This window comes from Struthio camelus, chromosome Z (genome assembly GCF_040807025.1).
Source record: "Struthio camelus isolate bStrCam1 chromosome Z, bStrCam1.hap1, whole genome shotgun sequence".
In the NCBI taxonomy this organism is placed as follows: domain Eukaryota; kingdom Metazoa; phylum Chordata; class Aves; order Struthioniformes; family Struthionidae; genus Struthio; species Struthio camelus.
In genome coordinates this window covers 1,841,410-2,067,945 of record NC_090982.1, presented here as the reverse complement: position 1 = coordinate 2,067,945, position 226,536 = coordinate 1,841,410, and the positions used below count along the sequence as shown (strand labels likewise).

Here is a 226,536-nt window from a genome sequence, read left to right as displayed (position 1 = left end):
ATAAGGAGAGGCAAGCACAGAAGGCTTGAGAAATACCAGGTAATCCTCAGCAAGGTAAAGTTCTGCTCTTCAAATACTGTTCCCCATGTCCTCCCCGTTTCTGTTCCTTTCTGACCTAGATAGCATTGACATGAAGTGTCTTATTTTGGAGGGGTAATTACAGAAAGTTTGGTATTTAAATATGCAGGAAGAATCATTATGAACAGGCAGTGTGACCCAGACAGCACAGAAGACCAAGCAGGTCTCCCAAAAATTTCCTGTTAACTCCCGTAACAACTAGGATGAACACATCCTGTTTTGGGAAAAAGATGTAACAAACAACAAAATCAATCTTCCTTTAACATTTCCCAATGCTACTCAGTAAATCATCTCAGTGGTAAGTTACCCTCACTGTTGAAAATATACACCTTATTTCTAGTCTGAATTTATCTAGCTTCAACTTCCAGATGATGGATCCTGTTCTGAATTTGTCTGCTGAGCTGGAGAGCACTCTGTCAAATTTCTTCTTCCCAAAGAGGCATTTACAGATAGTGCTCACAATCTCTTTGATAACTGAAATAGCCTAAGCAGCTTGGGCCCACACAGCATGTTTTCCAATCCTTTCATCACCATTTTGCTCTTCTGTGAACCCCTGCCCCTGACTGGTGTCTGTGTTGAGCTGTGAAAGGCAGGATGGTACCCAGAGCACTAGCACTCCTCACACCTGTGTGAAACACAGAGACAGTCCTGCATCTATCTCCACTGCTATTTGACTGTCCTGTTCTGTCGCCTCCCAGGATTGTATGTGACATTTCAGTACAGGAGTTCAGCCTTACCTCTCTTCCCCTCTCTGCACCCCATATCCTCTCAGGAAGGAATCCTTCAGCCTGGAGGTAAGTTCTGTGTTGCTCCTCTCTAATGTAGAACCTTTGGCTGTGCTAAAAGTTGTATTGTTTGTTCTCCCTCAATTTACCAAGCAATCTTTCTTGCTCTGTACCACAGTTCTGTCCTCTTCATTGTTCATCACTCTCCCAGTCTGGAAACAGCATAAGCAGAGATTTTATCTGTTCTTGTAGATAACTAGGAGAAATACCATGAATCCACCTGCAAGAATGAGTCCCAGAGAGATCATCTTCTTGTGCATTCACAAGACAGATGTGTATTTGATCTCTTCTCGCGTAATGGGCCTTCCTCCCATGCATGAGGGTTTCCATTTAAGACCCAGAAGGTTTTCCAGCCTATCCCATAGCTGCTTCTGTGGCAAGGTGAATTCCTCATCTGGGTTCTGTGTGCCACATAAGCTCCCCGCCTTGGTGCTGGGCCAAAGCTAAACCCAGGTGTGTGAAAGAGCTGACCATTTTCAGCCCTTCAGTGAAAACTTCAGCTTCTGCGCAGTGCTCAAAGTGCAGTGCTGTGCTGATGAAGAGAACGGTGGAGTGTGATGTTGGGCATATTGGAGGATGTTGGTCACGTGCGGGTTGCTGGGGATGAAAAAAGGCCAGTGGACCCAGAAAGACTCACCCTGCTCTGTGCTCACATGAGGAGACAGTGAGAGGAAGATGAGCTGAACTGTGTGGGAGCAGGAAGAAGGGCAGAGGTCAGACCCTCAAGGGAAATGGGGTAGTAGGCAGAGATGTGGGGCAGGGACTCTCAGTGTGGGAGGCTGTCCACATCAACATTTGTCTGAGGATGCTGAAGCCCAGCTGGTCTAATTTTACTTCCCAGTTCTCTCTTTGTGTGGGGTTGGTGGTGAGCTGAGTAAAAAGACTAAGATAGTGCTGCACCCATGATATGGGAAGTTGCTGGCGATGATGGATTTGACTGCTGCCATCACAAGTCTTGCAGGGTGTTGCAAGGGTGAAGCCTGCTGTACAGTCCTGGCATGGCTCAGTACTCCCTACACTGTGAAAGCCATGTTCAGGCTGAGCCACAGATCAGGGGAAGGGGCAAGGGACAGATATCTCAGGCACATGACAGCACGAGCCCTGTCAGATAGTTGTGGGGCCTTTTGCCCCTAAGTTACTGAATTCTAATTATCCTCGATGTCCTAGATACCCTTAGTCGTTGAATGAAGGCTTTGACCTTAGGAACACCAACCCTGGGGGCTTCCAGAACAGTCAGCTTTAACCAGGTTCTTAAATACATGATCCAGTTTCTTAAAGATAGAGTCTGAAAATAAGGCAAAGTGGATTAAGGAATGGAAAGGCATATGCATTTTCTGGGAAGCCCAGCCTAAAGGAAGTCTAAGATCTCCAGCAGAAGCCTGGGGAACCTCTGTAATACATTGCTTTCCAGCCTGAGGAGCCTGAGAAGGAGAGAAGACATTTTGTGGCTGCTGGAGAAGGCAGAGTGGAGCAGAATGAAGAGAAGAACAGGGCACTCAGAGCTGGGGAGAGACTTGGTAGGTGGAACATGCACCCATGAATTGGTTAGGCAGCACCCTAGAAAGGAAACACATTCACCCCTACCAGGAGAAATAAAGCTAAGAAATAAAGTGCCTTTCCTCTCGGGGCACTTCTTTACCGCTTACATTTTCCACTCCATGCAAGCACTACCTTTCCATTGACCATCTTCTCTCCGAAACCTGTAATTAGCACCATATTTACTTCTTTATGGCCTTCATGGTGCTGTTTTCCACACAGAGGGAACAAGGTCCCAACAGAGAACTGCTAGCCTCAGTCAGGATCAGGACACTGAAAGAGACTTGCTTGGGATGATGCTGCAAATTAGGAAAGACAGAACTAGCACTCATTCTCCTCACCGCTAAGCCTATGTCTGCAGGCGTTAGTGTTTGAACATCTTCAGAGATGCTCCTTCTACTGTGCAGCCAAAGGAGCAACTGCAGCTCATGCAGTTTGGACTGGACAAGCCAACTTGACTCTTATGCAACACGATACACAGCACATGAGTTGCCAGAAGAATGGATTCCCTGGGATCCTTAACAAATCCTGGGACCACACTGCACTGATCTCTGAGCTGCAGAACAGCACTGCCCATATTCACAGTTGTGCTGGGTGAGTATTACTAGCGTCATGATCCTCAGGATGCACGTTTCTCTAGATGTGCTCTCCGGACTTGCAGATCTGCTTCCTCCGTGCGCAGGGTCAGAGTCAGAGAATGGAATTATTGCCTTAGGTCCCCTCTAGTTTGGTCCTCTTAGAGCACACTTCAGAGATCAGTTATTACTCCCTCGGGCATTTGCTAAATAACATTTGATTTGAATGACATTTAGGAGCAGCTGGCTGTTGACAGAGTCAGACCCCAGGTGTCTCATACTAGGTGTACAACAAATAAGGGTCACACAGTCAGTACAGTCAGTGGGGAGGCAAAACAAGCCCAAACTAGTTTGAGCAGTTCTGCATACAAATGTGACAGCTGATGCACTAACAGAACCAACAGCTGTTAATACAGACTCAGCACCTTTAACCACAAGGCCACCTCACAAGCCACTGCTTCTTTCTCTGCTTTTTTATTTTAATGGGGCAAATGAAGCAGGAATTGCGTCATTAACAGTGTCTAGTCAGCCTGAACCCTGTTTCATTCCTCTTGCCTTATGTTATAGAGGCAGCCATCCAGGAAAGCTAATGATGTCTGTCACAATGCACCTACGAGAAGTGGAATGCAGAAGACTGGAGGGGCAACCCTTTGTGGCTTTGCCAAACTACAGCAGCTTTGTTAGTTTTTCTGCAATACTTGTATATGTTCTTTGATACTTGTGACCTAAGATCTTTGGATTCACAGTGTCTTTGACGCTCTAGTGTGCAAAAAAAATGGCATGTGAACTTGTTTGCTGGACATTGAGAAACTTTCTGCAGAGATGAAGTCTGAGTGTCCGTATGAGACCAGCTCCATGCAGTGGCTAGTTCTGGCTGACTTGGAGTGTTTGCTATCTGTTATAAAGAATGTAGAGGCATATCCTGTGAAGGCATATGGGACATATCAAGCCAAGGCAAAGCAGGCAGTTACTCAGGGCAGCAGACGGCTGGGCAGGCAAAACCGTCATGTTTCGCCCATTCTGTTTTCCAGAGCAATGGAAAGCCAGCCAGCGGTGGCTGCTGCTCTAGATGGAGGTACCAGGATGTATAGACCTGCAGCCACCCTTAAGGTGATAGGTAGAGGAGTGGTATCCAGAGGTTGCAGCACAAGAACACAAGGATCATGGTGATAAACGTGGTACTATTTTTAACATTGCAATTTTAGCTAACTAGATTGCTGAAATAAGTAGTAGATATCTACCTCAACAGGACTGCTGATACCTTGAGAGGCTATGGCCCATGCGATGACTAGACCTATCCAGGTGTTGCATATAGGTAGGAACAAGGTGGTCCAGAATAATACTTAGATGTGGAAGGCCTCCACATGACAGAGCTGGAGAAGGGAGGTGGAGAGGAGGCATCTCTTGAGGCAGCTGGACAACGCAAATAGTGGGTCGGTTCAGTAGAACCTGCTGCATTTTGCAGAAGGGAAAATTTATCTGAAAAAACTCTCAGGCATATCTTTCCTCTGCTGGAGACAGATTAGCAGGCACAGTATTGTGTATGCAAATAAAGTGACAGTTCTGATATCAAATACTAATATTTAAGAAAAGATCCAAATTCTGGTGACCCGCTCAACCTTCGTTCATTCCCTGGGAGGGAAAACAAAGGTGAAGGAGGGACATTTTCTCGGAAGTCCTTGTTCAGCCCAGGCTGGAAAAGACTATTTGTTGACTTTATGAAAACAACATACTCTGAGGCAAGAAAGAAAGAAGCTGAAGGAAGACAAACTACAGCATGGTATAGGTGGAAATTCAGGTACTGGAGCAGTCAGTTGCCTGATCTCTGCTAATTTGTATGAACTAGCAGTTTACAGTGTCTTCCAACAAGGATCGCTTTCCACAGGGACAAATAGATGTGTAATCCTGAGAAGTGCCCCCACAAGAGTGTAATTTCCTCATGGTAAAATTGATTGAAGTAGTGCTCCTAAACAAAAGAGTTCTGAAAAATATTCTGCTGGGAATGTAGCAAGCAATAAGTTTATTTTCACGAAAAATAATTATTTTTATCAAGGCTTTCTCAAGAAAAGAAACAACAAACCACAGCCTGAATCATAGACATGCTGTGGAAAATTTCAGCCAAAACTTTTAAAGTTTAGCAAAGTTGTGAGCAACTGAAGAACTTATATGGCCGCCCTCAATTAGTCAGTGAAGCTTGAATTGCTTATAATTAGGCAAGGAAGCATGTGTGTATACCGGAAACTATACTAATATGCTATTAATAGATGCTTCATTTTCACTATTCTCCAGAAAACAGTTAAGCTCAGGATGATCTCAGTGTATTGCATGTGGGCTTAGGGTTAATGAAGAACACAAGGTCCCAGCTGTAACGCTTAACTGCCATTCATTCCTGCCCCACTGCACTGGAAGGAAGGTTTAAGCCCCTCCTTTCTATGGAATTATCTTTGGCTATGGAAAGTGTAGAGCTGGTTCTCCTCTTCTTCCCCATGTGGGGTATCTGCAGGTAACCAAGGCATAAACGGACTAAGCCAGCAGCAAGGGCTGGCCCACACAGGGATGCCCTGCTCCATAGGAATGCTTATGCCAAGATAGGCCTGCCCTGACTAACCAGTAACTCATCCTGCAGTGGCCTGAAAACTGAACATGGCCTTCCTCCTGCAACCAGTGAATTCAGAGCAGGCACTTCCTCTAGTGTCTGCAGTTCCCTCACCCTGTTTTGAATGCTCCGTGTCTGAACTGTGCCTGGGATGTGCTTGGGCCTATAAGGTCTCGGAGACGCGTAAAATGCCCTAGAGTGATTTTTTCCTAGCATAGGCTGTCCAGATGACAGCCACAGAGATTTTCCAAAACAGATTAAAAAAGCAGGCACACAAACTGTGAAGACGGTTTCCCATGAAATACACACAGTAGTAGAAAACAGATGTGGGAATGAAATACTTCCACATTGGCTCACCCACACTTACCCTAAGACCATGGCCAGGGCAGAACAGTGCGTAGCAACGGGCTTATTTTGGAAATTCATCCTCAGATGGTCGTATCCCATTACCCTCCAATGTAGTAAAGCCAGGAGACATTTCTGATAGCATGAGAGGTTTCGTTTTGCTTTGTTACAGTGCTCTTTGCATATTCATAGTAGCACACCCATACAGCTACAAACAGTCATGAAAACTTAACTGCAGCAGTTCCTGAGTTGTGGGAGATGAGAAGAGAGGGGTTATGTTAGGGAGAGGTCCTACCTACCACTATCTCCTGCTGTGCTGGACTTAAGGTGGGCAAAGGTCACTCCTGATCTGGGATCATTAACTGAACCTTATGCCCACCTCCCCGACTAGATTTGATCCATAGGTTAGCCCTTGAAGAGCATTGGCAAAAATACATTCATAATATATTAATGTCCCAAAAATAACAGAAGGAAAGGAGATGAGTTTAAAACGGAGAAAGAAAACGGAACGAACAAAGGCATGCCTACGACATAGCTCAGACATCAAGGGTCTGAGCTTAAATGCAGCTCCCAGATGTATTGGGGAAGGTCCCAATGAGGCTCTCACAGCTCTTTCTCACAACTTAGCTGTTTTCCCAGCAGTCTGATGCCAGGTTACAGGTATACCATAGCAGGGCTGGCCTTGAATGGCAGCAACCAAACCCGTGGAATGAGGAGCAGGTCTTGGAGCCCTAACACCCAGCAACCAGCCTGACAGGCCTTAAGGGGACACCCACTGAACATTATCTAAGAAAAGCCTCCAGGACAAGAAGGCTTGCTGGAGTCATGGTGTGGTAATGCCGTACAGAGTGGAGACATAACCCACTTACCCCCATAATGTCATGGCAGCTTGGGACTGGTGCCTTGAACTACAGCGACCAGAGTCAGACACTGACTCACTTGAGAATGCCTACAGCGCTGGGAGAATTTCAGGGCAGCTCATCAAACCAGCAGGTCAGGTCAGGGAGCAGACCTGAGTGGACCGTACAGCCCTGCATCCCAACAGCTGTCGTCCCAACTTTCCTGAAAGGCATAAAATGCAATTTGTGCTAGTCTAAAAAAAAATGATGGATTCAATCTGTGGTGTGCAAGAGGTGTCCAGAATACAAGACCTTGTATTTCCCAGACGTTCAGGTCTTAACTGTATGTTGGCACAAGAAAACCAATGGCTTCAGTCCTCTAAAGTCACCCTATTGTCCTTCCATCACTTTGGCTGCAATCACATCAGACATCTGCAGTTTCTCGGGCAGAATCCCAGGCCAGTGGGTCCCAGTGCTACGGATGAACGGCCATATCCAATGCAGCTTGAGATGGTGCTCAGTGCCCCTGCTGTCCTTCGGTTGGTCTGAATTACATGTCCTCCAGGGTTGCACACGTGACAGGAACACTCACAACAGAGCACGGGAGAAAAGAGAGGCCTATCGGGCTGAAAATCAGGTGGAGAGAGAGGAGTGCCTTTGTAGGTCATACAGGATCTAAACCTGCAACCTGCCAGAAGCGGGGAAATACCTTACCCTGTTGTTCAATCAAAGGAGGATCAGGGAAACTTCCTGATCTGAACTCCCTCCCTCCCCTTTCTGGGCTGCTCCTGCCTGGGAGGATGAAATGCCAGCATAAATACTCAAGTAAAATGGCTCATTCATGTATTTGCAGAAATACCTTGCTCACCTTGTTACAGCACTCTCTGAGAGGCATAAACTTAAGTGGAAGTCCTAGAAAAAGGAGTATTAGAATAAATCCTGGAGGTTTACGTTCAGACAGTTACTGCAGGATATTTTAACACTGACTCATCTGTGAATGTTGGTTTCTAGAAAGAAGTAGAACTCTCTCTAACTTTTGTCTTGTTTATTTCTAATTCGTTGATCTCATGCATGTATTTTCCTTCCAAAAAAAAAAAAAATTGCTAGCCCTATTCACCCAAAGAGGCTGCTTGGAGATATGCATGTTATACACATGGATCTTATAAAATAAATCATTAAAGAATTTTTTGGAATCAGACTGTGCCTAATGTCATCTTACCTTGTGTTATGAGTTCATGAAATAGCTTTATATTTTGTATATTGTGTCTGTTGAAGCATATTATAGTTTCCAGGAAGTTCTCTGAGGTATTTAGATTTATTTCAATGTTTACAATGCATTTGTTGTTCATTAAACATATTTACCCAGGCTAACCCAACATGAAAGAAATTATCTTGTTTATAGTGGAATCTTGAGAAAATATGCATGCAGAAAAGATAGACAAACACACATAAACCTGCACTGCTGAGTGGAACATTGATTTGCTGCCACTTCCAATTTTTCTCATTAGAACTTATTTTGTTTGAACATAACTCAGTACTCCATGTAAATCTGAAATTGTTAATCTTATTACTATACAGAAGACAAATTAATTATTATGCATGATATTGGAAATGGGTTGTTAGGTTGGCACTGGAAGATTAGAAAAATACACTCATTACTTCAAATGATATCTGATATACATGTACAACTTTGTTTTTAAAATCATTTGCAATATTCAGATAGCAAAAACAGCAAGTAGAAAAGCCCTTCTTCTGTGTGGTTTTAGAATTTCACGTCCATATTCTGAAGGTTGGATTAAGGACTGTAGTTTGCAGTTAGACTTTTGTATGTTAAAATACCAGTATTCTAGCAGTGCAAATTAAGTTGTTGGATTGCATTCCATCCAGCTACAATGATGCATTCACTATGTTAATATAACTATCTAGTATGAGGGCCAGATGGCTGACCTAGACAGGAGAAGGATCTGCATTTCAGGTCCGCTATTTCACCTTGGCTGTCTTCCTAGAAACACTTGGAGCTGGATGGAAGAAGCCTATTGGTGGTATTCTTGTTTTTTCGTAATAATATTAAAGTAAGAAAAGGGGCATGAATGTAAGGTTTCTTCAGTGAAACTTGCATAGCTGCTTGTATATTGGGGAACCAGGCTGTGATTAGGACTTCTAGTTCCTGTGGTAATAATAATATTAGCTAATTAGTGCCTGTGGATTTTTGTTTTGTTTTGTTTTGTTTTAAAGGTGCCTGGCTTCTGTCTGTCTGGAGCACATTATTTCCTTGCTGGTGAGCTACAGAGAGTGGTTGGGGTGAGATACATGTCTTCTGCTAACAGTGCTAGGAACATCACCCTCTTTGCTCAGCGGTGAAAAGGACAGGCATGGACAGGCTGGACTCACAGTACCATTTAAGACACTGTGCACCTTGCTTAAGTCTGTAGTGATGGTAGTCATCAAATCATTTGCTGCACACGAGCGCCGCTTCTACAGATAAGGTGGTATGGACAGCCCTCAAAACTGTTAAGTCATGGCCACAGAATCATAAGATAGTCAGCAAAATGATGTATTTTTTTCTGTTAGTATGGATTTTTCTTATTTACTACTGGGCTTTGCATGCTCAGGGACTCTCTCATAGCTTCTCCTTTGCAGTCTGGCAGATGAGAAATGTCCTTTCCTCCAAGGAAAGCTAACAATCTGATGGATTTCAGTAAGAAGACAAGTGGTGGAGCTTTTAGCAAAAAACAAAAACAAAAACAAAAACAAAAACCTAAGTTTATTAATACTTGAAACAATAGAGTGAGTTTACAGCAGTTCTGAAATTCCACAGATCTTTGCATTGACTATCATCAGGATTCCCACTGGGATTTTTTGGCCCAGTCATATACATCTAGCAGGTCTCAAAACATTGTTGCGCTCTCCTCTCCAATCCTAATGCCCACCTAGCCTCAGGAGAGATGTGATCTCTGTCTTCCATGCCTGAGCCTTTCTCTTTTTCAGACGGGAGGCCTTTCTTTTCCCTATAAATTTCACTTACCTTATCCTTAGCATCATTCGTCCCTTTTCAGGCTTGGACAGTCCTTCATTTATAACTTTATATATGTCACTGCCAAGCTTCAGTTGCTCTCCTCTCTGCTGGGCCAGTGAGACAAAAAAGATGGGGAAATAGCTGCTGATTACCCACTCCATGCTGGGAAGCCTAAAGCCAGTTATGTTTGCCACAACAGTCCTGATCCAGTCATGACAGCCAGCTAAACAGCTGGTGGCATCTTCCTTCGCAGTGGTAATAAATTCCACCTGCCTTGTGCTAGGAGAAAGGCAGACTATGTGTTAGAACTGTTTCTTTGACTTTTAAAGCTGGGAGGGAAATAGAGAGGATATATTTACAGTGCAGTGCTGTGAACCGCAGCCCTGTCCAAGAGCAAGATCTTTGCAAACCTGTAGTGTTCCCAGAGAGGCTTTCCAGAACACCTGCAGGGCAGCTGGCACTGTGCCATCATGAAAGCAACTATCTTGACATGAAACTTTGGAAATAGACGAGGGGTTAAAAGTATCCTACCTGTCTAGCTGCAAAACTTCACTTAGAAAAAAATCCCCTGAAATTAGTTACTGTAATCAAAATATTCATGTCCTATAGAGCAAAAAATAAAGACAAAACTAAAATAGCAGCATTAATGAGCAAGGTAAACATCAGAACAGAGCTATAAAAGCAGTGAGGAATTTCCCTTAAAGGTTGTTTGTTCCACTGCGGTGAGGCTAGACATGAGAGTTTGTCTTTGCAGTTTGTGTCTTGCTGAAGGCTGCCAAGATCCCTGGTGACAAGACCACGTCGTTCTCAAGTAGGGCTGGCCTGCAAACCGACAAGCTTGGGCATTACTTGCCAGTCCACGCTCTTGGGCAGTGATCAGAAACTATTTCATCTCAGTAGCCGCAGAATCACCAAATAATCTACTAGAATCTCTAGCCCTAAAGAATAGATAAGCTAGATTTTAGTGGAAAATGAGCCCTTTTTCATTGCTGTGAGCTGCTGAGTGGACAGTTATGCAGAGCTCCCCGGGGAGCGTCATGAGCGAAACAGGGCTGGCTCTGTTTCCTGGGACATAGGACGATGCCTGCTTACAGTTAGTGTGGTCCAGTGACCTCCTCCTAACAGGGAAGGCATTTCTTCCACGCAGCTTTGTCAGAGCAGCCTCAACCCTGCAGTTCATCAAGCCTGCTACTTGTGGGTTTGACTGGAGCCTTTTTGTATAACGATTGTGTTAATGAGATAGCAGAGAAGCCGAACCCTTGAACCCTGATCACTTATTTTCCAGCTGGGAATCAGAGGATGGCATAGACCATTGTGTCCTTTCAGTGATGCATCTGATTTCTCTCCTCACCTATTTTGCCTGCTCTTATGCTTAACTGAAACATTAGGCTGGTCTCATAACAATATATTACAAAGCAAGCAAGGAAATTCTTAAGTTTTCCTTCCTGCAGAACATACCACAAAGTAAATGGCTTTTCATGGTGATTATGGCTATATATTGAGCAAACAGGGTAAGCATTATCACACTGCTCTTTTTTAATTTTCTTCTTATTGATTTCAAAATTTAACTAAAGAAAAGGTTTCAATTACAAGACAACCTTTTTATATTTCACACTTAGTAATTTTCATACAGTTGTATAATTGGAGGTAAGCAGTATCTGGAGTTAATGAAATAGATTTCTGTATTGTTCTTAAAGTCTCCAGTTAACTACATTTCACTCTATGATGATAAAAAGCAGAGCTCTTTGTCTCCTGCTCTAAACATGCCCCCCACCCTACAGAATTAGAGACTGAATGCAAATAAAGAAAAAGAAATTATTCCCAAAATACCTAAAGAGAAGGGGAAAAAAATAGTCTCTTGTGGTAATTATTCTCAAGGGAATGCAAGGGCTGAAAACACCCCAGATCTATAATTGTATTAAACTAAATCAGTATGAATTATTTGCATGTATATGGAGCATCTTTTCATAAACTGCTCTATTGGATGAATTGAGCCCAAAGTTTCATGTAACTGTACTAGAAAGGTGAAGTGCCTGACTTAGGAAACAGGACGTGTGAATGGATGAGTGAGCCCTGCAGCCAAGCACAGAGTTTGCTCATTCCTTGAACTAAACAAAACCCATAGCCAAAGGGTGTTTCTGCCTCTCTGAGATTTTTCAAAGCCTCGGGATTTTAAACACTGCTCCGGAACGCTTCCAGGAAAAAATCCATTGTTTTATTATTGTTCCGGGGTGTAAATTATTATGGGGCTAATGGGTGTAGGTGAGGGAAAAGTAGGGAAAGCAAAAGGTGAGGAGTTTGTTCTTGAAATTAAAAAGCGAGAAAGCTTCCTGGCCTTTTAAGTAAAACAATTGCTAACGTCCAGATGGAAAATGAGGTGAAACTTTCTTCTTTAGCTGTTTTTTCCTCCTGCTTGGGCAAGGGACTTCTTTCTTAGTCTGCTGTTATGAAAAATGGTACCACACCATGAAAGCCCTGAAGGATTGAATGACAGAAGGATGTGAGAGCAGACACACCAGGAACACAAATAGGGAGAAGAGGGTGGCGGATCCGGTGAGCTCTCAGAAGGCTAAACAAAATAAATGGTCCCTTGAAAAATGTCCATGCTAAATACAAGAATTGTTGCAGTGACAGCAGAGCTGTCAGGTTGGCACCTGGCTAACCAAACCATGGGTTGGCCAATATTAGGCAGTTGCTTTGATTATGGTGTTAATTTGCAGGGTCTGTCTCATTGCCCTGATGTGGATATTTTCAATTTGTCAGAGATCATTGCATCTGGATCCTGTGAGAACATGGTAATGGAAATAATGAGCAGAGAAACAGAAGAAGGTTAATAGAGCTGGCAATAGACATAATTACCTTTGTAAGCATCACAGCCAGAATGTTTAACCTCGATGTGGGCCCAAGCAATTTTTTCTTGCTCCTTCCTGCTGCCCGGCTGTGTGCAGCTGCAGGTCCTATGATGGGAAGGCCCTTGACTACATGCGTGTGAGCAGGATTTTGCATGATGGCTCACTCCCAACAGATAAGGCAGTATCACCTTCTTTCAGCCTTCTTCCCTAGCCACGTTCCCCTGTTTTTTCTCATCTGGCAGTATCACTGTTCATGCTGTGCAGCATGGGCCTGTTCAGGAAACTCTTGCACCAGGACAGCAGCTCAGACACAGGAAAGCTATTTGTTTTCTGACACTTTGGCTCCCCAGAGAGAGCTAAAGAGCAGACAAGAGAGAGAAGAGTGCAAGACCTCTTCATGGCCTCTTTTGGCTGCAGCTAACTCTTGGACCTGAACAGCTGTAACGTGGAACTGCATTGTGTGAGAGGCAGACCTACTGTGAGTAGACTTATTTGGCTATACGGAAACCTTAGGTAGTGTTTTGGGGTGCACATATGAAAAGAGAAAACTAAAGAGTTTCAGCCTCTCCTGCCAAAAAATATTTCTTCTTCCCCATAATATTGGGTGGAACTGCTGAGCTGCTACTAGTTCTGCTCCCCAGACATGAAAATCTAGTGGTTCTGGCAAATTACTTTGGATCAGGTCCTTTGTTTGCCTCACGTCCCATTTGTCATAGCCCATTTGAGGAATGAGGCCGGCATCTAAGGTATACATCCCTCCTCGTTCTGGCCAAACTCTTCTGAGCCCGTGTCTGACCATTATCTTATCCAGGGTTGTTGTGAATGAAAAAATTCTTGAGTGCTAACAGCCTGGGACTTGAAACAAGTACAATATTTTCACCTATGCTGATCTATTGGACCCTCTACTGTTTTGAATATGTAGGCACTTCTGCACAAAGTTTGTGGTGATTAGCATGGCAAAATATGTATTTTAACCTTCTTGTATGAACCGGAGTGTTCCTGAAGCTATGGAAGGAAGCATTTCTGTCAGCCTTTGAAAGGTGCTGGTTAAAACACCTACCTATAGCATGAACTATGCCGTAAATATCCTAGGGAAAATTTGAAATCTCTTAGACAGGTTATAAGTAAAATATATTAAGAAGAAAAATCCCTCTGCAGCTGGGATTTCCAGCAGCATCTATTTATGTATGAGGCAGCATGCTGACAGAGAAACGTATTTACTTAACACTCAATCAGTTAGTCGAGAAGAAGCAGGTGAATATTTTATTATGTTCCTGCAGGTATGAAACACATGGCATAAAGAGATTCTGGACAGAGCTAGACTCTGAATTCTGTCTAGTTTCTAATCTGGGCCATTTATCTGATTAAACTTAATTATGTGTTTGGAGGCCGTGACCAACCAACATTTTTTCAATCAACAGGGCAGAATCAGGTTCCTGCCGTGAAACATCATCTAAGGAAGACCACAGTTAATGCTCGAGGTTTGAGCCTTGAGAAAGCCTTAGATTTCTTAACCTCCTGTCTTCTGCTTGCATTTTCTAGACACTTTCATGTCTAGCAAAGGGGTCACAATCAAGTGTATTTTCCACTTTACTGGCAATTGTTGGAAGCAGACTATTTAGTGGTTTAACTTCCTAGCTTCCAATCGACTTCTTCGCCTGGCAATTCTCAAAGCAAAGGAATCAATTTGACCTTTTTTTGGTGGTTTAATAGCAGCAAACAAAAATGTTGCAGCACAGGATGAACTCTGAGTTGAAATTTTGGTTCTTGACTTCCTCTTGTGACGCTTCCTGAGAGACTGGAAAAGCAAGCATTGTATGGCATAGTCAGTCTCTTTCCAGCTACAGCTCCCATCAGAACAACCTTCATTCTTGGTTTCTTTTATTTTGCAGCAAGGCTAGAATAGACCCATCTTTTCAAAGTATCCGTGGGGAGGATGCATTCAGGAACAGGGAAGCAGGGCTTCTAACTGAACAAGCTGTTCCTTCAAGCAAAACTGCAGACCCAAAGTGAGCTTCTCCACAGATTCGTTCTGCCGATATACAAGTTAGTATTTTACAACATAGCCCCCCAGGGCACTGCTAACGTCCAAGCTCAGTGATGAAAGGTGCTTTTTCACCCTTGATCTACAGTTGAGGAGACCTGAGTTCTGCTCTGTGCTCTGCTCAGGCTTATTTGACCCCCAGGCAAGTCACTACATTTCACTAGGTTTCTAATCAGCACATGGCAAATGGCAAAGCAATCTTTCCCTTCTCCTGCCTTCCATCCTGGTCAGACTGCAGCTCCCCAGGCAAGATGGGTGTTGTTCTGCACTCCTACACACCACAACCCTTTGGCATCTGTTTCATTCTGCTCTGTACTCTGATTAGTCCTGAAAGCAATGCTTGCCCCCTCACTGGTGCAACTTCCCAAACAAGCACTTGCTCGCCTTTCAAAAGAGGCTGCTGAAATGCCCCGTAGGTTACAGGACAGCAGCGTTGCTCTTCACAGTCCCTTGCCTGGTTCTCTTCTATGCCGTTTGAATGAAGTGGATATTTTGCAGGGGCTGGGAAAGCCTGTGTTCTACAGTTCAGTTACGCTGCCTCCCAGGAGGCCAGACCCTAGCTTACCACGTCACTGAAGTAACCTCAGAGGATATGGTGGGGTTTCTCACAGAGCTCTCAGGAAGAGGTAGAAGCCAGCATCTGGTCTGGCCAGGCCTCCCTCAGGTGCTGGCTCATTTTCAGCTGTGCATGTAAGCGTATCACCAGGCAGAAAGTGCTGCAGAGTTGACTTTTAAAACCATATCTTTTTAACTATCAAAATAACCACATTCAAGATCAATGAAAGTGATCGGGAGAGGGCATTGAAGAATTCATGTGGGCTCTGAACCCTTCCACATTGGAAGGGTACCCATAAAATGGGTAAGGCAGAATTTAGCCCATGCATTGCTTTGATGACTTAGTTTGACTCCTGCCTCATCATGAATCATCTCTAAAAAAACAGGTCCTGTTCATTGTACTTTTGCAGACTGGAGAAAAAAAGTCCCAGTGAACACAGAAAGGGGTGGTGCAGAGGAGCCTTCAGGGTGGGCCAGTGAAACTACAGACTGCTATTTAAGAAAGGTTCGTCATTCTGATGTGTACCATGCTGCAGGACAGGCAACAGAACCTCCCTCTTTGCCGAATATGCGGGATTAGAATCTCAGAGCGCTGCTCACGTCTATCTAGAGCAAGCAGCAATTCTGAGACAGCAGGTAGTGGGGAAGGGAGAGCAAAAGTAATAATTCACATTGTCTGGAAAAGAGAAGTTCATCTCTTCGCATCTCCTGCCTTCTTTGCCTCCCATTCTCAAAAATAAAGAACACTGTTCTTGTCAGCTGCCTCACGTCAGGTCTGCTGCTGTTATTCTCACTGACCAAGCTGGAAAATGAAGCACTAATATGATTTTTGACATCCCTCTGAAGCAGTCTCCAATTACTAGATCATTATTAAAAGGGGACAGAGCACCTCTTCCATGCGGACCAACTGAGCAAATGTTACTGCTGACTGGATGCCTCTCTTCCATATTCACATCTTTCAAGCCTCATTTCCTGATGCCTTCCTGTGGAGAGTTCTCTAAGGATCACCAAGGATATTAGATTATGCTGTCAACTCCCAACTTTTTAGGACAGCCCATCGAATAATCTATTTCTCAGATTAGCAAGCCCTTTTAAATTACTTCAGTCTAATTTATATACCCATCTCAGAGTTCAGTTTTATCTCTGGGAACATACTGGGTCACAATCACCACTAAAGCTCCCGTATTTTGAATTCAAAATGAAAGAATGAAGAGTGAAAAAACAGACTATGCTTCTGCAGAGCAGACATGGGTATTTAAAAACAAACAAACAAACAACTAAAAGCCAGTAAACCCCACCCTTTATTTCTGTTTAGACCGGAGGACAGATCATAATTTCTAGCAACCTTCCCTGGATTCGGTATTGGTATGTTTTACAGGAAGATAAGCAAAATAACTGTAAACCTGGAGCAGGGCTCTGGATGTTCCCAAGGAACCCCTCTAACTCTACGCTCTGCAAAAAGCATGATTAATCACTTCTCAGGAAGGGAGGCTGCCCAGAAATCAAAGTAGGTTGGTAATTGGGGAGGCGAGGCTATGCAAATATGTTGTTCTAGATGTTCCTAGTAGTTTTGCTATGATCTGATACAATGGGTCCTATTCGGTAGCAGGGTTTGCTGTGCACTTGTAAGCATTTGAGAGAGGTTGCTTTTTGTCCTTTCACTTCCTGATTTCATGCATTGAGGTAAAAAGATGAAAGATTAGGCCTGGTTTAAGATTCACTGGTCACTTGACAGAAGGAAGTACACAAAAACTCTCCCTGGGAGACTCCAAAAAGAGTGTCAAATTTCTGCTGCAGCACATTTTTTTTTATCTTTGCTCCTTTTTTACCTGCCCATTGCTGCTTTCAAGAAGCACAACAAAACTGTGTGAAAAATATTCCAGGAAGTGTTAGGGCCCTGGCAAGGGGACAGTGGAGGAGGCAAGATATCTTTCATCACACTGTTGTATTTTTGGGGGATTCCATCACAGCCCTGCGTTTTGGGGACTGATCCTCGCTGGCAAGAGGTGTGTGAGGGGGTGAGGATGGGCACGGCTACCCCCCAGCCATGGCTGTGCAGCGGTCTTTCTCGTGAGAGTCCCTTTCCTAAGAGCTTTCAATTGTTGCTCTGATTTCACACTAAAACCAAAGTTTTATTTCTGGGAATAGTGGTATGTGGGAGGCATTTTTTAAAGGATCATCCAAAGTAACAGATTTCTATAGACATTTTAAGACCTGGTTACATCAAAAAGTATTGCCTGTGTGTAGGAATATTTCGATTAGAAGGCTACTTTTTTTTCTAGGCATGTGAGGGCGGGTGGAGAGATTTCTTACACGCAAGTTTAAAGAATAAATATCCTCTCTCCACTTGCTGACACTGCTCCAGCACGCGTGGCCCCGGTCGGGTCGGGAAGTGCATGGGGCTATAGGCTGGTGAGGATGTGTGCGGAACGGTGCACGGCGCCGGGCAGTGCCGCGCGGCGTGGAGCGGCCGCCGGGGCTACCGCGGCTGTGGGAGCCTGTCCCGCGCCCAGTGCAGCCACGAGGGCGCGCAGCTCTCCTTGCGGGTCCCTTTCCCCAGCGATTCCCTCGGGCCGCTTGCAGTTCCTTCTCACCTGCCTCTCCTGACGAGTGCCTGAGCCCTGTTCCCCAGGGACGCACCCGCGCATAGTGGCAGTGGCAAGTCCTTGCAGGGAAGCGGACGCTGGCTCATCTTAAACGCAGCACCTGCAGAGACCCCAACGCCTCCTTCTTCACGCCTCTCTCCGGCTGCTCTGACCAGGAAAACAGCGGGTATGGAGCGAGGCAAGAACGAGAGACTGCAGGAGGGCTGCACGAGCCTGTGCGCATTTTTTTTGTTGTTGTTGTTGGTTTTTTTTTTACGATCGTTTGCGTTGCGCGGTCTCAGCGGCGAGTGGGACCCCGAGCAGCGCCCTGGGGGAGCTGGGATAGGCCTCGGTCTCGCCAGCCAACCTGATAAGGCTGCAGTGCACTGCAGTGCCTTGGAAGCAGGAGGCGGCCGTGGCCTTGGGAAGGCTCACAGCCGCCGGGCGGAGCGATCCTCGGGGTCCCCGGGCCCAGATCCCAGCCATAAGCCGGGGCTTCGGCGCCTGCTGGTGGCCAGCGGGGCCCCAGGGCCCGAGGGTACGGGGAGGGGGGACGGACACGCAGGGTGCATCCGGGGACGCAGCCCGTTTCGGCAGCGCCTTTGGCTCCGCACGTGCGTGTGCGGGCTGGCGACGGCGCAGAGGTGCGCACGACCCCGGCGCGCGGACACACGCGGGCGCGCAGTCCGCAGACCCACGGACGCCGTGGTGTGCCCCCACGTCGGCATCGTGCGCGTTTTTGCAGCCACTCGCCGCCCTGCGCACACGTGCAGAGCCGCCCCGCCGCCGCCGCCGCCGCCGCCGCCGCCCGCAGAGCCATCGGCCTCCCCGCCGCTGCCCGGTTGCTCTCCGCTGGCACAAGACTTCCCGAGCCCAGAAGCGTTACGCTTCTTTTTTTGGGCTAAGGAGACCGGGCAGCCTCCGCTTGCGGGATGGGATAGGAGGCGGGAACCCCGGTAGCTTTCATTACCTGCTTACAATAAAGTGGTTTCCCTTCAACCTTCCAGCGTGGGATCACAGAAATCCTCCCGGGCTCCTCATTGTTCCCAGTGGGAACATTGTGTAGGGTGGTTTGTTCAGGCGCAAGGGTGTGAGAAAAGAGGATTTGGGGGAGGGGGATTATTACTATTTACTTCTCAGGGATTTATTTACGGCTTCTTCTCCCCAGGGCCGAGCCGTAGGAAAGACCAAGCCGAACTGCGCACGTTCAAACGGCGGTTCGCGTTTCGGAGCGAGTTGGCGGCAAGCTGGGCTCGGGCCGCCTGGCTATTTTTGTGTAAGCAAATGAGAGCGGAGAAACGTTGGTGAAAAGGGAAGTAACAGAGAGGCAGGAACTGGCTGCGCTCTCGCTGCGTTTCTCGCAGAATCGAGCAAGGCGGCCAGAAACCTCCTTGCCCTGTGGGGTCTCCAGCCCCTGCCTCCACGTATAGACCCGTCTGGGGGAGCCAGTCCTCCAGAGGCGTAGGCGTCCGAAAATGAAGGAGTGGGAGGGCGGGGGGAGAGAAAGGGACGTTTTGAAAATACGGTCGCGTCAATTTCGGCTCCACGGAGGCGTCCAGGTTCAGGGAGGACGAGGCAGGAGCTGCCGGGGCTGCGCCGCTCTGACTCTGCAGGGACGGCAGGGAGTCCTTCACCGGCAGGGCTGTTTGGGAAGGGCAGAGAAAACGGTCGGGCTCTGGCCTCGTTTCCCCAAATCCGAGCACCAAGTCCTTCATCCTCCAGCGATGCCTGGCGTCAGCGCGACGTGGGTTATTTATTTGTCCTGTCTTTCGGAGATTTTCCAGCTGCTCCCACCGCGAGGAGAGCTGACCCCGTCCGGGCAACGTTTTTCCTAAACGCCTGTTAAACCGTTTCCTCCTGGATCAGTCCCTACCAACGACTGACAATGAGCTAACCCGGGCGCGGGGGTGAAGGGGGAGCTGGAAGGGTTTGCGGACAGCAGGAATCTTTTGGTCCTTCTCGTTTTATGCGGTCGCCTTTGCCTGGTGTTTTTGAAGACGGAGGTGATCCTCTCTCCCCTCCCCTTCCCTCCCCTCTTCTCTAAAGGCAGTCACATCCCAGGCTGAAGGAGTCACCTTTTTAGTTGCAATCGAGCCTGGCGTGAGTTTAGCACCCTACGAAACGCGGTCCCTCTCTGCACCTTTGGAGAGCGGAGTTCGTACTAAGGCTCGGCTTTTCTTATTTCTTCCCCCCTCCACGCACAAAAGAGGCTGGAGAGAAGATCCCGCTGCCATGGCGCTGCCCGCCCTAGGGCAGCCACTGCTCGGCAGCCGGGGACAAAAATAAATCAAGTGTAGACAGATATCCAAGTTCAGCCGCGAGGGCCGAGGGTGGCGGCGGGTGCCTGAGGAACTACTCGATCTCGGGCATACAGCGATCTTCCCGAACGACTGAGGTGGGCTGTAACGGGGAAGGAGATTAAAAGCCACCAGTTTCTCTCGTCAATAATTTGATTTAATTTATTTAAAATTTTCCGTGCGAAAGGGACCTTCGGCGGTACGGAAGGCCTCTGTGTGTGGGTGTAAGAGTGTATATGTGTGCAAGCATCTGCGTGTCCCGTGCACGTTTGTGTGCATGTGCGCCAAAAAAACCTCCCCAAAACAAACAAAAAACAACCCCCTCCCGAAACCAAACCAAACCAAACCAAAACGGTTTTGAAAAAAAAAAGCACAGGGAAGATATTTAACCTGGCTTGCGGGCACGGTCCTTCGCACAGCCCGATTGTACGGGTAATGCCTCGGGGCTTAAATTTTTTTGAAAGGAAAACGCTATTACTTTTTTGTCGATTTACTCTGTCGAAAAATAAACTTCGTAGCGATCTCGACTTCGCGAATTCGCTCGCCTCGTTTTTATCCGCGCCTTTGAGGCCTAGGGGACTGGGCCCGTCGGTCTGCGAACAGCTACGAGCACTGCTGCTCGGATTTCGGCTGGAGACCACCGCGCAAGCGAGAGGTGCAAGGGGAGTCTGGGTGAGCCTCCTCTGGGGCAGGAAAAACAAAAACAAAAACAAAAACAACCCCCCCCTCTAACACGTGCATTTAACCGTTTGCTCGCATCCTGTTCCGCCGAGCAAGCGGGCTTGCTTCGGTGCGGTCTGATTTAAACGCTTTTCTCAAGCGAGGAGGTGAAATGAAGAGCAGGGATATCTAGTCCGGGGCCATTTGGGATACTTCTGTTCTCCCCCGGCTAGGGGCAAGCAAAGCCTGGTTTCGCCCCCGGACGCGCGCAGCCGCTCACGCCGTGCAGGAAGGGAGCGGGGGGCACAGCGACTGCCCGAGGCGTGAACCAGGGTGTCTCTTGCCCACTCAGAGAAGGGGAAGTTGGTTCAGCAGAAAACTTGGCCATAGACTTTCCCTGCCTGGTGGCAGTAAAACCAGGGCTGCCTCTGCCTTCGCCTCGCCGACCGCTGCTCTACGAAGAGCTAAAGTAATACTTAAGAGGCAGTTGGTTGTGAACAAACTTTGATTCCTTCTACAGCAGATGTCAGAGTTTTCTTGGGTTTTGGCTGCGTCTGGGGACATCTTGTGATGTTTTAGAGAACAGGACATGATCTCACATGGCGAGAAGCTCTTTAGTTTCTTAATCATTTCACGGTTCCTTCAGAGGCTTTTTTCCACCTAAAACGTTTAGTTTCAGCTCAGTGATCAGCTGCAAAAGCTCGGCGGGGAGCGGAAGAGTTGAATTATTCCAACCTGCGAGGAGCCCCGAAAAGAAAAGAAAAGAAAAGAAAGTAAAGAAAAGAAAAGAGAAAAGAAAAAAGAAAAGAAAAGAAAGAAGAAAAGAGAAAAGAAAAGGAAAAGAGAAAAGAGAAAAGAAAAGAAAAAAAGGAAAGAGAAAAGAAAAGCCAACAACAACAACACAAAGTGGAAACTTTTTTCCCTGTCCGTTTTACCAAGTCCTGAAAAATCAGAATGGAATTAGAGAAAACCTACGCGACTCCCAGGACTGGCCGAACAGGTAGGACTCGGGCACAGGGGAACTGCGAGCGGCTGTGAAGAAGCCCGGTGGCTCCCCTGCGCGCAGAGGGGTCGGCGTTACCCTCTGCGGTGCCGTGCCCACGGCTGCGCCCGCGTTTGCGGGTCTCCCGGGCCCGTGGGCGTGCTCAGCCCCACGCTGTCCGCGCGGTGGCGGCGCACGGCTTGGCCCGCGGCCCGTGTCACGCGTGAGCCGTGGCGCGGCGCAGGGCCCGTCCGATGCGGCGGGGCAGGCTGTGATGTGAGACGGGAGCTTCTGGGAGGGGGGGCACCAAAGTTTCGGCGGAAAACGAATGGTCCCTTTCTGAGCGCCGAGGTGTGTGCGTGCCCTGGCGGGCTGCGGTGTTTGCTCGGCGACATGCCTTTTGCACCTTCAAAGGGTGATTATCGAGAGCAACTGTTTCCCATGAAAAGTCAACACTGAACGCGCGGCTTTGGCAGCCCTCGGTGGCGGCATGTGTGGAGAGGTCCGCCGGTCATTTGGAAATGATTTGCATTTTGCGCGGAGTTTCGAGAGTGCCTGTCCTCAGCCCGGCACGGGCTGCGGCACAGGACGGCCCGGGTCTCGCACTCCTCGGCAGGAGCGGGGCTTTGGCGCCGCAGGACATCAGCTGGAGGGGGCTGGGGTGAGCCCGGCAGCCACGGCCGCCCCCGGACTCGTCTTGTCCGAGGTGGCTGGGGAGACCCTGTATGTGTGCAGACGTGCCCTGACGAGCTGTGTAAAAAGAATGTAATTTCGAAGCGATCGATGGGACCTTTTATTAGTTAAATCGCCTGAATAATCGTTTAATCGATAAAGCATTTCATTGCTTCTAGCTGCAGGCCCTAGGTGGTGCGGGGAAGACCGAGGCACAGGAGGGAGGAGGCGGGCCGAAGTAGGGGGGCCATGCTAGGCTCGGCCGCCCGGGTCTCCCCTCTCGCTGCATGCTTCCCTTGCCCAAGCTTTGCCCAGCTCTGTCTGGGGGCTTGCAGCCAGCCCAGGGAAGGGGGGCTGCCAAGGCCTCTCCGTGCTGACTTAGGAGACCTCTGCGCGCTCCCGCAGGGCGCAGGCAGGCCGGGAGGCGGGAGGGCTGGGGGGGGGAGATGGGGGGCGGGGGGTGCATGGGGGCCTGAAGGCCGCAGGAGCTCCTCGATCCTGCGGATGCAGACGTGGCTGCAACATCTCTGCAGAGGTGGCTGAGCTGGCGGAGGGGGGCTTTCAGCCTTCTCCCCCCTCCACCTCCGGACTGCAGTAGAGGAGGAGGAGGAAGGGAAGGGTGCCGGGCCGCGCCCCAGCTCATGCCCAGCCCACAGTCTGCCAGAGCTCCTTTCCTGTCCCTGCATCCACAGGCCACCCCTCCGCCCCCCCATCCCCAGCCGAAGCCCAGATGTGTGACCCCAGTCGCCCCCAGCGCTTTGGAGCCGAGGATGGATCTGGGCAATGCTAAAAGAGCTATTTCTCGGTACAGCACCCGCTTGGGAGGCGATTTGTGCCACTGCAACTTCCCACAAGGCACCCGTGGGCTCCGTGTCTACGGCAAGGCTGCCGGTGTTTGGTGGCGGCCCATTTGCAGCCGGCCCCACGTTTTCCCTCCGCTCGTTGGCGCACGGAGAAACGTACAAGTGCTAAACAGATAAAAGCCCCTCGCTATCCCTTGGCTTTAGCCTGGGCCATAGCGGACCTGCTCCCAGTTTCTTCCCTTGTATCGTTTCAGATCAATGTAGCAGGTGTGTGCCCGGTTTTTCTCGCCGGTTGCCTGAATCCGTTCTGGAGTAGCCCACCCCCAGATTTGACCTCTGCAGCTTCCTTTCGTGAGGAAAAAGCTGGAAAGGCTCAGATATGATTTTTTTTTTCATAACGTGCGTTGACACAAGACTCTGGCAAGGCGTTTCCCGTCTCCCCCCCTCCCTTTTTTTTTCCTAGTCTTGGGCATATAGATCTGCGTGTCTGCGAGATTACACTGTATGCCGAACAACGGCAGAAGCCAGAGTTTCCCCGTTATTCTTCACCTGCTACTTCCCACTACGAAGTGCCCTGGTCCGGTGTCCTCAGGGAAATACCCTCCCTCCTAAGAAGGCAGACATCGGCTAGCTCGCCCAAGCTCCCCGAGGCCGCGCCGTTTAGGGGTCCTCTGCCTGCTCCTGGCCGTTTTGCTTTCACCCTCGGGGAAGTTTTGATTTCAACGAAAATTTCCCCCACGGTCAGCCGCCCTGCCCGATTGCCAGCGATTACAGCTGGCGGCGGTGCCTTGGCGCGGCGGGCGTCCCCTCCACCCCGTGCAAGGGTAGAAAGACAGCGGGGGGGCCCTTCGGCCCGACAACCCCCCCCCCCCGTTGCCGCGGAGCGGAGGCATGGACCTGACCCCCTCGCTTGAGCCGTACAGCCCCCTTGGGCCCCCCTCGGACCACAAACGCCTCGGGCAGCGGCAAGTCCAAGAATCAGCGGGTGTTTGTTCCCTAGGTTTCAAGCCTAGCCTCAGTAGACCTCAAAGTGGTGCAAGCTGCTGGCATAGAAGGATGGAGCGGGGACGGAAGCGGGGGGTGACCTGCAACCTAGTCTGTCAACTTTATGGCCAGGGAATTCAGAGGAGCTGTTGGACACCCCCCCCCCCCCCCGTGATCGCGCTAGCGCGAAGCAGGCTGCGTGACCCTGTTGCTTTCAGTGCAAAAGAAATACATTAAAAAAAAAACAAAACAAAATAGCCCCCCTCAGTCTTAGCCCCAGAGGCCTTAGATTGCATAGCGTGCATCTGGCTCAGGCTTTCTCCTAATTCCCTACTCGTCTTCCGCAGGTCTTTGCCCCCCGCCCCCCGGCCCGTGGTGCCTGCATTGTTATTTGCAGCAGTGTGCCGGTGAGAGCACCCTGCGGGCGCTGCAGGCCCCGGGGCAGAGCATCTCGCTGGGCGACGGCGGCTGCACGCTCCTCCGCGGCCCCCGGCGCAGCGGCAGGGCCACGGGCGGGTCCGGCGGACAGCAGGGGCTGGAGAAACCTGCTGGCGGCGGGCAAAACTCCCTCTGCTGTCTAATGCACACGGCTGCAGCTGGCCGAGCGCGGAGCGAGGTTTGGCTCGGGGAGTCAGGGGAGCCGGGCGCCGCGGCGGGATCGGGCAGTCCCCGGCCTCCGCCGAAGGGAGTACTCCGGGCCAGCGGCGTGGGAGAGGAGGCCTGGGGCCGGCCGGGCAGCGGCAGTACCAGCAGGAGCCGGAGATCGGCAACAGGGGTGGGCGGGCTAGCACGGGAGGCCAGTGCAGGCCAGGGCAGCAGGTGCCAGTTGCCTTCCTCCCGTGAGGAATTTGGCTGCGACTCTTTAGCTGGGTCTGCCCTGCACACGCCTGCCCTGTTCACCCGCTGGCCGAGCTGGAGCCTGCAATATACTGTCCTGGTAAGCAGCAGATCGCCTGCCAGCCCCTAAAAAACTCAGGCCGCCGGGCTGCCTTCCCCAGGGCGCAGTTCCCATCGCCTCCCGGAGATCTGGCTACCGGCGAGGAGGACGGAAGACGTCCGGGGTAATATCAAGCGCCGGGCTGTCTGCAGGGCTGGGAGAGGGGCAGTTGCCCAGCTCCCGAACACCACTGGCTACCCCGAGTGGGAGGCGAGGAGCGGCAGCACGGCCTCGAACTCGGCTCGAGGAACGTGTCTGTCTTTTGGGGCTCTCCGAGCCCCTGGCCTTGGGCGCCTGCCCCTTTCGGCTGGGATCCCTCCTGCTGAGGGTCGCGGCTCAGGCCGGAGCCGCCGGGAAAAGGTTTTCCTCTTCGGGAGGCCGGAGCGAATCTCTCCTTTTGTCCCGTTGCCACCTGCAGCCCCCGCCCTTCCAGAGCAGCCCTCGTTCCGCGCAAAAATACGCCTCTGTCCTCGCTGCGGGACCCGCCGCCGCGTGTCCTCGTGCCTTGCCCACCAGCGGCAACTCGCGCGGGGAGCGCCTCTGGCCGCCCACGGGCGTGGGAGCGGTGGCGCGGCTGCGCGCGGAGGTGCGCCCGCCGGGGCTCGGTGGCGGAGCGGAGCGGAGCGGGGCCCCCGCGCAGGCGGGCCGCCCCCACCCACCCCGCCCCCGCGGCCGCCGAGCCCCCCCGCCCGCGCACGGCGGCGCGTCCCGCCCCGGCCCCTCAAGGAAGGCAGGCTCCGCCCTCCCACCTCCATTGGCTGAGAGCTGGCTAATGGCCTCGGGCCCCGCCCCGCAGCCAATACGGGGCGCCGGCAACTTTACTTTTGCGATTGGCCCCGAGGCGGGTGAGTGACGGCCGGGCGGTGGGAGCCCCCCCGCCGCGGCCCCGCCGCCGCCGCTGTCCACACGCGCCGGTCCTGAAAGCGCGTCCCGGGCGCGCCTTGCTCCGCGATGGGAGCGCCGTAGCCGCAGGGCGCGGGCAGCTCCGGCCGGGAGCAGAGCGGGGAGCCACGCCGCGGCCCCGCGCCCAGCGGCTCCCGGAGCAGCAGGTGTGGAGTCCCCCTCCTCCCCTCCTCCCCCGGCCCCGGCGCCATCCCACCCTTCTTCTCCCCCTTCCTGCACCCTCCCTCCGCCCGCCACAGCACCCCGCAGCCCCGCCGTGGACAGGCAGCGCGCCCAGGGCCCGCCGCCCGAGCCAGCCCCTTGGAAGCACGGCCGAGGGTGCGGGGCGTGGGGAGGAAGGGCGGGCACGGGGGAGCACCCTGCCTGTCCGTCGCCCGGCTCGAGCAGCTGCCGCCGCCGTAGAGAGAGAGGAAGCGGGAGGCGATGGGCGCGCTGCACTTGCGCCCAAAGTTGGACAGAACCAGCTAGCCGGCGGCGCTCGTGGCGCGCTCGCCCCTCGCCCCCGCTGGGCTGCGAGGCTAGGAGAGCCCCGCCAGAACCCCCTCCTTGCTCCCGCCTCCCCCCTCTGCACACACCTTCCTCCCCCCCATACACCCACCCACCGCCTCTTCCCTCGGCCGCCCTGCCCGGCTCGCCAAGTTCCTTCCAACTTCTGCAGCGCAGAGAGCCCGGGGCGGGGGGGTGGCACACGGGAACAGCGCCGAGCTCCCTCCGGGACTGAGAAGTGCAAACGAGGTGCCTTTCACCCTCTCTTCCGCCGACCCTTTTCTCTCCCGGACACCGACGCAAACCGAGCCAGCCGGGGCTGCCCGGGCCGCTTCCGCCTCTAGCACAAAGAGCCGTCGGGGCGCGTTGTCTCCTCAAGTCGGGACGAACCGCGGGTGCCGCTTCCCTCCGGATTGCACCGTGCCGAGCTGCCTGCTCCTCCTTGCCCGCGCACTCGCGGGCCGCCGGCTGAGGAACGCGTCGGAGCCGGGAGGCGGGTGTCTAGGAGGTCTGCGCTGACACAGCTCCATGGCGGTCTGACACCAGCTCCTGAGAGGGGGGGAGGGAAAGAGCCGCCCGAAGGGAGCGAAGAGAAGCCCGGCAGGCGGCGAGCCGGCCTGCGGAGACGTGCGGAAGACGGCGGCGGTACCTTGCCTTCTACCTTGCGGAATAGCTGGACATTGCAAGTTGCGAACGAGGATCTGCGCTTGGTCAACGGTGTCGGATACCTCCATCCCAAGTTTGGAGGCGTTTGGTATTTTTGTTTTTTTGCTCAGTTTTATTTTGTTTCTTCGGGCCCCCTCCCCTAAACCCCGAAACCCGAGCGCTGCCGACGAATCGAGAACCGCTCTGCCAAGCTGCCCGCTCCGGCTCCGGACCGCTCCGATGGAAATACACTGTAAGCACGACCCGTTTGCAGCAATGCATAGTAAGTAGGCTGCTAGTTCAACTTCTCTGACACGGTAGGGCCAAGCCTGGCCGAGCGCGTTTGCGAACGGGAGCCGCCGGGCCGCGTCTCTACTCGCCGGGCGCTCCGAGGGCGCGGGGCCGACAGCGCTCAGCGAGCGGCGGCTCCGATCGCCGCTCCTGCCGCTCCTGCCGCTCCTGCCGCCTCGCACTGTGGCAGCCCCGCTTCGGCAGCCAGGCCGAGGCGACGGGCGCCTGTCCAGGCGCAAACGAAATCCCCAGCTGCAGCGGGGCTCGAGGCTCCATGCGTGTTTGGGCAGTTGTCTCCTACTCCGGCATCCCTTTCTTTCCGGCGCTGAAAGTCGATGGACCCTTAGGACTCTTTCCCCCTTTCTGGCCTGCCAGTCTTTCTTTTCTTTTTTTTTTTTTAAGGTATTTTTGTTAGGGAAACAGAAAACAGGCTAAGGAATGCTACAGGCGGAGTTTTTTTTTTTTTTTTTGCTGAGAACTCCTGTCTCCGTAGAGGAATGAACCTATTAAAAAAAAAAATACACACACATATGTGTGTGAGTATATGTGTGTGTGTACAAACACACACACACATACGTACATACATATTTACATATATATATTTATATATACGTATACTATATATATCTTTCCAAATCAAATTTCTGGGGAAAAAAAGCCTCTCTGTATTTCTGACGAATAGAAAAGTTTGCTATGCCATACTCTCATTATATTCGAACATTTTGATATACGTTAATTAAAACCAAAAAAGCAAACAAATAAATAGCCGTCGGGCACGAAAAGGGGCTTGAGGAGAGATGTCGTTAACCGTCTAAAGAAGGGCAAAATAATTCCTTTGCAGCCTTTGCATCAGAAAGTGCGGGAGAAACCAAACGGATAGCAGAACTGGTTAAGTTAACAGATCTTGTGGAATGGGCTTGGCAGAGATTTGTTGTGCTTGAGAGGTCGGGGGAAGACTTATCCATTAGCACAGTGTTATGTGAAATGACATCTTCTCTCACGGTGAGTTAAACGCTGCATTATGGCGAGAGATTGCGAGGAAATTTAAGGTAGAACTAATCTCATTTCCTGGTGCACCGCAGCCCTTTTAGCTAAAACAGATTTGTTTGCAAAATAAACCATCCAGCGCTAAGGCTAAAAAATCTCTCTCTCCGTCTCTCTCCTTCCCGCTCTCCTTCTTTCTTTCTATTTATCTATTTATTTCTTTCTCCCTGTGTTCGTCATATATTTTTGGAAGGTATATAGAGTCGGTCAATGCAAATGGGATGGTAGAGGGTTATTCGCGTCTGCTGCGTGTAAGATACACGTTCACTTCTATGGAAAAAAAAGCATTTTAGAACTGCGATTGTTTCTCCCTCTTAGTTAAATCAAATCAAATAATTTTTAAAAGGAGAACTTTGAGGGTGGAAAAAAAAATCTATCTCAGATATTGAGGGAAAAACGCACAAGCCCCGTCTCTAAAGGGTACCATTATCAAATGAGTGCATTTTGGGGAGATGTGAGCCAAGCAGATCGTGGTGCTTTCAAATCTGGTGTTCAAGGAGGCTGGTTTTCCTAATTTAACTAGACATCAGACGTGGGAGAAACCACTAAGGGTTTGAGAGACTCCCTCCATTAACCAAAGTCATGGAAAATCGATATCTTCTGCAGGAATTTCTAGGGAAAAAAAAAGGCAAGAAAAAAATCACTGCTAGAGCTCTGATCCCCCAGCTGTTCCTGAAAATACTTCAATACCAATCACTGCCAAACGATCTCCGGACCCACTGCTCCCCACCAGGAGAGAGAGAGAGGAAAAAAAATGTAATGCCCTAAAAGCGGAGACTGGGACCCGGGCTAACCACATAGGTTCCACTTGGCCGAGGGGAGCGGAGCTCCCTGGCTGTGCTCCCGTAGGGATCCTGTGCTCCTGTATTTCTGCCTGGCGAAGATGGCAGGACTCTGCCCGGGCGCCAGCGTTTAGACAAGATGGGGACTCAGGAGGAGGCAGGGCGCGGGAGCTCAGCTCCTGCTCCGGTCGTGGCAGGCCCCCATCGTTTATCCATCCTCCTCAGAACGAGTTCGGGAACAGCGGACCCAGCCACGGGCTCGTTTCATCGCCTTGTCGTTTTGTTGGCAGGGAAGCCAGAGCCTTACAGGTGGGAATAACCACGAATATTCACGCCCGCCCGTCTGTCTGTTCCCCGTCCCGTGCCTCGGGTGCCCGGGGCCAGTCCCCTGCGCTCCTCGTCGGCGAGCTGAGACGGGCAGGCGGGCTGGAGACGGCCTGGAGGGCGCCGCGCCTCTCTGCGGCGGTGCTCGCGGCGAGCGTGAGCTCTCTCCTTCCCTCAGTTCCGAGGCCCCTTCCCTCCTCCGCTCCCTGCCCAGCGGCCTCTCTCGTCACTTCTTTTGCAAAAGTTCCTCTTCTGGCAACTTTTTGTCGGGCACCGCGACGGAGACGCCTTACGGGGTACCACTGTGTCCTGTCTCCCCCGCGGGCTCCTCCTTGTCCTCTCTGCTGAAAAGAGCCCCCCGAGTTTCATCTCCCATCCCCGCTTCCTATTGGACGCTGATATTTTGGAAGGCCAGTGTCCAGAAGTCTGGGACCGGGCAAGAGGGAAACTCGAAGCAAAAATGAGCGGAGCAGGTGCAGGCAGAAATAGAGTAGGGCCGAAAGAGAGGAGAAACGAAGTAGCGCACCGGCTGCCGTGGCTCAGGGAGGGCATGCCGGTGGGGGCCGAGCGCCTAGAGCAGGGGCTGGCGCTGTGGGCTGCTCCGGGCGGCCCATGGCCTTGTGAAGCAGGCGGGGGAGGAGGGAGAAGTCGGCTTTTCCCCGCAGAAACTCACCGCACCCCACCACATCCCCCACCTCCCCCTGGGGCCCGGGGTAGAAGGACGAGCGCGGACGGCGGCTCCCTTCGCGCAGAATCCAGGAGAGGTACAGCCCCAAGAGAAGAGCTTGTGGGCATTGCTGCCCACGGCGGTACCCGGGGTGCAGGTGCACACGGGCAGCGGAGCTGGAATTGCGGCTCTCGGCGCACACGCACGGTCCGCACCTGTTTGCGCCTCTGTATGTGCTTTCCTGGACATGCACGCCGCCCCACACCCTGCCTGGTGCGCCCCCCCCCATTTAGAGCCCTCTAAGTTCCCCTCCGCTCTGAGTCCGTCTTGGCACCGGGGCTGGCAGATGGGCTGCCCGACAGCAGGGCGACCCGGCCGGTAAGCGCCCCCCACAGAGGGTCCGTCCCGCCGTGCGCCCGATGCCGCACCTTTCCCACGCGCCGGCGCGGGGGCAGCCATGTCTCCGCTCGCCGGACTGGCGAGGACGGCGGACACGGCACCGCCTCCCCGCAAACTACTCCTCGGGCAGTGCGGGACGACCGGCTGCCTCGACTCCCCTCGCGGCCCGCGGGGGCCAGGGGAGAGCTAACTCCAGGCGCTACTAAAAAGGGGGGAGGTCTTGAACTCGGGTGCGGAGCTCGGCGGACAGGCCTGCCCGCACTCCCCCGCAGCCGGCCACCGCGGCACCGTCGGGCGTCCCCCAGCCGGAGGGGCGGCGGCAGCGCCTCAACCTCCGCGCCGGCCGGTGCGCGGCGGGGCCAGGGGCTCCTCGCTCCTGGAAGGGGAGCCGCAGCCGGGCGGCCCGGGAGCCTTTGTTTCCTTCTCCGGCTGCGCTCGGGAGCGATATAGCCTTTTCAGACCTCGCTTGGGCCGGGGTATCGGATCAGGAGCAGAGAATCAACCCTTTCGTCCAAGAGAATGTATTTCATTTTTCTTTTTCTTTTTCTTTTTCTCTCCTTTTTCCCCTTCCTTCCTCACCTCTTTTCTTCCTTCCTCACTTCTTTCTTTCTATCCTTCATTTTCTTCCTTCCTTCCTGGTTTCCACCTTCCTTTTCCCTTCTCTTACTCTGAAAAAAAAAAAGGCGTACAGAATGTTGTCATTCATATTAAACGCTCTGTTCATGATTTAATATAATTAAAGCTGCTAAAGGGTGAAAAGGCCGAGGTCTTGTTCACTCTACCTTTGTGGCATTGGTCCTATGTTTTTAGTATTAATCACTCGCAGAGTTTTCTTCCCTCTCTGGCCTTAAAATCATTTCAGCATGCGGAGCAGCACTGTGTTTTACTTTTGCATCACTAGGTGCAGCCGCCAGCTACGCTTGGTGTGCTCAGAACAAACTTGTGTTTGCAGGACAGATGCCTTGAAACCGATGCCTTGCTGTTGGGAAAGATCTGCTCCTAAAACTAACAAAGGTCTTGAACTTGCAGGCCTTAACTGGCTTTAGCAATCAGCTATTTAATGTGGATTCATTATGGGTCCTGACAGTTTTAGAAGGTGTTTACAAAGTTTAACAGCACTTTATCGAGGCTGAAATGACCACATTTAAATAAAAGTAGCTGTACATAATCTTTTCTTAACATTGAGGCATTTAACTTGCCAGCTTATTCTGTACGGTTTAAGTCCTGTGTAAATAGATAAATTTTCCTTATTATTTTTGTTTCAGTGTTGTTGTCTGTGCTGCCTGCCCCTATTGCTTGTTTTCAATTTCTCTGCTCCTCTGCAATCTAAGTAGTTTGGATGATTAACAACATGATGTTTAATTATATTTTCTCACTTGTTACACGGGATTATTACATGTCCATTGGTTTTACACAGTTTCACTACTATTCATCTAACTGGGTCCTGCTTCCCACCAGATATATGATTCACCTTGCTAAAGGTGAACAGTGCAAATCTGCTAGAAAAGGAATAATATATTGGGCTTGGCTGAGTGTTCACATTTCATTTGTGGGATCATAATATCTGCCAATACTGCTGTAAATTGTAAGAGCAGAAATCATTCTCTGCTTTTTGCTCTTGATTAAATTAGGTCTTTTGGGGGAAAAAACAAGAACAAATGCTTGTTTAAATCAGGTAACCTTTTTTTCTGCTTAGATATGAATAGATTAACACAGAGTGATCACCTAGCTTTATTTTTCTTTGGCTTTCTAGTCAGAGCTGATGGTAAGCCTCTTCCCCACTAGGCAGTCACCAGGCCTAATCAGGAAGTCCTTACTCAGGCAAAATTGGTCATTGGATTTGAAAGAAACATGACCCTTGCCTGGCAGATCTGGACATAAATGTATGGTTTCAAATGGTCCTTTTTCAAGCAAGGGGCTCAATTTGCCTTCAGGCAGGAGGCTCTTCTTCAGTGAGTAGCATTGCAGCAGTACGAAATTACAGTCAGACGAAAGCACAGCCCCGATTCCCTCCATTTTTGTGATTTCAGCAGTTCATGGTAACAAATAACTACAGAGTAATCAGAATCTTGGAGGATTGAGCCCCGACACTGGAGAATATTGTGACTAAATAGGATTGCTATGGAGAAATGTCATCCAACTATCACAAAGTTGTTTTTCTCTACCCTTTTCCCCCTGCCCCTATGTGTTTCAGGACATGGAGGAGTGAATCAGTTAGGGGGTGTTTTTGTGAATGGTCGCCCCCTTCCAGATGTTGTTCGCCAAAGGATCGTGGAACTTGCTCACCAAGGGGTCAGGCCTTGTGACATCTCCAGGCAGCTGCGGGTCAGCCATGGCTGTGTCAGCAAAATACTTGGCAGGTAAGGGGACAACAACAAATCTTTCTATGTCTATTACAAAAAAAAAATCAATGCCTTTCCCTTACTCACAGGCTGTAAAACAGGGACAAATCAAACAGAAAATAATAAAAATCTCAGGAAATCAGTCTAGCCATGATACAGTGTTCCTTGCCATTGATTTCCTCGTGATTTTGTATGCATGATACAAGAAAAAAGTGCAACTATTTGAACGTTTATTTCACCCCTTTCACAGTTTCTTGCAGGTAACTCCAAAGCAAAGTACAAAATGCCACATGTAGTGCATTTGTTATATAAGTGGTATATATTCTGCACCTGTCTGTTCTGAACACATAGAGAAATCTGTGCCTCATCTGTGCCAGTAAAACGAAAAAAAAAGATGTTACGAACCATTTATTGAAGGTTACTCCTTATGCTTTCTGAAGAACACCTTCTTTTAGCATATTATATTGTTAGGTATTTCATGAGTATTGTTGTGCGTTCGTTTATGCTGGCTATTTTGAAATTTATCATGTTGTTTTATTTGATTTTTTTTTTTTTTACTCTTATGATGGAATATGCGCTTAGTTAAAACCTGGAATGCCCTAATCAGTTATTACCTACCGTAAATTTGGCTATTTTGAAAGTAGTTATTTGTTGGGAAAGGAGCTGCTCAAAACAGTAGAGCAAAAGCAAATTAAACTTAGAATTCTAGACACTTCCTGATTTCTTTTTAAACTTTGAATTAGATTCAGGCAAAAAATATCATCTTTACTTCTTTGTGTCATGTGGACAAAAGTGAACATCATTTGTTTTAATTACTGTATTAAAATGCTTTGGACTTCAGGTCCATGCTTCAGCATACCATATAAAGGAACATTTTTTTTTTTAATAATATTTTTTACTGATAGTTTGGAAAAGCTTATTCCTCAAATATTTACCAAACTTCAACAGTTCAATTCATTTTTAACCTATTTTTTTAATCAGTCGTAGCATAGCATGGTTGTAAAGGCTATTAGAGCAGATACTCGTGCAGTAGCGTGCATGGGATCTTTCCTGGGTTAGCAGCGTTTGTGATCTTCCAGCGGCAAGTTACATGTTCAGAATGAAACTCACTTGGCAAAGTCACAGGCCCTTTTCATAGACCTTGGCATTCTTCTCCCTGCGGCCCACAAACCCTGTTGTCTCTGACCATCTAAACTGGCAAACACCTCTCTGCAGTTCTGAAGAGTGTGCTTTTAGAAAGCCGCCTGAATAAGTGTTCGGGTTACGCAGGGTATCCCAGCTTTTTCTCTTACGCATTAGCTGTACGGAGATGCAGCCTGTGGAAGTTATGAGCAGTCTTTCTGATTTTACCTTGGCGTAGGTTTAAGAACACCGAAGTCTTTACTCTTTCTGAGAGAAAAACTTTCCATATGTTTTGTTTGAGACCTGCCTGCCCATCACAGGCTATATCACTCTATTGTATCTTTGTGTCTGCTCTCAGTACAGGGTCCTAATCCCCAAAGTGACCGGTAATAATTCTATCTGTGACACCCTCCACTGCAGTAGACTTACCAACAATTCCTATCAGGACCAACGTAAAGCTAGGAAACAAGCAATTTACTTACCTCACAGTGAAATGTGGGTTTTACTTTTCCTAGTTTGAATAGATTTATCATTAGATATATTTGCATTATGGAGCTAAAAGGGAAGCTCCGGATCGTTGTCATTTAAATTGCCAACAATAAATAAGAATTTCATAGCTCATTATTTTCATAACTAGTAATTATAGTGGGTAAAATGTCACCATAAGTGGAGCTGTGCATGCATATGTGTGTGTATGTTTGAAAAACAAAACCAGGAATTGCTAAGAAGAATCTTTACATTTGAAATTTTATGATTCCAGTTTTTTGATCTACTAGTCTTTAACACAGGCTTAAAAGCAACTAAGTGATGATCCATTGCAAGCTGTATCTGCCACGCCAAATGTAGAGAACTGTCTGGTTGCCATCACTGTTTCATAGGAGAGTGCTGCAGGGATGCCTGCTATTCACCTGCATTGGCAGCTTGCTGGGAATAAAAGGCCTGGACCTAATTTTCATAAAATGAATTCTATTGCAGCTGACCTTGTCTTTAAAATGGAGCTGGGAGCCAGAGATTGTAGCTTTCTGTAGCCTGTAGTTACTTTAGGCTACTCCGCAGGTTAACTGTTAGGGTGAATAGGAAAGGGATTGCTGTAGGTTTCACTGGGCATTAACTGTCCCATGTTGCTTACAAGCTCTCCCGACGCCCCAGGGAAAAGGTGCTGCACCCTCCCATTCACTGTGAATATTTCTATTAAAGTGTATAGACTTTTGCTGGGCTCAGATCAGTAAAAGTGCATGGATATGTACCCGATTAGTGGTTAGAAGATTTGGGAATGAAGGTCTTGCTCTCCAGAGTTCACCAAGGGCTTTCATTCCTTGGTTGCACTGATGTTTCATTAAGCTGACACAGCTGAGTGATTTCTGCAAGCTGACACTGGATCCTTAGTGAGCTAGTAGCAAGCAGTGCAATCCTTCTGTGCCTTTGGAGGTCCAGGCCTTTCCCTTGACTGCTTACCAAACCTTGGCAGAGTTAGCCATGAGAAACAGGGTCTTTTTTGTCCAGTCAGTGCTTTCCAAATCTGTTAGTAGCTGATTTTCTTATCCGCTGGCTTATCCTGCATTGACAAGGAAGTGAGCCAAGGGGGCAACACATTGAGTTGCAGAAAGGCAGTGCTGCAAAAAACCCCAACAAAGGACTGCTTGTAACATCTGCTGGTTTTGACTGAAGCTAAGAAAACTACAACTTTTTGTTTCGGTAGCCTTCGTCTATACCCTTCCTCACAGGAGAGAAGCCACCAGCAAAGCTTACGAGACCAGAGAGGCAAGGTTTTAGTAGGTTTGTTGTACAAACTTGCCATCATTTTGTTATGGCCTTAGGAAACATAGCATGGGAGAAGCAAAATTTTACCGCTCTGCCCTGTGGCTCGTTTCTAGGCTGAGTTTGTGGAGAAAAGAAGGGTTAATCCATCTTTGACACTGTCACTTTCTATTAATTGGCTCTATGGAGACAAACAGACACGAGTCCAGACCTGCATCCAAACAGGTACCAATAACATGGTGTCGCTCTCTTTAAAGGAATTTTAGACCCTGCATACAGAGGTCTCTAAGAAAGAATAAAAAACCAGTAACCTGGCAGAAATTTGATGCACGTAGTTGCATGTTATAGTGAGACAGACTTCAGTTTTACAGCTTGTTTGTGCTCTCCTCACACTGGAAAGATCACGGAATTAAAAAATTTTTTTTCGTATACTGTAGATGTCAAGAAATTATGTTAATAAGCAAGCTTATGCTTTTATTTGGGAGTATTTTCTAAGCTCCTTTCTCAAAACATAGAGAGTGAGTAATCAATTGACATGTTTAAGCTGTTAAAAGAGTACGACTAGTCAGGTCTGTCTGGTTTAAATGTTCATGAAGTCAACATGTGCTATATATGGAAAGGACTTGCTGGACTGCAGTGGTTAGGGATGAAGGTACTTGCCTTACTGCAGGTAGGCACAGGGTTTATTTTTCATCTGCTTGTAAAAATTCACAAGATACAAAGAAGTGCATGTCCTTGTGTGCTGCGCTCCCTGAAAGCTCAGCAGAGAGGAGCATGATTTTTTTCTTGTTTTTCTTTCTGGTCCTCAGTGGACATGATATGAATTCTATTTTCAGCAGCATTTTCAAGGCTTTATTTATTAAAAGAGGGGAATCAGCTGAGCTGGGGATCTCAGCACGTGTTGTTGCAGATCTACCAAAAACCGTTGCACTTGCCTGATTACATGAGCAAGAAATCAGGAAGACTTTTAGGTTTCAGTCAGTTTATGGGTCCAATCCTACCACCTTTCCTGGCATGACACCAGTTTGTGTGTATAAAGATCATATGTGTGAGACAAGATTTTGGGGACTGACCAGATAAACCATCCCTAAAATCGACTGTAGCCTTCCAGGACCTAAACAGTTCTCACTCCCTACAAAGTGTGATTGAAACATCTGATATTAAACCACATTTTGAGAAAAAGATATGTTGATATATTTATTTTGAAAGTGCAAATACTATATGTAGCCTTCATTCTGCTATGAAGTGATAATAAGTTGTATATGTAAATGATGGAGAATTTCTTTAGAAACAGTAATTTAGTGCAAAAGAGTCCACTGCGAAAAATGTTTTTTGGTGTGATTTGTTTCTATTATTGCCAGTAGCTCTGATTAATAACACACATTTTCAGTCAATTTTGGATCCCGGCATGCCCTTTAATCTGGCATTATTTCTATTGTCTTGCTATTACAGAAAAATATTTATTCTACCCTGAGGCCCAATTCCAATTACTATAAGTTAATTTATTAGGTGATAAAGCATGACATACGCAGAAAATGTGTATCTGAAAGTGAAGATGTATCTTAGGACTGGTTACCTTGAAACTGTGTTCTCTATAAATCTCAAAGCACGTTCTCTGTCCATTTGTGATAACTAAAGCTTTGTTTTGGATGTTGTCCCAGGTATTACGAAACTGGTAGTATTAAGCCTGGAGTGATTGGAGGATCAAAACCAAAGGTCGCCACACCCAAAGTCGTTGAAAAAATTGCAGAGTACAAACGCCAAAATCCTACCATGTTTGCATGGGAGATCAGGGATAGACTTCTAGCCGAGCGAGTGTGTGACAATGACACCGTGCCCAGCGTCAGCTCAATTAACAGGTAAAAATTTGCACGTTCTTGAGAAAGGAATTTCCTAGGAAGTGGTAACACTGCATCTTCATTTGTTAGAGGAACTAGATGTTTGAGGTCATCTTCAAGAAATGCAGTGAGCTTGTGCTTCCATAATGTGTTTGGGGCTTAGGAGCAGCCACGAGCTCGCCTTAGTGGTAAAAGCATCACAAATTATGAACAGTTCCTAGGAGTGGGTAGAGTAAACTCTCATCCTCTGATTCTTTCCCATTTTTTGCCATTCTCCAGTCTGAGACTTCCAGTCTTTGCTAGCAAAGATCCTGGCTTATTTGATCTGAATTAGGTCTCAGTTTTGGACTGAGACCTGGACTGGGTAGGGATCCCCTGGGAAGTTCTTTAGCTAGGGGGAAAGCTGAAACTTCAGAAACTGGGGCTACTGGTGATGTAGAAAAAGGCTGCAGTTCAGTTGTCTGGGGAAGGGGCTTGAAAACAGATCTCAGGGTGGCACTTCTGTTTCCTGCCTTTTACTGAATATTACTGAAAGTGACCCAGAATCATGTAGACTGGTGTCTGGTAGGATTTACCATGAATATAACTAGTGGAATTTGGTCAGTAGCTTCCAGCTGCCCCAGTCATCTGTTTGTTAAATGGATACACTTACGTGGCCTTGAATTGCTTTTGTAAAAATGCGAGAGAATCTCATCAGGAGCCTCAACCCTGCATTTGTGAGTTTTGCCCTGACTTTCCTAAGCAGGCCTGGTTCACATAGAAGTCTGCAATTACTTTGGTTTCTTTCAGTGTTCTACCTACTTCCATGTCACTTAAACTGTTTAGGAAGACCAAATTCACTCTCTTGATGGCATGTGTACGAGCCCACATCACAGGCCAAATGATTTCCATTGCTGGTGCTGAGAAATACGCGATGAAACAGTCTGTTAGGCTTTCAGCCTTCCCAGGCTAACAATAAGTGCTAAATACTTGGAAGACTGAGTGCTCGGATAGCCCCTTGCACACCCATGACCCCTGGCAAGCAGCGTGTCTTCCTTTTGTTTCAGGTGTATTCTCTATACAGGACTTCAGTCTCAACAGTCCGGTGAGATGGTTTTCACTTCTGCCATTTCATGCCAGTTCTTTGAATGAAACTATGCAGTCCAGTGTGTGTCTGTGGACATGAAATAAACAGATGTAATATTATTTTATTGTCTATCTCAGCCAGATTTGCATGAATGGAATTGCCACTTGAATAGCAGGAGAGACTTCCACAGTGTTAGCTAAGAATGCTGGCTCTATCTTGCTGGCCTGAATGCAGAGTCATATATTTGCATGGATAAGTGCAAGAATAGGTTAGGTCACTCACAGCTTTTAGTACTGCCTGCAAGTTTGTAACTAGCTTCGAATCCAAGGCGGCAACCAATAACCCCGTGGATGTTGCAATTTAATGTTAGAAATGGTTTGTTTGATAATATAATATGGAAACCAGGAAAACTGAAGAAAATTCTAGTAAGAACTGTCCTCAGATAACTACAGGCCAACTCCATTCCCATCAAAAACAGCTCAAGTCCTGTCATGTGAGAAGTATTGTTGCTGCCACGAGCACTGCTGTGTTTGTGTAGTAGGGCTTCAGGCATCGTCCAAAAACCTCTCAAAAAGGTAGTCACAGCTCTAGGAAGCTGAGAGACTAAATAGGTTCCACTGGCTCTTAGCGATTTTTCATACTCTACCTCTTGCTCTGTTCTTGGATGTTTCCGTGTTTCTGATAACGTCCACACAGTCACTGCCATTGCATCGCAAACCTGTTCTGTGATCTGCAACCAAGTTCTTTGGCCGGAAATCTCATTCTTTCTCACCTTCTTGTGACTGTGGCTAAGATCTTTCCCTTTTCTTAAAGGTGTGAAACCCCTTTCAAAATACACACGATCTTTCTGAGTTAGTTTGTTTACTCAGAGAATTGTTTTCACCAATCTGTGAGTGCATCCTGCAAACCCAAAACAAACTGTTATGACAGTATGCCTGGAATTCACATCGAAACACTAGGCTTTAATTCTAAACTCTCCCTATTCCATGGTGTAGTCTGTGGGATTTATCCTCATATTTAAAGTGAGTATATGTTTCAAAGCTTTATTGATGTGGATATTACATGTTAAGGATGCATACCTTTAATCTCAAGGCACGAAAGACTGGCAGAATTAGAGCACATTGGTCAATGGCAAGAGAGTCGACGGCCTTGGAGGACAGGAGGAGAGGTGAAATTTCATATGTAACATATTTTCTGGCCGCCTAGATGCAGCCTTGGAGGAGAGAAGACAGAATGGTGTGTATGCGCAGAGATGGCTGTATATCCACAAACTTTCAGGCGTGGGTGAAGCTTAATGTTTTATGAGGTGGTTTCTTTTTTTCTTTAGCCCTCAGTGAATACTACTAGAGAGACAAGGCACAGCAGCCAGCAGGATTAGCAGAATACCTTAGCCCAAGCCTAGAGTAGCATGGCAAGGTGCAAAGGGAATGTGCTTTCAGAGGCGTTCTACTCCTGAATGCATAAATCTGCATACAAACAGCAGCGCAGCTGGCATTTTCCAAAACACATTTTCAAGACATGTAAGATGTGTTTCTAGTGGCTTTGACACTTGCAGCAGACCTGGAGGATTTCTGCAGTAAGCAACAGGAAGATATTCAGCAGGTTTCCTGGCCAGATCCCGAAAGGTACAGAGATTCCGACCGTCTCATGCTGTCTATTACAAGCCTTGCAGGCTTTTGAAATATGTGCATGCAAGTGCCTGTTGGGAATCTCTGGGTGTCTGAATGCTCTGAAGTGCCTGCCCCACAGGAGCCTGAATCCTTAGTTCAATCCGACTTAAACTCTATTTGCTGATGTCCTTTCTGCAAAGGTCCTTTGTGTAAATGGGTCTTTATCAGCACTGCAGTGCAACTCAGATATTGCCTCACTCATAGGCTTGAACCCCCATCAGAAGTCATTCAACGGGATTCTTGTAGGTAACACGGCTGCATAATCTGCCTGTGGTACAGACAGTGGGATGGACAGAGCCATAGCGCCGCTATGTTATTGTCTTGCGGTCGTCTTCAGGAGGAGAGTTGTCGTGATTGTTAGAGAGCTGAAGGGCTGGGGCAGCATGCTATAAAGCCGCTATGATAAACTATGTGTAGCACATCCCCATTAAGGAGTATGCATTCTAGCAGACGAATTTGAGCTGCTGCCCCCCTATATGAATAATTGCTATTATTATTCATTAATAACATTAATATTAATAATAGGCCACTCTTTCGCAGCAGGAGCAACTCTGTGTGATTAAGGCTTAATTAATCATTGCAACTAGCTTTCCTCAAATAAGCTAAGAGCTGCCCAGGTGTTTCAAAGCACTCTTGTCCTCCATCCCGCCAGAGATGAAGATATTTATGTGTCAGGAGGCCCCAAATACCCTTCCTTCACTATGACAGGGAGGAAGCCTTATGCAGGGTGCTGTTCCCAACCTTGTCCATACATAGTCCTAGCTCATCTTCAACTGTGTCCTCTCCCCCACTGAAGCTGCTTCCACAACTCCTTCTGACTCCGGAGCTGGCCTGCTGCTTGGCTGCTTCTGCCCATTGTAGAGAAAAAAGAAACTAAGGACTCAGTTACCAAGGAATTTGAAGATGGCTGACTCCTAGCAGTTTCACTTTGGTGCTAACAATCAAATACTGACTTGTTTGCAGACCTGACCCCTTCCGCACCACCAGTACACGCCATAGCAGGATGGGAAGAAGAAGGCTGACAGGGAGTCATTCTGGGATGGGGATAAGATGCTACTTGTTCCTGTACAGGCTTACAATATACCTTTTAAGCAAGTAGTAATTTTTGTATGTGAGTGCATTTACATGCTAGATCCATCCCCACAGTCCCTCTCCTCTCCTCTCCTCTCCTCTCCTCTCCTCTCCTCTCCTCTCCTCTCCTCTCCTCTCCTCTCCTCTCCTCTCCTCTCCTCTCCTCTCCTCTCCTCTCCTCTCCTCACCACTCTGCTGTGCTGTGCTCCACTCCAAAATTTAAGGTAGGCAGAAATGGGAAAAGAGCGTGTTAGATAAACACAGGAGAAATGCTTACCATGTCATTACCACTGCATAAAAAGTGCATAAAGCAGAGATATGTGATTTGAGTAAAGAGCATGTTTCATTCAAAGCATAAACCCATCTTGCTTCCACAGCAGTCTGTGGCAAAACTATTTAATCTCTAGAAGCATTTCAGACCTTATCTTTTCCTTGTTAACTGTACATTGGCAGGTGAACACTTGACAGAACACCTCTGTGGCTATTTTTAACAACCACCCCTCTTCCTATAACACAATACATGCCTTCTCTTTTATTTATCTAGATATTTGCTTTTTTCCTGGTTTACGCCATTATAAATCAAAGAAGAGGCTGTCCCTAGTAAATGATAATGCAGTTACTCAGCTCTTAAGACTAGCATTCAAACCATGTTTTTATTTTAATATCAATTTGTTTAAGAAAAATTTTTTCAGAGGTATCTAAGTTCCTAAGATGTCTGAGTACTATACCCAGGGGTAGTTTAGGGAAAGATTTACGAAGGTATTCAAGCACCTAAAGATGCAGGTAATAACCTAGTGCAATGTCTGGACTTAAAAGCGTACATCTCCCTGGTAATAGGGTTAGGCCTAACAGTGCCCAAATAGCTATAGGTGTTTCTTTCCTCAGCAGTTAAGTCTGAATTCTCAACAGAACTGGAGTATCAAACTCCCCTTAGGAACCCAAGGAACTTAGAGCAATTAGGTATCAAAACGTCACTGAAAACATCGGCTGCAGGCAAAAATATAGGCCTAGGTTTACCTGCCAAAGTTTTGATCTTTCAAAATGAGAAGCAGATGATACACCGAAAGACTTTTTTGTGTTGATCTAGGTATCCTGAACCGAAAAAATAGTGTCTGATGCCATCCGGCAATTGCATGCTTAATAGTAAGTAGTCATTTATTTCTTTTGAACTGCATGCAGGATCATACGGACGAAGGTACAGCAGCCACCCAATCAGCAAGTCCCTGCCTCCAGTCACAGTATAGGTAAGGAAAACTTTTCTTTTTTATATCAAAAAAATAGTATAATAGATTACAAATATTACAAAGAGCTTTTAATCATTCTTATGGACAGATAATTCTGCATAAAACACTTCAGCACACGTGCTAATGCGCCTTCTTTGTCATTCTCCAAGGGCTGAACATAGTAAATGAATTTTATAAATACTGCTAAAAGGTTTTGAATTTTACTGATTATTATGATAAATAGCTTTCACCATGAGACAGAAAATTGAAATCTAAACCAACCCCCCCACACTAATGGGGGTCTATAGAATGTCGGATAATTAAAGTAATAAATCAAGAAAGGGATACTTATTCATAACATTTTCTGCATCATTAGTCAGTAAGTAGTTTTGAATGCATTTTTTTTTCGTCTGTCAGCCATCCCTTCCATAATTCTTTGTGCACTTGCAGTCTTGAGTTAAGAGGCAGAAAAACTTTCCAAACTTTAATTCAGATACAGACCAGCAGTATTCAGCCAAGAGTCAAGTGAGGTGGGGGAGGTGATCTTTGGAAGGGGTGTCCTGCTTAATGAGGCCTCCTCTGCAGTTTACTGAGTTGATGGTCTTCCTCTTTATTGGAGGTATTTGTTCTCTTCAGAAACCATCCTAAGCACCTGTATATGTGTGGTGTGTGATCTGTATAGTTGTGTTCACACAAGCTGTGGGGTGAAGCTGTTCCTCATGTACAGCTTTGAGTACCTCCATCTTCCTTGAAAGGCAGGGTAAAATGGATGCACTGTGGGATGCCAGTTACTTTGTCCCAGGAGCTTTGCTTGTCTGTGTAGGATGCTACATTTAAGTTTGATTCCTTACTGTTGAAGAAATGTCCTGTGCTGAGGGAGGCAGTGGATTACTTAAGGTTACTGGAAAACTGGACTGTGTTCCTAACCGCTACAGAGGAACTGAGAGGACTTATATCCACTTGCGACTATGTTTGCGACTATGTTCTGCCTCTTTTTTGTATGAGTTCAATTCCTTGTTCTGTGAAGACTGCCGAGGGGATGATAAAATATTGCTTATTATCCAAAATGGAAGCAGACTGCAGCTCTCAGTGCTGAGTGCTGAGGGAGCTGGCGGATGTTATCGCTAGGCCACTCTCCATCATCTTAGAAAGGTCCTGGAGATCAGGAGAGGTGCCTGAGGCCTGGAAGAAAGCCAATGTCACTCCAGTCTTCAAAAAGGGCAAGAAGGAGGAGCCAGGAAACTCCAGGCCTGTCAGCCTCCCCTCCCTGCCTGGCAAGGTGATGGAACAGCTCATGCTGGAGGTCCTCACTAAGCATATGGAGGACAAGAGGGTGATGCGGAGTAGGCAGCATGGATTCACCAAAGGGCAATCATGCTTGACCAATCGGATAGCCTTCTCGGATGGAATGACTAGCTGGGTAGATGAGGGCAGAGCAGTGGATGTTGTCTCCTTGGACTTCAGCGAGGCTTTGGCCACTGTCTCCCATCACATCCTCCTCGTAGGTAAACTCAGGGAGTGTGGGTTGGATGAGTGGACGGTGAGATGGATTGAGAACTGGCTGGATGGCCGAGCTCAGAGGGTTGTGGTGAATGGCGCAGAGTCAAGTTGGAGGCCTGTGGCTAGTGGTGTCCCCCAGGGGTCAGTCCTGGGCCCAGTCTTGTTCAATATATTCATCAATGACCTGGAGGAAGGGACAGAGTGCACCCTCGGCAAGTTTGCTGATGCTACTAAACTGGGGGGAGTGGCAGACACACCAGAAGACTGTGCTGCCATGGAGAGGGACCTGGACAGGCTGGAGAGGTGGGCGGAGAGGAACCTCATGAAGTTCAACCAAGGCAAGTGCAGGGTTCTGCACCTAGGGAGGAAGAACCCCAGGCACCAGTACAGGCTGGGGGTTGACCTGCTGGAAAGTAGCTCTGCCGAGAAGGACCTGGAAGTGCTGGTGGACAACAAGTTAAGCATGAGCCAGCAGTGTGCCCTTGTGGCCAGGAAGGCCAATGGTCTCCTGGGGTGCATGAGGCAGAGTGTTGCCAGCAGGTGGAGGGAAGTGATCGTGCCCCTCTCCTCAGCCCTGGTGAGGCCTCACCTGGAGTGCAGTGTCCACTTCTGGGCTCCCCAGTACAAGAGAGACATGGCACTACTGGGGAGAGTCCAGCGGAGGGCTACCAAGATGATTAGAGGGCTGGAGCACCTCTCCTCTGAAGAAAGACTGCAAGAGCTGGGCCTGTTCAGCCTGGAGAAGAGAAGACTGAGAGGCGATCTCATCAACGTGTACAAGTATCTGAAGGGGGAGTGTCAAGAGGATGAGGCCCATCTCTTCTCCGTGGTGCCCAGTGACAGGACAAGAGGCAATGGGCAGAAACTGAACCACAGGAAGTTCCATCTGAACCTGAGAAAAAACTTCTTCACAGTGAGGGTGACAGAGCATTGGACCAGGTTGCCCAGAGAGGTGGTGGAGTCTCCTTCGCTGGAGATATTCAAAAGCCGTCTGGATGTGATCCTGGGCAATATGCTCTAGAGGTCGCTGCTTGAGCAGGGGGGTTGGACTAGATGATCTCCAGAGGTCCCTTCCAACCTAAACCATTCTGTGATTCTGTGATTCTGTGCTCCCCTTTTGGCTATGGGCCACACATCCTGTATGTGTACAGGCTCAGAGCTTCTTGGAAATACGAAACTTCCACAGCATCACATGAATACCATATCTCCAGTGCTGACTAGCATCTCCAAACTTGTATGACCTGTAAATAATGACCTCCTTTGGCTGGATACTGAAGACAGCACCCTTCCTAAGGACTCTGCCAAAGCAAAACAGATTTAATTCTCAATTTGGGGAGCCTCATAGCCTTTCAGCCGTATGCGGGTCCCAGCTGACCTTGCTGAGGTCTCTGTGTAACTCTTGCTGTCCAAAAAGATCTTCATTGAGTAGAGACTTGTGGCTTGGGCCAGCTGAACCCAGGCAACAAGTCAAGCATAGCAAATAGATGCTGCTTCACTCCTACCAGAAGTGTCAGGAGGCTGAAAGCATTCCACATCATCTTGCTTAGAGATCCTATTTGTAAGATCTTATCTCTGCGCATTACTGTGCTGGAAACCCAGCTCCTTCCACTTCATTAATGATTTGAACTGGTAAACAAACAGCATCAGTTGGCCTTAGAAGTGTATCTTCCACAGGTACCTCTGGCACAATGGTGGTTGAAACTTTCCTCCTGCTTCTCACTTGTTTCTTAGTGCTGCCCAGCTGCCTTCTACTTGGTCTGGGATGAGGTGTTTAATACAAAAGGCTCCCTAAGCTCTTCCGTCTCTGATTAGTGATCTCAAGTTGAGCTTTCAAAGGAAAGGCATAGCCTGTCCCATATGCATCAGGGCCTCTTTACACAGCACTAGAATTTTGTACTGCAGGCTCTGATGAGAGCAAAGAGCAATGCATATGTCCACGTCTGTGAGGCACCTTGTAAAAAGTAATGCAGTGATGGGGATGGGAAAGAAATGCTGCACCACTCCTGCCTCCCACAGGCCATAATCTCAAGGTGCAGAGGACAGCTGCCGCTCCTACCACCTCAGAGCCCAGAGAGGTGCAGCATCACTATTTAGCTTGGTAGTGGATAGCTTTCTGAGCCAGATGGGCACATGGTAGCTGACAGAGCCCCAGGCTGTCTTGATCTCACTACAGCAACTGTGCCCATTGACTTTCACATTTTTGTGCACACTGACTGCTTTGCTTTCAATTACAGCCTCCACAGGGTCTGTGACCCAGGTGTCTTCAGTGAGTACCGACTCTGCAGGCTCTTCCTACTCCATCAGTGGGATTCTGGGAATTACGTCCCCTGGCACAGAGAGCAACAAACGCAAGCGAGATGAAGGTAATTGAAGCTGTTTGCTCTTGGAGGAGATGGGGCAACACATGCTGAAATAAAGCTGGGAAGGGCTAAGAAAGGGGTCCTCTGTTCTGATGTGTCATTTGTTCTGGCTTTGTCTGGCCTTTGCAGTCGGTTGTGGGAAGGAGTACATAATTTGCACTTGTGATGTGATAATTCATGTGTAAGCAGACTGGCGTCTTTGCCTGCCTACTAGGATCAAGGTAGATGATGGGTACATGGTGACATGGAAGAGCACTCTTTGCAGCCCTTTCCATCTCCATCAACTGCGTAAAATGAAAGGGAGGTGTCATAATTTTCAGAGAGACAGAAGATTTACAGTAATAGTGTCTGTGATGTTGCATTTTAGTAAGTCCCACTAGCCTCTGGGGGACTTTCATCAGACTGGACTAGAATGAAAACTAGTGGATTTTGTTTTGGTTTGAATATTGCTTACCTTCCTCCAGTTTGTTGCAGGGTTAATAGTTCTGTTTCATTATGTGTCTTGGGGGGCATATTTCTCACGAAAACATTGCTTTGGAAAGAAGGACCTTCAAGATAAGGTAGAAAGGAAAAGAGGAGAAATTCTACTTTGCTGTTTTATAAAAATGCCTTAAATCTAAACCAGAGCTTTATTTTAATGGGATGTAACTACTTACAGAGAGGAGTTGAGACCAAGATCATCTCAGCTGGCAGACTATCCCATTCACCCTGTCTGTTTAAACAGAAGGGATGCAGGAGGGTTAGCTGTGATCCTACTGTCACTTGCGTGCAGCAGTCATTCTGATGGGACTTCACTGACTGACCACTGGCAACGTTTGCGGGCTTGAGGCTTTTGCTCTTTGCTGATTTGCTGTTATCCTGCTCTTCAGAGGAACAAACTGCTGCATTTTGCTTTTATGCTTCTCTGGTCACCTATTCCAGGCTGCTGTGGTGAGGTTCATAGGTGCTCCAAGGGCCGTTGGTGCTTCAGGTATGGAAGCTCTGTCAGCCGCATGCATGCAGGGATACTCTGTGTGTTTCTGTGAAGAGGCAGAGACCTCTACCCTGAGGAAAGAAGTGGATCCAGAGGGAAAAGAGAAAGAATTTGGAGAAGGAACCCCCCCCCCCCCCCCGGACAGACAATTCAGAGATTATCAAGGAAATGAAAAGGGACTGTTTTCCCTGTGTCCTAGCGCTCACTGATTGGCTTTGGAGGAACTTGAAGAAAATAAGGTCAACTTTAAAAAATTCAGGACTGCCAGTGTGAGCCTAGACAGGTTGTTCTGCAGCCAGTGCAGCTAGTGAAGTCTAGGAAGCCAGAAGTTCTGGCAGACCTGTGTGCCTTCTCCTTCCCTTTCTCCTCCCAATTGCCAATAATCCCAGTTATCACACCCCGCAGACCTTATGAGGTCAGACCCCTTCAGCCTCACAATATCTCCAGTGCCCTGTCCCCTCTCACAGTCCTTTCAGCTACCTCTCATTTCTCCTGATTACTGACTGAGAGAGAAGGGCAGCTTTTATGGCTCATGTGTGGTGCCTCCACGCTGACTGATCTGATGGCATTTGTGTGCTGATGGGCAGGCAGCTAGCTAGACAGAACAGGGAGGTCATACTGCAACCTTTTCCACAGGGAGGATAATACTTCAGATTCTCCTTATCAGCTGGACCACTGACTCTTATGAAACTCATAGCAGCTTGATGTTTATAAGAGCTCTAATCATCTGAGTGTGGGTTTCAAAGATATAAGGAAGGTAAGCAGAACAGGATAGGCAAACAAGTGTATGGATGGATGGAGAGAAGAACAGATAAGCAGATAGATGGGCAAAAGGCTTAATGGCATAAACTTAACTTCTCAGGAAGCCAGGCTAAAAGTGAGCAAGGAATGTGGCTTTCAAGCTCTACAAACAGAAGTCAGGTACTCTTACATGTGTGGGTACAAATGTCTGCTTAGATTCACAGCATAGTACTTGGTTTACCGAAATCAGGGTAAAAAGTTGTGCTGGGAGCTTTGCGGGGTTGATTTCAGTTACATACTAAGTGGTCCGCTGGATGGGAGTGTAAAGCCCTGTGAGTTCAGGCATTTGCTAACTATGCCTGTGGTAATTACGTGTACAATTGCATATATTTCTTTTTTCTTTTTTTTTCCAAAATAAGGCCGTAAGCACATGGATAAATATGTATATTAAAATAAGTATAGTAGAAATTTTGTATTTGATCAGCTGTGGCAGGAGAGAGGAAATCTGTGTTGCAAATTTCATTACTTCAATACAGCATTACCCTAAAGCATCGGTTCTTGGATGCATATGATTATAAAGACCTTCTAATTTAAGCAAGAAACAACAAGAAGCTCCTGCAGTTGTAGAGAAAAGATTTAAATGCTTCCTTGGAAAGATCAAAAGCAGAGCCGAGCCTTTGCCAATTCATTGTTAGAAGAAATCACGTGATTTATAAAACAACCCCCATCATTTTGGCCATATGAGTCACGATTTTTGAGCTCGTAAGATGGACAGTTCTGCTGCCTTCAGCAGACCAGTTAAACTGTTTTTATAATAGTCTCAGAGCTGTAGATTTGGAGAGGTGTGTGAGGGAGAGCATTTGTGCCTAACCAGATATTTCAGTGAAGCAGCACATCTCTGTCTTGTTTGAAGGGGGTCCAAGAGAGTCTCCATCACCCCTCCTCATCCTACTCAGCAAAAGCTTTCTTGGCATAGCTAGGCGCAAAATGTGCATGGAGATGTCCCGTGATTCTGCACTACAAATGATGGGGAGATGGATCATATGCTAGTCTGCAATGTAAAGAAGAGAGGCGTGTCATCGTTTAATTATGGACTGTATCATAACGCAGATGCACAAGAGGGTAGAGTTAACTTAACCGTTTCTCAGCTCCAGAGAGCTTGATAATACGTACTTAGCATTCTTATTTTCTTTGCCATGTCTCTATATTTCTCAGTAGCTGCTGAGAAGTGCACGTCTGCCTCTATAACTTTGTATGTCTCACAGCTAGCTAGAGCCACTGACTGTGTAACAATCAGTTTTCTGGTGACCCTGACTTCCCTGGGTTGGGGACGAAAGGGAACGGACTCCTCCTTTACTGTTTCTAGCTGCATCAAGTACTCAGTGTGATTCATTATCCAGTTTTGTTCCCCTCTCTCTTGACATTTTTTTAGCAGATGTCACAAGTCTTTAACCCAGTGGGGAGCTTGCCTGGTAGCAACAGGGGCAAACCAAATCAGACTGTCTTTATTGGTTTATATAGCTGAAGATGTCATTTTTTTTCCCTGTTGTAATATGGAGTTAGAGCAGATGTGCCTTCGTGGGGGACCAGTTGCTTTCAGTTATGGTTAAAGGACATACTACTGGAGACTGACACAAGAGGCAGACTGCTCTGTAACTAGGCAGAGAGATGCAATCAGAAATGAACATTCTGAGCTAAAAGATGCAGATGCTGCTGGATAGCAATCTTGCTGTTTTGCTTTCAGATTTCCTCCTTTGAGTCACGTGGCTTTAAATTCTGCTGGACCCAGAGTTTAGGAAAAAGCTGTAAAGCAGCAGATGGGCTGGGGAAATGTACAGAATGATCTTATTTATCTACCTTCTAACGAACTGGCTTCCTTTCAGGAAAGTCAGAGAGTGAGACTGCAAAGTCAGGTGTGAGACCGCTCATACTGAGCTGAATTCTGCATCAACTATTTACAACTGCCACTAGTGAAAGAACTAATTTTATTGAAGTACTTACAGCGAGTCTTGTGGTTGGTGATTGTCTAATAGTGGAACATCTCAAAGTGTCTGGATTTTAGGAAGTGCTGAGCAATCCCTCTTCTGAAAGACAAAGTCTTCTGAAATGGGATTAATAATCTTTGGATTATTTGGAAAATGTGGGATAACATTGTTAAAGATGAGGTCTTCAGTTTAAATGTTCCCAGGAATGTTTGCAAATGGTGATTAAAAGGCGGTTCATTCGTCCCAGATGCTCTTGACATATTTCTGCCCATGTGAGATGCTGTCGTGTATGTTCTTTTAAGGAGCAGGCTGGGGCTAAGGAGAGCAGTGAGAGGAAGATGAAGGGGATCTGTGTCCTCAGGCAGGTGTGAAACAGGCCAGACCAAAGGCTGTGTGAGATGTGTGAGAGAGTGGGGAGGGAAGGCTGGGCAAAGAGAGGTCCCACCTAATATACCTCTTCTCGTCATTTTGGCAATACTTCTGAAAGTGCAAGGAGCACAGCTGCTGCTATTACTCTCTTCTCAGCCAAAGCAAGTGGAAGGCAGAGCACACCCCTCCTTCTCCCTTTGGCTCGTATCAACTCTAGCCCTGATTTCTGTCCGGTGAGCACACCGCAGAGCTGTGCTGATACAGGAGAGCCAGTGAAAGTGGTTAAGCCTAGTAGAGTGACTTCCCTGGTCTGTTCTCATTATTCCAGCTGCCAGAAATTCACAGAGAAAGTGCACATGCTGGAGTAGACATAGGAAGTGGCTCTGATCTGGGGTGATCTTGTGAGATGATGTTTTCACTGCGAGAGAGCAGTACGTCTCCTGCAAACCCATGACAAAGCCCACGCCTCCCACTTCTGTGAGATTCTTGCACTCTGCAAGAAGAAAGCCATTTCTAGCACGCTTTTATAAACTAGTTTACCTCTCTGGTGGCAAGAGGAGTTTGCTGACTGGTGATTCCAGATGCAGTAAGAACAAGCTTAATGGTGAAACACTGAACATGGGTGTTACAAATGCCTCTCCTTGCCAGTCCACAGAGGACCTGAGTTGATCCATCTGTACATGATTCTATATATACATGACAGTTTTACCTCTGGCATGGGCATTTTTAGCTCAAAAGGTCCCTGGTCCAGCTGTCAGAGAGAATGACTGTCACAGGTGGCCTGGAGTGGGGAAGGAGACTGGAATAGTTAAACAGATCTCTATTCCCATGCACTTCCCTTGCAAAACATAAATCATTTCCCTGGGTGGGAATGATTACTTTTGGAGCAAATGCTGCATATTTTGATGAGAAACTGCATGTCTATTCATGAGTCTTCTACCAAGAACCTGATTGTGAACCTCTAGACAATTACACGCTTTTAGTAGTTTAGCACTGTCCCAAACCCACGGCCTGACTGATGCACAGATGCGCTCAAGCCCAAACCTCCAATACCGTTGTTTCAGGTAGAATATGTGGGGAAGTAGAGCACTGACTAAGGAACTGGAAGGAAAGACGAGACATAGGTATTACATATATCCAGGGACCAATCTTGTTCCACCATTTTGCCGACTTCAGTGACAGCGGGATCATTTGGTGGGCATGACCCAAAGCCTCTATCACTGCTCTCCACCTATATCCAGGATGTATTCAGCTCAAACGGAAATCTCTGATGCTGGCAGGTAAAAAGGGCAGTTTGTGAACACAGGCAACAGCCAAGCCAAAATCTGTTTGCATACAGTATTCACTGGGTATTTCTCTCTGGGTCTGCTAGGTCATCAATGCCACGTCTATGCTATTAGATTAGAGAGTGCTGGTACACAGGAACAAACATTGGCTTGCCCGTCCTGTTATGGTTAGCACTGTCCCTGGCATGACTTTTGCCTATGCAAACTGGCATTGTCTCAGTCACTGTCTTTCTGAGGGACTAATGCAGAGGTTAACACAACCTGGACATCATTCCCTCTGCTCAGCTTGGACGCAGCCATGCTATTTCAGAGGGTAGGAGAGTTTACTTACAGAGGCACACATGGTGCTCTATCAGTCAGCCCATTTTCTCTCCTTGAGTAGCTCTAACTGTCTAAAAAAAAAAAGCTACATGCCACAAACAATGGATTACTGCAAATTGTTTGCCTGGCCCTGGCCACTAGCTGGGAAATGCAGTCAGAAGGAGGGCAACAGGATCTACCAAGACATTCTCAACAAAACTCTGTGCAGGGTGTATGTGTCTGTTACCCACCCACCTCCTCTTGCTGCAGAACAGATATGGCAGGTTTGAATACCTTCACAGAAGAGCTGCATAGACCATATTTCAAATTCACTAGTTTAGAGCCTTCTCTATGGTGGAGGTGTTTTGGCAGTTGAAACCAGCATAGCAGGAGACCTTCACTCATACAAGTTGTTTTGTTTCTATTCTCACCAGCCATAACCGTATATTGCTGCATCTAGTGTGGTGGTGTAGATGTTCGTGCTTTGTTTTCTGAGCTGAAATCCTTGAAAATGTGTTTCCTTTAATGTGAACCCGCGATATTTAAAGGCTCCTGGGTCACAGTCTTCTATTTGGGAAGATAAGCTGCCAGGAGTGGCAAAGAAGCTACTGAAAAGAAGCTAGTGAAAAGAATCTGTGAAGTGCAATCTAATGCCTTATACTGCTATCCGATGTTATGGTCAGAACATTTTCAAGCAGAGATGTCTCAGGTTAGGCAGCTCTTTAGGCACCCAAACAGAACCTCTCTGCACAGCCTGCTGAGCTGCAGGCTACTTTTCTTTAGGTGCCAGCACTACAGAGGCTCACTGGGGACACCTACACTTGAAAATGGCAATCAAATTGCTTTGCACTGACAAATATAGATGGTAAGAGCACATGTTGCAAAGAAAGTATACAAGCTCAACCTGTCAGTGACCCACTGAGCAGGAGTATGAGCTAGGCAGAGAGCCTAGGAAAAGGCAAAGCAAGCACAAGTAAGCCTGGAGAAGGACTAATAATACAAGCGGCTATCTTTCCCTCATACCAGGCCTATAAACACTAGGCCCACTGAGACAGAAACAATCGGCTACCTACTGTCACAGGTGGGTAGCAACTTGCAGGGGGCTATGGATATAAATGTCTTGGAGGCCCCACAACAGAAGGCAGCAGACCTGAGAAAGAGCGCAACAGTGCCTCTATACTGGTAGGGGCTTCTGTCATCATGTGGCTCAGGTCCAATCTGACTTCCAGGGCTCTTTTAACTCTACTCTCTGAGGTTAGTGGGAAAGCCTGTGAAGTATTTTACCCATTGGTTTAGCCTCACTTCTCTAAATGCTCAGGGCCAGACCCACAGCTGGTGTCTAGCTAGGCTGAGTTTGATCAGACATAGTGTCCGCAGCTCCATCCACAACTGAAGTCTGCCCTAGTGATCAGTAGTGTATTTATGTATCACTTGAATTCTTACCAGTGGTGTCCTGCTACAGTGTCTGCTTGCAATGGAGATAAAAATCTGCCTATTTTTGCCCTCGCAGTCCTATTTTCCTTTTTTCCTGTCCATGCCTTCCAACTTTCGTGCCAGCACAGAGCTCCCTTCTCTTTCTTGACCATCACTGCAATCACGTGGAGAATGTTACTGTGCGTTGAAACCTTGGCTGGTGTGAAACGCTCGTAAAGGGCCAGGAATACGTGCAGCACCTGAACAAGACAAGGTCTGCTGCTACAAAAAAGTAAAACCTCTCTAAGCTGTAAGGGCAGAACCATATAAAGGGTGTTGCTTTACATAATTTAATGCCATTAGCTTCTCACTAAGTTTACATAAGTCAGCCCTGAGCAAGACAAACAAAATGGCCAGAGCTGCCAAAGACAGAGGAACGGGCTAGCTGCAATTGCAAGTAGAAATCAGAATCCCAAGTTTAGAAGCAAACAGCCTGGGCAGGGCTGAGGAGTGGTGTGATATGGTCCAGGTAGCCTACCTCTCTCTCTCTCTCTTCATTCTTTTCCCTTGATCATCTCTTCCAGAGGAGACAAGGGGTGGGTGGAGGTGGAGGGAGGGCTTTGGAGGTGAGCCCTGGAGAACCTGCTACAGTAGACATGGTGTGCAGGGTGTGAGAGGGTGCCTGGGTAGCAGAGGGGAGAGACCACTTAAGTCTGAGGGCAACAAGTCTGGAAGCAGGAGTGCAAGGAGACAAAGGGAGCGCTGGTGTGGAAGAGCCGACTGAGCTCAGGGCCAGCAAAGGAGGAGGGGGGCAGAGCTGGAGCTGAGGAAGAGCAGAGGAGCAGAGCCATGGGGTGCCCAAAACCTAGGCAAGGAGTATACTACTAGCAAGGCTGGGGTATGGGACTGTGGTGAAGAAAAAAAAAAAATGTAACAGTCACAAAAGGTTAATCTTGACCATGTAAACTTCTCTTTTGGGCCATGGCTTTCCAACCCTTTACAAATACGATACACATCTTATTTGAGTTTCCCTGGCAACTGAAGATCTCTATTTTGCTTTATGTGAGAGCTGAAATGTAGGCTTCTTCTGACCACACTTAGGTCCCTCTCTCACTCTTTGTGGCTGACAGGGCTGGCAGAGGATTTGAGAGCCGGGTTTCCCAAGTGTTCTCTGGAATCAGAGTCTGTCAGGAGCGTGGGTATCAATCAGGTGTAGGGACTAATCTGGCTGAAATACTGTTCTGGGGTAAAAGGCCTTTCAGCCCTTGGCTAGTGAGTTAGGATCATCTCCCACTCTAGACTTAGTTCCTGAATTCTCCTAAATAGGTCGAGATACTTGCAGGTTCAAATGCCCTATCAGGGAATAATTTGTTGAGTGACTGTCACACCACTGCCAGGGAGTACTAATTGCTGGAAGAGCTTCTGGAATGGAAGTACAAGAGGTGAGGGAGCCCACAGATTTGCTTGTATGATATTCCACACCCCAGGGCACTGGCAGCAGGAAAACACAGACTGCAGCCAGCAGGTGACTGAGTTTAATGCAGCAGTGAACGATGGGGTAGGTCCACTCTTAACAGAAATTCCTGTAACTCCTTTTACACCAGCTAGGAATCCAAACCTGACAATACATGACCAGGGTCAATATTGTCATCTTCAGATTTCCTTGTGTGTTCTCTACTGCAAATAATTCACGGAGGAATGAAGCCTTCGAGGATCTAAACCATGAAGGAGATAGTCAAAAATAGAAAGACTGTGAGGAAAAGAAGCGGGAGGTCATGGAGAGAAAAAAAATCACTTACCAGTAGATACTCAAACTTTGTGATACCAAAGTGCTTAACTATAGGGTCTGGCAGAAAGTACATGACAGATGGAGAAGAGATGTATGCATGAACAGATATATGTTTATAGAGTGGAACTGAAAATATATTTTAGTAATATTTTATTGCAGATATGATGTTTGCCTAGAACATGTATGTATGCCCATACAGTCTGAAACTAACAGAGTTAACAATATCTGGAAAAAGTAGAGGAAAAATACATTAAAAAAAAATCAGAAATCAAATTCTTCAGAGTCCAAGTGATCAGGCGATAGAGGTGAACTTATACAAGTCCATGAAATGGTTAAAGAGAAAGAAACTCCCTTCAGAATCCCAGGGAAGTGCTGGGATTTTCTTAAATAATTTCTAGGCTCACTTCACCAAATGCTTGCTCACATGAGTTGTCTTTACTCTTGGGAATAATTCCAGTAACTATAATGAGATGAAGCCTTTGAAGGGAATAAAGTTTTGCAGGGTCAGCAGGTACTGATTTAAATTTCTCCTGCTGATTCAAATTGTCCTTGCATTCAGAAATCTTTTCCAGTATTGCAAAAGATGGCGAGCTATTTGTCCCATCAGTTTATTAGCTCCCTGAAACAAGTGATTTTCCTTCACCACACAGACCCTGAATAGACCCTTTTACATACAGTTTGTTTTTGATTTTGCTAGATATGTTGCAATGATGACTTTGTCTCTGCAGGGAGAGACTATTGCTTGGTGGAATTTGATTTTTTTTTAATGTCATTGAAACCATGGAAGCTAAACTGCTGGAATAAGGTATTCCTTTCCTTGTAATTACCTTGATGGGCTTGATTTTCCACTGTGTTACACCATTCCTACGCTGGTGTAATTCCAGTGCCATCAGTAGCTTTGTGCTGATGTCTGCTGGGTGGAGAATGAACCCTAGTCTCTCCCTTACTTGAGTGGGATATATAGCAATTCTCTGCAAGTTTTGAGCTCTTATGGACATGCAACGTAGTCATAAACTGGGTTTTACTAATCACTTAAACTGTGTGTACAGCTACTGTAGAGTATCTTGAGCATGTTAGTGAACCAGCCACAAAGGCCTGTTCTGCTGGGACCCGGGACTGACTGGTCAGTCTGGTTCACAGGGCAACACAGAAGGTAGAAAGCTGCTGCTGCTGCCCTCTGATGCCTGGGACCATCAGAAAGGATGAAACGTCTACAGCGAGAGGCTGGGCCTGCGGGAGAGCATGCTTCTCACCCAGAAGACTAGCCATTCTGCTCTTTCTGCTGTTTTTCCTTTTTGAGCAGTGAATACATATGTATATTTATGTTTGGGAGACGTGTTTCAATGAGCACAATGGGCAGGAGGCTGCATGATGCAGTTCTGATGGCAGTCACTCTTCATCGACTAAATCATCTCCTCTTTATTTTTATCTTTTCCGGATTTAGAAGGAAAGGGGATTAAGATACTTCTTTCATGACTCTTTGGATATAATTTCCCATGAGAGTGGGGCTGTGGTCAGGGGTTTTGTTTGTTTTTTTCACATTTATGTATTGTGAAACTTATATGATGTGTTTTGAACTTGCTGAAGTGGAAACGGCTTCAGGACATTCCCACCAGCTCTCATAAAAGGAAGGCTGTTGCAGTGAACCTTTGGCGCTGTTTTCTGACCTGCAGACCTACTCCTACATATTCCCAATATGTTGGGAAGATCAACATCTTGCAAGGTGGTCAGAGCCAGCAGTCTCATGACACTACCTCTGCCGGGAACTGTGGGAATATTTGCTGGTAACATGTTCGCTGACGTTCTGGTCTCCGAGTCATTGCTGCTCATCACCATGTAACAAGATGCCACAGAGGCCAGCATCTTGAGTGTCTAGAGGAAATGGTGTTAATCAGTGCATAACCATCCTCGTTAAGATGAGGCCACGCGAAAAAGATGTACACTGCTGCTTTTCTGAGCTGCGTGCCCTGTGGTAACACAGTCTTAGCAACACTTTGCATTGTGTCTTAATGAAAGCATGGGGGACCTCCCTATGCCAGACACAGCAGATCTGGGTTACAATTGACTCTCGTGGAAGAGTCCCTCTCTCTGAATTACCCAGATCTATTCCTGTAATGCACATGCGCTTCTGAGGCGTTTCTCAGACAAGTTCTGACTCAGAGCCTTCCGACAGTGCTCATGGGCAAGATAGTGTCATGGACCACAGGGGCAGAGTGGCAGGCTTGGCTGCTGTCGCCTGCATATTCTGGACACGGAGCTCTGCCTCTTCTAAGGGCACAGGCAGGACTGGTGGGTGCAGCCGTATTGCTTAGGAGTAGCTATGAGTAGACCAGAAAATGTCATGGTCTCTTTCTTGGGTCTGCCTCTCCACTTATCCCCTCCCAGGAGTGAGCAGGAGGGGCAGGGGCTGTCCTCTTCTCTCATATTGGTGCAGTAGCTAGCCCTGCACGCTGTAGTGGCAATAACAACTGGCATGTCTATGTTTGTTTCTGTCCGTCAGTCCTCAGACCTGCGTGCTTCCCCCTCCTTCTTTTTCTCCTCCCAGTATCTGCTATTCACAACTGCTCAAAACTAAAGCCAAAAACAAAAGCCAGGGACAGCCTTGACTAAGATGGTGCACAGGCCCTGAAATGGCTGCATTTGTGCTGGTCCCCTTTGGCCAGCCACTTTTATGAATGGAGCTCTGTTTGTCACAGGGATCAGGGACTGTGAAGAGCTCATTAATGGATAATGAATTTTTCCTCTTCCTCTATAATCCTCTCCCCCACCCCCACCAAAGGACTGCAGAGGATGGTGGCGGCTTGACACAAGCAGTGACAGGGTGTGATCTGCTGATGAATAGCCACCGCTGTTGAAAGAGTGACCTGGTGGCAGGCGGCATTGCTGCTCTCTGTTCTGGGGCTGGGACTTTGATCTCGGAGAGTGGTGGTTTCCGCTGGGCCTCTGAGGGGCACCTATTCAAAGCCATTTTCCTCCATCTCCCAGAGAGTCTGAAAAGAATGGGAGTCTCATACATACGCTCACATGCGCACGCGCAGAGTTTTCAGCTAATAGCTGATAACACCCGCCACTACCCAAAAAGAAGGAATGGGAAAAAGGAGCAAATCTTCCTCCTGTAGACTGCATGGGGAAGCAAAGGAGGAACCAGGGGATTTCCTACCGTAAAGCTAAATTAAAAATGTGAACTTAAAACAGTAGATGCTGCGCCATCTTGAAAAAGGGCCTTCCCACAGTATTATCCAACATAAACCACAGAGTTTAAAAATAGCTGGGTGCTGACTGAGGAGAGCTCCACGTTTGAGGTCTCCTGTGTCTGTAGGTGTCTGGAGAAGGAGTTCAGTTCTCCCTGAGTTGTGACACTCTAAAAATCTCCAACATTTTCAAAAATCCACCTCAGTCCATAGGTATGGGTGCTATTTAGGTCACCTCTGCCATTAACAAGCAGAGCTCAGTCAGCACAGGTTTTCGCTTTGAGAGAAAAAGAGAATATTTTGACATTTCTCATGGAATTCTAGGGAAAATGAATAAATTTTGGTCAGTTCAAAATCTTTAGTTAAGGTGGCATTAAAATGTCACAGACCACCCTGGGCTTCTGAGAATATTTTATACATTTCCAAATTGAGGAAAATGAAAGAAAAAGCCTTTTCAGAACACTAACCATTCTGTTATGACTATATATACAAGAAAAAAAATTGTCTGAATTTGTTATTTTTCCACAAATGTCCTCGAGACAAGATAGTGCTTCTGGAGAGGAAAAGGACCAACATCTGTGCAGTTTTGGTAATGAATTCTGTGGGCTGACATCCTCTATTCCCAGGCCAAAATCTCCTCAGCTCTGTAGGACATTGGGTAGACCCAACTCACAGTCTTTCAGCCTTCCCTTCGCTTCCCAGTTTCTTGGTAGCACCCTAAGCCTTTAGCGTATCTCTCTTGATCCCCACTGAATCTATGCGACTACCTGCAGTGAGAAAGTCACAGATTGTGGGACTGGACCCTTACAGATACCTGTACAAGATCTCTTTGTGGTCTGCAGCACAGAGAGAAACGGGCACTCACCCCAGAGACTCTTTCTTGCCAGAGTGAGGATGTGGAGGCATGGCCAGTCGAGACAAACAGACTGATAGAAGTGACTAACAGACTGTGATTACCTGGATGCCCTCATGCCTTAGGCATGGGTTGCTGGTCAAACGCATGCAGGAAGAGTCATCCATACGTGGTTTAAACATTCCTAGCTTAGTCCAGGGAAAATCTCTGCAAGTGCAGCTGCTCTTTCCAAATGAGCAGCTTGCTGGCTGTCTTATGTCACGCATGTTTGTCATTTTTTTCTAATATAGTCCCTAAATCTCCTGTTTTCCATAGAACTCTCCTCTAATCCTGGAGTGAAGCCCTGCAGGTTTGACATGGGCTTCCATAAGGTTGGAATTTTCCTGGAGCTATGTTAATGAAAAGCCTAGACTTTCACAACTTCTTAATTCCCTGCTGTAGCTCTAGTTGTTTTCATCACGAGCTGTCCAGTGTTAGATGCTTTTGAAGAACAACCCTCTTCTTACTGGCTTAACAAAAATCTAGCCTGAGGGTAAATGTCTTGTCAGATCACCCTGACGGTGTAAGTATTGGGGCTAGGCAGAATTTTTCTGCTGGAATGCATTTTCCAGAGAAAAAGTAGTTTTGTGGAAAGTAGGATGTCAGTTTTGATAGATATTTGTTATAAATGCTACTGTAAAACAAAACAGAAAGGTCCTGATGAAAATGGGTCGTTCTGATTTTATGGAAGCAGCATGTAGATTTTCCCAATATATATTTTCCGAAAAGTCTCAATTTCAGGATAATCCAAATATCTGTATTTGTATTTCAGTTCAGAATGAGCTCTGTCTACTCTAAGATATGTACGGACAGACAAACTAGTAACATCCAGAGAGGAGGAGAAATGTAGGTGAATTACAGTGTGTGGGTATATACCTATACGTATATAGGTATACGTATGTATATAGATACATAATACAGAATATATATACATGCAGATCATATATATATATATATATATATATGTATATATCACATATTTGCATCTTTTAGTGATAAAAGCTTTGTCTCAGGATAGAAGTCTTACATTAGTTGAAGACTTTTCACAATCAGTTTTCCATTTGCTGAAAAACACTGTTAAGAGCTGCATTTCACTCTGAATTTGAAAATGATGATATTAATATTTGAGAGGACTGAAAAATTAAATCAAGAGAGGATTTTTGGTTAGATTTTCATCAGTGTGCATGGCTTGTTTGAATCTGGTTATTTTTGTGTCATTCTTTTTAAAAAAAGCTTTTCAGTGAGTGGTTTCTGTGAGGCTACAAATACAGCTGCTACTGGAAAAGGGAAGTGATGTTAGTGTATTACAGTGGAAATACCTTTTAAACAGCAGCCCTCAAAATATTGCCCTTGGAAAGGTTTTGCTTCGGTGTTTCAGACCTGCCAGGAAAGGTAAGCAGGGAGAGACACCACAGACTGCTTTCAGGCACACAGTAAAGCAGGGGAGTAGCTTGATGATTTTGCACCAGCTGGTGTAAATCTGCAGGTGAGACAGTGTAGTTCCACCCAGGTAAGTTCAGCCTTGTAATTACTGGCCAGTTGATCTCTGAGAGCAGGGCAATTGGATGAAATCTGCTTTGAGTGGGCCAACGATAAGGAGGTAAATTGTGACACCTGCTGCCAGGCCTGAGCAGAGCAATCTGGGACAGTTCCTTTTGGCAGCTTTTGAGGCAGGTGGCTAGTACCTTCCTCTTTGGCAGAAACAGTTACACTTTTAAAACATATGTAGGATACTGCTTGTAGGCCAAATTCAAGATTATTCCATGCCGCGTGCTTCCACTTTCCTCGGTAGGATGGGAGTGCAAAGAGATGAGGGTAGTTGCTAAGACAGGCAGGCAACATTTCATTTTCCTGTCTTTTTCTGTATGTAGATCCATATCACTAGGATCTGTCTGAGTATTTCTGTACTGTTAAAATAAATGTTTAAAGCTCAAGAGTGTAAAAGGCATTCTGAGGGGCTGTGACGCTGATAGCTTGCATTTCCCCTGATGTACCAAGATTGTACTTATTATGAATAGAGCATTGAAAGACAAAGAAATCACGCCCACAGGAAAGATCTAACAGCAAAACATTAAATAATTTGGCACGTCCATATTTAAGACTGATAGAAGGAACTCTTTGATTATCAGGTTTTTCTATAGGAGGCTTTGTTTGTATGCTTTAGAAATACTAACAACGTTGCTATCTTTTTGTCCTATTTTGCTTCAGCATACAATGATGGACTTGTTCCTGAAAATGGAAATCCACCTGTGTGGATGCATGGGTCAGTCAGGCTTTCTGTATGAGTTACAGAATCTTCCTTTGTTCTTATGGGCAACAAAAGAAAATCCAGCACACTAAACGATCTTCCCATTGTGACACAAAATGCAACATTAGTTCCAGGATTATCCTATACGTCAGAAATCTGCTCCTGTTAAAGCTGGTGCAGGATTTGGTTCAAGCTTTCTGGGATCTTTAAGTCAGAATTGTTTCGTTGGCTGAAATTGTGAACTCCTACAATCCTGAATGGTAGCAGAAAAGCAGTTTTTCTGTATTTTTTCTTTTTTTTTCTTGTATTTTAAATAACTGCACAAATTGCTAGTAACACTGGGTTTACACAAGTGTATTTTATTGGACTCATACCGACATGCTATTTATATTGTCAGAATGTGCCTGAGTCGTGAGGAGTACCTTTACAAATTTGTCACGGCTTAGTGACCAGGATATGGCAGAGCTTAAAGAAATCTAATACTTGCAAAGGACAGTGCTTTACTAGCTCTGTGCAATGCTGCAACACAAAATGCTTGGGTAGGGCTTTGGCTTCTCATCCACAGAATTTCAGGTGGAAATATGGGAAGATGAATTGTACATTGCGTATGCAGTGAGTCCAGTGCATCCAGCATGTGCAGATGCGCATGTCCATGCTGTCAGCTCTCAGTGTTACAGGCTTTATGAATGCCCTGTACCTTCAGATGCACAGATAATCTCTGCATGGCCAATGACTATTTATCTGGCATCTCAGACAAACAGCAGCTCAAGCAGAGCAAGAACAATCAGCAGTAGCTTTGAGCAGACTGTGCTAGACAAATGGCCAAATCTGTCTTTTTTTTTTTAGTTCGAGAGGACTTTCCAGATGGAAAAAGAAAATGCTGTTGGGAAAATCCAGAGATACGGTTTCCCTGTCTACCCCAGGACCATGGATATGCTTCTGGTAGATACAGTATTGCACTGGTATTTTGCTGAACTTCCACAAGAAGATGAATTTCAAACTCTTTCTCCTATTTCATATTCAGTTAGGCTTTTTTTCTTGTTTTTATCTCTATATGATTGCCACAGCTCTTTTTTTTTCCTGTGTGTGTGTACTCTAGCTCTGCTGTAGTGATGAGAATGAGCACAGTACTCACTGGCCCACCTCACAGATAACTTTGGAGCAACTTTGCAACTTTGTTTGGAGTCAATTTCAGAAACATGGCCCTGGTTTTCAAACTTTCTTCATTATTTCCCACTGGGAGACTGGCTTATAAATAGAGTTATCTGCATGGACGTTTTTGTGCAGTCTTGTTCATGGGGCAGCAGCTGGCTACACAGAGGTAGCTCTGACTTCAGACATGCAAAGGACAGCCAGAGCAGCTGGACTTAACGAAAAGAAAGTCTTAGATTCCAGGCAGAGGCCTAGAAAATCCAGGCAGGTACTAGACAATTTGTGTAGTATTTTCCCATGTTTTATCCTCTCTGAGAATCAGCTGAAATATATTTCTGGTTAAAGGGTACTTACTGTAATTTAAACTTTTGGCAATAGCAAGAGACAATGCTGCTGCAGTTCCACGTTACAGAAGGAGGCTAGAAACGAAAGGTCTTCAGCTGAGGTGCTTCCCTCCAAGCCCTGTGTGGAAAAGAAACGCAGCTAGAATCAGCTAGGCACTGATCCGGCTGATGTGTGACATGGTAAAACAGATGTCTGCATTGGAGGTCAGGATTTTGAAAATCTGTCAGTGAACTAAATCTATCAGTCACTAACATCAGTGAAACTCGATAGCCGTCCGATCACACACCCACTTTGTGTTCACAAAACACTCTTTCTATAGCCATTTATATAGCTAATGAAGTAAAGAAACACCTGGAGGCTGTGTCTGCTGCTGTTGCTATTTTTCTTTGTCACAAACTGGATAAAGAGATGTGCCGCTGCCAGCTCGGGAACATCCCATTGTTTGTTCAGAAACTTCTGTGGCCCTGTCATCATGGTATTTGAATCTTACAAACAGGCACAGAACCAGAAAAAAGATGTGCTTTGTGGGACTTAGGGATGTTTATGAACAGAGGAGGTCAACCGCTGCAGGGCCACTGTTTATGTGGAAAATGCTTACATTAGTGAAGGAAAATGCTTATTTCAGATGCTTTCCACAAGTCATGTCAACTTTTAGTCAGAAAAGTGAGGAAGGCAACCTAAAATGCAAAGCTGCAGTGAAGAGTATTACGGAAGACCAATTTTGATTCAGGGATGGCCACCTTATGTGGCAGTATTTGGTTTCGTCTTGCTGAAGCAATAACTGGTGTAGCACTGTTTCTTTCTTGTGGTGGGCTGTTGTATTCTCCCGCAGTGGTTGACGTGACAATGCTTTAGCACATTCCCCCTCACTTCTTCTGATGGTCAGAATACATTTCCTCCTTGTCTGTTCAGTGCATCATGGGAGACGGAAGGCCTGGCCCCAAGCGGAGAGCAGGTGTGAGATACTTGCATGCTCAAGGGTACATATTGAAGGAATTAAGGTGGGTGAGAATTCCAGCTGAAGACATCAGAATGTTTATATCAATTAAAAATGGCTGAAGCCATAGAGGCATAGAGCATGGTGAGCTGCAGCTGTTTGAGAACTCTAAAGAAGATTCCTTTGAGTAAGAAAGATATTGCAGTGGAGGGCTTTTAAAAATTCAGATCCTTCAGATTTGGTACTCGTTTTCTGGCTGTGCAATATAGGAGCTCAAAGTGCATGCTTGATTTCAGATGCATTTTATGCTCTGCCATTCCCCAGGTAGGAGTGAATGGAAGTCCCCAAATCAACCTGCAAATAGCATCCGCTGATCACAGACAATGTTTTTTAGTTCCTTCAGTTGGAAAAGACTCAGGAGTCTCCAGTGATGTTAATGAAGTTCTTTTGCATTTCCTCTCTTGTATGTATAACGGATTTTACACCTGAGTGGTTATTTTTGGTGGTACAATTCATACCTGTCCCATATGGGACATTTTGCCTCCTGTTGTAATTCACAGGAGCTAGACTGGTCTTCTGGTTTCATGCTGTGCAGCATTGTCACATGGTGTCCTTGTAAACATTACTGTCAGAAGTGGCAATTTCATCTCTATTGTCCCAGTAAGATTCCATGCTTGACAGCGCCTGACTTTTTTTCCACAAGCCCATTATTAAGAAACAGTCATGTAGGGGGTTTTCCCTCTCTGATTTCTTGGCTTTCTAATTGCTTCCCCGAGAACTGACACCTCAGCAGTTCTCTCCCCTGTTCTCACCCAGACTTTCTTCCAGGCAAAAAGGTTCAAAAGGTGTCAGTTTTTTACAGGAGTAACGTTATCTTCCAGTCCTGTGAAATGTCAGTATTTGGCAAAACAGTACGAAAGGCAGGAGCATGTCCTCTCCTGTCTAGCTCCAATCAGGAGGAACGAAGAGTGGTTCTCACATGTTATGGTCTTGGCTAACGATAGGAAAAGTGACCTAGGACTGGACTGGATGGCCAGTGAAGGAAGTAATAGAATAACATGTGTACCTGTATCATAGAATCACAGAATCACAGAATCACAGAATGAGGTTGGAAGGGACCGATGGAGATCCAACCCACCCGCTCAAGTAGGGTCACCTAGAGCACATTGCCCAGGATTGTGTCCAGAGGGCTTTTGAACATCTCCAGGGAAGGAGACTCCACAGCCTCTCTGGGCAACCTGTTCTGGTCCTCAGTCATCCTCACGGTAAAAAAGTAGAGAAGAATCAAATGGAATATTTTTTTGGGGGGGAGGAACGGTGTAGGTATATGATTTGAGTAACTCTTTGATTTATTAATTCTCTCTCTTGGACTTGTCACAGAAGCATTTTGGTGCCTTACGATTAGCTTACCACAGCGTGTTAGCAGGTCAGTCTATTTTAGGGAGGAAGGTCAGAGTGTAGGGATGCCAAGAAGTTTGTCCACAGTCTCCCTGTAAGTTTGTGGCAGATGAGTGAAATCAACGTATATCTGTAGGAGCTCCCTGGTTTTGTTCCTTCTTTGCCAGGTCACCTTTCCAGAACGACATCATAACTGAAATAAGCTTCTGAAACATAAAAATGACATTCCCTCTTAGAATGCCATTAATGTAAATGGAGCCATTGATTGAGCTACTTAGCTCTAGAGTGTGAATTTTGGTGCAACTTCACCACTGTGTGAGCTGAAAATTTAAAAGTCTCATATTCATGAGTGGTTCCCCTGGTCATTACTCAGTATGTAGAATTACCTAATTGATGATTATGGCCAGGAATAAGATCTCACAAAACTTCTGGCCTTCCTTCACAGAGGTTTTGCCTCTGTGATTCAGTGTTTCACCTAGCAAGGTAGAGGGCATGTGCACACTTTGAAAGGCGCTGGTTTGGTTACAGTGGAAAAGAAAGAGTTAAAGCTTGACAGCCCTGGAGGAAAATGGACACCAGAATGGGCACATATGGAAAATTGCCCTGTGCAAATCCCAACCGTGCAAAGCAAGTTCTTCAGCAAGTGATGGAAATTGTAATCACTGCCCAAATTGATTTCACTGCGCCGCAACTTCCAGCCCTGTCCTCACTTCAGAAGAGAGGTACAAATCTTCCTCTGTAAATTGTGATCTTCAGCATAGCCTTGCACCACCAGCCATAGTATAATACCTGCTGTGCACCAGTTTCTCACCTTGGAGACAAAGATAAGCCAAAATCACTTATCTATCATCTGTCCTGTGGTTTTCCCAGCCAGGAGGTTTTCTTCACCTTTGATATTTAAAAGGAAAAGTAATGGTGCCACTTGAATTTGCTTCCTGATGTCCATGCTAAGTTTGTAAGCTGGTCACATCTTACCAGTTACCACAAAATTGATTCTGGAGCCTTCTGTTTAAAAACCTGCAAGGTACATCCCAGGCAGTCATGCTATCTCCGTCAAACTCTAAATGAACTAGTCAATAATCACCATTCCAAAGGGTGCAGAGGTCTTTCCTATTACCAATGGTATTTTTTATGAGCATCTCTACACAGGGAATAGCTGTATGAATGGGTGGATGGAATATAGATGTTCACTAAGCACATGCACATTTATTTGTAGATTTAGGTATGCATGTGCACACTGGCCTATTCCCTGTAGCTCATTCTCTTGATTTCTGAATACACCATTTGTCTGTATGGGTCCATGATTTTAAACCAGCCTTAATTAAACTCATATAGTTTTTGTCCAAAAGCTAATTCTGGAGATAATTGTAAACACCGTGACATTCATCCAGACAGCTTACAAGCCCGGAATAAGCAACCTGCATTTTTTTAAAAGGTCAAAAAATTTGTGACTGTGTGACAGGCAATGTATTATAGATAATATCTGATTTGTCAGGAGATTTTATGACACTACAAAGTGTTCAGTTACAGTGTCCTCACTTCACTAGTGCGGAAACTGAGGCACAAAGGATTGAAAGGTCTTGCTAAAAGTTACTGGAACTGTTGTGGAAGAGCCAAGACTTGGAGTCAGATTTCTGGAGAACCAGTTCAGGGCCCCACTCAGCTCTGCTACTGAACCAGCATCATCTTCTGAATGTATCCCAGTCAGTTAGGTCTTACCTCAGGTAGCTTATAGTCTAAGGCAGCCATGATTAAATTTTATTAAATTTTCCTCATTAGGAATGCATTTTTGAGCACCCTCATGCCTGGTCCCAAGAATGACAACCCTTCCTGAAACATCAAACAAAAGAGAAATGGTAGCCTGGCTGGTAAAGTTATATTTGCTGTTTTTTTTTCAGGCTGATCTGATCAGATCTCTTTTTGCTGGGTAACATGGTTAGATAGATGAATGTGGGGATGTATTTGTGCCTAACTTTGTAGCTTTGTTTTTATGTGCAGTATACTCCCGTACACACTCACAAAGCACGTGTGTATATACAACACAGCAGAATGATTGTGCTATATGCATAAATGTTCTCTCTGCATCTGAAGAGGTTATCACTGATTTTAGGGGAGGGTTCTGACAGGTTTCTATTTTCCCCTGCTTTTCTTTGGGTAAACCTGTGCACTTTGTTAGAAGTAGAAGGCAGCGTATGCAGAACAGATACAACTTTATTCTGCCCAGTGCCCAGTAAACTGAGCATAATCTGTATCACCTCTTCATCTCTGATTAGCATTTGCCTGTTCATTCTGGTATGGCCAATTACACTTCTGCTGTGCTTTGGCATTCCAGTTATCTTCCAAATCCTTCTGCTTTTTTTGGACTCTTACCGCTTGGACCATTCATTTTTATCATGTCATTCATCTGGTAGCCCTCCAACACCATTAGTATGACTTTGTCTCCCAACTCCTTACCCTCTTGCTGTAGGAATAAGCAAGACTTCTGCCCAATAATAGCAAATTATGACGAGGTTTTAACTTGCTCGTGAAGTGGGATGTTTTGGGCTCCTATGCCAGCAGTTGTCACTAATTCTGGAAGGTTACGGCAACAAGAGAAAAATGTATTGAATATTACACTGGTATATAAGCAAAAGTAGTTGTGGTGTCTTAGTTTAGACCTTTTCTTCAGTTCAAATAAGAATAAACATTCCTGCAGTGGGAAAGCCTGGCAAAGAGAAACTGTTCTGAGTGTGTACAAATGCAGCCTGTATTATCTTCACCGCAACAGAGAGAGGCCACCTACAGCTCCTGTGTGGAGTTCCTGCTCCTTCCACTCACTTTTCATTTTTCAAAGCCCACTCGTTTAGCCAGTTATCATAGAAACACCTTATAACCTTTAGTAGCTTTGCCCACCCTATCATCTCGTGAAATACAACTGTTAGAAAACAACAGCCCAAGTTAACGGCAAGTCACCGCTTACAGGACGGAAATCTCTTTCAGCTGCTGATTAACATTGTTGGTGAGAAGGCAGAAAGTGTATGAGGGAGTGGGGTTGGGTGTACGACGTCTATGAATGGAAACCTAGGTGTTTGATGGTTCCTAGCATCCATTAAAAACAAATTATAAATGGCAACACTAGATAGAGTTGCACTCAGATGGCAGAGGTCTTTAACAGTTCTGATGGGCTGCCGATAGTCGGTTGAAACAAATTGTCCAATGCTGTGATACCTCAGCTCCCAATAACAGAGGGCAAATGGCCTTCCAGGAGGAGATATAGATTTTCCTTTGAGATATAGAAAGGGAAATAAATTAAATTATGTTAGAACATAGGATTTTTTCTTTTCCTTCTTTCCCCCTCTTTTTTTAAGAAAAAGAAGGGAAGAGAAAAAGAAAGAAAGGTAATGGGGGAAAAGAGAAAGAGATAGAAAATAAGCTTCAGCAAGCATTTGCAATTTAATTGATATTTGGCGGCAGGAAGCCAATCAGTAAAAGTAAATTGACGTTATAAGACAAAAATAATCGCTTAATGGGATACCTTCCCCCATGGCTGAGGCAGACCAAATAAATATAGCCATGAACATTGAAGCAGCATGATGGCTGTTACTGGGTACAGCCTGCTGCTGCCTTACTGGCAGGGTTCTGCTCAAGCTGCAGTTTATTTTTATGGCATCTGTCTCCACTCCCTGAGAGAAGGCAATGAGGGGTTTCACATTGATTGCCGCTCCAACCAACAGCGGCTGAGAGAGAGACCATAATTAATGACTTTATTTGCTGGAGCACTGCTGAGAACAATTGAGTTTGTTATGGTAACAACTGATGCCAGCTTTCTTAGAGGCACAAGGGAGGTGTTTTAGTGTGGAGTCCAGCAGCCAGGAACTGGGCAGTTTACCAGATGAGCCACATGCGCCGGGAGCGCCTGGCAGATGAAGTGTCAATAAAGCTTGAGCGATTCAGGGTTGCGCCGATGAAACCAGAGTAAAGGATGAGGGCTGGTGTGAGGTATGGCCTTCTAGGACACATGCTCATAAGTTTCATTATTATGATTCTTTTAAACCAAGCTTAGGGTAACTAGTGATCATGGGAGAGCAGGCTCTAGTTCATTAGCTTTTCTGTGTATGCGGTCAGGACTGCTACAAGACCTTCAGAAAAAGTATACTTGTATTTTATGTAGCAAGCTTCTGTCTTTTCCTACCAAGTGGCAGTAAGGGTAATGTAACCCTTTCCTTCCCGCCATGCCATAGTCAGTGCATTTGTGTTTATTATGTAACGGTAGCAAAGTTAACTTCATAAAATATGAATAAGTTTCCTTCCTTTTTTTCCTGATCCTTGCTCTTTCAAAGATCTCTCCAAGAAGGAGACTGATACAGACCAGTAATTTTTGTGCATTGGGGCATAATTCTTTTTTATGAGGTCTGACTTTACCCAGGAAATGGGAGGGTGGTCTTAGCTTTATGGTATATTCGTTAGCTAAGAATCCATAACTGTATATAAATGTCTATGTATATGTGCATGTACGTGCATATAAGTATATAAGGAAGAAAATTATTAGGCAGCATGTGTCTTCAATGTACCTCCTTTTTGCGTAAGGAGAATAAAGTTAGGAAGAAAGCTGGAGGAAAAAAACAATGAAAAATTATAATCAAGCTCTTCAAAAGGTTTTGTAACTTTATATTTTCTGAAAAAGTTTTTGTCTTTTAATTACCTATTTATTGTTCATCAGAAAATACAAAATTGGAAAAAATGTTCAATTTCTGGTGAACGAAATCTATTTTTTTCTTCAAAAAGTGATGACTATCCCTAATATTTTTTATTTTTGCCAGAAAAGAGAGAGCTCCCTGAGGAAGAACTCAAAAATATTTTTTTTAGCATTTTCAGGAATTTTTATTCCGTAGAAAATGTTAGACCAGAATTACAAAATACCTCTCTCATACAGTAAAGAAAAACAAAGCCTTACTCAAGTCATAGACAAGAATCAACGAGTCTGCTAAAACCTTACTCTTAAGATGATGATATGCTTTAAATGTGCGTTCTGTTGCCATTATTTTAAACAGTGGCTTAGACAATCTTGTAGGTTGCTTACTTTTGCACTAACAATCAAAAGAATACTTCAGAAAGTATATAATCACAGAATCACAGAGTCGTTTAGGTTGGAAGGGACCTCTGGAGATCATCTAGTCATGCACTACATTACAAGAATGCACAGCAATACAGTACACTACAAGAAAGAGATTAACATCCAAGGGTGAGTCCAGCACAGGCCACCAAGATGATCAGGGAACTGGAGCTCATGGCATATGAGGAAGGACTGAGAAAGCTAGGCTTGATCAGTCTGGAGCAGTGAGGGTTCATTTTTTAAAATATTTGTGTGTGTATAAAGAAAGATATAAAGAAATACATATGTGTGTGTGTGTGTGTGTGTGTGTGTGTGTGTATATATATATATATATATTTATATATAAAACTGTATGATCGATATATACTAAAACACTAAAATCTATTTGAACTGGAAAGCTAAAACAATTTTTATTTGAAAATATCAAGATGGAATATTTCAATACGTTCAAAACTTTCCCCTCTGGATTTTCTGAGCCATGTAGTTCTTCAGAAATGATCCTGGCTTCTAAGCAGTTTAGTTTCAATGAATCAACGTTTTTCAATTAAAAAAACAACTCTTAAAAAATTTCCCAGCCACTACTAATTTACAGCATAGTCAGAGTCTTATTCATTGCCATTGACTTCTGTGGCACAGAATGAAACCCGGAGATATATACATGTAACACTGGACGTTTGTTCTCCAACCACTATTATGTATTCATAGAAATGATTTGTTTGCAGACAGTTGGCTGCCATGAAGAGAGAACATTCAGATATAGCGGTCTTTAAAATTTATTTGCCAAGCTCTATCTGTATTATTATTATTATTATTATTATTATTATTATTATTATTTTTCCTGGCTGAGTTAACCAGTTAAATGGAAGGGAAATAAGTGAGTCTAGGAAAACTCCAGCACAGACCTGAACAAAGTTAGGATGAGGTGGAACTGCTCCCAATGTGCTTATTTCAACCAGACTCCTTAATCAAGTTATAAGAACTGACTCACTTCCCAGATCACTGGCAGAATTCCAGTGACACAGCCGAAGAAGTGATCAACTCAACATAAATTTCTTCACTCTTAATGAAAACAGGTTTTGAAATAATGGGAATATATAAAGTGAAATTTTTCCATACTTGCCTTATTAGGGCATTCTTGTGACAAGCACAGTGTCAAGGGAATTGTACTGTAGATTGCTGAGTTTACTACAGGATAAATAATTAATGTTTAGGTGACACTAATTAATTACAGTAATTAGTAAAGAGCTACACCATTTTCCCTTAAAAATAAAATCTTACTCGTTTAGTTTTGTTCTGTATTTAGTGCATCAGAACATTTAAGGTTTATACGAGAGGCAGAACCATGAAATATAAATATATATTAAAAAGACGTCATTTTTCTCAAAACACTGAATGCTTTTGGTCTTATTTTGTTCTGCAAGCTTTTAAAAAAGTCAAGAGTGCAAAATTGTGAACATAGCCAAGACGCTAAAATAGTGATAATAAAAACTAACATGATGTTTAACCGCCATTGCAGTTAAGCTGACATGACGTTTGTCTGTGCCCTTGCATGTGTCAGAAACTGCTCTTTCCCCATTGCCCTGTTGCCATCTGCGCCATTCCACTGGATATGTATGGCCTGTCTGTATTGCATCCTCACAGTGTTCACCACAAAAGCTGAACGGTGCAAGAGCACGTCCTTATAACAAATGGGGAATGGGGTCTTTAACAAGGACTAATGCCACAGTTACTTGTAAATGACCACAGTGTACCAGTGTTGATCTTAGATTCATCTCTCTCCACCTGTCCAAGACTGCAGACTGCCCCATCTGCCCTCTCCTCCTCCTTTTCAGTAAGAAATTAAGTGGGGATTAGAAATTGTAATGACTGAATTTAATATTTGGGACCTGTATGCCTTCAACTGATATGGAGTCATATAAGCAAAGGAGGATGCTGAGGGTTGGTGAAGTCTGAAAGAGACCATGTAGAACTCGGTATCTGAAGTGCACAGACAGTGTACGTATGCTTGTCCCTTCATGCCAAGACCAAGGTCCATGGATTTTAGCGCCCAGGATTTTGCTCAACGAGCTATATTTATGCTAAGGATCTTCTGTACAGTGGATTGGGATGTGTAGGCAGATGGCCAAACCATGGCTGTGAGAGCTAGGGGTAATGGAGGACCTGTGCCCTCACTTCTGGAGGAGTGTATTAGGGCTAAGGGAGGCCAGAGGCTTCGCTGTGTGTGGTGGCTTGCAGTCAGGAGGAAGTTTGGGTACTTCATTGCTGTGTTGTTTTCCTGGGCACAGTTGCTGTGCCGAAGAGGCATCTGGCTGTGACGTGAACAGGAACCTGACAGACCATACCACAGGCAGCAAACAGTATCATTAGTCCCTTGGCTGTGGATAACTCTGCAGGACCCAGTCACAGGCTCAGATTCTGTGTTATTTCACTACCTGTACCCTGAACTCACACTTCTGGTTAATGTCAGTGGCTAACTTAAGTGAGATCAAGAAATTACCCCGGTGTAATTTCCTTCAGATGCTTGTTTCTGACTGGTGCCTTGGAGTTTGATGGAGCTTTTACACACACACACTCACACAAAGGAAGCCAGAGCATGAGGAAGCTTCATACCCCTCTGTTTTGGCTAGTTTGAAGCTTCATACCCCTCTGTTTTGGCTAGTTTGAATAGATGCCCAGCTAGCAATAATGGTAGTGTATTAGATTGCAAGTGTGTTTGGAGTCCTGAATGCCAGCCCCTTGATGTTGGGTGCTGCTCAAGTACTGAATAGAAAGGCAGATCCAGGCCCTGGAAAGCTTGCACACTGTGGTAAGCATGAGACAACGCAGCTGCATTCAGGCAGACAGAAAAGGTAGCTAAAGGAACTGGATACACAGATGCAGTTTCTGGATGTGAGAAGTATACAGAAATTTCCGAGGTGTGAAAACACGTATTACACAATAGCAGAAGATTTTTAAAAATTGATTTTGTCCAACTAATGCATACATTAAAATGTATGAAAAATACCTTTAAATTTGTACTTTCTGTAACTTGTAAATATCTATGTTTGCATATTATGTTATATTTTGTACTGCTGTATAGGAATTATCCCTGTATTTTGTGCTAGGCATACAATCTATTCTGCTGCATTCAGTTGAGACCTTTTTTTCCTTAGTTGTAAGCATGCACATTTTCAGGCTTGAGATCATAATTTGTGATCTTTTTTAAACGAAGCTTTATTTAAATTAAGTGCATGAAAAGTTTGCAGATATTAGCAGCTTTTTTGTGTGCTGTTTGTGGGTAACAGGATGGACAGTGTGGGCTGATGCCTTCCTCTTGTGGATGATCCACAGCATCAATCTGGCAGCTTGCACAAGCTGAATCTTCCTTTGTCTCTCCGTTTCTCTCTGTGCATATACTAAATCCAGCCCTTTCTAGAGGTTGGTGATATTGTTTCAATGTTTTGCCTGGTGGGGTCCATTAATGTTCTTGGTGCTTTTAAGTTCAACACATTAAGTGGATGGGATGTGGGTGCTATTATTTTCTCCAGGTGATATGCGGAAATTTTACTTTGCTTTCAAACTTGCTTTTACTTTTCAATGTTCATGAAAAGATTAGTTTTGACCAACGTCAATTGAACAGCTTATATTTTTCTCATTAAATGTCAGTGCCTGGAGAGAGGAGAAAGCTGGCAACCTCTGTCTGCTACAACAAAACCTGCAAAACTTCTTTGTGTCAACTAGCATCTAACTAACTTTTATAGAGGTATGAAATGCCAGCTGCTTGTGGCGCTGAAACTTTCCTTGAGCTCCATGAGATCTGTTTCCGTTCTAATGTCCACTCTGTTTAGCTTCACCAGGATAATAAATGCCCTCTGTTAAACTATGTTGTTTTATTGAATGGTTCTGTAAACTCCTGTCTACAGAAATCCCTTTGGATTACTTTTGTATTTTATACCATTTTTCTTTGATTGTCAGATTTAGTTTTCTCGCTTCTGCTTTCTCCTTTAGTGCTGTTCTTACAGGACATTATTCATATATTTTCCAAGGACCTTTATGCTGCCAGCTTCATGCACAGGGTTTTTTGGGTACTTGACTTCCATCTAGCTATGTAGTTTGTGTCACAGTTTCTAGGCTACCAAATATTTGGAGAAAAAGAAGGAAGGCTTTTCCCTTCTCATTCTATTGCGCTTGTCATTCAGTACACACCTGGGCAGCAACAACTGTCCATCTTACATAGTACTTCTCTCTAGGCTTCCTGCAGACATAAGCCCTCAGCACAGCAGTATTTTTCAAAGTTACAAATCTTCTTCCCATCAGTAATAGGAGGCCAGTCTGACGTGTTCAAAGCTAAGAAGATCACAATTTCTTCTTCAACCTGCTCTTTTCCATGTTACCCAAACATACACAGAAATGTCTTTTTTAAAAAAAAGATGGAAAGATGTGTTGTAACATGATATTTAAGTAGGTGTAAGCAATATCAAAGTACCTTAGAGAAGCTTACAACAGCCATTTAAAAAGCACTTTCAACGGAGAGTACACGAAATAATGTGCATGTTGCTATAGTTTGCTGCCAAACACATCTAGGAAACTAGGAAAAAGATCAATTTCTCATAATCATTTATTAATAAACTAGTCATGACTGTTATTTTATCTGAAGAGTTACTAGAGTTCTCCCCTTAAATGCTACAGAAATCATAAAAATATTAGCCCTGTTCATACATTATGTTGCAGCTTGGCTTAGAGGTCTTGCTGTCTTGGGCAGAGTGCCTGGTGGTCTTGTCCACTAGCCGCAGTCACCCGAGACTTGTGTGTCGCCGAGTCAAATCATACTATGCTGTGCTTTGTGAAGAGTGGTGTTGGGGGGTGTTCATGAGTCCACTCCTTTTACTCAGGCTCTTTTCTCTCCATTTCTGAATTCTCTTCCAGAGGGTGAGGAAGAAAGGTATCATTGACATCATTTTGGCTGTTTTTTAGAAATAAAGCTATATGACAAGAGCAGTCATGAAAAGGACACCAACTCTAACAGTCCGTCTAACCCCTAACAGTCCTTCCAGCCCCTACCACTCAAAAATCTGATGAGCACCTCCCTCTCCCCCTCTGCTTTCATAGTGAATTGGCTCAGTAGCCACGGTAGTAATGTCTGGCGGCTTCTCTTGTGCCCGCCAAGAGCACTGTGTAGAGGTTAAAGGAATGTAGACCTGTGATAATTTGACCAACAACCCATAATGTTCAGAAAAGGTGATCTCCAGTGTATGAAGAATCCTGATGGCTAAAGAAGTAGGCATCTTCAGACAAAGAGCTTTGCCTCTGCCCCAAAGAAGTGTAGGTAAAGGTTCAGAGAGCCCCCAGGGAGCCTGGCTCCCCTCTGCCTAGCTCAGTTATAGCCGCAGACCTGTTGAAGAGCAAACCAAACCGCTGTCTGGTCTAGCCTGCATGGGACCTTGATGGTCTGTACATTTGCAGAGGTATGGCATTGCAACACTTCTTCTGACCTAACTGGAAACTCTCCAGAGAGATGGGGACTATCAACTTAACCAGACAAAGAGTATGCAAGTGTATCTCGCTTACGCAAAGCTTGGGGTTTGAGCACACTCAGGCCTGCTCACAGAGCCCTTACAGGTGCACAAATAATCCTGCTCCACTCAGTGGCACTATTTACACAAATGTTTGTTCAGATAGAGAGTCTGTCGGGATCACAGAGGTTAGGCCTATAAAGAAGTGAGGGTCCCGCAGCTGCTCGCTTCACCATCTGAATGCAAGTACAGGATGGAAAGTCAGCTGCAGGGCTTTGTCAGCACAAGCTAATAGGTATATAACAAAACATCTGTACAGCTGCTGCAGCATTAAAATCACAGGAGGGGAGGAGATGGGCTGTAATCTCATGGACTGTTAGATATATAAAACCCCCTCTTTTGCTGATACCCTTAATCAGCTAGTGGTTCACAGTGTTGCAGCTATGGAATTCAGCCCTAGGTGTTTAAACTGCGCTAGAACAGCACCTTTTGTGTATAAATGCATGGCTCTAGCTCTCACATTAAGAAGAACCTCCAGCTCTCCTAGAGAGCTGTGACAGATGCTCTCATAGTGGAGAGGAGCTGCATCATTTCTCAGCAAAAGACCAGAGGTGGCCGTTTGATTAAAAAAAGTGCTAATCGCTTTGCTGCAGAGTGTTTTAGTAAGAGCGACACTGAGAGGCATATGACACAACTCAAATCCCTTTTTTCGTTTCTTCTGTCTCCTGGAACCATTGCAAAATGCAGTACTGGGAATACAGGCACCATGCAGCAGAGTTTAGATACAGGTCACGAGGTCAATGGGCCAAATGCCTGCTGTGCAAGGCAATGCTGCGGTTGAGAAAGGTTTGCCACTGCTATTTTGAAAATACTTCACTCCATCCCAGGGAAGAAACTACAGTAGCAATGGCAGGCAGTGTACTCAGGCATTCCCAAACAGTCCCCAGCTAATCCCATGCTGTTGGGCATTGTCCAAGCTGGGAAGCTTGCATATAGTATGCTGAAGCTTGCAAGATGTGGTCTGCTCTGCAGTCGTTGTAGGGCATGCCCATGCTGAGCAGTAGTGTGCAGTGCAGAGACCCTGCAACTGACAGTGACCAACTGGTGCAGCCGGGCACAGTGCAGCACTATGTGAGGGTTCATAGCTGAGAGCCCAGATGATACAGCTTGATTCACAGCACCTTGCACTGACTGAACAAATCCTGACAGGAGATGGAGATTACTCCTGGTTGCACACCAGTGCTTGTGGCTGAGAGGGTAAGCACTGGTGGAACCAGAGTGGAAATATGTTCCTGAGTGCACATGAAGAGCGTATTTGCAATGACTTACTGTAACACGAAGTGAAGCAGGCAACTTTGCACTCACTGTGCCAGCTGTGTCCATTTCGGAAGGTGGAACATAACAGCTCATACACCTGTCTAAGACTTACTGACCTCTAGGTGTGAGTGTGCCCTTGGTTTCAGCTGTTCCTCATCACAGCTGCAAGAACAAAGGGCAGGACTGGAGGGTGAGTGTGACAGTGGGGGTGATCTCAGGGTAACGGTGCATCTGAAATGATACAAAATGTGGGAAACAGCTAAATAACAACAGCAATCCCCCACCAACTTGCAGGTACTGTGAGCTGTGACCTTTCTAGCTTACCCTCTCCCAGCCCTAGCTCTTTCTAGGTTTCCAAATGTGCTGGGCTGTATTCAGCCTGGGGCTTGTGCCCAGAGAAAAAGTATATGTGTATCTAAGGGCCTTGTTCAGCTTTCAGCTTATATTGTGCCTGAAGGTAGAAGTGTGAAAATGTCATAATTCGGTCTTTTCGTACCTATGTGGCCAAATAAGGCCCAGGATGCCAGACTCAGTGGGCACAGAAGCCGGAGCAGAGTCGACCAGATGGCAGAGGATTCTAATTGTTAGGTCTCTTTCTAACTGTAAGATCAGTAAAATATCTGTAAAAATCCAGTGCTAAGATGGGAGTGTTTAGCAAAAGTTGCCTGAGTTTTTACAAGCTTGGATGCAAGACAATACATTGCAGTAGACAGATGCTGATCTCTGTGTCTCCAAGAAGAGCAGAACAAGTCCAAGTATATCTAACAGGTCAAGCTTTGAAATGAAGAAGCAATAAGCCACTGAAATGGTACTATCACCGAAACATGATTGATCAATTGAATTCTATCAGAGACAGTGGGCAGTGAGATTAACTCAGGCCTGATGGGTTCAATGAGTTAAAGCATGATGTTCATTTCAGCTTCATTTCACCAGTCTTTGCTTGTGAAATTGGTCAATCAATAGAGGTTGAAGATCATATATATATATATCGGTGACCATCTTATAGGGAATATAATCTAGTGTAGTCAGCCCCTGACTCTGGCTGCCTTCAACGGGTAATGGAGACAGAGCAGAGACTCTATCAGTGCCTTCGAAATGGCCTGATATCTTCTCCAAATGAAAAGTATTTTTGGATCTCTGATGATTTATCTTTTTTTTCCTCTTTCTCACTTTTGTCTATGGCAAAAACCATACTAGTCTTTGTGAAATATAGTGATTTCTCTCAAAAATATTTGTGCGATGATCAGCTATATACGCTTCAAAGTATAGAGCTTCTTTTTAGTGATACTGTCCTTTAAAAAAATAAATAACAGTGTCTAGAAAACTCAAATAGTATAAATCCAAGGATCTCTCACAGTGTATGTGATTCTGAAGCCATTGCTTTACTAGGAAGAGCAAGAAACTGCTTGCTGTCAGATGCACACGGTCCTTAGAAGGTGGTATGAAAATTCATTTTACATTTTAAACAAAGCCTTCCAAATGGTAATTAAACAAAGTCTTTATCTTCTCTGAACTAATTTACAGCCATGATACAAGGAAACAAATCACCTTTTTGCCTTCTGGTAATATTTCATTTGCTTCATAATGTTTTAAACGTGGTGAATAACATCCTTCCTAATTAGCCAGTGTCTCCCTGTATGGTGGATTAATTAGGTATGATACCAGGTAATGAAGTTGGACAGTACAAATTAGAGAAAGAAACCATGTCCTTTATGAATATGAGCTGTTCATGTTATTGGTTATTTACTTTCTTGATTAACCCTGTAAAACCATGTTGTTAAAAAAAACCCCAAACCTAAAAAACTAAAACCAAGAAATTTTCTTTTCTCCAGAATAGAATCACATTAGACAAATATTCCACAGAGGTATGTGCTTTATGGCACATGATTATTATTGATAACACTGGAAATATTATTCCAGTTGAATTTAAGCATGGCACCAATTTCTTAGTTGCTATGACCTGGCTTAGATGGTTAGAGCTACACTTGTTTACATCAATTGAGAGTCTGTCTTATACTATTCCATAGTGCTACTTCATAATGAAATAATTAAATGTACTGTTTTCCCTCTCGGAATAATAATAATAATAATAAACAAGCTGAAGTTGGTATTTTTTTTTTACTTCAGTGTTTTTACTGATATTTTTATAATTTGACTTTTTTTAAAAACACTAAACTTCAGGACTTTTAAAAATGGTTTGGTGATTTATGAGAACTCGGGTTATTTGTTCTCCTTCATTAGATCCACAGTTTTTGAAGTGTGTAGACAAAACATTACTTCAAAATGTGGGAATTAAATGTTAAAAATCTGTTTTAGACATATTTAGCAATTCCGTATGTTTCCTACTGTTTCAGAAAACAGGTCAAAGATATGTATTTAACCATAAAAGTATATTATCCCAAAAATAGATCACAATTTATCAGCTTTCTTAAACTAATCTTGCCATTTGTTGGGGTTCCCTCAAAATAACTTACCCTGAAATAACAAAGACTGAGCATTTCTGAATGATATCCACATAGTTCAGCCAGCCTTTTGTCAGCAAGACGCATACATGATACTTCTTCCAAGAGGTGGATCTGTTCTTTGCTTCCTTCATCCTAGACTATTCCGTCTTTTGCTAACTGTAAGGAATCCTCTGCTAGTGTGTGATATTAGCATTGTATTAACCGTCAGTTATCTAAGGTCACACCACTTTCTTTAGAACGGTGCCCTGCTTCTGTGGTTAAATCACAGGTCACTTTTCTAGGTAAAACGTGAACATGAAAGAGGTTGTCCACGTTGCTCACAATTCAGAGTGAGAAGTGACCGCTTTTTTTCTTGCAAATGCCCAGTAGCACATATGGAACGGGAGAGAATATCCATGGGAATCTTCCCTGTATAAAGATATACCCAAACACCATGAGTTCCTGAACTATGAGTCACAGGCTGCATTATGATCTGAGCTTTGTGCTCACATGAAAGAATCCTAAGCAGTATCTGGACTTGGAGGCTGGTTATGTGGGACTGGCTCACCTCAGATCAATGGAAAGGCTGGTGAAGCAGCACCACTGCTCGATGGAGCAGATCCAGCACGTGCTGGGACTTGGTGCTAGTAGAGACCAGGACCAACACACTCCCTGCTGGGAGTAAGGATAAATCTGAATGCATGAGCTGAAGAGAGTTTGCTGAGATGCATAGTGCTTTGGGTGTCGTATTAGGAGGGAAGTACATTATATCTGAGAAAGTTGTGATCTAAGGGTACATTCTTGTCCTGTCTATATGAAATGCTAAAGATAAAGGATGAAATTCGTTTGAGAAGAATGTCGTCTTTTGCATTAAGGAGAATATTTTATCTGCATTCTTCATTAGCATTTCTGGAAAGATGCCATTGGACTGGAGACTAATTGTTTTGCAGAGTAGGTATGCACATACGTAGTGCTACTGTCAACAAAACATAACCCTCCTAGGTGGATGCATTGATTATATGAAAAATGTTTTTACCACTCCCTGGAGCCTATTTATAAACCATACTGTTTCAAACCTGCCAACAGCATTTTAATTATCGAAGATGTTCTAGTGTATTCAAACAATGCATAATGCTAATAGTAATTATCTCACATTTATATAGTATCTAGCAGCCAAACGCATCTCAAAGACCTTTGTGAGCTTTTAGATGTCATGTGCAGCATATAGAAAGTCCTTTACTTGTGTGGTGAACCCCGGCACTTAGTTACTGGAGTTAGTGAGTTTGGGAGAGAAAGTGAAAAAGAACTGAGCATCCCTTTGTTCATGGGATGTGGAGACAGAGAGGGAGAGGGAGAGAAAAAGGGCAAGTGAGGTGCAGTTCCCAAACTTAGGATGTCCTAGACAATGACAGGTCATCCTAATAGTTTCACAACTGCATCATTTCTTTCCAGGCACCTCCCTGACAGCAAGCCATATATTGCATTACAGAAAAATAAAGCTGTGTCAGGAATCACCTTTGAAAGGTGATCTCAGCCAGATCGTTGGGGTGGCATGTGGAGATCTTACAAATACAGATGTGAAAACAGTCCCATAGTGCTGGGAAACAGCCCCCTCTGACTTGCTGTGCAGGCTCCACTTTCTGCAGGCATATCAAATCCTGGTCTTGAATTTCAAAATCTCCAAAACGTCACCACTATCTTCATTTGATTTAATCCCTTACTATATTGCCCAGTGGTGCCTGTGCTTGGTTCCAGCAAGGCAGCCAGCCTGGATAATGCTCTGGCTTGCTTCTGGTTTTCTCTGATACTTCTTTTATGTATGGATTTCCCTTCCGGAGCAGCCTACATGAAGATTCTCTTCTTTTCCTATTGTTACCTAAGACATTGTGGTGGCAGGACCTATAGGGGGTCATCTGCCTTGAGCTCAGTAGAAGGACAGTCAGGAATGGATTTCACTAAGTCAGAGCTGCTGGCATTTGATAGTGTCCCTGTCCCATGCCTTTCCGAAGTATCTTAAACTGCCTGCTTCTTAAGAAGAGATGACAGAGCACAGCACCTACATGAAGGTGTTCTGAGCCTGACACAGTGGTGTCTGTCACTTAATGAAGCTGCTAATATTACAGTTAATCTTAGTTTGGCTCAATCTTTTCCAAATGTATTCACAAGAAAAAAACCCGGAGCTGAGCTCAATGCAAATACTCCATAACATTTGTAACACATAAACATAAACACTTGCTGGTAAAACATGAATCTACTGCACCATATTTAAATGCAATCAGACCTCATTACACTTGGTCTTCGGCTATATAAACAATGCGTAAGCAATACTGCAGTCACGGAAAACATTTTCCAGGTCATACCATATCTTGCATCGTTTTACTCCCTTTCATCACTCCCTTTAGAATAAAACGGTGTAAAGCTTTAACTTTGATGCCAAAAAGTGAATAACGTTAGTTTGACCTGAAATTTAAAGCCAGCATTTCTATGCTCCAGAGACTGGGTCTCCCTGGCCTTTTGCTACCATGCAGCTAGCAACTAGAATTTTAATTTTATAAGCCATGCTTGACTAAACCCAGTACTAGGTCTATTAGATAATATTTGATCTGGAATAGTAGGAAAAGATTTAAAGATACACTGCTTTCTTATATCCCTTTGTATTGTTTCACACTGCTGTACACATGCTTAGACTTTCTATTAGGAGGACAAGTTCAAATTTTTTCTTCCGTGGAATAAACTGAACCTAGCACTCTACCAAAGCTTACATTGTCTATTCTTGCTTTTAATTACATGAATTTGTCCAAATAGGTAAATATAAAGCTATTGTGACCTAAATCATTGAGCTAAGATTTAGAATGATGTTTCCTGCACTAATTGCTAAAATCAAGCAATTAGTGTTCAGTGCCAGCAGCCTGTTACAGAGACTGACCTAGGTTTTAAAAAGTATTTCTAATTGTTGGCCCCCTCAATCTGAGAGACCTGTCTTAAAGGAGCCTTGCTTTCTAATTATTGGTACACAGCATTTTCTGGAAAATGCAGCTATGTTGAATGATCACTACCCAAATCAGTAGCCATTCGTAAAAAATCTTGCCTCCTGGGCTTCACTCAGCTTACTCATGGCCAGTGCATGTTTGGTGAGAGGACTGGTATCTGCAACAAGAAGGTAATTTTGCCCAGATGTCCTTTGTTACTTACCATCAGAAAATTTGAGGCAGAATCCACTGTAAAAAACCTGACTACTGTTATTATTCATCTGTAAACTACTTTTGATTTTTAAATAGCTTTTTGATTAAAAGCCACAATAACGCTAATGAAAATCTGATTGTTAAGTATACATTTGATTTATGCTTCTCAATACTGTATTGGCATTGAGATTTCATTTTTAGAATGTTTTGTCCCCCTATCTAGTGCAATGTTGACATCTAGAAAAAAATCTCCTAATATTTACTGTTGTTCTTAGAGTTCCACCTCCTGGAGTCCTGGGAATATTGCAGACCTTAGCCTTTATCACAGAAAAGATGTATTTCCAGCACTGTCACTTGAAGGAAAAGGTAGAAAACCACTGTGAATCTGCAAAAAACAAATTGAAACAATCCCCCATATTGCAGACTTTTTAAGTGCCAATCTAAACATTTTTCACGCTTGTATTGTGGCTATTTTCCCATGAGTTTTGCTGAATCTCTGCCAAAAGGAGAGAGCTAGAAAATATGCACCTTTCTTGGAGCCTGGTCTTTCACCATGCCTATGAAATTAAGAAATGTAAGGTGAAACTACGATGAGGCAGTACTGTGAGCCAAGAGGGTCCATCAGGCCCGGCCTTGTCAGGCTGTTGTGTTGATGAGTCTGAGTCCCAGTGACATCCAATCTTAGTGGGACTGCTATTAGACAGTTTCCATGTTTCGGGAATTGTCTGGACCGTATTGCAGCTACAGGTAGTCCTGGATTAGGAGTCCCTGTTTCCTAACATAAGCATACTATAGTAGAGAGTTCAGCATAGCGTAGGAGTTGAGTGCTTCTGGACAGCAGTAATACCTAAACCGTACTGGGAGGAAGGGGATGAAGTATATGGACAATGACTAGGAAAAGCAGGTCTGCTGTAGTTGATTTACATCAAGTGTTACTCTAGCATCAGGTGTTGTACTTCTTACAGTCCAGTATCTTCCTGGATCTGGACTATCATAGATTCAGAAGTGTTGTCATAAAAGTGCTGTGAGCCTACATGCGACCATTACTCTCTGTGCGATCTTAAAACTACATGAGAAATCATTGATGGCAAAGTGCAGTAGGGGTTGGAATTACAGTATAATGGGTCAGTACATCTTCTGGAAATATGTATCTTACTCTTAACTGCCTCTCAGAGTGTTTTAATCTTTTCAGCATACTGATAACCGCATGTATTCAACGGATAACGTGAAACAATCCTGTTTTAGACTTGTCATTGCAATGCTTATTTATTCTGTGTTTTTCGTCCTCTTTGAAAGGTATTCAGGAGTCTCCAGTACCAAATGGACATTCTCTCCCAAGTAGAGATTTTCTTCGGAAACAGATGCGAGGAGACCTTTTCACTCAGCAGCAGTTAGAAGTGTTGGACCGAGTCTTCGAGAGGCAACATTATTCTGACATTTTCACAACAACTGAACCCATCAAACCAGAACAGGTACTATTGAAAATATATGAAATATTTCAGATGTGCTTTCTGGTGGCGGAGGCCTTCTTGCTGGAAGGCACCAAACTCTTAGCGCTCAGAATCTCTGTACAGAAACATTGAGAAGCAGGCATTATATAGAGCTCTTCAACTAAGTGCATGGCAGCCATAAAAGACTGAATTTTGAAAAATGAAGGAAATCAGTTGCTGTGTAAAGATTAGCAAGTGTTTGGGTATGAAATTACACCTGACTGAGGCCAGTTACATCAAATGAGTGCTTAAAGAGTATCACAGCTTCTGATGCTTTTGTTAGATCAAAGGTAGGCTATGCAGCCAGTAAGAAGCAGATCTGCAAAACTCTATGCCTAATTTTCCTTCATAGTTAGTATGATTGTGCACACAAATTAGATTTTTGTGTCCAGAAATGGCTTATTAGGCATATAATTGACCATTTACTGAGAGAAACACCCAATTAGTACATGAAGGTAAATTAATTGCACCTACAGGTTAGCAGTGTGTTTCTGAAGAACCTGGCACCAATTTTTTTGGAAAGTTTCTTTCCTATTTCACAGACACGTTGAAGACACACATGCAAAAATTCGTTAGCTGTGTCTCTCTTCTCTAAGTTCTTGTTATTCTAAAGCCCCAGCCTTTAATTTAGCTTCAGACATGGGAAGTAGAAAATAAAATGATGCTGATAGCTTCAATATAGGTCTAACTTGCTGCATTTTCTATATTTAGCAATATATTTGGTTAATTATTGTTAATCTCCAGTGTTCCTAATATTAGACCTGATTCTTAGCATGGTGTATGGGCTTCCAAAACTGGAAACATTGATTTCCCTTGGAGGAGCCTGCATATTCGAGGGCCACTGGAAGATACCAGGAACATGGCAGCCTACTATCTTCATGATTCCAGAATGAAGGAATATGTAGTGGCAGAGATGTTTGAAAGATTGATGCTTATGCTGAAAATCATAGAGTAGAGTAGAAATTACATGCGTCTTTAAGTCCCCTTTCCTCTTCTATTATTTAAGTCCTAGAGATGTAGAGTAATTTGTCTTTCATCCGCTTATTTGTCTAATGCTGGAGGAAAAGTTTGTGTTGTTTCTGTGATTTTCCTGGTTTGTATTTGTAAGAAACTCTGCAAATCTGAACTTAAGTTGGAAAAAGTAAGGAAGGATACTGAGATCAAAGCAAATTTTTTTCAAACCTCATTAGGAAAGTCAAACAAGTAGTGTCTCTGAAAGGTGAAGTGGCCTTCATATACCGCTAGATGGTGATTATCCCATCCCTAATACCAGTGATATTGGAGAGGACAGGCACAGTACCAGCTCCTAGAGTAAGCTTTTTCAGTATTGGCCACACAGAAGATGTGTGGTATTATAGCTGTCTTTATTTAGCTTTCACGTACCAGAAAAGCAATTACAAAGAGAACCATGATGGAAAAGGATCATTTCTTAGCCATCTGTATTCTGAAGTTTCTCAGTTACGCAGAATTTTAGTTCAAAGGGCATAGTCCAGTAATGAATGTAGATAGATAAACTTTTTTGGTTTAATAAGAACAGAAGAATTAAAAGATAAAGTTTCTAAAGCATCCTGATTGACAAATATGGAATATTCAGCTGTTCATGGAAAGCAAAGATCTTCCTGGATCTACACAAGCAGCTGTAACTAGAATGGCTAAATATCCAGAGAATTCAGATTGAAGATATGCCCCCATTAATCTGGTAATCAGGGTGCTCTTGATGCTCTGAGAAGCTAAACAGACGCTGAAAAATGTGGTATCAAAAGCTGTGAGAGCTGAGAGCTGTGAAAGCAGAGCTGTCTTGCCTAGGCATTCGAATGTTTAATTACAAATGGAGTTCTCTAGTTATTTACTTTTACATAGGTTGGTGTATTCTCTGCTGGGCTACGGTTAAGGGCTTGCGGTTATTTGGGATTAGCCTGTGCTTTTCGGTGGCATTTAAAGTAGAGTTTTCACAAACATGAACACACGTAATTTATATGAATAGTTCTGATACACACAGATATGATATGAATGCCACTGCTTACAGAAGCAGTCCTATTTTGGCCCTTTTGAAAGTGAATAAAAATTGTCATGAAACTGACTGAAATGGAAAATCTGTCTGGATCAATTAGAATGAAAATACTGAAAACATATGTGACTTGGAAGATCACGTGCAATCAGGTGACATAGTAAATATAAGAACTGCACCTAGAATCTTAGGATGTCCAGAATGTCACTGAATTCAGAAGCTAGTGTATTAAGAGAAAAGTTAATAAGGGATATGTGGAATACTTACGCATTCCTGCAGAGGAAAATAGGGAAACATTACTCCTCTCTATAAAGATGAGGTGTGGGGAGCAGTTTAACATGAGCTGCTCGTCCCTGGCTTAGGCATTACGTTAGAAACATGGTCCAGTTTCAGGAAGCTGCATATTGCTAATTTTACTCAGGCAAAAAACCTTCTTGATGTCACTGAGCTGTTCCTCTAAGGCGGACTCCTGGTGTTCTACTGAAAGAGTTATGAGTCTCTGGACATTAGAAGAAGGAATTCCTTTTTTCTCCCTGTTTTACTCCTCCTTTCTAACTCTTCCTCTTTGCTTGTGAGCTGGGAACATTGCTTAAAGGTAGTGAAGATTCCTCAGTGGCTGAGACTGGAAAGGCATAGAGCAAGACAAGGGAGAGATTTTTTTATTCATGCCTTGATCATGGTCAATTGTGGCCTAGGGGCATAAGGCCCCTTCTACATGGGTAAGCATTTTGCAGCCTAGAAGTGCTCTGCCTCCAGCTGCCTGTTACCTGAATTCCTCCTTACGCATTTTCTGGAGACTATTTGGGGCTTGCCTGCTGGATAATGTACATTTTCTCTCACACAGGTAGACACGTTGACGGGCCGTGTCAGAGTCCTTGCTTGCCAGTGTCAAACCTTTTACTTTGAGTACTTCCAGCACTTCCTTTACTCTTTTATCCTTAATGTCTTTGTTCCTCAGTTTTCCTGTATTAAACAGAGACCCCTAAGTTATCTCTTGCCTCAAAACATGCTGTACTCTTGACAAACATTACCTGAGTTTTCACATCTACTGTGAGTGATGACTATATCTATAGAGAAGCCCACAGGGAAATGAACACTTGTCTTTGGAGAAGAGCTTACATGATGCTTAAAGAGAAAGCAACCACTGCACAGTGACAGGAAAATAAAATATCAGACAGTCATTCACTGAAAAACAGTGCCCGTTTTATGTATTGAATGTGGCAGGTATCCTACTGTGTGTTCATATAATTAAAGACTGTGTCAGCCTGCATGCACCAGGGTGCAGAATTAAGGCGTTGTCTATTATGTGCTTCATTTTGCAGTCTAATGTCCTAGTGATACAGCTATAAATGCATGTATGTGTATTCTTCAGAGTTGGTATGTAGTTCCTGCACATGTCGTATGTGGCAAAAATTTAAAGGCAGGTGAATGCTGTACTTGTTAAGTCAAGCAGCTGGGAGTTGGGAAGTCTCAGACTGAAGGTTGGCTGCACAAACTGAATTGTCCTTTTGTGTGTACTTGTTACGGAGGAATAGTATGGGGATAAAAACAAGAACCAAAAGCATGCTGGCCCTCCTCTCCCCTACAGAAACCTGCTAAAAATATTAATTCATGTATAAAATGAATGCCTTTCCATCACGATTGTGCCCTTTTGTGCTCATTTTCTGCAAACAGCCCATGATCGATTTGTACTAGCTGCAAATGTTCACAGAAAACTGATTTCATGTGTTTCAGGGAACTGATTCTGAAATGCACATAGCTGTGCTTTTTCACAACCACAATTGTACTGCCATTCTTCTCATGACTGATGGCCACCAACACCATATAAGTACAGCCCTTTGATCAGCCAGGACAAAGCAACATGGCTTGAATGTTGCATAATCCTCAGATATCGAAGAAGGAAAACATTCATATAATATATCTCTTGCGCTAGTAACAGTTCCTATTTTCCTTTCCATGCTCTTTTGGTGTCTGTGGGGACAGGTCTTGTGGCTCCCGTGTGGCTCTGACTGCGCAGTCTCCATTTCCAACAAGGAAGGCTGTTTGCTGTACTAGCACCCCCTACCCCAAGACTTCCCATGGAGCAAAGCTCTATTTGTTCAAGAAGAGGCTTTTGCCTGCTCTGATAATTGTGCTGTGGAGATACGTTCACGACAGGCCACAGTTCTGTGATCTGCCCCATCCCCTAGGCAAAACCCTTGAGTTTGTGTCTGCTGCACAAACAATTCAGTTTTTACTCAGAACTTGTACTTGTCCCATGTCCTACCTATGCAGAGAGCCATTCACTGACTGGCGTAATTCTCTATGCTTAGTCCATTAGGACCATCCAGCTAAAGGAACTGGAGATATGGTTATAATCAGTGAACCTATCTGTTTAGGTGTAAGGCTGATTGTCCTAAATTGGCTTTCCACATTTCCTGTCAGAAAAGACAGAGAAGACCTCTTCTCTGTTAGAAAGACAGAGAAGACCTCTGTTGTTCACTGGGGAAAGCTATACGGGACAGATTTATCTTGTGGCATGAGTTGCATTTCACCGGCTAGTACCTAGAGGGCCTTGCAGCACTCATTCATGAGCGCAGAACCAAGAGAGAGCATGGTCTTGCTCACACCCAGAATGGGTTACATATGGTGCTCAGAGCTGGATACCTGCCCTCCCCATGTTACCTTGGAGTGAAGTTTTTCCTGCTTTCAGTGTAGTATGTCACAGTGTTGAACTAGAAACAGCATGGAAGAGTCGTATCCTAGTGACTCTGCTACCCAGATGAGTGCAGAGTCTACCCATATCATGTGGGACTCATTGCACCTTGGTGGATCTGCTCTTTCCATATGCACCAATGCCTTATTTTCAGTATTTTTTTTACCAAGACTCACAGACACATGCTGTTAGCCCATCCCCTCACACAACCTGATACCCCCTTCTATAGGCCTCCGAATACCTACAGATACTTTCCACCTGCATATACAGCACTCTTACCTCTGTGAAACTACTATACATGCACACACACCAATACCTCGCCTCAACTCTGCCTCCTTGAGTCTTGCTTAAAAATGCTCTTGCTGCTGCCGTTGATTTTGTTCTCTTTAGTAACGCTGTGTCTGACCCACCTCTTGTTGCACTGGTGCCTCACTGCCTGTCTAGGGTAAGACAGGCTAGAGATGGTACAGAGACCAGAGGGAATCTATCCCCAAGATTTACCACACAGCAAGGACAGAAGGTGGCGTATAGCTGCATTTCAGCCTTCCAATCCTGAGGGCATACAACACCTAGTGAAGGTGTGTTTTAATTCAAGGATGCTCTTCCTTCCCTCCCCCTCCCCCCCCCCCCAAAAAAAAAAAGGGACTTTGCCAGAGCTTTTCTATCTCCAAAATATCTTTGAATAGTTGATTCAAATGCATTTATCATTTAAAGAATTGGCAAAAGATGCTCCTGGAAAGTTAAGATCTAGAAAATAGCCCCTAACTTAACTTAAGGCATGAGAAGTTAAAAAATGATGTGGGAAGACCCTATCAAAATAGGTAAGAAGAAAGGTTAGGACCTATAGACTGATGTGTTTTTGGTAGCTGTGAGAGCTGGATTAATGCCTTTACAGGGGAAAATAGTGAAATGAAGTATATGCAACAGAATCAACTGGACAGAAGAGTCAGTTTATTAATTTCCTCAGAATAAAGAAGAAGATTATCTATGCTGGATTTCTGTCTACAATTGAAATGGACTATCTTGTATTTTCAGCTTCACACATGGGTCCAATCGAACACTCATTGAAGCTGAGAGGAATATTTCTATTGACTTCAATAGACTTTAGATCAGGGCCATAATGAAGCATAACATGATGTGACCAGATTCAACACTGTGTAGGTCACAGACTTGAGAGAACCGCTTACTACTAATAGCACATAATTCCCAGGCTCTTGCTGATGTTTTCCCATTAATTTCAGCTAGAGCTAAACTGAATATCAATTCTTATATTCATTCCTGGATAGAATGGAGGTATTCTGGGTTTAGACAGAAATTAGTAACCTGGGTAGTGTATGCTAATATGTTATTACATGCATATGACATGCTGCTAATATTCATGACATGCAGTACAGATAAATCTTCATCTAGAGATACTCTCAGACAGATGAAGTCTGGATAACTAATAAGCCTCTGAAATATCTAATAAAGTGGAAAAAAATGCACAAAGTTAAAAACTGACAATCCTCTATTTTAGAATGAATTGAAATGAAGAAGTTCTCTGAAATGAAGAACAGAAATGTAAATCCTTTTGAAAATGTTCAGCTTTTACTTTTTATAGCTGAGAATAAGCCAACTTTAAAAGTGGAAAGTTTATTTTTCCATGAAAGAAGCTGTATCGGGTAGTGTCCATAGAAATACAGCTGGTGAGAAGGCTAAGAGATACAGTCCTCCTTAAAATATATAGATTTCATCTTCAGAAATAACAGGAAAAAGTCCAAGATGATGCCAAAAACTGTGACTCTTTTTTTTGATTTTTATGTGATTCATTCACTTGCTTCAATATGGCCCTGATTCATTAACTTGAAAAGTGCAGTCGTTAGAGAAGTAGAAAGTATGCGGGGACTATGGGACCATATATTTTTTCTCGTCCCTGGAATATGAATAACGTGTTGTTCCCTAATAGACAGTAAGTTTGGGTAGACAGTGACTGCGGAGGAATTTCTTATAATATTAGAACAAAAATTACTCATGAATGCATGTGTGCTCAGGATGCCTATTACTTGTATTTCATAACCTGCCATTCCAAGGGAAATTTTACCACTCTGGGTCTTGTAATGAGAAATATAGAGCTATTATTTATTGATGTTTGACTAAAACTTTACATTTTCCAGTAACAGTGAATATTACTGAACTAATTCGTGGTATATTTGCATGTTTAAAGTCAAATCTCTTCTTGATCTACCACTACACAAATGTATTGGTGTATTGAAATGTAATGTTAATACAAGTTCTTAGTGATAGCCTGTGCAATGCAAACGTGATAAATGAAGAGTATGTTAAAAAAGAAAAGCTCAAAATGAATACAGATGCTAAAAGTGGAAAAAAAATTGACTTCAGCATAAATCTATAACCTCTGCAGACACACCTCTGTGTATATATGTACAGAAAAGTAGATTATGAGAATCCTGCTTGATGGCTGACCAGGAAAGTATACTCACAGCAGAGATGTTGTTTGGTAGTCCAGGACTTTGTACATATACTGTTGATATGTGAGTGCAGTAATAGAAAGCTAAAGGTGGCGATCTGGGACAAACACAGTACAGAATGAAATGTTGTGTCCGGCTGAGTTATCCCAACATGCCTTCTTACTACCTGCCAACAGTCAGGTACTGAATCCTGTCTAAATCTACCTGCTGCTGATCCCTGATCCAATGCCAGCTGTGGCCAGTGAAAGTCTCCTGATGACTTCTTTCTCATCACATGAGGCTTTGTGATGGCTAACACTCGCTTGTTACCTCTATATGCAGTTTATAATAGGATTCTGATACTGTGTGGCTTTATACACTTGAAAGGCTAGTGAGGTGCGGTATTGGCCAGCCAGTGTACAGTGGGAGGCTCCTATGTCCTCCCAGAGAGCAGGCACTTTCTCAGTTTTCTTCTTTTATTCACGCTCTCCAATTTTTCTTACCTGTGGAAGTTGGTAGATGAGGGCAAGTACTAGCAGGAATAAGCCTGAGGAAAAGAAAAAGAGTTTGAAAAAGCAGTTCTGTGATTTTTACAGCTGTGCCTCCTTCAACTGAAACTATTTTTGATTCTATCTGTGGCTTTATTGGTAGGAGGGAAAAAAGCAGCTCTTAAATCCAGTCAAAGAAAGCACATCAGGAGAGAAAACCTTCCCATATTTACTCTCAGTAGACTATTAAACAACACTAGGCTATTAATTTGGCTTTTGAGTCTTCACTAAAACCCATAAAAGCGCACAGTTGTCAAATGGAGTTCATTTTAATTTCCTTTCAATCACAGTAAATTATTCAGGTGATAAATCAGCTGGGGCAGCCTCCTGGCTGTAATAGAAACCCTAATTCCTGGCTAATTATCCAGCCCATTGCTGCCAGCAGATCAATACCACTACAAAATGGAAAGGGCTGAGGGTCTGTGGTGGGCAGGGTGACAGAAGGATGGCAGCTGGGAGCAGTGATGTCCCTATGACCCCTTCCGAAGTTCAGGGGTCACAGGAGGTTAAATGGTGCAAAGGGGTTCCCTATCATCCCCACCTTTCTTAAAGGAATGCTTCCCCCTGATCATATGCCAGGACCAGTGATGCTCTGTAGCGGCAACTGTACCTCTGCTGCTCAGTGCTGGCCTTTCTGTCTCTCCCTTTGTTACTGAGCTCTGCTGGGCAAGATCCAGTTGTGGTCTGTTACATGGAGAAGCCTCCGTGTGCAGTCATGTCAATAGGAGACAGCATCGCCTAGATTTAAAAAAGGGTACAGTGGCTCATTGCTCATCCATAATACAGGGTATTCCCCTGTGAAAGGGAAACAGCTCTTTGGAAACTACGGGAACTCTTATTTCCATCTCTCTGCACAGCACGGTTGTTCAAGAGCTGTTCCATGTACAAAACCCTTCAAATACAGAGATGTGGCTCCTAATCAGGGCCTCCAGTTAATAAGGGGCCATTATCTCCTAGCAAAAAGAAGAGGGTTATACTGTAGAAATATTGTGCTGATGACACCACCAGAATAGAAGTCCTGGATCGTAGATGTCTCAGGGACTCAGAGTTCTGAATTTCCATTGGCTTCTGGAAGTAGTGCCTTCAGCGCATGAGATCCAATTGCTTTGTGCAGGATCCCTATTCCCTTTCACCATCACTATGATTATTACTTATTCACATTTCAGTTGTATTTGAAAGGGCCAACAGGCAGTACAGGTCTAAGTGCTTTGTACACTAGCTGTCCATGAAATAGGAACTTCCCTGAAGATCTTACTCTCCAGAAGGAGAAGAGCTAATGGCTTGGAAAAAGAAAGCAGTATCATCTGCAAGGCACATCAAGAGATAACAGAAGTGTGCAGTGACTTCTTCATGGTATCGCGGGGACGCTGAAGCAAAGGCAGTTAACAACAAAGGCAGTTCTCAAGTCTGAATTTCATGTCTGAACTCACTGTCTTTCTATTCTGCTGCTGGGGAGAAGGATGCCTCACCTTCTCCTTTGGTTCTGCTCTGTTTGAAAGTCAAGGAGAAGAGATACCTGCCACAGTATTTCTTCCTGCTGAAGATCACCTTAAATCAATAGAAAGCATTTTCTTCTAAAATAGTAGTAGAAAGCACAGCTCCCTTGACCAGCATCTTGCATTCACATCCTTGTCTCTCTACCCTCTCGTATAGGGGGGTTTTTATGCATGAGATGAAGCTTCTGAAAACCGTATAAAATTCCCTGTGTTGCACCTTGTTGTGACATGTCATGTTGAGTGGTAACAGTCACAGCACTCAGTGTGATGTGAAACAACACAACACAGACTGATATACTGCATGACAATGGCATTGTGGTGGTTGAGAGTTTTCCAGGGAAACTGGAAAGACAGGAACCATGTATCTTGGTAATGTCTATCAGCATCAAGGCTGCCTATCAAAAGAACACGCCACAACTTGCACAAACACAGGGGTGTCTGTTTGAGCAGGAGTTGTAAATGGCATATCTGGTCTTTGAATAAGCAAAAGAAGTGGAAAGACATCTAAATGGGGTAATCTAAGACATACATCCACTGCTTCCCGGGAGAGAGGAGGGGATGTGCTATGTCCCCAGTTGAGCTTGATGTCACTTTCTGTGGGCTCCTCTCAGTTCATGAGCCTGTGGATGAGAAGTCTTGCTACACCTTGTCCTGAGCTAGTGAGCAGAGTGGTGTCAGAATTTCTCTTATAAACTCTCCAAAAAGTATTGAAAAGAAGAAGCATTTCCCAGTTGCTTCTGTTGCATGGTGTACAATGTGCTATCCACATTGTTCTTCCTTAGTACAAGCAGCCTGGGTTTCATTTCACTTTCCTTGATGTGCTAGCACAATATGAATATATTTATTGTTGTGTAAATAAACACATTGTCTGTCTTTTTTCTTTCTGTGTCTCTTGTTGGTACCAAACAGCAGTGGGACAGAGTCTGAAGAAATAGACGAAAAAACAAACTGGAAAGAGTTACAGAGTTATGCCCGTATATTTCTTTCTACTCCTGGCAGCAGAGTGTGGACAAATCCGTCTTATTTAATAAAAAAGAACAACTGACGAGAGAGCAGCAGTATCTGCAGCAGAGGCTTGTGGTGGTAGAGATATCAGAGTCCCCTCGATCTGTAGCTCTGTAACTGTTCTCAGGAGAACCTGAGAGTGAGTTCAGGGTGTATTTAAAAGATTAAAAAGTTCCCAATGCCAGATTTTCAGCTGGAGAAGCCACAGGGAGAGAGGCAGCCTCGGTTTATTCTTACATTGTTTTCCTCTGAAATTATTGCATCTTACTTCCTGAATACCATCCTCCTGCTTGTATTGCTTCACCTAGGGACGATATATGTGTCAAATGGGGAAGAACAGGGGTCCTTTTTCTGCCTCGAGGAGTCCTTGCTGTCTCCCCACCACCATCATGATCAGGATTAAAATAACACCAGTGGCAGAAAGCTTCAGGGAATCCTGAAATAGATGGATAGAGAGCTCCATCAGCAATTGTAATGCATTCCCCGTTTTTACTATCCTTTTTTCCTCCTGACTGCTCTCAGATATCACCACATGTAGAAATACAAATTCTCAAGGAAAAAAAAAAGACCAACACTGCTGTGTTTGGAACTCTAACATCTCCTTTGTCCTTTCTTTTTTTCTCTTTACTTTGCATGTCTCGGTACCGACGCAGTCAGGAATATTTTTCTTTTATAAGTGTTCCCCCTAGTTATCCTGCCACTCATGCAGATAGGGTTTGTGTCACACGTGGCATGATCAGAGCAGAGTAGAGGGCATAGTGGCTAACATGTCAGTAGCTGGTGTCCTCTACTTCCCAGTCAAGCTCCCAGCGCTTCCACTCACAAGCAGAACTAAACCAGTGAGAACAAAGGTCCAACATTTTTAACTGAAGGCACTTAATATAGACAAGTTCCCTGGTGTTCAGGCACAGCTGCGGGCACTTTAGATATTACAATTCCCTTGAGGAAGTGAGTGAGGTGCTTTTTTTCCTGAGGCCCTGTATGCTTGAGGATCTGGGCAGTGCAAGCCTAAATGGTGTTTGAAAATAGAAGGCTTAACTGTTTCTGTTAAGTAATATAGACAGAGAATCTTTTGCCTGTCACTGAGTTTTACCTCACCACTTTGGCACTCTCCATATCTGAAGTAAAATACCCCTCTGCCTTGTGCTCGCAGAAATGATGTTCCAGTCTTGAGGAAAAGGATCTTTCTAATGTGTGTGGTTTAGATAGCAGAACTGTTCCTCCAGGTTTCAGCTATGTTGAACTGCTTCTTAAAAATGCCCTGATGTTGCATTGTACTAATGACACTGTGGAAAAGAAGGCATACGCAGCCCCCAGCCCGAGCTTTACGCCAAAAGTGTAGTGAAGACAACAAGGCAAAAATGCAAGTGATCTCTTAAAGGAGACCTCTCACTGCTTTTGTAACTGGGAGGTGGGAAATTTTAGAACAGCTTTCTCCTCTTGTTATCTTGACAAAAGTATCCACATTTCCTTGAAATTTGGTGGTTGGCTTTAGCAATTTTAGTTCTTTGTCAATATTTTTCCGATAAATGACAAATTTTTCGATTTAGAGAGAGAAACCAGGTCTATTGGTTCAGCAGGTTTTAAATAAAAAGTGCAACTCTGTCTTCAGCAGAATCTTTCTTCCCAGGTTTCATATCACCAGTAGATGGTTAATTGAAAGTCTGTCGTTTCAAAACAAGCCATAGACAGAAGTCAGGCAAACAGTGGATATTGCCCAAGAGCTGAAGGAGAGCAGAGAAATGCTGACCATCCAATTTTCAATATCATTTCAAAGTATAATTTGTGGGTAAGATGAGTAGAATTATAATTGCTCATGCAGGAAGGAGCAATATTATCCATGCAATTTACAGCATGTATGTGATGTGCCACTTGTGTAGGAGAAAATAGATATGGAACTGTCCTGAAGCTGGTTTTCTCAGTAGAAAAAGACATCATATAATGGATCAGTCAGCCAGGATTATGCAATGGCAAAATGGACCTGCTTCCTTCCGTTGTGTTAACCCTATGAGAGGGAAAGAAGAATTTATGAATAAGCACACTTGCCTATTGATTTATTCAATAAAGGGCCTGCTACAAACTAAATTTAAATGGAAAGGCTTTGCACTAGGACTTCATGAAGGGAAACAAGGCTACTTTTCTTAATCTCTGGTAAATGGGTGTATCCCACAGACTCTGAACATAACTTTGCAATTATCGATCATTTGCTTTGAAAGCATCTAAATAGAATTTCCACCCTCTGATGTGGAAATCACTCCTATCTTAAGCTCATTTTTTTAGGCTTTCTCTACATCTATAAGGAGCTTTAAACAAGAAAGCTAGATTTTCTTAGAGTATATTCCCAACCCAACTTGTGAGCACTGGAGATCTTGATAAGCTAAAAGATTGTAAAAGGAGCCAGGATCTTCACTGTGGTGCATGGTAAGAGTACAGGAGACAGTGAGCAGCCTTACTTAAACTGAAATAGGAGTGGTTCTGACTGGACGTAAGGAAACGCTTTTTCACTCATGGCAGTTTTCAAGGTCTAGCTGGATAAAGCTCTGAGCAACCTTGTCTGAGCCCATAGCTGACCCTGCTTTGAGTGGGTGGTTGGGCTAGAGACCTCTGGAAGCCCTTCCCAATCAGAATTATCCTGTGATTCTATGATTTGCTACTACTTGCTGTGTCATTCCGGCTTTCATGACGTGCCTTAGTGAAACTTTTGTACAGTTGCAATGGAAAATGTGAAAAGTGTAGCTGGAGATGAGAGAGCAGAGGCCAATTCACACAGTATATAAGATGAGATGAGGAGCTATCCGGGGTGAAAGGCCTTTCTCCATCTGTTGACTATAGTAGGAGCCTAAACAGTTACCTCAGAGCCAATACCAGGTTTTCGGAAGAATGCTATTATTTTGGAAACACTGTCCAGCCTGGGTTGGTGAGGATATCATTTGTTCAGCAAGGATGTGAATGAAACAACCTACAAAAATAATTGTATTATGACCACAGAGCAATTGTGGAGCTAAGCCACTTCCAGAAAAAAAGCCAATTTCAGAAATCTTCTCTAATTATCTGAATAGTGGCTGTTTAAAAGTCTGGTGACAGCAGATTTGCTGAAATTAAGAAAAATAATTTAATCTGAAATGAAAGAAACTCTTATGTTAAGAGAGTGGCTTAACATGCAGAGGGAAGGTTTCAGTCCTGCTCCTCTCATCTTGAAAATACAATTAAATAACAACAACCACAAAGAAAAAGAGATTTTCTTTGTTCATTCTCCATATTGCAGGAGCTGGCTCCAGTCTCAGATCTGGTGCTGACTTCTGAGTGCAGTCTAGACAAGTTCCATACAGAGACATGTTCAAAGAGCAAAAGGAGAATTAAATACTCAACAGACGTTGGAAGTTAAAGTGGGGATGACAGTATCTAAGGCGTTCTTTTGCCTTTGAAAATGTTCCTAATCTTTCTATACCCTAGTTTTTGCTATCTGTGAAGTGGGAATCATCTCACTTGCCTTCTTTATGGCAATGTTGAAAGAGATTTAGCCTGCTGACCTCTGTGGAGCTTGGATCTCAGAAATGTGAACAGCTGTTGGATGTGAGTATTACCGTAAGTTTTAAGAACAGTGAGTTAGGGGGCATGTCCACAGTTTGTTGAAGTGACCTGATTGCTTTCCAAAACCTATGGTGCTGAATGTAGCCAGAGAGGAAAACTGCAGTCATCAAATACTGTATATGATTGAGAGTGTTTGACTAATTATAGAGACCTGGTTGAATATTTAAAACATATAATTAAATCAAAGCTAAGATTAAAGTAAACAAGAAATTGCCACCAAATTATGTGGCTGATGAATGGTTTTCAGGTATTGCCAAGCCTTGAGGTTTTGTTGAAATACTTACACTATCAGGAATTTGTCTTGAAGCCACAAATCTCACATCCACATTTTCATTAAAGAAAACAGTTTTTCTCTGGTCCTAGTGATTATAGAGAAGGGTTTGAAACTATAACCCCAAAATACACTGCTGACATAAAAAAGGAGGCAGAAAGGCAATTGTCCGTGTTGTCCAGATATTCTGTTCATTTAAAACAATGGTATTCCCTTCTAATTTTCAGAGGTTGTTTTCTGGTTATGTTTTAATTTTTATGTCTGTAAATATGCCTTTGAAGCTCTTAGAGTTCTTCCGTGTAGTTGACGCTTTAGCAGCAAAATGGTGGTTATTACAGTAGTAGCCTCTCTGGATGAACTTGTCTTTCTAAAAGAAAATGTTTTACTGAAACTGAAATGTGTCATGTAAACCTGCTAACTTCGATGGCATTTTTTTTCCACCCAGACTGTGGATGTCAGCCTGCTTATTGAGGTGCAAGTCTTTTTATCTTGAATGAGCAACCTATAAATATCACGCTCTTTTGACGGCCTACCTTTGTATCACTGACCTCAGAAATATTTCCCATCAGCCCATTGGTTAGGAGGACTTACTGCATGGCTCTGTGCTTTCCAGGCCCCTCTATCTCGCCTACAAGAATACCTAAAATGTTTTTGTTTATTTTGTTTTGTTTTCTGCATTGTCATGAAAACAATTTCTGACATTTCTGCGTTGTTTCTGTGAAACAGAACAGTCATATAGGAAGATGTGGTAGCAAGGGTGTGGTATCTGTAGCGTGTGGTCTTCTTTGGTATTTAGTCATTATCTTCTGTGAATTCAGTCTCTTTATCTGTATAATATAGACAGTATTATGAAAGGACTTACTTGATGATTATCTCAGATAACATTTGTGAAGTACCTTGAGACAGTTCATCTGAAAGTGTTACAAAAATACAAATACTATTTTTAAGATTTTGCACAAGTTATCTTGGGTGTTAGGGGCAGTCAGTGCAATGGGTTTAAAAGATTTGGCAATACTGACATAATCTTCGGAGACATTCCCTGTGTGCCTCCGTATTTCTGCTAATATTCTCAGTGGAGAAATAGTTGACAATGCTGCTAGTTACATTTTCTTCTATACTGTCCCATACCAGGTGCTTCAGTGGAAGAAGCAGAGCCACCATAAGGGAGGATTACACATTCTTCCTTCTGGTATGGCCAAAGTTGCTAATGTTATTCCTAAAAGTGTCTAGTTCCTTTCTGAATCCTAAGAAGCAGTATGCTTCAGTAATATCTTGTGATAATGAGTGGCATAAAGTGATTATGTGTTGGATTTCATTTAAAAAAAAATCTAATTTTTCCATCAATGTTGAATGTGCTACCTTATAATTTAATTGGGTGCCCATTTAGCTTTACATTATGTGTGGAATGCTAGAAACTGCTGCTAACTAATTATCTGATAAATCTAGCATTTTTTTGTTATTGTTTGCAAACTGTACACAAATGCTTTACAAAGTGGCGTGATCCCAGATGTTTTTGGAAGATATGAGTCTGCCTCTGGGCCACAGCACATGGCTTTTGAAAGGCCTTGTCATTTCCAAGTACAGGCAAATCTGCACTGAGGTCCTCTGTAGCTTCAAAGAACACGAATTCCCAGAAAATTCAGAAAAAATTTGAGGCTAGGTGCGTCAGAAATCCTGCTCAGTGCCCCTCTGCAATTTTATGCAATCTGGCCTGAGAGTAGGATTCACTTAACTTATTATAAGCCACCAGGAAGTCTAAGCCAGTTTCGTAGTTTCCTTTTACAGCCAACAGAGAAATATTCCTCCTGAGGTGAGTCGTATCATCCTCAGGCTTGGCCAAACCAGAGCCTAGGGAGCGTTTTTGCAGATGTGCTCTGGGTAGATATGAGCAATGGAGTGGGAGCTGGCTTTGTCAAACCTAAAAAAAAGATTACAGCAAAAAGATGAGAGCCCAGAGAGGAGAAGCGGATGGGTGGGGAGGGTCAGGTATTCTGTGAAGACAGCTGTAAGATTTAGAAAAGGCCCCACTGAGACAGGAAGGTGGGTAAATGTTGTTGTTCATAGCAACCACATAAAGCAACGCAAGGACATCCTGCTTGAGGAAATGAGAGTTCTGTTTCCATTTCATTCAACCTGAGGTGACAGCTGGTCTTCTGCAGGCCAAGATTTTAGTTTGGTGTGGGGGAGACATGTTTGAAATAGATCTGTACTTGACTACATGTCACATTTGATACTGTGATAAGAAAGTGAATACTGAAATGATCGTTTAATTTGTACTAGTGAGTGGGAGTATTCAAAAAGAAGGGAGTGTGGGAAGGAAAAAGGAGATGATAAGAAAAGCCTTATATGAATCCACAACAAAACTGAGAGGAGAAAATGAGGAGGCACTCTCAGGATGAGGAAGAAGACTGGGAGAGGACTAATTACAGGAAGCCGAGGCAAAATAATACTTCAAGAAGAGCACAACTGCACAATTGACTGCGCTGAAGGTGACTGAAATGTCAAGAAGATGAGGATGTTACGCTGGTTCTAAGAAACAGCTAGGAAGAAGTTGCTGTGAACTTTGGCAGGAAGTTTCTGTATTCTTCAGTATACAGAACTTTTTCTTCTCACTAGAACTTCCCATAGAAATTCAAGTAGAGAGAATATGAAGGACTGCCGGACCAGGAGTCGGCAGACTTAACTTTGCCTTCTTGTGTTACTTTAGCTAGTTCTGTTGCTCTAGATATCTCAGTAGGAGTCATGAATGCTTCTCTCCACAGATTATAGAGGGAGCCAGGTCTGACTGGAATGGCTCATTTACCTCTCTCAGGACTTTAGGTAGCAGCTTGAATATTTCTCTGCCTCTGCTGGCCTAGTCTCCATGCTTTGAAACAGGGACAATATTGTGACCCTTCCTCACTGTGGAAGATGAGGAAATAAACATTGGAGACTGTGGGATGTTCTCTTTCTCTGGGCTATGATACTACTTCACATGTATGGATCACAGTTCAACAAACCTCAAAAGATAACAGTTCACACAGCTCTAATGACAAGAAATGCCTAACAGGAGCCAGTAGTTTGCATGAAAAGCTGAGCAGGAGCTCCTGATTTACCTCTTCTGTGACTTGTCACGTGTAAGTCTTGTAGTAGGTCTTTGTTTGTCTGTGCAACCTACACCTCACTAGTTTTCACTTCTGCATTTTTGAAAACAGGCTGTCTGCTTTAAGCTATGAGTTTATAAGACTTCGGCATTATTTTTCTCCTCCCACTGTCTACACTGAGACTGGAAAAATTGCAAAATGTATGTGTAGGAGGAGAAGGATGGAAGGTGGGAAGGGAAAGGAGGTTAAAAAAACCCAAAACATGAAAGAGAGGTTTCTGTTGCTTTCACCAGTCAGGCATAGAGGTGTGAAGGATGTGCAAGACTGTCTGCTCCAAATGGTTTTTCTTTGAGATTGTGTATATGTACATATATATGTATCCATACAAATATACAGCCATACAGAGCATAAAGTAGAGGAGAAGGCAGCTCTGAGGGAAGCCTTCAAACACCTTCCAAAATAGAAAGTAGCTGTATGAATCTTGTGGACTCTGGCTTTCACTCTTGGCAGTTTTTGTTTTAAAGCATCCAGTTATTGATTACATAGTGTTCAATGTAGTCAATAGTGTTCAATGGCTGCTGCTTCTATAACCATCCTTTGCCATTCTGAGAGGAACGTCCATGATGGTCTGCTGATCTGGTTGCTCCCTTTCTCATCCAGATGAAAATCAGGATCAACATGACTAAAATCTCATGGAAAAAAATCAAACTGACTGAGCATTCTCCTTCTAGACAATGGAAGACTGCCGTTAACTACCCCCTCGCAGCTACTATTTACTGTATCTCCCCAGTATTCTGCAGTATGGGCTGTCCCTGTTCTGACCATGCCTTTGTTAAAATTAGTGCACATTTCTGCTGTTTTACTGCGTGTGCTTCACTGTCTGTTCCTCTTTACTCAGACCCATAACTCCTCTGCTCCTTAAATCCATGCAAGCATATCTAGTTAAGCACTTCTCATTTTAGTTAGAAATAACTGCTCCCCACTATAGTTAATTTTAGTCTAGGTAACCTCTGAGGGTGGAGACGGGTCACAATTCAAATTTGAAATGAAGTCAGTTAGTCTTACGTATTCATGTCCAGGCACAATGTACACTATTCAAGTCTTGTTTTTGTTTGATTTGCCAGCTCTGCTTAAAAATACAAGAACAATTTCAGCCAGAAGTGCTAGTTGTTTTCTGTGCTACTGCTTCATGGGGTTTTGTTGTTCATCCTGGGCAGCTTCTTTAGTGGGTGTATGTGTGTATATGTGCACGCATGTGATTTACTGGTCTGTGGGATGCCACATGTCTTTAAAATTACAGTGCCCATTTCCCGCTGAAATAATTTCTGCAAAGAGTGGCTCCTATTACAGCAAGAGGAGCATGGACGTCATGATTTATTATTATTTATGGTCCCAGGCCCTTGTTTATGCACGATGGGTTAGGTGCTCAGGATAGAAATGCCATTATGCAAATGACATTGAATGTCCTTACTGAGCCTAAATAATTTTTGTGTTGGACGATTAAACCTCATCTGTTATTGATATGGGCTGCAGTCGGGCTATTAAAGAGTCCCAACAGTACTTACTCCCAGTAATGGGAAAATTGAGAGGAAGAGGCTAAACAATTGCCTCAAGTGTGCTGTGATTGTCTGGTAGGAGTGGAACATAACGAACCCCCTGAATGGAAATCGTGTTTACTACTTAGGGATAAATAAAAAGGGAGAACATGCAATAAATTATACTTTGTGATTTGAGTCAATGCACCAGAGAATTTGCGTACTTTCAATTTATTTATTTGAATTTTTTGGGGATGGGTAAATACCAGAAGTAGCCAGGAATAATTCCTGCACAGTACTCTGCTCTGCTGGGGGGAGGGGGCCGGAAACCAATCTTTGCAGCAAACATGGGAGCTACATTGTCATTGCTCCTTTCTTTTTGACACAGCTGTGTGGTCACATTTTGATCAGTGTTGATAGCTTATGAATTCCAAAATTGACAAAATTTACAGAAAAATGAGGATAATCCATCTTCCTTAGCAGCCTGTCAGGAGCTGGCTATACTTCATAATCTTCAATTACAGATGCTATTTTCAGACATTTACATGCAGATATTAGAACAAAATGAAAATGAGAAACAAAGAGTGAATGGAAATGTAGCTATTTGTATGTATAAAAGAAAAACTACAGGTAAATTCTAGGCATTTAGATTGGATTTGGAGGTCCCTTTAGAAAGGCTGAGAATGGCTGCTTCTGTTTATGTCTTTACTGTGAAAAAGTAAAATGTAGCATACAGTTTCCCATACGCAGATAATCTGAAGGTTTAGGTCACAAACAGGTCAGTTATTCTGAAATATGATAGTAAATGTGTTCATGAGAGGGTGCACGAACGGATTCCCACTATTTTATGAGGAATCTCTGGGGACTGGCACGGTTCCAGTTTGGGTTAAAATGAAGCACAACTATTAAATACTTTTAACAAGATATAGTTTGTGAAAGGGAGATCTAGATATATTCTGTTTAAAAGGAGGAGGAAAAAGATTCCAGGCTGAAATCAAACTTTCATGCCTTTTAAGAGAGTAAGAGCCATATGTTGCTGAAAACAAAGGAAATTGGAGTTCAGCTCCAATTAGCTAGGTTTTACTGCAAAGAAGAATTAGTTTCAGTAATAGTGTTAGATAGAGCAGGAAGTGTGTTGTAAATTATAAAACTGAGGGGTGGCTGGTGGGGGTGACAGTAAAGAGGCTTTGATATATAGATCTTCAGAAGCATTTCCAGTTCAAATCTAATGAAGCTAAGAAGAAGGACTTTGTAATGAAATTTCTATTCCCATAAAATTTGAGAAAAACTAGCACAAATGCCCATACAACTGTACAAGGCACTGGGTTTCTGAAAAGCTGGAGAGATTAATTAGAGCTGCATTGGATTAAACTCTCTGAACCATACCTAATATTACAAATTTTTTCCCTTTGTGAGCCCGACACGGGGGTTTCAGTGGAAAGCCTGCCTGGTGTGCGCTAATTCTGCCTTTATTTATTTATTTATTTCAAAATAGTACAACATGGTGACTGGGCTGTATTAAGTGTGAGCTCTTCTGATGACAATAGAGATACTTGCTGTTGCTATGTTTGGTTAGCAGCATGTTTGACAGTCATAAATGATGGAGCTCCAGTGACCTGGGGTAGAGAGAAAGATCTGGGCTGCTTTATCCCAGGCTCTATTAATATTTCTGTGCATCTGCAAGTCAAAGAAGAGCCATTTGTCACCCTTTATTCTCTGCTAAACCTCTGCCGGAAGGAGATATTGTCTTCTTGTGCCTGAGAGGGACAAAAAGAAAGAAGAACAAACATCTGAACTTGCAAAGGTGTTCTGGTCTCAACATTTGCATACGTGATGGGGGACCCTGCCTATTTTCAGCATGAATCTGCTTTTGGGCACTTGTCTGAAATGCCCAAGGGCCAAGTAAAACAGGAGCATGTTGAACTATGCAGAGAATATTCTTGCCGCTATAGCCTTTGGAAAGCCTGAAGTTAATGTCTTTCCTAAAACCAGAAAAGAGTTGTTTTCAGCAGCAAAGGCCCTCTGTGCATCGTTTCCATCTTGCTACAACCTGGTTTGCTTAGGAGACAGGCGGCACACACTGTCAGCACAAAAACTGTAAACAAAACAAAACAAAGTAAAATCCTAAAATGTCCAGCAGGCTAGGGTTTTACTTTGACAGTTCAAGCCACTGTTGTACTGGACAGAGTTTTTCTTTTACTGCTGTGTCCAAAAAAACTCTGTTCGTCAGAAGGTATCTGCGCTATAGTAGGAAAGCATAAAACACCTTGGTTTGTGTCTGGTTGATTTTTTTCGAAGATGTGTTTTGTAAAACTAAGCATAAGGAGGAAGAAATATGTGGACTCTCAATGGATTCCAGCTGCCTCTTTTTGATAGTTACTTGCCCCCATTCACCAGATACCTCCTTTCTTTCTAAAAGGCAAGAGGGAGGAGAGGGCAATGTACTTGTATGCTCTAGAGCTTGGATTGTAGTATTTCCACAGGGCTAATCTCCTGAGGCCTACCATAGGCATGCTGGGGTGCTCTCCGTGAGTTTCTCACTTTGGTATTTCAGAATCAGTTTGCTCGGGGGAGTGGTCTCATTCCCCACAGCTCACCTGTCTTTGCCTTCCATTTTTGGATAAAAGTTCAAAAAAATCTCAAAAAGAAAATTGCTGTATATATAGGGTATATTGACCTTTCAGTGGGTTACACTTCACTAGAAAAAGTGCGGGTGAAACAAATGGTGGGACATCTCACAACTAGTTGTAGTGAGGCAAGAGAGTCCAGAGCTTGCCTTCTACCTTTGCTACATGAATTGTTCAAAAAATGGTACCAACGTACTCTTTCACCTTTTTGCCCTCAATCTACCTGGCATCTTCCCTCCTCATGACACCAGAGTATCTTCTGGTCATATTACACATTGCAAAAGATAGAATCAAGGGTGGGGCTACTACGAATTGCAGTTCAGTGAAGCTTGTTCTTGACGGTTGAGGCCACCTCTCTAAATACACAGCTGAAAAAATGAAAGCAGAAGGAGCAGGATGGGCAAAGGTGGAGATTTTTTGTCGTCTTCTGAAGGTTGTGGAGCATATAATCAGCCAAAGGCTGATTATTTCCTCCTCATCCTCATGTGCTCAGGTTCTCATGGCCCAGTGATGGGTGTTTGCATATGGGGTATGGAGGGAGTTATTCCCACCATAAGCACTTACAGGGTAATAGCTGAAGTCTTGTAGATCATGAAGGCTGGAAAAGCAGGTATAAAAACCTATGTTGTCCTGAGCGCAGTTCAATACTTACTGCAACTTCCTCAGGAAGACAGGTGCATGTACTCCAGCCTTTTCTCTTGCCTTCATCAACTTTTTGAAAGTAGCCACTGGCACTTTATTTTATTCATGGTAAATGTAGCACTCTCTGTCTCATAAAACTGATGGGGCAGCACTTTATTTGGAGAGATACGATAAATAACACTCATCAAGTGCCCTGGTGTCCTCAGAGTACATGTAACACCATGTGAGTATAAAGCACTGGTGTTTGAGTGCTTGCACCTATTGGTGTTGTTAGCAGTGTTTTTGCGGGGAGGTGAACTAATGATTCAATGGAGGTAATGTTTACTACCTCCGTTTTTGAAACAAAGAAGATTGGATGTGAAATTTGAACCAGAGTAGAAACCTTCCCATTTGTACTCCAGAATGAGATCTGGCAAGGAAAGTACAAGGAAGGCTCTCCCATATGTTACAGAGGGTTAGTTACTGTCTCTGTACACAAACACGCCATCCTTTTCATCACCACCCCTTGGCCTGCTCATCTATTGGGAAAAAGTAGATGATGTAGTGCACGTTGCAGTGCTGTGTACCCCTGAGTCATTCTGCAAGGTGTCCAGCATCCCATCCTCCTGATCTTAGGTGGGATGGGAAAGAGAAAGCACATAAAGCCTCATGTTGCTACTCAGAAGTTTCTCCTTTTGTTTTGTCCTTCTCATTCTCTCCTTTTATATATTCTCCGTTTCACGTGTCTGTGTTTTCTCTCCTCCATGCTATGGCAGTGGTGCTCCATGCTGATGAGACAGTACGTGGTACAACCGCAGGCAATCATTTTTCAGGTAATTTCTAGGGTACTGAACACCCGACTCTTGCTTTTTCACCTACCAAGCAGATCGGGTTCCCCACTAAGCAGGGAGGGGCACTGTGGCTGTACCCGGGCAGAGTGGGAAATTTCTCTCCCTGGCTTTCTTCACTGAAAGGCCGTGGTGCTGGGTAGCAGGTTAGAAGAAGCCAAAGAAGGAAGACTCTTAGATGTCTTCAGCTGCCCCAGCTCAGAGCAATCAGAGAACACACCAACCAATTAGTGGCAGCAGGGAAGTCTTTTTTGATAGAAGTCACAAGATTTAAGGGACATTGTAATGGTGTGAGAAAAGGCTGTTCGAAGAGCTCTGTTCCCTGAGCTTTTTCTTTTGTTTCTTCATGGGATGTTTGGCAAGGATGAATTCTGCCTCGGGGCAAATGGGAAGAGAATATGCTAACATGCCCCTTGTAAGCCCCACAAACTGAGAAGAAGGGATGAATGTGCAGGGCACTGCAAGCCTACACCACCAGCAAAACTTGTCATTTCTTTGGGGAATACTGTGAACTGATTGGCATTGTTAGATGTCTGTGCCTCTCACTTTGCTATTTGTGTACATTTGTGTTAAACTCCAGAGGACAGGGAATGTGAAGTGCTGAGCACATGATAGCAGAACATGAGCTAATTATGGTAATGATAATCTGTCTCCAGCTCCATGGCCTGGGATGACGTGAATTCCAGATTGGGCCTTTCAGTGGGTTTCATGAAGTGGAGGCTCTTCTGCTACTCCATATTGCAGTTTCTCAGGTTCTTAGAGGACCAGAATCAAGCTTCTGGTGATCCTTCAGCTCAGTGAAGTACCTCACAGCTTAGTGGCAAGAGCCACATTTTGCAGTAACATGCTACCTGCTCTTTCCAAAGCCGTGTACCAGTCTCAGCTTGGCACAAGCCCTGTTCATTGCTATTTGCTATTTCATTGCTGCCAAGTCAGCGTGGTACCAGGCCTGGCTATGCTTTCAAGAGCAGGAGCTCAGACCATAGCAGTGGGGGCGATGCATGTGTGAGACAGTGAAGCCAGGGAGCCCTGCTGGGACACAAGGGGTACATCATTGCCTGGACCTGGACACATGTGGCTGTGAGGACTGGTGTGTGAGAAGGCTGCTGGTTATCAGGCTGCCCCTCAACTAGGATTTGCTTCGTATGGGTGCCTGGAGTAGCTATGGTCTTGTGCATGGCTGGTACAGTCAGCTGTGTTTCAGTCACTTGGGGCTGGCTCTGTATAACTGACTGCTCTGGGGGCAGAAAATAGCTAGTAGTGCAGAGGAAGTTTTTGCCATGGGAATGGCGAAGTGGCTGGAAAATCCTTGTAGTTCATTGTTCTTACCTCCTGGAAAAGTTGCTTCCTTGGGGCCATATGAAGAGAGGTGCAGTGGAGGGCATCTCCAGTATATGGCAAACTACTTAGACTGAAGACATGGAGGGGACAGAAAGTCTTCACTTCTCACATCTCCTTATCAGGGAATCTCCTACAAACGCTGCTTGCATATGGACTTTCCCCCAAACTGTACTGAAAAGAGCCTGCGAAAGCTATCCCAAGGATTCAGGATCTGGGCAAATGAAATACTTTGGGCCCTGCCTGCAAGAGGACTGTGCTGGTTGTGCCTCTCTACCCATCTCCCCGCAACTTTGCTGAGAATAGTAATAGGGTGGATTCTGTCTGCTTTACGCCCCCATGGTCGTACTGCCAAGGTCACACCTTTCCACAAAGATTGTAAGGTGCAATGGGACATCTCATGCTGGGTAACATTAAGGAGCAATGGGATATCATCTTCTTTGCTTCAAGAAGCGGCTGTACTTATTTGTGCTAAGCCCTTGAAGCTTTTTGCTTCTGTAACGGAATCTGGTAAATCTCTTTTAGCTTGACGAGTGTAGCTTGTATTTACTTGATGTTGTGTTTTCAGGTTATTACAGTTAAAATGAGAGACCTGATCCTGATACGGTTTGCTCCAAGACCAGTTACTGAGGAGTTAAAACTGAAGAAAGTTGTAATGCTTTAGCATCGCAGTCTGCTCTACGCTCTTAAATTTGGGGTTTTGCTGGCAGGGAATTGTATTGGTTATAGTTGCATTTGTGAGAGGAACTGGAGTCATACAGCTATCTGCCTGTAAGGGAGGAGCAGAAATGCATCCACATGCACCAGGTCTGCACATGACCTAACGTTTGCCATAGCTGGATGCTTTCCCTCAGGTATGCCCAAGCTATAAATTGATCAGCTCCCCGTTAGTAGACGTAAAACCACATTCACGCCCTGCCTAAAGGAGGGTTATGAATCAGAGTAGGTCAGGAAGCTCTAAAGAGATTTTCTGCTCTGAGTATAATGGATTTACAAACTTTTTTAGAGCATCAGGAATTACATAGGGACTCATTTCCATAAGGAATGGTGTGTGTTCTTTTCCAGCTGTCAGAAATACCAAACCACAGCCTAGCAGAGCAAAATGACAGCTTTTTCTTCTGCTGCTCTGCCTACCCATTTCCCACTCCTACTACACTGCCAGCTGATCAGGAACACTCTACAGGACTGCAGCCCTGCTTTTACTCATCAACCCTTTTTTTCAGACTAGTGCTTTAGGGAGTTAAATAGCCCTCCTGTGCAGTTAAACGTACATACACCCAGTGCAGGGGGAAGGTGAAGTTATAGACATGGGATAACATGGAATAGTATGGGAATGCTGGAGTGTATACAAACTGCTCTGAAGAGCTGTAAAAAGCATCTTGCGGCAATGGCAGAGACCGCAGAGAGAGGCTGAGGCCACTGGTGGTTGTAGGGTGAGGCTGAGGCCATTGACGGTCAGCAAAAGTAAGCTGCAGGAAGTTGGAGAATTGTAATACATAGAACCAAACGGGATTTCTTTAGTGACTGTTGCTGCTAGGATCTGAAACTAAACAGGTCATCAGAAAAAAGGAGCTTTCTCTAGTTGCATTTTTAGATAGGAGAAAAGCTAGACCATTTACGGTACCCCAAAGAGGATGGTTGCTTGAGGTTTTGCCCTAACCAAGGGCAGTGATTGTCAAGGTACAGAAGAAATGGAGCTGAAGCAAAGGTGTGTGCAGCACATTTCAGGAAGAATTATTAGAAGAAAGGAACAGAGTGAAGATACATGAAGGCAAGGAGAGTTTCAGAAGAGGGATTAAGCCGAAAGGGTTAAGTAGAAGACAAATTTAATGCAAAGGTTAGGGAGCAGAATAGGAGACGGGCTCTTGATGAGAGGTCTTCAGTTCACAGTGCCCTGTAATGTGCATCTACGGGTAGAGTGAAGTGACAGGGTGACCAGCAGCCATTTATGTTGGCAAAATGAATTTGACACATTCATCTGGAAGAGGTTTGTATGGGAGATCCTTCAAGATGGCAGGAGGTATTTGTGCCTCATACATATCAAGAGAAACATGCTTCTATTAATATAAATCTGCTAATATGGGGCTGTCAATAGAAATTCCTTTCTGTTTGAGTAAGACCTGAGCGGCAGAGATACACATAGAGATATCTGTCCCAAAATACTGAGCGTGTGGCCACACACTCATGTGTGCTGGAGCACTTCAACGCTTCCTGGAAAGTTGCAAAGAATTTTACATGTCTCTAAATTTGGAGACAGCGACAGCCTCTCAAAATATCTTTTATTTCATCTTTTTTTTTTACTATACTAAAATTGGATTTAGTGGCTTGAAAAATTATGGGGGCCTTGTTTGCCCTGCATTAAAGCTCTACATGGCTGTAACACAGACTTAGACTGTAGTAATATAGTAGAAATCATCCTTAAAATTATTATTTTAAGCTCATCTGTTCCTACTGCCTATTCTTTACTTGAAGTCATAATCCTCTGATTGTTATGGAAATGATTATGATCTCACAAATAAGGGATTAAAACTTCAAGTGAAGATAGTAATAAGGGAAGGAGAACTTTAAAAGGAAACTTTCTAGTTTTGTATAAGTGGCTCTGGTAATAAGAAATTATGGAAAAAGGCAAATAAAGATAACCTTTCTGCCACATGCATAGAAGTCCTTCTGAAAGTATGGGTTGGCCTCAGCTGCTACAAACTGTCATAGCTACATGGACTTTTCCAAGCCACAGGGCAGTGGTAATTTGATTTCTGAGGATATATGCTCACTTACATTAACTCTGGCTGATGAGATTAAAAAATTCCCACAATATATGAGAGCTTCTTTAAAATAGTAAGACGATTTATTTTTAAACACATTCGGATTTGGAAATGGTTGGCAACAAATCCATCCATTAAGGAAACTCCTTTACTTAGCTGCGCTTCATTGCTTATGAAGTGATGAGAAAATGCTGCATTCCTGAGAGAAGCTGTGAAACTGGACACCCTACTTACCATCTGCTCTTATTGTATATCTTCAGGTGTAATCACTGAAATTAGGGCAGTTCAAGTTAACTAACATGAACGAGCGTTCATTTCACTCTAACAGGCAAAGAAGTTTCATTCAGCTGTTATAGCCCCCAATTTGCTCTACAGAATTTCCTCAATAAGGAAAGCTGTGTTACCTGTTGATCTTCTCTTTTCATAAAGAAGCCCATTTTGGTGTTCTCCGAGAGCATCAATGATAAGTACAGACCCACTTATTGTGTATTTTGAGTACTTAGCATTATGATTTAAATGTGTATTGCCTTTGAAATTGGTCAGTGTAACTGAACAAAAGGTTTTTGAGTTCTGTATTGCACCTACTGTTTGTTATACAGGCAAAAGCTGGTAAATAGTAGTAAAGTTATTATTGCTAAGATGCTTTTTGTTTCTTTTTTTCAGGCAACTGAGTATTCAGCCATGGCATCGTTAGCTGGTGGATTAGATGACATGAAAGCCAATATAGCAAGCCCTACTTCTGCAGATATAGGAGCTAGTGTTCCGGGTCCTCAGTCATATCCTATTGTAACAGGTAAGGAATCTTCAAACACTGATAAGTGGTGTAAAAGAGTGTGTGTGCACACTGCAGGGTGCATTATGAAGGGACTGTGTCAGATGTGTAATCATTCACTCAAAAAATCTTTTTTGCTGTGTGACTTCATAGAAGGCTGATCTGAAGTCAGATGCATGGTGTGTATAGATCACTAGTGTTCACTTGAGCTAACAGATGACATATCCCTTTTCACTAAGACAGGATATGCCCCTCCATACCAATTCTATATCCTAAATATCAATGCACAATTGAAAAGGAGAATGCTTGCCTGTGCTTTTTGGGTTTTATTACTTGTTTCTCATAAAAGTGTCTGGCATTTTTGACTGGATAGGGGTTTTTTTATTACATTTAAAACTGGATTGAATTTTGGATGCATTTCCTTCCTACAAATACATCTGTTTTGAGTCACTTTGGGAATTACAATTGTGCGCTAAGGCTGAGCATTTAGCTGAAAAGCAATGATTTACTCTAGGAATGCAACGTCATCTGCATGTCTTTAGAAAGCATAGGCTATGCATCGGACAGTTAGAATTTGATACGTGCCTCGGTCTTCCACTTATTCAGGATTGACCACACCACTTGGGGGGAGATTGCCTAAGCGGGAAAAAAATCATGAAAGTATATCTCACAGGATTTGTGTGGGAATTAGAAAGGAGAGCAAGGCAAGGAGCATGTCGGCAGGACAGATAAGAATGATTAGCTGATAGTGGTGGCTATTTTAGCTGGAACTGCTGGCAGAGAAGTTCTGGTGGACCCATCTATTGAGGATCTCAGAACAGACGCTCTTGGATCATACAGGTCAACTGCATTAGCATCTGGTCTCTGGAGGAAGGTAGGATTGGTCCAAAAGAACAGACAAGTGAAGAGGCTGAACTGCCAGCAAATAATTCACTTATTATTTAAACTCAGCTACCACAACAAGGGTCTAATATGCAGTGAACATACTTGATCTTTATGCATGGATGTTAAAGAGCAAAACATGGTTCCTTCAGCAACTAACATGAGCTCTTTCAAAGGCACCTTATGAGCAGCCTTTTGTGTCTTCCTCAGATCAGGATTCTGTGCACTTGTTGCATGTCTAGTCTTCAAAAATAGCATGTATTCACAGCTGCAAGAGTACAGGAGAAACCATTTCCTCCTTATCTTGCTTACTGGCAATCGCTAGTGATTGTCTTGTATCACTACTTCTGTAGTGTTTGGTTGCGTAGTGTAGAGCTGGCTGATTATATTTGTTAAAACATGACTGACTATAGAAATGACTCCGAAAAGCTTGTTTTATATTTGAGCTGAGTTCTTTTTGTGACATAATATACACCTGAACAAAAGTTCTAGATGTTAAATTTATTAGTTCTCACTGAGGACAGGGAACAGATTTTATGACAACAAGCCTAGAAAAAAATCTGCCATTGGTCTTAAGTGTGACAGGGCTATAACAAAACACATTTTACAAGGCAGTAGGTATTTATATCTTTAATTTGATATTGCTGTAGAGTTTTTTAACACCTGCATTCATAAAACCTAGATTTACACGAGCATATGAAAAGCCCTTTAAAACCTATTGCTTTTTGATATATTTTTTAGAAAAGATTGTCTGTTATTTTTCCATTCTCTTTTGTAACATCCATAATGCTTGTTTAGTGCTGTTCAAACTCCAGAAGCAGATGGAAAACCTAAACATTGTCTAAACGCTATAGTGCTGGACACACTCCATACAGGAGAGTCACATTCTACCCTGAGGCTTTCATACCTAGCTGAGAGGACACGCAGATCTTCAAAGACAGAAATATAATTTTTTATTTGTTTTGGTAAAGTGCCAGACGCATAAGTTAAGGCACACTTGGTGATACAGCTCCCACCATAGCTCTGGATAAACTAGTCTGTCTTCTGCTAAGGATTAAATGGCTTTTCCATTCCTACCTCTTTTTCACCCTGTCGCTTACCAAACATTTTTTCAGCTGTAAAAGTGAGGATAAAGTTCTGCAAAGTGTACAAAATTCTGTGTCGAATGGTGTTAATGGCTTGATGGCTTGACCTTACTTCTCAGTTGACATTCCAGTAGAAGTCACTAGATTATAAATACATTTTTAACAGCTTTGTTATCAGGACTCCAAGAGCTTCTAAAACCTGGCAAATAAAATCCAGAAGAATCTGTAGGTGGAAAACATTATTTATTTTGGAAAGTCTTCTGGTTTGTGTGAAGCAAAGCTGTGAATATGTGATTGCACAACATTTTAACACAGGGTGGGCTATTGGTGTGCAGAGAGCTTTCAGCCTCATGTTTTAGGGTAAAGAAATTGTAATATAGACCCACAAGAGTTTGAGAAATGCGTTTAATTGTGGCCAAGAAAAGTAATGTAGTGCTTTTGATAGGCTGATATCTGCAGTTCAAGCTTCATCAATTTTTATGAGAGTCTAGCGACAGTTCTGGGCTGTCATTTGCAAAGAGCCTGAGTCTAGTTCACTTTGTCAGTCTTAAGTCGGTAAGACACATTATAAGAAACTTTAATGCAAGTGAGGCTGAGAACTGAGGTCATATGATCACAGTCTTTCCTTGTTCTTATTACTGGCCAGTGGTTTGGATAACAAAGCAATACTGAGAGTTGAGATGCAAAAGATCCCCTGTATAAATGCTGGTGGAAAACATAAAATTCCCATTTCCTAACAGGCTGGCTGATCAAAACAGTGAGGATATTACCTGAAAAGAAAAGGATTGCTCAGACATTGGCATTCATGCCAGCACTTCCTGGTAAAATGTGACTAAGGAAAATTTTAATGACAGTTCTTTGTACTGCTTCATGCACCACCCTCGTGTTATGGACCGCCAGCTAAACATCTGATTTCTCTCCATCGTTTTTATGCCACATTAAATATTAAGTAAAAAAAAAAAAAAAAAACCCTTTCTTACTGCTTGCTGCCACGGTTCATAAGTGCTCCCTCCATCTGCAAGCCAATGACATGTGCCCAGCTCATTACTGCTGTAGTCAGCAGCTTCCTAGCAGTCCGTGATTGTTACTAATTACCTACAGATGCATTTTCCCTGCTCTGGCTTGCTGATTTCAGTGTGGTAGCTATCACTTTGAAAAGACAAAGTGGTACTGAAATTGACACCTTCTTCTGGCTCTGCAGTGCTTTGTAGAGGGCAGATTGACAAATTCACAGGCACCCCTGACTGCAGCTGGTGGGAGAGTCAGTTTGCATTAGCAGTGTCCGGAAGTGACTGTTGACTTTCCATTCAGAGGAGCCAGAGAGGTACATTTCATTTTAGTGGGATCTGACATGAGCCCTATATTCCTCCATTGAAAAAAGATGCTATGAATAAAGCCTCAGAAGTAGACTTTCTTTTTTGTTCCTCAAGCAGATGTTTGAATAGGAAAATCTGGCCTTTTCCCATGCCAGAACTTCTGTGTCACAACTGCACCACCCCTTAGCTGCTTGCTCTTCCAAGTTGCTGCCAGGGCACCGTTAGATGTGCTGGCTTCCTTTTTGATGTATTTGTACTATTACAGCTGTACTGATTAAGAGGCTGCAGTGCAGTTTTGCAGCTTAGATGGTTACTTACTTGCATGTGCAGAGGAAGACTAAGACTCTACCAAATAAGGACAAGTACTTCTTTATTCTTCTCACCCTACCTTGGAACTACATGACAGAAGGAATATAATCTTGTGCATTCCTTCTTGGGATCAACCTTGAAGGCAACGTTACCATGAATCCAAATACATCAGCTTTTCTGCACATTTTATATGCACATCACAGAAGAGAGAAGAAAGAGAACAAAACTGTGAGCAGAGTCCACTTGAAAAACGTCATCTTGAAGGATGGGAGAGGGGAGAACACTGAATGGCAATCATGTTAAATTATTTGCCATGGCTTGCAGTGGAAGACTCGGGCCATGAAACATAAGTCATCCTGGGCTTCAGACTGAATTGAATGTAAAAGTGGAAAATGCATGTGGCTGAATGACTCCTCCACTCCTGACAAAATCAGCCTCATTTTTTTTTTAGTGTGGATGCATCCCATAACTTACATGTAATATATTACACTGGGTAGTTTTTTCTTCATAGATGAAACAGATCTGTGGCTAATGCAGATAATAGAAATTTGTTCAAATTTCCCTATTTCTAAATAGTTTGTTAAATTTTTGTGGCTATGAAACAGTTGCTAAAAAGGGAGAAGTGTGTATCAAAACAGGAGCTGCTTCTTGCTACTGTTCTACTGTAAAATACAGTTCTTAGCTGGTGTCTCATAGAGGGCTTTTTCTTTAGGAATGCCCAGTCTTACAGGAGAACTTGGTTGCCTAAATTTTCAGCCTGCTTCACATCTTGTTTGTCCTGTCACGCTGTGGCTGCAATTTATGTGCCAAAGTTTTGCTAGATTTTCTTAAATGACCGTTACTGATTATCACATCTGAGGTGAGAAGCAAGATAGTGACAAGGTAGCTGGATTGGAAAGCTTGCCAAAAATGGAACGTCATCTGAATGGTTAATGTTTGCAACTAAAGTAAATGTCGGTGCCTTAAAAAACCACAACAATAAGGAAAAATAGCCCTTCGAAAAGTCCAGGCTAATTTCTTGCCCGGAATAAATGCTATGAATATTCAGCATTTAGCTCAAAGAATCTGGCAGAGCTTCTTGCTTTTTAGCAAGCAAACAAGCGGCACGTAGGATGCAGTTCACCTTAGCTCCAGAAGAATGACAACAGATCTTCCTTAGCCAATGAACGGAGAGAGACTAATCTGAAAAATCCTAGACACCATCTGTGGGATAGGAGGAGTCTGGAGCCACCTTTCTCTCTGCACAGACTACAGCCTAGGCATTGACTTTGGACTAGACATCTACTTTTTGGAGAGCTCAAGTTAGATGGAGAGAATACCATCCTAAGGACTGATAATGGTTTTCCTGATCATGGGGCGCTTTGAGCTTTTGTTTCCAGCTGTCTGCTGATTAGGGATGGCCAAACACCCTTGGAGCTCATGTGAGAGAGAGGTCTATATAAATGCCAGGCCTAGAGTGCAGCTACCAGAGTGCAGACAACAGGAGTTGCCTACAGACACAGCAGTTTGTGCAGAAGGATGGAAAGGGGGCCAGCAACTCTGGTGAGGGCAGTGCACACATGCTCAGAAACTATGGTGATATGCCACTGGACACAGTCCTCAGCACAGACTAGAGCAAATACCCATGGCACAGCTGAAGTCTTGAATCAGCCTGAGCTCCCAAGGGAGAATGCATGTCTGCAGATCTGGGGCTGCAGGCAGTGCCTGGGACATTTTGCTGAGGCTGATGCAGGGTAGATGGTGCTCTTGCCTGTAGGAGGTGTGTGCTGGTGGAGGATCTCTGTTGCCAAGTTAAGGAGCAGTGCGAGAAGGTTATTAGGCTGTCTAAAGACAATGATAAAGAGAAGGACTAGAAATCTTCTCTAAGACTATGCAGAGAACTTGAACAGAAGAGCTGTAGTGAAGGAGGGGACATGAGTCTGTGCTTATTAGGTTAGGAAATGGAGATTCCCGTGATGTCAGAGGCTAGGAGCCTGTCAATTCCAGCACCAGAAGGAAGGCTCCTGCTTCACCTGCAAACCTGCAACTACAGAGCAGGTTCAGTGCCATGGTAGCAGATGAGGGGCTGAAAGCTCTGTCTAAAAGAAACCACTGAGCCAGCTGAGCCGTAGCCCACAGAGACCTCAGGAAGGAGTAGATGATAGTAGTGGAAAACTCCGGCTGAAAGAGGCTGGCCAAATTGACCTATCATCTTCTGTCATTGACCTATCATTACCTGTCATTGACCCTTATGCTTCTTGCTGGGGGCTCAGATCTGGGAGACTGCAGAGGTGCTGCCAAAGCTTGTCCAGCCCTCTGAGCTTTCCTCTGCTGCTCTTGCATGTGGGCAGCAATTATCAGGTCTGCCTAATGACTGGAAGCATATGGGGAATGACCACAAGAATGGGAGAAATGGTGAATAGCATAGGAGACCATGTGGTATTCTCCTTGTTCCTGATGATGAGGAGGAAGGGCTTAAGGAGGAGTGGACGGATGCTACGGGTCAAGAACTGGTTGTGCAGCTGGTGACAACAGCAAGACCTTGGCTCTTATGACCGTGGAGAATCTAGAGAGAAACAAGATCCACCTGACTAAGCAGGGTAAAAGAGTCTTTGCCAACAGACTTGCCAAGCTGGTGGGCAAAGCTTTAAACCAGGAGCAAGGAAGGAAGGAGATGACAACCCACAAACATGTGAGGAAGTGGCAGGCTCCACTGGAATGAAAAAGGTGTAGGGTGATGTGGATGAGACCTCAAAATCAACAAAACACGGCAGAAGGCAGCCTACCTCAAACACAAACATGCAGATAAGAAAGTGCCAAGGAGGTCACAATTATAATATATGTTCTATTTCTGGGAAATCAACATGTTTGGATGCCTCTTTGAATCACCTGTACATTAATGCATTGTCATGATGATCAAACAGGACGAATTAGAGGTCTGAGTGCTGTTGTAGGCCTATGATCTCACAGAGACATGTTGGGATAGCTCATAAAACTAGAATACTGCAATGGATGGATACTGCCTCTTCAGGGAGGGCCAGCTGGGATGACAGGGATGGCAAGTTGCTGTTTATGTGAGAGAGCAGCAGGAATGCATGAAGGTCTGCCTTGGGACAAATGATAGATGAGGCCTTCTTCAGATAACTGCAGGAAGCTTCATATTCATTGGCTCCAGTCCTCATGGTGGACTTGAATCACCTCTGTATCTTCTGGAGGGACAACACAGCAGGACACAAGTAATCCAGGAGGTTTCTGGAGTACATTGATGACAGTGTCTCGACAAAGGTGATGGAGGAGCTGATGAGTGGAGTTGCTCTGCTGGACCTCTTATTCACAAATAAGGAAGAACTGGTCGGGCATGTGAAGGTTAGGTGCAGCCTTGGAAGAACTGGTCGGGCATGTGAAGGTTAGGTGCAGCCTTGGCTGCAGCAACCATGAAATGGTGGAGCTGAGGATCCTGAGAGGAGGAAACAGGGAAAAATGCAGGATGACAATCTTGGACGTCAGGACAGCAGACTTCAGCCTGTTCAGGGATCTGCTTGGAAGAGTCCCATTGGATAATGCCCTGGAAAGAAGGCAGTCCGGGAGAGTTGGTTGATTTTCAAGGATGACCTCATCCAAGCTCAAAATATTGCATATGCATGTGCAGGAAATGAAGCAAAACTGGTAGAAGGCCTGTGTGGATGAACAAGGACTTCCTGACAAAACTTAGGTAACCAGAGGTAGTAGCATAGTCAGATGACCCAAGAGGGACACAGAAACACTCTCTGAGTGTGCAGAGTGGAGATTAGGAAAGCCAAACCCACTTGCAGCTGAAGCTGGCAAGGGATGTGAAGGGCAACAACAAGACTTTTGCAGGTACATCAGCAGCAAAAGGAAGGCTAGGGAAAACGTGAGTCCACTGTTGAATGGGAACAGAGGCCTGATTACAATGGACACAGAAAACGTTGAGGTACTCAGTGCTCTTTTTGCCTTGCTATTTAAGATTCTAACTCAGGAACCTGAGATTCCTGAGACCAGTGGGAAGGTCTGGTGCAATGAAGACTTGCCCTCAGTAGAGCAGGATCAAGTTAGATAACATTTAAACACACTGGATATGCACAAGTCCATTGGACCTGATGGGATGCACCCACGAGTTCTGAGGGAACTGGCTGATGTCAGTATGACACCACTCTGGATTATCTTTGAGAGGTCACGGTATATAGGGGAGGTTTCTGAGGACTGAAAGAAAGTAAATGTCACTCCTATCTTCAAGAGGGGCAAAAAGGAGGATCCAAGGAACTACAAGCTTGTCTGCTTCACCTCAATCTCTGGGAAAGTGATGGAGCAAATTGTCCAGGAAGCCATTTCCAAACCTATGAATGATAAGATGACTGGGAGAAGTCAGCAATGGATTTAGGAAGAGGAAGTCATGTCTGACCAACCTGACAGCCCTCTATGTGAAATGACTAGCTTGGTTTAGCAGTAGATGTTGTTTACCTTGCCTTTAGCAAGGCTTTCAACACTGTCTCCCCTAAAGTACTTATAGAAAAGCTGATTAAGTGCGGGCTAGATAAATGGTCAGTGAGGTGAACTGAAAATTGGCTGAACTACTGGGTGCACAGGGTTGTGATCAGTGCATGAAGTCCAGCTGGAGGCCAGTCAGTAGTGGTGTAGTCCAGTAGTCAATATGTGTATATCTAGGCAGAGTGTTTAATCAGTGTAAACTAGGCGGGGAATTGTCATGGGCTGAACTCTTTTGTAAAGGTTCTAGGGCATCCCAAAGCAAACAGAACCTTTCTCTGCGGTCCACTGAGTGGATTCTAAATACACTCTACTCACATCAGAACCAAATCACTTCCTTTTTCCAAAATGTATCTTCTCTTCATTCTTGTCAAGCCAAAACCAGAAGTTTAACTAACAGAAAGTGCTCTGCTTTTTAAGCACTGTTGTACCCTCTGGAACTGATCCCGAAAGGAGCCAGGAAAGGGCTATTTCTTTTCTGGCACATGCTCTTATTTGATCTGCCTTTTATGACCTGGTTTTGATTATGATCTGAGAGAGTCAGCTAAATTAATTTTGTGTCAGCTTGAAAATACAGAGTGAAAAATAAAAGCAAAAATAAAGCTCCCAGTACATGCCTTTGAGGAATATGTAATAAAATAGGACTTTTACTCATTCTTGTACACCTAAAGTTCACAGTGAAGTCAACTAGTATTTTTTAGAGATGCAAATATATGGCATTAGGGTCAACCTTTCAGTAGTGACAAGTACAAAATTGCCTTAATAGTGCTAAGAAACGCACTGTCAAAACTGCAGTTGGTGATCCTTGGGGGAAAAGAAGATATTTATTTTAATTTGAATTGCACTGTATTAAAAAAAAAAAAGGCCCTGTATCTACTTGACTCTGTAGCTGTTGATTTAGATCTAAACCCAGGTCTTGCTAACCCCAGTGAAAGAATAGCCACTAATTTTGTTAGGAAATAAGATTTTGCCCTTAAGTTAATTTGCTGCTTTGCATTTTAAGAATGCAAATTTAGCAGTGCATTCACCTCACTGAATTCTTACCATTTAGGAGTTAGGTGGCTGGTCTATGGTCATCACTGTAACAGGCTTTCTAGATGGGACTTCCAGAAGACGACTTATCCCACGTAATTCTTAGACCTAAGTTAGGAATCTTCTTCAGAGGGTACCTGTTTCTTTCAAATGACTGTAAAGGGAACTAGGAACAATTAGCTTCAACTAGCGCTAAACAAAATGAGATGGATCTAGCCTGCGGAGAGCAAAAAGGGTTACATGGATAAGATTTTGGAGGATATCGTTATCTATGCAGTATTTGCTGAAATATTGGTAAGCCATGGTTTAAAACTTTGTTTTCATTAGCTGAACGAATTTCCTTTTTTTTGATTTTACACTAAAAATATTAGTAGTTCTAAATGAAAAGTTGTTTCAAAGTGAACAATTTAAATTTTCCATTCCATTCCTCTCAAATGAAGATAATTTAAAATTTTCACAATTCCTTAAAATTTTTGCTAAAGTAAAGGGAAAGTTCGTTTTTTCTGAAATAGCCTTTTCTACTGGAAAGCTGTTTTGTTAAAATTTTTGTTGGCCAATTCAAACAGTAATAATAAAAATCCTTCTTCTAAGGACATTATGTTTTGTTCATATAATCTGTCTCTACATGGAAATGTTGAGCAGTGTTTAAACGTTATCACCAAATAATTCTTTAATTTCTGTGGAATTGCTCTGAAGTGCAAAGTGGTGTTGGTAGATGCTTGTTCCTAGCACAGCATAATACTAGATTTACAGCTCACTGTCTACATTTAATAGATACAAGTGTAGATGCATTTTCCAATAATCTATTCGTCACTCCCTGTAAGGCCTGTCATGTTAAAGACTTGAAAAAGGGCCACATAAACTCTTGTGGAAAGGCAGCCAATCTCAAAAACAAAAGTGTCATTTTTAATGACAGGACTGAATCTAACTGAAACATTGTTGAATTTTTCCATTTTTATGAATTCTTATCTCTCCATTAAAAAAGAACAGCACATTTTAGAAAGCAGACTAGGCCATCTCACTCATACCCCACTAAGACTCAGCCTATTAACTGACTCTTTTGACAATGTACAGCCTGATTCTGTTGGGAGTTTGTTGTGGATTTAAATGCTGAATTTAACTGTGGTAAACATGGTTTGGTGCAAAGCATGTATAATAACAATTTGCATTTACATAGCATCTTTTACTTAAGGATTTTGCAATCTTTAATTAATTAAATCTTTCCCCCCCCTTTCCCTAATACCACTGTGGTATGGATAATAAACATAATTTTAAACGAAACAGCCATACTAGAAAGATTAAAACAACACGATTATGGTGCCTTCAGTGTTGGCTCCTGATTGCAGTGAGGCAGGGGCTTGTTTTGCAACACTGAACAACTTTGACTCTTGTTCCCATAAGTTGGAACATTCAAAAAAAAAAAAAAAAGGCACAGAATCAGCTCCACAGAAATCGGTGAAAACCTTCTTACTGACTTCACCCATAGTTCCTCAGGTTGGTCTTTTGGACACAGGAGAACTCACCCACAGTTATGTCGCAGTCTACAGCAGACCTCGGCTGAGCCAAGTGTTTCAGATACTCAGAGCTGCCAGTGCGTACCACTTTAGGACAGCAACAGCCAATTGTTTCCAAAGGGGCATTTTTTGCTGCCAGAGAAATGTTGTAAATCTGTCTTAGATATCCAGACTTGAAATAAAAATAGTACAGAGGCCCACTATGGCCCAGTATGAGTTACTTGTCACCTCGTATTTGATCAGTTTGAAGATGACTTTTATTTGCACCTAGGATAGTCAGTTGTTATACTGGTAGTTTTGGAAGCCATTAAGGAAAGAGAGGAATTTTTGCTTACATGATAAAACAGAGATAATTCAAGAGGCATGCGCATCACTGAGTAAGACAGAACATAATATAATCAAACTTGCTGTCTCCCATCAGCTAGGACTGTGACAGCTGCCACTTTGAAAAGGGAACATGCTTAAAAAAATCAAAACTGGGATAAATCTGCTTAGAAGGACCCCAAAAAACAAAAGCCACAAAATGTAAAGTGTGCAAAACTTGGACGAGCCCAAAGACCAGTGGGTGATACTGTCTCCAAAGGCTCAACAGTATAGATGCTCCCTGAAAGGCTTGGCTCTCAGGACTGAGCTCTCAAGCTTCACGCAACAGTCTATGGAAAGGCATCAGAGACTGTTTCAACGTGTTATCAATACCATGTGTTACTTCCTGTTTCATAGGCCTAACAGGTTAATGTTCACATACATTTTCTCACTGTAGCCCAGCTGGGAACTGACAAAGGTGCTTCTTGCTGAGATCAGGTGAAAGGAAGCCAAAGGAATCCAAATGTTCTAATGATGCTGCAATAGTTTTTAGGAGAAGGGGAACATCTTCTGCTGCAGAATAGAAAAGAAAGCTTTTGTTTAATTTTCCCACTGCTTTTTTTGGAGTATATCTTTCTGTAGCCATTTCTCATGGAAAATTCTCTAAATGCTCAGATATTATCTAGGAATAGAGATTTTATAAGAGCTTTTTGGACTTTTTTATAATGGATAATTGTTTCTTTATGACTTGCAAAAAAGTTGTATTCAGATAGATTGAGAATGTATGAATTTCAGATTTTTGATGTCATTTCTCATCAAAATGTTAAATTTTAATGAAAAATATAGAGAATACTTTTTTTTTTTTTTGCTTTTTATAGCTGTGAAGGAGGTCATTATTTTTTAACTGCTGACAAAAAGAAAATGTCATTGGCATTTTTTCCAAATATAGTTTGCTGATTTTTGATAGGCTAAATCCATAACACACTTTGCTGCAATGAAACAGGCACATTTACTCACAGGAATATCAATTGCAGAAATCCCATGAAAATCAGAAAGAACGGGGACCACCCGTGCTGCTATGACCTTAAAGCCCGAGTTGAGTTTTTCACATAGATGTATGTGACTGAAAAGTGAATTAAGCAGTTGGATACAAGGAGTATTAAGGTCCCAATGGAGTTCTCTTTCTTTTCATCATGTACTTGTAAAAATCTAAATGCCTTGAATATCCTGTGGTGATACTGCACTTTTTTTGAGCACTAACGCCTAAAAATGGCTTGTGTATGAGGAACGTTCCTCTAAAGAGGGGATATATGTGGGTTACCCCTTCTCAGCACAAGGTTTTATGTCTGTAAGTTGTGGGCTCAGATGCAGTGGACCTCCCAGAGAGAAGCATGCTCCTCAGGAAGGCTGATCCTGTACTGCTGGAGGTTGAGAAGCTGTAGGAGGGAAGAGTATTTGGAAAAGCTTGGTGGAAAGTCAGCGCATGCTGCTTGCTGCTGCAACTGCAATAATCAGAAAGTTCATAAGAGGCTCTGAAGTATTTGGGGAGGTCAATGAGATTCCCTTTGCAGAAAATTGCCTTTTTAGCCCTAAACAGAAAACTGCTTTTGCTGCCCCTATCTTTGTTAATATTATAATAGAGATGAAATCTGAACATAAAATGTTCCCAGGCAGTGATATAGTCTTGAAAAGGTCTGGTAGCTGATCATTCCCAAGCAGAGTTACCTCCTGTACTGTCTGAGCCTAGGTGTCAGACTATGCTGACTAGTATGGACTTACCAAAACTCAGCCTGGTTCCCACACTGATGCAGAGAGAGCCAAGCTGGCTGGCTAGGCCCTAGCTCAGGATCAAATGTGACCTGATCTTGCGAAGACAGCTTCATCTAGCTTAATCAGGCAGAGCTGCATCTAGATTCTGGAGAGAGTCCAGCGGAGGGCTACCAAGATGATGAGGGGACTGGAGCATCTCTCCTATGAAGAAAGGCTGCGAGAGCTGGGCCTGTTCAGCCTGGAGAAGAGAAGACTGAGAGGCGAACTCATCAACTTGTGAAGGGGGGGGGTGTCGAGAGGATGAGGCCAGTCTCTTCTCCGTGGTGCCCAGCGACAGGACAAGAGGCAATGGGCAGAAACTGAACCACAGGAAGTTCCATCTGAACCTGAGAAAAAACGTCTTCACTGTGAGGGTGACAGAGCATTGGACCAGGTTGCCCAGAGAGGTGGTGGAGTCTCCTTCGCTGGAGATATTGAAAACCCATCTGGATGTGATCCTGGGCAATATGCTCTAGAGGTCCCTGCTTGAGCAGGGAGGTTGGACTAGATGATCTCCAGAGGTCCCTTCCAACCTAAACCATTCTGTGATCCCAAGCTGGCTAAGTGGTGTCAGCCCAGGCCACCTTGTTGATCTCTCTGCACTAAGCTGCACTTGCTGCTCTTAGCCAAGCAAGAAGCAGCAGTCATATGGTCAAGTGGGAACTAGAATAAACTGTGTTACTGTGGGAGCAGAAGCAGCATTACATACTCCAAATCTTTTCTCCCTTACCTTTGCCTATGGCTGCTTGGGTCACACCAAGAGCCACAGAATCACAGAATGGCCAAGGTTGGAAGGGATCTAGACCAACCCCCTGCTCAAGCAGGTCTCCTAGAGCACATTGCACAGAATTGCATGCAGGTGGGTTTTGAGCATCTCCAGTGAAGGACACTCCACAGTCTCTCTGGGCAACCTGTTTCGGCGCCCTGTCAGCCTCACAGTGAAGAATTTTTTCCTCCTATTCAGATGGCACCTCCTCACTTTTTTCCAGTTTGTGCCCATTGCTTCTTGTCCTGTCACTGGACACCACTGAAAAGAGTCTGGCCTTATCCTCTTGACACCCTCCCTTTAGATATTTGTATATATTTGTATTTTGATGAGATCCCCTGTCAGTGCTCCATAAATCTCTCACTCCCTGCCCCAGTAAATTCCCACTGCTTTACCTATGCCAGTGTAATAGGGTTTATATTGTAGTGAGACACTTTTGTAGTGACCTCAGCATTGCCAAGGCCAGCTGCCTTCCCCAGTGCATGAGAAGAGACCCAGACAGCTGTCATATTTTTTTGCTATGAAAATGCATGAGGCTGCAGAAGTTATATCAGGTCTTGCACAAATGTGCAAAAGTGGGAGGGTTCTTTCCTTCTTCAGAGTGCCACCCTATAACCAGGAATGGTCTTGTCCACTTTGCAACTGTACCATTGCTTCCTGAACACCTTCCAACTGACATCAGCAAAGCTGGAGAGAGAAGACACTACTGAGAGTCAACAGCAAACCTATACGGTGCTTCAGTAACTGTTAAGTTGCTGGCTAACAAATGGAAGGCGGCTTGTTCTATTTAGCCTTTCATGCCACCATGAGGCAGCGGGCAGACTACGTATTCTTGGTGGCCAGCCAGCACACATGGCTGTAGATCCAAGCATGCCACAGCATGTGCTGTATTTTCTCCAGGCAACTGATGAACAGAGCATAGCCAGCATGTCGTACGAGAATATTCAGAAGACAGCGGGGAGAGCTGAGGTGCTGTACCTCAATGACAAGATGAGCAGCAACAGGGAAACAGGACTGATTCTGTTGCTCATAGCATCATTAGTTTTCTTTTTGATCTAAGAATCTGAATCAGCTGTACAAAGGAGACCTTGTGTGTTAACTCCTGCCTCTTCCTGAAGTGGTCTCACAGGCCATTTTCCTTGGGAGTTAATCTTGAGATAAATATTTTCCAATTCATACTAGAGCAGTGCTATCTATGCATTCTTACTATCTTTTATCAGGCCTTACAGATCTATTTTTGGCTCACATCTCTTGGTGTAACCACCCCCTCCTCCCTACTGTATCTCATCCTGTTTATCATTAGACCCTTAAGCAGCTGTCGGCAGCTGTTGTGGGTCAGAGAGGGCTGGGAGAACTGAGGAGAAGAGCGGTGAGATGGCATTTTGGCTGATGCCAGGATACAACAACATTATCCAGGTTCCCAACTATCTTTATATTGTCCAAGCCATGAGGGCACAGCTCCAGGTTCTCCCCACTTTCTTGGCAGCCCTGTTACAGCAGTGCCCCAGACCAGCAGGGCTGCCATGCAATCAACCCTGTCCGAACAGGTAGCTGGGACAGCCTTTGCCCAGAGAGGATGGGAGAGCAAAGTCTTAAGAGGTGGAATAAGGGACCCGGAGAAGAGAATAGACAGAGCATTCCTGAGGTGACCAGCCATTTTATGCTATTGCCACAAGCCATATGGGAAAGAGAGACATTTTCTTTCTGCCATCAATTGCTCTTTTCCAAAGATAGTAAATGTCGCAGCCATTTGTGTTGCCTCCAGCATAAATCTGCTGGCATTGTCCTGCAGCTTGGGCAAGAGCATTCCAGGAGTCATCTGTTTTTATGAAGTGTAGCAGACAGAACTACCAAACTGTGGTGGCTGAGAAACAGAGGATGACCTTGTGAGTCCTGAGTGGAGATCCCTTCGCTATGCCACTGTGCTACGCTTCTCCACAGGTTTACCATCCGCACTAAACTCATTTTTCCATTTCTCATCTTCCTTCGCTTGCTGGTCCTGAAAATTTACTCTCCAGCCTCTTTCCAGGAAATCCACCTTCCCAGCAATATCACACAACAGTGTGTTGCACGTAGCACTGCATGTTTTCGGGTTTTTTTTGTTTTTTTTTTGGCAGCTGAAATGTGAAAGGCTATCTGCTTGGTCCCTTGGAGTACCGCAGAGCAAATTCTCCACTCGATCATATGGCACCTAAGTATTACAAACAGCACAGTTATCTCTGTACTTTCCTCTGGAAGATATTAACTATAGCTATTCATCTAACAGCCTTATCTGTTCTGTGCTGCTGTTTTCCTCTATCTAGTCTGTGCTGCTGCTTTCCTCTCCAGGGTCCTCTTCTTTGGCGGTAGACCTGCTGCATAGTAAAGTATGAACCACCATCCATCCCAGCTGGCCAGCTCTCCCTCTGCTGCTATGGAGCAAACTGAAGGGAAGGAACGTGTTTGTGACCACAGCAGTGGAGCAGGCTGTCATTTCTGTAAAAGCTATGTTTTAACAGAGCACAGTGTAAGCCTCCTGGGCGCATGTACTCCATCCTGACTCCAGACCTGACACATCAACAGTTTACAATTATCTTTGACAATGAGGACTCAGATTATTACATTATGCAGAGACACAGAGCCAGGCAAGAAATGGCAGGCAGTGTTCTCCAGGACACAGTCCTCTTGGGCCGTCTTCCTCCAGGGACAGAGTTAATAATTTGATGTTGGTTTACACTCTTGACAAGTTACCTTTCTTGCTGGTGAGATTGGAGAGAGCAAATCCTTCTTACTTTGCCAGTGCATTGCTTTAAAGATGGATAGCCAGTCACAGGATTAGGATACTCAGACAAGTGGCATCAAAGAGGTTTGTCCCACCTGACAGGCCAGGTGCCAGCTAGCTCAGAGCACCCTCTCTGTCTTCTCTGCTCACTCCTTCTTTTGTGTATCTTATCAGGGATGGTGAGAATGCTTCAGTGTCACAAATATCCCTCTGAGAGCACGGTATCTCTGTCCCCCAAAATCAAACCTCCTTTCCTGAAGGGATTCTTTCTTTGACCTTTGTAATTATTCCTATTCAGTCTTGCTTTATGTTTTTTTTAATTATTTTTCCCTTTCTGTTTTTTTTTTTCTCTCTCTCTCTCTCTCCTTTTTTTTCCCTAGAAGTCTACCACTCTGCTCCAGTGTATTAAGGATGTGAGTGAAATTGATGACTAGAATGTCTCAAGTCTTTATGATGATGAATGATTTTCACTGCCAAAGCTTTTATTGTCTGTGATTTGGGAAGAAGGGGAACTGATTTATCGTAGTTGACTGTCATGCCATTTAATACAGTTATAAATCCTGACGTCACTGATGGGTGGTGTGAACTAGAGAACTCCTGCAGCCAGTCTCCCATCCCCCCCATTTTGTTCAACTTTTACGGCTACTTGCTGTCACAGCTCTTTGCTTGCCTTTTTCAATTATGGTCATCAGGGGTAGCATTTAGAAGGAAATTTAAAAGTATGGGAATTCCACCATCAAAGAAGGCTGCCAACTGCTGGAGCGAAAACTGTGTAGACTGCCCTGGGCCATCATGAGGCCAGCAGTGACCTTTACTATCTGGTGCAGTGGCTTCTGCACCCCTGACTAATGTGAGGCAGGGAGAGGGGATCAGTGTCCATGCCGTGTCAGGGACAAGCACCGCAGTACAAGCACCAAGGTCACACAGCCAGATAGCTGGGCAGATCTGCACTTGCTCTGTGCCGTGCTGCAGATCACACAAGGAGTTGGTTTAAATGGCTGAAGTGAAGGGCAGAGGCATGAGGGGAAGGCAAGGCTATAGGAGCAAATCATGCCTGGAGCATTTTAGGAGTCTGAAAGAAGGCAGCAACCAGTTTTGACTGAAAAAATGACTTCAGCTTGTATTGCCATGAGACTGAGAAGCCACTTCCAGTGTTGGACCGTGTTGTGCTGGGAAAGGTATAGCTATACAAAAAGATGTACTACTGGCAGAGCCAAATTGTAATTTAAATATTTGTATTTAGTCTCAGGCTCTGTGCATGTCAGTGGCAAGCTATAAATCAAGCAAGTGGAACCATGCAAAGAAAGGAAAGGAGATCAGACATGGGGTTATATGGTTCCATAGTGAAGCTATCTGCACAGTTTGGTGGCAACAAAAGAAACACCTCCTTTCTTCTCCACCACTTGCCCCTGTGGTATGAATTAGACGTAGTCAAAATTGTCTTCAGTGCTTGCAAAACAAATACATAATAGAATAGATCTCAGCAGCCCCCACTGGCCCTTTGAATAGTTCTTGCCAGCTGGCAGCTTCCCACAGAAATATCCTGAGAAAGGATAAGAAAGGAGAGAGAGAGAGAGGAAAACAGCTTTGAAAATAGTTCCAGGATGTCAAGGGGTACGCATGGAGGAAAACCTTGAAATGAACACTGACTGACTGACAATCCAGAGGAATATTTGATACAAAACTTCACCCTAAAAAACAGGACTTTGCAGTAATGTGATTACGATAGGATTAATAGAATACAGCAGAGGATTATGGGGTGGATTTCTAGTTGAAATTGTTTCTACAACTTCCTCTTTAATTTGGTTGGGAAATGAAGGTCATCCCCCTTTTGTTCCAAAGAGAAAATTAGATTTTATTCACAAACAAAATAATAAGAATGGGCAGGCTGAACATGAAATGAAAATAGTTTGTCTAGAAAGTGATTTGTTCTCTCAAAACATTTCAGATGAAAATATTTCAGTCAGGTGTAGCCACATCTGTGGTAAATGGGCAGATAAATAGGCATGCAAGGACAGCACTGAGGGAACACTAGGAGAGTCAAGAAGGGGGTGGACAGACATGGAAGGATAGAGTTTCAATACAGCTTAAAAAGGAGGAAAAGAATCTAAAACCCGACTTGTTAGGGAAGAAGATATTGTAAGTCATGTGACTGATTTTGAGCTAGGAGGAGGGAGATGAGACATTAGCTACAGGGGCTGATAGTGGAAACAGCTGAGCATATGGCACTAATACTGCTGCTCTTGAAGAAGAAGCCAGCTTGGTATCTTTCCTATTTCGTTCAGATTTTCACAAACATGTTTCAAATTTTGTCACCTCCTATTTTTAACTGGCTGTGCTGTAAGCTTGCTGAGTTTCTGACCCTGTTTTGTGGACTGACTTTTGGGTCCGTGTTGAAACCTTGTTAACTTTCCCTTTTAAGACCAGATGAGCCGCTCACAAAACTTGCTAGCTGGTCAGAAATATCTGCTGGAAGGGCTTTCCTGTAAAAGTGCAAATTTCGGAAAAGCTAAGAATTTTCAAAGAAGAAATTTCATTTTTGCACTATATTAATTTTATAGCCTCTAATTAGTATTTTTTTCAGAAAAATCACATTGGAATATGTTTGATCAGCCCAATATTTTCTTAAGGAGAGATGAAATATTCTGAGCAGAATATTCAACCTTTGCCTGTGTTTCATGCTATATGGGAATTGTAGTTCCAAGTCCCCTTCTGCCCTCTGGTTGGAACTCACTGGAGGACACTTTCCACAAGATAATTCATGCGTTTATTTTTTTTCTGAGCTACCTTGTGCATCAGTTGAGCTGCACATCTGAATACATTATAGAAGATGCTGCCTACCCATGCAGCAGCTAGGAAAAAGACTGGCATTGGAAATATGAACTCCACCCTCCAAAGGCAGCTGAAAAATACAATTTTGTGTTGAAGAGATTTCAAGCAAGATTTTTCAGGTTCTTTCACCAAAAGAAAATAAAATATTTCAATTTTTGACAATTAAAAAAATATTTTGATAGAAAAACACTGAAACCTAAATGTCTTGACATTTCCAGTGCTTCATTTTTTCCATCACATGGATTCCAGATAAAAGGTCTAATTTCAGCTTTTCATTTTAGTCCAGGATAAAAATTGTATTGTTGAAATATCAAAAATATCATATTTGGGCTGTCAATCTGGACAGCCCTAATTAAAATCTTAAAAGTGGCAGTTTAATATTTCCTCTTTGAGGAGTATAAAGTTGTTGATGACATTAGAAATGATCCTTAGATTGTAAGTCTCTCTATTTCAGATTAATTCCAGATGCAGATCATAAATATTGATTATTGTGAGATGGAAAATTTTAGCTTAAGATTAACGCCTCTGCAACGCAAACCATTTGAAGTTTTTTTTTCTCTCTGTGATTATCTAACAAGCTGAATAATTAACTGCCAACATACTCTCCCTGTTCCTATTTCTGGATCTGCTGGCAAGCTATAGAATTGTGTTTGTCTGTGTAAATGTTTGCAACACTCATTCATGCATGCGGTGACGGTGAAGTGAGGGTAACTTTTGCATGAGAAGAGATTGCAAGATTCAGCCCTGCTTTGTCTAATTTCTTCCTAAGCCTTTTGTAGTAACAAGGTGTTGTTCCATCACAGACTTTATCTGGCTGTGCTGTGCCTACTATCAGGCTGAAAATGCCATGGCCTCCAGAGAAGATGAGATGAGCTGGCATACAATCATTCATTTGGATCAGTGTTGCTCAAGGATTTTGAGGTCCCAACTTGTGGCTGGCAGAATTTATACTGAATCAGGTTTTTGATTGGCCCAGGCACCTTTTCCCTTGTCTCCTCTCTTCTGCTCTCTGTCCTCCAAAAAGCCCTCTGGATGTCACTGCTGTCCCTCAAAAGGAGCTTGGAAATCAGGTTCTTCTTCTTTTTCTTGGTTGACTGGATTCAGATCTTTCTTGGCTGCTGCCAGATCACTTCACCTCCATGATCTTCAGCTGCCTGGTGGGAAGCCCAGCACTACTTACCTGTGAGAGTGAAGTCCCATTTCTGACTGGGTCACAGCTCAATCCAAGTGCTTGACAGCCTCTGAGCACTCTTAGCTGCCACTCCAGATCACGTTGCCCACAGTTCTGGGCTTGCTCAGCTTCTAAGTGCAGGACAGCACTCTTGGCCATTGTGTGCTGTCTCCTGCACCATCTCAAGATGACATGGGCACACTGGAGACCTGGAGCGAAGACATCTATCTGTAGAAAGGCCAGAACCAGCTGATGCTCTGGGATTCTGTGGTGTCATGTATCTACATGAGAAGCTGGATTGTGTCCTTAAACCAGGAAAAGACAGGATCTCTTAACACTGTGGGGAGTCTTCCCCACATAAAAGGAGGAAAAAGCTGAGGGTAAGAGGGAGAGGAGACTTTGGGGACAAATGAGGGCTGGTCCCTCTTCGAATTTCAGAATGGATACCTCCTTGAGTGAGAAAACCCACTTCAGGGCTTCAGCTGAGTTTATCTGATTTTCACCAGTTTTGTCTTCTGGCAATGCCAGCCCTTCCTTACCTTACACAGTTGCCTATGCTGGCTTCTTGGTTTCTGTCTCAGCCCTGCCAAATGAAGCTGTGTCTCCTGTGACTGGTTGGCCTACCATGCCCATGATGCCTAGAGATTCCTAGACTTTTCCTTTTCACAGACTTAGCTGGTCTCAGCAATATATAGCAATTTGGGATGGAGGGTGGGAAGTGAGGCAGTCCATGACTCTCTCTCTTTGTCCTGATGCTCGTTTCATACAGTGAGGTGGGCTCTATATTCCTTTCCACAGCAACACAGATCATCCTTAGACTTTAGGTGAACATTTCCAGAGCTGTTACATTTGTCAGCAGCATGTGGGAAGAGGTGGTGTGCTATACTGTTTGGTGCTCCTCTCCAAGAGTTCAGTATGTTCAAACACTTGGTTGCAATGAGAGACTAGAAAATATCACAGAATGGTTGAGGTTGGAAGGGACCTCTGGAGATCACTTTCTCAAGCAGGGTCACCTATAGCAGGTTGCCTAGGACCCTGTCCAGTTGGGCTTTTGAATATTCTCAAGGATGGAGACTCCACAACCTCTCTGGGAATCTTCCTGGTGTGTACACAAATTCAAATATTGGAATACGAGCAAAAGAAAAAATACTACTTAAACTACTTAAAATTACTTAAACATCTTGTGATACCTCAGTCACTCTCATGATTTGTGTAATGTTTTGAGCAGTCATCTCTGCATTTGTAGACAGGAACAGGGATACATTGGACAGTAAGCTTTTCAAACTGCTGATCCTCTTTATTGTCTTGCAGCTTTCTAGTAGTATAGTGATTACTGTAAAGACAGTCTCACAGAGCCTGCTGTGATGCTCTTATTAGAAGTATTGCTGTGCCTCAGAAAGGAAACAACAATAAATAGAATATGTTGCTTCTGCATGCATTAAGAGCACTGATCAAACCACATGAGATCCCATTTCAGACATAATGTGCATTGGAGGGCAAAATTAGATTGAGAAGTAAATGGAGCCTAAAATTTCCATAGCTTTATTTGTCAGAAAGCTGTTCCTTTGCATGGTTTTAATTCTCCTACTTCTTCCATTCATTGCATGTAGCGTGCTGGCTGGAGTACATTTTAGAAATAATGGATTTAAAAAAAATCTATCTTTAGTTTGTTGTTGTTGTGAGGTGTATTAGGGCAGTTCACACCTGAAATGCAAGGGGATATGGAATACAGAAGCATGTTACACAATAGTAACCAAATAGCCAAACTAACGCTGTGTGCCTATGAGCAGGACCTAGCGCTTCATGTGGGGCTTTTTTTTTTTCCTTTTAGTTTTGGTTTCTTTTGCACTAATTTATATTTTGAACTGTTTGAAGTTGGCTTTATTTCTATTCCAAGGTAAACTTTTATTTCATTCCTTCCTGTAAAATAGTGTACGTGATGAACTGTATTTGTCTAAAGAAGGATATTTTGTAGGCTTTAAGATCACTGGTGGTGGTAAGCCCATTATATATTTGGGAGATTTCCTTTCTTTGCCCTTTTAACATGTCTGTTTGACAGGAGGAGGCTAACTGGTTGCTTAGTTAAGCAGATACACGAGTTTTTGTTGCCTTTGAAGGCAACGCTTGATGTCATATGCAAACTACCACAGATTGCCAAGCAGAGCACTTGATGTATGGTGAGGAAATCCTTCCGAAATCATGAAAATTATAGATCTGTATAATTGGCACCAGTGGTAAGTCCAGCGCTGGAAATGAAGCAGTCTATCCCATGCAAGCATTTATGCATGCACGCTTTCAGATCCCATTTCCCTTGTCGGTTTTCTTTTCTCAGACCTTCCAAGCTAGGTTGATTTGCCTCACACTGCTTCATGAACTGCCATTAATTGGTTGCAATGTTCTTTTCCCGTGCTGCATTCTGAAGCAAGGAAATATAGATTAAGAGACATGCCTATCTCCTGCTGTTTTCATGAAAATCTCTATCCCCTTCTCATTGTTGCATGTGACAGAAGGATGCCAACTCCCATGTTTATTATTAATCTCTGGGTAAAGAAAAGGTGCAGCCCAGACCCTAAGCTTGTTTGTATAACTCTATCAATTTCAGTTAAATACATTGAGTATCTGCTGCTAACTGTTCTCAGTTTTGAGATCTCATTTCACAGTGTGCTGGGGAGTTCTCTTGAGGAAGGATTAACACAAACAAAAGGTTTAGCAAACACTGCTCAAATGTCTCCATCCTTAAGAGTGGGTGAGGATAGTAACCTTCTGTGTTCACCGGCATGTTGCCTTCTGTCCTGGTGATGGAAGATGATTGTGGCGCTGAAGAATTGCTTTCTCTTATTCTTGAGAGCTGAAGTCCAGGCAGGTGCATCTCCTCCACATCGGCTCCTCCACACTGGCTCAGCTATCTATGTCCCAGGGTAAAATGGGGGCTTAGTTAGGGTCTGCAGCCAATGCAAGCTGAGGAAGCCACTCAGACTGTCAGATCTTCATACTCTGGTTCCTCCCCTTAGTCCTTTTTCAGATCCTCAGAGGAATAACCCCATCTCTGGCTGAGACCCACAGAAAGTGTCTGCACTGGCTTTGTTCTGACAATGCCCTGCTGGCCCTGTTCCCCCTGCTGCTCCCAGAATATGCTGAGTCTCATTAAAAATTAAATGACTGAGAAGAGTTATTTTCCCACTCTTGTGAAAAAATTCAGGATTTTGACTTTTTTCAGGTTTATTTCCAAGTGAAAAACTCAAATTTGAGTGAAGTTTCAGTTGCAAACAAGATAAAAACAGTCCAGGGCAGTCTGCACTTCTCTTTTTTATTTGAAACATTTTTTCTCTCTGTTCTCAGTACTCACATTTTACGCAGAGTAGTCTAAACCTGAAAATAGGATTTTTTTAAATGAAAAAAATACAGAAAATCTAAATTTCTAACAACTTCAAAGCTTTTCCTATGAACTTTTGGAGTTAAAATATCCAACTGAACAGGCACCCTGCCCACATAAAGTTCAGGTTTCTTGGATTTGAATTTTTGAGGATATTTGGCTTTTAATGAAAAGGGTTCATTGGAAAAAAAAAATTGGCTAGCTCTGGTGGAAAGAAAAACTGATTGAAAGACCCCCCTGACCACAATTCTCTGCTTTTTTCATGAGTCCTTGTGCCCTGCTGGCTCAACCCAGGAGCACTCTGTTTCTGAGTCACATTGGCTCGTGCAACCTTTCCTCCTATTAAAATGTGCACCCACTTGCTTGTTTTTCTCCCTTCTTAATTATTCTTCAATTATTTTTTAATTTTATTTAATAAACCAATTTTGCTAACATTAAATCAAAAGAAATGGCATGGACACACAGCTCTTAATTCTAGAAGCACTGCTTAAAGCACACACTTTCAGCAAGAGACAGTAACAATAAGCACATAGAACTTCAATTCAGCCAAACTACGCTGGATGGGAAAGGGCAACACACTAGAATACCAAGACCTACTTTTTAAAGTACGTAGCTTCTGTACTGGACCTTCTATGTAAGATGTGTACAGACAGAGCAGATGGAAGCTGTGTGTCTTTCTTAACACCATCAAACTTAAAAATCATGTTTACTTTGTGCGACAGGTTTTGTGGAGATATCCTAAGGGTATATCTCACGCTTTACGTGAGATTCTGCTTGCCTTACCTTAGTCAGGGATATGGACTCCTGCCCGTTTGCAAGGTACAACAGCTCAGCCCGAGTACTTCTTGGTGAAATAAGGAAGGAGTATGCTTGTGTAGTGGTGGTATGCCCTGTTTTTCTTCATTGATATGTGTCATCAAATCACAATTCTCCTGTGCTGATCACCACACTTTGCAGTCCTGAGGAACTACTGAGCGCACCGAATCCTAGCAGTGGAACAACTCTGGCTGGGGATGGGGGTCACTAGATAAAATGTGCTATACTTCAGCTGGATTCCCTGGTTTCCTAACAGATGTGAAAGCAACACTTGCTCATTTCAGATTGATCACGCTCTTCAGTAACAGAGAGGTATTAATTTCTAAGCACCCAGGAACTATGCGGTGATGAGCATCTTTGTGAGACTATGTGAGATAGATTCCAGCCTTCCCCAGAGGGCCTTCTCTCCAACAGGTTCCCCTCCTTCGCACTGCTCAGGCTGTGACTGGATGCCTCCATGCTTCTTTTACCCTGCTGCTTCTCCTTTATGTTTCAGCTACGTATAGGAGGGGAAAAGGGTCCTAGAGTATTCCACTGAATTAACTTAGTAGGTGTGCTGATTAAACGATCAACACATCTATTAAACCCATTCTATCAAATTCTTCCCCCCCACTGTATGATTTTCCACGCAGCTCCATCCTTCTTCTGCTCACCTCCATCTGCCTTCTCTTGTTTTTGGTGCCTTTTTCACAGATAAAGTGCCAAACCTGGGGAGAAGTCCTCTCTGGAGTCAGTGCTATAGCGTACTTTGTGCAGGTTGTAGTTGATGAGTGAAACTGGCCCTCCCAAAGCTGTCTGCCACGCTTCTCCATGCCGTCCTTCATGCCCTCCCATGCTTGGGGCTTGCTGGGCACGGACAGCCTACGTGCTTGTTAACTCCAGTCTTGCAGAATGCATACCCTGAAGTGAACAAAGTGAAAGCTCACATTGCATTAAGGTACCAAATATAAGGAGCCAGGGAAAGGCAAAATAATTGCTACAGCAATTTTTCAGTCATTGGCCAAATAAAATATTAGAATTCAACAGGGGTGCATTCTTACAGAGTCATACCCCATCTAAAACACTTTGAGCTCTGGGAGAGGACAGAGACCTAGACAGACCTTATAGGTCAAGACTGATAATAGGGTACAGCTGGGTAGTCATCCTCATCTCAAGGACATAGCCTTCTCATAGTAACATCCCTAAGAAGTACTTAATAAGCTGAACTTGCAGTTTGTTCAGAGGCCACAACAGCCCAAGGGCTACAAAGAACATAGGACAGGATTTTTAGGCAACAGCAGTCAAAACAGAGCATCTGGGAGGTAACAGATCAGGCTAAGTGTAGAACATGTTATTCTCATCTTTCATTGCCAGGAGGTACAGCTTCAGAGAGCTGCTTGGAAATTGCATACCAAAAAAAAAAAAAAAAAGACCATTATTTTGTAATTCTCCATTGCGTTTTCTCACTATGAGAATATTGTTCTTCCTTCCTTTTCCTTTTTCCTGTCCTGCCTCATTTTTAGAACTGTAGTGGTGTCTATGGGAGAAGTAGGAGAGACACCTGCAGTGAAGGTCAGCTTGAAATTCCCTTAGACATCTGCTGCTCCCCTACAGGTGAGAAGAAAAATAAACCCACATCTACAACTCCTGTTTCAGTACTTTGTGTATAATCTGAATTTTATGGCTTTGCTAACAGATTACAGTGTGGCTGTCACAATCATTACAGCAACAGTCTCAGTGAACACTGTGCACTTCGATACCTCCTCCACTAATCTTTCCCCCACTGCTCCCATTCCCTGGCTGCTAATTTCACGCAGGCACTTAAACATGATGGATAATTGTGTTCTGCTTATCAATGTTTAATTTAAGGGCTGTTCCATCTGACCCGGATGCCCTCTGCAAGAGCTATGCCTCATTATTGATTTCATGGTCACACCTGTGACATTACCTGCTTTGTAGGAAGTAGACTTTGACATTCCTGTGAGGCTTTGGCAGCTAGAGCTAATTGTCAGAAGAATAATCGAGTCAGCAAAATCATTACAGGTGATCTGTGTGTTACCACTGTTTTATCTGCCTCTAATTAGGTGCAGGAGAGGTAACTCATAGCAGTAAGCATGCTGCACTAGGTTTGATGTCCATAAATAGAGCTGGACGAGCACAGGAGGGAAGTTATTCATTAACAACTGCATTTCAGTTTGTCCAGGTCTTACTCTGGTAGTGTATCTGTTCCTGAAGTAATCAGACAAGATTTGATCCTGGAGATGCTGGTAGAAAACAAAATCAGAGTCATGCTCAGACTGAATGAGGTACTTAAAATGGAAATCTGGGAAGTGTTTAAGGAAGAAACAAAAGCTTGTAGCAGCTGTCAGCCTTGGGTTCGTGGCCTGAGCAGTGGAAGGGAAGAGAGTAGGAAGCAAGGCAGGGAAACAGGGAAGGAAGACAGAAAAGAACATCTAAGAGGAGGAGCAGCTGTGTAAAATACTCTGCATCTCAAATCCTTTGTGAGGTTGAGGGGATCTGGTACAGTTGCATGAGACTATGGTAGCAGTGCACAGAGAGAATCACTTCTATCACTGAAAAAGGATTTTTACAGGAAGCAGGAGCACCCCTTTTGTTTCTTTGCTGCTGAGCTGCTTCTGCCCAATGCCTTTGCCAGCCTCATTTTGTGTCACTTCGTAATATGGAACTGCGGGGAAAAGTACTTGTGACTTGGAAAAGAAATCTGAATAAGACTGTGGCCAGAATTTTGGAAGTGTAAATGTAATAGGTACATCAAATATTTAAAATTCGGTGTATAGAGTTGAATTCTGTAATTTCCCCATACTTGTGAGAAAGGATTCATTTGTGTGTCCTATGTAAACACTCTGGTCAGAAGATAAGGCAATAATGGAGTTGCTATGGTGCTATTATTGTGTCAAGTGCAGAGCAATATTTCATATGTGATAAAATCAGAGAATTTTTTAGAATACGCTCATCAGGGTGATTTGTTGGCCTGCACTACTGCCACAAACATGCCATCAGTGTGACACACAGGTTCCCATGCAGCTGAGGGATGCAGAAACTACATGATAGATCTCTGAAAGGTCCTTCTCCTGCCAAAAAAATTGAATATTTAGTCCAAAACTCTTTTTATTAGAATGAAGACTAAAAAAGCAGAGATGATATTACCACCATCTTCACTTAGAAGGGAACAGCTTTTCTTAGGGGGAAACAGATTTTCAAAAAAGAAAAATCAGGCCTGGTAACAGGTTTGATTAAAATAGCATGGAAATTTGGGTCTACTTCCAGTGATGAAGTGGCTCCCAAAACACCATCTTTGTCAATTATTTATTTTCTTTTTCTGCAGTATTAAGCAAAGACATCCCTAGCAGAAACGTATCACAGGCTCACTTCTGGGGAAAGCTGACATCTGGAGCTAAGAAAGCAAAAGCTCATCAATAAAAAGAGTAAATAGTGCCAGCAGTGTGTGCTCTCTGACTGCCAAGGGACTGCAAGATTCTCCTCTTGGGGTCCTGGAGGCAGAATAGCACAAATTCAAGTATCTTCTTCTACTGCCTACTATTAATATTTCTGGGCACTGCACAAACCTGTCTCATTTGCCAAGACCACAATAACCAGACCTTAGGGGGCAGGCAGCTATCATTCTTCTGTCTTTCTAATAAGGTATCTGAGATTGCACAAGGTCACTTTAGATAGAACATAACAAAAAGCCAAGTCTAATCCATTCAACTGTGTTGCCTTTTGAAATGAGTTTCCCAAATCTGCTTGTGCACTTCTTTAATCACTACACAACATTTCTCCTGAAGCAGGAATCAAGATTCCTTACACGCTAGAGCATGGGATGACTCACCTGTCCCACTCCTTGCACTGTCCCTCAGGGAGGTTATAATATGTCTCTGTGGTGGCATTTCTTCATCACCACTTTATTAGCATTGGGCTAATTTCTTAAAATTGTGTTATCAAAAGCTATGAAAACTCAGAGGAGGCAGAAATAGGTGAGTCAACAGCTGGGTAGAGGAATAGTCTGAGAAGTTATGTTGGCTGAGGACCAGTGGGAGGAAGGCAGGCTATAATACTGTCAGGTGACATGAATAGATATGGGAAGGGGTATTTGCTTTCAGTGGGGGATGAGAGCATGTGAGCATGTGGGATTGACCCTTAGGGAGCGGTTGGTTTCAGCTGGTGGATATGTGTATGAGTATGTAGCACCCTCAGTGCCGGACGTGACATGGGCTAGATGTTAAATTGGGTGGCCATTTCAAACCAGGTGATGACTTTCTGACAATGTCTGTTATTAGAATAAGCACGCACTAGGGATTCACTGTGATCATCAGGCTGATTTTCTAACACTTGTGACCTCTTCCATATTTGAACCTTTGTCTCTGGAGAGGTAGGATTACCTTATTAACCCAATGCACTGCCTAATCTTTAACTGAGTTCCTAAGCTGACGGCAATTTCATGTCTGCTGTAAGCATGAAATAGACGATAAAAGCTCCTGTGTGCGGCTACCCTTTTGTTTCTTTCAGTGTAACTCATAGTGCATCTCAAAGAGGGAAATTTCAAGCCCCTCTGTAGTGGAGGAGCTGTTCTGAGGCACTGAAAAAAGGGCTTTTTAATCATCCTCTCTACCACCTGAACCCCATGCATTTTCTAATGTATCTTTTGCAGTAATTAATTACCTCTCTAGTGGATTCATTTCTTTCATACTGTTATTGGCAATCAGGTAGATAAAGGGAAAAATGTGTTGGTGCCCTGTGGTATTGAAAGTGAAGGGTTTTCACACTGTCAGGGTAATGAATTCTGTAAGGGTTTGAAGCACCTGAGCTTGGGAAAGTCCTTGTGTCATGTTTCTGGGAGTGACAACCCCCAGTGGTTAATTACTGCCATGGACGAGAGCTGAGCTGATAGCAAAATGAGATAAGTTCATTAGAAGTTAAATTTGAAGTTAATTGGATTCACGTTTACGCACACTAGGTATACAAAGATACACCTAGAAGTGCTCTTTACTACTTTTTGATTTCTTTTAAAGGTAAATGAACTGAAGAATGTTTCTAAACCCTTTCCTCATTTTTTTCTTATTGTGATTTGGAGATGAGAAAGGCCTTTCATGCTTTGTGTTGCTCTTTCCCTGTAGCTGACCTCAGGTATTTTGTGCATAAGCGGGGGCATTCATAACATCTGAATATTAGTTACCATATGTGCTCAGAAGGGAGCGTTGCTGACCTCTCCTGGAAGTGGTTGCAAAAATTATTTATTTTATGGAAGAAAATTACTTATTTGCACTCTTCTGAGAAAAGATAATTTACTTTCAGTGTAAGCACCCTGTCAGTTCCCAGTGAATGAAGGATGGACGTTCATTGCATATCTTTTGTGGGCAGAGCCAAGCACTTTGACACATGGCTGAGGCCTCTGGTCCCACAATGCCAACTGATATTATTAGATATCACTATATTTTAGCTTTTTGGAGCCATATGGAATGAATGAATTGTGACAGGAATATGTCTCAAACTCAAAAAGACATGAATGTTTTTGCACCTGAAGTGAGCTTAGGATAGCTGTGTGAATGCAAGAATGACTGTAAAGAAGCACTTGCTCCACTCCTCCCTAACGCTAGCCTGGTTGGTGTATGCTTCCTCACCATGTGGCCTGCCTCAGCTGTGTTGATAAGCAATCTTCAAGGCCAGGCTCTTGGTGAAGTGGGTCTGTATTTGCCTCTTGCTGGCACTGTAGAAGGTGTTTTTGGCTTGCATGCACTCCTTCAGGCTGGGGCCTATTTGCAAGCAAACCCACCATGCAAATGCATCTTAGTATGCACCAGGCTTTTACTGTGCTCGTATTTATGTGCAAACCTTAGCGGAATTCATAATCCCAGCAGGAGCTGATAAGTTTGTATGTCACTGATAAAGTTTGTGTTTCCATATGGACTTGTGAGTGACTGGCTTTGCTTTGTAAAGCTCAACGAGGGATTCTAGTTTTTCTCCTGAAGAGCAGAAGGGAAGCAGGAGAATTACATGCTGTAGCCCTTGGAGTATCTATGCCGTCCCTGAGGCACTGTTTCACATATAAAATATTTTTCTGTAACTCAGGCTGTACTGATTCTTGGAAGAGCTCCAGCCCCATGGAACTGCCTGCCGCATTTGGTTAAACTTTGCTTGCTCACTGAGAATTCCTGCAGCAAAAGATGGCGTTTGTGCCTTCCCCTTCTGTATTGCTCCTGTTTATATTAATAATCATAAACTGCTACAGGGGCAGCCACATGCCAGCTGGAGGGACTGCTTTGGCCAGTAGGTTCCTTGGACTTGGATGTGAAATATGTTTTAAATGTAACATTGCCTTGCATACTGCAGCCCTTGTAATCCATCAGACTCACAGCATCTGACTGAAGAAGTGGTGATTTTTTTTCTCTATTGGAGAAACAGAACAGCCAGGACTTATATAGAAAATGTGGCTTGTCTTTAGCAATATTGAAAACTTAAAATGGACTCCTGAGGATCCATCCTGGTGAGGGAGGATTTTCTAGTCATCTTGAATTCAGGTCTGTTCTGCTCTGCATCTTTGCTTTTCAAAGGAGGGGTTAATTAATTATATGTTGTATTAAAATTCTGTGGAAAGGGATGCAGAGTGCAGACGATCCTATACTTACACTTCTTTGTCCAAGTTTCATTTCTGGGATTGTTATTACTTTCATCCTATCCCCATCTATCTATCTTAAACCTGTCTCTGGCTTAATTGCAGCCTTGATCAGCTGTGGAACTTCCCTGTCTAGTTTGTAGAAATACAATATTATGACAAAGTGATTTGCTGTGTGACACCAGCAGCACTCCAGACTCATAAGGCTGTAGCCCTTACCCTCAGCAACACACCTGGCGGCCATAGTTTCTCCTAGGCTTCTAAAATATTTGGAATCAAGCTGAAATGTTGAAGTCCGAATCTTCTAGGCTTCGCAGCCTTGATCTGGGATATCCAAGATAGTAAAAGCTAAAGCTTGGAGTTTGACTCTTCTTGTAAGGTGGAACTGTCGATGACAAAGGTAAGGACTGTCTACACAGGAGACAGAACTTATTCAGATCTAGGCCATGATGAGGGAAAAGGCATCCTTCCTAGCCTAGGATCACTATCAATCTCATCACTTCTTTCTCTATCAGCCTTGCCTTATTTTGCCTTCAGTTACTTAAATAAGGAGTATCATGCGTGTATCATGTGTATTTTAAAAACAAAACTCCTCGAGCAAACCAAGTAACAACCTTTGACCGAGACAAAGCCCTATCTTGGACATTGCTTTCCTCACCTGCATTGCATTGAGGACTGAATGAGTCAATTTGCAACGCCGTGGCAGCTATTAGTCACGTGACTGAATGCAAGCCTCAAGGTGCTTTGCAATGGCATGTGGGAGCTCAGCAAGGCAACCTGAAGAAAATGGCAGAACAAAGGAGAAATAAGGGCTTCCTGCAGGCAGAAATAGCAAGAGAGCCAGCTAGCCAGGATGCCTACAATGCGGTGTGTTGCCATGAATATTCATCCTCAGAGATAACGTAGATAGAGTTATTTTATGGCTCTCAAGACTCTCTCTTTTGCCAGGAAGGTCAAAAGCAGTTAGTTATCTGCAAAATGTAAACAGGTATTTGTCAGCTAATCAATTATCCAGGTTAGTCACTAGTCCTGTTTCCAATAGAAAAGAGTGAGCTGTATATGCTCCCTCTGTCACTGACAATGACATACTGTCAGCCCTGTTCACTGTGACACAAGGTTATCTTCCCATCCCCAGTGAGGATGGTGAGCTGCATGAACTGTCTGCTGATGTTTTAAACTGTGGTATTATAAACTCCACAGGCTTCCACAATCTGTTTTACATTGCTTTGTTATTGGATTTATTGAGCTGATAGAGATGGAGCCTTAGTACTCGGAATTCTTTGTTCTGATCTTTCCTCTCATGTTCACTCTAAATTTTAAGGAAAAAGAAATACTGGAGTTTCAGTTAGCAGTGGTACTCGCTTCACAGTGCAGGAGTGATTGATCGCTGGTGGCAAATGGGTTATCACTTACTTCAGCCATTTTTTTACCCATTAATCTGGTATAAAATTGACAGAATGCAGATCACATGAAAATTACAGGTAATTGTTTTCTTTACATTAAATTTTTAATTGCACTACAGATGAGCTGTGACCGCCCATGGGTAGGAGGTGCATCCTGACTTGTGTCATGCCATCCTATTGGCATACTGGACTGCAGGTCAGCAGATATCACTGAAGTTACAAGTCCTGCTGGGCTTTCACTTTGCAAAAGTGAAAGCTGAGAATTAAGTAGTGAATTGCTGCTGAGAGAGGTGAATTACACTGAATCCTTCTAGGTTTAGTTGCTCTTCCTCTCCCATAAAAGGCGAGCTAATTTCTCCAGCTTCACACTGCCCTCAGACTTCCAGGGACAAGGGGGTTTAAGTGAAGTGTACCTGTTGTCCGGTACTATGAGAAAGCCAAGAACCCTGGCTCTGCTCTGTTTTATTTTGAGCTATGTTTTTCTAGTTGCAGCAGCAAAAAGCTCTACCATCCAGAAAAGTGCTTGCCATTTTGCCATCAACGTGTATAAGTGTCTGAAGGGGGAGTGTCAAGAGGATGGGGCCAGATTCTTCTCCGTGGTGCCCAGTGACAGGACAAGAGGCACCGGGCAGAAACTGAACCACAGGAAGTTCCACCTAAACCTGAGAAAAAACGTCTTCACTGTGAGGGTGACAGAGCATTGGACCAGGTTGCCCAGAGAGGTGGTGGAGTCTCCTTCGCTGGAGATATTGAAAACCCGTCTGGATGTGATCCTGGGCAAGATGCTCTAGAGGTTGCTGCTTGAGCAGGGCGGTTGGACCACGTGATCTCCAGAGGTCCCTTCCAACCTAAACCATTCTGTGATTCTGTGATTTTACAAATATGAAACCAATACAGTATCTCTATCTCACCTCAGTGAGACCTTCAAAAGAGATAAGTGATCAACACATTAGCAACATGGCAGGTGGTTACCAACAGCACCTGCCTGGCAGAAAGGTCATTTCTGATTGTTGGACTGATGTAACACCTGACCTCACTGAGGGACTCCAAAATGCTGGGTACATCTCCATGGCATATTGTATTATTATTACTGTGATAACATGCTATCTATAGGAATCCCAATGTTTTTTGTTGTGAACAGAGGCACCAAAGCAAATATCAAACTGTTTCTGATACACTCCTTAGTCAAGTGATAGCTGCTTACTGTGAGTGGTAGGAGTAAAGTTTTTTTCCTGTGATCAAATTTAAGCAGATCACAGACACTTTTGTGTTCTCTAGACTGTAGAGATGACATAAACAGACTTTAATGTTGTATGGGAGGCAGGGAAAAAGGGCAATGATAGGGGGAGAACATTTTAATCTAAAAGTCATTTTCTGTGTGAATGTAATAATTAGATTCATTATATCCTTCCATAAGGGATCTTGCTTCCCTTTAAAAATGGAGTGAAAATCAATCAATTGTTTTGAACCTTAAATTCTTTCAGGATGTGGGTGCACAACAAATATTCTGTAGGGAGGGCTGGAGGAGTACTGCAAACATCCTGATTATTTGGTACAGAGTGCAAGGAAGGCGAAGTATATGCTTAGGTATCATTGCGGACACACAATCTTGGAATTGCTACATACAGATCCCTTTCATTTGATGGGAGGGGATGCTGAGGGGTAGCAGCCTTTGTGATAAAGACCCAGGAGGGGTGAATAGCACTTTGCAATATCCCTTTTTACATTTCATCAAATGATGTTTAATTTCTTTGATAATGAAAATAGAATTTTAAAATTTAATCTTAGGTTAATTCAAAATGCAACCAGTATTCAAAATTTCTGCAACCAACAAATTTAAAAAATTATTTTGACTCATGTGAATATGTTTAATTTCAACCAGACGTTTCGACCTCTTGAAACTCTTAAAACTTTAAAAACGCTTCAAATTAAACTTCTAATCAAAGCATTTCAATATGACAATGTGTAGATTTCTTTTTGTTAGTGTCACTAAAATCAACAAAGTCTTACAGTATGTCTTTTTCATCTGAAACATCATATTCTGATGAAGAACCCTTCACTCAAAGTAATTTGTCTGATTCTGTTAGGGACTGGTCCTAGTTTTGAAGACTGCAGTCCTTGCTGGGCCTTTTGTGCACTGTGTCCTTGTTTCTGTCTTAGCTTGTCAGGCTTTTGGTGGATGAGTTCCACTTCAGTCCTTACCTCTTGGATTTTCTTATCCAATCTAGATGGCGTTGACTACTATATGTGGGGTGCTCGCCTTGATACAAGGAGGAACAGGCCAAGTGCATGGCACAGCATACCATCCGACAGAGTCCAACAGAGGGCAAAGTCATTGACCCCATTGTCCTGTGCAGAACCTGCTGAGTATGTCCTCAGGCACATGTTGCTGTTAGGGGAGGCAGAACAGCCTTAAATGCCCATCTAAGAACAAATAACACAGAAATGGACAGCTGGAATAAAGAAACTATACGGGAAAACTACTGTCTCCCTTTTTGAAGCCATGACTATCTGGCAGGCTTAAGCAAGCTGATGAGAAGAAATCCTGAATTGCATTGATGATTATATTCCTACCATGACATCTGTGTAGGAGGTGGAGCTGGGCTACAGGCATCTCGAATCCTGCTGGCCAGAACCCAAGAAGTCACTGCCATGTGCTGTGTATTACATTCAGAGCTCATGTACAGGGGCACTACAGTGACAGCAAAAGTGATACTATGCCAATAACATGTGCAATCTTCACTTCCATAATCCTGATGTGGATACACACAGGTTTGAGAGGTGGAGGCACCAAGGCAGCAAGTGCATAGTTAGGATAGGAGAACAGGAGCTCTCTCCTGCATTTGCCAGAGGGAAACAGAAGCAGGTGAAACCCTGTACAGGAGTCTTTTCTTTCGTCTGACCAGAGATGAAGCTCACAGTTGAAGCATGTACTTAGCTTTTTAGACCATAATAGGCTAGGCTATGCCACTGTCTTTGACTCTGCAATTTGGCTGGAGTGGCTAAATCTATGCTGTGAGGGTCTTCTCAGTTCTCCTACGCTTGTGGTCTTCCTCACCTTTGGACCAAAAGGTGCAAAATGTACTGGTGGAAATCAGGCCTAGCCTAGCCCCTTGTGGATACTTACTACCTCGCAGGCTGGCTTACACAGCCAGAAGTACCACCTTTCACCAGCATGGAGACTCAGATTTTCAGATAACAAAGTCATGGCATGAGCAAAGTATGTGGTACACACTACTACAGGGTAGCAGTGAGTATGTCCAGCTAAAGGTCCTTCTTGGTCTCGCTTATACATTACCCTATGTAAGAGTGAACTTTGAAAGCAACTTATACGTGAAGAAATTTATCCAGGCATGCAATGGTCATCCAGGAGAAGGCCGTGAGTTAAATCCAGGACCCCACTCTTTAATGAAAGGCTATTAATGTTGGATTCTTCCCAGTGGGATTTACAGATTTATCCATTTTTTTCTGCTAGATTTCTTGTGAAAGTCTGAAGTGACAAACCACAACAGATAATGGTTTCCCAGAAATCCTGCTGCATCTGCTGCAGGCTGTGAACAGGGTTATCCTCGGGGTCTGAACTGTGGGAGGCATGGTCTGGACTTCTGTAATGTGTCTTGTAAGCTATTTTATTTGTAGCTCTTGGCTTTGTTTAGCAGGCAGCTATGTGTCCTGGTTAGTGTTGAAGACTGTGTGTCTGAAGAGAGGGGCCTAGGAGGACTCCTCAGTTCTCTGGTCAAGGTGCATGCCCCGATCACATCCAAATTATGAATTAGAGTGAGATAAAGAGGCAGGCTTATTTCTGTGGAAAGACTGTGGGGACTGCGTTGGGGCGCTTACACCAGAAGGAAGTTGAAGAACAGTCTGGTCAAGTTTGGATGATGGGACAACCAGGAGCCCTGGTAAACAGAAAAGCTAGCTTTTAAGAGTTTAAGTCTCACGGGAAAAATGGGAAATGTCAGTCTTATTCCTTGAATAAAATTACAGGTTCTGAGGTCTAAGTAAAAAAATTTTTATCAGGCTGTAACTCTGTGATGCTGTTTCTCCTTCTTCTGGGGACACAACAAACTATTTTCTAAATTGACTTCAGGTCCCAATTTCTGTTAATGCTATCTTTAATAATAGATGAAAATAATGTCCTGCACTTAATTCAGAAGACCTTTTCAAACCATCACTCTTGTGCATCGGAGAGCTGATTTTCTACAGAGCTTTCTAGTAAAATCCCATTAAAGTCAGTGTCATTTCCCATTTTTCTGTTTCTGACTTTACAAGCCTGAGCATCAGAGAAACTTGGGAATAGGGAAGGAACAGCTAGAGTTCAAACTAGTGTGTTTTTCTGTCTGCAGAGCTCTATTCTTCCTCTTTCTGTCTCTCATTTTGTCAGAGCTTTATGGCAGCTTATAGAAAAAGGGAAATTGTCTCTCCTTTCCCTGCCAAGCTAAAAATCCCACTTTGGTATTCACAATGCAGTTATGACAAATGCACGGCTGTGTTCTGAGTGTTTGGGGAGATGTAAAACCATGCTTAGTTGTTGTGCATGCTCACATGGTGATTTGTTGGTTTGATTTCTCAGGTCGTGAATTGGCAAGCACAACCCTCCCAGGATACCCTCCTCACGTCCCCCCTGCTGGACAGGGCAGCTACTCCGCTCCAACACTGACAGGAATGGTGCCTGGTGAGTTTTCAAAAAGGGAAAAAAAGACAGCATTTCAGAAAGAAAGCTTAGCACTTTGTAAATGCTCTGCACCAATGTCAGCACAAGATAGAAATTACTATGATGAAAAGAGAAGAGGAGATGTAAAGCACTCTTAAGTAAAGAAAGACTGGACTCCCCACCGCTAAACATAATCTGACATTTTGACTACCAAAGCAAATTATTTATCCTGGGATGCTGAAAAAGCCTCCAGCCTCCTTGTTTGAAGCTTGGGGATACTTTCATTTTGGACTGTGCCAGGCTTTCCCCTTTTATCACAGGCATTGGTGTAACCCACCTCTTTTCTCTGAATGTGTTGTGTCTCTCTGTGCCATGTCTCAGTTGTGAGGTTACTGGGAATTGGTTGCGAAATATCATCTGACCTTCAATGTCTTAAATCATGGCAATCCAGAGTACTCCTGGGAGATGCTGAATTTTTATCAGGATACTTCCATTTATTTATGTACTTCTGTTATTTTCGTCTCCCTTTTGATACCTGCAGTGAAAAATACAAGGTGGCAAATGCTGGCAGGTGGGAAATGCTTCCTTGTGCTGCCAGTCAAAGGTGAGATTACCTGGTTCTCTAAGCAGGGAGAAAGAGGTCTGCATGAACATTATTATATAATCTGTGTGGTTACGATGAACTATGGATCTGTAAGTGATCCTTGATCAGATGATGACATCGTGATGCTGGTAAAGAACAACTGGTGGGTGTGCACTAGTGGGAGGACTAGAGTTGTACTGACCCTTACCTGAGCACTGGATGTCAGATCCTGTTGGGAATCAGTACACTTCCTTCAATTTGAAAGAACTATGAGGATATGTCCCTAAGCTCTGTGTCCTTTGATATGAACTTGACAGACACAGCTGTTTACCTGAGAAAGAAGTATTCTGAGTGTGTATATATATATATATATATATATATATATATAGGCCCCCCTATTTTTATATATGTATATAAATCATGCATCTAGCTTCTAATATTACGTCATTTGAAAAGTAATCATAACTAGAGGATTTGCTTTCATTCCACTGGTACTTTCCAGGACTTTAAGGATATTTGAACAAGACTGTTTGGATTCAGCAAGGTTAGACAGCTATTGAAAAAAAAACCACACATACACACACAAAACGTGGAATTTCTTATCTAATTGTATGGCTCCAGGAGCTGGTGATTTAGAAAAAATGTACTAAGAAAGTAGGAACTGATGGTACTGATTTGATGTCTAGGCTCTTTCAGGATTAGTCTTTGTTATCAGTCTTGATTGTATTTTGTAAATTGTGTTCTACCAGATTGTTCAGGAATTAAGAAAAGATCAGTTTTTTTAAGTGTGTATTAGAGTTAGAAACTAGCTATACATATTAGGTTATGGGGAAATCAATTTTTACTTGCAAAATGTCATCTGGAAAGGAGCTGTTGTAAGGATTCTAGATGCAGTTTATATGAAGTAGAAATAAAAAGTGAACACCTGAAAGCAAGATTTATTTGAAAAGAATTCAAGGTTTGATTGTTGTTTTGCTCTCTCTTTCTCACAGACACACACATATACGTACTTACTGGTAAACTTTTGCAGATCAAACCCTCAGTTAGATTTGTCTTACTTCAGTGCTGTTGTCAACTGCTTATATTAGCTTAAGATTTGAGTTTGCATTCACTTTGTAGCAGGATTGCTATAGAAGATTAAGAAGATTAAGAACACCAACATCAGTTAGTCAGTCACATCAATTTTAGGTTGATGATGAAGGATGAATGCATAAGGATTCTATCACTGAATTTGCTGTTACACAAACATTTTTGAACAGCAGCAAAGCACATGGGTGACTAGGGCAAGCTGTGATAAATAACTCTCCTTTGATAAGATATGAACCTGATGCAGATGCTAACTGCGTGTTGGACACATAGAGTTAGCTTTTTTTTTTTTTTTAATTCCTCTAAACTCCTGATTCCTTCCAAGACTTCAGCTGATCCTGTCGTAGTATTGCCAGAAGTATCTCTAGTGTCAGCTCCTCTAAAGCAAACTCTCCATATCTTCTGGAAGAAGCTGCTGGCTGATTTGCCAGGGATTGGCAATCCCTGCTCCTGGACAAGGCACTTCTACTGAACCTCCGCTGACAGCCCAGGTCTTTTGTGTCTAGCAAAGGAAGCTGTCCTTGATTTGGTGGAGGACAAATACTGAAAGCTTTGCACAAAGGCTTTGTCACACATGGCAAGTCCTGTAACATGCCATCCTGAACAGGCCCAGTCTTGGAAACTGTGATTCCTATGACTATGACAAATCTACGCCTTTTACTCTGAAGTCTTCTCCTGTGTAGCTGTCGTGAAGGCAAAACACTTTCAAGTACAAAACTGGGTCATAGCTAGTTCCCAGACAAGAAGTAAGAAAGGGATGGCTTTGGCAAGGCCTATTGTTCAGAATGTGCTGCACACTTTTGGAAATCAGGGCCACATAAGCAACCAGAAATGTTCAAGGTTATTAATGTCAGTTTGCAGTTACAGCTGATAACTAGGTAGGGTGCAGAATGGCAAAAGCATTATTAGTGTGAAGCCTTGAAATACCTAAAATGTCCACGCACACTCTTACCAAGTCTCTTTACCCTTATCAGCTTTGCAGAGGTGAGTCAGGCATCCTGCCCCCTCAATTTCCCACCTCTTTTTGTCCAACCTGCAGCTAACTCAGCTTGCTGATGCTTTGTGCTGCTTCCTTGTTTAAGGCTTGGGTGAAGTGCCAGCTGAGGATGAATGCTGGGATGTCAGGAGCACAAGGGAAGGTCAGACCTCCTCTGGGACCTGAGCCAGGTCACTTATACTTGGAAGTTTAAAAAAAGCTTGAGTGGATTTGATACATAATGCCCAGTGAAGATGACTATTTAGAGGCTTTTAAAAACCCTGTGGCAATCTCACCTTCTTTCAGAGCTCCTTTCATTGAAAAGCTGTTTGTGAACCCCAGTCCCTTTCCTAGTTAAGGGGAATACTTGGTCTTCCTTCTTTCTTGAGGTGCTGGAGAATAAACACATGAGAGGTCGCAAAGTGTTCAGGAATACCTGACAGAGTGGCAGGGCAGAACCGTAAAAACATAGGGCTTGGCATAGCTCTGCAAGAGGAAATATAGTGAGGATTCAGTGATATGGACTCATTTGAGCTGATTTTCCTGGGTAATGGATTTTATTTTTAACTACACATAGACTTGTGTGACCCATTATATTGAATAACTGCACTGTTCCCCTCACTGGTTCCTTTAATAACAACCTTCTGCTCCAGCTAGTGTGAAGGTCAGCTACAATTCCTTTAGGTTGTTCTTCTCATTTAAGTGAGAATTTGCTAACTAGCATCCAAAATACCTTCTCGTTCCCTACTTGCCTCTTGTCATTTGCAGGACTAGTTTCAGAGGCATGCTGGGAAAAGCACTGCAGCCTCTTATGTGTTGGCTCAGAAGTCGCTGGCAGATAAAGTCTTGTGCTAGAGGCATGTTTGTGTTCTGAAATGGCCTAAAATACATGCAGACAGAATGTTTATTTTACCAATTCTCAGGGATTCACTTCGCAACCTGCCACTTCCTTGTCACTTCCCAGACCCTCTGCTAAAAATGAGCATTCCTGATAAGACATGTAATTGTTAGCCATGAATTACTGCTTGTAATTAAGTAACTGCGTGAGTTAAGTGTTTAGAGACATGGGATAAATGTATACATGATAAGATATACATGATATTTTGTTGCATGCTTGTTTCACTTGACGTTGTTTGTGCTACTGCAAATAATCAGGTCCCCAGCAACATTGTTGATATTTGTAAGGAATCCATGCATACAGGGCAAAGGAAACCTTCTTGCTCCTTGGAAGTTTCCAGCTGGGAATAGGACCCATGTGGATTCTGCTTCTTGCTCTGTTCTTACCTCTTCTCCAGCTTCTGTGCTTTTCCATCCGAACAGGAAAGGCTTCTTCCCTACTCCCACCAACTCTACAGTCCTTCTCTTGCTCTCCAACAAGCCAGGTTGCACCCATGAACATGATCTCACTACATCTTTGTGCCTGGCAGAAAAACCCTGGCACATGCTCTTAGATTTCCTCCCTTTCTTCTTTGCAAAATCTGGGCCTTAAAGCATCAACAGGGAATTTCCTTTTTCATGTGGCTCATGAACAGCTATCTCAGCCCAGAGAATGAATTAATCAATTTTCTCTGAGGAAACAAAAAAGCAAACACATCACTTCATTTTCAGTCCAGACTGTTACAAAATGAGAGCGAGTAACACTTGAGACTCCTACATGCACTGCTCCGCTGCAGGTTACTGGCAAAATTTGTACTAACTGCTCCTTTTCAACGGCTATCATTTCTAGAAAAGAGACCACTGAAGAGCTATCCAAGAGGCACATGGGCACTCAGCCGACACAAAAGGCAGGGCTAACAGGAACAGAACATGCATCTATGGCAGTGGCTGAGGTGCTTAGAGCAGCTGGACTGGAGTTACATATTTACAGCCCAGGCATCTAGATCCCTAGACTTGGAAATGCCAGCCATTTGAGACTTAGACTAGTGGTTTGTTGTTCATCACACTGTAACACTGCTTAGTTTAATTTTATTAGTATTCCCATCTTCAAAGCCTTGTGGTTTCCAGTTAACAGGTTTTGAAGAAAGTGAGATTTCCTTCTTGGTAAACTGACCACTTTATAGGACAAGTTCAAATAACACAGTTTTTCAGATGCTCTAACTGGTCAATAGCCTTTGACTTGTTCTAAGGCACCACTAAGTTCTTCAGTGTGCCTACAACATGCTGCACTGCCCCCTGAATGAGGACTCCTAGCAGAAACTGTTCTGCATTTGTGTTCTAGTAGCTGAGTATTAGCACAGCTCAGCACCTCTACATCCAGGAATTACAGCTCTGTTACTCAAATCTGTATAACTCATTTCTCTCTTCCTGGAAGACAGAGGATAATGTTTCTCCACCCCTGAAAAGCAAATTAGGATCAATAGCTGAAAACTACTGAAATCACTTGGATGTCTGGTAATGATTTCAAAAGATGCTGGTTTGAACTGTACGATATTCTGGTCTAATGGGTAAGACCAACTGTGAGTATTTCATGAACACCACAGTTCTGTGAAGTCTACTCAGCAAGAACAAAAGGAGTAAGTAACAAAGCTGCAGCCTCCCCACCCAGTTCACTGGCTTCACTCTTTCAAGAAGCACTGCTGGCTTTGGTCCTTGATACAGCTGAAATCAGTGTCAATAGAACTTCAGGCCACCATAAAATATTAAATAATACTTTTGCACCTTTTGCCATGCTGTGCAGAAAGAACACATTTTTTCCTGCTCATTACAAATATTGTACACTATAACCTGACCAACAGAAAACAGTCAGGGGTATTGAATTCTTCAAAGTAGCACATGCTATTTACATTACAGCAGGAACCTACCATTGAGAATATGAAATCTGCCTTGTACTTACCCTCCTGTACACTTACGTCTCATGTGAAAGCACTGGAGGTTGTATGGGTGATTTCGTAAAAAGTGCGTCTTTCTTGTTCCAGATAGCAGGCTTTGAGAAAATGCTTGTAAATTGCTGAACAAAGGAAACGTGGGCCTGGTGCTGAATGGGAGGTGTGTGAATCAGTGAGAGCACAAGCATATACGGCTGAGGTACTTAATGCCTTTTTTGTTTCAGTCTTCACCAGCAAGGTCTCCCAGGCCTCTATGTTTAAAGACGGGGTTTAAGGAGGAGATGAGTTACCAGCCATGGAAGAAGCTTGAGTCAGGGATTCAAGAACATGACCCAGAGTAGTTCATGGGACTAGAAGGGTCCATTCAAAGATACTGTGGGAGGTGGGCAATACCACAGCAAGGCTTCTTTTCATCATATTTGAAAAGCCATGGAGATTGGGGGATGCATCTGGTGAATGGATGGAGGATGATGGAGGAAGGCACCCATTTCAAAAAGGTGAAAAAACAATTCAAGGAACTGCAAACTGGTCAGCCTCACTTCAGCCCCGAGGAAAGTCATGAAATCAGTCCTCCTGGAGTACGTTTTTGTGTGCTTGAAGGAGAATATCAGCAACAGTCAGCATGTATTCATCAAATGTAAACCATGCCGGACCAACCTGATTGTCTTCTGTGATAAAACGGCAGGATTTGTGGACTAGAGGGGAGCAGTCCTCCCTAGTGACTAGCGGAGTCACTTACCTCAGCTTTAGCAAGGCTTTTGACGCTATCTCTCACAATATTCTTGTATCCGAGTTAAATAGATACAAGAATATATGGTATAGACAGATAGACAACTTGATGGGCAAATGACTGGTTGGATGATTGAGCTGAGAGGCTCAGGGTCAATGGGTTATGGTCTAGCTGGATGCCAGTAACAAACAGAGTACTGCAGGGGTCAATCCTGGGATCTTTCCTGCTTGACATCTTTATCAATGGCCTGGAGGAGGCAATGGAGCACACTCTTTTCAAGTTTGCAGATTGTATGAAAATGTGGGGTGCTGTCAATATGCCTGAGGTCACTTCCAACCTGAATTATCTGATCATCCTATGATGCTATGTTTTGATTGTAACACTACTGAAAATATAGCACAGAATCAGAAATTCATATGATTCTGTCTGATATTATTAACAGAGATGAAGTCAATAAGCTGTTAAAAAGAGGAAAATAGATTTTCCTCTGGAAATCAGTTATACTAGTAGCCCATGCAGAGCACACAAATGTGATAACTCTGCCTTAGAATGGAAGTACCATTAAATAAGATAATAGCTCACACACAGAGGCAGTTATGGCATAGGATAGTGTCCAATATTTATAAAGAGACCTTGAGAAGTTGCCCTCCACATTTCTTCTTCTGCTTTTGGCCATAGTCTCACCCATCTCCAGTCCAAGCAGCCTGCTGCTCCTGGGCTCACTCAGCCAGCTTTCTGTATGTTCCTGTACTTTGTGCCTGAACCAATGTGGGTCAGCTATTCCTTTGGAAGGTCAGAAAGGAGGGTCAGACATAAAATGAGCAACTTGATGTAAGTGACTTGACTGTTCCTGCATTTATCTGAGGCAGGGAAAAAGCTGGAAACTGGTGATCTCTCGTAGAAGGAGAAAGGCTCTTGCTCCTCCTCAAGAGTTGCCTTTGAAGAGCAAGTTTAGCGCCCTCCAAGCTGAGGAGGAGCTGGGCATGGCTCCCAGGGAGGCAACTGGCCTGGCAGACCATGTACCATGCAGGAACCCCCGGAAGAAGTGGCGAGTGATTGTTGTGGGTGACGGCCTGCGGCAGGGGACAAAGGCACCTGTCTGCCGACCTGACTTCCTGTCCAGAGAGGTTTGTTGCCTGCCAGCGGCTCCAAGAACAGATGTCCTGGAAAGACTGCCAAGGCTTGTCCATGCATCGGACTACTACCCTCTGCTGATCTTCCATGTGGGTGCTAACGACACGAAAGGCAAACTGGAAACCATCCAACAGGACTTCAGAGCCCTGGGAATGGTGGTCAAGGGTCTGGGAGCCCAGGTTGTTTTCTCCTCAATCTTGCCTGTGAGGGGAAAGGATGGGAGGAGGAGTAGACGAGTTTTCCAAGTTAACAGCTGGCTGTGCCGCTGGTGTTGGCAACAGGGCTTTGGTTTCTATGACCATGGGACCCTGTTTGAAGATCAACAGCTGATGGGGAGCGATGGGATCCACCTTACCAAGCGGGGCATGCATGTCTTTGCCAACAGGTTGGCCAGCCTGGTAAGGAGGCCTTTAAACTAGGCAAGATGGGGGAAGGGGAGTGGTATAGTGGCAGGGGAGTCAGTAAAACACCGCTCAAGTCAGGATGCCTCCAGCGGGTGCATACAGCCAGGGGAGACAGCACGGCACATGGCTATGGAGGCTCCTCTTGCACCTCTCCTGGGAAGCTTGCATGCTTGACCGGCTCTCTGAAATGCCTGTATACCAACACGCGCAGCACGGGGAATAAGCAGAAAGAGTTAGAGCTCTGTGTGTGGTTGCAGGGCCATGATCTCGTTGCGGTTACGGAGACATGGTGGGATAGCTCACATGACTGGGATGCTGTCCTGGATGGCTACGTGTTGTTTAGGCAAGACAGGCCAGGAAGGCGAGGTGGTGGAGTTGCCCTTTATGTGAGGGAGCAAGTAGAATGTATGGAGCTCTGCCTAGAGGGGTGGATGAAGAGCGAGTTGAGAGCCTATGGGTAAGGAGCTTAAAGGGCAGGCTAACATGGGTGACACGGTTGTGGGGATTTACTACAGGCCACCTGATCAGGAAGAGGAAGTCGATGAGGCCTTCTACAGACAGCTGGAAGTAGCCTCACGATCACAGGCCCTGGTTCTCATGGGAGACTTCAACCACCCTGACATCTGCTGGGAAGAGAGCACAGCTAGGCACAAACAGTCAAAGAGGTTCCTGCAGAGCACTGATGATAATTTCTTGACCCAGGTGGTGGAGATGCCAACGAGGAGAGGTGTGCTGCTAGACCTTGTACTAACAAGCAAAGAAGGTCTAGTTGGCGCGGTGAAGGTTGGGGGCAGCCTTGGCTGCAGTGACCATGAGATGGTGGAGTTCAGGACCCTGTGAGGAGGGAGCAGGGCAATGAGTAGGATTGCAACGCTGGACTTCAGGAGAGCTAACTTTGGCCTCTTGAGGGATCTTCTTGGAAGAATCTCATGAGGTAGGGCCCTAGAAGGAAGAGGGGTCCAAGAAAGCTGGTTCATATTCAAGTATCACCTCCTCCAGGCTCAAGATGGGTGCATCCCTCTGAGGAAGAAGTTGAGCAAAGTGGGCAGGAGACTTGCATGGATGAGCAAGGAACTCCTGGCAAAACTCCAACAGAAGAAGGAAGTGTACAGAATGTGGGAAAGGGGACAGGCCACTTGGGAGGAATACAGGGACGTTGTCACAGTATGCAGGGAAGCAACAAGGAAGGCTAAGGCCCATTTGGAATGAAATCTGGCAAGGGATGTCCAGGACAACAAGAAGGGCTTCTTCAAATACATCAAGAGCAAAAGGAAGACTAGGGAAAACGTGGGCCCGCTGCTGAATGGGGCGGGTGCCCTGGTAACAAAGGATATAGAGAAGGCAGAGTTATTGAATGCTGCCTTTGCCTCAGTCTTGGCTGCTGAGGCCAGTCCTCAGGAATTCCAGACCCTGGGGACAAGAGAGGAAGGCTGGAGAAAGGAAGACTCTCCCTTGGTGGAGGAGGATCAGGTTAGAGATCTTTGCCGATGGGCAAGCATCCACGAGTGCTGAGGGAGCTGGCGGATGTTATCGCTAGGCCACTCTCCATCCTTGGAAAGGTCCTGGAGAACAGGAGAGGTGCCTGAGGCCTGGAAGAAAGCCAATGTCACCCCAGTCTTCAAAAAAGGCCAGAAGGAGGAGCTAGGAAACTACAAGCCTGGCAGCTTCACCTCCATCCCTGACCTCATCCTGCCGGTCCTCACTAAGCATGTGGGGGACAAGAAGGTGATCAGGAGTGGTCAGCATGGATTCACCAAAGGGAAATCATGCTTGACCAATCTGACCGTCCTTCTCTGATGGAATGACTGGCTGGGTAGATGAGGGAAGAGCAGTGGATGTTGTCTTTCTGGACTTCAGCAAGGCTTTGGACACTGTCTCCCATCACATCCTCCTAGGTAAGCTCAGGAAGTGTGGGCTAGATGAGTGGACGGTGAGATGGATTGAGAACAGGCTGGATGGCCGAGCTCAGAGGGTTGTGGTGAATGGCGCAGAGTCAAGTTGGAGGCCTGTAGCTAGTGGTGTCCCCCAGGGGTCAGTCCTGGGTCCAGTCTTGCTCAACTTATTCATCAATGACCTGCAGGAAGGGACAGAGTGCACCCTCAGCAAGTTTGCTGATGATACTAAAGCTGGGGGAGTGGCTGACACAGCAGAAGACTGTGCTGCCATTCCGAGGGACCTCAACAGGCTGGAGAGTTGGGCAGAGAGGAACCTCATGAAGTGCAACAAAGGCAAGTGCAGGGTTCTGCACCTAGGGAGGAAGAACCCCAGGCACCAGGACAGGCTGGGGGTTGGCTTGCTGGAAAGTAGCTCTGCAGGGAAGGACCTGGGAGTGCTGGTGGACAACAAGTTAAGCATGAGCCAGCAGTGTGCCCTTGTGGCCAAGAAGGCCAAGGGTGTGCTGGGGTGCATGAGGCAGAGTGTTGCCAGCAGGTGGAGGGAGGTGATCCTGCCCCTCTCCTCAGCCCTGGTGAGGCCTCACCTGGAGTACTGTGTCCGATTCTGGGCTCCCCAGTACAAGAGAGACATGGCACTACTGGGGAGAGTCCAGCGGAGGTCTACAAAGATGATGAGGGGACTGGAGCACCTCTCCTATGAAGAAAGGCTGTGAGAGCTGGGCCTGTTCAGCCTGGAGAAGAGAAGACTGAGAGGGGAATCTCATCAATGTGTACAAGTATGTGAAGGGGGAGTGTCGAGAGGATGAGGCCAGTCTCTTCTCCGTGGTGCCCAGTGACAGGACAAGAGGCACCGGGCAGAAACTGAACCACAGGAAGTTCCATCTGAACCTGAGGAAAAACGTCTTCACTGTGAGGGTGACAGAGCACTGGACCAGGTTGCCCAGAGAGGTGGTGGAGTCTCCTTTGCTGGAGATATTGAAAACCCGTCTGGATGTGATCCTGGGCAATATGCTCTAGAGGTCGCTGCTTGAGCAGGGGGGTTAGACTACATGATCTCCAGAGGTCCCTTCCAGCAAGCATTCTATGATTCTGTGATCTAGAGCTTCCCTGTAGCATCTGTCATATGAAATGACAGGATCCTGGGAACAGCCATGGTACCTCCAACTGTAAGCTGTCCTAGACACCCTGTGTTCTTGGTCTATGGCTAGGATGCAGTACTTTAAGGATAGCAACAGCTCCTTAAATTGAGCAGTTCTGGAATAATTTGCCCAAAGGGGACATTTCTTTTTAATCCTCATCATGTAATAGGTTATACCCTGAAGCATGACAGTATATATTCCTTATGAATGTTTATTTTTTCTCATGTAGCTCTCTGGATGTTCTCATTATCTATTTAGAGGCTTAATCCACTATTGATTCCTACTAAATTCTTGGTCCCAGTACTACTTCCAGGTAGTGAATACCACAGGTTAATGAAAATGGTCTCTCAGTTTCATTCTGGTATTATTGCTATTGTTTGTTCATACTGTAATGACACTCCTAACAATGGCCAGTCATGGTGGGATAGAGGAAAACGTGGGGAACTGTGCCAGTGCTGCAGCTTGTATGTCTGCTCTGAAGATCAGCAGCTCAGGAGGTTAGGGCCCTGAAGAGGGGTTTACCAGACTACAGCAGCCTCAAGATGAAGACCTGATACCTCTGCCTAGAGCTTTTTCACACAGCATTGTAAAACATAAGTGCTTCTGTCTTTATTGATTACTATATTTAGCCCTCAGGTTAGCTCTGAGACTTGGTAGCAATGTGAGTTTTGCAGTGTGCGGGTAATAGAGAGAAAGTCTACCCTGGAACCACAGTAAATCTCCTGCACCTGACCCCTGTGCTTGATCTCTTTACTCCCAAAGACTGCTGTTTCTGCCTCTGATTTTATGGGATAACCAGAGGGAGCAGGCAGGGCTCACTTGCAACAGTTCTCTTAGAAGAACACCTTTCTCTGTGATCTTCTGGTTGGACATGGTACTTCCCTGTGATGGGTTTGAGACCCAGACACAGTAAGCAGGGAGGAGGATAATCTTGCCCCAGCCTTCTCTTCCATAGCCCACCTGAAATGCTGCCTCCTGGGTGCACTCCTGACCCATCTCCATTTCCTTGCTGGCTCAGAATAGACAGTGGGTCATGGTACTGTTCACATGCCCAAAAGAGTGAGTATAGGTGGACAGGTTGGGCTGCAGCGTACAGTATGTTCATGCTTGAGAAAAGCACTTATACTTCAAGGCTTAAAGTGTCCTCTTGCCCTCGTCATGAAGTTTCTACTACTGTAATTTAATTGGAAAAAGATTATGCTTAAATACTCATACTTGCTCATACAAATATTTATTCCAGTTCTTGTAGTAGAAGTGCTTAGACAACAGCCCATGTTACCCTCTGTTCCCCCCCCACCCCCACCAGCACTTTTCTTTCCTCCTCTTCTCTGGGGAGGAATTCTCAGCTCATCTCTCATGTCTTCCTTTCCACTGGACTGTCATTCACATTGTCCTCTTGGGGCTCTGAGCACAGGGTGACAGGAAAGGGTATACTGTCCGGAATAGAGATGCTGAAAATATAGTCATTAATGGGACTCTCGAAACCCAGATGTCCTTTCTGAACACCAGTAATTTGTTTTTAATGAAAAACCATGCAGTGACCCTGAACAAATGAATTTCCTTTATATGAAGTCTATGTGCAATTACCTGACTAAAGGGACCTGAAAACAGTGACATTCAAAATGAGGCTTTAGGAAGAAAAAGCATAAAAAATAGTAATGGTGCCATTAACAACCTTTTATCTAAAAGAAGATGCTAGTTCTAACATACAAAACAGAAAAAGATGATGTTAAGATACAAAATATGTATTTTTCTGAAGAATTTTTCCCTGTGATTAGCTATGAAAACTGTATATGGGGTAGATACTAATGCAGAGAGAGAAGTTAGATCGTATGACTTTTCCCTATTTAGGCTATTATTTGTCTCATCTAAGCCTCCAAGAGAAAACAACCTCTCTCTCAAGCATCTTGAAACAGTGTATAGCAACTTTATATGAAAGTACAGTAAACAAGTGTTGTATCACAGCTGGGATCAAAAGGCAGGTATTAGGATTTAGTAGGTTCTAAATAAAGCCTTTAGGGATTATTTTATTTTATTTTATTTTTTTCTTTTCCCAGTGGCCTTGAAGACTTTAGTCAAGATTATTATCATGAGTTTATATTATTTGTTCTGACTTTGTCTACAGGTGCTGCCTTCACCAAAGTTTTGTGATAGCATTTTGTGATCTCCTGGCATGCAGCGGTAAATATTTGAAAGCCAGTTAGCTGGGCGGGAAAACACTTAAAAACAGGGACAGAGGAAGAAAATTATAATATGTAGCATGGTAGAGGGAGTCAGGTGAAGAAAAGCTGAACCGTATTTTCTTCTGATCTACAGCATAAGGCTAGAAGTGTTTGGTTACTGAAATGACTCTTGATTTACACCCATATAAGTGAGAGGAAAATCAGGCTCTTAATTAAAAAAAAAATCTGCAGTGAATGAGGAATCAATGCTTAACATTCCTCCATAGAAAGTCTGTAAAATCTCCCTGAAATCTGAAGATGATTTCTAAATCCATTAACCACCTCACTTGCTTCATACTCTGATTTGTTTCAAGGATTCTTTCCTCTATTCTGATTATAGTCACTTGTTTGTGCCAGTACCATGACTTTTTGCAGCTTCAGTATATAATGGGTCTTAGTATACTGTTTCTGTTACTTATATCTGCTCCCACTACATATGTTGTTAATAATGTCAACATATGTGGAGATGAGGGCTAGGTCTGCAACATGGTGATAAGATAAGCCATTAGTAGCCTTTTCTGATTCATCTCCAGACTATATTGCCATGACTCACTTGAGTCATGTTCAGCACTGGGAAGCAGCTTATGGACATGATAGCTACTTCTCTGCTACTGCCCTGGGCCTGAGCGTTCCTGTGATCTTGAGTTTAGAAGTCTAATTCATGTTCACTTCTGAGAGAGGCGAGGCTGCCCCAACATCTGCTTTGCAGAACCAAGTCTGACCTAAAGGTAGCGAGTGACAAACAAGGGATCCCAATTTCATCAGTGGGCATTGGACTAGTCTGTGGATCACCAGCTGCTGCTGCTTGTGTAGTACAGTGGTGCTTCTGTGAATTTGTCTTACCTTCTATGGCTGCAGCCTTTGTGTACATCCAGCCATCCCAACTGGCTGTTGATGTTTAGCTGATGCTAAAAATTCAACCACAGAACAAGTGATACAACTCACTGGCAATTTCAACGAGCTTAGTACTTGCAAGTCTTAAGACTTGGCAGTCTTAAGACAAAGAGACAGGTTTTCCTTCATGTTCCGCACCCAAGAACATCTCTTCTGGGAGGTACTGTCTGTAAGGTCTATAGGACTAGCACATGGTTCTTCCCCTTGCTTCTGAAGCGCATGCAGTGCTGCCTGCACATTCAGGCTGAAATCCTAACTCTGCTAGCTGCATGTTCTGAGAAATTTGTTGTAAGCCGCTAGAAGGCTAGGTTCCAGGCTGGGCAGTTGGGGTCGCTTTCCTGAAGCTACTCTACAGTTACCTGTGGATCTTTCTGGCTCAGAATATTTTTCCTCCTGAAAGAGTTCATAGTTTATTCTATGAATGTTATGTAGCTCAAATCCAGTCGTCATCCAGAACTCCCCAGTAAAATTATCCAAACGCTCACAAAAGCATGTTACAGCTTCCACTTCCAAATTAGAGCAGCCACTGCAAAGGATAGAAAGTATTGACTTTCGGGATAGAGGAGTGTGAATTTATTGTTTTCACCATGTGTAAGACCCTCAAAAGGCAAATCCTAGAAAAGATTCCTTGCAAATCATGAAGCAAGTAATATGCCACTGCAAATATCTTAGGGCGACACAGTATTGCAAATGAACTGATAAATGATTCCCTTAATTAATAATGAAGCAGGTAAGTATTTTTGCACTGCTCTTGCATATCTTGAACAAGTGGCTACTAGTATTATGGAAGCCTAATGAAATATGTTGCTGCTCATCTTTCAGGAAAGTAATTGCCATACTTGCACAGAATACAGATAAAAAATTATATTATTTTCAATATGATGTTGTCAGATATTACTTCATTAAACTAATTTAGAAATTACCTTGGAAAGAGCAAGAAAGTGAAATGTCTAAACAGGAAAAGCCAGCAGTCTCTAGATCTAGTGTTCCCAAACATATCTCTTTCTTACAGAGCAGATTCGCAGTGGGGGTCAATTAATCTAGACCCCCTGACTTTCAAGGCACTCTCCTGCTTTGCAACAGCTGAGAGTGTGGTCTCCAGTGTTTAGTATACAATCAAGCTAGTCTAGTCTTCTGTGCTGATTCACTTTGCACTAACTATAATTTCCTCCTCCTCCCTTTAAAAGTGAAACATTATGCATATCTAAACATAAGTAAGCAAGGCAAAGTGCGTATAAACAAAAGGTTCCATATTTAGAAGTGAGGAGAAGGAGAAAAAACATATTGTATTGCTCCACTCTTTGGAAATTTCTATGCATTTGTAATAACAAAATTACCATAATTTGCTCGTTAACGCAGCTAGATCAGTCAAGCATTGTTCCGAACAGGCAGAGACTGCTTCTCGCTCTAGGTCTGCCAGTGAGTTAAGCACGGTGAGAATTAGCATGCAAATAGCCCTAATTCGGCAGTCGAGCTGTCAGATTCACATTCAGTGGCTTGTTTCATTTGAAATCCCTGACAGGAGCGGTTTATACAATCCCACCCTCAAGTAGATCCAGCCAGAAGAGGCACCAAGGGGGCACTTCCTGAGTGACAGTTTGGCTAGTTTCAGTCAAATAGATCAGTCACATCGACTGGTAACAGTGTACAGCTACTCCAGGGGGCCTGAGGGGGTGGGGAGAAGGTAGGGGGTTATGGTTTCCAGCCAGACCTGGCTACCGAAACTTTCTCCTCCCTATCAAAGGCTTGTAGCACAGAGGTTTGGGCTCCTGCAGCTGACTAAACAGTTTGAAACACTGCTTGTGGGATAAAGGAGTGTATCAAAGAGTTTTTATATTCAGATATTGATTTTCAAGGTAAGTCACTGCTTGCTGGAAAAAGACTTCTTGCTGGGGAGTGTTTAATGTTGATGGACGAAAGTCAGTCTTTATCATCATTTCTTCTTGTACTCTGCCTAAGACTCCCAGCTCATTTGCGGTAACTGAACTCGTGTAGTGTAATTGTAGAGGCTGCAATGCTAGACAAAACAAATAGCACACCATGGCTGGCAGGACTGGCTACTCTGCGCAAACACATCTTCTACTTTATTGCAGAGTCATCTGCTGCCAGAATAAAAGGAGGAGGGAAGTAGAATGTGTTCAGTGCTTAATCTTGATTACAGAGCTAGCTTTATTTTCCAGATCTGATAAACTGCAGCGAAATAAGCTTGTTTGAAAGAATTCTGACTTCTTGTTTATACAAGGCTAAATCTTGCATCTTCCACGCAGGAGAAAACAGCAGGACCTGTGCATCTTCATTTCTTGTCTTTGTGCACTCTTAAGTTGAAGCATCCAGAAAGAGATACTGACAGCAGTCTAAAATAGAGGCTGTTTCCTGTAGATAGTTCTCGTTGCCTGTCTTTAAATAACACTTGTGATTATAACAGCAACAACAAAACTTTAGAAAGTCTGTTGTTGCTGATGTTGTTTTATGACATCATGAAACAGTCTTCTATCCTCTACAAGTCACCTGGGTTTGGGCTCCTTTGTGCTGCACGCATTGGAAACATAAGTCTCTGCCCTAAAATACCTGCAGCCAGAATTTAAAAAATTAGTCACTTGTGGATAATGTGCTAAAAGTTTGTTCTCTGCTCATCAACTGAGTTAGCCCTGTGGGACCTGACATCAGAAAACTGCCTGAAATGAGGCTGGTAGGGATCGAAGGTGTTATCCTAGATAGGGTCTGTTCACTTCCATCAGGGCTGGCTCCCAGGATCTTTTTCACTGGGCAGCTAGGCACCTCTCCTTTACAGGTGAGGGCTGCAGGATGCACTGTAACTGTTCCCCAAGAGACAGAGCTGTAATACATGCGGATTTCCCTGCAAATAGAGTTTCTCATAGGAAGACCCAAGAAAAATTATCACACAGTCTAGACTCCAGCTGGATCTACTCTTTGATCATTCTTGGTCTTGCCATCCTTCCTTCTTAACAGGATCATTGTCTGACTGGCTTTAAAAAAAAACAGTGAGAGGGAGTCCACAGAAAACATGCTCCAGTGCTTAACTGTTCTCACTGTGAGAACTCAGTGTCCAACTGAGTTCCCCAGGCACTCACCACTAGTGAGTGGTGAGTTCCCCAGGCATTCACCACTAAGTCAGAGTCAGACTCTCATATGATCGTTTATTTCAGCTTGAGCTGGGTGCCTCTGAAGAGGGACTCTGAACAAAGAAATTCTGGGGTAATTATATCCTTTGCAAGTTTATTTCCCTGCCTGCCAGTGAAGGTCTCCTCCAGTCTTTTTTACTGAGTTGGTGGTCTCTTTCCTTCTCACAGGTCCTGGCCTACATCCCAGACTGGTTGCCATGTCCTTATTTCTCACAGTCCCTTATCTTCTTGAAGGTCAACCACAACCTAAGTGTATCCCATCTTGTCGCCTGCATTCTGCTTTGTATCCTCATTAGCTAGTTTGGTATCTTTGTTAGCTAATGTTAATTGGTTTTGCAGTCACATCTTTGACAATGTCACATCATCGGCAGTGTCACATCATCAGCAATGTTTCTTGAGTTCATTGGCAGTGGAGCCTTGAGGCCTGCAGGCTTCGTCTAGTTTAGGCGCTGATGCTAATTTAATCAGGGTTATGCTAATGGAATTAATAGAAGTTTTCTTACATCTGCCTAGATATTTCTTGCTGCAGAGTAAGCATATTACTTCCTGCCCTATCCTCCACAGATGCCCTTCTTTTTGCATAGATGCTCTTTTTTTATTATCACTTTGAAGAAAAAAGCTTACGAAATGTCTATTGTTAAGAACATAAAACAAGCAAATTAGGAAGCCATGAAGTCCAAAATAGTTCTGATTTTGGAAAATTTTAGTTTGGATTAGCGAAGCACAGCATTGAAAAGGCAATAAAGGTAACTGGTCCTGAGCTGTGTACAGGCACTGTTTCCTAGGTGGGAAAGCAGGACTGCCTGCTAACTCAAACCTGTTGAATTTGCAGGGTTGAACTCAACTCCTTTGCTAGAACTGTTTTCTTATCTCAGCTGTGCTAACCTTGAGAAACTACTGTCCAGGAAGCAGCTAAATGTTGTTGATGAAATGGAATATGCATGCCTGGCCCTGATGGGGATTTGGTTAGTGTCTAGTTTCACACGCTGTTACCATGTACTCTTCTAGTCACTCCTTGCCAGATCTTCTGTAAGTGTTCTCACTACACCGGGGTCCTCCTTGTGGCCCTTTTTGAAGACTGCAGCGACATTTGCTTTCTTCCAGCATTCCTCAGGCGCTTCTCCTGATTGCCATGACGTTTCTGAGATGATTGAGGGTGGCCCTGTAATGACATCTGCCAGCTCCCGCAGCACTCGAGGGTGTATCCTGTCAAGGCCCATGGACTTGTGTATGTATGTCCAGCTTGCTTAAGTGATCCCTAACCGGATCCTCCTCCAACAAGGGAAAGTCTTCCTTTCTCCAGACTTTCTCCCTAGTCTCTGGGGCCTGGGATTCCTGTGGGCCAGTCTGAGCAGTAAAGACTGAGGGGAAGAAGGCATTCAGTATCTCTGCCTGTTGTCTATCCTCTGTCACCAGGGCCCCTGCCCCATTCAGCAGTGGGCCCACATTTTCCACAGTCTTCCTTTTGTTACTGATGTATTTTAAGAAGCCCTTCTGCTGTCCTTGACATCCTTCTCCAGATTAAACTCCAAATGGGCTTTGGCCATCCTAGCCCTATCCCTGCATACTTGGACAACATCCCTGTATTCCTCCCAGAAGACTCATCCCTACTTCCACCTTCTGTACGCTACCTTCTTCTCTTTGAGTTTTGCCAGGACCTCCTTGTTCATCTGTACAGGTCTCCTGCTCCCTCTGCTTGACTTCTTACTCAGAGGGATGCACTGTTCTTGAGCTTGGAGGAGGTGAGCTTTCTTGGGTCCCTCTTCCTTCTAGGGCCCAATGCCATGGGATTCTTCCAAGCAGGTCCGTGAAGAGGCCAAGTTTGCTCTCCTGAAGTCCAGGGTTGCGATCCTACTTTTTGCCCTGCTCCCTCCCCTTAGGATCCTCCATCCACTATCTTGTGATCACTGCAGCCAAGGCTGCCCTTAACCTTCACCTCTCCAACCAGCCCTTCCTTATGTGCAATTACAAGATCCAGCAGCGTGCCTCTCCTTGTTGGCTCCTCTTTCACCTGTGTCAGGAAGTTATCATCCGTGCTCTCCAGGAAGCTGCTGGATTGCTTGTGCCTTGCTGTGTTGTCCCTGCAGGAGATATCGGGGTGGTTTAAGTCCCCCATGAGGATCAGGGCCTGTGAACGTGAGGCTACTTCCAGCGGGGTGTAGAAGGCCTCGTCTACTTCTTCTGGCTGATTAGGTGGCCTGTAGGAAACACCCACAGCACTATCACCCGTGTTAATCTGACCCTTCATCCTTACCCACAAGCTCTCGGCCAGCCCATCATTCACCCCCAGGCAGAGCTTCATTCGTTCCAGCTGCTCTCTTGCATGAGGAGCCACTACCCCTCCTTGCCTTGCTGGCCTGTCCTTCCTAAAGAGCCTGTAGCCATCCACGGCAGCATTCCAGTCATGGGGGCTATCCTACCACATCTCTGTAATTGCAATGAGCTCACAGCCCTGCAACTGCACACAGATCTCTAGTTCCTCCTATGTATTCCCTATGCTGTGAGCATTGGTGTCAAGGCACTTCAGAGAGATATCCGAGCCTGCTGATTTCCCAGAAGGGGTGCAAGAGGTTTCCCCATAGTCTTGTCTTGTAGGCACTTCCTCGCCTGCCTGCAAATGCTTGAGGCATCACCACTTGAGCCCTGTTTTGCTGACTGCGTGTTCCCTCTAACTCTTCCCTTCCCCCATCTTTCCTAGTTCAAAGCCCTCCTGAGCAGGTTGGCCAGCCTATTGGCAAAGATGCACGTGCCCCGTTTAGCGAGGCGGATCCCATCTCTCCCAAGCAGATGTTGACCTTCAGACAGGGTCCCGTGGTCCTAGAAACCAAAATCCTGTTGCTGACACCAGCTGCACAGCCAGTTGTTTACTTGCCGTATCCATCTGCTCCTCCTCCTCCCATGCTTCCCCCTCACCAGCAGGATCAAGGAACAAATCACCTGGGCCCACACACCACTGACCACTGCCCCCAGAGCTCTATAATCATGTTTGATACTTTCCAAGTTGCCCTTGGCAGTATCTTCCATAGCTACATGGAAAAGCATCAGGGCGTACTAGTCAGAGGGGTGAACAAGCTTTGGCAATCTCTCCATAACATCCCAGATCTGAGATCTTATCAGGCAGCATATCTTTTCACATGACAAGTCGGGTCACCAGGTGGATGTCTTTGTCCCTTACAGAATGGAGTAACCCCCAAAAATCACTCACTCCTTCCTCTGGGTGCTCCCACATGGCTCAGGGTCCACTGGCCCAGATGCTTCACTCAAAAGCATGGCCAGCTCCTCCTCAGCTTGGAGGGCAGTGAATCTGTTCATCAGCTGCAAGCCTTCAGGAGGAGCCTTCCTCCTGGTACAAGAAATCACTGGCTTGCAGCTTGCACCTTCCTCAGAGTCTGGCTGAGTCACTGGAGCAAGCCAGACCAGACGGGCCACCAGTGTTCCTAAAGCTGCTTATGTGACAAAACATTTGCCAGCAGTGTTATTGTCCTGTGGGAGGCCCAAGACTGCTACACTTTAGAAGAATGACCTGAGTTTAGCTGACATGCTTTTTTCTGTGTTAAAAGGATAGCTGTAATGTGATGTAAAACCAAAGCAGTGCTGTGAAAATCAAATGAGAAACTATCTGTTCTCTGTCATTCAATAACTGATTTCCATTGTGTTTGATGTCAGAAAGGAAAACTGACATTGCTGCTAGAGATATGTCTCTCTATTTCAGAGCTTGTGTGAGCTCACTGCTGTGACAGAAAGAACCAGAGGGGAGAAGTTTACACCGCTAACTTACTTTATCTGTAGTCCAGAGACAATTTTATATTTGAAGCCTGAAATTTAGCCAAAAATCCAATCCTACTGGAAGACAGGTTAAGATGCAGAGATTCTGAGCTGCTCAGCCTTTTTTATTCATACAGAGGGCTTAGAAAAAGGGGGAATATTTCCCTGTCTTTATGGGTGCTGCCACCAAGACAGAAAGGACAGGAACTGGGCATAATCGTGGGCAGCCAGGGTAGCTGAACCAGTCCAAGTTGAGCAGTGGCATACCTCCAGCATAGTCTAAAATTGTTACCAAGGAAAGGAGGATACTAGTGTAATATTGAGAACATACTGGCTTCTGGAGTTATCCCTTGAGTGATGCAGATTCCTTCTATCTTTATTCAGGCCTGCATTTATAAATTTAATGAAATGCTATTCCATGTCGGTAACAAAGTACCTTTATCAAGCTATCAAAATGTGTAATTTTCAAACTTTAGCATTCTAATTTCCACGTTCTAACTACATTATTGTGGATCCTAACATAATAACTACTTCTGTTATTAGTTAAATTACTTGTATAACTCCTGCGAGTAATTGCATGTTATATTACTGTTATAAAGGTGGAAATAGTAAAGGCTAAAATCAGAATAAAGCGTGGAGTGGGATATTTTCAGCTGACTCAAAAGCAACATTTCAATTAAAAAATTTGGAAAATTGCCTTCCACAGGATTTTTCTTGGCACTTTTTACCTCAGTTTGGGATGAAAACCAAATTTTAAAGCTCGATATTTTCTGTAGAACGAAAATTCTGGTTTTCACCTTGCACTACAGCCTAGTGTAAATACTGGCCCATTTAGAACAGAAAAAACGAAGCTGCAGATGGTAATACACGCACAGGCTGCAAATGCACAGATCTGGCAAGACGTAGTTTTAAGTGTGAAGAATATACTCTCTGTGACATCCTGAGTGGGAAGAAGACACTGTATACCTTGCATCTTTCCTTGATTCAGAACGAAAAGGACTCTCATTAAGGTCAAAGGGTAGCCACATGGATCAGAGTTTAAAAGAGCTGCAAGCTTTTCTGGGTAGTAAATAGCCTACATGGCACACTTGCTGTTGATATGTAGCTGAAAAACTGTCCATGTGCGTAAGATGAGCAGCAGAGAGATGACTTTATTGGCAGGCCCACATACTGCAGTAGATGCACAATGGTCCTATGCATCACAAGTGTGTTGAACTTTGATTGGTAGCCACTGCAGTTCATATTCTCACTTCTGGGTCCATCTGGAATCCCAAAACACTGTGTTCCGGTGTCTAGCTAGAAAAGGCAGACATCTCCATTGGAAGGCAACCTAGCAAGTAAAAAGACAAATTCCTCCTCGTCATTAATTGCAATGCAATGGTCTATGCAGCTGAGCTGGGCAGTGGTCCTTTTTCTGTAAGGGAATAAATCTTTGTTAATGCAGTTCCAATACAGTTGCTCTGTGGCACCACCTACCTTTGTTGTTTTAAAGTGAAACACCTTTGTGTACAAAAGTTTAAAGTGCATAGCTAAAACCTATGTGCTTGCAGTAATTGCAGATGTAAATCTTTTTGTCTTCTTCCAAAGACTGGGTGAGGTATTTCATAAATATGTCAGAAACAGCATTAAAATTTTATGGCAGGCAGCACGGGTCGAGAATAGTACAGTGACTTCACAGCAAGGTATGCCCACCTTAACCCACAACTCATTAGTCATTGATTTCTGTGCCTTGTAGCTTCTTGGAAATGAGGTAGTGTTACAAAAATCTGCATGTTACTGATTTTTTAAATATTAGAACCTACTCAGGGCCATTAAAAATAAAAGCATACATCTTTGACCAGGTATTAGTTAATATAAAAATAAGAGAAGGGGGAAATTTGTATAATAATATAAAAAAAATGTAACCTTTGTTACAAGTTAATTGGCAGTCTTGATGTGATAGAGAACTTTGGAGCGATGTTATCTGATCATGAGCAATGCATCTCAGTTGCAACAAATAAGAAATTATTTGACTCAATTTGACAATAAGGCAAACAAGTGCTGTGATGGTACAGCTAATATTGGCACTTCAGTGCAGAAAAATTTAGCCGGCTACTAAAACTTTTGAAAAGATACGTGTTAAAGTTTGGATGATGGTTGCACATATACAGTTTTTTCAAAGGTTGATCAATGAGTAAAAGACATGGCAGAGGTGAACAGCATGTGCTTTTGATGAGTACAAAGTTTACTGATGGAAGGAATTATAGATGATAATAAGCAATCTATTGATCTGTTGAATTCTAATGATGTGTTAATCCTCTATATAAAGGTTTCATTCGTATAAGCTATGTCTAAGCTACGTGAGTAAAGAGTAGGTACATATCTTTGTGTGCATCTGCAGATCTCTTTGTGAATGTTTGTGTGTTTGTCTATCTGTCTATATCAGAAAAAAAAATGGATTGAATAAATAATTTGAAAATGAAACTAACAGAAATGTCCAGGGCTTCTGGATGGCAGAAGAAGGCAAGAGAAGTGCAAAAATCAATAGGCACTTCAAGATTGTATAGGCAGGGAAATGTCAGGGATATTTCTCTCAGATTCTCCCCCAAACTGACCACTGATAGTGCAATTTTTTTCGACAAGCTTCACTGATATATGTACAGGTAGAATTACTGGCCAGCAAAACCCCAAATACCTCTTACTAGAATAAATTTGTCACAGAGATATTAAAGCTGGAAATGGCTATCTGAATATATCCTTTGTCATCACATTCAGAAACTTCTGAGAAACTTTTCTTTCAGTTCAGTCTTGAACACCTTGCAAGTCACCTCCACTGGCAGGTTTCTGCTCCCTGGATGAACTCCTAGCTATTAGCAGGAGTGACTGTAAATTTTGTTGCGCCTTATGCAATGTGTACAAGTGCATCCCCCTATAACAGCGCAGACGTCACTGTACCTTCCAGTTGGGTCCTGAAGAAAGGCAGGTGTATACAAGGATAGGATGCATAGGGAGATACATAGGCTGCATATGTAAAGTGCAAGTCAAGTCACCATGCCCTCAGATATATTGGCATGAGTCTGATAGTTTTTTACTGCGATATTATTGTAAATTCTCATTAGATTTGCAGCACTTCCTGCAAACAGCTTGAACCACCTCTTAGTGACTCTTTAGCAGATGCGAGGACCTCGTAAAGATAAGGGCTTTGGCAAATGCTACCCTAGGTGATCAAGGAGCCCAAGTCCCTGCAGCTGTAGACTATTAGCTAGCTGTGGTAATGTTGTCCCAAAGAAGGGTTCTTTCACCCAGTGTGCAAGGAGCGGAAAAACACACAGAGTCGAGATATTTGTTTAATTCATATCTGCACAGAGATGGGTGCTAGGTGGTAATTCCGCAAAGCTAGCACACCCCGTTACTACACAGCTTACATTTTATACAGTTTAAGCAATAGTTATCAGTACAATTTACAACTACATTAAGTCACCCTTGTTCCCTTTGGTTCTGGTTGTCTTGCTCCTTCCTTCAGGGTCTTGTTTTGTTAACTACCTGTGAAAGACTGACTAATGCCCTAATCTCCTTTTTTCCCATACCTCCAACAGTAATGTCTGTTCTGCACTGGGTGCAAGTTGTGATAGTAATCTGGAGCTCAGACCAGGCTACCAACTCACCCAGCAACTAAGGAAATAGTCCAGAGGTCAGCCAGATGGGCATTGCCATGGCCAGGGTTAGCTATCTTGAACAGTAGCTATGTCTTCAGCCCGCCTGACTTTGGCCTTGGCTACAATAAGCAGTTTGGATTTCAAGGGCTCTGACATGAGTAAAGCAGAGCCATAGCTATATCCAGGGCAGTCTGCTGTCCTGCGCACCCACCTATGCCGAGAACCAGACCTGTTTGTGGCTAAAGGCTTCCCAGTGCCCACATCTGGTAGATGAGTGTGTGTTAACCTACCTGCTAATGGGGACAGATCCTATGCCACTTATGAAAACAGAATTTTGCCACCTGCTTCATTTAGGGCTTTTAAACAGATTGCTGTGATGGTGTCCTTGGATAATTAAGCATAAAGGGAATAGGGAGCATTCTGAGGTTGCAGCCAGCAAGTTGTTCCCTTTTTAGGAGAGAAATGAGCTTCAAGAAACGAAAGGTGTATTATACTTGCCAACCATTATGGACTGTTTCTTCAGGTTCTTTCAGATAGTGTATTAAGGGTGTTACACAGTGAAAGCAGAATGCTGCTTACCCTGGCAATAGCAGTAATTAACAGTTTTGTAGCATTTTCTGTTTTTTTTTTTTTTTCCGAAGTGCAGCACAGACACTGTCTAATTAATTGTACGGCATTACGAGCACTACTAGGAATGTTATGAGTGACTGTACTCATTGTCAATCAGGTCTTTTCAGTATGTAGCAGCTCTAGGGACTCTGTCTTGGCTAGAGCTGGCTCAAATTTTTGACCTAGTTTTATTATATTGTGTTTTAAACAAAATGGGCAAAGGGCTTACTGTGCTCAGAACGTATTTTTTTTTCTGATTAAAACAAAAAAATGAGATTTTGTTCTGAGTAATGAAAGTTTTACTTAAGAATTATTTCTGAGGGATGTTCATTTGCTGAAATTCATCACTTTTAATTTCGTTCTCAAAAAAAAGAAAGGAAAATTAAATGTGCTAAAAGCATTCCCCCTTTTCCTTTTATTAATTCTTTATTTCCTTCTTTCCTCTGGAAATTGATAAATTGCTAGATACAGTGCCAAGGGTCCACAGAAAGTGTGCAGCTGTCGTACTTTAAAGCAGAGGATTTCAGGCGTTTTGAAAACTAGATTCCTTTTTTTCAAAAGCGTTCATTGCAAATGTTTTCTAAAATGAAACTCTTCAGTCCTCTTTGGAAACATTTCTTTTTAATTAAATCTTCTTTTGATCACAAACTGTTCCAATCCCTGCATTGTCCCATGTAGCACTCCAGTGACATGTGCTTCTGAGCCTCTTCCCTGTCCCATGGGAATCCCTTCTCCCATTACACTGATGTGCCTTTTTGTTGTGGCTTGGAATCAAAGGCAGGCAAATGCCTCTGGTGCTAATCCAAACCAACACCAGAGGAAAGGATTATGGTTTTCCTTCAGCCAGGCACTCCAGAAGGAAGTGCTTGCCAGACTCCTGAATCTAAGGAATTCTACAATAATTCCCACCACCTTTCAGGCCCCAGACACCAGACTGTAATCAATGAAGTGAAAACCAAATGCAAACAGCATTCTTCTGCTGTGAGTATTTGTGTGTTTGGTCAGTTGAACTGATGTATTTTGTCATTTAAATAGCTTAAAGCACGGGGGAAAAAAAACAGAGAGCAAAGTCACGTTTCTTATATTTAGGTAAAACCCTTGTTAATTCAATAGAAGCGTTACCATCACAAGAAGGGTCAGAAATATTGTAGAAGACAGTTGTGCACTGTATAAAAGTGTAAATAGGATAGCTCTGTGGTCTCTGTTTTCTAGCCTCTGTGCCAGTGGGATAGAATTTTTGCCACCAAAATCAAGACTAGAAAACACAAGCTTAGGGTCTGATCCTGTTATTAGTCTACTCCTAAAAATCTTACTGGTTTTCCACATATCTACTTTATGTAAAATAATTGTACAAGTGGCTCACACTGAATGTTAGGTGGCCTTGATAGTATGTGCTGTGTGGAGCAGAGGCAAGTTTATAGTACGCTGGCTGCAGAAGAATACAAGGGTATCTCTAGGTCAATGAATGCATTTCATGCTTTTAGATGCTGACCTGTGTAATTTACCTGCTCGCTCCTCAAAACAGTAAGTTTTATGGAAACAAAAAGGGTCTGGATTACTTCTTCTGAGGGTGTGTTTTGGAGATAATATGAATACAGGGAATTTGGACCAAATACTGTTCCTTAAATGACAAAAAAAGATGCATTTGGAGGAATGGGTAACATCGATTTTGCTACACAAAGTCTGGAAATGTTTTAGAAGCAGGAGTGAATGATGCCAAGAGACTTTAACCATGGGAGCGGCAAAAGCTATCAGAGGAAGCTTTCCACTAGCTTGAATGGGCAGTAGCCTCACTACAATCTATATATGTCTTTGGATTGCTGCCTCCTAATTTTTTCTAAATTTGTAGAGAGAGAAAAAGAAAAAAGATGTGCAGGCAGAACTGTCTCTATGACATGTGATGAATTTCTTAGCTATATGGCATAAACCTGTGGAATACTCAGACTTTTGCCATGTCCCATCCCCCTGCTTTCTTTGCCCTCCCAGTGACTGGAGAAGGAGCGTCAAACGCGGGAGCAGTGGGAGATGCTCAGAATTTAACTGTGCTTTGTAGGAAAGAGGACAGCCTGCCAAAAGTGCTTACTTATGTATTACTGACTTTTGCTGCCTTGCTCTTTTTCAGCATTAGTGTGAATCTCTTTAGAATAAAGAATGTGTGCTTAGAAAAGGCTGGCAAAATGGAGTGGAGAATAAGCCAATATTTTCATGTAGAAGGCAGCAGGGGTACATTAGCATGATATGCTATGAACCCCATTTCTTTGCCCTGAAATCAGAAATAGGCATATTTTTTCATTGTCGTAAATAAACGGAGCATAAGGTCTGCATTATAAGCTGGAACACATGTGTGTCAGTTAAACTGATGTTACACTTTTCCTTTCAGAAGTCTCGCACTGGAGTGTATAAAATGCCTTTATGTGTTGGACTGGCAATTTTTCTAGTCTTATTTTTTGATAAGCTGTTCTCAAGAAAATTTCTGGAGGCTGTTCTTCAAAGACCAAGTTCTAGTTGTTTTTCCTGGGATTTTTAGTTTGTTATTAACATGGATTTTTTCACTGATATACTATGAATAAATTATTAGGTCCTACCTGGAACTGATTATGTTCAATTTTATAAAATTATTGGACTAGCAATGCTTTAGTCAAAAAAATCACATTTACTATCCATGAAAAACTTCCTTTCCTCTCCACTCCTCTCTGCTCTGCTCCACTGCACTCCTTTTCCATAGTAAGCTCTTCTATATCTCTCATCCACCTAGTATCTGAACTACTTGCAAAAGTATGTTATGCAACATAATTAACCTTTACCATGTATAGTTTATTTTCCCACTTGGCTTTTTCCCAGGGGGAAAACTGCTTATGAAATACATGTTTTGTTCTTCTAGAATTATCTTTTGTTGATTGTTGTTGTTGTTGTTCTTTTTTTTTTTTACTGTCTTAAATTAAATAGGGCTGATGCTGGCAGATTAGAGTAATGTGAATCACTGATTCTGTGGCTTGCTGATAAGTGTTAAAACTAGAGAAAAAAAAATCCAAGGTTCAATGAAAAAACTAAATGTAAAAATAATAATTACTTCAAATTGCATGACTTAAAATTCAAAGTTGCATAGTATTTGAGATTTTTGTGTTTTTCTTAAACATCACTGAACTCAATTTGAAAAATTTATATCATTGTGAGTGTATATATATATAAAGATGCATTTGGAAGATATCTAACTTTTTTAAAAAAACAGGACTGTTTTTAACTGAAGGATATTTTCAAAATTGCCACAAACTTGAAAAAAATATTTTGGTGATCTGAAACAGCATTTTTTGTGAAATCATGTTTTAATTTGAAGATGTTGTCCAATAAACCAGAGTAAACTTCTTAGGAAATGAGTTTTGTGAGGTTTGGAGACTACTACTTTCTAGACAGGGCTGCAAACCTCTTTCTTTCTCACCCTGAGCCACAATGACAGATTATTGCAGAAAGGCAGATTCTCTTTACTGAGGGAAAAATAAGCAATTGTTCTCCCTATAGTGGTCAGATCATTTTCCTTTTTTCTAGGTTACCTCATATTTATTTGTCAATCTGACTTTATTTTAAATGCTGTCTAGGGCATACTTGGACAAACTAAAGCCAGTTTTTCAGGAGATGTTAGAATACAGTTAAAAGTGTTAAGGGTTGAATCTTGTTAAAAGTGTTAAAGTTAAATCTTGCTGTCCTTTGGTCCTTTATACTTGAAACTTCCAGTATATATAATGTATGGTCTTATTGCTCACATGACTCTTTGAAAATAGATTTTAAAGTTACATTTGGATAGCAATTATTTCATAATGTTAAGTAATATCCAACTTGCTTCAATATGTTCTGGCTGCAGTATTTAGCCCTGCTCTCCATGCAGTCAAGCATATCTTAGCTACCAGGATAATGACTGTTATTGGAATTCACTGAAGAAATTTATGATCCATATGATTGCTTCTCCAAAATAAAACATTAGAAAACAAATAAAAAGTTATGAGATTGTTAATCTAAGAAAGTTTAGTGAGTTCCTTTGCCAGAAGAAAAAGATAAAGATACCTGTAGCCCACATTGGGAGGTCAGAATAGCGTAGGAAAAAAGTTTATCTGCAGAGGCTCAATTTACAGGCAGGTACAGCAGATTATTTTTAAGTTAAGTTTTCCCTGGAATCCAGAAAGACATGAGCAGTGTGTTGCTATTCTTGGCCAGAACTCTGTTTTCTCCCACAACCTTCCATTCTTTTCCCTCAAGCAGTTGCATCTATTGAATGTCATTTCTCCTGATTTGTTTTATTAATCTGCCAAATGGAAGGACTAAATAAAAATGTCATAAACCTGGAGCTTGAATAGCAAAGGATCCAGCTAATTAGAACTGGAGGAAAAAACAGAGACTAGGACAAATCTGAGGAGAAAGACCTTAGAGAGGTTATAGCCACGTGGCAGATTGTATAGGACTCCCTTATTGTATAACAGTGACTCCGATTAATGTTAATCAAAAACTGTATGCATGATTGTGTAATGCACACATTGATTAAAAGCAGGCAATGCATATACAGTTCTGATAGAGGCAGTCAATGATGGATTGTATAAAAATCTCTGAGCAGGTGACTGACCGATTAAACTGAAAGGAAAAGTTTTAAACTGAAAACGATTTTAAAGGACTTGAGTCCATGAATCTTCCATCCAGGTTGAAAACATAATAGATAGTCTGATTATTGTCGGATTTCCAAAAAAATTATATTGATTTAAAAACAATCCACATGAACAGACCCAGAAACAACTGAATCCAGACAAATCAGATTTGGGTCAGCTCTGTAGGCAGTATCTTAAAATAGGTTATTGGTATAACCATCCACCTCCATGGCCTTAATGGCTTCTTCCTATCCCAAATGCACACACAAATATCAGCTAGCTGAACTGAGAAAATGCAGTGAAAGGAATTTAAAAACACATGGCCAACCCCATGTTGCAAATTCTGATTAGAGCTTTAATGGCTCCGGAATTTCTCTTTCATGGGATTTTCTGTGATTCTGAGACTTCTTTCTAATGGGAATCAGAACAACGTGCTGAACTAGATAACGATGTACAAAAACTCTTTGTAAAGTATTTGTTCTGGGCTGGTTAAAATTTTGCATTTCAGTCAAAAGGAACCAGCAGCTATGTAACAAAAATGTTTCGTATTTGTTTAGGCTGCTAGTTTCTAATGTTAAATGTCACATGGTCTTAAAAAGAAAAAGCTAAAGGGTAAAATTATTACTACCTTGGTTATGCTACTTTGCAGGACAGTAAGGAGTCAGACTCTTCTTGAGGCTGCACAGTGATAAAACAGGAGGATAGCAGGGGCAACACTGGAAACTCTGAGTAGATTTTAGAATATAAATTTTTTCACAATGAGAGTGGTCAGACTTTGGAATAAAGGCTCAGAGAGACTGTGGAATCTCCATGCTGTAGGATTTTCAATCCTTGGTTGTATATGACATACTTCTGAGCTGCCCTGCTTTGAACAAGGGTTTGGAGGAGATAGTCTCCAAAGGCCCTTTCCACACTTAGATTAGTATATGATCGTGGCATAACATTTTTAAAAATTAACTGAAAAATAATTTGCATTTTCTTCTCCCCTGCCAAGACCCAAAGCTAACCGAGATTGACTGCAGATGTATCCATATCTGACTGCAGATCTTTCTGACCAGGATAAGCCTCTAAGTTAGTATATGGTACCCATTGTACCTGTCTGTGAATCTAATAGGAACAGGAGTTTCTATGCCTGTCTTCAGTCTGGGCCTGTTCAAGTGTCCCATTGTACAGCCATGGTTTCATCACCACAATCAGCATAGTCTTCTTGCAGAGAAAGAAGTTTCCCAGTCTTCTGCAGAGCTAACTCCGAGCTCCCTAGAACTGCCTGAGAACATCTGCGTTTCCTTCTGCCGTTCAGTCCCTAACTTCCTGCTCTTCAGTGAGTACAGAAACCTTCCAGCAACCTAGTGTCTCATTGCAGCTGCTAAAAACAGTCTGACAATACCTAGAGGTGATTTCAGAATGACAGTGTTCTGGGGGCTGACCCTGGGCACAAGATGCTTGCGTTCCTCTGGACCTGCAAGCACAGACCACAGCCTCTCTTTGCAGTGTTGCAGTGACATCTCATCTCCTTTCAGCCATCTAAAAGCTAGGCTGTAAGCTAGACTGTACGTAAAAGGGAGAGATACCAGCACATGCAGGGGGTAAGCTCTGCTGCTTTTTTTAGTCTTGAACCTTGCAGTGTGCTAGCTCATTTCTAGAGGACCCCATTTCTCTACTGAATGCAGAAGGAACCTAACAAAAAACTGCATGTGAACATTTTAGACAAGGTCTATGAGGTGGGATTAGTCCGGTCCCCATTATACATACATGCGTCCTCCCTAATCCGCAGAAGATAATTTTCTAAAATCATGGCCTTTTTCTTTTTTTAACAATACCGTGAAATCTTTTTCTTTGCCTTTGGTTCTTGTCACACTTTTTAGTTTTCCTGCACATCACAAAGGAACTTACAGGAAACATACCTTAAAACCAAACAAACTGGTAAACTTTAGTTGATAATCCTCAAAGAAAATGGAGAAGAATGGACAATGCAAGTTGTTAATTCTGTTCTACCTGCATCAGAGGGTCCATCTATAACCATTGAACTGTACTTGCAGTGGCAAGCTCACCACCTGCGAGGTGTCAATGTCTCTGTCTTGTTGTCTCAGGATGAAATACCTCTCCCAAGTACATTGTCTGCATTGTGACAATAGCATTCCTGTGAATCTTTCCTCCCTTCTCCCAAAGTAAACCCGTACCTCATGTGGTGATGGAAGGGTCTGGCCCCCTATTGGCTATAGTAGCCTGAAATGCTATGGCAATGTAGAGTCAGATTTGCAGTAGGAGCTGGGCTAAATCCAGCAGAAGCCTTTGGCTTGGTATCTTAGTTTCTCAGTGACAGGAGAAGTTTTAATGAAGGTGCTTATTGTTTAACATCATGCAAGAATGAATCAGACTACCATCCCTGTCTTCCCAGAATAGGCAGGCATGTGTGCACATGCGCGCACATAAACTCACATGTATGCATCTCCGTCAGTAGCTGATTCGTATTTTTTCAACGGAGCTAGGGCTGACCGTTAAGCAGCACTGTCAAGAAGTGTAGCTGATGGCCCAGAAATATCTGGTGAAAATCATGAAGCGTTCATGCAGTGTTCATTCATCTAGTTTCACTTATGGCTGTACCATTTGCCTACCCAAGTGCTGTGATGGTAATAGCAGGGCTTGAGACTTTCTCTCCCACTTCTCTTCTCCCCTCCCCTCCTCTTATTTCTTTTCTCTCATTTTCCTTCCTGTTCCCCCTCCTCCTCCTCCCCTCCCCTTTTTTCATGGCTGATGGATATGCAGAGTATGTTAAGAAGCAAGAAATACTGTCACCGAACTGATGGTGTTCAGTGACTCCTTGAGCTCCTGGCTGGTCTGTACTGCAGGAGCTTGACACCCTGACCACTGAGGCATAAAAAACAGAGAATTGGAAGCCTCAGCCTGACAGGCACTAGAGCATCCCCCAGAGAGGGTCCTAGATGTGTGTGTGTGTGTGTGTGAGCGAAAGGAGGCGGGTGGTAGAGCTTGTGAGGGGGAGGAGAGCAAGGCAAGAGAGAACGAAACAATGAAATGTCAGCTTGTTTCTACTGGTAGTCATGCAAGCAGCGCTGCTGAGTATTTAAAAAGCACTGCTGCCTGTTAAGTGGCATGCACAGCATGGACACCGGACAGACAGGGTTTCTCTGAACACCTAGTGAGAAAGGGAAACAGGGACAGCTAGTGAAAATGAGAAAAAGGGGCAGTGACAAGCTGGGTAAAATGCTGAGGAGCCACAGTGGGACCTATTGTCCTGTCTTCTGATGGGTAAGCATGTCCTTCCTTGGAGTGCAGGGCAGCTTGATACAGCTTTGTTCAAAATCTGGGATGTCCACATCCTTAGTCATGTAAATGGCCTGCAACAAAGATCAGTGGTTGTCCTGTCCGTTTTGTTCTTCTTTCTTACACCATGCAGCTCCTAGGGAAAGAGTTGCAGTGAGGCTCCCTCTCATCATTTTATGCATGTTATGTCACTCTCAGCAGCAGCAAGGTGGGCTATGCATCCCTGGACCTGCTATTGTGCTATGTCTAGTCTACAAAGTCTGGAGAGACTTTGAGGAATCTTTTATTTGTTTTCATAATCATCCTGCCCCTGTGCAAGTAAACTAAGTCATTGCCTTAATCCTGCATTTCTCCCTACCCTGAAAGAAAAGAAAAAAAAAAAGAAAAAGAAAGAAAACAGTAAAACAATCCACAAGGTCAAAGGATATTTGTGTAGCGCACATTGGAAGGATGGCCTGCCTTTGGGTCTTCTGTGGCAGGAAGAGTGCATATCACTCAACCATGAAACTACTAAGCAGTTTGCTACCTATATGCTTTGTGGCCTTGGGCAAAACCAGTAGGACAGAGTCAGGTCAAAGACTTGATGGAATCCCAGCTGATGATGTCATAAAAATAGGCGTGACTGTCTGAGAAGACCATCTCAGGTGCAACAACAGGAAGCCAGAAGCAGGGATCAAGGAGGGGAATTTTTTCCGGAAGTAGAATAGAACTTGTGGCAGAGGCATTTTTATCCAACGGGAGAAAGGTCACTCTCTGACTAGCAGAATAAAGGGGGACAGCTTTGCCAGTGACACTGGTACTTCAAATCACTGCTCTGTACCTAAGACCCCCAGATCCTTTTGCTGACATCCATGCATGCTGGTAGCCCTGGTGGGCAGATGACAGAGGCGGAACATTTGATTTAATGCAGGCTAGCCACTTCTAGTCTGGAAATCTTTTTATTCGTGCCTTCATCTGTTGTTTTAGCTGCCTGGTCTCCTTGCTTGGTGAAGCTTTCTGACCTGTACAAATACCCCCTCCTCCCTTTCCACTGTCCCACTCTCCCAAAAATTCCTGCCATCCCTTTTGTCTTTGCTGTCTCCACCATGCCTCATTCATTTAGAAAACAAGAGTAAGCATCATGACAGAGTTAACCTCCATGTACTGATGTCATCCATCATCCGAAAGGTCAAGGGACAAAAAGTAAATATACATACTATGTGCTTCACTAGAAAACCAAATTTGGAAACAGCTCTTGTTTTCAGTGGTTCACAGTGATTAGTGCAGTTTTTTAGAAGCAGTAATAAAAATCCGTTCCAGGCTTTTGTAGAAATGTAGTCAAAACATAACAGGCCCTTTATGGAATGGACATTTAACTGTCTTACCTTCAGCAGCAACAAATCTTTATTTCTCACTTCTGTTCCTGCAAAAGAACCTTGAACAGTCAGTGTGGAGCAGCTGCAGGAGCCACAAAAAACCTCTGAGTTTCTCATGTAAAGAAAGGAACCTGAGGAACAGAAGGGCTGCCAGACTGGATCAGACCCGCGGTCCACCTAGCCCAGTATCCCTGGCCTGCCAAGGCCAGTTCCAGCTGCTCTGAGGATAGTGCAAGCAGTCTTACCCGAGGAGACGTTGGATAATCTGCCCACGGTTGGTCTTCTTCAGATCAGTAAAGAGAGACAGGTAGAAACTATGAAGCATGAGGTTTGATCTTCTTTCCAAAATGAACTATTTCCACTGGGATTAACTGCTTCAGTGCTGGGTAAAACTGCTGTTCATAAAGATGTTTGGAGCCTTTCTGGAGCCTGTTGATGTTCTAGGCTGATCCACATCCAACCACAATGAGCACCTTAACTTACAGATGGGCTGACTGTTAAAGTGCTTCTTTCTATTGGCTTCAGTCTCTGCCTCCTTTCCCTTTCAGTGAATGCTGTTTTGCTCTTGAGTTATGTGAAAGAGAGCAACTCTCAGACTAGCAGGTACCATACCATGGATCCCAATGACTGTGGGGTGCAACAGAGGGACATAGTGCACAGAGACCCTGGGAGCAGAGCAAATGAGCAGCAGCTCTTGCTGTCTATGTAGTCAACCTTTTTTTTTCTTGTGTTCTTCAGTGTAGTCTGAGAGGTAGCTCTTTTTTTGCTGAAATAGCATTACATAGAGACCGAATACTGCTGAACATGACCCTATGCTTTTCCTTTGTCACCAACATGTATTCTTTCTACATTGGCAGAAATATATTCTTAGCCCATGTGAAGAGAGAGTCACCTGTAGCTTCACTGCACAGCCTAGTCATGAGCTCCCACAGTAACAGATAACTCAGAAAGTCTGTGCCTTCCTAATGCTGATCAAAAGCAGCATCCCTATGTTAGGGCCAGTGAGTGAGTAGCTCAACAAAAGCATGTCTTAAGTAATGGATGTCACTCACTACATCAAGAAAGAGGTCACGGTACTAGAGTCAGTTTGGTCAGGAGTGCTAGGGGTAAGCAAGGCTGGTCAGCCTGTGGAGTGTTGAGCCCGGAAAAATTTGTTGAATCTATTTGCAATTGCAAACATGGTACTGATCAGGTTCTCAGCTAGTAAAAGCTCAGATAATAATACTCAGTTCAGAATAAAAGCTGTCGTTGATTATGGGGAAATGGCTATTCCAAAGCTGGAAGCCAAAACAGGTGAAGGTCACAGTGAATATCTTCCTGGCAGCAGTCTCAACATTTTACCATATGGCATTTATTCTTTTTTATACTATGCTTTTTTTTGTGTGTGTGCATGTGTGTGTGTACTTGAAAGGCCAAAAGGGAGGAGGGAAAAAGAGAGGAACAGAGTGGGGAACTGTCATTCATGGAAGATTGCCTAAATAAAACAGCAGCAGTATTTGTATTTGCATGGTGGTAGAGCCTGGTGCCCTGCCTAGGGGTCAGGGCCCCATTGTGCAAGGCACTGCCCTGAAAAGCTTGCAGTTGAAGTATAAAACAGGAGATGACATGTGAAGGGAAAAAACAGATGGGAAGGGCAGGAACTCATGATGTGATAAACAGCAATAACTTTTGAGCCTTTACTGTGCCTTCCTCTGGAGGGTTTCAAAGCCATCTGAAACTGAGGTAAGCATCCATCTCCTGGCTAAAAAGATGGAAGGGTGTTCTGCGCCCAAGACCGTGTTTTCTGTGAGGGACTGCGATGGTATTCAATATGTAGGAGATTCACTAATCTGTACTCTCCTGCTAACAGAAAGCCTGGCTGAGGAGCTGAGTCCTAGTGTTGTGCTTCCTGCCCTGAGTCTCATAGAGCCGTGGAGGCAAAGGCCATCTCCTTTGGATATGTCACCAAACTCTTCTTCATTGACCCTAGCTGTGGTTTGCCTGCAGCGTTCCTGTTATGCTGCAGTGCAGGCTGCATGAGAAAATCCCACCAACTCAGCATGCTTGGACTGAGATGTGAAGGAAAGCGTAAAAGACAGCTGTACCCATTCATTTAATAGTGGCCATCAGATTCCCCTTCCTCAAAGAGGAGGACCAGTAGTGCTTTTGCAAAGGCCTTCACTACAGCACAGCATATTCTGAATTGCTTTCTCCCCAACAAAAAAGCAATTGCTGTCTTAAATCAAATGATCTTGTGTTTTGTCTTCTTTTCTGTTTTCCTTTAATTTAGGGAGTGAGTTTTCTGGGAGTCCATACAGCCACCCGCAATATTCAACGTATAATGACTCCTGGAGATTTCCCAATCCTGGACTACTAGGTAAGTTCCCTACCTCGCCTCCCAGGCCTGTCACCAGTGGGGCCGTTGCAGGCAGCAGAGCAGGCCTTTGTCTATAACCTTGCTGTGATGCTCCGATCATCAAAGTGGGCAGGAAGCATGTCCTAGGACAGTCTTGTGCGACAGTGCTGGCCATCCGGTGAGTGACTTTAGATCTCGTTGAGGGCACAGTGGTGCAGTTCCCTTGGCCAGAGGGAGATCACACGGGCAAACGTCTCTTCCCATTTCTACCCCATACAGTCCATAGACAGAGAAAACATAGCACCAGAAGACAGGATCCCGTTTTTTTGAGGGTAAGAAATCCTGCTCACACAAAATTGTGGTACTCACTGCATTATAAAATCCCCACAAACTTTGTCAAAAATGCTGACTTCTTGAACACATTGAATTGCTTATGGCCAAACATATAAGCCCTAGCATTTCCTGCACTATTATTTTCTTGTTAGTTGTACCTGTTTTCATACCTAGATCTCACATTGGGCTTGCTTTTCAATTTTGCTTTTGCTGAATCTAGCTAAACTCTCCTTCTGTAAGGCTTCCTTGTGCCTTTGCAGCCTCACTGACTTGTGCACAGTGTCTCACAATCAGTGGGGGTCAGGAGTCATGTGATTTGTGCAGGATCATGGCCCTTATGTGAAGGATAAATATAATCCATTTTACACACTGTCAAAAGCTGGTCCACTTTGACCTTATATACATGTAGCATGCAGTAATTAGAATTTTTCCTTGCATAATTTGCATGGATGAGGTAAGTAAAATACCAGTTAATTGTCATCTCTCAACACAGTGGTAGCATGCCTTAGAGAATTCCAGATTTATGGATGACAGGGCTGTTATATGTGACCTCCAGCAGAGAAACAATTTTAAATTTTTGTCACTTTTTTCCATCTAGTTTCTTTGTTTTAAGTAATTGATTCCCCATGTAATTGAGCCACCCAGGCTGTATTCATCATTGTTCTTGCCCTTAAACAAATCCTTTGGGAGTAACAGACAGCCTCTCTCTCCTATGCCATAGTATTGGTATAATACTACCATTTGCCATACCACATTTAAGGGTTTGTTAGCACTTCCATCATAAATCAGTGAGCACATCCTCAGCTTTTATAAATAGCCATAGCTGCACAAAGGCTAGGGGAGTTCTGTGAGCATAAACCGGTAGTTACCATGGCCACAGCCAGGAATGCCTATGATTTTTTGGTTTGTCTGTGTGAAAGAAACTGATTTAACCGAAGGGAAGAGTGCATGCACAGATTTATTTTTTTATTTTTTCATTTTTTATTTTTTTCCAACTACTCTACAAGCAGGTGAGCTGCTTGAAACTTGCGCTATTGAAGGGAAAAGCAACAAAGCTCTGCTCCATGAAGGCAGTCTTCAGAAGCTAGCTCTTAGCTGGCTTTTTAGGCTTGCAAAACAGTCAATGAACCAGCAGGCTACCAAACCAAACGAAACCCGTCTTCAAAAAAAAGGTGACTTTTGCCAAAAGTCCTGGACTACGCTCTGAATTCATTGCCACAGATTCACACCCACATGGGAGAGTTATTCGTTTGAGCAATCCCAGGAGTTCCTCAGCTACTGAGGCTGAACAATGACCCTTCAACTGAGATAGCAACAAGTAACGCAAACAACATGCTCGGCTAGTCATTTCAGATTATGTGTCTGTATATACTCAGAACATGCTGGCCAGATTCCAAGGCAAGGTAAATCTGTGCAGTGTTTTGAAGCCAATGAACATAGGGTTATTTGTATCAGGAAAAGAAATCCCCTTGACTTTAAAATGAAGGCATGTGAGGAATTGGCCTCTTATTGCTTGGCCAGGTTTTACCTGTGTTATTTCTTTTTTTTTTCTGCACTTCCTCTTTTTCTTATTTCAGTTTTGAATGATAAATTTTTGGGGGCAAGTCCTGTTTCTTTTTCAGCTGTGCGGGAGCAGCACAATATGGTAACAGATGAAATGAAATCATACTGTCCACGGTAAGGTAAATGGATTGAAAAGCCCACTTCCTGGGGTAGTGAGAATTTGTACAGCAGTATTTACTCAGTAGCATGCTATAAACATGTATTTAAATGAGACAAGAGCAAAAAGATTTGGATGGTACCATTTTCCTTGAAAACCTGCCCTTTTATTGACATTGAAATGTTTCACATTACAATGACAACAATGGGAGATTTTTTTGCTGTTAGGCGTTCTTAAAATATATCACCTCCCTTGTCTTTATCATATTTTGTTTTGGTATTTTCAAAATTTTCTATTTCAGTAAATACAAACTTAATATGGCAATGTTACATTGCTTTAGGTACATCAAAACATATTGATTTGAAATTATCAGACTGAAACCTTCTGGTGTGTCAGAAACAAAAAGAAATGGGAATTTTTATTCTGTAGCAATGCCTAAAGATAAACGTTGCATTCCTGTTCAGCATGACCACATATCTGGGAATGGTGCAATTTCTTAAAGAGGAGGAATCTAATTGTGTGACCACTGCCAGTTTTAAAATATCTGTCCCACAATATTACTGACATAACTGTAGGAGCTCCTGAGTTGATTAAGAGCTGCCATGAATTCTGACCTCTCTGGGTTGCTCAAATGCTCTCTGTTGTATGGGGTGCAGTGGGAGAACTTAAGCAACAAGGTTTAGATTGAGCTGGACCTTGAGATTCCCTTTCATCGTAAGCCTTTGTGTTGGAAAAGCACCAAAAGCAAAATGCTGGTAGATTTGAAAATTCATTTGTTGTCAGTCTACATCATACAGTGTAGGGCATTGCAAAGGTCCTTGACCTAGCATCTAGTTCTGGAAACACAGCCCACTTGCCCATGCTAACAGAGGACCAGAGGGTAAGGCCAATGAGCTTGTGCTCCAACCCCACTACTATGGCTATGCATGTTGGAGGACCTGAATGAGCATAGCTCCATATTTGGCCATAGTGTGCAGGACAGATGCATTCTCCTGTGCCCTGTTGAGAGCAGGCTTATCCACACTTCTGGCTTTATCCTTTGGAGCCTGGCCCTCTGGTCCCTTCTTTGCCTAGGTACCCACTAAACTCACTAGTAATTCAAGGCGAGTAGGGATCTGCTGCAGAGCTTTAAATGTCTGTTCCAAGCCTCCTTGCAGACCCAGACCACCACATGTGGTGATCCTATACAGTCATAATGGAGAGGAGGTAAATTTAATTTGTATCTAAGATACTTCTACTCTTCCCAGGAGTTTATCTGAGTGCATTCGGTAATTCTCTCCTGAGAGCAACCTCTGGTAGTATCAACCTCAAAGCAGAAGCCTTGACAAAATTAATCAGGACTGGTACATGGGCTGACACAGTTGGTTTTCCTAAGTCCTACTCCCTTCATTGAGATGAAAGTGTAATGCTGTAAGCAGTTAACAGAGCCTACATCCAATTAACTCTCTACGCTGCCAAGGAAGAATTGTGCTGCAGCAATCACACCAAGCTGAGATTTGTCAAAGAGGAACTTAAAAGAGAGACGCAGTGATTTGCAAGGGGCAGGAAGAAAGGACAGTTGGGCTGAAAACTGTTTTTAGGGGAGCAGTGGGAAACAGTAAAGGAATAAAGAGAGCTAAGAAAGGTGTAAAGATTTCACTTGTTAGTCCCTGGTCTTTTTCTTCTGAGAATCCAGCAGCAGTGAAAAGTGTTAGTGAGTTCCTCCACTTGAGGGTACAACTGCACTCTCAAATGACATGCTGGTGGTGCAGAGTAGGTGGCTGGCTCCACAAGAACATCAGCTGCTCCCCGTCTTCTCTGTGCATGCTCATTGGTGCTCTCTCTTCCTTTTCACCAAATAACTCATCCAGCCATCTGCTTCATGGAACTTTTGAATGGATGCAAAAGGCTGACCACTTGTCAGTGGTCCTTCTTTCCTGGATAAGTCTGAATGCAGTGCCCTACAGCTCTTGGCCTAGGGGAGATGACCAAATTCCAGTCCTTCAGAGTGGTGAAGAGAAGCAGGGACAAAAGAAGATTTCAGAAATCACTTCATTTCTACAGCTCTGCAGCATCTATCTGTTGTTCTCTCCTGTAGTAGGCCTCAATAGTATCAACACCTTCCTCTGCTGTAGTGACATAGCCAGCATTTGCTGTGGGTCTGACACTGACTTGCTATAATTTGGTCTGGTGCTGGCTTCAGTAAGACTGAAGACGATACCAAGTTTCAACAGGGCTGTGCTGGGAAGATGTCATAAATCTTGGCTGCTTGCATTGCATCTCTCTCAGTGGCTCAAGCCAGATATCCCCCCGTAAAACTCAGCAAGCAATAACAGGAGATGGAAAAAGCAGCTTGGTTTCCCATTGTGCTGTTAATAACCTGAAACTGCTGTGATACAGGAATGTAGAGACACAGATGTGCACACAAACACACACAAAGGCAAGGATGTGCACACATAAAGTTCAGTCAGTTTCTGTCAGCATGGCCTGGCGAGCTTTCCTGTTTAAAGCCTGCTTAACACAAATAAGCTAAAAGCAGATAATAGGAACACAGCATAATGAAGAAAAATGATTCAATTTCATGCTGGTTTGTTGTAATAACATCTTTATCATTTTCACTCATTACTTTTGACTTGATGTAGATCATGGGAGATTTTGTTTGATGCACCGTTCCCACTTCTGAACTGATGTGATTTGTATATGTTGTGAAATGTAAGTGAGTCTGACAGGATTCCCTTTTAGATACACCTGAACTATCTAGCTGTTGTTACAAGAGACAGGGTCATAAGACTGTCAGTGTTGGCTTCATACGAAGGCAAAGAGTTTGGAACCAGTCAGTTAAGATTAGATTCAGTTCTTCTGTGGATTTCTGCAAAAAGATTAGAGAACAAGTAGGAGTCAGAAATGACTGTGTCAAGAAATAAATTGATGATAATATGAATTAGACAGAAAATATGACAGAAGAATGGACAAGTCCATTCTAGATGGGGGTATAAAGACAGGGAGAAAGAGTGAATGTTTTGTGATGTGACATTTTCATTCTTCACTTTAAATCCAAGCTTTTTTGATTTCACTGCTGAAATGTGAACTGGAAAAATCAAACTCAGAAAAAATGTTAGGCCATTGGAAAGCATCAGAGGAATACTGGGCTTGTATAGCTACACTGAGTCAGAATAGTAATGGAGGAGGATGGAGGAGAAAAAGTGAAGGCCTAGTCCAAAAAGGCCCTTTCTCCACTGAAATCTTAGGGAGTGTTGCCACTGACTTTAATTAGACCCACATATCATCCTCTGTTATTTAGAATTTATTTGTTCAATAATGCTTAATTTCTTCCCTGAGCTCTCTTGCATTTCTGTCTTAACTCAGCTACATTGATCAGCTGGCATTATTGTTCAAATTAATAGAAGGTTATGCTATGGAGCCCTGTGGCAGCCCAGCCTTGGGACATATAGGAGGGCAGCAACTAGAGTTTCTGCTGTTGGACACATCTGAGAGTTGGGAATCATGAGTATATGGTCCAAGACTTGTATTTCTGTGTTTAGTAAACACAGAAATTTAACCGAGATCTTTAAGTACCTACATTGCATTTTAACCCTACATACTACCTTGTTCCATAGCAGGGGAATTTAATTGGAAGCACAGCCCCCATTGAATTACTGAGAAGCAGAAACGCTCCTAAGCTGTTTTGCTTCAAGACAGAGTGAATGTTTCCGTCATCTTCTCTTTTTTATACAATATTTGCTATGTTCCATGACGAGGTGAAGGTTTGATATCTCTTTTTGTCATTCACGTATAAACAATTTTGCCCAGTATTCTGAGCGCTGGTTTTAAGGAATATTCAAGTTTCATGTGCTCCTATGACGTTTCTTCTTAAACTTTTCTGTCAGACAGAAAAAATAGATTTTTTTCCATTTCTTATCCTCATGTGTCCCTTATTTTCAGGGTGTCATTGATCCAGTCTATGCCTTTGTTCAGTTTTAAATGAATTTTTAATTTCTTGATCTGTCCTCAGTGCCAACAGAAAATGTTTCTCTGGGAAGATATTCCACTATTCCATCTTTCTGCCAGACAGGAAACAAACTGTCAATACCTCCTTTTCTTGATTTTCCTCAGAAAATTTCTTCGGAGAGGAAGCCTTAGACAGAATTCTGTCAAAGATATGAGAGATATGTATTACCATTTTAAAATGATTCTCTGCAGGCGGGACCTCTTTCTACCTGCAACATATCTCTTTATGGTGCAACAGGTTCCTAAATAATTCCTAAATAATATATTTCACTGAAGACTTCTCTATCCATAAAGTAAAATTAGTGTCCCTTTAATGGCATAAGCAGTTAATCACCTTTCTGAAACCAGAGAACTTAGTGTTGCTGTTGCTGACAATGATGGCTTTGCTTTGCTGAGATCTGGAGTCTCAGTTTTATCCTGGGATATGTCTGTATGGCAGTCAAAGATCTGTAGTTATGCCCAAGCTAGCGGTGGGGCTAGACTGGGGCTAGAAAGATTTTTATTATTATGGCTAAAATTCTGATAGAAACAACCTCCTAGTGCCTGTTAATGGCGTTACCAACAGGGACATTTAGAAGGGCAATGATGGGGATAGGTCCATTTGCAGGGAAAGTGCTGTATACTTATGCACAAAGGATAGATACATTTGTTTCTCTAGTTAGGGTTCATCCCTCCCAGCTTTTGTTCTGTAAAATTTGGTGTAAAAAGTGTATAAAAACCTGTATCTCTGTAGGCTATGAAGAGACATATCTAGAGAGTCTGTCAAACTAGGTATCTTTGAACGTTTTTCTTTCTATTCACTAACTGTAGAGGCCATCCAGATAGATAACATCAGCTAGACTGGATATATAGCTTTAAAAGTTAGGCGAGCTGTTTGGTTTGCCTCTGCTATTTCAAAACTGATCCAGCCAAAGACGCCTTCCAGTTTTTAACATTTGAGTCTGGCTGAGACATACGAATGTACTGAAGTTTACTTGATATCAGCTATAAGAACAGTGTTTCCTCTCTGTGTAAAGGTGTCCAGTAATATCCTCCGTGAAATATGATTCCTAAGGATAGAATTTGTTAATCTAACTTCAGTTACCTAAAAGTGGAGTGTCCAGCTTAGGTTAGCTGTTTTGGTGCCCTCAGCTGACAAAGTCCTCAAATGTCTTTGCAAATGTTTATAGTCACTGACTATATTGGATGACTACTGGATATGGTAAGTGAATAACTATCTTTCTAGAGAAGTGGAGCCCTGAAGCTTTTTTTTTATCTTCTTTAAGCCTCATCCTTTGCAGCAGGTTTGCAAGGTTTTTAAGCTGGGATGGCTAGGACCTCGAGGCATTGAGAACAGGACTTCTTACAGATAATGCTAGAGACCCTGCTCCCCCTGCATGCAAGCCCCTGCCCTGCCACAGCATTTACTACTACAGAAGCCAATGTTCCAGGAAGTATGTGTAGCCACATCACATAGTTTCTGATCCATTAGGGTTGCTGCACCAAAATAGCAAGTACCTTAATATGACTCAGATCATAGGAAACAAGTTTCTTTTCCTTGGCAGTGCAGAGTCTCCACTCTACATGGTACATATTGTGTGTGATAGCACAGATTGGCTAACGTCTGTTTTTAGATATATTGCTTTGTGCTAGCTTGGAAATTAGCAGAGGGCTAGTGCTGCTGAGGAAGTTTGTGCTGCCTTCCTGACACGGTGGTCAGGAAGAGAGGGGACTAAGAGAAACAAGTGAGCTTTGGTGTGAGATAGATCCTAGTTGGTCCAGGAGCAGAAAAACCCTTGGGGCAGAAAAGCAAATGGAGTAGGAAAGCTCATTCCTTTAGCAAGTGTTTTAATTGGTGTGGCTATCTTCTTTTAGGGTGCCCTGTCCAGAAATTGGATGCTTCTGGTCAATACTGGTTATTTAGCTTCCAGGCTGTCCTTTCTCATCCCAAGGTAGAGGTCTGAAGCCTAGAGGGAGTGTTCCAGTCAGCTCATCTGTGAGGCCAGTCTGGGGAGAAGGTGAAGAAAATTCCGTATGTTAAAACTATAGTACCGCTTTGAGCTAACATTTACAGTTAAATGTCCACAGACATCATCTTAGAAGCTGGTGATGTGATTCTGGCTCTGAGGAGGCTGTGCTTAGCTTTTTGAACCAACGTCTCTTGAGTGAAGCAATTCATTTTGAGGTAAATAGCAAAACCTAGGATGTGTCTGCCTTCAGATGGAGGTTCTGAATGAGGAAGGGAGGCAGGTAGGAATTCCAGCTTCCCATTACAGAAGGCTATTAGCAGGGCACCTGGAGGAAAGCAAAGAAGCTGGAGGCAAGGATAGGCCAATTAATTCCCCCATTCTGCCACAGAGTCCCTCTGTGACCTCTGACAGTCACACTGTCCTCTATGCTTTGCGCCTTATGGCACATCCCTAGGGACTCTGAGGTGGATGCTTATGCAAAGCTAAGTAGTCAGATGATAAAAAGTTCATTTGGCTAGCAGAATGTTTTCCATATGCAAGCCTCTGTGTTTTGGAAATTAGCGTACTGCAAAAGGAGGAAAACTGCATGCCTGGCCAGCTGGGACATGACTGATAGAAGGTGTCCATGAAAGCTGCCAGTAACATCTTCTGTCATCAGGGTCTTTAATCCATGTTCCTTTTTGGGGGCAAAATGCTTGTGGAGTGTTTGTCTTCTTGGGCCTTCTCCAGGAGCTGCTTTCAGGAAAGGGGTTAACTGCGCTGCTTTCTTTGTCCGGTCCCATATTTGTGCCACAGAGGATATTAGCTCCAGCACAGAAGATGCATTGGGGCGGTGGAGGTAATACAGTTGCAGCACTGCAGTGCTTTATGTCCAGGTGCCTGTCAGCCTGTGAACCTGTCAGAGCAGTGTTTGCTAGAATCTGTAATGGGAAGCAAACCACAAAAATCTCACATTGGCTCCTTCTCCCGCTTCTGCTTTGCTGAGGGCTCCACAGTCTCTTCTGAGGGCTGGTATTATCTCCAAAATGGTTTGGCTTGTTTATCCTAGGCTCTTGTTCTTGATGCCTCCTACACAGCAAAAGAAAGCACTCTTCACATTCCTGGAAGCTCTTGCCCACGAAGAGAGATATCCCAAGCCTTTTCCACTGTCGCTGTTCCACCTGTAAACACAGGCTCAAAACACAGCTTTTCGCAGATCTTCACATAGCTTCCCCAGAAGTCATGCAGACAGCTTTATAGTCACTGTGAGGTTTCAGAAGAGTCATTAAAACTCTGTAAATTGAGGCAAAAGATTTAGTTCCAGGGTAGGCAAAACGATGGGATGGCATGGAGCAGAGCAGCCTTTTTGCAGAAGTATCAGTTCCTCTGCCATGCATTTCTGCTGAAGCTACGGAACATACTGCTTTTGTAACAAGTCACATGCCTAGCTATGAAGACCATTTTTTCCATGGTTGTAAGGCAGTTTATAAGTCCTAAGTGGGATAAAAGGAGAGAGTTCAAGCTGAATGACAGCTTTGCTGGCTGGGTTGATTAATGCGCTCAGTACACACAGAAACCCTATGCTACTGCTCAGCCTATTCCGAAACATTTCCTAATGTTGACTTTTTATTACTCTTCCAAACCTGCCTTAAACCCTCAGAGACAAGTTTGGAAGTAGGATTCCTTCCAGGGAATTCCTTCCACGCTGTAGCATGATTCTCATTTAGTGTGTGCAAAAATCTGACGGTGATTTGGAGACTGAAGTAATAGCACCTTGGAAAATTTTTTGCTTGCAAGAGAAACTTGCCAATAGATAATTCCTGAAGATAATTTTTTCCTTCAGCCTATTTATAAGATGACTCAAACAATTTTCCCTGACTAGACAGATACCAGTGCAATGTCACGATCCCAGAAGCACAAACTTTACTACTCTTTCTAGGACTTGAAGTTCATTACCAGAGCTAAACAAAATCCTTAGTTCAAATAGTTTATTCCCTAAAAGTAGTAGTTTGAGAAAAGGAGAAATTACTAATCATGCCAGTGAAATATGTTGAATAGTTTTGGGTTTAACCTCGTCTTCCTCCCAAAAGGAGAGAAAAAAGAAAAATTGGAGAAGTCAGAATGCTGTAATGTATTTGGGCTGGACTATTTCAACTTTCCATTTTGAAAAGTAAATCACTTTTTGTGAAATAAATGAAATTAATGTTTTAGGTGGATGAGGGGAACCAGATTCCCTACAGCTGGCGGATATACAAAGCAATAATAGCAGCGTTGTCATTCAGAATGTATGAATATGGCTTTTATTCTAATTATTTGGTCTTTATTACTGTGTCTCTGAACTCAAGCTGGAGAGCTCTCTGGTGTCTGTGTCTGCACTGTGCAGGCTGGCACCTTTCCACCTTTGTCTTCTTCATAGTAGTCTCTTCTCTTCCAGGCTCTCCTTATTATTACAGTGCTGCAGCCCGTGGAGCAGCCCCACCAGCAGCCACTGCTGCTTATGACCGTCACTGACCCAAGGATCACGGAACTCAAGCACTTACTGAAACATATCATCCTGGACAACAGCATCTAAAGTCATCTAGATAGAATCATGCAAGTCACACTGTAAAGGAAGAAGAAGCTGTTTAGTAGGAACATGCTAGTTGGAATTTTGTTCTTTAAATTGGGTGAGCTTATTTTATTCAATTTTATTTCAAATCAGCAAAAGTGTAGTGATTTTGGTTGGGTCTCAAATGAAACAAAAAGAAGGAGGAAATGGTTCTGCTGACATTCCATGTGATCTTAATACTAGAGTAGCTGCCTGTTCTTTACAGCTGGCTGCCTACTGCTGCAGCTGCCTGCAGTTGTCACAGCTGCATGCAGGGAAGGGGAACAGGTGTGAGCAGTCTTCCTTCGGATGGCCTCCTTTTAATGCCCACTGAAACAGGTTGTGTGACTTAACTCATTTTTTCTTTTAAAGAAGGATCCGCCTGCTCAATTTTACATAAGCATGGATGTAAATAACTTGCTTCTTTGTGTTACTATGACAATGGCTTAGCATAAACAGCAACATTGTATGAAATACGAACTCAAAACACAGCTGATTGATAGTGTGTTTTGAAACTGGTGCACTGATTCAAAGAATTCAGTAAGCTTTAAGCAACTTTGAACCAGGTTAACACTCATTGTGGCTGTATTTGGAACTGATGCTATTTCTGTATACAGCATCCTATCTGACAGTTGTGTATGATCATGCTATATGCTGGTATCAAACACATGGACAACTGAAAGACATGGGCAGTTTTGTGACGTTTTACTGCTTAATATTCATTTACGATCATTTGTCATCATAATGAGCACTGAAACAAATTCTCTGGTTTCAAGCTAAGCAAATTGCAAGAAAGAATTGCTAAATGATAGTTGACACCTTATGTACATCTCGATAGATTATGTGCTACAATCCAAATATGAACATTTTGAGAGGAAGGAGGAAACATACCAAGGTAACAATTTTTTTAAAAAGGGGATATTGAACACTGAAGCAGTCATATATGCTTTATAAAGGGGATATTGAACACTGGAGCAGTCACACATGCTTTGCAAAGCAAACTGAAGATGAAAGCACACATTTTGTGAGGTCTGCACATTTAAGTGAAAGCATGTCTCCAGTTGCTCTAATAACACTTGGGGGGGGGGGGGGGACAAGGGAGCTATTTTAAATTCAAGCCATTGTAGTCTAGACTTACGTCAGGGAGAATTTGGGCCCATTAATTCTGTATTTCTTACCCTCTGGCTCAAAGAGGGAACACTAACAGAACCAGGTGTCATTTCGTTCAATGTTTTCTACTTCCTGAGGCTAATGAACAGAAGAGAGCAGCTTGCAAATGATCCATTAAGCAACTCCGCCAATCACTGCCATTTCCATGAAATCAAGAAAACTGTTGGTTTCTCCCTTCCCCCTCCCCTGCTTCAGTCCAGGGATGGCTACCTTTAGTCATACATTGATAACGTACATGTTCCCAAGTGGGATTCTGGGAAGCGTCCCCCCCTCCCTAAAGCAGTGCAAAAGCTCCCTAACCTAGGGAGCTGAAGATCTGCCCATAGCCTCTGGCAGCACGAAGAGGCCAACCCCAACCATCCTTATTCACACAGGTCAGTTTAGGTACTGCAAAGTAGTCTTGTTTGTGTCTGCCTGTGTGTTTGCCAAGGTTGAACGAGGGTTGCTGGTATTGATGCTGAAATACGTTTTCTGTGAATGAACAATCAAGTATAATGATTTGTTTCCAGTTTCACAAGTATTTCTCTGAAGTGGCAGCTCTGGAGTTCATGTCCCTCTTTCCCCTCACCTTCCCACCAGCCTTGGGCTGCTTGTCCAGTATCTTATCCTTTCGAGTAGTGGCCATTAACCCCTTCTGCAGTTTTCTGTGTGTTCTCCCAACACACAGCTTCAGTGACATGTTTCATACGTTCTAATGATACTGAAATACAAGCATCACTTTCAAGTTTCCAGAGCAGATTTATTCAGATCCTAAAAAGCCAAGAAAGTACCTCAATCCCATTGGCCTAAAGAAGTTTCAGAGACATGTCCACCAAACCTATCAGAGATCTTGACTAGAGTTCTTTAACTGTCCCTAACCCAGAATTAAGTTTTTTGTGAGCACATGACAGACTTACCAGTCAGAACAGTCCTGCTTTCCATCTTTATTAATGGTTCACACACACACAACCACACACATTTTTAGCTAAAGAAAAATAACAGTGCGGACAACTTATTTATATGAACAACTTTCTGAAGCGTTGTTTTGGCGTCATGCTTTCATGAATCTTCACTATGCGCAGCATGGTTGTTTGCACTCCGGTGGTAAAGCTGCAAAGGGAGTTTTCTGTCTCCGGACAGAGGTTACATGGGAACCCCTAACTGAGGCATGCAGGTTAGTAGCAGGGCCTGAGCCTTAAACACACATGCCTTTTTCATTACCTCTGTGAAGTAAACAGGCTATCCCACACCTTAGCTGGGGAGAAAAAAGCAACTTTTGGCAACAAATTGTGAAGGTGTGGGTTTCTTCTCCAGAGCAGAGGTGTGGCTGAACTATACAAGCTACATTAAGGGACATCACCTGACCAAGCTGGGGACTTTAAACAAACATCTTTGTCTTGCCAGTGAGGGGACAGCAGCTTTTGTGAACTGCATGTGGTTGCTTTTACCGCTCCAGGTACATCAAACACATTTGTTTTACATATTTTCCCAGTGACATGGCTTGTATGACTCATACTGGTTTAAATTACACTAAGAAGATTAGACATGAGGCTTCAATAGATGGTAGCATGCTTATGACCGAAACCCTTATAGTTAGGCCTCAGGACTTATGAAAGATGAACTCTAGCATAATAGATACAGTTCATACTAAGGATGCATGTATGCCCCTGGGTAAAATGCCCTGAGATTCTCAGGCCTAAACCTGACTTGCTTTAATTATTTTCAATGGGGTTCTGCAAGGGATGGTGCTTGGGCCAAAATCGGCTTGTACTGCATGACATGGGATTTATCTAATGATCCAGGGAGAAGGTGAAGGGAAGAGACACTTGCAGGTATGTGGGCTGTGTATAGTTTCCCTGGGTGCTCTTGTGCATCAGGAACTGGTCAGAGCCACAGAGGTGAAGCCACAAACACCCACCCTTATGTACACACAACAGGGATCCTTTGCTGGCCCAGCTGATAGTCATGCCTCACACATACACACACACATACATGCCACCTCCATAAAACATTGATGAAGATCTCTAGCAAGTAGCTCACTTATATCTGCTAGAACTGTTACTTCAGCAAGAAACTGAGCGAGGTTTGGCCCATAATGTTTGCACACCATACTGCTAGAACATAAACTTCTTATTAGTGTTTTCTGGTTTTGAAAACATTAAGCCTGGGATTTACAAAATCCTTTCCCCAGGAGGTCTGGACTTCCTGTCCATATTCTTCATCATAGGAAATCACATCCCTTGGGGAATGTCTTTGAAAGTCACTACTGACAGAAAGTGGTCTTCTAAAAATCATAAAAGTTGTCTTCTGCAATTTATTTTCTGTGTGCCTCTGGCAGGACTGGAGGAGTGCTGCCCATTTCGCTGGTGTGATGCCTCCCCCCAACACTGCCTCCCCCAATCCCTGAAATATTTTCTAGGTTTCTTTCAGCCCTCTGGTCTATGAAACCTTCCTTGAATGAAGTATTGCTTTCCTGTGCGCTTGCTCCTGCTAGCCATGTGACATAGCTTAGTTTGAATCAATGGGGAGTAAACTAACAAGACATAAACCAAGTTGGTAATATGCGCATCTGTGAACGTGCTGTGCTGTATTTAACACATCTGATCCTTGCATCGCTGAGACTATGTGCTATGCCTAATAGCTGGCTGCTCCGTAACAAGGTTGACTGAAGAGACTTTTGCCAAGTCCTTACCATAGCCCTTTAGCATAGGCTGCTCTTGAATGCACTAGTTGTAGTGAAGGTAGCTTGGTAAAATAGGAACTATAAGCAAAAGACAATTTGAGATTACAAAGAGGGAAGAGGGCAAGATATGTGCTGGTATTTATTGGCTGGGGCAGGCTTAGATTTTGTCTGAATGATTTCATAAGTTATTCACAGTGGGGTTTTGGGTATGGGACGCCCAGTGAGAGTTTCATTCCTGTAAGGCATCCGATAGCACAGCATCGCATTATCGAACCCTTGCAGATATCAGCCCCATCAACTGCCTCTAGGTTGTTGTACAACTGCTCCCACTGACTACAGAGCTAAGTATGTCTCAGGTCCAAGTCCTTAGACTGAAAGCTTTGTTTGTTAGCTATCAAATTAGGAAAACACTCAATGGCCCAGGAGCATGGGGTAAGAGCGTTTTATTTGGAAATGAAGAGGTGGGGAAACAATGCTTTGATTTATTTTGGGACAGCAGATTGCAGGGACAGAAACTCAGTGTTTAAGGCACAGCATTTGTGAAGGAGATGGCAAGGGAAGAAATAACACTGGAAAAAAGAAAAACAGAAAAAGGAAAAAGAAATAATCTGAAAAGTTGTCTGGGGAAGAAAGTTTGCCTAACTGGAGAAGGAGAGTTGGTAGAGTTCACAAGAGTAAAGTGCTGGGACATTTATTCTCTTTTCATTCACTGTCTGTAACTGAGCCTGCTAAGTGCTATTGGGTATAATGGACATGTTAACAGAGAGTTAGCAGAACAGATGAGTTCTCTCACTGCATTGGGTATTGGGAACCATTTGCTGTTGATAAGTGTTCTTAAATGATAGCACTATTGAGCTTGAGCTTTCTGATCATATTCTTTTTTTTTTCTTTAATTTACTGTTCTGCAAGTCCTTAAACATGGAGTATGAAGGAATACCATGTTATGGTATCTCTTACTTTCCTGCATGAATACCAACAGCTTCAAAGGGTTATGGCACATAGCAGCATTAACTGCTATGGCTGGCAACTGGAGCAACTATAAGGCTGTAATCAAGTGTCTTTGATGTAGTATTCCTTTCTGCATGTGTATGTGTCATTGGGATACTTGAGGTCATGCTCCATGGCAGTTAGTATGGCGTTAAGCTGTTACACTCTGTCCCAGAAGATGTTGGAAAAATCTATTTTTTCTTTCTCCAGAGCACTGGAGCACCAACATTACTTGAGTAATTTACCCTACAGTCTTTCTTCAAGGTGGATAGGCTACAGCCCTGCATGGGCATTAGGTGACAGTGCCAGGTCAGGCTGCTTGGCACTTAAACAAGTGCTATGCATACATCCCAAATGAGAGCCCGAGTTAACTGTGCAGTGAAGGCAAAGAAGTGTTTGAGGGTGTGTGTGGTAGAGAAAGGCTGTACACACCAGTCATATGTCTACTATTAATTGTTGTATCCATCATGCAGAATTCCACATTTATTACAGATACACATTACAGATGCATGAGACGAAAAAAAAAAATTCAAAAGGATCAAAAGCAGTTAACATTGCTTTTCTGGTGAAACTAATAAGATTTGGTATGCAAACACTGAAAGAAAAACATAATCAAAGACATGCTTTGCTCCAGAGTTACTCACTTGAGAATGTCACCCGGCTTAGCTGTCAGCTCTTGCTGTGATCTTTGCTTACTAGTCCTCTGAGATGATAAATGTACATAAAGAGCTTCAGAGTAAGAGTCAGCCTGAAAATATTTTGCAAAACACCTTCTCAATAGTGTAGTGTATGTCTCTGTGTGTGTGTGCACACACATGCATGTGGTGCTGTATGTACACATGTGTGCATATTTGTAGGCATGCTTGAACCTCCAAAACTCATGAAGGAACATATCGGAAGTCTGCTGATAGCCCATCCACTCACCTAGTGTCCATCCTATTAGACTCATGTGTCTGGACTTTCCTGCTCTGCCTTGTAAAATGAGAGAAGAAAATGATGAGCATTTAGATCTTTCTTTTGCTTTATTCAGCCTCATATTGGAGGAAATGTAGTCCTGGTTGCTCAATTTCTAGTGGCCTTTATACATTCTGAAAATATAGAAACTCATTTCATTGCGGAATTCACAATGGAATTCCTTTCGAAGGAAAAAAAAACACTTTTTTTTTCCTTAGAGACAAACTACTTTGTCCTTGGGCCTTCTAGCATCAAAGAAATACGTATCTGCTGTATCCACCACAGTCTGCAATGGCTACATTGAAACTTACTTCTTAAAAAAGAGAGGAAGGAAAAAAAAGCTCCCCCCCCCCAAAAAAAAAAAAAACTTAAAAAAAAAAAGTTGAATTGCCTTTGAAAGTAGGGGATAAGTCTGTCTCTGAACAGATGAAAAAATGCTTCTTATATTGTGTATGTTTTGTATTCTTTTTTTCTAGTAGGAAAAGAACAAACTTGAAATCTTGGTGTTTTTTCCTTAGTGCTGTGTGTTGCTTTTGTGTGTTATAATATTTGAATGTAATTACAGCAGTGCCAATTTGCCAAAGATGTCGATCATATTTTTTGTTTTTTTTGTTTTGGGTTTTATTTTGGGGAGCAAAAGGGATGGGGGTTGGGGAGTGGGACCACTAAGGTATGGGTCAAAAGGGAGGGGCCTTTGGAGGTTTTTTTTAATTTGTTTGATTTTTTTTTCTAATTCTTTTTCTTGTCAATACTGAAATTTGTGATTCTATTCTAAGTTAAATGGTTGACTGCAACACTTTTCATTTTTAGATTAGTTAAAAACATGCAATAAGATTGGCGTAGTTCAATATCTGTGTGTCTTATCATGAGAGTGACTGTTACTTGTGGACATTTGATTTTATGTAACCTTTATGTGAGATAATTATTTGTAAATATTTACCATAATTTTATTGGTTCCTAAAATAAAAGTAATTTTTTTAAGTTCAAAAATTCTGCTTTCAGTCTTATTTTCACCTTGTGTTCTGTACGACTTGGAAAAAAAAAAAAAAACAGGTCTCTGCCTTTTAAATGGGATTTCTTGGGCTCTTACTGAAAAGATATCCATTATGCAGGGCCAGACACTGGAAATGCTGCAGTCAGGACTCACTGAACCAGCCTGACTGATTGCAAAGCCTCAGTACCTGTTTCTCTGGTGGAGTTTTATGGACCAGCCATGGACTAATCTAGCTGTGTGCCGTACGATGCTCTACCTGTCTGGTCATTCCTGGCGGTATGTTATCTCCACATTGTCCCTGGGGGCTGTGATAAGGCCCTCCCATGTGGCTCACTGGCTGCATGTCCAACCTGCAGAGCTATAACTGAAAAGCCAGACCAAACTAAAACTGGAACAGGTTGTTGGGGACCAACGTTATCAGCCTTTTATGAGCATCCCACAGCTCTTGGGCTCTGAAGACCATAACGGTTTCACTGAGAGTTTTTTTGCTATGCTTCAGAAAAAATCTCTGCTGTTTTGCCCTGCCAGACAGTTCATCTGCCATGGAGATGGCAGCAGTGTGCTATGGCTGCAAAGACAGAAGGAAAAACTAGACTTCCAGACCAAGAGATTTTCACCTCAACTTCCTCCTTGTTCTAAGCAAAAATAGCTGCAGTGACTGATGAGAAGAGTCATTTTTCTGCCCCTTTCCACTGCTGGCCATCTGCAGAGAATGACTTGCAAACAGACTGGGAGCCACCAGGCAGATGAAAGTGTTGGCAAGCCCTCTCCCTCTTGCACAGGACTCTATCCCTTTCTTGTCTTGAGATTCATGTAACTCCATGTGTAAGTGTCACTAGCTGCTGGCTTAGATTCACTGATTAACTGCTATTACCTTAAAAAAACTATTGTTAAACAAGAGCTACACTTAATGTATGATTACATATTTATTCTCATTGAATAACATATAAATGTATCCAAAATTGTATGCATAGGCATAATGGGGGGGGCAATTACTTGCATTATTACAGCTGTTTCTAACAAACTCATGCTTGTCTCCACCTGTCATTCCCATGGCAGCAGCTCTGGGATCCTGAAAAGTGTGTGCATGCACTTGGGACTGCTGACTGGTCCGCATAATCAGAACTAAACCTCTTGTGTAACTCTGAGTTGTGAGAAAGTTACATAGATCATCATCACATGTGTCCTGCATGTGCTGGGCAGTGCTGTTATGATACCCTAAATGTCAGATGTTGGGTTTATAAAACAAATGTGTGGGAATAGCAGTTTGATTTGACAAAAAAATTTGTTTGAGCTGAGTTCAGGTATTCTCTGTCTTAATTTTTACAAATAGTCTAGCAAGTGAGGTACATAAAATTTTGACTAACATTAAATGAATAATGATAAATGTGCCCACAACTGAGTCCTGCCCTCCCTGTCTCCTGATCTCCAGGACAGTCGTTCTGAAGCTACTGTCAAGTTACCTGAGGCTGCAGGACTGTTTTCATGCACTAGTATTTCAAAGTGGAGCAGGTTTTCATGTAAATGAGAATATTATGTTATGAAGCTGACTTAAAAAGTGCTCAAAATCAGTTTTCAAGAAATGTCAAGTTCATTCAGCAGCGTTTATTTAGCCGTGTTGCACATGCCGTTTACTTTAGCACATCTACCTTCACACCTCACACTTCTAACTTTCAGTGATTAAGTGTTCCCTATGCATGGCTTAAATTGCAGCTCTGTGGAAAAATGGCTTTTGAGAACAGCCCTTTACAGTATCCTGTTTAGCACTTTACAGAATTCTGTGTGGAACGAAATCACATCTTGTCTTCACTTTCTCCCAGCATCAGTAACTGTCTCATCACTTCCGAATGGACTTTACAGTGCCCCAGGCCCACCAAAGACACAGGTGCCCTAAGCAAAAACAAACTTGATTTACAGAAGGGGTCAGGAATCATCTGTTTTCCCCTTTGACACGTTGAAGACACACTCTCCCAAGTTCCTCATCTCTCCTAAATCCATCTGAAGTGCATCTCAGTTTTCAGATGTGCTATGTATCTGCTCACACCAACTGCACGTGGCAGGGCCTCCTCTGCATTCTCTTAAGCCACATCCACTGCCAGCGTCACCTTCCAGGGAGGAGAGCGCCAATCCATTTTGTCCTTGCTGCCCCAAAATCAACTACTTCTAGGCAGCAGATCAGCCATGGCTGACCCCAGAAGTTGGTCTGGCACTCATCACACATATGCAGTAGAGCACATTCAAGAGGGACACTGCAGACTCCCAGCACTATGAAAAGGAGAGAGGAGCAGAGGACCTCAACCTTCTTTGCCTCTTAGGGAAAACAGTGCATATGCTTGGAAAACCTTTAGAGGAAATTTATTGTGCTGCAGCAGACAGAGAGATTGCAGATGCATTGTCAGATACTGATGACAGTAACTGTATTGTGGTTGTCTGTTCCCTACAAAGAGGTCCTGGTCACAGAGGCTGCCATTGCTGCATCTTATTTTTATGCTTTTTATATTTTTCTTTCTTCATTTCAGCAAACTGTCACTTCTACTGTGTTCAGGCTGTGCTTGTTTCTCATAAGCCCACACTCTGGATGTGAAATGCCATTTCAGCCTGCTGGCAGCAGAGCAGTGGAATTAAAGACTTAACAAAATTATGGTGAGAGGCACAGGATCTTCCTGTCTTTCCAGGTGTGAGGCCCCATACTGCTTCATTCAGTGAGAATGCCCTTCAAGGATGCAAATACGGTTTTAAGTCAAGCCTCCGTACAAATGGCTATTGTCTAAAATGCCCTGGAATTGTCATTTAAACTTTGCATGAATTGGAAATGGAGACCTTTGGTCAAGCACAGGAACATCTCTGTATTATAATAGATTTTGCAGACAAGGACAATATGTAATCCAGCCAGGAAAGTCAGGAGCAGAGATGGCTGGTACACAGAAACTGGCACAAAGAGATCAAAGTGAGACACCCTTTTCCAGGATTCCTACAGTGGGCCATGATGGTTATGAGCAGGAACATCTGAAAATAATGTCAGATACAGGTGGTGAGAACCTGTAACCTTCTGTCTCAGAGTTCCATGATGTATTTTTATTTTCAGTCACTTAGCAAAAAGGCAAAGACTTCAAATGCCCTGGTGAGGAAAGAAAAGTCTTTGTGTACACATTATTTTGGAACCATTAGGAAGCTTCCTTTAGGACACTGTTTCTAAAGAGGTGGGGCTACTGATCATGCTTGAATGGTGAACTGAAAAGCATGCTTCAGCAGCCATTCAGTTGGACTGCCCTCTCTCTACCTGCAAATGTGATGATTCTTACTCGTTCTCCTCTCCAAAGACTGTGCTGGCTAAGAGGCTTTGAGCACACCTGCCTTTGCTTTGGGCTGAATCCCGGAGATTGGTAGTATAGCCACACTTCAGAGCCAAAGCTTAACATGCACATGCATGAGTGATAGCCGATCAGGTAGAATTTGTAGGCTGCAGCAACCTCAAACTAAAATAATGGCTAGAAGTATGAATTAGCAATGTGACATATTTTATAGAAGTATCAAAAGAATATGAAAAAATGGATCTCATCAGAGAAATTCTTCCAGAAGGTACATCTCCCATTATACTGCACAAAGTTCTTTGCTAGAAAGCGTGCAAAGCCAGAATGACAGAACTGCTCGGACAGGGCAGCAGTCAGTCCTGCAGAAGGACTTAAAGTCTACCTTTCTTACAGTATTACTTCTTTTGACGGAAAGGTCTTGAAACCTGAGCAGTTTATACAGTGTTCCCAACCATGAAAAAGACATATTGTGTAAAAAGGTTTTTAAACAATGAAGTTTTACTGAGGTTTTTTTCACGTGGACCCAGCCTTCCTTCTAAGGCAGCACTATTTCACAGCCATGCATTACAGGGGAGTGCCAGTGCTCAAAGAGTGGGAACCAACCAAATACCTTCCCTCCACCACCTGCCTTTGAATACCTTCAGATAAAGAAGGCATCCCATCACTGAGAAGCGGGATTAAGGAAGACTGGGATATTAGTAGGCAAGATATGAGGTCAGAACAAGGGAACAAGGCCCTTGGTAGTGAAACAAGAGACTATATCCCTGTAGAAACAATAGGACCTTAGCATGAGATAGATACCAGAAACCTCAGAGCAGCCAGAAGAAGGTTTTGCCAACACAAGCCACAGGAGTGTTGCTGTCTGGAGAATCGCACCCTTACAGAGTTGAGCAGGGAGCACATGGGGAGAAGGAGAACAAATACTTTGGTACAAGCTGAATTCTTGTATCACTCATGGAATTGACGTGCGTAAGTCTCCGTTGTGATCCTAGTCCCAAATCCTGTTGCTGGGTAACACATCTCTGCTGGGCAGAAAGGAGCATTCTGGCCCCCACTGCCGTGTGATATCGTTCATAAACCTCTGTCACCTCACAGTACCAGGAAAGTTACACATGATATGAGACTGCTAAATTCTGGCCCCCGACTCTATTAACCCCATTGTAAACAGCCCCTGATAACACTTTAAAATAATAGTACATTACTGCAGCAATGCTTAATTAGAGTGGAACTGACAAATGGAGTCATCATGATTAATGTTATTATAATGAATACATCTGCAATTTGCTATAACACACAGAAATGTCTGGCTTCCCAGGAAACCCTCAGATACAGAGGGTGTCTTTTATATTCATAGACATATAATAATTCCTTCCAAAGGAATCTCATAGTAATTTAGCATGAATTAATGTTCATTTATTACACCGCATTACCCAGTGCAGCAACTTATCTAAATCCTATATATGTAATGTAGACTATTGTATAAGAATACCTGATAATGGAGAAATCCTTTAAAGAAATGCATTTGCTGTAGATCATTAATGCTCAGTGTGCTAAGTGGCCTTTAAATTAAACTGAGTTAAATAAACTCTTCTTTAATATACCAATGTAACTTTTTCATTAACAAACACATAAAGCCTTTTTCATTTACATACAGCTGATGCAAGCATATGATACTGAAATGTTCAATTAGTGGAGCAAAATGTAATTCAGACTGTATACATGATAAAAAAAGGCAGGCGATTGTCAAGGATCTGACATACTAACCTCATATCTTTAGATAACTGTGCCCAGATCCTGAGTGAGCATGCAGAAAAAAAGCCAAATGTGATAGCATCATCTTGTGTAGTTTCATTCCACGGTTTGACACAAAGATTGGTCTCGGTAGACAGAAAATATCTGCAAGAAAGGGGTAGAACTCCATCAAAGAGTTTGCCTACTGTCCTGTGGGGTGCCTCATGTTCTTTGTGTTAAAACCTCTCAAAGTCACTGTGCTGGCTCCATCCTCATACTGACTGGGACAGAGGTTATTTGGAACCCAGCTGCACTTATGTGATTGTGTCACATAAGGGCGCAGTCTGTGCCTGCTTTTATGCTCAGTTTTCAGCATGGTTTCAGTGGGCAAAGACTCCATTCCTTTCAAAGGGAAGGAGCTGGAGGCTGCACTCCAAACACACACAAAACAAACTTCTCCCTCCGATGGGGGACACAGGCATCCACAGTGGAGAAGGAATGTGGCAGAATGAGGCATATCGGCCAGTCCCACCACCAGGCACCTCTGTGTCCAATGAGGAACATCTACATTGGCATGGGAGCTCCTGCTCTTGTCCCAGTTCCAGGTTCTTGACACAACGCCCATGCTGGGGACTTGTCTGCTGACAGCAGAGCACTGTGAATCAGAGGTAGAAGGGGGTTTCTTCCAGCAGTATAACCAGTCCACCAGAGTTGTGCTTTGCTACTCCGTCCTTCCAGAAAACTTGTAAAACCTCTCCTGAACCGTTTAAGTTGATACCCGTATTCCCATCTCCTTTACAGAAAAACCTGTCTGCAAGATTTTTGATGTGACTGTGTGATCGTTGGTATACTTAAGCAACAGTAAGAAAACTTCTCAAAAAGGTGGAGGAATAATCTGCCTTCATTCCTGTCATCTGATTTCCGTTTCCTTGTTCGCAGTCAAAAGAAAGAGAAGCAATGGCTGTTTTTAGCAGGAGGAGAAATCAAAGTTACTGGGTGACTAGTGCATCAACAAAAAACAAAGTACGGCACACAGAGATATATAGAAAAAAAAAGTGGGGGGGAATTTATTGCAACATTTAAAGCTATATGCCTGCTACATTTTGCAAAGTAGCCTGCAAACCATATGTTATCTGAGAGAAACACAGCAGCCTGTTTTGTGTGAATTCTGAAGAACAAATCTAACAGTAAAACAACTCTGTGCATGGTTGATTTTTTCTTTTAAAAATAATTTTGCATATATATCCTTAGTTGACTAATGAAAGTCCAGTTAATACTTTCTTTCCTTTATGCAACATCCTCCTAAAAACCTCTCTCCTTACTAGTCTCAACGTGCTCTGCATGTGTTAATTTAAGAGGCTATTAAACAAACCAGAAGGCATAGGATTGTTTGGCTCAGTGACTTACTCACTTCTGGGATCATAGTTTTGAATTCATTGACTAAAAAAAAAAAAACAGAACACTTTGATTAGTGGATTATAAAAGGTGCAAAGTGAATAAGTTTGGTGTCATTGCTTGGGAAGGGTGGAGGTGCAACAACTTTTAAATATTAACCAGCGAAACCAAGGCATAAAATGAGTGAGAGAAAAAAACTTCTGAAATATGTTTTGTTCAGCACAGAAAAAGAGGGAATAACTTTTTTTTTCTAAGTTTCTCTATTGCAAGCAAATGATGAGCATACTGAGACAGTGGTGGGAGCTGTTCTCTGAGAAGACTAAGCTGAAATGCTGTTGTGAAGGACCTAGACACCTGTTTCTGCCTTTATTTTGATATTAAAGATGTTGAATGGGAAATCTCTACAACCTGCATGATGTCATGTCTTCTGCTGACATGAATGAAGAATGTGGTCACACCCATGCCAGACTCCCCTGGTGCAAGACAGCCTCCCCCTGGGTCTTAGAGCAGATTCTCTGCTCCATCCCTCGTTTCTGCTATCAGACATCACATGGAGGACAAACCTTAGTTTCCTGTGGCAGAATCTTTTTGGTCTGTGATTGGCAGTCTTGCTTGGTGGATCCTGGTCTGCACTGGGCTCCAAGTTAAGACTAAGAAAGGAATTTCTTCCAGAAGGAGTTTAGAATTTTGTCCCTTTGATGTTTGCTTTGGAATGGTTGTTGGCTCTTTATGTGGTTTATTTTTTTGCAATAATTTTCTTCTTATATCTGGATGTTGGCAGATAGAAAAGATGGGTGGTGTATCTTATTATGTCTGCTAAGGACAACCATATGAAGCTTTTGTAGACAACACAGGGAATTCTGAAACCACCAGCTCTCAGAAACTGAGCAGATTACTCTAGTAATCTAGTAATCAAAGGATTACTCTAGATTAACCATTTCTCTTGCGGTACTTTATTCACCATCTTCTGCCAGCTGCTACATGGAGGTGGTAGAGTCCACTATAAACCTTTATTCAGTGTGGCACTTTTAACGCTGTTCTATCATACCTGTCATACCTACTAAGTGGCATCATTAGCTATCAAAATCTATGGATAGCTCTCAGCTTCTTCATAACATTTTGCATATGTTGTGTACCTAATCCAGGAAAAATCATCCTGGAATTAAACTATTACAGGACATGACATTCCCAAGAGGATGAAGGGAAAGAGTAGGTAGATTTACGTTTTTATGCACATTCTGTCACTCATGCAAGCCCACAGTGAAAAAAGAGCAACACAGTGGAAACGTAAAGAGTTGTGCAAATTCTGCAATCCAGGAGAGAAGCAAAGGAGGCAAGGAAACAAGAAACTACATTCCCCCCAAAATATTACCATATAACACACATAACATACAATCTAAAATTGAAGCACTGCTGATGGATGGAAATAATATTGAACTACAGCACTAAATCCATTAAAAGCCTAGTGGAGATTTAGCTTTTCGTTCCAAGCTAAATGTGATTAAGCACGGCAGGGATGGGGAAATACCTTCTCAGCAGCTATCCAAATCGGAGCACACATTTCACGTAGGAGCAGAAATTCAGTTCAGGTCGTTTCTCCTCTTTTCATCATCAGGAGCTGGGTGCAGGACATCTGTAGCTGTAGCATGAAGCGGGACAATGGGGTCAGGAGTGCAAATCAGTGCTTCTCATCTTCAGGGCTATGCCTTCGTCATTGACTGTAGTGATGTTATTGCAGTCAAGAACTTGGCCAGTGTTAATCAGTAGTGGTTCCTGGGTGGAAGGTAAAATTTTACAAATAAAAACAAACAAGGAAAGATTAGTAAAAAACTCCTCCAAAACAAAAAAATTAATGTGGTGCTGAGAGCAAATGTTACAGGAGCTTTGCTATTTCCTTGCCTCAGTGTTTTCATCATCAGGCAAAGACTCTAGGGGTGAGATGGGCAGCCCATACTGCTACATGTTCTAAATACATACATATGTAGAACATGCAGAAAGAAAAGGAAATGTCTTAGGGTCTGCAGACAGGTACCTCTAGAAAATATAGAATGACTTGAGTTTTAGGTGAGGGCTAAATCCTTCTTTTCCTCATCTTACTCCTGGAAGCAGAGACAACCAGATCAAGCGTGAAGCATCAAGGGGAAGCAGAGGAATGCATGGGTTTGGCATGGAACTGTTGTGTATGGAGAACAACTTGACAATTTTTCCCTGAGGGGAAAGCCTCCAATGCAGTTGACTTTTCAGTCTCTGTAAGCAGAGGAGACTCTACAGGGTACCAGGAACCACAGTCCAGAATGGGACATTTGCTACCAGAAACTATTAGGCTTGATTTCAGCTGAATGCTAGAGGTGCCCAGGACTTGTGTGGCATCTTAGAGAGGAGTGGAAAGAACCAGAAATCACAGCATCAGATTTAAGAGAAAATTTCTGGCTCCTTTCCCAATTGTAAGTGAGTCACTTCCCCTCTTGGCACGTCTATTTCTTCTTATATCCCTTGTCTGATGTGAATCCTGAGACCAGGGCACATGTATCTTACTGTGTAACCTATTATAGGATCTTGACCCGGCTTAGCTTCCAGAGTTCCTGAAATATAGTGGATAGCAGGAAATTCTGGAGCTAGATTTGCACTCCGACATGTTTGTATACTAACACCACAGTGTTACCAACTTATTGTTTCATTTTTTGTCATTTAATTTTATTTATTTCAATTTTATTTTGGCTAATAAAAAACAAGAAGTCTCCATTCAGTGGAAGTCTTATTGAAGTACAGTAGTTCAAAGGAGTTGAAAGATGTAATTAAAGACATATGAGTTAAACATTAAGAGCTCTTAACATAAACAGGATAATGTACTGTCCCAGCAGTGGCTATAACAACTTACTCTCTTACCGATTCTGTAGATAAAGTGGACTCGCGGGCATATGTCAAGACCAAAGAGACCAAACCAAAGCCGCGTTGATCAGCATATGCTCATTTGACAAAATTCAGGCAGGACTAGTGCTTCTTATCAGCTCAGATGCTTGGAAGGTTTTCATTTTATATCAATCCTTTTAAACATTTATATAAATATAAATATAAATAAATAAATCACTTACCTATACTTATACCTATACATATATACATGGAGAGCTGAGGCCTAAAAGGGCCTATTGAATTAGAAAAATGACTGATATAGTCAATACAGCAACAAACAATTCAGATACCCTACCGTCCAGGACAAGTGACTTGTGATTAATTATATGGCCAAAGGAAAAAAAAAATGCTTCCAAAAAAGTGCCTCACGGGTGCCTCTGTGGATGGTAAGAGGACTTTGCAGGCACATGGAAGATGCTCTATGTCACTCTGACCTACTACAACATTTAGATGAGCGCCTCTCATAGATAGGGTGAATGCAGCTCTCTGTTCTGTGGCTGTGTAGAGAGGTGGCACCTGGCAGCCGTGGACTGCGTTAACCCTCCTGAGCATTCGTATCAGACTGGGTGCCACAGAAGAAGCAGAAACACTGCTTTAAGTGAGAAGACACATAGCAAGTCATCACAGAATTCAGATCTCCAGCCTTAAGCCAAAGACCATCCCTCCTTCAAATGAAGACACTGCCGACTGGTTTTGCTGGATTTCTCCCTCAGCAGTTATTTAGATATGAGCAGGTGCTGATGCAAAGATGTTTCTCAACATACTAGCACCTTCTCTGTATAATCAATAAAAGTTTAAATGAGAAGGTCTTGACAGATTCTTTGAATCCTGTTACACCCAAGCACCAATATTTATAACCCTTTGCAAAATTAAATGTTTTAAGGCACGCCCTCAGCATAGCAGCATAGCATTTCATTGCATTTGTTGATGTGATTTGTCTGTTTTTAAATATTGCCCTTGCAGTTTTCTAAATCCTGCCATGCATTTCACAAATATCACACATGCTACCCCAGTTCTACATTCTTCCTTGCCATATTACAGCCAGTTCTACCTGGTTCATATTATTAGTTTACACTGTAAGCCTTATAGATCCAGCTATCAAAAATTCGTTCTTTACTGTATTTATCTGTTTCACAACTATGAAAGGAAATCTCAAAGTGTCTGACCTTGGCATGTTGCTTACTAATCCAGAACTAATGCAACCAATACAAAAATCTGATTTTTCTTTTTCCACATACTAGCATTGCACTGTGCATGCAATGGAGGTTTTCACATTGTACAGAAAAAATATGTAAATATAACAATCAACCCCCCTATAACAACTAAAATAACTTTTAATTGTTTTCCCTTCACTTATATTTTCTGCTTGGCTGACTCTGCTTATGGCTCCTAGAAAGGCCAGCTCATCAGTTTTTGTTGTTAATCAAGAACAGTAATTGTGTAAGTTATAAAGACACAGGATAATTCTTTGCTGAATAGGGTAGCAGCTTCCAGAAAATGCAAAGTAGGTTTTTTATGTTCTTTTGGTTAGTAATCTGTTAGAGTGTTGTTAGAGTAAACAAGGTCCCCAAGAGGCTCTAGGAATCTGACATTAGGAAGGATTTGCCCCTCTGTTCCTGATGTGATGGGTACTGCTTGAGCAAAAGGGCTCTCTTTGTGACACCATGGGCTTTGTGAACATCACTGCTAGTCTAGTTCTGTTTTAATTTAAGCTCAGTAAAGGTTATCCAGCAAGGAAAAAATGGTGGGAAAAACATCTTCCCTACCCTTGGCACCCAGGCAGGGTGGATTAAAGCAAACATCCCTTATGCTAGCAGTATAGGCACCCCTTAAAAGGCACCACTGCTCTTTGGAAGCTGTGGTAGGAATAGAGGGCACATCAAGAGCTCAACTCAGGGCATATCTGAAATGTTAATTCTTCTGGTTCTTCCTCCAGTGTGTGGCTTCTGACATATCTGGTTACCTTCCTAGGGCAAAATGCCAGTGCCGGACCTACCAATTCACCCAGGCAAGTTTGTATCTTCCTACATGGAGTATAGGTGGCAGGCCATGCCAAGACACTGGACACCGACTCCTAAGAGTATAAAGGGGAGATCTTTCCAGCGAGGTTTATACCAAAGCATTTGATTTTCCATTGAAATGGATTAGGAGCACTCATACGGTCAGCTGACGGTACAAACTGTTTTTTATAGCCTTTCAGCTAGTCATTGCTGCCTTCACCTGAAATGAAGACAGGTTGCACACTGACAACCAGAGTGGGGCAAGAGGCTTACTTCGCCCTGAGATGCTAGGCCCATTGATAAGCTTAACATGAGGTATGACTAAACCTTGACAGCACTAACAGCAAATATTTTTGCTATTGGGACCCTTACTTTCGAATATAAATCCCATGCTGTCTCTATGAACTGCCAGCCAACCCCTCATGGCTACTTCACCTGCTTGGGTGAAACTACTTTGTTGCAGGTTTTCTGTCATGTGGGACAGAAAAGGGATCAAAGAAGAGGTATGTTGGGAATGATGTGAAGAGAAAAGGGGTGAGCAAGGAGAGACCAGTCACAAGGAAAAGATTTGGAAGCTCCTTAAAGTGAGGCCAGAAACTGGAATGCAGTGTAGCAGGTACCCAGTATGAACTTGGAGGAGATACAAAGGTGGGACAATAGCAAAATCTGGCCTCTATAATGGCTGATTATAGAGCTATTTTGTGATTAAAGCTTTTCTATGGCAAGGTCAATCCAAAAAAACAAATTACAATACTTTTGCAATCCAATTTTTCTGTCAAGGAAATTGAACAAAAAAATCCATGGCTGGTCACAAGAAAATTAGCATTTGCCAAAGAAGTTCCAAGAGAAAACTCTGGAGGAGCTTGGAATAGGATAATCGCTGCTACATAGCGAAATAAGGCCATTTTGTAATAAGAAGTGGGAATATTCAATATAAGAGCTTACAAATTACTGAAGGAAGTGGAATGGGACAGTCGTCCTCACTCTAAACACGAGTCTAATTTCAATTTCATTATTAGCAGTGATTTTTAACTCCAGTACGAGAACTTTAGGGGAGGAGATGAATGGATTTTTTATGCAGCTAGTTAAGTACAGCTGGAGCTTGAAATCCTCTTGTCGCATATCTACTGAGTTATGAAATGTATTTAAGTGGATGAACTCTAGTGCAGCCTGCTCAGCAATGCATGAAGAAAAGAGTTGGAGGTGTAAAAAATGTCAAATAGCTTTCTCATATGCATTAAACTATTAATAAAGATAAAATGATCTTTATGTTTTTGGTTTATAATGTCTCTTTTATGAAAGCAAGAAGCAGCTTTGATTCACGATTCATTGGTTTTGCTACTTCGTGTCATTACTGAGAATACATCAAGAGTAGCACCTAGACAAGGCACTAAGTTGCGAGGAAAAGGTGGCAAATGGAAAAGAAAAGTTTCTGCCTTTCGAAGCCACAGTTTGATTCTGTAGGAGCCTCCCCTCTGCACAGTGAGTGATCCAAAGGACAGAACATAGAGGAAAAGGATGAGGAGAAGGAAAAGCCACTTGATGAAAATGTGTTAGGGCCAAAGTGAAGATTCTACGTGCAGAAAACTTCCATTAGCCACAGAGAAGTCCCTGACATCCCCAGGACTGGGTTACACCTTGACCCTGTTGGCATTTGTGCGCTTTGAAAGCAGTGCTGAACAAGCTCATTCCATGTGGATGACGTTATTACAAAGTTTCTTCATATCCATCTAACCTGTAATTAATTAAGGTGTCCTGAAGTGTCATATGGGTGTGAACTGTGGTATCAAGACTTTGTGCTCCAGGTCTTCACACCATCCACAAGCTCCCCACTAAGTGGTCTGACTTCTGCAAATTCAAGTACTTGGAAGCAGTCATGGAGTAAATTTTCATTCATTTTCACACTCTCCAAATCCAAAATAGAAGCCTAAATTTGGGAACATTTGAAGATCTAGTCCCAGAATGCCAGCAGCAAACCAAACCCATCCTTGAAGAAAGTGTGCAAAATCTTTAATCTGGCTTTGTTCTTGCCTTAGCTGTGAAACTGCAAGCATGGAAGGACTATAGGACCTGTGGGCTTGTCTGCAATATCTACTCAGAAAAAAGGGAGAGCTACAGAAGCTCTCTTGGCTCTCTAAGGATTACATGCCAGTCAAGATCTTCCGTGCAGTCTGAAAGGAGCGGGGCTTACTACTTGGTATCACCAGCTGAAAAAGTGCGTAAGAACATGTTTAGTGGGAGCACGAAAAGCACTGGGAAAGCATCTCGGGAAAAGCCCATGAGGGGACTAGAAGTGTAGGGATAAGACTGGAAGCTAGACCACATTTGTAAATGATTAAACAGGCTCCTAGTAAAAGAGGGAAAATCACATGGCCAGAGGAATACAGGGGCCAGGGGGCTGTCAAAGAAGCCCAAGTAAAAAGGGATCAGCCCTGAATGTTGGCGCGAAACCACCCATCTGCTGGAACTGCTTGTCCTCTGTCAACTGGTAAGTTGCCTCTCATATTTCCCTGAAATAATGCCTAATATTCAAAACGTGTGACCCACTCCAGTAGGTAGGTAATGCCTACTGAGAAATGGGGCTTGTTTGACATTAAATTCGCATCACAAACAATCTTTTATCCTTGATAGCAGACTGGATTAGCCCAAACACAGACAGTTCTCTGATGGACAGGAAAAACGCTCCAACAGATTTTACACCCTCTTCAAGCCATCAGTTTTGAGGATGTATATGTATATGTATATGTGTGTGTGTATGTGTGTGTGTATGTGTGTGTGTATGTGTGTGTGTGTGTGTGTGTGTGTATTTATCCACCATGCACATAAATGTGTGAAAAATGTATTAAATACATGAAAGAATTCCAGATATGAAGACAGCCACACATGATGTCTGTGGTGTAGCCCTTCCCAGCAGAAGTTGGTGGAAAAAGACAGAGAATTCACTCAGAAATTCTGCTTTTTTCCAAGGGTGTGCATGAACCTACAAAGATACAGTATCCTTTTGCACCAGAACTGTTCTGGCAAAGCTCAACTTTTAAACACAAGAGAAGAAATAAAGGTCACTATTAGCTCAAATCTGCCTGCTGGCTCCATACTCTCTCTCTCTCTCACATACGCACAAACACACCCACACCTCTCTTACAGAGCAAGATACAAGGTTGTACAGCATCTTTCTATGGCAGCATCAACTGCTTAGACACAGGTATGCTACTTCATTCTCTCCCTTTGTGGCATTTCAAACATTTCATCATAAAAGTCATTCCAGCAGTAGATATGCAGAAAGGAAATACTTACACAACAGTTTTTGTCTATTTTCACAGTAATAAACCGTCTTAGCCTGCAAGCATCACTGAAATTAACTGTCACTCCTGAGATAGCTGTGAACCTGCCAGCCGAAGAACAGACACATGCCAAGAGAGAAGCAGGTGAGGTCTGACCTTTACTGGGGAGTGGCGTTGTGCAATCAGACCCCAGGCGTCTTGTGTCATACAGCAGGTATAGCTGTCCCTCCACAGTGGTTTTCACACTTTTTTTTGAAAGATGGGTGCTTTTCAGAAATACCTGACCTATTTGACAATAGAAAAATACGGATTTTCTTTCTTTTCCCTTCTCTTCCCTCTAGTTCTCACTCAACTAAAGTGAAGCTGACAAACCTCAATCTCCAGGCTGTATATTTCCTTTCTGCATAGTTTCATATTGACTGAACAATTCAGTATATCTAATACATTTGTGCTCACATCACTGCTGTGAGGCTAGGCAGTTATTAGTCTCACTTTACAATATGGAAAGGAAAAGTCTAGAATTTATCTGAGTCCACAAAAATAAACAAACAAAAAAACTGTAGCAACTGAAGACTTGAAACCGTATTTTCTGAGTCCTTTATTAAAGCTGCAATTAACAAGTCCTTATCCCCTATGCAGTACTAGCAACTGGCAATTTCTGCCTGGTGTACAGAGTGGATAATTCACCTGGCAATCTATCTGCTGCCAATGACACACACTGTGTTTGGTATCCTGTTGTCTTAGGCGCTGTACAGACTAACAGGGTAGGGACTATGTCCTACTGAAAAGCAAGCGATAAAACTGCCAAGGACTTTATCTGCTGTTGGAAGGTGGAAATGGCCTCCAGCATTAGCTAGCAGGCAAGCATCAGCTGTTTTAAAGTAAGTGGTGAGCTAGATCCAAAACGGCAGCCAGGCATGGTGAGTTTCCACATGCAGGCTCATTTATCTAAGCCCAGGAAGACTTCCAAGTGAAGGAGAGTAAACATGAAAAAAGTGGTAACAGTAACAGATGACCTGGAAAAATACTCACGTATGCATGGTAGCTGGACCACTTTGGTAGCAAATGATAAGACATGGCCTATGTAAGTTGAGCAGGCTGCTGAAAACAGTAAGAGTTAAATCCAGGGAGATCTAGTAACTTATAAACATTAACTTATAGACATGAACTTATAAACATGAACTTATAAACATTAAACACTGTGGGTGGCACTGAAGCTACATGGAGTTAGTAGTGACCACGTTCATCTTCTAACCTGACTCACCTATGCAGAAAAATTGCAATAATTCAATGTTTGTATTTGAAGCACTTTCACAGTTTCAACAATTCAGCTGTTCATGCACATCTTCAAGGAAGCTGAGAGACAGCAAATAACTGGCACATTCAAAATCAGATGACTTCTAGGGCTGGGGAAAATGATCATCAATTCAACTTGCTAATCTCAGATCTAACGAGGTTGCTCTCACGTCCCACTGAAAAAAGGGCAGTAGCTACTTACCGAAAGTGCATGCAGGACATGACTTGTATGTTATTTTCAAACTATAAAAGCTATTTAATAAGGAATCAAAATATGCAGTTAGTACCATAGAAACCAGCTCCAATTCACCATACCTCTTAATTATCTATGTAACTTTATTTATGTTCCACTTGGAAAGTCCAGTCTTGTAATTACTCTTTGAATGTTGAGTGAAGATTTTTTATCCCTAAAGTACAAAAAAAGAGACATGTTTGGCAAACGATGCGGAAAGTTGCCTGATTGTTTCAGCAAACACACTCTCCTCCACTTCTCAAAAGATTGTGGATTATGTGTTGGCTTTTAGGCCCGAAATCTAAAAATCAAACAAACTAAAAAAACCTGCTAGTTCAAACTTATACTTCATCTCAGAGAAAAGGGAGGCAGCAGATGTCAGTTTTTCTTTGTCTGATAGCAGTCCCACTTACTGGAGTCAAGATTATTGTTTGCAAGAAAATCTGTTTCCCAAGATGGGAGGATTTAAAACCATTCTGGTTTACCCACAGTCCTGCTGGAAGCAATATCCTTTACACATTGCTGTTTGGCAAGGAAAAGGCTGCTTTCCAGTTCTAGTTATTTTTTTCCAACATTTCCCATCTATTCAGAATGATCCTGCCTTACTGAACAACTGGTAAATGAATCTTTATTACGGGAGCAACTCTGCAGAAAATCACAGCTTTTTTGGACTGCATTTGTTGTCAGAAGAGGCAGTAAAGTCACTGTTTTACAAGCGTTACCTGAGACTAGTGGTCAATCCACTCCATACCAGCCAGTCATCTGCTACCTTAGAGGAAAGAAGTGAGGCAGCTGTGTGGGAACCAGGAGATGCAACTCTGAGGAGTCATTGCTGTTTGATAGACTAATAAACTTCCTCAGAGCTGTTGGCACGTTATAACTGAAGAGCTTTTTTAAAAAAATATCACTAGAGGGGATCAGAATGTTATCTTGGAGTTTATTTCCTTGACTTTGCAAGGCATATGTCACACTGCTGCTTTTATTCAGAGAGACATTGCATTAAACTGTAGAAAATGCGTTCATTTAAAAGAGTTGCCTTGCAAAATTAATGAGAATGTAGGACCTTTTAATACTATTCACAGTTACTTAATAGCTAATTAATAATTAACTACTAGCTTGCAATTTATTATAATAAGAACGATAAATACCTAGCTCTCCTGTGATGTAGAAAGGATCAGGCAAGTAACTGCAAAAATAGTACACAATCACGATCAGACTCCTCAGCTCTCCACTTGATTTGCAAATGCCTGGATCACAAGTATGTCCTAGGAATACAGTGAGCAAATTACTGGGGGACTGAAGCCCCAAATATTTCAAACCTGTCAGGGTAGGTATGGGGCAGCAAGATGACTGCAAAAAGAGTAATTCAACAGATTGAGGTATTGGTTGGATATATTCTAGAAAAGCTGACCTTTTTTCAGGCATGTAATCACTGTAATCCATGGCTCTCCAATTACGCTATGGCTGCATCAGAGTCAAGGATCTTGACAATTCCTCATACTTGGGGCAGGGAAAAAAGTTCTGTGTTGAATCTTCTTAAAAAGAAGAAACCACCACACGGACAGCAGCAACAGCACCTAGGAGGGTCCATCAGGTCATGGACATTCCAGAGAAGGTGGAGTCCAGAAAGGTCAGCTGTCTTAAGGCCAAACTGGTGTTACGTACAGTAGGAGAGGGGTAGTTTCCTCTCTCTGCCCTCCCCTGCCCTGCAAGACAGGAAGGGCGTACTTGCAACGAGCTGCTGCTGTCCAGTCTACCAGTAGGATGACACATGTGTGAGCTGACATTATAAAACCGTGTGGATGTGTGTGTCAGTGGATTAGCCACCAAGTTAATGGTAAGCAGAGGGCATTTCTGATGCTTTTTTTAAAACTTCAAGCTGTGTCCAAAATACAGACTGACTGCGATGAATTTAAAATACAGAGACTTCTAAAGAGAGAGGTCACAGTCTGCAAAGACTTCTGGACACCAGACACCTGTATAACTGCTTTAAACATCTACTTTGGGTCAATAAATCTCTAACAACTATTTTCTAAAAAGGGGTGTTCACAGATGACAAACCATTTACAATAGAAATAATGCGAATATTAAGTTAATCAAAGCACTCACAGTGGAAGGGATTAAAAGAGGGGAGGGGAAAACAAAACAGCTCATAACAAGCAATCCATGTCACTTTTTTTTCCTTCTGCGTACTCTTGCTCTGTCCCATTTGTCTAGCAGTAATCTACATTTCAAATGATTACATGGGAAGCTGAAGTGGTAGTGACAGGGATAAACGAAGCTTGTTAAACTAATAGCTGCACTAATGCCCAAATATGTGAACTTCCAGAGTCAGGCAGCATCCAAGGCTGCCGGAGCTGTCAGCCCCACTCCCCCTGGGCTCGTCCGCCAGCCGCTGCCACATGATGAATGGCCCTGTCGAGTAAATTCATCCGGGGCCCAATTAAATAGGCAGAAATGAACTAGAGCCGTCAAGCAGGGAGAGAGGGGGAGAGAGAGAGAGAGAGAACGAGATAGAGAAAGAAAGAGAGAAGATAAAAAAAAAAACAAGAATAGAAGGAGGGGAGAAATAGTCCACACAGAAAGTCAAGGAAGCTCCAACGCAGTGAAGTCATTCTGTCAGAAAATGGCCATTTAATGCTTTGCCGAGCCCACGACAGATAAGTCATGGGAGGAAGCTTTAGTAGAGTCCCAGGGCATTTCATTTATTAATTATCAGCTTCAAGTGGAGGATTGGAGCTAGCCTCTCTCTCTTGCTCTCTCTCTTTTTGCTCTCTTTTTCTCTCTTGAGCACTGTCAGCTCCTAGCCTCCCCTCTGTCAGACAGAGAGGGCAGCTGCATAAGAGCTGGGAAGTTTGGCATATCATGAAAGAGATAGTGGGGGGGGAAAAGGTAGAAGCTTTTTCTTGCCTTCTTTTTTTGTCTTTTTCAGAAATCCTGGTTGCGATCCTTAACCCCTGGCTTCCACCAGCCCCTCTTCCCACCCATCTTACAGTGCTCACAAAGTCCTCTGCCTTTTGTTGAGAGAGAGCTAATCTGACACTCTGGCCAACAGTCCAGCCTGCCGGACCACCTCGTCTCCAGATCAGCCACTCCCTTCCCGTACATGAAGCAAAGACCTAAAAAAAAAGAAAAAAGCTTCCATTGCTGAAGAAAAGGACCGAGGCATGAATCAACCCAGCCACTGCCTCCACGCCTCAGGCTAGCTGGTGTAACAAAGTGGGGTAGTGTGTTGCTGGGAGAGGGATAGATTTACAAAAGGCTCAATGCCTCTAGGGCTACTGTGCAGCTGGTGTTAAATATGTCCCTGTCACCCCATATCACTCAGGCCTGGGCATAAAGATGTCAGATAGCCTTTAGCTAGCTTGCAGGCCAGGACTCTTCCACCAAGATAGCTTTGCAGTGTGCATCCAGCATATAATCCTGCATACAGCATGTCACCATTTCCTAAGCCTAAGGCTGCCTCCTCCTACAATAAATAATAGGACTTTACTCACTCAGCTCCACAGAAGAGCAACTGCCCTCTGGAGCAACTCCACGCTCTGAAGAGGGCTTTCATCTTATTCCTGCTCTAGCCTTATAGCACCATGGCCACCCTTCACATCCTGACCCCACCCTATGCTGCACAAATCAGCCACAGGGAGGTGGGAAGGAGACCTGTTTCATTCAGCAGAGACTGACCTGCAGAGCCCCACATGACCAGATCCTTGTAAAGCCATATCTCAGCTTGGATTTCCTGGTGAGCCACTCACTGCCTGCAGCTGGCTTTAAATAGCAAGCTGCAGTACCTGTCATTCAGTCAAGGCCGCTCTATCAGTAGCAACATACCAGCATGCAACAAGTAACTGATATACATGCTAGCTTTTCATCAGGTCTCTCTGCTTCCAGGAGATAAAATAACCCTCTGAAGCTGTATCTTTTCCCGGGGAGCCCAAAGGCTCATTGGATAACTTCAGATTAGCATTTTTTCTGCTACAATTAGGACCTCACATCATCCAGATTTCCCATCTTTCACTTCTCCCACTTGCATGTGCCAGCTAATTATTATTCCTTCCCAAAAGAGGTGCACTTCTGTGCTGTGCATTGTCATTGCCGGGCGGAACAGACATAGGTCAGAGTGGATGGAGGGAGACAATTCAGAGCAACTGAGCTGGACAAATACGCAGTTCATTGTCTTCTGCTGACTCCAGCACAGTCAGAGCGATAGTCAGTGGTGCATGCAGCCCTGTGTTCACACTCCCATACTTCATGAGGGTTCCCTGTAGCTGGATGGGGAGCTGTTGTTTGGAGGAGGACAGATCACTTTCATGTCTTACTTGCACTGCACAGAGTACTATTGCTTTCTCTTGTCCAGAAATGTCAGCAAGAGGAAGGCAAATGCCTGCTCAGGGGAGGCAGAAGAGAAGAAGGAGTCACCACAGCACAAAAGGCAGAAGGTCCCAGTTGTTGCTACATTTTAATGGAATGTAAAGGAAGCTGCAAAATGGCCTCAATTATGAAGAAGAGTAGGAGACTGTATTTGACCTTAGCGGGACTCCAAAAGAATCAAAAACCCTGTAGAGCTTGTGCATAAAATGTTGCCAATCAGGAAAGATCTCTTCTTTCTTCTTCTATCAATTTCTGAAGAAATGCTAATGTAGCTGTAACAATCTTGTCATGCACAGACACTTTTTGGGAGGGAAACAGATTTCCCTATGTTCCTCACAATGCCTGCTCCAAAGTCAGGATTTCTCCTTTTGTCCTGTCCTCTGTGCAGCCGTTGGCAGGTGAATTGCCAAGAACAATCTGGCTTTGCTTTTCATGAAACAGCCTCTTGCCCCCACCCCAGCCCATACTATTTTATGAGTTCTTGCCATACTCCTCCAACACCAAATAAATGAAGGCTAAGGGGTGTTATTTAGTAAACCTGTGTTCTCATCACACAGTACTTGACCCCATCACTTTTTTGGCCTTGTGTGTTGGTTTTAGTAATAATTATTAAATAATAGCATAATTATTATTTTATATAAGATCGTGGTGCTGGTGTTCCCTAAAGCATCTGAAATAACGCAGGAAGTCTATCTCTTCCCGGCAGACAGATATTTTCATAGCAGGAAGCTGAGAAAATGTGTTGCAGGTCATGGAGGCCACCTGACATAAGCGAAGGATGCCAAACCTAATGGGGCACTGCTAGAAGACTGTGGGAGAAAAGGGGGAGGCCTCCCATCCAGGCTGCAGTGTAGCCCATACTGACTCTTGGTATGGTCCTGAGTACATGCTGATCCCTGAGCCCCGCTAGGCCTTGTTGGCTGTGAGGTTTGTCATACTATGACATTGCCAGGGAGCACATCAGCAGTTCAGCAGTACAAAGGATCACTGGTTCAATGTCGAGCTTAATCCTGGCTGTACTGCTTTATCTAGCAGTTCAGACATGGTCCTAGAACTCCACTGGGCACATTCCTCCAGTGACTTTCTCCATAGCACTTCATTTATTTGCTTGGTTTTATCAGGTCTCCTTGATCCTGTAAACACAAACAGATAGGCAGCTATCAGCTTTGGGACTGGCACTTAACTCAGTTCCCATTTGCACTCATTAGCCCTCAACTTCTCAGGTGGAAGACTACCTGTTCTGCTTGTTTATGGGACTTCTGTTTGATCTTGCTATTCCTTCCCATGCCTTTTCCGGGACAAGAACAAGCGAGCAGAGCATTCCCTTGACTCCAGACTTCCCCTCACTCTATTAAATGCCTTCCATGCAACTGTCTACTTCTAGGACAGTGTGATGTTTGACTATTGTGGCATATCTTGTTCTAGACCTTTTCTCCTGAATATAAGGTCCTTTCATAGCATAGGACTGTTTCACTGCTAAATTATGAGTTGCTCCAGTTATCATAGTATTCATTTATCTAGCTTTTCCTAATGATTCATAAACTACCTCAGATTTGAGTTACCTAAATAATGTCAGTTGCATATTTTACTGCCTGCTACTGTAAGAGGCCCAGGGCATGGCAGAAGACACAAACTTATTTGACAGTTTATTCTCGCTCCCGGATTTCTGCTTGTAACTTATGATAGTATGTTTTCTCTCAACCTGATGGCTAGTTTTGTGAACATCTTGTGACAGGTTAAATGGTTTTTGAAAGCCTAGGGAAATGGTATCAACTTGTTATTCTTTTCACTCTTTCCAATGTTGACAGGATTTCTCAATTCTCCAGGAATTCTTCATAGAAATCCCACTGCATTTCCTCATTGAGTCACCTGTAGTCTATGTATTTGGTTCTCCAGATTGAAAAGGCCAAAACATTTTGGGCAGAAGTTGTACCGGTGGGTATTTTGAAGTATTGCCCTTAATTAGAGGCACCATTTGCTTTGCTTACAGAGCTTGCAGATTAGGAGGTAGGGTAGCTCCTGGCTGAGCTCAAAGTATGGAAATAAAGTATATGAGTTGCCTTGATGCCTTTTCAGTTCCTTGAGTCTGCTCCAGCTCCTTCACTGAATTAAATATAGGGAAGATTTAGAATCATAGGGAGAAAAAAAGGGCTCTTCATACAGCAGTGAGTTTTAATAGAATACAGTGAAATGGCATTGACAAGATTCAACTCTTTCTGTCTCAAGGTCCATCAGAACTTCAGATCTACTAACCCGGCACCAGTAACACGCCCTTCGACTCACTGGTTTGCTACAGCTTGTGAACCTTACTGTAGTCCTGAGAGACCCTGCGAGATTTTATAATCATTACATGCACGCTCATGTGACAGTCACTACAACAGGAAGAGTTGCCCCTGACTGGGGACACCATCAGATTATCACAGGAAAACTTAACACACGAAGATGTTGAGCATGCAGAGCTCTCACAGAAGTCCCCTGGGTTTTGTCTGCAGGTGGAGGGCTGTTCAAGCATATTCCATGGCACAATAAGAGCCTGTGAAGGAGGTAATCTGCCGTGAAGAGACATAATAACTGCACTACTGACATGGTGCCTTCCCTCATATATGGCCCAATGTCTACAGGCCTGTTCTTCCCCCAGCCTCCCCTACTGCAGTTTAGCAGCTTGTGGCAGGTATTC

General features: G+C 43.5%; 1 protein-coding gene across 4 annotated transcripts; it reads left to right on the top strand.

The window, feature by feature from the left end:
- The first annotated feature begins 20,879 nt into the window (after window positions 1–20,879).
- Window positions 20,880–203,260, top strand: PAX5 (paired box 5). 4 transcript variants are annotated; one of them, XM_068927384.1, is made up of 11 exons: window positions 20,880–21,763; window positions 32,877–33,042; window positions 37,566–37,763; window positions 42,729–42,793; window positions 46,507–46,635; window positions 62,666–62,761; window positions 84,475–84,650; window positions 112,207–112,336; window positions 149,353–149,454; window positions 186,008–186,094; window positions 196,416–203,259. In XM_068927384.1, exons 1-11 carry the CDS (start codon window positions 21,718–21,720, stop codon window positions 196,490–196,492), a joined length of 1,272 nt encoding a protein of 423 aa, XP_068783485.1. In that variant the 5' UTR covers window positions 20,880–21,717; the 3' UTR covers window positions 196,493–203,259. The 4 variants fall into 4 exon arrangements, with proteins under 4 accessions (XP_068783485.1, XP_068783487.1, XP_068783486.1 ...); XM_068927385.1 differs by lacking the exon at window positions 20,880–21,763 and adding an exon at window positions 26,343–27,458 and having other exon boundaries at window positions 196,416–203,260; XM_068927386.1 differs by lacking the exon at window positions 62,666–62,761 and having other exon boundaries at window positions 20,886–21,763.
- The last annotated feature ends 23,276 nt before the right edge of the window (window positions 203,261–226,536 follow it).

What these genes read in the sequence shown, in the direction of transcription:
- PAX5 (XM_068927384.1), top strand. Translation starts at nt 21,718, where the DNA reads ATGGAATTAGAGAAAACCTACGCGACTCCCAGGACTGGCCGAACAG. An exon ending in GGACCATGGATATGCTTCTG is followed by an intron (nt 62,762 to 84,474) that starts GTAGATACAGTA and finishes CCTCTTTGAAAG; the next exon opens with GTATTCAGGAGTCTCCAGTA. An exon ending in GTCATATCCTATTGTAACAG is followed by an intron (nt 112,337 to 149,352) that starts GTAAGGAATCTT and finishes TTGATTTCTCAG; the next exon opens with GTCGTGAATTGGCAAGCACA.